At 53.4% G+C, this 274,356-nt stretch overlaps 15 protein-coding genes and 1 long non-coding RNA gene across 33 annotated transcripts in view; 9 read left to right on the top strand and 7 right to left on the bottom strand.

Moving 5' to 3' along the window:
- The window catches only part of RANBP3 (RAN binding protein 3), a 54,052-nt gene extending 10,458 nt beyond the window's left edge, over positions 1-43,594 (top strand). Inside the window, exons 2-18 of one of the 9 annotated variants that reach the window (XM_060007541.1) lie at positions 8,104-8,159; positions 13,528-13,716; positions 21,975-22,011; positions 22,098-22,184; positions 24,197-24,268; positions 29,587-29,652; positions 30,525-30,617; positions 31,460-31,578; positions 33,075-33,188; positions 35,082-35,185; positions 36,356-36,434; positions 37,542-37,644; positions 38,110-38,219; positions 39,611-39,731; positions 41,482-41,624; positions 42,022-42,205; positions 42,291-43,594. In XM_060007541.1, the coding sequence (XP_059863524.1) occupies positions 8,104-8,159; positions 13,528-13,716; positions 21,975-22,011; positions 22,098-22,184; positions 24,197-24,268; positions 29,587-29,652; positions 30,525-30,617; positions 31,460-31,578; positions 33,075-33,188; positions 35,082-35,185; positions 36,356-36,434; positions 37,542-37,644; positions 38,110-38,219; positions 39,611-39,731; positions 41,482-41,624; positions 42,022-42,205; positions 42,291-42,334 (1,721 nt within the window). In that variant the 3' untranslated portion in view covers positions 42,335-43,594. Of the gene's footprint in view, positions 1-8,103; positions 8,160-10,495; positions 10,547-13,527; positions 13,717-14,106; positions 14,383-21,974; positions 22,012-22,097; positions 22,185-24,196; positions 24,269-29,586; positions 29,653-30,524; positions 30,618-31,459; positions 31,579-33,074; positions 33,189-35,081; positions 35,186-36,355; positions 36,435-37,541; positions 37,645-38,094; positions 38,220-39,610; positions 39,732-41,481; positions 41,625-42,021; positions 42,206-42,290 lie in introns of those variants that run through there. The other 8 variants (XM_060007540.1, XM_060007548.1, XM_060007545.1 and 5 more) reach the window with 8 other exon arrangements.
- CAPS (calcyphosine) lies at positions 43,585-45,430 on the bottom strand. 5 transcript variants are annotated; one of them, XM_060007550.1, is made up of 6 exons: positions 45,160-45,228; positions 44,979-45,102; positions 44,697-44,898; positions 44,373-44,579; positions 44,169-44,304; positions 43,585-43,859 (listed from the first exon to the last, which is right to left on the bottom strand). In XM_060007550.1, exons 2-5 carry the CDS (start codon positions 45,059-45,061, stop codon positions 44,203-44,205), a joined length of 594 nt encoding a protein of 197 aa, XP_059863533.1. In that variant the 5' UTR covers positions 45,062-45,102; positions 45,160-45,228; the 3' UTR covers positions 43,585-43,859; positions 44,169-44,202. The 5 variants fall into 5 exon arrangements, 4 of the variants coding, with proteins under 4 accessions (XP_059863533.1, XP_059863534.1, XP_059863532.1 ...); XM_060007551.1 differs by having other exon boundaries at positions 44,979-45,082; positions 45,160-45,200; XM_060007549.1 differs by having other exon boundaries at positions 44,979-45,295.
- A 1,308-nt stretch (positions 45,431-46,738) lies between these two features.
- VMAC (vimentin type intermediate filament associated coiled-coil protein) lies at positions 46,739-49,975 on the bottom strand. The gene is made up of 2 exons (XM_060006551.1): positions 49,768-49,975; positions 46,739-48,595 (listed from the first exon to the last, which is right to left on the bottom strand). Exons 1-2 carry the CDS (start codon positions 49,956-49,958, stop codon positions 48,277-48,279), a joined length of 510 nt encoding a protein of 169 aa, XP_059862534.1. The 5' UTR covers positions 49,959-49,975; the 3' UTR covers positions 46,739-48,276.
- An 806-nt stretch (positions 49,976-50,781) lies between these two features.
- Positions 50,782-57,126, top strand: NDUFA11 (NADH:ubiquinone oxidoreductase subunit A11). Its single transcript, XM_060006550.1, has 4 exons — positions 50,782-51,159; positions 55,177-55,269; positions 55,382-55,504; positions 56,944-57,126. Exons 1-4 carry the CDS (start codon positions 51,063-51,065, stop codon positions 57,054-57,056), a joined length of 426 nt encoding a protein of 141 aa, XP_059862533.1. The 5' UTR covers positions 50,782-51,062; the 3' UTR covers positions 57,057-57,126.
- Positions 57,127-78,845: 21,719 nt separating this feature from the next.
- On the top strand, positions 78,846-83,373 carry LOC132421745 (3-galactosyl-N-acetylglucosaminide 4-alpha-L-fucosyltransferase FUT3-like). Its single transcript, XM_069540508.1, is given in 2 exon segments — positions 78,846-82,600; positions 82,603-83,373. Coding segments are annotated over 2 exon segments (1,005 nt in total). The 5' UTR covers positions 78,846-81,990; the 3' UTR covers positions 82,998-83,373.
- Positions 83,374-85,732: 2,359 nt separating this feature from the next.
- On the bottom strand, positions 85,733-99,304 carry NRTN (neurturin). Of its 2 annotated transcripts, none has more exons than XM_060006549.1 (3): positions 98,906-99,304; positions 88,888-89,099; positions 85,733-86,320 (listed from the first exon to the last, which is right to left on the bottom strand). In XM_060006549.1, exons 2-3 carry the CDS (start codon positions 89,054-89,056, stop codon positions 85,896-85,898), a joined length of 594 nt encoding a protein of 197 aa, XP_059862532.1. In that variant the 5' UTR covers positions 89,057-89,099; positions 98,906-99,304; the 3' UTR covers positions 85,733-85,895. The 2 variants fall into 2 exon arrangements, with proteins under 2 accessions (XP_059862532.1, XP_059862530.1); XM_060006547.1 differs by having other exon boundaries at positions 88,888-89,103; positions 98,906-99,303.
- Positions 99,305-99,439: 135 nt separating this feature from the next.
- On the top strand, positions 99,440-106,547 carry LOC132421743 (uncharacterized). Its single transcript, XR_009518768.1, has 3 exons — positions 99,440-99,573; positions 104,868-105,000; positions 106,252-106,547. It is a non-coding gene; the product is annotated as an uncharacterized lncRNA (long non-coding RNA).
- A 1,619-nt stretch (positions 106,548-108,166) lies between these two features.
- Positions 108,167-113,659, top strand: DUS3L (dihydrouridine synthase 3 like). The gene is made up of 13 exons (XM_060007538.1): positions 108,167-108,439; positions 109,471-109,759; positions 110,018-110,530; positions 110,906-110,947; positions 111,103-111,255; positions 111,485-111,601; positions 111,781-111,846; positions 111,927-112,037; positions 112,278-112,374; positions 112,534-112,609; positions 112,957-113,145; positions 113,221-113,349; positions 113,469-113,659. The coding sequence occupies exons 1-13, from the start codon at positions 108,342-108,344 to the stop codon at positions 113,539-113,541; spliced, it is 1,953 nt and encodes a 650-aa protein (XP_059863521.1). The 5' UTR covers positions 108,167-108,341; the 3' UTR covers positions 113,542-113,659.
- Positions 113,660-113,917: 258 nt separating this feature from the next.
- On the top strand, positions 113,918-115,903 carry PRR22 (proline rich 22). The gene is made up of 3 exons (XM_060007539.2): positions 113,918-114,291; positions 114,379-114,441; positions 114,877-115,903. The coding sequence occupies exons 1-3, from the start codon at positions 113,925-113,927 to the stop codon at positions 115,884-115,886; spliced, it is 1,440 nt and encodes a 479-aa protein (XP_059863522.1). The 5' UTR covers positions 113,918-113,924; the 3' UTR covers positions 115,887-115,903.
- Positions 115,904-118,951: 3,048 nt separating this feature from the next.
- Positions 118,952-158,504, bottom strand: CATSPERD (cation channel sperm associated auxiliary subunit delta). The gene is made up of 22 exons (XM_060006546.1): positions 158,431-158,504; positions 156,589-156,643; positions 155,297-155,373; positions 153,835-153,907; positions 152,800-152,914; positions 148,517-148,584; positions 146,941-147,054; positions 145,650-145,733; positions 141,967-142,117; positions 141,112-141,207; positions 136,763-136,845; positions 136,213-136,389; positions 133,737-133,850; positions 132,817-132,906; positions 132,028-132,086; positions 130,379-130,457; positions 129,640-129,692; positions 126,833-126,907; positions 125,325-125,453; positions 123,918-124,101; positions 120,367-120,524; positions 118,952-119,199 (listed from the first exon to the last, which is right to left on the bottom strand). Exons 1-22 carry the CDS (start codon positions 158,502-158,504, stop codon positions 118,962-118,964), a joined length of 2,346 nt encoding a protein of 781 aa, XP_059862529.1. The 3' UTR covers positions 118,952-118,961.
- Positions 158,505-159,105: 601 nt separating this feature from the next.
- On the top strand, positions 159,106-180,565 carry LONP1 (lon peptidase 1, mitochondrial). Its single transcript, XM_060007532.1, is given in 20 exon segments — positions 159,106-159,189; positions 159,191-159,280; positions 159,282-159,548; positions 162,361-162,449; positions 163,008-163,127; positions 164,994-165,225; positions 166,630-166,691; positions 167,042-167,171; positions 167,556-167,639; positions 169,114-169,334; positions 170,961-171,099; positions 171,827-172,005; positions 174,328-174,415; positions 174,803-174,925; positions 175,008-175,124; positions 177,254-177,394; positions 177,754-177,919; positions 178,736-178,947; positions 179,024-179,188; positions 180,221-180,565. Coding segments are annotated over 20 exon segments (2,886 nt in total). The 3' UTR covers positions 180,398-180,565.
- A 129-nt stretch (positions 180,566-180,694) lies between these two features.
- On the bottom strand, positions 180,695-182,220 carry RPL36 (ribosomal protein L36). Of its 2 annotated transcripts, none has more exons than XM_060007536.1 (4): positions 182,094-182,220; positions 181,819-181,913; positions 180,893-181,027; positions 180,695-180,822 (listed from the first exon to the last, which is right to left on the bottom strand). In XM_060007536.1, the coding sequence occupies exons 2-4, from the start codon at positions 181,909-181,911 to the stop codon at positions 180,733-180,735; spliced, it is 318 nt and encodes a 105-aa protein (XP_059863519.1). In that variant the 5' UTR covers positions 181,912-181,913; positions 182,094-182,220; the 3' UTR covers positions 180,695-180,732. The 2 variants fall into 2 exon arrangements, with proteins under 2 accessions (XP_059863519.1, XP_059863520.1); XM_060007537.1 differs by having other exon boundaries at positions 182,025-182,141.
- Positions 182,221-183,908: 1,688 nt separating this feature from the next.
- HSD11B1L (hydroxysteroid 11-beta dehydrogenase 1 like) lies at positions 183,909-186,722 on the bottom strand. Of its 2 annotated transcripts, XM_060007534.1 has the most exons (7): positions 186,503-186,633; positions 186,289-186,419; positions 185,539-185,650; positions 185,066-185,157; positions 184,670-184,763; positions 184,372-184,537; positions 183,909-184,270 (listed from the first exon to the last, which is right to left on the bottom strand). In XM_060007534.1, exons 1-7 carry the CDS (start codon positions 186,573-186,575, stop codon positions 184,075-184,077), a joined length of 864 nt encoding a protein of 287 aa, XP_059863517.1. In that variant the 5' UTR covers positions 186,576-186,633; the 3' UTR covers positions 183,909-184,074. The 2 variants fall into 2 exon arrangements, with proteins under 2 accessions (XP_059863517.1, XP_059863516.1); XM_060007533.1 differs by lacking the exons at positions 185,066-185,157; positions 185,539-185,650 and having other exon boundaries at positions 186,503-186,722.
- A 1,995-nt stretch (positions 186,723-188,717) lies between these two features.
- Positions 188,718-190,560, top strand: MICOS13 (mitochondrial contact site and cristae organizing system subunit 13). Its single transcript, XM_060007535.1, has 4 exons — positions 188,718-188,931; positions 189,625-189,802; positions 189,999-190,050; positions 190,337-190,560. The coding sequence occupies exons 1-4, from the start codon at positions 188,903-188,905 to the stop codon at positions 190,432-190,434; spliced, it is 357 nt and encodes a 118-aa protein (XP_059863518.1). The 5' UTR covers positions 188,718-188,902; the 3' UTR covers positions 190,435-190,560.
- A 3,615-nt stretch (positions 190,561-194,175) lies between these two features.
- SAFB (scaffold attachment factor B) lies at positions 194,176-228,516 on the bottom strand. 2 transcript variants are annotated; one of them, XM_060007529.1, is made up of 21 exons: positions 228,223-228,516; positions 225,039-225,123; positions 215,274-215,338; positions 214,986-215,192; positions 211,965-212,027; positions 209,376-209,403; positions 207,927-208,437; positions 207,454-207,503; positions 206,581-206,675; positions 204,678-204,827; positions 204,518-204,600; positions 204,063-204,202; positions 203,819-203,907; positions 202,129-202,235; positions 199,955-200,242; positions 198,673-198,810; positions 198,191-198,233; positions 195,507-195,625; positions 195,091-195,197; positions 194,641-194,707; positions 194,176-194,477 (listed from the first exon to the last, which is right to left on the bottom strand). In XM_060007529.1, the coding sequence occupies exons 1-21, from the start codon at positions 228,409-228,411 to the stop codon at positions 194,360-194,362; spliced, it is 2,742 nt and encodes a 913-aa protein (XP_059863512.1). In that variant the 5' UTR covers positions 228,412-228,516; the 3' UTR covers positions 194,176-194,359. The 2 variants fall into 2 exon arrangements, with proteins under 2 accessions (XP_059863512.1, XP_059863513.1); XM_060007530.1 differs by having other exon boundaries at positions 195,091-195,191.
- Positions 228,517-228,850: 334 nt separating this feature from the next.
- Positions 228,851-262,232, top strand: SAFB2 (scaffold attachment factor B2). 2 transcript variants are annotated; one of them, XM_060007527.1, is made up of 21 exons: positions 228,851-229,107; positions 230,254-230,341; positions 234,526-234,590; positions 234,676-234,883; positions 236,829-236,887; positions 237,735-237,762; positions 238,671-239,181; positions 239,604-239,653; positions 240,183-240,283; positions 245,015-245,164; positions 245,251-245,363; positions 249,386-249,516; positions 250,800-250,891; positions 253,682-253,818; positions 255,458-255,748; positions 256,739-256,879; positions 258,063-258,105; positions 259,450-259,580; positions 261,215-261,327; positions 261,453-261,519; positions 261,809-262,232. In XM_060007527.1, the coding sequence occupies exons 1-21, from the start codon at positions 228,922-228,924 to the stop codon at positions 261,957-261,959; spliced, it is 2,856 nt and encodes a 951-aa protein (XP_059863510.1). In that variant the 5' UTR covers positions 228,851-228,921; the 3' UTR covers positions 261,960-262,232. The 2 variants fall into 2 exon arrangements, with proteins under 2 accessions (XP_059863510.1, XP_059863511.1); XM_060007528.2 differs by lacking the exons at positions 249,386-249,516; positions 250,800-250,891; positions 253,682-253,818 and having other exon boundaries at positions 228,853-229,107.
- Positions 262,233-274,356: the final 12,124 nt, after the last annotated feature.

Here is a 274,356-nt window from a genome sequence, read left to right as displayed (position 1 = left end):
AGAATTCTATGTGGCTTTCCAGATGGGGGTTATTTCCTGGCAGGTGTTCGATCCATCATTTAGGAGGGGAATAAACAGAACAGGCCAAGATAGTCCAGATTCCCTTCTCTGTGTGTTTTCCTGGGTCTACATATTTTCTTCTGTTTAGTTTAGCAGACATCCTCAGAGACGGAGGCTGGAGGCAGCCACGGGGGCGTGCCAGAGCTAGTCGAGGGGCAGGCCTGCCCGTGGCTTCTGTGTACTTGCCTCCGTGCATAGTGTGAAGAAGGAAAGCCTGCATGCGGGGCTGAAAACACACAGAATGTGTGTGTTTTCACCTTCGGTTGTGAATGTGTTACGTACAGTCTCCCACGGTTACACGCTTGACAGCTGCAGAGGCGTAGCGGGCCTCACCGTTAAACGTGGGTCTCCATTCTCTCCTCGAGGAGCCTGAGGGTCTGCCCTTGGTGTCACTGCACGCTCATCTGAAGCAGATGGTCGCAAGACTTGCTGGAAGCCTCGGGCCCACCCCACAGTCCATCGCTCACCCTTTAGTTTCGTTTGTACTCTTCCAGAGATGTTTGTCTAGAATGTTTACTGACAGCTGCTTTATTCCTGATGTTACTTCTCAAAAGAAGAGTCCCAGTTTCTTAGCTTCAAGGCCCACCTGAGAGGGAAAGATGGGAGGAAGCAAAATGGGACGGTGACTTCTCCCTTTTGCCCTTGCGGTGCGTGGGTAGTAGTGGGGGTCGGGGACCAGAGTCAGGCCCGCGTGGGTTGGAGACCCAGCCCCACCTTGGACAAGTCGCTCGCCCTCTCTGAGTCTCCGTTCCTGTTCTGTAAACTAAGGACCTACCTCCTAAGGTGGTTGTGAAGTTTCAGGACAGTGATGCGGATGAAGTGCTGAGCACCTAGGTGCCTGGCCCGTAAGTATTTTCTGATCAATGACTGCTGGCCTGTGTGAGAGACCATCCCAGGGTTCTGGGAAACCCCATCTGGGAATGTCCTCGCTGTGACTACGTGGCAGAGGCTGGAGAAGTCTAAAGATGGGATCCCAAGACCTCTGTCACCCTGGAGGGTGGGGACACACACCCTTCTACCCTGGGGCCACCTCTGGGGTCCAGGCCAGCTCCTTGCTCCCCTTCCCTTGCTTGCAGTAGGGACTTGGCCTCCTTTCCTCATATCCGGGCAGCTGCCGTCACCCACCCTCTCCCTAGGAGTTCCTCCTCCTTAGACTGGCTGCAGGGCAGTACCCACTGCGTCCCCTTCCTTGCTGGTCTGAAATAGACACAGGAGGCATTTTGTTTTAAGGGTTTTGCCACCAATCTCTGGGCAGAAAAGACACAGATGAAACCCTGAGTGCTGTACCCTGGCCTGCTTGTAGTGGTGGTATCAGGAAGCCCACTGTTTTAATTCTGACAAGTGTGGGGCTTCTTAAAACGCTCCTCCTTTGGACCCTCCTTACCCACTATCTGAGGAGGCAGTTTACAGGCCCTCTCCCTGACAAAGACACTGTACACAGATTACAGCGATGCCTTCAGGGTGGGGCTTTTAGAACTTCCCACGCACGCACCCACCCAAGCCATCCGAGGACTTTCCCTTGTCCCAGGGCCCCTGGTCAGTCGTTTCTGCTTTAGTAGAAGGGCCTGCCTCCTTGGCAACCCCTTTGTTACCCAGAGACCTCCGCTCCCTGCAGGGAGAATGGTCTACGGCCCTTTGGGTCAAGAGGCAGCCTGCACCTTAGGGACCCCCGACTTCTTTGGAGCCATCTTTGGTTCCTTTGCTCAAGATAGGAACTGCCTGAGTGTGATTGGTGCTTACCTGCCAGGAGCTTCTACGCTGGGCCATGCAGGTGTGAGGGATTGCACTCCGCTCCTCTCGCCCTGGGCTGGGTTGTTTCCCGTCTGTCTTTAAGGGAGTCCAGTGGTGCCACCCTGACCTTCCTCCAGTTCCTCCAGTGCTGCCTCATTCCTCCCCGCTCCTGGTCACCTGGCTAAATGCTGCTCCTTCCGCTTAAGTGGCATTTCCTTCAGGAAGCCCTCCCTGATCTGCTCCTTCTCTGCAGCCTCACCGGGTTGGGTGCCCCAGCTCCGCGGTCTGAGTGCCTTCTGTGCTTCCCCTGTGTTGTAACGTTCAACTAAGTCTGATGTCAGCTCCTGGCAGGCAGGGGACATGTCTCTCCATGTCACCACCACACCGTAGAAGCCAGCATGGTACCTGGTGCACAGTGGGCACTCAAACGTGTGGAGTCGCTGGAAGTTGTACTTGACAAGTGACTGTCATGATTGCCTCTATGGACGTAGCGCGAGGTGCAGCTGGAGGAGTGGTTCCCGGCTCAGCTGGGTGGGCAGAGCACCCTGACAGTCACAGCCACGTCACCAGTGCCCCTGGGAGCAGGGAGGGGTCCCAGACATCTGGCAGAGGGGTGTCACAGGAGCAGAGATCTGCGACTTCCCACACCTGGGCTTACCTGTCTGTGCTTATCACCAGGACTGTGAAGGCCAGGTCTGGAACCCAGTCCTGGTCCTTGGGGATCACAGCTGAGCTGCCCCAAGGTTTACATCCAAAGCAGACAGTTGGGTGGAGGATGGCAGGGGACAGGAGGGAGAGCCCATGCTGTGGGCCGGGATGTCACCAAGGGGTGTCACCAGAGGCTACTCCTTTCAGCCTGTCCAGGTCTGTCCCCGGCCTCCTCGCCACCACCCACTGCCACCTGGGGGATCGGGGAAGCAGGGGTTTTCCCTTGCTGGGAGCTGGGATCATGGTTGGGCTCAGGCAGGGAGCCATCTGGGGCACAGGGGCTGAGGAGGGGCGTGTGGAGGAGGATGGGGGAGGGGTTCAGACCAAGAGCAGCCACCTTGGACTTGGCATCGGCACCTTGGGAAGCTGAGGTGAGGCCGACTCACCAAGTGTGTCCCAGACGGTAGTGCCTGCGCCACCCAGAGCAGGGCTGTTCTTTGAGGTGACTTGAGGGTTCCGAATCCCACCCCACTTCACACAGCAATGTTGGCCGCAGTCACCCACAGTTCTCAGGCCTCGTCACGGTGTTCCTGGAAAGGGGTTGCCTGGTCAGATAACTTTGGGGAACATTTGGTGAAACGGCTTTCTTTACTGTTGGTTTTCTTAACCCTTCTTATGTTGATGAGTCTATTCAACGCTCCAGGTGGGCTGTTTTTTTACAGACTAATTTGATCAAGGAGAATTTATTTATTTGGCTGCGTCAGGTCTTAGCTGTGGCATGCGGACTGTTTGCTGTGGTGCGCGGGCTTCTCCCTACTTGGCGCGCGGGCTTAGTTGCTCCACGGCTTGTGGGATCTTAGTTCCCCGACCAGGGATCGAACCCGCGTCCCCTGCATTGGAAGGCAGATTCTTAACCACTGGATCACCAGGGAAGTCCCAGGGAGCACTTCACAGAACCAAAAAACAAAGAAAAAAACACCTGGTGGACAGAATCTGGATCAAATAACGTGTATTTGGTTAACATTTTAATATTTTAGGTCTTTGCGGTGGCCTAGGTCTCTCTACAAATCTCTGGTGGTGGTTTTCCCTTCACTTGTGAAAGAAAAGCTGGACTGGGGCTTCAGGCAGTTCCAAGGAGCCTCGTTGCTTCTGTCCCCTGTTCGTTCCCCAAACTTGGGTTTCAGTTGGCTGGATGACGCTGCTTTTTCGGTGACAACCAGAAGCAGTGGTGATGTGGGACAGTTAAAGACAGTCTGCCTGGAAGGGGGCACGCGTGTGTTGCTGCCGTGGAGTCGGGACTAGCTTGCAGTTTACGGACTTTGGGCCCTAAAAGCGGATGAGCAGAAATGAAACACGCGTGGCTCTGATGCTTTGTGTCTTTGGTAGAGAACTGACCAGAGTTCTGTCCCCCAAACCTGCCCTCAGCAGGGGTCCCTGTGGCCCGTGAGGTGGGCTGCCAGGGCCCAGGCCTCCCTGGCCCCAGCCCGTGTGGCCCACGGCGTTCCACTTGCTCTCTAACTGCTTGTTGAGCACGTGTTATGTGTGAGACTGCGTTTGGCTCTGAAGATACAGAGGCGAACACAACAGAGGCCTCACTCTTATGGAGCTTAAGGTCCAGGAGAGGATACTGCCAGGGGAGCAAATAAGCAAATAGCATGTGCGCGCGCGCACACACACACGCACGCACGCACACGCACGCACACACGCGCACACACACACACACACACACACACACACACACACACACACACACGGCCAAGTAAACAGACACACCCCTTCCCTTTTCATCAGACGTTTTACCCTGAAGTTTTCTGCCCCCGGCTTCCCGTTCCGCATTTTCCGCATTTTTCCCGTGATGCCTTGCACAGAACAAGGGCTTCATAAATATTTATGTGATCTCATAGCAGCTGGTGCTACCCATGTGAAGAAGCACAGAGGGGTTTAGTTCAAACATTTACTGGACGGTTCTTACACTGCACACACCAGGTGACAGGCTGCGTGCAGAGCTGTTTCAGATGCTGTGTCTGTGATCTCTCAGCATCCCTGACAGGTACCCTTGGTGTAACCCATGCAGGATATAAGCCAGAGCAGGCTTCAGGAGCCCAGTTCAAACTGGGAGCATCCTAGAGGAGGTGGTGTCTCTACCTGACTGTGTGTCTGCCACGGAAGAGAAGATGAGAATGTCTTGGAGGCAGAGGGACTAAGCCAGGCAGAAGTCCAGAAGCGTGGGACATGCTGGGGGCTCTTCAGTGCCACAGTCATGGTCGGTGCGGGGTGCCCATTTTGAATGGCCTTCGACCCTAGTCTGGGAGGATGTTGCCGAGTTGAAAGTGTGAGTTTCACACCAGTGGTTTTGGCTGCTCTGTGGAGGCCTCACTTCAGGGGGTGAGGGTGGAGGCGGAGAAAGAAGGGAGGTCTGAACTACAGCAGTGGAGGTGATGAGGGTAGGTCTGCTTTCCAAGCTCAGAGCCCCATGCCCCCCTCTCGCTGGCCTCTGCCCGCAGCCGTGCGACATGCCCCGTTACCGTGCAGGAGGGTTCCTCCAGCAGATGGGACCGCTCCCAGCTTGCGCCCGGACACTGCCGTGTGGTCCAGGAGGTGCTGGGCAGGACCTTTGCACCAGAGGCAGCCTCCTGCTGAAACTAATTCTGTTCCCGTCCTGCCCCGGGGGCCCACAGGCAGCCCCCCCGGGTGCCTGCACATCAGCCATCCCAGTTCCAGCACCAGAAAGCTCTTCCTCTACCACTCAGATGCTTCCTCTCCGTTCCAGTCCTTCCTTACAGCCTGGCAGTCATTTTCTCAGTGCCCCCCTTGCCTTACTCATCCCTCCATCAAATATTTGTTGAATCCCTGCAGGGTGCCGATTACTGTTCTCAGACCGTGGGACACAAGGGGAGCGAGGCAGAGGCTCCGATCTCATGGAGTTGATCCCTTACTAGGGGAGACAGACCATAATAAACCCACACACACGGTACATCAGGTGGTGATGCCTGCTAGGAAGAGAAAGAGAGCATCTTGGCTTCACTGTGAGGCCAGTCCTAGGTTTCTTCTACAGGGTATGGTGTGTGTTTAATTAAGTCTACAGCGGCTAGGCCTCTTCTCCCGGAGAGGCCGGAGGCTCTTAGAGACAAGGGACAGACAGAAGTCAAGCTCAGGCCAGCTTAACCAAAAATCAGCTTTTGCTGGCCTCACTGAAGAGTCAGGGTGGGGTGGGGTTAGCTTCGGGCCTGCTGACCCCGGGCCTCCAGCCGTGTCTCCAGGGTTCAGTTTCCTCCTCCATCCCCAGCTCTGCTTCCTGCTGGATTGGCTCTGCTCCAGGGCCCCTTGTGGTGACACCCAGCTGCTGGCAGCCCCAGCAGAGAAAGAGCGCCCCTTCCCCAGTAGCTCCAACGGAAGTCCTGGACCCGAGTCTCATTCGCTGGCAGCGGCCTGGCCTTATTCATGTGCCACCTTGTCCCCTGGGGCCAGGGCATGCAGTATTCTCCTCCTTGAGCCTGGAGCCAGGTTGGGCTCCATCTAAACCACGGAGGTGAAGAAGGCGGGGGGGGGGGGGGGCGGGGGCCCTAGGCTGACCAAAATCCCAGCTCCTTCCTGCACACCCCCGAGCCTTGCGGCTGGCGGGCAGTCGGTTGCAGAAGTGAGGCTGGAGTCTGGACCCACAGCCCCGGGTGCTAGGCTTATGGGGTAAAGGGCAGCGCCAGAAGGTGTCTGGGCTCGCCCGTGGTAGACATGGTGTGGAGAAGCTGCAGCTGTCCCCAGAGTCCCTCCAGCTTTCCTTTGCTGTCATTTACTGCCCAGCAGTAAGCACATTCATGCTTTCATTCGATCCCCCGGGTTTGTGGAGCAACTGTGCATCTGTGCTGGGGAGACAGCTGTCTTGGGAAGCGTGGAAGACCCTTCCACGCCTCCACCCTCCTCCCTTGTGGCAGTTTGGTCTCCTAGATGTCATTCACCCCAGTGGTTGCGTGGGCTGTGCCTGGGGAGGACTGTCGTGGTGAATCGGACCCAAGTGCCACAAGGCTTCAGTGAGCACAGCGGAGGGAATGGTCACCGTTGGTGGGCTGTGGCCCCAAAGTGAAGATTGGTGTCTGTCCTACTCCTCTGTAGGGTGGGAATTTTGGGGGTGGGGAGTGGGACAGTGTCCATTTGCCCATCTCGGGACTTGTCCTTTTGCCTCCCAGACCTTGTCCCTCCCACCCCCTGTCTTCTTTACTGTGGGTGATCGCCTTCGCCCCCTTCCCCAAACTCTGTTCTGTGTTTCCTCCACTCCTTTTACAACCGTCCCAAATCCTTCGCGTCGCCACCATCCGCCCCTCGGGCTCCCTGTCACCTTCACACCTGCCGCTCTCCCTTCACTCTTCTCCTTGAGGCTTCAGCACAGCTGCCTCTTCTCGGGAGCGTTTCCCTGATGCTCCAGACCAGACCCTCCGACCGCGTCCCCCACGAGCGCTCTCATGGCCCGCAAACTGTGTCCCCTCCCGCGTAGTGGTCCTGCCGGGTTAAAGCTGCGTGAGTGCGGGTTCCTGGTTCACCTCGGCTCCCCACAACTGAGGGAGGGGGAAGAGTCGTGCGAGTGCTCCCCAAATTCATGATCCCCCGGCTTCCCATCCACGCCACTCTCCAGGCCTCGAGTGCTGAGAGAGGCCCCGGGCACGCCCGCAGGACTCATGAGCGCACCCAGAGCCACGCGCCCTGGCCCCAGGCAGTAAGACAGGCGCCTCTGGGCCCCCCCACGGGTTAAGGCAGTCCTCGTCCAGAACCCGCTGGCCAGCGGCAGGGCCTTCCTGAGCGGCCGCCCGCTCGAGCAAGTGGCCAAGAGCCATGGACTCAGCTGCCTGAGAACGACCGGCGGCATCTCCCTGGTCCAGTGACAACATCCCAAAGGGTTTCTTCCTTCAGCAGCAGCTGTGCAAGATGGCCTTTCAGACTTCTCACAACTCCACACTTTTTTTTTTTTAACGGGCACTCACTTAGAGACCCAGGTGGAATGCAGGGCTGACTTGAGCGGAGTAAGCTCTCCAAAGAGCATGCGTCCCGTGGGCAGAGGTTGCAAATGGGTCATCCCTGGCCTCAGCTGGCCTGCAGATGTGGAAAAATTTAAAACCTAGGGATTTCCCTGGCGGGCCAGTGGTCAAAAATTGACAATTTCATTGCTGGGGTCCGGGTTCAATCTCTGGTCGGGGAGCTAAGATCCTGCAAGCCACATGGCGCGACCAAAAAAAAAAAAAAAAAAAATGAGAAAACTAAACTAGTCTCCAGCCTTTGAAATTGGGGACCTGACATCTCTACGCCTCGTTCCTGCAGCACCACGGTTGGTGGCGCTGAGTAGCAGCCACCCGGGCACCCTGCAGCCTGCCACCCTCCACACCGCACTCCCTCCATCAGTGACATGGCCTGTTCTGAGTGAGTCTTGGAACCTTTTTATTGGTGTGTACATGCACACAGAAAAGTGCACGTATCCTACCACTGTGTAGAGTTTTTTCACACTGAACACTTCCCCTCATCCATGTGAAGAAACTGTTTTCTAAGCTATTTGATGATCTTTTGAGTTACTAGTTTTATACCAGGTTTGTTTTTTGTTTTTACTTATTACAAACGAATGTAGCTTTGTTTACTGTACGAATATAGTGTTGGGGGGAAAAACACCAATTTTTCTTTTTGCAGAAAAGCCTGCCATTGCTCCGCCCGTCTTTGTGTTTCAGAAGGATAAAGGACAAAAGGTAAGGGGCCGGTATGTTCTCCCTTCACGTGGTTAACTCTGCCTTGTTTTCTCCCCAAGCTCTCTCTCCCCAGGTCGCATGGCCGAGGAACCTTCTGCCATGGAGAAAAAGCCCGGTGGCTTTAGGTTACCATGGCACGAGGTTAAGAGGGGGTGTGTATGGACAGGGCTCAGAGACCCTGCTTTAAAAAAGCAGTGGAAGAATCAGCTTCCTTCTCATTCCTAATGATTTGCTTTAGAAGTACTGCTGTGCATTAGGAAATCTGGTAGGAGGGAGAGAAAGGGGGCCGGGGACGGGGGGAGGGAGGAGAGGAGAGGGAGCAGTGCTGGTTAAGGGGCAAGTAGGACCTTTAAAGATTTTCGCGGGATTTTTTTTGGCCCCAACCAACTTGCCATAAATGCATTTTGAACAATTAGTAGTCAGCTTGCATTATATATTCACCACCCATCTTTGTTAGGTTGCTTCCCCCTTCTTGGGCTTTAAATGTCTTGTTTTCCCTGATGTACCTCGCCTAATTCATCGTGATGAGCTAGCAGCCCGTCAGAGGACTGGTGGGTGCATGCGGCGGTGCCTTCCCACAAAGTCGCGTGTGGTTGCTTATCTTGAAGTCATTGGGGTTGTCTCCCTCCCTGAACGGATCAGCCTGGAAGGTCCGGGTTGTGTCCAGAGATGGTTGGTGTTCTGTGGTGATGCCTCCCAAGCTTGTATGAGGACTCCCCCTATTTGTCAAAAAAATGGATGGTCCCTGCCCTCATGCCTGGGACATGACAGCAGGTGTGATGTCATAACCACGGCAAGATTTCAGGGTGACCAATGCGCTGCGTTGATGCAGGTGTTCTGAAACCCGTGTGCGTCTTGTTGATGAGGACAGCATTTGAGGGCTTCTCGGCTCAGGGCTGTGACGCACAGACCAGGTGCTCGGGTGGATATCCAGTCCCTCCACAGGGTGGCCAGCTTTGAGTTTGGGGGCTGCTGGCCTGGTGATTTGGGACTCCTGGCGGCCCAGCTGCTGCTTGTAAACCCTGCCCCTTGGCCTGAAAAGAGAGCAGCCCCAGCGTTCAAGGGCTGTGCCGGGGAGGGCGCAAGTGCGTGGAGGGTGCGGGAAAGAGAAGCGGCTGCCCTGAGACCCCTACCTGCACCCCCGCGCAGGGTGTCTTCTGTGTCAGCCGGGGCTCATCTGCTAGGCTTGTTCTCAAATTAATCTTTCCCGTTGTTAATTCTTATGCCAAAGAATCGTTTTAGGAAACAAAACAAGGAAATGTTCTTCCCTTTTGGTTTCAGTTTTCCGAGTGGTATTTTCAAGATACATCAACCTCTGCCGTCCCCTCTCCCTTGGGCCCTGACCAGTGCATACATGTGTTTTTATCATTTGTCCTTTGGAAGTTCAGTCACTGTGAAGGGGCTTGATGTGCTTCTGGCTTTTAGAGGTGGGTGTGTTTGGTTTCTGCTTCAGATGTAAAAGTCACTTCTCTTAGGTTTTCCGTAAAATCGGGATTTTCTAGAATTTTGAGTTTTGTTATGATTTTCTTTTGAACCACTTTTAGTTTGAAACAGGGGTCAGCCAACTAAGAGGGCTGCTCCCACTGCTGTTTTTGTCAATAAAGCTTTATTGGCGTTCGGCCCCGCCTGGCCCGTGCAGAGAGCTGAGGCCACACCTGTGCTGTCCACAGCAGAGTGAAGGGGTTTGGACTGAGACCAGTTAGCCTGCAAAGTCGAACATATTTAGTATCTGGCCCTTTACAGAAAAAGTTTGCCAACCCAGATTTGAAACAAGTAATTGGAATGAATAATTCTTAAAACCTGAAGACTTTCTGACAGCCAGCAGGGTGAAACGCTAAAACGTAATGTTTATTTGACTGAATTTAAAATGCTTTTAAAATGACTAACTCTTATTTCAGTACTGTTTTCACGGTTGAGGTGGTTCTGTTGCTTCGTAATTCAAAGGCTGACTTACACGTGTCACCTTCAGAAGGTTGATGCCAATTACATAAACGGGGTGAGGTTGAACCCGAAGAGTCTCCAGGGAGGTGCTCGTCACCGTGAAAACGTGCACATCAAAATATTGACTCAGTGCCAGCTCTAAATGGGCTTCTAGAAATAACTGACCTCCAGCTCTTCAGAGTTCGCCTGCTGTCACCCTTGTGTGACAAGATCATCGGAAGGGCACGGAAAACCTCTGCGTCTAACGGCAGAGGCCGGAGGAGCCTGCATGTCCGTCGGGGCCGCCCTCTGAGCTGCCGGGTGGGCGGCTGCCCAGTGGACACAGAGCCCTCCTCCTTTCTCTGCTGCTATGACAGCTCGGGCGTCGGGCGGGAAGGAAGCGGAGAGGCTTGGACAGCCGGCTCCATGGCCGCGTGGCTCCCCGGCCCAGGGGAAGCGACGGGAAGGTAGGTCTGCAAGGAGTGGCCACGACACTTCTCACAACATGACACCTTGAGACCCTCCCAGCTTCCCCACCTTGCCGCGATTTCAGCCCTCCCTCCTCACGCCACAGTAGCAAGAGTTGGGAAGATCTGTTCAGGTTGCCGTTGTTTTTTTCTGAGGGAGCTTTTATTTTCCCTTTTCAACTTTCTGTTTTTGAAAATTTTTTCAAATCCTCAGTAAAGTTAAAAGAATGGTACTGTGGACCCTTGGGTATCCTTCACCTGGCTTCACCGTTAACATTTTTATCATAAATGCCAGAAACGCTCGACTATAAGTTGCACCCACCTGACAGTTTTCCCCTAAATACTTCAGCACAAGTGTCTCCTAGGAATTCTTCTCCATGGCCCCAGTGCCATGGGCACGCCTGAGAAAATGATAATTAATTCAGAAATACCCTCTAATAGATAGTCCACATTGAAATTTTCCTAATTGTCACCTAGGTCTCCCATACAGCTGTTTTTTGAGCCACTTTTTGATCCACAAAGATCAAGAAGTCCCGTTGTCAACTGTGGGAGCATTACCTTCTTTCAGTAAATGATCTCTAAACCACCAGTGCCCCAGTGGGATGCACTCCAAGAGCCCACAGCCCCCTTCAAAGGCTTTGAAATCAAAAAGAAAAAAACTAGGCTGCCAGCCCAGGCGTTTTGGTGTTGGTTTGGTGACAAAGACACACAAGATTTTCCGTCAGTCCCATAGACAGTTGGAGTTGCATTTGCAGCAAACCACAGCTTGGTGGTGGTGGCCTGCCGGTGGCATCCCTTGGTCTCAGGACAAGTCGTCAGATCCTCCCACTGTTCCGTGTTAGAGCATCGGGCAGCAGCGGAACTCCAGTCCTGACGCCCGAAATGCAAACCTGGAGCCAGACTGACAGCACAGGAACTGTCTCTACTGCTTTCCTGTTCTTGAGCTTCCTCAAGATGGCGCTCTTCACAAAATGCTTGCATTTCCACGCATTTGTGTTTTAGGGGCAAAAATGAAACCTTTTCTTAACTGGCTTGAATGGAGACAGACAGTTTTTTTCTCTTTAACGTGAAGAGAATTTGAATCTCCTTCCGTAGTTTGTTTCACTGTTTGTGACGACTGAACGTTTCTTTCATTTACTTTATTTTCCAAATATTTGCTAATCTGAAGGCAGAAGATTTTGGGGTTGCACTGGCAGGATAATGTCCATTTAGCAAAAAGGCAGAAAGCAGTTACAGCAGCAGTTGGGCAGGAAGCAGGGTGTCACCGACAACACTGGGAGCTTACTGTGTATGTAACAAGCGTACCCTGTATGCGTGGTTTTTTGTCAGCCACGTATATTTTAGGATGATGTCAAAGCCTGCCAAAATCTCGATGTCCGATTTTAACAAACATGTTGAAAAACTACAGGCTCTATCTTGGTTCCTTAGAGCTTACTCAGACCCAAGGAGAAAATGCTGGAATGGCATTTGTATTTCTTTTTGGTCCTCCGACTTAGGCTTCATCTCTAGTCTGCCATGCCATGAGGGCATTTCTACATTTATATTCGTAAAGCAGGGATTTTAAAAAAAAATCCAAGTGGTTCTGAACAGAGATAGGCAATTTCCCCTAGAGCTCTGGGTTTCATTTTCTCTTTAAAATGGTGTTAAATCTCTAGCCATAAAGTAGCAGCAGACTGGTGCGTGGACCAACCTCGGTGCCTTGGACAGGTTTGAGGAATGGCCTGGGAAGGAGGGCCTTTTATGTCTTTGGCTCTCCCCTGCATAGGAAGAGTCGATTTGGGTGGCTTTTTTAGATGTATGGATGAGTTGTGTTGCTTTTGCTTTTTCATAAGAATGTTTGAAAGTTCTCTTAAAATCCTCTATGTAGTTCCTTTCATCTAGCAGGCTCACACATTTAAAAATAGTCCCAAGTCCTATCTAAAGAGGTTTCAGTCACTTCACAGGCAGGAAGAACACAGCCGTGTCTGCAGGGAGGCAGGGTGGCCCCGTGGTCATTTAGTTCACAAAGCGAGAGAAACGTGTGGTGGACGATGCCAGGCAGGAGGCTTGGGGACCGGAGCCCATGTATTTATAACAGGACACCAGCTCTGTAACGCACCTCTCAAGAAGAATCTTGGCCACAGAGCCCTCAGCCCATGGAAGCCCCTTTAGAATCCCAAGAACCACCTCAAAGGATGCCGGGGGGGTCTGTGCTTTTGAGGACGAAGACTTTGGGGACCGGCTTCCCCTTACCCTGGCTGTTTTCTAGATAAGCCCTGGCTCGGAATGTGCGGTGGGAGTCTGGGAGAATTGTAGGCCGAGGGGCTCCCTCCTTCAGCCGGAGCCCCACCCACCTGTCACTGGTACAAAACCGGCTCTCTGTGTGTCTGCCAACTCGCGGGGTCACCCCACACCTGCGCTCGCCGAGCAAGAAAGCATTCCTTTCCTCTCGGGTTTAAGCGGCAGAGATGGGAAGGTGCTGGCGGGGCCGCAGCCAGTGCAGAAGCCCTGGCCCCACCGCCCTGGCTCTCCCAGTGGCCAGACAGGGTGCTGGCGCCCACCTCCCCTCACGAGTATGTTTGAGTGGATGGGTAATTAAGCCCTGGGGACAGTTTGACACAATTGCCCCTGTTCCCCTCTGCTAGAGGCACCGCCCCCGTCTTGGTCACAGGGATGTTTCCTCAGTCACTGCCATCGGCAGAGGATCTCTGTGCCACAGGGGCCACCTTGCAGTTTTCAGAAGGAGGGTCCAGCTTCTTGCACACCTCAGAGCTCCCTGCCAGGTCCGACAGCAGCAGGTCCGCGCTCACTGCCCTTCTGTCAGTGTGGAGGGCTGGCTCTGTGGAGCAGAACGCGGTAGCATGTGCCGGCTCTCTTGGCCTGACCTCCCGGGCAGGAGCTGCTGAAGGCCGAGCATCTCCAGACCTTCCCCTGCCCCCCTCCCCTGCCCCGCGTTGCTGGCTTTATTTACATTGAAGGAAAATTGTCTTTTTTGCTCCCAGTCCTCTGCAGAGCAAAAAGACTTGTCGGATTCGGGAGAGGAGCCTCGGGGGGAGGCTGAGGCCCCCCACCATGGCACGGGTCACCCCGAGTCAGCTGGTGAGCATGCCCTAGAGCTTCCTGCCCCCGCTAGCGCTTCAGCCAGCGCTCCTGAAGCCCAGCTTCCTCCTTTTCCACGAGAACTGGCAGGGGTAAGTCCACCTCCACCCGGCATCCCATGGCCCGGGGCTCCCAACCCAGACTGGCCCCTTTCCCTCCGGGCCCCTCAGATCCACACCCCAGGTTGTCAGCAGCTGATGATAACTGAAAAGATAACAAAGGCCCTCTTCAGCTCCCTTTAATTCCTGCTGCCAAAAAGTCAGGAAAGAGGAAGTCCCCTTTTACATTGAGACTTTTCTAGTTGGGGGAACATTTACCCATAGCCAGAAGCTAGTCCTGGTTCCTGAAGGAGGCGAGGGGGCAAAAGAGGAATTGAGTAGTGGGGTAGAACCTTCCACAGCAAATTCGGCCCCTTCTCCCTCCTTCCATTTTTCCTTCTCCTCTCCCTGAATTTGGGCATTCAAGTTCAGTTATCTTAGAAACACAAAAGGCTCCGGCTTCCTTGACCTATAGGAAAAGGTGTCTACCGCAGATTGCTTTGCAAGACTGGTTGTGTTTGGACCGTGGTTGGGCTGTGAACTGCTTGTCTTCAATCAAAGCAGGAAGAAGAAGAGACTCTTCCTTTGAATCCAGAGGGAATCCCTTGAGCCCTTTATCTTTGTATTCAGAAGGCTTTTGAAGATTATAGGTGGAGAAGATTGTGAGCTCTCCAGAACAAGAAATGTCTTGAGTTTTTGGAGTTTGATAAATTGGGAAAGGTAAACATTAGCCTACATTCAGGATCGAAAACCTCGTCGTCTCGGTACCTAGTGACAGAGTCCCCCATTCTCATGACAGGGGAAAATGACTGTCAAGAAAACAGAGGATCCCGCTCTGCCACACTGAACCCTGGGCAGCCTTGCAGGGTGTCACAGTCCCAGGCCTTACCCCAGACCTTTAGCGGTTCCCTGTGTCCCATCACCAGTCTCCTGTGTCCTTAAGGAAGCCGCTAAAATTCTCTTAGAGCCACCAAACCCTGGGATGCGCAGGAATAAGTGATACTCAGGCAAGGTGAGGTTGGAGCCAAACTTTAACATTCTGGAGGGATCCGTGTGGGGCGGGGTATGGGGGAGTCCTGCGTGGCATAGAAATGGGCTTGGGGTAAGGAAGCCCACGAGAGGTTCCGGCCCGAGGTGCTTACACCAGAGAGTTCTGGGAGCATAGTCCTCACACGAGGGCTGACAGCAAGAATTCAGAGGCTTTTCAACTTTTGGGCTTGGAGGCAGAGCAGCTGCTGGAACCTTCTCCCAAATTGGCCGTTATGAGTTTCATGCCTTCGGCCTTTGCAGGTACATGTTTTCAGTTCCCTGAGAACAGATGATCTTTGTGCGGATCTGCCCAGGAGACTGGGCCCTTCTGCTGCTGCCTGGGTTGAAAAGCACGGTTTACGGAGCATCTCCCGCTGAAGAGGTTGAGGGTTTTCAGTCTAGGGTGGCAAACAGTAGAGGCTGTGTCACGGCAACTGCCTTTCCAGAAGCGAGGCTCTTTCAGGCCCCTTACTTCTGATGACCACTTGGTGAGACAGGGCCTGTGCAGGAAGCACCCTGGGGGCCTCGCCTTCAGGCTGTGGCCGGTCCAGGCAGTGATTTCTGAAGCCTGGCCGGTGGAGCTCGGCTCCTCATTTCTTTTGGACTGTGGGTCAGAGACTCTAATTCCGAGACATTCAAGCAGTGCCCCAACTGGCAAATGCAAGGTCAAGCGCAATGGCAGGGAGCCTGGGATGGTTGTTACGTCACGTGGGAGAGAGTCGGGGCTGGGGGAAGCAGTTTCTGAATGTACCAGCGTCGTAGCCAAGGCCATGCCCGTGACATACACGCGCGTAACTGTGGGGATCCCAGTTCTGTCAGAAGTCCCAGCAGCGTGACCATCACATCACTTGTGACAGCTCTGAGTCAACCAGGGCTTTCTCTGCTGATTAGGCATCAAGGCAAAGTAACCTTTGTTTTTTAGGTCAATTAGGGCATAGATCAAGGCAGATGGAACCTGAGCCCAGCTTCTTCCCGGGCTGAGATGTCTATGGCTAACTCGGACTAGTTGCTTTTGCATCAGAGCAGATTTGGAGCTTGCTCTGTGCCACACTGGAGTTCAGGAAACACCCACATGTTACCCGACAGGTCCCATCCCTCACGTTTAGTCTCTTCTTTATTCCACGATCCCTTGAGCGAGTGTAAAGCTGCAAATTCTTTATAATAAATAGTGGCTCGCTGAATTGTTGCCTATAAAGGGCCCTTATCGTCTTTCAGTCTCATCAGAACTCTGGCCATTGAAGACTCAGTACCAGGAAAAAGTCTCAATATATCAGACTTCCTGGCTCTCACAAGGCAGCTTGAAGGAGACCAAACCACATCCAGATTAAGTTGTCCGTTTGATCCGGAGAGAGTGAGCGTTCCCAATGCTCACTTGGAGGCTGGCTGGAGTCTACCAGACTGAAGCTCTGCATCAAGGCACTGCCGAGCCTGAAATATGTTTATGAGACCCACCAGGAAGCTTAGAAAGAGTCTGGACCCAGCCCCTCATCCTCTGGCATCTGCACAGGGTTTGACCCTCGTTCCGCCCTGGCCCTGCCCAGCATTCACATCTTGGAAGGCCACCTCTCTTTTTCTTTTTTCGATGTCTGCCTTTTTGGTAAGAATCTCTGAGCTGGTTCCCTCAGTTACAGAATAAACAGCAGTGAATCTGCCTGTGGTCCACATGAAGGACACCCCTTAAGTGACTTTTAATCCCAGGCGTCCATTTTCCTGCAGCCCCAGCAGTGGGCTTTCTAAAATTTATTTATTTATTTATATTTTTTATTTTTGGCTGCGTTGGGTCATCGTTGCCGTGCACGGGCTTTCTCTAGTTGCAGCGAGCGGGGACTGCTCTTTGTTGCGGTGTGAGGGCTCCTCATTCCAGTGGCTTCTCTTGTTGAGGAGCACGGGCTCTAGGTGCGTGGGCTTCAGTAGTTGTGGCGCACAGGCTTCAGTAGTTGTGGCGCGCGATCTTAGTTGCTCCACAGCATGTGGGGTCTTCCTGGACCAGGGCTTGAACCCGTGTCCCCTGCACTGGCAGGCAGGTTCTTAACCACTGCGCTACCAGGGAAGTCCAGCAGTGGGCTTTCTAACTGGGCCGTCCAAATGGGGAATCACTGAGTCCCAGGCAGGCCAAACGGTGTCTGGCATTTTCTGGAAGGAATTTCCCTGACATGGTATTGCTTTCTGGTCTTTTCCGGGAGGTCAGGAAGGCAGCACCGTTCATTCCTGCTCACTGCCCATTTGTCTGTGTCTGTGTCTCAGCTCTGTCCCCTCCTCTTGGACTGGCCTGGCAGCCTTGTCCTCTCGAGGCCACGCCAGGCAGCCTCATGAGAGCCATGTTTGGGAGGGGGGAGGGTGCAAGCCTTAGCAAAGTGAATGATCGTAATTTTATTTTTTTTTACAGTCATAATTGTATTTATTGATTTTTTAAATTTTTATTGAAATATAGTTGATTTATGTTGTGTTGGTTTCAGGTGTACAGCAAAGTGATTCAGTTAACGATTGTAATTTTCATTGTTTCATCCTTTACACCAAGATCAGAAGCTTCTCACACCTGTGGTCCCATCCTGGGTTAGGCGTTCCCTCCTATTTTGTACTTGGCAACAGGGACTTATACGCACCTCACAGAATGAGCTGCTTCCCCTGAGGTTCCAGTGTCTTCTGAGGGGAGAGGACTGTGCTGCCTGTCCCGCCCACTGGAGGGGCTCAGGCCACCTTGCAGCGCGCAGTCAGGGCGGGCTTGCTCGCTAGGCCGCGGCCTTGCCGCCGTCCACTTCATTCGTTCACTAGCGCCAGAAAAATAAGTTGAAGTGTTCTCTTTGGTCTTCTTTCTCTTTGGCCTCCTCATGTAAGTGTTCGTTGGGCATATTTTCATCGTGGCATCCCTAAAGGGTGCTGGTCCCAGCGTCCCCGGGGTGTCATCCTGAAGCCCCAATCCTTGAGTGGTGGCTTCTGCTGTGGGAAGAAGCAGAGGAGGAAATGGGGCTTCCACACCCTGCTCTGTCCCCGCTCCTCCCCAGAGGCGCAGATCCTGAGAGCCTGCTCTTAAAATCCTCCTCACAGGAGTCCCTGGAGCAGTGGCTCCTGAGCTTTGGCTGCAGCCTTCTGGGCTTCAAGGAGTTGGGATTGCAAGGCCTGACTCCATGTGTGTCCCAGGCATTGTTCTAGACTGACCCCTGAAGAGCTGTTCCCTTGGTTGGGGCGAGGAGTGGCCCCCAGACCACTTTGACATGGAAGACGTCCTGTCCCCCCAGGCTGCTGTGTCTGAGGACAGTGTCTGTGGAGCTGTCATTGGCCTTGTGTGGGTTGAAGGGGAGCAGTGCACACCAGGCCTTTTCCTGCTTTGGGGGAAGACAGCATGAAGCAGCCAGGCCCAGACAGCAAGCGCAGGCCTTCCCTGGCAGGAGCAGGGGGCAGGCTGCTTCTCGCACGGGCAGTGGTGGAGGGTTTTTAGCTGTCAAGTAGGCTCCAAAGGCAAGCAGAAATAACTTCGCTTTGCAGTCTGTCTTCCTGCTTCCTTGCCCTGGTTCCTATTGAGGAGAGTTGTTGGCGTCACTTTCCTCACTGCTTCTGAGTCGGCTGTTTCAGACCCACCAGGAAGTTCCAGCAGCTTCTGGAAGGTCCTCCCAGTTGGGGAATCTTCCTGTGCTGTCCTTTGCAGGCCTTAGCCTCCCAGCTTTTCCAGGACAAAGAGGCCTGCCACATGCCTGTGGGGTGGGTCTTAGAATAGACTCGGAGCGTGGATTTGAGGGTCTTCTGGGGTCAGGGGTCTAGGAGTATCTGATCTTGTCTGGCCAGGTGCCCTTTCTTTTCCAGGTCACCAAAGGGGCTGTGGCGGAGGACAGGCTCCATTTGTGCAGTACTTGCTGAGCGTCTTTTGTGCAGTGTCCTGGGTGTGGGGTGTATGAGCTGTGAGCAGAACAGACAGGGTAGGGCCTCATGGTAGCAGGAGACAAACAACAGATGGACACATTAGATCACATCCCACTGTGATGCACAAAACAGGGCAGAGGCCCGAGAGAAGCTGGAGGGTAGGGTGGAGAAGAGCTGCTCCTGCTTGCTGGGTGATGATGTAGCCCGTGAGCAGGGGTTCACTCTGGAGGTGGTCAGGGACAGCTGTGCAAGTAGCACGTGAAGAAGGAACACTGAGGCAGGAACAGGGTTGACATGTTCAGGAGACAGGAAGGAGACAACAAGGCTAGGGTGTGATGGACGAAGGGGGCCCAGTGCTGCAGGAGGCCGCCCGGCCTCAGCAGTCCTGGGCCCCAAGAGGCGGGGCTGCAGCCCCTGAGGTCTGGGTACTTTTCTGGAGACAGGCTCCTAGCACCCATCAAATTTTCAAGGAGACCCAGATCCCTGAGAGGTTTGGGGTGTCACTGGCAGAGGTGAGGAAGTTAAGTGTTGTTAAAAGTGCCCCAAAATACACAAAGCAAAAACTGACAGAATGAAGGGAGAATAGACAATCCAGTACATTGTTGGAGACCTCAGTGCTCCTCATTCATGTTCAGGTGCTAGAACGTCCAGACAGAAGCAGGACGAGGACAGAGAGGACTTCAGCAGCTGCAGGGTACACGGTCCTCTCAGGGGCATGCAGGAAGCTGCAGGATGGACCACTCACTAGGCCACAAAACAAGTCTCAGTAGATTTAAAAGGATTGAAATCACACAGAGTCTTCTCCGACCACAATGGGATAAAATCAGAAATCCACAACAGAAGGAATGCTCGGAAATTCACACATGTGGAAATTAACGTAGCTAGCCAAGAGGAAAGGCGGGGGTCCTCTTGAGATTGAGGTGACAGAGAACTGGCCTCCCCAGCCGCTGAGAAACAGGACGACGCTCTGGCCTCACAGCTTTTGGGTCCGTTGCTCTGTGTGTAACTTGGGGGACACATGCCTTGGCAGCTTCCCCATGACCCATGGAGTGCCTGGAATCCGGCTGCTTCCACTGAACACAGGCCAGTGAAGCCCCACTGTGTGCTGGGGCCACACCCTTCTGGAACTTAGAGGCTAGAGGGGGACCCTGACACCGACCCACGGCTGGAGTGAGAGCCGTGGAGAAGTGCAGGGAGCGGTGGGGCCACGGCCTGAGGGGTTTTCGTCTGGGGGGCAAGGGAAGGGACGGTGTCTGTGGGTGAGGGAGCAGTGTCTACAGAGGCAGGGGGCTGGCCATTTTCCAGGTGCCAGAAGTCATTCAGGAAGCAGCGGATCCCACAGGCCCCAGAGGCTGCCATGGGCAGGTTTGGGAGAGTTGAGATGCTTGTTGAGTGAAAAGGTGGGGGGTGGGGGGAGTCGAGGATGGGACTTGAGGGCGAGGGCTGGGCTGGGGATGGCCGGGCCTGCTGTGGAGGAGTAGGAGGGAGGGGCCTGGAGCCTGCACCTTCATGGTGTCACCCAGGGCAGGGGAGCATCTGAGAGGAGCACCCGATGTTCTGGTGACATGGCTCCGTTCTGTCAGATGCCAGCCTGGGCCCCGTAGAATGACAGCACTGCAAGAGCGCCTCTCTGGGTGCCCCATGCTAAGACCCTCTTCTCTGCTCCTCCAAGGGTCCCCTGGTCCCTCACCTGGCTCTCCCACCTCCCCCAGCACTGCCCCAAAGTATGACATCCCGAGGGGGTGAGCTGGCTGGGAGAGCGTGGCCTGTCCATTTGCGAGCCATGTGGCACTGCCTGCTTAGCCCACTGACCCCCTGCACCTCCCTCCCTACGGAGGAAGCGCTGGCCCCGCCATTTTCAAAGCGAAGAAGTGGAAGCTTGGGCCAGTGAAATAATTTGCCCCGCGTTTCAGGTTTAGGACATGCAGAGCTAGGAGAAGCTGACTAGGCTTGGCAAGCCTTCGAGAGCAGGATTTAGTGCCTTCATGCTCTGAGCTCGAGCCCTGGCCACTGTTTTGCACTCATGTAGAGCCAGCCTGCTGGACCCTTGGGTATTTTATTTCATTTTGGGCCCCATGATATGTTCACATATTGAGCCCCTGTTGTGTTACGAGGGTTTCGCGTTTCCCAGGCATTTTGGTGGATGGTCTCTGATGGGGGGGTTGGGGGTGAAGGCCAGGTTGGGGTCCTTTTCTTACCATCCAGGCTCTCAGTGTCCTTTAGGATGGGTCTGCAAACTCTGCCCCCCGTCTGTTTTTGTCCAGCTTGCAAGCTAAGATGGTGTTTTAAAGGATTGTAAAAACAAAATAAAGAATATACAACTTGTGGCCTGAATGGGGCCTGTGAAGCTGAAAATACTTTCTGGCCCTTTACAGGGAAAGTGCCACCCCAGCTCTGGGAGGTCCCCCGGCTCCTCGTCTGCAGTTTTCTTATTTGCAGCAGTTACTGCTTTTACACACGGCTTTGCAGCTTGCCAAGCACTTTCCCATGCATCATCTCATTTAATCCCTAACAGCTCCTCGAGGCAGGTGGTCCTCCTTTGGCTAAACTTAACTCCTGAGGGGCTTTTCTGAAAATAAACAAATTGGCTCCCCTGCTTGCTCTTAAACCGGTGACCCGGGGGCGGGGGTGGTGATGTTCACCCTTCAGAGTTTGCTTTTGGCTGCTTAGTTCTGAAGAATCTCATGTCCCTGAGAGGGGATGTACAGCAGGGACTGTGTATTATCCCACATGGGGCGGGGGCTCATTATAAGCTTCTTAATTGCTCGTTCGCATTCTAAAATTAGAGGTTGTCAAGGAGGAGATGCTTCAGCCACCTTTCACTCTCAGCTGATGATTGTTCGGTGGGTTCTACGGTCTGAGCTGTTGTACCTGGGGATTCTCTTCTGAACACTTCAGCCCAAGGCTTCAAAGCTCTCGGCTGCTCTGGAAATAACAGCCCACCTTGAAACAGTTCCATACCATGGGATGTGCCAGGGCCAGGAATGGGAACCACCATGACCCAGTGTCACGCAGCCAGTGTCAGCGGTCCTGCAGCCCTTCAGGGTGCAGAGAGGGTTGCTTTCCAGCTCTTGGCAAAGTGAACTTGGCCAGATCCAGTTTCAGTGTTTGAATTGGGGGGCTGGGGTGGGGGAACGCCAGTTAGCTGTACCCAGTGGAGAAACACGGAAACTGATCCTGTGCTGGGAACGCGTTCCCAGCCGTTAAGAGGATTCCTTGGCACGAGGCCTGGTGAGGCAGAGGCGTGACGGTTCATGGGGGATTTTTGAGCATTAGGTTGAAAGCCTGTCTGTGACCCGGGTGATTGAGCCCAGGCCACGTGCCCTCAACGCTACATTTCGGGATCCATTTGTGGCAGAAGTCAGGAGCTGCCGGGCCCTGGGCCACGCGGCCCTCTCTGACCGCCCTTACATGTGTTCTTGTTTCAGAGGTCAGCCGGAGGCTCCAGCCCCGAAGGTGGAGAAGGTGAGGAAATCTCTCAAATGTTTCACCAGTTTTGGTTGTAAAAGCGGAAGCAGCCTGATTTTTCTCCTCCTCCTCATTTTCTGTAGATTCTGACCGAGAAGATGGAAATTACTGCCCTCCCGTCAAGCGAGAAAGAACATCCTCTTTAACGCAATTCCCGCCTTCACAGTCAGGTAACAGTTGCAGCCCTTCGATAGACGGTGAAAGCACCTGTGTTTCCAAGCCCGCTGTTCCCCTCCAGCGCCTCACACCCCTGTCTGTCCCCTGTGCACATCCCATTAGAACTCAGTCTCCGTCAGGAGTGAGGCTGGAACGTGCCCAAGGGTAGCACAGGTGCCCCCGTCTGGAGGGGTGAGACCTAGTAGACTATTAATAAGCAAGGCTTGCGAAGAAATCGTCCCTCTGAAAGGGACCATCAGGGCCCTGGTCGGGGCTCTGACCATTAAGCGCACGTCCACCTTGCAAGGCCGCTGGCTATGTGTTGACTGAAGGTGGGGGAAATGGGGTGTCCTCCTGGCCCTTCAGCCATGTGCCTAGAGCCCGGTGGGCCAGTTGAGAATCCCAGGCACACACACAGACAGTACATAGGAGGGAGTCCAGTGGCCCCAGCAGGCACTTTGGTGGTGGAATACCGTGAGCTCCCCGACGAGGGGGCTTGGGGGAGCCTGGAAGGGTTGGCCAGGCTGGGACCCTGTCCCTGTGGTTGTGGCTGGGCCCAAGGGCTTGGAAGCTCCAGCCTGGTGCCAGGTCTGCACACACACACACAGGCCAGCAGACCAGCTGGTGGACACAGGCTGGTTCAGGCAAGAGGCGGGTTCCTGGGGTAGAGGGAGATGCTGGGACTACTTAGCAGGGGGCTCTGCAAGCCTGGGGACACCCCTGCGCCTTGGAGGGTAAAAACTGCGGCAGGGTTCCCCACTCCCGCCCCCGGTCCTGGCTCCGTCCACTCTGGCATCGCCCCGTGCTGTCTGCGGTGCTGGCTTACAGACACTCTCCAGTTCCCCAGCTTGAAGTTCATTCTTGGGAATTCATGTAAAACATTTACAAGTGTGAGCCCTAAGGATATCACTTTAAGGGAAAAAGAGACACTCCTGGAAGCTTTGTTTCTGCTTCCAAGAATAATGCAAACGTCACAGGAACGTACAGTGTAGAAAGTGAGTGTCCTCTTACGCTCATCCCTGTAACACTTAATTTCATGCCTGTTCCCTGAACACTTGTTTTGGACATTGCCTCATCCTTTTTCACAACTGCGGGAGACCCCCCTGAATAGAGGCACTGTCGTTTGCTAGCCAGGCATTGAGGAGCCGTTCGGGCGGTCCACAGTGCAGGCTGCGGTTACGTCCTTTTTCTAAGGATCTCTGCACGCTTGTCACGTGAGCCTTACCACAGGAGGAGGGAGCGTCCACTTCCTGGCCTTGATCGTACTCCTTCCCGCTCACCGTCCACTGCTGAACCGCACTTTGCGCATCGAGAAGGTGCAGCGGAGAAAAGAGGAGGTGGTTTGTGCTGTGACTGTAGGCTGAAGGGGTAGAGGACCAGCAGGCGTTAGCCCTCTCCTCTCGCGCGTCACCACCTAGGGGATGCTCAGCGCTCAGCCATCAGGGGAGTGGAGCCACAAGCAGTCCCACGTTTGGAGGCCTTTGCACTGCACTGTTTCCACTTAGCTAGCTGCCTTCTGTCCGCACAGTTAGATCTTCAGCCCCACTGCATTGTTGCCTGGCCCACAACCCGGGAAGCAGTTGATTTTGTAAGATCCTAAACAGGTGAGGGGAGGGGGTCTGCAGCCAGCCGAGCCCCGACTGGTGACAAGGAGCAGGGCCTGAGGCTTGGCCCCAGGGGAGACTCGGAACATCGGGTGCATCCGCTTCCCTCCTGGCTGCTCCCACAGGGGCACAAGGACGAGGTGGGTGGCCACAGCAGGCCAGAGTCAACTGGTAGATATCAAACAGATTCAGGCTGTTCCACTGGACACCCACCTTTCTTGTGCTTTAGAAAGAGTCCCAGGGTTTCACTTTTACTGGGAGTTGCCAAAGGCCAGGTTCACAATGCTGACCCCCCTTTCCCCAACGGTGGGGCCTGGAGATGACCCCTCAGGTGGGAGAAGTGATCCTGTGCACGTCTACCCTGCCTACTCACACTGTTTTTCCTCTTGTTCCCTCCCCTGCCTGCACCTCCTTGTTGACAGTATCAAAAAACAATGTTTTTATGCCATCCACCTTCTGCGAGCCATCTGCAGGCAATTCTGACTCAGAACCAGGTGAGCCCTCGCGTCCCTTTACCTTTCTCGGCTGGTCACTGGGGGTTTCCTGGGATGAAAAGCAAGGTCTTAATTGGGAATGGGTGGTTTGAAGGCAACCTTCTTTTTCAGTTCCTAAATGTTCCCCAACTCTTCACTGCACAGATTTGGAATCTGGTGTGAAGCAGGCTTCATCAGCCCTTAATTTCTGTTTCTACAAGCAGGGCCTGGTTACAAGGAGTTGCAAGTCCTTTTAAAAAAAAAAAGAGAGAGAGACAAGCAAAAACAAAGAAAAACTGTAATGAAGTATACTACTCATTTTTCAAAAGTTTACACAAATAATACGTTTGTATCATTAAAAACTCAGAAATACATAGAGTAAAAGAATCCACCTCTCCATTTCCCATGCACTCTGCCATCCCAATGGTAACCACTCTGAAGTTTATGTAATTTTCCAGACCCCTTCTCTGCGTATTAAATTCTCACATGAATTAACATTACTTAGATCTGTTTAGATAAATATATTTAATCAGAGCCTTAGAATTTTAAGGAAAATAGCTTGATCCTTTCTGAAGAATGTGGGGCTTTCCTTTTTTGGTCTCTCACTAGAGAAGCAACTCCAAGGTTTCCTGAAAGTTTCTCCCACGTGGCTGAAATTCCTCATAAAAGATTTAATGAGCGAGTGTAACCATCTTAATTCTGTAACGCAACCTGCCTTATATAAATTCATTGCCGACTTCAAAAGCGCTGCGAGACCAGTCATACTCTGGCACGAGGGCACTGTCGAGGGAAGAGGCAAGTTGTTAGAACGTTGAGGGTTGATTTGATGAGACATTGTTTCAAACAGTTGAATTCATTTTGACTCTAAAGGCAAACTGTTTTGAGCTGACCCCCCTCACGGGGCCTGAAGAGGAGCTTGGTTTGTAGGGGTCCTTGGGAAGACCTGGGCACTGGCCTAGCAAGTCACGTTCTGAACCCCGGGGGCCGTGTCAGCCGTGGTGGGTGATCAGCCACTGAAGCCAGCCCTCGAGCTCTGTTAGGAATCTAATGCTCGCCCCCGAGGTGTCTGTGCGACAGCCCCACTCCCGCTTCTTCCCCGAAACCTTTATCCTGCAGCACTGAGAGCAGGGCAGCCCTGAGCAAGGCGGGTAACTCGGACCTGCCTCCGAGGCCTGCCACAGCCCGGCCGGCCCCTGGACCCGCTGCCACGTGCAGCGGTGATAGACTGGCTCAGCCGCTCTGCAGAGTGAACTTATTCTTAGCTCCTTGCCTGCCTGCCTTTTATTTTTTTTAGCTTTAATTTTTGCGGGAAAAATTGTAACACTTAAGAATGGTAAAGCACTTCTCTATCCCTCTACCTAGAGACCCCATTCGATTTTCCCGGGGCGTCCCAGTGATGTCCTTCATGGCAAAGGCATCAGATCCTGGCTCACACATCACGTATCTGCAACAGTCCCTCGAGCTTGCCTCGGCTTTTATAACCTTTCAGAGTGCAGGCCGGTTACATTGGAGAAGGCCTTCAACCTGGCTTTCCCGCTGTTTCCCGGTGACTGGACCAACTTACCCTTGGGGGCTAGAACACCACAGAGGTGAAGCTGTGTGCTTCCTGTGCACTGTAGCAGGTGACTCATGGCGTTTACTGTCCTGTTACTTGAATAGGGCGGAGCCCGCCCAGGTTCTCCACTGAAAAGTCATGTTTCACCCTTTGATTAATATTTTCTGGAGAGATACTTTGAGACTCTGGAAGATCTCATTCCTCTTCTTACTTTTTGCTGCAGTGTTAGCCTCCAGAGATGTTTTCTTGCTGGGAGCGGCTACTCCTCTGGTGCTGGCCGGCCGGGGATTTTCTGCCTCCTGTGGGCCGGCACTCTGCTGGACAGCAGAGCTCTTCTCTGCCACTGCTTGCTCATGTGTTTACTAGAGCCACATGGATGTTCGCATTCCTGTTTTAGTCAGTGGGCTATAATCTGTTGTTATTAGTGTTTACCTTAACATTCAGATTTTATCTTCACCATGAGTTTATTTTAATCATCCCACAGTTGGCTGCCGGGAGCTGCGTCAAGCCTGTGCCCCTTGGCCATGTCCGCATCATTCTTTCGAGCATGTCCTTTTCTTTCTGTCATAAGGGGTTCCAGGCTCATCTTCTTCCCTCCCTTTCCTCAAGGGGATCCTGGTTCTGCTTAGGGGAGAGTGGTCTCTAGAGACCAAGATCTGAGTGCTCTGCGTGCTGGTCGCCGTTGGGCTGTCGCCGCTCCCAAGCCCTCTCTGTGCCCAGAGCTGAGAACACACACAGCCAGGAGCACAGACATACGTAGACCTCTTCGCCTACACACACTCACATCTGCACGTGTTTCTGTGCCTCTGCTATTCTGTCTGCTTGTATAGGTCACCCCGGGTTCGGGTGGGTGCTTCCAGCACCAACAGGGTTCATTGTAGCCCCACCTCCCCCCCTTCCCCCCCTTCGTATTTCTGCCTCTTTTCTGACAGCAAGAAACCTGGCTCCCTTTGTCCTCAACACACTTACTCATCGCTCAAGCCCCTGCCAAGCTGCCTTCTCTCAGATTCTTTTTAGCCTGTGGTACACACCAGGTTAAATTCTGATCTGCCTTCCTGGTTAAATCCAGAGTTCCCTCATCACCTGGGTCTCTCTGAGGTGGGGCACAAAAAAGCCTGCTTGCTTCAGGCATGATTCAGAGGACGGAGGCTGCCCCACAGCAAGCTCACGGGGGGCCGTGCATGTGCCCTTGAGAAGACACGGGTACAGCGGCCTGTGCACCCCTGTGACCTTGGCGTGACCTTGCACCCCCGTGATGGGCTCTGGCCATCAGGCAGTGCCTCTTCACTGCACCCTGACTGCGTTGCAGGACAAGTGAGCTTCTGGAGGCCATGAGAAGAGACCACGTTTGTTTCAGTGCAGACAGGGCTTGTGGCAGGACCTCCAGGGTGCGCCACCCTGTAAGCACCCTCCCTGCTGCTCTGGGCCCCGCTGTCCCGAGTCCCCGGTTGCCATTGCGAGTGTGGCACACACGCTCGTCTGTGTCTCCATTCACCGCAGCATTCAGCATGGATGTCCTGTGCATCCTTGGGGTGGGCCAGGCACTGGGCCCAGTGCTCGGGGTCAGTGGCAGTGACTTTCCAGGCCTGTCGCCCCTGCTGGTTAGCCTGGTCAGCCCCAGGGGTCCAACGGTCAGAGCAGGGCGGTGAGAGCAGTCTCTAGCCCCAGTGTGAACACTGCAAAGCCAGCTCTAAGGGCTTTTTAAAATCACCTGAATTACGAATTTCATCGCATTTTTTTTAATGTTTCTAAATTGCCAATCATCTTCTGAATAATCCTGAGCTTTGAAAATGTAATTCAGTATTTCCCTTCCCAAAAGGAACATCTGGCAACATGTCCTCCCCTGCATCCTGTGCTGTCTGGCTCTCCTGAGTGTGGTGTTAACGACCCCTCTACGGGAGAAACACCAGCTCCACCAGCGCAGACTCCCCGGAGCCCGTAGGGATCAGCTCCTTCATGCAAGCTAGCAGTGAGAGTTACTTATTGTAACCTGTTTTTGCCCAAGGAGAGCAGTTTGGCTCACCAACACATAGCCCGCAGGAAGAGGGCCTTCCTGTTTAGGAATTCTTTTGGGTTTTTTTTGGGTTTTTTTTTGGCTGAGTTGGTTCTTCGTTGCTGCGTGCGGGCTTCCTCTAGTTGCAGTGAGCGGGGGCTACTCTTCGTTGCAGTGTACGGGCTTCTCATTGCGGTGGCGTCTCGTTGCGGGGCACGGGCTCTAGATGCACGGGCTTCAGTAGTTGTGGCTCGCGGGCTCTAGAGCGCAGGCTCAGTAGTTGTGATGCACGGGCTTAGTTGCTCCGTGGCATGTGGGATCTTCCCGGACCAGGGCTCAAACCCGTGTCCCCTGTATTGGCAGGCGGATTCTCAACCACTGTACCACCAGGGAAGCCCCCTGTTTGGGAATTCTGATTTGATTTTGTTTCATACCTGAAAGTGTGGGCTGACCAGGTGTGTTTGTGGTGGTGTTTTTGTGTACAGTTGAAGGGTTTCTAGTGTATCTACAGAGTTGTGCACCCATCACCATAATTAACTTTAGAACATTTTTGTCACTCCAAAAAGAGACCCTATACCCTTGAGCAGTCACGCCCCACTTTGTCTTTCCCAGCCCCTGGCAACCACAAATCGACTTTCTGTCTCCGTGGATTTGCCAGCTCTGGACATTTCATTGTAAATGGAGTCATACACTGTGTGGCCTTTTGGGGTATCTTTCCATTTATTTAAGTCTTTACTTTCTTCCAACAATGTTTTGTAGTTCTCGTTGGTTCAGTTTATTCCCAAGTATTATATTCTCTGTGGTGCTATTGTAAATGGAATTGTTTTCTTCACTTTTGGATTGCTCGCTGCTGGTGTGTAAAAACAGGCAAGGGATTTCTCTGTCTTGATCTTGTTCCCTATGACCCGAAAAGGGTTTTTTTCCCCCGTGGGCTGGACCTTAGCACAAAAGTGAGGCTGCCTCTGGGACCCAAAATGCTGCAGTCCCTGGGCTCTTCTGGGGACAGACGTGTCCTATTGGAGTCACAAGGCTTTTTATCCTGATCCTTCTGGTCAGGGAATGCATTAGACTGTCTCCCCCGCCCCCTAAGATGGGCAGAGTCACCAAGGTGCAGGGATTAAGGGATCTGTGTGTACTGGTGGCTGAGCTGAAACCAGGCTTTGAGCCCCTGTGTCTGTCAGCTCTGCATAGTTGTCCATCCCAGATTTCGTCCTGAGGGAGGCCCCGCCTCCTCCTCCTGGGCCTCCCAGCGCCCTCATTAGCCGCAAGCACTCCGGGCACATCTGGACAGAGCCTGCCATCTGCCACCTTTGATCTTTCACCACAGAAAATGCATCTCATTTCTCAGAGGTCTGCTGGTAGTAGAGAAGCTTCTCCTGATTACAGACGTGTCCTCCTGGAAAGGGAGCTGGGTCCCAGGGACCAGAACTCTGTGGCTCCCTGATATTCCTTGGGGCCCGCGAGCACAGCCCAGCCTCCGAGCTCTCAGCCCCGGCAGGTAGCTGGGTGGGTGGACTGCAGCTTGACCAGCCCCACACATGCCCTCCAGTTTTCTGTTGCCAGCAGTTCACCCCAGGGCCAGCACTGCCTGCAGCCCTCAGCCTCCTCCCTTACAGACGGGATTGGATGGGCCTCTGCTCTTCTGTTTTAACTTGGAAACATTTTCCCTAGTTCCCCAGGCCCATGGCCACCGAAGCCCAGACCACAGTCCTCTTCTGCCCCTGGTCCCTCCTAGCTTTGCTGCCCCACCCCAGGCAGGCCCGCTTTTTTTTTTTTCTCTTATGCTTGTAGAGGAAAAGAGCAGTGGATTCCGGTTGAAGCCGCCGACCCTGATCCACGGCCAGGCACCCAGTGCAGGTGGGTGTCCGCCTTGAAGGAGGAGCACAGAGTGGCTGCCTTGCGGCCTCTGCGTGCCAGTGTGGTCCGGGCTCACTTTTCTGACACGTGAGCACTGGAACACCGCTGGAAAGAGCCCGTCGGACCAGGGAGGTTCTCCTGCCTGTGAGCCCGCTGTCCCGAGGAGGTGGCGGCGAGGGAGCGGGCCCGGCTTGGTGGGTGGCGTTCAGGCTCCGTGCCCGGCAGTAGCTCAGTTGTGAGACTGTCTCTGCTGAGCGATCTGCCCACAGCGTTAACCCTGAGTAGCAGAGCAGCCGCTAGTGAGCGGGGCCCAGCACTCGCGCCATCGAGACACGTCACATCCAACGGGAAGCCCTTGCAGGGCCTGGAGCGTTCTCGTGGTCCTTGCCCTGTATGTTTGGCAGAGGGATTTTCTCAACGTGGCATTTTGAGAAGCAGGTGCAAGGGGTACCTTTACGTGACCCGTAGCAGAGTCCTAAACTTTGAGAGGTGAACTGTGGCTTCACTGCTTTCCCCTCACCGTCTGCCCTTGACCCTCGAGCCCCACGCTTGAGAACAGCTGTCTCTTGGTCCCCCCTGTAGCATTCCTGTACTCACTGGATTAATTTGCAGACATGATCAGTTTCATGGGGGTTTCATTTAATCACATATAAAAATAACAATAGCCAGAATTTGTATGTCTAACTGTAGAGAAAATATCTTGGGTTTTTAATTTTTTCAGTATGCTTCCCTGTAAAGTCTAGCCCAAGAGGGACATCAGATGCGTTGTTGGGGTGAATTTTTCTGTAAAGTGCCTGAGAGCTGGCGTGGGGGTGGGTTGCATTTCTGCCCTTGCGGTCGGAGGGCCCGGGCAAGCCGACCTCTGTCCCCAGGTCTGCCGAGCCAGAAGCCCAAGGAGCAGCAGCGGAGCGTGCTTCGCCCAGCAGTGCTACAAGCCCCGCAGCCAAAGGTGCTCTCACAGACCGGTGAGTGACTCGGCCGTGGCCCCTCCCAGGCTCACACGTCAGGGCACAGCCGCGTCACGACACAGGTGGCTTTGGCCCCGTCTGCTGAACGCACTGGGAAATAGAGTGCTGGAGAAACAAGCCCTCAAATCCCCAATGAGCCTGGAAGACAGGCAGTTCCACTGGCCTCCTGAGAGCTGGCCCCCCAGCCCTGAGCGGCCCAGATGCGTCCCTGTGTGTTTGCAGGCAAAACTCAGCCCTGTATGTCTAAGAGACCTGAACCATATTTCTATTATATCCACAAAGGATGGGGTTTTCAGTTCATCCTTAATTTTCTTAATACTGATAAACTTTTCTTCTCTTCCTCTTAATCTTTCCCTACAATTCAAGAGCTTTTCATCGGGAGCAAAAATAGTTAATATTTCTGAAGGGTTTTAATTGCATGGAAAATTGTTTTGGTCTAATACTAAACAAAGCCAGATTTAAAGTTGTACATGTCACATAATCTCAACTGTTTAAAGGAGAAAGTGCATAGAAAAAAGACTCTATTAGTAAAACTAGTTTTATAAAACTCATAATTATTCCCCAAATATATTTTCTTTTTTTTTTCGCCTAAGTAGTAGTATTTCTAAATAAACTGAAAATTCACATGGTTCTTTGTGGAATAAGTAATAAAGGATTCTTTCTTTTGTGAGGTGTTAGTTTTGGGTTTGGGTTTTTCTAACCTAAGAATTTGTATTGATTCCAGATCCTTTCCTTTAAGAAGGAGACATTACACTCTCAGCCCAAATGGTAGAAGGCAGCGGTGCTGAAGGTGGTCCGGGCTGACCTCTGAGATGTCTGCTGTCCTTTTCTCCCCACAGTCCCGAGCAGCGGCACCAACGGGGTCAGTGTCCCGGCAGACTGCCCGGGGGCAGCGACATCGGCTTCGCCTGACAACCCCGCCCGGAGGAGTCCCTCTGACGAGGCACCAGCACTTGAGGTCCGTCGGCAATGGGGCAGGGAGTGCACCGCACGTGAAGCTTCTCAGGGCCTCACCGGGCGCATGGGCTGTTGACCACTCTGGGCTGTATCCAAGCTGGCCCATGCTAAAGCATCCTGATTTGCTCAGAGGTCTCCATGTGTAACCACAACTGACTGGCCAGGTCACCAGACCACCAAGAACTCCACAGTTGGTTTTGAGTGAAAGGGGCCACGAGCAGGGCTCTGGCACTTAGGGCCGGATAGCCCAAGGCCTGTTTCGTTTCCACGCACGTAGTCTGTTGGGGCCTTGTACCGCTGTACTTGGAGAGATGTCTCCCGTCCCTCTTCCACAGCCGAGCAGTTCCTCAGGGGTTCATACACATGTGCTGCTTCTAGTGGCAGAAGTGTGCTTGGGAGTTCGCTCAGAAATCCTTTGTTTTATTTATTTATTTTTATTTTTATATATTTATGTATTTTTGGTTGCATTGGGTCTTTGTTGCTGTGCGCAGGCTTTCTTTTTAGTTGCAGCAAGCGGGGGCTACTCTTCGTTGCGTGGGCCTCTCATTGCGGTGGCTTCTCGTTACAGAGCATGGGCTCTAGGCGTGCAGACTTCAATAGCTGTGGCACGTGGGCTCAGTAGTTGTGGCTCGTGGGCTCTAGAGCGCAGGCTCAGTAGTTGTGGCACATGGGCTTAGTTGCTCCGCGGCATGTGGGAATCTTCCCGGACCAGGGCTCGAACCCATGTCCCCTGCATTGGCAGGCGGATTCTCAACCACTGCGCCACCAGGGAAGCCCAGAAATTGTTTTTTAAAAAAAAAAGTCCTCCAGGGTTCTGGGATTATATAGGCCAGATGCATATGTTTTCCAGTAGCGTTGCATAGCAGCTGAAAATAAGGGGCATTTAATGAAGAGCCTGCATTTGCGGTTGGCAGAGACGGACTTGAAATCCGAGTTGCAGCAACACATCCAGGGCTCCACGTACGGAGACAGATTGCACCCGTGTGTTTATCTCCACTCTGCCTGTTTCAGCAGACAGGTCGCTGCCTGAGGTTCTCCACCCTCTGCCTCCCCCACCCGCTGCCATACCGCCGCCGGATGTTCAGGCTCAAATGGTGAAAATGAACATCTCCAATTCAATCTTCAGATGTCCCTGAGCCCCCCACCCTGAAACCACAGTTAGTGGAATTGGAAAAAGGAATCATTCCCACAGCATACTGCTTCTCAGAAACTGGTGGCTAGGGCTCTGAGCTGGAGGGAGACCTGGACGTGACCCCCCACCCCACCGTCTCCACCCAGTGTTCCCGGTGACGAGGGCACTGCCAAGACCTCGCCCCTCCCCCTCCCTGGAGAGGTCTGGTCCCCCCCAGCCCTAGGGCATCTCCCTGGTCCCCCACCCCAGGGCCCGCTCCACAGGATTCACGCCAGGCAAATGCAATGGTGTGAGATGGCTCATCTCGCTTCTCGGGGCTGATGTGTGGCTTCTTTTCAGTTGTTCTGTTTGCTTGTTTTAACCAGGAGAAAGACTTGCAGAAAAATGAGTCCAGCAGTGCTTCTGAGGAGAGCTGCGAGAAGAAGGAGCTTGCACAGCAGGCGTTTGTGTTCGGGCAGAACCTGAGGGACAGAGTTAAGGTATGTGGTCAGAAGGCCGGATGAGCTGTTGACCCAGTGAAGGGATCTTTTTACGCCTCCCCCAGGTTCATTTGCCCGGGGATGGGGAGTGGGGGCCGTGTCTGGGGTGGTCCTGGGCCTCAGCGCCCAGCAGCTGCTTGTTGCGTCCCTTCCGTGCTGTGCTGCTGACTCCTGGCAGCACCCCGGCCGGCTGCCCCCCACCCTGCCCCACCCCTGCCAGTGTGGGGCTGAGCGGTGGCTCCTGGCGGCAGGCCCCCTCGTTCTTCCAGGAGCCAGGCTGAGAGAGGCACCTTAGCCCTGACAGCTGACGTGTTTATAGCCAAGGAACAAGCAGACATTAGGATCCGATGCTTTCCAGGTCACCAAAGAGATTTTTCTGTGCTTACTTCAGGGTTTCTTTCAGCACTAGCGTCGTTCAGCCCGGATCCTTCTTAGTTGTGGAAGGCCGTCCTGCGCACTGTAGGGTGTTGAGCAGCATCCCCGGCCCCCGCCCTCTAGATGCCAGCAGCACCCCCTCCCCGCCCCCAGTGACGACCACCAAAAGCATCCCCAGCGGTTCTGAATGTTCCCCGTGGGACCATGTCACCCCCAGTTGAGAGCCATCGCCTTGTTTTTTTCAAGGAGGGCAGGTGGAAAGATACTGTTTTCTCTCCCACAGGAGGCAACAGGATCTGTCACCTCCTGGCTGCCCCCCAGGTGTGTTGGTCTAGTCTGGGGACTTTGAGTCGGGGGTGGGGAGCATGTGGCAGTGGCAGGGGATCTGGGTTCTGGACCCCACGCGCTGGCCCTCTCGGAAGACCTGTCCCAGCCCCAGGGACTGAAGGTCCCTCTGTGCCATTTCCAGCAGCTCATCTGGCAAGAAGCTCCTGGAGGCTTGAGGGGCAGTGTCAGTGGCTGTGTCTGGGGACATTTGTCATTGCCACAGCTGGGGGGTAGGTGCCACTGATACTAAGTAGGTGGAGGCCAGAGATGCTGACCAACACCCCACAGTGCCCAGGAAGCCCCCGTCCCCGCTCAGGGAACCACCCGCGCCCGGGGTCAGTAACGCAAAAGGTGAGAAGCCCTGAAACGAGAAAACAAGAGTGTCTCAGGTGTGGAGGAGATGTCAGGCCACGCCGTCAGCTTCCTCCTCTGGTGCCCACGGTCCAGTAGAAGCACACATACCCCAAGAGACACAAGAATAGGTGTTGATGTTGCACAGCTTTAGGCAAAATATTGAGTCCCTTGGCAGCTGCCCCCTCCTGGGAGCAGAAAGCAACAGCAGGGAGGACCTGGAAATCCACCCATGCTGGGGACCGGGGGCCTGGCCTGAGCCATCAGGTCGAGTCTGTTCCTCGCTGCCTTGAGATTGGGGTGGGGACGATGTCTCGTGGGGATCCGGGCGTCTCATGGTTGCATCCCAGCTTCTCAATGGGGGGGGCGACTCAAAGCCGTGGTTTCTTAACCGCTCTGAGCCTCTGCTTCCTCACTCAGAGCAAGGTCGCTAACACCCACCTCTCAGCGTTCCCGGGAGAGTTTCATCGGAGAATGTATTTAACCAGGCTAGCATGGCAGTTGGCGTAGAAGCAGCCTTGAGAAATGATGCTTCTGTTTTGTTTATAATGAACCCCTTAAAATGTAAGATTTGTAAGCGACCTGTGATTCCTCGGTGCAGAAGTATTGATAAAAATGCCAACAAGGTGCCAGCCTGAGTGTGCTTTTTTAAAACAAGGTAGAAAAGGCTCCCTAGTGCCTTATGGACTGTTTTTGTATCTTAACTCTTACCACACCCCAGGGTACACACATGTAGACGGAGCCATGCCGCATGTCAGCGTAGGGCCTGTGGACGCAGGCTGAGCTGCAGAGGTCCAGGACATGCCGTTCTCTGAGCAGTGTTTCCTCTCTGTTTCCCAGTTAATAAATGAGAACGCTGAAGTAGTGGACATGGAGAACGCCGGACACCCCAGTTCAGAAGCGCCAGCCGCCACCAACTACTTCCTTCAGTACATCAGCTCCAGGTCTGCGCCTCGGGCCTGGTGCCCAGCCTTGTCCGGGGAGAGCCTCCGCCTCGGGCCCGTGGTCACCCGTGGTACCTGCCTCAGGGCCCAGAGAAGCCTGGACCCTCCTGCACCAGGAGCCAGCCCAGTCCTTCCTCGGGAGGGCAAGGGCACGTGCAGCCAGAATCCCAGTCACCGTGCAGCCCCTCCCTCTTTTCCGCTCTGGACACAGATGTGGAGGGGCTGGGATGGTGGGCTTCAGCAGACATCTAAGGCAGGACCCCAGTCCCGTGGGCTTGTTCAGCCCAGCCCCGGGAGTGACCTCTGTCACCCGGGCCTCGTGCCCAGAACAGAACCCGGTGGGCCAGTGACAGCTCGGCTGTCTCCTGTCACCAGGTGCTCCCTGCCCTGGATCTGGGCTCGCCGTTGGCGCTACTGGTGGTGGCACTTGCCAACAGCCTGGCTGCCGGGGTGTTTGAGAAGGAAGGCTCGTCCCTGCCTGGGAGATGGGCCAGGAGAGCAGGCGCCGTGCGGGCTCCCACCTCGGAGAGGCCCGATGGGAACAGTGACCTCGCTGCTTGGCTGCCTGGCCCCCGGTTAGCAGAGTGCATCAGATATTTTAAGACGCATTTTTTGCACCTGAGTGTTTCCCAAATTGGGAGGCACGTGCAGCCTGTGATGTCTTAAAACGGATGAAGTGTGACCGCCAGGGCAGCTGCCGTTTGCTGAGCGCTCCCCAAAGGTCATCCTGTGTCACCTGCCGGCCACCCCATAGGAGGCATCACCTCCTTGGTGCAGGCCTGGGGAGGGACCCAGAGAGCTGCAGTGCCTCCCGGGGGCAGCCCACTGGCAAGAGACAGCCGGGTTTGTCTGCTGGGAGTGGACGGAACGCCCCTGCGCTCAGCCTCTGTGTGGTGCTGCCCACCTCCTGGGGGTTGGGGAAGACGGGCATCTGGTGTGTCACACGGCGCCCGTGTGCAGTTGGTGCCAGGCGGTGCGAGCCAAGGGTCTGTGTTTGCCGCCTGGAGAGGGCTGGCATGGAGGCCTGCGGGTACCTGTCCCTGGCACACCAGCCCAGCCCGAGGCGGAGCAGGGCCTCGACCGTGCGACCGTGTGTGTGTGCCGCGCATGTGGGCGTGCACACCGCCTGGCCCTGTGCCACCCTGCGCTCACAGCGTGTCTCCTCTTCAGTTTAGAGAGCTCAGCCAACAGTGCGGACGCCGCCAGCAGCAAATTCATATTTGGCCAGAACATGAGTGAGCGCGTGTTGGTGAGTGACCCCCGTGGGGACTGTCCTGCCCAGGGCCTGGAAGGCTCTCGGAGCCTCCCGCAGGTCACCGGGACACGTCGGGTGTGGCTGCTGCCTTGAGTCCTGTGAAATTAGAATGTTTTCTTTTCCAAGTAAGAGAAAGAAGACCCAGCTCAGACTCAGCTTAAACGGGGGGCGGCGCTGGTGGCCTAGGAAGGCTCTGTAGGAGCCAGTGTCGCGCATCCTGTCCTTCCTCGTCCTGAGAGGGGCTTCCCTTGAGTCACGGGCCGCGCTTCCTCCCAGCTAAGGGCAGGTGCGGTGACAGCCGTCAGGCCAGACTCCTTAGCCATGTGGGCCGGGACCACCCTGTGCCACCTCTGAAGCCAAGGGAGGGCAGCCCCATCGCCACCGTGAGGCTGCAGCACAGAGTGGGGGGCGAGGGGGCAACCCTGCAGGGTCTCCAGTGTCCCCTGCACTCCTGACACACCACGGCTGAGGCACGTGGCTGACCGCGGGCCACATCCTGGTCCCAGAGAGCCCAGCCAGCCCGGGATGGGCTTCTAGGGTCGTTACCCGCTTCCTTCTCTTTCTTCCTTTTCTTTCCCAATCATTACACACAGCCCCGCTGTGTCCACTGTGAGGGCAGCTCAGGCGCTGTTTGGGGCCCACCTGATTCCTGCCGTCTTGGTCTCAGTGTTTGTTTCACTAAGGAGCCGCCTGCTTCTTTTCTTGAGCGTCAGTACTGTCCTTTTTCGATTACGATGAAGTAGGCAAAGAACTCTTTCACGGGCCAGGGGGACCAGGTGGCCCAAGGTCGGCTGGTGGCACACACCTCCAGGTGACGCCACAGAGGCTCCAGAGGCGGCTCGCGTGCGCGTCCGGGCGGGCCTGTGAGGACTGAGGACCGCCTGTCTCTGATGCTGCTCAGCAGGCGCTGAGTGCGCATGGGCTGGGGCTGGGCGGGTCCCCAGAGTGCGGGAGGGAGGCCAGCGTCGGCAGAGGGGGTCCTCTGCTGGGCGGGGGGCGCCAGGAGCTGCCTCCCGGCAGAGGGGTTCCCTGTCCTGCAGCGGTCGGCCCCCGGGACCACCCCCCACGCCCCCTCCTCCTGTGCGCCTTCGTTCCCCGCAGAGCCCGCCCAAGTTAAATGAGGTCAGCCCGGATGCCAACAGAGAAAACACAGTGGCCGAGTCCGGGTCCGAGTCCTCGTCCCAGGAGGCCACCCCCGAGAAAGGTAGGCCTCGGTCCTGCCCTCTCCCGGGGGCGTCCGGGAGGCAGGGAGGGGCGGGGACGCTGTGAACCACCCTCGGGCACAGCCCACAGCCGTGCGTGCTGGCTGTCCAGTGAGCAGGAGGGGGGCGAGGCCCGGGGCCCTGCCTGGTGACCAGGATGGGGTTGAGGTGGTTGTTGCCCTCCTCCTCGCCCTGAGGCGGCAGACGCTCCTCAGCGCCCTCGGAGGTCTCTCGCTGTCTGCCCTCCTCGCCTGCGTGGGAGAGTGGGAGGCCGCAGCTGCACTGGCCGCTCCCGGTGGCCGCCCAGCAGACTCCGAGGCAGAGTTACGTGGTGCGTTGCCAGGGTCCGCTGTGGGCCCGAGGCGCTGGCCCCCTTGAGGCCAGAGCCACCCTTTGGGTGTCCTGTGAGGTACACCCTCCCCCTGACCAAATCAATAGTCAATGTCGTTTAGCTAATAACATTGCAGAGTCGCTGGCCGAGTCGGCGGCCGCCTACACCAAGGCGACAGCGCGGAAGTGCTTGCTGGAAAAGGTGGAGGTGATCACCGGGGAGGAGGCCGAAAGCAACGTGCTGCAGGTGAGGCGCGCCCGGCCTCTGGGACCCGTCGGTGCGGCTAGCGGACTTCTTGTACTGCTCTGTTTTAGAGCAAAACGGTCTGTTCTGAGACAGTCTCGATAATTCAGGGAACTACAAAGACGTGTAACAAACACCTCTTGCCACCCAGAGTCAACAGCTGTGATTATTTTGTCCCGATGGTGCTGTGTTCTTTTCTTAGACCAGACTTCATGGCACCCGTGCCCCGTCCCATCTCCCTCCCCTCCTGGGGCAGCACGTCCAGTGTGGTGGGGCTCCATCTGCCCTTCGTCCTTTCACACATACCTGCGTGTGTGTCTATAAACCACGTATATGTGGCTTTGGGGAGTTTTTAATGTGGGGTTTTTAGTGGTACTTTTTTCCCCCACTCACAGTTTTTCTTATCTATCTATCTTGAGAGATACTGACTTAAAAGATCTGCAAACTTTTTCTGTAAAGGGCCACGTGTGGTCTCTCTTGCATTTTTTTTTGTATAACAACTTTATCCAGGTACAGTGCACATACTATGAAATTCAACCTTTTAAAGCGTACAGTTCAGTGGTTTTTACTGTATTCACTAATTTAGAACATTTTTGCCCCCCCAAAAAGAAGCCTTGTGCCCATGAGCAGTCACTGCCCATCCCCCTTCCTGCAGCCCCAGGCAACCCCACTTTCTGTTTCCGTGGATTTGCCTGTTGTGGACATTTCACGTGAATGGGATCGTACAACATGTGGCCTTTTGTGTCCACATTTTCGAGGTTCATCCCTGGTGGACCGTGTGTCGGCGCTTCACTCCTCTTCAAGGCTGAATAACAGTCCACTGTATTGGTAGCCCACATTTGTTTATCCAGTCACTTGCTGGTGGGCGCTTGGTTTGTTTCCACTTCTGAGGTATTAAGAATGATGCTCTGTGAACATTCACGTAATAGTTCTATGTGAACACGTGCTTCACTTATCGTGGGTAGATACCTAGGAGTGGAATTTCTGGGCCATATGATAACTCCACGTTTAATGTGTTGGAGAACAGTTTTCCACTGTGGCTGCCCCATTTTCCATCCCCATTAGCAAGGTGTGAGGGTTCTGATTTCTCCACATCCTCCAATACCTGTTGTCATCTGTCCTTTTGGTTATTACCATCCTAGTGGGTGTGAAGTGGTATCTCATTGTGGTTTTGATGTGCATTTCCGTAATGATTATTTTTTTTTAATACTCCTCTAAAGATGTAAAGTCCATTCTAGTTCGAGGGCAGGACAGAAAAGTGGCCAAGGGCCAGACGTGTCCCCCAGACCATAGTTCGTTGACCCTGCTGGTTCATCGCGGGTTCCCTGCAGGCTCCCGGGGTCTGTCTGCCGGCCAGGGTCCCTGCTCACCCAGAGGGCCACCTTGTGTTCCAGATCCAGTGTAAGCTGTTTGTCTTTGACAAGACCTCGCAGTCGTGGGTGGAGAGAGGCCGGGGGCTGCTCAGACTCAACGACATGGCATCGACTGACGATGGGACGTTGCAGTCCCGACTAGGTGAGCTTCGGCCAGGTTTCTGTGGAGGAGCCTGGGGCGCGGCGGGGCGGGGCTCCCTGTCTGCACCCACAGCCGGCCCTCAGCCTGCGGGACCCGGCCTGGCCCAGAGGCTCCAGCCGCCAGCCCTTCTGTGATGTTCCTCTTCCTGATCGTGAAAGTGGATGAAAGGATTTAGCCATTTTCAAACGTATTTTCTTATAAAGTGTCAGTTGTTTCGTGGTGAGTAAACAAAGAAATCAAACATCAACGAAAATCTCTTTACAAAAAGAGGGAGATCTCTGTCTGCCAAGACTGTCTTGGCGGTCCATTCCTGTTCTGTGGATCTTTGTTAAGGAAGTGGGGTGACTTTGTCTCTTGCTCTTTTCACTTGCCGTTTTGTGGGCGTGTTCCTGTGTTATTAAATTTTCCCTAAAATATGACTGTTTTTGAAAAGCTTCTGTATGAATTAACATTCCATCGGCCGTGAGTGTATTCAGCCATTTCCCTGCTGACGGACATGTAGGTTGTTTCTAATTGTTTTTGACTTGAAAGTAATGCTACTGGGGCCATCTACACGTGAATCTTATTCCCGGAAGTACGCTTGTTACAGAACGGATGTGTGTGCGGGCATGTTTGTATATATGTGAAACGTGTGTGTTCATTTTTTTGTTTGTTTTGTTTTGTTGTTTTAATCCTCCCCAGTTAAAATTGTCCTGCGGCCTTTACAGAAACGTCCATTCCTGGCCCAGGCGTAGCTCATGCTGTGTCTTTTCGGCACTGTTTTTATGCACTTGGGCTTCCGTTCGGGCACTGTTCTTTTTCATTTTCCCTAATGGAAACGTGCAAGTGTATCTGGACAGAGAGGGCGCAGGATTTTGAGCCCCCGCGGCTCGTGGCTCTGCCCCTGGGTCATCAGCCTGTGACCAGCCTCGTTGTAATTGCACTGCTCCCTCCCTTGTTGAGATCCTTCCCGGCCATCATCTCCTTTCACCCCACGCAGCCTTTGATCCTTGGCATTGACCTTCCTTCCCTCCAAGTCCACCTCGGGGGGTGGGTTGGGCTGTGAGGCCGGGCCCAGAGGGCTGGAGGGGGTGAGGGTCACCCAGATTGGGGTGACCGCTTGTAATCTGCTCCAGGTTTTCCAGTGGGGAGGGCCGGGCTGGCAGGAAGGCCAGGGCTCACCTGTGTCCATGGGGTTGGGGCTCGGGCAGGGTGGGTAGGCTCGGACAAATTGAGCAGGACAACATTGGCCTTGGGCCCGCTGTGGGTGGAACTCGTGGTCTCACACACATTTCCAGAGAGGAGAGGCCTGTCCCCTGTTCTTCTCCACTGTGTGCTGCCCTCAGTCTACCTTTGTCTCCCTCCTGATGGAGGCTCTGAGCAGCGGTCAGCCCTGACGCTTCCTCTAAGCAGTTAGCTCCTTTTCATGGGGCAGGAGCTGCGCCTTGGCCTGTGTGTGGCGACAGTCAGGGGGCGTAGACTTCGTGTGGCGTGTCCCCAGTGTGCAGACCCACCTCCGCCTCCTGCTGCCGCCTGACCAGCCCCTTCCCCAGGGGAGCCGCCGTCCTGGCACCAGCTCCATCCACTGGATGTGCCGCCAGGGGTGGGAGGTTGCCAGGGCTGCCGCTCAGCAGACAGGAGGCTTTCGTGGACCTTGGGGGGATTGTGGGATTTCACCCTGGGGGTGTTGGCTTTCCTGCAGATTGTGTCTGTTCTCGTAGCGGCTTCGTCGAGGGGTGGGGGGCAGAGCTGATGGCCTCGTTGGTTGCAGTGATGCGGACCCAGGGCAGCCTGCGGCTGATCCTCAACACCAAGCTGTGGGCCCAGATGCAGATGGACAAGGCCAGTGAGAAGAGCATCCGCATCACAGCCATGGACACGGAGGACCAGGGCGTGAAGGTCTTCCTGATCTCGGTGAGCAGCCCCAGGGACGGGCTGGGCTGCCCCCGGCCTCTCGGGGAACAAAGCTGTCCAAACAGCCCCCGGACGAGGGCAGGGCAGCCCCATGCCTAGCACTCAGAGCCCTGCACTGAGGGCCTGGCCGGGGAGAGTAGGAGGCCTCCAGGGTCGGGATGGCTCACCGAAGGCTGGCCCGGCCCAGGCTCTGTGGACCCCTCGGGAGGACAGGCCCTGGACCTGGGGGAGCTTCGGTCTGCTGTCCCCGGGTTTGTCGAGGAGAGAGGTCAGGCTCCTCCCCAGTCCAGCCCGGGAGCTGGGACATCCCATTACGGCAGGGGCTGCGGCCACGTCACCTGAGGAGGGGTCTCCCCGTGAGGCCTTGTAACCTGGCCCTCCCCTCTGCCTCCACCAGGCCAGCTCCAAGGACACGGGCCAGCTGTATGCGGCCCTGCACCACCGCATCCTGGCGCTGCGCAGCCACGTGGAGCAGGAGCAGGAGGCCAGGACGCCGGCCCCCGAGCCTGGGGCGGCCCCGTCCAACGAGGACGACAGCGACGACGACGACGTCCTGGCCCCGTCGGGGGCCACCGGAGGCGGTGAGCCAGGGGTCCCGGGGCTGACCCAAGGGGTGGGGCTGTGTCCAGGGCAGACACCTGACGGCCAGGCCACCGCTCCCCACAGGCGCTGGCGACGAAGGGGACGGGCAGACGGCCGGGAGCACATAGCGCCGGGAGCCGGCTGCCCACGAGCCTGCTGCTTTGTCCGTCTGTCTGCCCGCCCGCCCGCCCCTCCCTCCGGCAGCGTCGAGGCGCGGGGCTCGGGAACCACACTCCCCGCTGGGTGGCCACAGTCTGGATCCGCACGTCCCGTTCAGAAGCAGACTCGGGAACTGCCTGAATGTGGTTTGGGACACGAACCTCATCATATTGATGAGCAAAACGAAAAAGAACATTTCTTCCCTCCCCACCTTGAATTGAAATGGCACATTAAGACTTGTCACGGCTTCTCACTGGGACTGGGACCCCTCGTTTCTTCACCCCACCCTCGTCGTGTCGCCGGCTCTCCCCGCCTCCACCTGCCCGGGCACCGGGTCTGTCCACAGTGTCACGCTGGGCCTGCTGGACCTTCTGTTACTACTGTCTTTACCTCCCAGCTCCCACGTTCTGATTTGGGGGGTTTATTGTTAGACCTTTCCTTCCCCCCAGGGCTTTGTATTTGGTTTCCTAGATCGAGGCGCTTCTCTTCTGTGTGTTGAGCAGGCACGGCTCCGTCGTGGGCTGCGTCCTCGTTCCCCCTGTGGCCCCGGCCCCCATGCCGGGGGTGCTCCCCACCTGGGGTTCCTCCAGGCCAAGTCGTGGGGTGCGGAGGGGTTGGGCCCTGGGCCTGGAGAGCCTATCTAGAAAAGGGTCACTGGGCATGGGAGGGCGTGGGAGGGCTCCCCCCCATCCTCCTGTCTGTCCCCATAACATGGGTCACCCGTCATCAGGCACCCAGGTGCAAAACCTGCTTCCTGCTGTTGGCCGTTCCTTCCTTGCCCAGCCCTGGACATCTCTGCCCCCAAGACCGTCGAGGGCTGGGGGCCTCTGTGAGAGGCAGAGGGGGACCCTGGCAGGGCCTTCAAGGAGGGGGCAGCGAGCGGACCGGTTCCAGACAACATGGGCAGAACCCATGCTCGCAGCACACACAGGAGCGGCGCCCTCTGCCCGCCCCACCCCATAGCGTGGCCAAGAGCCAGCTGGGTGCCGCCCGCCTGGCGGGGCCCGCAGAGGAGGCCTCTGTGCACAGGGCCCTCACAGGGTGAGGGGGAGGCCCGTCTGAGCTGTGCCGCCCACACCTCAGGGTGGCCTGTGCAGCCCGCATCCGCGTCCGCGCCTGAGCCACGGGACGACACCAAAGGCCCTCCCAGCAGATCCGGTCACACTTCTCTGCTTTAAGCCTTAGCCAACTAGTGACAAGTAAAACCAGATAACGCCCATGTGTTTTGGAACATTTATGTAAGATTGTCATATGAAATGTATTTGGGAACTACATTAAAACTTTTAACTAAAACTCTGGCCTCCCGCATGCCCCAGGGGCCTCAGGAAGCCAGGCAACCTGGCCAGGAACGGTTCCTCAGCAGCCTGGCTTGCCCCGCACTCCACACCTGGGCAGGTGACCAAGCTCGGCTGCCTTCCAAGACCGGCCGCTCCGTGCAGAGCCTTGCGTCACAGAAGAGCAGTTTGCTTCCCCACCCGGGCGCTGCCTGGCTTCCTGGGGGAGTCACGAGGGAGGGGTGAGGGTGCTGACAGGGTTCACTTGAGCAGACCCAGGAGGAGACCTGGGGTCGGCATGGCGTGGGCATGGAGGGTCTCACTCCCTGGGCTCCTGAACCAGTGACCCATCGTTGGAACCTTTGTCCCACTGACACCTGGTGGCCAAGCCGTGTCCCTGGAGACCTGGTCCAGCCGGTTCTGCGGCCTCAATCTTCCCACAATCCCCTCCATCCCCCACCCCGGGGCTGCTCAGCTCAAAGCCCAGGTGAGAGGGGCCCTGACCCAGGGGTGCCAGGTGGGGCCCTACGCTGCATGGTGCCAGCCGAGTGGGTGTGCACCGCTCACAGCCGCCAGGCGCTGGTCATCATGGCCACAAACTCCTCATCCGTGTCCACAGAGGCGCTCACGCCACTGTAGTAGTCCTGGAACTCGGCCAGCGTGACCTGGGGGCAGATGGGCTGTCAGGGGGGACCGCAGGCGTGGGCAGAGGGGGTGGTACCCGCGCACCCACCTGCCCGTCCTTCTCGGAGGAGTCAAAGTTGTCCAGGAAGCGGCGGAGCACCTCCTCCTCCGTCCACTCCCCGCTCCGCACCCTGGGGTGGGCGCGGCCGCTGTACACCCCCCGGAGGTCATCCACAGTCACCACGCCGTCCCCGCTGCGGTCCAGCTTGGCGAACGCGGCTGTGATGACTGCCTCCCGGACCTGGGACATGGGGGGCTGGGGGGAGGTGGTGACTGGGGGGGTGGAGCTCGGGAGGTCCCCCGAGTCCCCACACCGATGTGGATAAGCCCACAAGGACTTGGCACCCCCGGACGACAGGGTGGAGGGACTCACGCGCGGTCGAGCGCCCGGCCTCACCCGCAGTGCCCGCAGGAACTCCTCCAGGTCCAGCGTCCCACTGCCGTCACGGTCCCAGCGCCTGCACACGCCCTGCGCCTCGGCTGTGTCCAGCACCAGCCCCAGCTCGGCCAGGCCCCGCTGGAGCTCCCCTGCGTCCAGGGACCGGCTCCTGTCCCGGTCCATGCGGCGGAAAAACCTGGGGGGCAGGGGGCGTGGGCAGGGAGCGTGGTTGGAAAGTGATCCGGGGGGTTGGGGAGGTGTGAGGGGACAGCTCACCTGGCCAGACCCTGGATGCCTGAGGCCCCTCGGGACAGGCACTGGGCCCGGAGCTTCTCCATGGTGGCGTCCACAGCATCCATGATGGGTCAGGGCTCCCTGGGCTGCTGGATGGGAGAGAGATCTGGAGGGGCTCCCGCTCGGCAACCAGGCTGCAGGCCGGGTGCCCCCGCTCACTCACCTGGCCTTCGTCTGTCCTGGAGTCCGGGTAGCTGCTCCGCCTGCCTTCTGCCTTCTGCCTGCTCTGCCCAGCGTTGGCAGTGTGTCCTGCCGGGCCGGGCTGTTGCTAAGGGACGGTACCCTGGAGACTGGGAGGGGCCCCAGCTGTAACTCTCTAGGCACCAGAGCCTCATGGCCCTCAGCATGGCCCTGTGGGGGCATATGGCGGGCCGAGAGGCACAGGGCAGTGCTGTTGCTGCCGCCGCTGTCCACGTGCTGTCCTGCTCGCTTACTCCCTGCAGTGCCCAGGTCCTGGGATAAAGCCAGGCCCAGGTGGTGGTGGGGAGGAGGGGCTCACTTCCTAACCACAAGGAGGAAGGGTGGGCCACAGCCCTGTGGGGACCAGTGTCCTGGATGGAGGGAGGCAAGGCCCAATTCCTGTGTGAGCTGGAGCAGGTCCCCTCCCTTCTCTGGGCTTCACCAGCCACCAGCCCCTTTTCACACGGCCGCAGCCAAAGCTGCTGAGGGATCCAATTTTAAAGGACTCGAGGTGACCCAGGCCCCTGTCCAGCAGGTGGTGCTCACAGCTGGGTCCTACAGACATCAACGTTGACTTGAACAAAGCAATTCCTGGTAGTTACTTAGGGCCAGTCAATATGGGTCACCTGGTGGTTGGTTTCCAGGTCTCAAACATCACTTGGTGGGCTGGCTCATTCATGACAAGCCGCTGAGCCAGGGGCTCCAGTACCGGCTGGAGAAGCGACCCTGACCCCTGACATCCGTAATCCAAGAGGAACCAAGGCTGCCATCACTGAATGCCTTCTGTCGAGACTTTGGACATCTTGCCAACCGAGAACGTTACACCAACAGTCAGGATTGAAAATGATAATGGATTTCCCAGGACTAAAAACGTGGGCCCCCGTTTGGGGACGCCACCACCCGCAGAGACCCAGAGATCATCAGAAGCTTTTCAAAGCTTGCAGTTGCACACAGCACAGTGGTATTGTCGAAAGTTGCTGCCACAGTCAGAAGCCAAGCCGTGGATCACAAGCCACCCGGCGCTGCGATTCAAGCTACAGCTGATTGCAACACCATCAGTTTTATGAGAAACTGCAGTGGCACTCTGCTGCAGAAATTCTTGTGGCTTGCTGCAGTCCAAAATTCTTTACATAGGCAAAGAAATACTCCATTGTGTATTTTTATGAGGGTTACAAATGTTGGATTTTTTTTTATATATATAGAAAAATGTAGAATGTAACCACAACTATTGTAGCTCTGTTTGGGCATCTCCACATTTTTAAGAGAATCAGAATTTCAACAATAAAAAATTGGAAGTGGCCAGGGCCCTTCCGACCCAGAGGCCCTTTTCACTTTACCTCTCTTGAGCCTTGCTTTGCACAGCTGTAGAATGGGGTGATGCCTGTGTGCATAGTTGTCTGAGGAGATGAGACACAACCGTGTGTGTGGAGTGCCTGGCACAAGCTCCCGGGGCTGTAACTTGTGTCTCCGCACCCAGCGGGGCCCCACCCTGGACCAGGAGCAGCACAGCAGCCCCCCTCCAGCTCCCCCACCAGGAAGAAAGGAGGAAGGACCAATGCCACGAAATCATTTGGTTTATTCTTGAGCTCCGACAGGCGCCAGCCTGCCTTCGCCTCGTACAAACAGCACCCTCCAACCCCTGTTCGTCCAAAGGAGAAAACCGGGCCATTGTTGCCACACTGAGGGGTCACTGTGAGACGCCAGGCGGCCCCATCCTGAGGGCTGAGGGTGGACGCTGAGCCTTCCGGGCTGAAAGGGGCTGTGCCCCGCCATGGTTCCTGGTATGACCATTCCCTGAGTCAGGAGGCGGTAAAAAGCTACCATGGTACCAGGCCAGGCACTTGGGCTGGGCAGAGAAGGGCACAGGGTTCCCTGTTTTGATTTTAAAAAAAAAAAAGCACCCCGAATATCTTGGGCCAAGAAGGGCAGCATAGAAATAAGGAGTGAAAAAATAGATTCTCTAAGGAATATAAAAAGGAGCCAGCTGCTGCTACAAAAGCTACACTGGCCGGGGCGCCTCATGGGATGTGCTGGGGTCCCTGGCTCTCTTCAGGGCCCATAGACCCATCCTGTTCCTACCGGGGTCCCAGAGTGTGCCTGTCACTGGTGACAGAGAACAAAAACCCTGCCCCCATGGAGCTTCCACTCTGATGGTAAGAAGTTACATAAAGAAAATCAAATGAGGCAGTGGGGGTGGAGTGGAGAAGAATGACTTCCAATAAGGTGGTCAGGGAAGGCCTCTGGGAGGAGGTGACGTTTGAGCAAAGACCTGAGTGACAAGGAGCTAGTCATGTGACAGCTGGGGGAAGTGCATTCTAGGCGGAGGGAACAGCCAGTGTCAAGACCCTGAGGCAGGACGCTATCAAGAAAAGCTTATGGGGTGCCCGAGTTTGCCTGGGCAGCAAAGCCTGGCTGCAGACATCTCAGCACATCACACACGCACACACTCTTCCCTGCGTTGAGGGAAGGATAGAGTTTGGGGGGAAAAAATCTAGGATTAAAACTTTGTCTTCATATAACCAATGCAAAATGGCCTGAGGGTTGAGGCTCACAATTCTGGACTGAGATGAGAATAAGAAAAAGCTTTAGGATGGGGAATGCTTCGGGACGAACAAAAATCAGGGCAAGGGGGAAAGGGAGAGAAACTCAAATCATCCGCCTCCACTAGAAAAAGAGAGGTCTCAAACTCAGATGCTTCAGGGGCCAGACATCTGGCCCTAAGAGACATGTGGGGCCTGAAACTCACACTCACTGAAGAGGGTGCCCTGGACTCAGATCCAGGCAGGCACGGCCCAGTCCGAAGCTAGAAATCCAGATTTTTGTGTCAGCACTGCCAGTTCTCCAACAAGGGTGATTGATTGATTCAAAGTTTTGTTTTTAAAAAAACAAACACTTCTCTCCGGGTTCAACATCTGCGTTTGTTCCTGTAGGCTGCCCATTTGAAACCTATGACTCTTTAGCAGGTTCTGACGTTTGGACAGGATTATGGCTCTGCCACGGGGTCCTCTCTGGGGTACTGGTGACCCCCAAGGACACCCACAGCAGTGGAAAAAGTCCCCGTAGGGGTCCTCTTTCTCCATCCTGGAATCTACTCTGGGACTCACACAGTGGTCCCAAACACAGCAGGCTGGAGGTGGTCCCTGTCCTCTTCCTCCCCAGTACTGTTGGCAAGGTGTGAACTGGGCCCACCAGGGAGTGGGTGACTGGGGACACTGGCCGGCAAGGGCCCCAGGCGCTCAGCCTCAGCCAGGGTGGCCATCAGCCCAGCCAGGGGTGGCCGGCGGCGGCAGATGTCCTGCAGCAGTTCAGCCCGGGGCTGCAGCTGCCTGATGAGCTTGTCCCTCCGGCACACGGCAGCCTGCAGACTCTGGACAGTAGCCTCGGAGGTCAACAGCTGCTCCTGGAGAGCGGCAATCTCACTGGCAGGAAGGCAACACGGGGCAGTTATGGCACGGGGGAGCCAGAGGTTCTCTTCCCCTGCTCCCGACCTCCATCCCTGTCAGGATAAAGTCCCCCTATTATGGACTGAATGTCTGTGTCCCTCCCTCCCCGAATTCATATATTGAATCCCTATGCCACAATGTGATAGTACTTGGAGATGGGGCCTTGAGAGGTAAGTTTAGATGAGGTCATGAGGGTTTCCTTGTAAGAGACACACCAGAGAGCTTGCTCTCTCTCTGTGCCACGTGAGGACACAGTGAGAAGATGACCATCTGCAAGCCAGGAAGAGGACCCTCACAAGGAACTGCATCTGTCAGTACCTTGATCTTGGATTTCCCAGCCTGCAGAACTGTGAGAAATGATTTGCTGTTGTTTAAGCCACCCAGTCTGTGGTATTCTTTAACGGCAACCTCAGCAGACTAACACACTCTCTCATCCATCCCTGTAGCTCTTCCTGCAGTTCCCTTGTCCCCTACCTCTTTTCCTATTTGTTGTTCAGCTTAGATGGCTCCCCCTCCAGGAAGCCTTCCCTCTGGGCCCCCTCAGAGCCGTGTGGCCCTCCATCACACACACCCAATCACCCCATATTGGAACTGCCTAACAATGTGTCTGCTTGAGGGCAGGGCTGCATAGGTCTTACTGATGTGCCCTAATACCCAGCACAGTGCCTGGCCCATAGTAGATGCTCAGTAAAGATGAAGTAATGAATCCAACCAGCTCTGAATTTTTTCCCACCCGGTCCTCAGCACCACCTTCCTCCCTGGGCACTTGTCTCATCCCTTTCAACCCTCAGCTAGAGGGACTCTTCAAAACTGCTGATATCATCCCATCCTCCCCTCCTCAAGAACCTGCCATGGCTCCAGTACCTACATCAGGCGGCTGGTGGTCCCTGCACCACTCAGGACCAGCCGATTTTGCCTAGTGGTAAAATGGACCCTGTTTAAGTTAGATACCCACACTTGTATGACACCTCTCAACTTTACATAGTGAAAACTAAGTCAAGTATTTTGGTGTTTGTTTTTCCAATCCCACCAGTAGTCCGGCTCCACGTGAATGCACACGATTTCCCCTGCCGGTCCTCCTTTCCAGTCTCGGCTCTGCCTCCGCCCACCTCCTCCGAGAAGTCCATGTGGCCGGCCCCGAGCCTCACCGGTCCTTGGCGCGGCCCAGCTCGTCTAGGGCGGCGCGCAGCTGCTGGTCGTGGCGGGCCAGGCGCTCGGCCTGGGTGCGCACCGTGCGCTCGGCCGCGTCCAGCCGCGCCTCCAGCTCCGCCGCGCGCCGGTGTACCGCAGCCAGGTGTGCGTTCGCCTCGCGGATCTGCAAGGGCGGCGGCGCTGACATGGCCCCGCCGCGGTCCAGGCCCGGCCACGCCCACGGGCGGCCCGGAACCGGTCCTGGCCGCGCCCACGGGGCCACGCCCCCAGCGGTCCGTTCAGGGCTTCGGCGTGATTGGCCGCGATCACTGCTAGGCTCCGCCTCCAGGGCTGGGTCTCGCCCTCCTCAAACTCGAACACCCTCGCTGGTTCCGGCAACTCGAAACTCCACCCCTGAGCCGGGCCTAACTCCAAGATTGGCCAAGGTCTTAACAAACCACGCCCCCAGGTTGGCCTTGTCCTCTGGTGGCGCCCCAGTTCGGGCTCTGGCAGCAGGATTGGTCATTCCCTCGAGACAGGACCAACCCCCCCCCCCCCCCCCCACTTAGAAGCTAACGCCGGGTTGGTCAGGCCCACAAGCCTTCAGGTTATGTTTGGGCTCTGGCCACGCCCCAAGCCTAGAGCATTCTTCATCCCGCCCAGGGGTTGGACTAGCCACAAACTAGGCACAGACCACATCGTGCTAAGAATCCGAGCACTGGGATTGGACACTTTCTCGTTAAGCCCCTGAGCCTGACCACGCTCCCAAATAGTCGCACGCTGTTCAGACTCTGGGTTAAGACTGGCCACTGGGCGTAACCAAGCCTCCCCACAGATTCGGGCGCTGGGAGTGGCCACATCCCGCCACGTCCCGCCCCATAATGACGTCTCTCTCCTATCAAGTGGAGTACGGCCCCGCGGTCTCGTCTGTGCCTGTGGATAGGCCTAGTACCTTTGATAGTCCCGCCCCTAGTTAGGCCCCACCTCCGAGAGTCAACCACTCCTGACCCACGACCTTCTGAGCTGAACTAGCGACATCTGCCTTCACTGATCCTGGTCGGCCTCAGTTTCCCCCTCCAGAAGTCGGCCAGGGCTGCACGCGCTCTTCCTCTACGCCAGTCCCGATTCCAAGCGCTTGAGCGCGACCCGTGTCCACCTCCGCGGCGCTCAATAAAGTTGCTCGCTTGTTGCCGTCTCGCCCGCAAGAGAGGCTGAGCGCGCCGCCCAGCAAGTCTCGCGAGAGTCAGCGGCGTCCGCCCTTGGGCGCTGGGAGCCGTGGGGTCTTGCGGTGCGGGGCCCGGGGTGTTCCGTCATGGCTAAGACGCTTCTTCACCAGTACTGGGACATCCCCGAAGGTACCGAGTGCCACCACAAGGCCTACGCCACCACCAGTATCGGTGGTGCCACTGGTGAGCGCTGGTCGGGTCCCCAGGGCGGAGGGCGCAGGGAGGCCGTGGGGTCACTGGGGGCTGTCCGAGGGCGTCCTGGAGGGGCAGCGGATCTCGCGGGGTGGCAGTGGTCATCGTCGGGGTGTCTGGGGCGGCCTTGGGACGCTCGGGGGCTCTCGTACAAGGTAGACTTTGTGAGGGTGTCGGACTAACTCACAGGGCGCAGAGAGGTCATAGGATCACTGGGAGCAGTCCGAGGGGGTCCCATGGGGACTGGGAATCTCGCGGAGTGGTACGTGACCATCGTCGGGGTGTCTGAGCCGGCCATGGGGACCGCTGGTGTGAGATAGACGTTGTGGGGGGATGGGTGTGGCAGGGTTGGAGGGCCCTGGAAGGTCGTGGTACATGTTACAAGCTGGTCACTGGGGTCGTCAAAATCCCTGGGTGCTGGCATTTTGAGGTTATTATTGAAACGCTCACCAGGCTCTGGGAAAGTGATGGAGTGGGAAGTGGTGGAGTGGGACGGGGCCATTATCGGTGTCAGAGAAGCTGGAGGGTTCTGAGACTTTCCAACTGGTGTCTTTGAGATAGTTTGGGAGGATCGTGGGTTATTATTGAGGTGTCTGAAGGCAGAAGTTTGAGAAGGTTCTGGAGTGGGTTGAGGTCTTTGTAGGATCCAGGAGAACTGGGTGGTCAGAGACATCTGAAACTTTTATTGGGGGCCATCAGAGGGGTCTTAGGGGCGCTGCGGAGATGATAAATGAAGTGAGTCAGCAGCTACCATAAGGGTAGCCTTGGGGGAATCTGAGGGGATGCACAGCCCTGGCAATCCTCTGCAGGGGAGACCCTGGAGTCTAGCCTCTTCTAGTCTCCTTCCCAATCTCAGTCTGAGACATAGGTATGATGGGTTTGGGGGCCACCTCTGTATCTCCAGCTCCTGCAACAGGGCCTGGCAGAATTTGAGTCTGCACTGGGAGGCTTTGCATTAGGACCTAGTCAACGCTACCATTTTCTGCATATTTAATAAGAAGCACCGTTATCATTTTCATTTCTCAGAGGCGGAAACTGAAGGTTAGAGAGGTGGATGAACTGCCCCGGTGTCTTTGGGAGCCGGGCTGCAAATCCCGGTCTGCTCCTGGGGGTGACTGGGGCAAGGAATGCGGCTCCAGGGTCCTCCTGAAGGGTCTTCAGGAAGGCTGAAGGGGGAGCCCCAGGGGATGGGTTTTGTGGCATCTGCTTGAACAGAGCCTGGAGGGGGCTTGTTGGAGGGTGTTTGAGGGGGTGCGGGTGGAAACCTTTGACAGAGGCGCTATGTCGGGTGGTCGTGGAGAGACTCAGTTTTGGGGGTGGTCGCTGGCTTCCAGGAGCCCTACAGGGGACCCGGGGGTCTTCGAGGGCGTTGCTGTGTGCGTGTGTCACTCACTTTGCCCGCCCGCATTTTCTCACTGACCAACTCCACTCAACACTCAGGACCTGATTAAACGTGCTCCTGGATCCTCCCTCACCTCCCCGCTCCTTCCATCCCTGCCGCCCCTCAGCCCTCCACCCAGGGAACTCGTTTCACGCTTGGCTTCCCTGGGATGGTGAGCCCTGTAGGGCAGGGAGCCGGGCTCTAGCCCAGCCCAGCACCCCGTGGGAACGCAATAACTGGAGGAACAAATGAGTGAGGGAAGGAAGGAAGGAAGACAGGGCAGTAACTAGGAGTGAACGAATGAGTGACTTCGTGAGTGAATGAATGACTGTGAATGAATGAGAGAAGGAAGGCCCACAGTAACTAGGATGAATGAATGAGTGACTTGTGAATGAATTAATGAGTGAGGGAAGGTACACAATAAACGAGTGAATGAATGTATGTGGGCCTACAGTTACAGATTGTGAATGAATGAATGTGCACCGTGTCAAGACGGTCACTTCAGGAGGCTAGGAGCAGGCGGAGGGCCTGGGGAGGGGCCTTTTGAGGGGGTGACGGGAGCCTGTGGAAGGGCCGAGTCAGTAGAGACTCTCGAGTGCTGGGGAGGGCGGCTGCAGCGTCTGAGGAGTTAGGTGGGCTCCCGGGGACGCGGGCTGGCACATCACCTACTGAAGGATTGCTGGGGGGAGGGGGCCAGTCCTTGACCCTGGGATAGTCCGGCACCTTCCAGGTCATCCGCTCCCAGGTAAAGGACTTCTGAGGGGTCTTGGGATTGTGGGGCACTCTGTGTCCCACGTGGCCTGTGAACTGGGCGTCCCTCAGGCAGGACCGCAGGCAAATGGGGGTGGGGTCAATCAGGTTCCCCCGCCAGGACTCACTGCCTGACTGGGTTTGGGGACCGTCACTGAATCTTGTCAGTGGTTCTTCGGCAGAGGGTCATAACTCCTGCTTCCTGGCCCAGCTCTGGAGGTCGTGCCTCCCCAGGTCCCAGGCAGGATGGGGAGCCCCCTCTGATTCAGCCTCTTTGCAAGGTGGGGTTTGGGGGTGGGGACGTGTGAGAGAATGACTGAAGAAGGAGGTTTGTTGGGCCAGGGCGGGCCGTGCAGGCTTGGGGGAACCCCAGACTCTGGTCCCCTCCCCCCTTCCCAGCCTTCAGCCGCTCTGAGGGGAGCAGGGACCCTAGGGTTCATCATGAGATTAGGAGGGATTTGATCTGGGGAGTCCTCAGGTGGGCGCCTTGCGTGAGGGAGCCTTCTGTGTGTGTGCTCTTTTCCTGTCGTCCCTGGGGCTCAGTTTCCCTGTCTGGGAAGTGGGGTGGCCCTCTTGGCCTCGGGGTTGCTCTCAAGGTTACCCCCGCTGTGCAGTGTGAAAAGTTCCCCACAGCTCTTGTGAGCTGAACCCCAGCCAGGGCTGGGGGGGAACACTGCTCAGCCAGGAAGGTCACGTGAGGGCTGCACGCAAGCTGTGAGGTCTCCAGAAGCTGCAGGCTTGGGGACCTGGCGGGGCCCACATCCCCGGGGCATCGGTGAAGGTGGCGCTTGGCCTTTGGCTTAGACCCTTCTGGCTTCCAGGCAGCTCTGCTGGGTGGCATCAGGCAAGTCGCTCTGCCTGTCTGAGGACACCCCCCGCCCTGCCCACGAAGCGACGGATCAGAGGGGACTGAGCCCATTGGGCCCCGAGGAGGGTGAATGGGGTGGTGGGTGCCCTTGCCGCCTGGCAGGTGGCAGTTGTGTTTTGTCTGGGGTGGGCTGGCCCCAGGAGTTCTGTGCTGGCAGCCTGCTCCCCCTGGTGGTCTGTCGGGAGAGGAGGGGTGCATTGTCTGCCCCGAGCAGGGTCAGCTGGAGGGTGGGGAGCCCCGTGTTGGAGCCAGCCAGCTTGCCTTTGGTCTAATGTCCACTGAAGAGTGTCTGGCTGGGGAGGCTGCCCGAGGCTGCCCCAGTCTTACCCCAGACCCACACACGGCCCAGGTCAGCGTTCCCTCAGGATGCCCCAGGCTAGGACCTCAGGCCTGGCCGCCCACCTGGCACTTGGCTCCAGGCCTGGCCCCCACCAGGGCCCCTCACACGTAAAAGCCAACGTCAGGGGCAGGGCAGCCGGGGCGGCGGCGGAGATGTAAGAGTTGATGAGAGTGGCGAGGCTGAGCCAGCCAGGGCCGAGGGACGGGCCGGCGGTGGCGAGGAAGAGGCCTTGGTGGCCCCGGAGCGAGCCTCCGAGCCTCTGCTAAGGAACCCTGGGCCCTGCGGGTGGATGCAGCCTGTCGTGGGAGTGGGGAGTGCCAGCGCAGCTGCCAAGGCCCAAGCCCATCCTTGCGGAGGCCGTGTGCTGGGCTGGTGCCCTGCGGGGGGCCAGCAAGGGCAGGGGGACGCAGGTGGCACTCTGTAGGCCTTGGTAGGGGGAGGCCTGGGGGCTGGAGAGGGCGGGTGAGAGCCCAGGCCTCGGAGCCGGGTTTGGGCCCCAGCTCATCGACTGTGGGACTGAAACAGCCCCTCCTGGGCCAAGCAGTGGCGCCAGGAGCCACCTTGGTGGCTGCTGTGAGGATGAAGGGAGCGGTCACTGTGGGATGGGGAGGGGCCAGCCCCCAGCCAGGGCCCGGGTCTGACTCACCTCCCCGCCCCTTCTTCCCACAGGCCTCATCGCCTCCGCCTACAGCGTGGCGCTCCAGACCCCGGCCTCCTTCCTGGAGGGAGTGGCGAGGACAGGACGGTACACGTTTACCGCAGGTGAGCGAGCGAGACCGCCCGGCGCGTGGGCTTCTCCTTCGCGGGCCCTCCCGGCGCTGGTCTGGGCCCCTGACTCAGACTCAGGGCCCGTCCCTCCCCTCCGCTCCTACAGCTGCCATCGGTGCCATATTCGGCCTCACCTCCTGCATCAGCGCCCAGGTCCGCGAGAAGCCTGACGACCCTCTCAACTACTTCCTCGGAGGCTGCGCCGGAGGCTTGGCCCTGGGAGCACGCAGTGAGTGAGCCCGCGCCCCTGACCTCTGCCACCCCTCCTCCCTCTCTTGTCTCCTGGGCCTGGGCCTGGTGGGGGCGGCGGGCAGGAAGAACGCGCGTCCACCTGCAGAGCCGGCCCTTGCCCTGAGAGCTCCCAGCACCTTTGAACCTTGGCCACCAGCTAGCGTAGCAGTGGTTTCAGCTGTTGCTGCTCAGGCAGCTACCCGCGCCCACCTCGCCACACCCTCTCGCCCTCCTGTGGCTGCCTGTGACACTTGGCATGGCCCCCCGAGGCCCCGCGCGTGGACTGTTCCCGTCCCCTCCCTGCCCTCGCCGCCTCGCTCGCTCTGCTCCAGCCCCGTGGCCTCCTTGCTGTGCCCCCTGCACACCAGGCACGGTCCTGCCCCAGGGCCTCGGCATGGGCTGTGCCCTCTGCCTGAACACCCTTCCCCCAGATGTCAGCACGGCGGTCCCTCTCGCTGTTCCAGCCCCCTACATACGATCCAGGGTGTGTGATCCTGGCCCCCGCCCGCCCTCGCTTCGTATCTCTCTCCTGTCTGCCGCGTCTCTCTCCTCTGTCTGCTGCGTCTTGTCAGAGAACACGAGGTCGCCGCCTGTCTCCCCCGCCGGCCCCTGAGCACGCACGGAGCATGTGGGGCTGGCCTTGGAGCTGCAGCCCCTCTCCCAGCACCCAGGGCCCTGCAGGGGAGCCGCTTTCACCATCCCCACTTTACAGATGCAGGAACTGAGTCTCCGAGGGGGGATGAGGTGGCCCGAGGGCACCCGGGAAGCAGGAGCGGATGCCTCCCTAGTGGGAGGCGGGCCGGGCCCCAGGCCAGGCTTGCACAGTGGAGCCGCCTGGACTAGGAAGCAGACGGCTCTTCTCGCCTGGGTGGGGCAGGGGTGCGCGGCGGGCAGAGCCACACTCAGATAAACCGCTGGGCCTAGGGCCCAGCAGGCCGGGAGTGCTCCGTGGACGGTTCCAGCAGGGCAGAGAGGGAGGATGCTGAGGAAGAAGGCCCGCGCCCTCCTGGCCTTCGCTTCGAGACCTTGGCTGGGGTCTGGGTTTGACCAGCGCCCCTGAGCCTGCGATGGGGGTGTGAGCCCCGCACCCAGCAGGCAGACCCCCTTCCTGCGGCCGTTCTCAGGCCACAGGCGTCTTGTGTTCTCCGCTTCCCGGACCGCAGGGCAGGCTCAGCCAGGACACTAGCTGAGACCGACCAACATGCCATCCGTCCCCTCCCGCCCCCGGACCCAGCAGCCTGGACTGCTGCCTCCCTCCTCCCTCCTCCCTGCCTGTTTCCACGCCACGTGTCTTCAAAGGCACGGGGCCTGGGGGCTCATCCCGGCCACCCGAGCTTGGAGTGGGGGCTGTCCTCTCGCGGTCACTGCCGGCGCCCCGGGTGGGCATGAGTGAGCTGCCCGCGTGCGTGCCTGACGCCAGCCTCCCCGCTCTCACAGCCCACAGCTACGGGATTGGAGCTGCTGCCTGTGCGTACATGGGCATGACGGCCGCCCTGGTCAAGATGGGCCAGCTGGAGGGCTGGAAGGTGTTTGCAGAGCCCAAGGTGTGAGCCCTGCCGCCTCCTGGAACTTCAGGCAGGTTGAAATTCGTCTAAAAATAATAAATTCTGTGTATGTCTGTGTGAGTTTCCCCTGCTCCGTTGTTCTCTGGGGTGCAGCCCTGTCCGAGGAGTGCTGGGTGACAGGCCAGCGCTGGTGAGGGCCTCAGGGCGGATGCTGGAGGAGTGAGGAAGCGGCAGGAGATAAGGCATCTGGGTCTGTGCCTGACGGCCCGACGGCGCCAGCTGGGCCCCGGAGGAGGGAGCAGGCGTCGGGCAGGGGTCTGCGGGCCTCGGCCTGTTCTCTTGGCGGGCTGGAGCCCATGGGGCGGGACTGGGCCCTGCTGCCCACAGCCCTTCCTGCGGCCCCCCCTGCAGGCCCCTCTCTGGGCCTCCCCCCAAAGCCAACAGCATGTGGAAAACACGCCCAGGCCCCATGCACGGCCCGTTTCCAAATTCCTGGGTGTTGGAGCGGAGAGCCCTGGACAGCCTGGCCCCGGAGCCTCGTCCCCGTCCGACAGGTGGGTGACAGGCCACCGGGAGCCCTCAGGGCAGGTACCCACGGCAAGGAGAAGAGGGACCCGAGGTCCTCGGCCGCTGCTGCCTGTCGGGCCTGGCGATTTAGGCGGCTCCAGATGCTGGCACGGCCTGGCCCTGGGCTCTCTGCACAGCTGGCTCAGTCCTTCCTGGAAGCCAGAAAGGAAGGCCCGGCATGTTCCAGCAGACCTCGACGGGCCATAAATTAGGGCTCTCGGGGCCCCACCCTAGGGAGCAGGGTCGGATGAGGGTGGGATCAGGTCCTGGCAGGGGTCTGGGCGCTGCAGGTGGCCCCGGGGGCGGCAGGAGCGGGCCAGGCTGGTCGCAGCCCTCACGCACCCCCTCCCTGGTGTGTGGCCCGTCCCTCCTTCCCCTTCCTCCTCTCTTGGGGGCCTGGACATGGTTGAAAGCCAGGCTTGGAGCCTTGCTTTCCTCCTCTGTCCACCCCAGCTAATAACTCATCCGGGTGTTGAGCAGAGCACAGGGCCCCAGCCCCACGGCCATTGGCTGGGCTGGCCTCACCACCATTTCCTTATGCCCCCAGCCGCCGAACAGCCATGCAGGTCCCTCCCAGCCCAGGCCCCTCAGCCTCCCCACCTGCCACACTGAGCCTCTCCACGCTGACACGGCCCCTCGTCCAGCACGCCCTCCAGGGAGTGGGCGCCAGCGTCCACGTGCGGCCTGGGACCGGCCACCGGCTCGGGGTCACGTCCGGGCCTAGCTACCCGAGCCTGGACTTGGGGGGCTTTGAGAGAGGGTGGAGATGCCCCACCGGCCCATGGACTGGGAGGGGAGGGCCCAAGAGGGCTCTGGGCTCCGAGACCTGCGATCGAAACCCAACACTTGGTTCTTTCCTGGCTCTGTCTTCAGTTTCCCCGCCTGGGAAGTGGGGATGGCCGGGTCCCTCCCTCAGAGATGTTCCCTGAAGAGGGAAAATAGCTACACCCCATGGAAGCGCCCTTTCCCTGCCCTCTAGGCGGCGGCCAGGGTCCCCTGCTCCTGCACCAGCCTGGTCTGTCCCTGCGGTGGCTGGCAGGGGGCGGAGCCCACCATGCTCGGGTCCCCCCCCAGGTCCCCGGCACCCTGCCCCGACCGCGGAGAAGTCAGGTTCCATCCCTGCTGCCTGCCTCTCCCTCCTTCCACGGCTTCCCGCCTGTCCCGCCCCGCAGCAGCCTGGGCAGCAGGGGCGACAGGTTTGAGTTGGTGGCGGGTTGGTAGCGTGGCCCCGTCGTCACCGTAAATAGGGCCTGTGATCGTCATCGGGGCCGCCAAGGGCTGGAGCCGGGAGGACCTGTACAAGGCCCCGCAGCTGGTCACTTCCCAGCCCCTGCACAGCAGTAGCTTCCAGAACCAGATCTGCCCAGGGCCCCCCTCCCGCCTACACCCTTCCTCAGCCCCCGCTCTCTTGAAGCCCAAACCCTGTGCCGGGTCCAAGGGCCCACGGAGCGGAGGAAGAGCTCATTCACGGCCAGCCAGCCCCAGCCCACTTCTGGGCCTCGGTTTCCCCTCTAGCTCAGGCCAGGGCTGTGCTGCCGCCCACCCAGCCCTTTGGGGGCTGGCAGCCAGCGTTGGAACGGTGCCCCCAGCAACGACGCGGGCCCCCCCAGAATGGGGCAGGAGGGAGCAGCTGCTCACCGGGCTCCAGGCAGCCCCAGACCCCTCAGCCGTTAACAGTACTAAGCTGTGAGGGGCCCGCATCATCCCCACACACAGGCCCTGGGGGAACGGCCCCTGTCCAGTGGATCCAGTTCCCCTGCTCCTCGACCTGGAACCCCACATCCTGCCACAGCAGCCCCAACGTAGGGCAGTGGAGGACCTTTCCAGAGACACTCATCCCCCGCCTCGACGAGGCCACCCCCAGCCCCAGACAGTCTGGACTAGCGAGGGGAAGGGGCGACAGGAGGGCTTTCTGGATGAGGCAGAGAAGGGAGGACCTGGGCATGAAGAGGTCTTTGCAGATGTGCACAGAGGGGAAGGGTGTCCCAGGCAGAGGACAGAGCAAGATCAAAGGCCTGGGAGAGGGCACAGCAGGTGAGCCATACAGGCCTGGGGTCAGTGGTGGGGCACTCCCTCCCCGAGGACCCTAGCCCTGGGGACACTTGCCAGTGGGGACAAAGCTGCAAGGACTGACCCAGCCCTCCAGGCCGGGCCGGGTCTCTGAGCTCTTAGCAAGCCGAGAAAATGTGAGCCATCCAAGTAAGAGAAAAGGAGAAAACCCTTCGAGCCCTTCCCACCTGCCAGCAGGGCCCATTTGTCGATGGTGATGTTGCTGTCATTTTGTGGGCTTGTTGCATCCTGACAACAGCCCCGGGAGTGAGCTCTTGACATTAGTCCTGTTTTACAGATGAGGAAACTGAGGCCCCAAGAGGTGATGTCACAGGGCCTGGCTCACAGCAGGCACTCGGTGTTAGTTCTTTATTTTATTTTATTTATTCTTTTGGCCGCACGGCATGGCATGCGGGATCTTAGTTCCCTGACTAGGGATCAAACCTGCGCTCCCTGCACTGGAAGTGCAGAGTCTTAACCACTGGACCGCCAGGGAAGTCCCCAGTGTTAGTTCTTTTATTATCATAGCTATTGTTGGCAAAGAGCATTGTAGACTGTCTCTGAAAGACTTCCCATGTGGTCGCCGTGGGACAAGGGAGGTGTTTTTGCGGCCAAGTGATCTTAAAAGCAAAGTTACACCCTCACAAATTCCTGTAAAAAGTTATGTTGGACGTGGACTGCAGGACACACGACGCTTTCGAGGAGGCCCCACAGGCCTGCCGTTTGCCCCTGCTGGACCTGGAGGCTGGTCCTCTGCCCTCTCACCCCTTTTCACACCCTTCTGCCTTCAGAATCCATCCTGGGTCTGCCCACATCTCACTCCCTCCGCAGCTCGCACCCAGGTCCGGCCCTGCCTGGACCTGGGTACTCACCCCCATCCTGGTCTCCGGCTCCACCCTCACCCCCAGTCTGTCCTCCCCACAACAACCAGTGGCAACACCAGAGTCAGGTCACGTCCCCCCTCTGCCCACAGCCCTCCAGGGCTCCCACCTCCCTGGGGATAAAAGCCCAGGTCCTCCCCGCGGCCCACAAGGCCCTGCACGACCTGCCCCGTCCCCTCCCTGCCCTCCCCTCCTCCCTCTCTTCCCCTCGCTCACTCTGCTCCAGACACACGGGCCTCCTGGCTGTTCCTCCAACACGCCAGGCATGGTCTTGCCCCGGGGCCTTTGCACAGGCTGTGACCTCTGCCTGGACATCTCTCCCTGCAGATGTCCCCTACAACTCGCCAACTCACCTCCTTCAGTTCTCAGTTCAAATGTCACCTCCTCATTGAAACCTCCCTGACACACCACTGAAATGGTGCCCCAGCCAGCCCGCAGCGCCCCACACGCCGTTTACCCTCTTCTCTTTTTGTCCATCACACTTACCAGCTTCCAAATCCCCCATCATCCTCCTGTGTACTGTTTAGTGGAGCATGGGACATATCCTGGTTGTTATACCCTTGGGTCAGCACCCAGCCTGGGAACACAGCAGAGCTCTGTAAATACATGGCCCAGCCCTGCTCTGGGCGGGGTCCCACTCACTTTACCTCCATAGATGATGGCTGCTGGGGGGTGGGGGGAGGCGGGGACAGGTAGGAACCGTCTGTGTTGTGAGGGTCTCGAAGCCAAGACTTACAAGTGTTTACCGAGCACCTACTTGTGTCAGGCAGAGACTTGGGCCTGGGATCCCATCAGCCAGCAAGACCAATGAGGCCCCCGCCTTCCTGGAACTCAGCCTTTGGTCTGAAGGAAGAAATAGTAAAACGGTAAAAAAAAAAAAAAAAAAAAAAAAAAGTAAAACAGTAAAATGAGCAAACATGTAAATGAAAAAGAGTGATTTAGACAAAACCGTGCTTCAGAGAGGAAACCAAGGTGACGCGAAACCCAGCCAGAGGGAGGAAGGGCCAAAGCCTGGCATGTTCCCAGGTGGACACAGCAAGGCAGGGCAGACACTTTGGAATCCATCCTGCGTCCACCATAGCAGGCGCTTCGGGTCCTGGCCCATCTGAGCACCCGGAAGGGGCTGCTCCAGGAGGGAGCAGGGGCCCTGGGTGCCTCGGGGCACCCACTGCCGCGCCCACACCGAGGGGAGGGTAGAACGAGCAGGAAGGAGATTGGAGGGTGGAGTCTCGGGAAAGGGAGAGCCGAGGCTTCCTGGGTGGGTTCTGGTGGGGATGTGAGGCCCCAGCCCACCCTTACCACCCCACCCTCGAAGCCCGAAGCCGGGTTAGTCCTCACGTCAGGGCTCTGGAAGTGGGCGGCAGAGCTTTGCCCCCTCTCATCCTGTCTGGCTCGACATCCAGGGCTCAGAACCCAGGGGAACCCCCAGTGCCCGGGATACAGGCCATCTCCAGCATCCTGGGCCAAAGAGTGACTGCCTGTGGGGAAACTGAGGCACACAGCAGCCACCGGGCTGCCCGGGGGCCTCCAGTAGCTCCCCTCCAGTCACCTACCCTCCATCCCTCCACTCTGGCCCTCCTTGGATTTGGCATCCAGAGAGGTCTGGCTGGGCCCCCAGCCCCGCACTGGCACTCACACGTCCCTCCTTGGAGCCAGCCACGCCTCCCAGGGCCTTCCCGGAATGCTGGGTGGTCGGCCCAGGTGTGAGGGGCTCAGTCAGGCCTGACCCCAGACCAGCCAACATCTCACCTCTGGGGGCCCCGCGGGCTCCGAACACTCCGGATGCAGAGCAACAAAGGTGTGAGCCGGGGGTGGCCAGGCTCCGGGAGCCGAGGGAGGCTTTCAGCTCAAACGGAGTGGCTGCAGGCAAACCCACGGCCTGGCCTAAAATTCCCCCCACGAACCCACCTTCTTTTAAAGTCCATCCAAATGCTTTTATTTTGCCTTTTTTTTTTTTTTCACAGCAGCCTTTTTTTTTTTTTTTTTTTTTTTTAACTTTTTGGCTGTGCCTCTCAGCATGTGGGATCTTAGTTCCCTGACCGGGGATCAAACCCATGCCCCCTGCAATGGAAGTGTGGAGTCTTAACCACTGGACCACCAGCGAAGTCCCCATAGAAGTCTTTTTAAAATGTATTTTGCAAGTTTATTTTTTTTTTCAGTCGGTAAAACAGACTCAGGCCACACAGTATAAAATATACCAAAGGGTGTTCAGGAAAGACACCAGCCACCCAGCCTCCCCAGAGCCTGCCGGCCAGTTTCTTGTTTCTCCTTCCCACAGCGTTTCTCACCCAAACAAGTGCATCTGTGTATTTTTCTTTTCCCCTCACACAAACCATCACACTGTCAGTCCCTGCTGTTTTGCAGCCCATCCGATTTCCTCCCAACAATAGGTCCCAGATTTCTTTCCATTAAGAAGTGTCTCTGGCCTTTTCACGGCTGTGTAATATTCCCTCCTGTGGCTGAATTGTTTGTTACCTGCATTAAAGCACATTCCCTGGTATAAACAGCGATGTGATGCAAAACCTGTAATGAATGTCGCTGTGCATGTGGGTCAATATACTCAGACCCTTCCTGAAAATTTTTTTTTTTTTTTTTTTGGCCGTACCCTGTGGCATGCAGAACTTCCCCAACCAGGGATCGAACCCATGACCTCGTCAGTGGAAGCGCGGGGTCTTAACCAGGACCGCCAGGGAAGTCCCTGAAAGTTTTTTGCAGTAATAAACTTGATATTTTTAGAGCAGTTTTAGGCTTATAGGAAAATTGAGCAGAAAGCGCAGAGTTCTCATATAGCACCTTGCTCCCCCAGCGGGCACGCACCGTCTCCCCAATTATTACCGTCTCATAGTAGCGTGCTCCATTTGTCACATTTGATGAACTAATACTGGTACGTTGTTATAAGCTGAAGTCCATAGTTGGCATCAGGGTTCACTCTTTTTCTTTGGTTATCTAAAGATACGATTTTTTTCTGTTGAAGTATAGTTGATTTACAACGTTGTGTTAGTCTCAGTGTACAGCAAAGTGATTCAGTTATACATATATATTCGTTTTCATATTCTTTTCCCTTATAGGTTATTACAAGATACTGAGTATAGTTCCCTGTGCTATACAGTAGGATCTTGTTGTTTATCTATTTTATATTTAGTAGTGTGTATCTGTTAATCCCAAACTCCTGATTTATCTCTCTTCCCCTTTTCCCTTTGGTAACCATAAGTTTGTTTTCCATGTCTGTGAATCCATTTCTCTTTTGTCAATAAGTTCATTTGCATCACTGTTTTAGATTCCACATATAAATGATATCATATAGTATTTGTCTTTCTCTGTCTGACATGCTTCACTGAGTATGATCGTCTCTAGGTGCATCCATGTTGCTGCAGATGGCATCATTTCATTCTCTTTTTTATGGCTGAGCAGTATTCCCCTGTATATATGTATATACCGTATCTTCTTTATCCGTTTATCTGTCGATGGACACTTAGGTTGCTCCCGTGTCTTGGCTACTGTAAACAGTGCTGCTATAAACATTGGGATATGGGTTCACACTTGGTGTTGTACATTCTATGGGTTTGGACAGATGTGTGATGACAGGTATCCACCATTGTATCATCATGCACGGTAGTTTCACTGCCCGAAAAATCCTCTGTGCTCCGGCTCCTCAGCCCTCCTTCGGCCACCCCTGGCCGCCACTGATCCCTTTCCTGTCTCTGTAGTTTCGCCTTTTCCAGAATGTCCTGTAGTTGGAATCAAAGTCTGTAGCCTTTTCAGATCAGCTTCTTTCACTTAATAACACGCATTTAAGCTTCCTCCACGACTTGTCATGGCCTGATAGCTCATTTCTTTTTAGCACTGAATAACATTCCCGTTGTCTGGATGTGCCACACTCTGTTTATCCGTGTACCTGCTGAAGGACATCTGAGTCGCTTCCAAGTTTTGGCAATTATGAATAAACCCGCCATACATATTCACGTGCGGGTTTCTGTGTGGACGTCAGTTTTCCACTCCTTTGGGTGAATTCCAAGGAGGGTGAGTGCTGGGTCCTATGGTCAGAGTACGTTTCATTTTGCAAGAAGCCGCCAAACTGCCTTCCAGAGTGGCAGGACCATTTCGCACCCCAGCAGCAATGAACCTGAGTTTTGTTGCTCCACATCCTTGCCAGCATTTGATGTTGTCAGTGTTCCAGATTTGGGGCATTTCAGTGGGTGTGTAGTTGTACCTCATTGTGGTTTGTTTTTTTAAATTTATTTATTTCATTTATTTATTTTTGGCTGCGTTGGGCCTTCGTTGCTGCACGCGGGGTTTCTCTAGTTGGGGAGAGTGGGGGCTCCTCTTCATTGTGGTGCACGGGCTTTTCATTGCAGTGGCTTCTCTTGTTGCGGAGCACGGGCTCTAGGCAGACGGGCTTCAGTAGTTGTGGTGTGTGGGCTCAGTAGTTGTGGCTTGCGGGTTCTGGAGTGCAGGCTCAGTAGTTGTGGCACACAGGCTTAGTTGCTCTGCAGCACATGGGATCTTCCCGGACCAGGGCTTGAACCCGTGTCCCCTGCATGGGCAGGCGGATTCTTCACCACTGCGCCATGAGGGAAGCCCCCTCGTTGTGGTTTTAATTTGCCTAAATGTTTAGATAAACCTTTGTTGAGCCTCCTGTTGGGAGCCAAGCATGGTTCCAACATCTCTTGTATGATTCAGGCTAGGAAGGAGGTGCTAGTGCCTCATTTTGCAGATGGGGAAACCAAGGCTCAGAGAAGGATAGCTGTTTGCCCAGGGTCACACAGCAAATGGGGGTAGAGCCAAGGCCCTGTGACTAACTCCAGAGCACTTCTACCTGCAGTGTCCCAGGCCCTGTGCTGGGCACTAGGGACGTAGCAATGACCAAGACAGACCCAGTCTACCCTCCCAAGGCTCACAGTCCAGTGGTGGATATGGACTCGTGAGCAGGCAGTTATAGCTTGTGCTGACCAGGGCTGTAATGTGGTTGCACAGGCACAGGGCAGGGGGCACCCAGAGGAGGCACCTGACCTGGCCTGGGTGTCCAGGGAGAAAGGGGTGCTGAAGCATGTATAGGAGCTTTCCAGGAGAAGGGCAAAAGAGTGACCCGGGCCAGAGGAACAGCATGGAAGATGGCTCAGAAGTAAGAGAGAAAGGGACGTGGCCAAGAGCACCGACTCTGGTGGGAGAAGGTCCTAGGTTCCAGACCCAGCTCTGCCACTGGTGGCCAATCAGCCCCTTCTCCCGGCCTCGGTTGCCACTCCCCAGCGTAGCTTGGCTGTGAGGATTCAGTAATCCCCATGGGTACCGCACTGGGCCAGGCAGGCACGTGGAGAACCAGAGGGTGGGAGGAAGCCAGGAGGGCCAGAGCAGCACCCCCTCCGCCCCACCCCTGAGCATCTGGAACTCGGGGGTCCCAGGAGGACCTGGCCCGGGTGGTGGTGGAATCAGGTAAAAGCATCCAGAGATGCAGTCCCTGGTCTCCCATCTCAATGCAAAAGGAAATGGCAGGGTGCAGTGGGGGTCTGCTTCCTGCCCCTGCCCCTAATTGGACACTTCCTGCCCCAGGCTGGACCCCTGGTGGGCAGGGACACCCCCCCCACCCCCCCCCACCCCCCCCCCACCCCCGCCCTCACTCACCGTCTAGTCCCCATTAGTGAGGCCGCCAGCTGCAGGAACCTCAGGCCCAGGTGTTCCCTGCCCACACTCTGCCCCAGTGACCATCACTAAAAATGAATAATGGGCGGAGCAGGCAGGGCCTGGAGGGGTGGGGGTGGGGAAGACAGGCCCCGAAGCTCCTCCCACACCTCCTCCCCCAAGCAGTCCTCCCTCTACTGCAGCCCTGAGGAGCTGGGCAGGAGTCCCCTTTACCACCCAGCGCCTCCTGTGGCTTATCTAACCTCCTCTTAGCCTGCCTTCACGTGTTGGCGAGCTAAAGTTGTCAGATTAAGCAAATAAAAATACAGACGGCCAGTGAAGTTTGAACTCCCAATAAGCAATGAACCACGCAATACGTGGGACATATTTACACTAAAACATGATTAATTTTCTACCTGAAGTTCAGATTCAGCTGGATTCTCTGTGGCAGCCCTTTCCTGATCCTGCCTGGGTGAACAGCAGGCCTCGGCTGGCCTTCCTGTGTTATGGGCAAACACCCGGATGCTGATCCACACTGACCGATCAGAGGGACCCCGGCCCGACGGGACCCTGGGGGCCTCCCTGTCAGGTGTGTCCCCTCTGAGGTGCTGGACCTGGGGCTCCGGGGGGCCTGGGATCAGGGCCCAGGTGTGGATGGGGGAAGTTGAGGCCGCATCTAGCTGCCAACTGCAGTGGACATATTTGAATTTGGATGCTGAAATTGTGGCTCTGAAGAGGTCCCTGGGGGAGAGGAAAAGGGGGGGGGCGTGTGCCCACCACCCCCAAGTACCCACTGCGTGGGGTCTCTGTTGTGTCCCCCAGCCTTCAGCAAGGCTCCGATGGTGAGAGCCCCGTCCCCGGAGCCCAGGTTCGAATCCCAGCCCTGCCCCATGCGAGTTGTGAGAATGCCAAGTGTTCTCTCGGTGCCTCAGTTTCCTCACCTGTAAAATGGGGATTAATAACAATACTGCTAATAATAGTACCAACTGTCGGGGTCATTGAGAGGATTCAATGCATTCATGGAACAGAGGAGCTTGGCCTGGCACAAAGCTAGTGCTCACTGGAGTGATGGCCTGTCCCGGCCTCCCGGCCCAGGAGGGAGGGGTTAAGCGGGAATCGGAGGCTAATTTTAGCCTTGATGACACCACCTGGCCGCCTGCCTTGTCCAAACATCCTCAGCCAAGCATGAGGTTCAAGGCCTCCCCCACCCCCCAACCTCTGACATCCAAGGAGCCTGTTTATTCATTCCTGTCGGCCAGAGCATTCCTCTCCCGCCCGCTGCCTGCCTGTGCCTGCCCTACGGCTCCCTCCGAGCCCCATGTCGCCCGCCGCGTGTTGCCCAGGGTCAGGACCACCTCACCTGTAGGCCCCTTGGAGACAGCCCGTGGCCAGGGGCAGTCGTGGGTGGGCGCAGGGAGAAGGGTGGACAAGAGTCACTCCTGCTCTACAGCCCGGCGTCCCCCGGAGTCTCTGTTTACAGTTCTCCGAGTAAGAGTCCAAGCTTCTGGCTGTGGGGACTCCCAGCGCCGTCATTCGTTCAGCACCTATTTACCGAGTGCCAAGTCCTGCTGGAGACCCAGGCCTTGCCTCCACTGGACTCCCAGTCTTGGGTACGACAATGACAAGCCAGGAAACAGGAGAGTTTTTCCACCATGCTTAATACTGTTCATTCATTTGTTCCTTCGAGGCATGTTTATTAAGGCTGTCCTGTATGTCAGGCACTGTTCAGGGTGCTTGGGGCTCAGCAGGGAACAAAGCAGGCCAGGATCCCTCATGGAGCTGACATCCTGGTTGGGGAGAGAGGCAAGAGACAGGAAATCACAGAAATAAGTCAAATACATGGTCCAGTTACATGGTAGTCATTGTGGAGAAAAATAAGGCGGGAAAGGGGACGGGGAGTGCTGGCAGAGGGCAGTTAGCAATAAAGTGATTTGAGAGGGAGTTATTTGAGGGAACCAGGTGGCTGTCAGGGTGGAGGGAGTTCCAGGCAGCGGGAAGAGCACGTGCAGAGGTCCTGGGGCATGAACAGTGAGGACACGAGTTGGGGGAGATGCAGCAGAACCTGTGGGCTCTGCCTCGGGAATCGGTGGGGGCCGTGAGAAGGTCCGGAGCAGAGGATGAGCCCGATGTGGCCTGACATTCTCCTGTCTGGCTCTCCCCTCGTTCTGAGGTCAATCCCCGGAACTGTCACCCTGCAGGCCGAGGGGCTGGGCCAGGGGCTGCAGCTGGTCTTTTGAGACCCAAGTGGCTGCAGGTGGGATTCCAACTGTAAATGAGGACTTCCGGGACATTTGGAGAGCCTGCACTGGGGGAAATTGCTGCTCTCTGGAGACCGCCAGTAGTGATGGGGGCAGGGGGGTGGGGGAACTCTGGGTACACCTTCCCCACATGGCATCTCCATATGCTTCCTGCAGGGCCGGGCCCGGTGCCCAGGTTGCCAGCATTCCTGGCTCAGTGTTTTGCCAGTGGAGGGACAGGTGTCTTAGAAAATTGGAAAACATCCTCTGACAACAAACCAACAAAACGTATGCTCTTCTGGCTCCTTGTCCCGACAGATCTTCTCCGAACCGTTTTCTGTCTTGCAAAATACCTTCATTGGCTTTTCTGACCCCGAAACTGCCACACACACTCCACCAGACTTTCCAGGGAGAGAGAAAAGGCCCTTTGTTCCCCGGCCCGCGTAGCCCCTGGAATTCTCTGTCTCGGCAGCAGCAGTGCACCTAGGCGCTATTGTTTTTTTCTCACACGGTTTTGCAACAGGCTTTTTTTCCGCTCGACAATAGGTGGCCCTACAGCTTTCATTTCCAGAAATTGGAAAATGAAGCGTGTCCGACCCGCACCTCCTCAACCCACCACAGGCTGAAATTGAAGCCCCACGAACCCGGCCGGGCTGGGGTGCTGGGGAAGGCAGACCCCAACGTACCAGGGGGCCCAGGTGAAGAGAGGCTGGGGGCGGGCAGCACAGGGATGCCAGGTTTCTGTCACCTTGGGTTCCCACGCTCCCCTCTGCACACAGCAGCCCCATGCACCATGACGCCGGGCAGGGAGAAGCCGTATCCTTTAAAATACCATCAGAGGGGAAACTGAGGCCCGGGACTGTGGGTTTCCAGCCCCTGCCCACAATCCTGCCTTGCAGAGAAGGTTTGGGAGGATAATCACCTGAAGAGGATACCGGCATGGGCTCCATTTTGCAGTTGACACGACTGAGGCCCAGAGAGGCTACGCCACTCACCCAAGGTCACACAGCTGCCGGCCAGAGAGACTCCAAAGCTCCTGGAGTCAAGAGGTCTGAGGCCAGATGGCAGCCCAGCTCCGCCACTTAGGGGCTGCAGGTGGATTCTGATGTTAAATGAGGCCTTCCTGGACACCCCAGAACCTTCTGGGGCTGGGGGAGATTGCTGCTCTGCCAAGGGAGGCTGAGTTGGGCACAGAGGTGAAGTCCAGGCACTCTCTGAGCCTCAGCGGTCACCCGGGGACTCCTGTGATGCCTTTGACTGGAGCCAGGCCCCAGCCCCAGGATGGGGGCTGGGGGCACTGGTGGTTGAGGTGGACGGCTGCAGTGCCAAGCCCACCAGTGAGCCTGGGCCTGAGCCAGCCTCGCCAGGCCCACGGCTCCCCTGCCACACACACCTCACACCTGGGGTCCTCCCAGCGGGCTGGCTACAAGCCAGGATCTTGGGAGGCAGACGGGGCCCTCAGGGGGCCAGGCCAGGGTTTCCTTGCAGGCTGGGGCAGGGCCAGTGGGTACAGTGTGGTCGCCACCTCCAACTGAGATGATGCCTGCCAGCTGACTACCTCTCTGTCTCCCTCTTTCTGGAAGTTTTTATGGGGCTCAGAGGGGAATGGGAACGCTCCTTGGGCCCCGGCCACCGGGGACGACATCAGGAGACACCAGGGCGCCCCTCCTCGTACCCAAGCGCCATCCTGGTCCCACATCGCACATGTGGTTTGTTTCTCATCCATCCCAGGCTGGGGCGGTGTTGGGGGCCTCCTCTCGAGCCGCCAGTTGCCCCTTGGCTCACAGCCTGAGGCCCCAGGGAGTACATTTTCCAGCGGGCTGGCAGCTCCCTCACCCACCAGCCCAGGCTGAGCAACGCGCTAGGGGTCCGATGCGGGCAGAGACCAGGGCTGGGGGCGCAGATGGCCCCACCTCAACCCCCATGCTGGTCCTCAGGTCAAGCCTGAGGTGGGGGGGTCCCTAGGGTCCCCCACTCTTGGCCCTGGCACCAGCCCCTTTCCAGGGAGGCTCCACCTGGCATTGGCCAGGCGAGCCTCCCCCAGACAGAGTCAGGAAGTCTCTCGGCTCTCTCTGGCTTTAGGCAGGGGGTTCCTCTGGCCCCCAAAGGCTGGACCCCAGGGCCTGGTGTTTGGTCCAGCTACACATCCCGAGGCCAGGAGGCCTTGGTTCAAATCCCAACCCCCTCCATTCCCACCCTGTGCTCCACTTCCCAGCTCTGTGAGGCAGGCAACAATGTCAACAAAGTCTGAAATTACCATTGTAGGCAGGGGGCTTCCCTGGTGGCGCAGTGGTGGAGAGTCCACCACCATTATATATATATAATTATATATATTGTTTTATATATAAATATATAATAATATAATTAATATATTATTATATTATTATAATTAATATATTAATTAATTATATTAATAATAATAAAATTAACATAATTAATATATTAATTAATAATAATTAACATATTAAAATTAATTAATTAATTATATTTTGGCTGCGTTGACTCTTCACTGCTGTGCGCGGGCTCTCTCTAGTTGTGGCGAGCGGGGGCTACTCTTCTTTGCGGTGCACGGGCTTCTCATTGCGGTGGCTTCTCTTGTTGTGGAGCAGGGGCTCCAGGTACGCGGGCTTCAGTAGTTGCGGCACGTGGGCTCAGCAGTTGTGGCTCGCGGGCTCCAGAGCACAGGCTCAGTAGTTGTGGTGCATGGGCTTAGTTGCTCCGCGGCATGTGGGATCTTCCCGGACCAGGGCTCAAACCCGTATCCCCTGCATTGACAGGCGGATTCTGAACCACTGTGCCACCAGGGAAGCCCCAGCCCAAGTTCTTACTCTCTCTTCCCCACTCTCGTGCTCTCCCGGCTTTTCTGTCCTCTTGGGGCTGTCAGCCCAGCAGAGGAAATGACACAGGGTGGCCAAAGCTATGATGGGGACACTAGGCAGCTGTGGGGGGGCCAGAGGAGTGATCTGATTCAGCTCAGGGGACGGGAGGAATCTGGGGAGGCTCCCTGGAGGAGCTCTGCAGGATGACTAGGGATTAACAAGGTGGCCAAGGCGGGGTGGGGGCGAGCAAAGAGTGTTCCTGGGAGAGCAGCTTGTGTAGCTGGAGACCCCGCTGTGCCCTTGAGATTCTGAGTGACCATCTCTGGACCTCAGTTTCCATATAGGCAGGGCGACTGTGTGAAGGCTGAAGGTTTGCCTATCAAGGTTTGGCCTTGGGCTGAGGACACAGTGACCTTCATGAGTTATATTTTAATAAGTCACCAGATAATTCTGCCTGTCAGGAGCGAGCCATGAGCAACTTTGGGTAAGGCTCCTCTGTAAATGTGTTACCCACCCAATGTAAGTCCACGTGCCCAACGCACAGTGAGGTCAAACAGTACCGAAACATCGTTGGAGTTTGGAGCAGAGAAATGTTTATCGCAGGGCCATGCAAGGAGATGGGTGGCTCGTGCCTTAAAAAGTCCAAACTCCTCGAAGGGTTTCAACAAAGCACTTCTAAAGGCCAGGTGAGGGAGGGGTGTGGTGTCAGATCCTTTGTTCTTGCATGTGGCCATGTAGGTCAGGTCAAGGTCGGGTCACGGTGTTCCTGTAAAGCTCCAAGAAAACAAATGTAGGTCAGGTCATGGTCAGGCTATTCTGTATATTTCAAGCTATAGGCAACATGCTTTTACAAAAGGTGCAGTCAGCATGTCTAAGCACAGACAACAGGAGCACAGAGTTAAAGTAAAAGGTCAGAACCAAAGGGCTTCCCTGGTGGCGCAATGGTTGAGAGTCCGCCTGCCGATGCAGGGGACACGGGTTCGTGCCCTGGTCTGGGAAGATCCCACGTACCGTGGAGCGGCTGGGCCCATGAGCTGTGGCCACTGAGCCTGCACGTCTGGAGCCTGTGCTCCGGAACGGGAGAGGCCACAACAGTGAGAGGCCCGCGTACCGGAAAAAAAAAAAAGGGTCAGAAGTAAAATGGAGTCAGATTTTTCTTTTTAATGCTTTATTGCTATAACTTAGATATTATAAAAGGCACATATCTTATTGTACAAATCAAAGGTGGTTGTTGTTGTTGTTTTGGCTGCGCCCTATGGCATGTAGGATCTTAGTTCCCCAACCAGGGATCGAACCCGCACCCCCTGCGTTGGAAGTGCAGAGTCTTAACCACTGGACCGCCAGGGAAATCCCGAGTCAGATTTTTTTTTAATCAATACTTTTTTTAATTGAAGTATAGTTGATTTACAGAGTTGTGTTAATTTCTGCTGTACAGCAAAGTGAATCAACGATACAAATATATATGTACATTCTTTTTTTTAATATTCTTTTCCATTATGGCTTATCATAGGGTATTGAGTATAGTTCCCTGTGCTAGACGGTAGGACTTTGTTGTTTACCCAGTCTATATATAAAAGCTTACATCCGCTAACCCTAACCCCCCAGTCCATCCCTCTCCCAACCCACTCCCCTTGACAACCACAGGTTTGTTCTCTATGCCCATGAGCCTGTTTCTGTTTCATAGACAGGTTCATTTGTGTCATATTTTAGACACCACATGCAAGTGAAATCATATGGTATTTGTATTTCTCTTTCAGACTTACTTCACTTAGTATGATAATCTTTAGTTGCATCCATGTTGCTGCAAATGGCTGTTTCATACTTTTTTATGGCTGAGTAGTATTCCATTGTATATAGGTACCACCTTTTTTAATTAGTTATTTTTTTAACATCTTTATGGGAGTATAATTGCTTTATGGGAGTATAATTGCTTTTGTTGTGTTAGTTTCTGCTGTACAACAAAGTGAATCAGCTCTATGTATACATATATCCCCATATCCCTTCCCTCTTGCATCTCCCTTCCACCCTCCCTATCCCACACCTCTAGGTGGTCACAAAGCACCGAGCTGATCTCCCTGTGCTATGTAGCTACCACTTCTTCTTTATCCATTCATCTGCTGATGGACATTTAGGTGGTTTCCATGTCTTGGCTATTGTGAATAGTGCTGCTATGAACATAGAGGTGCATGTATCTTTTCAAAATGGAGTCGTCCAGATATATGCCCAGGAGTGGGATTGCTGGATCATATGGTAATTCTATTTTTAGTTTTTTGAGGAACCTCCACACTGTTTTTCCACAGTGGCTGCACCAACTTACATTCCCACGAACAGTGTAGGAGGTTTCCCTTTTCTCCACACCCTCTCCAGGATTTGTTATTTGTAGACACTTTTTTTTTTTTTTCCTGAGGTACGTGGGCCTCTCACTGTTGTGGCCTCTCCTGTTGCGGAGCACAGGCTCCGGACGCGCAGGCTCAGCGGCCATGGCTCACGGGCCCAGCCGCTCCGCGGCATGTGGGATCTTCGCGGACCGGGGCACGAACCTGTGTCCCCTGCATTGGCAGGCGGACTCTCAACCACTGCGCCACCAGGGAAGCACCATTTGTAGACATTTTAATGGTGGCCATTCTGACCGGTGTGAGGTGGTACCTCATTGTAGTTTTGATTTGCATTTCTCTAGTAATCAGTGATGTTGAGCATCTTTTCATGTGCCTATTGGCCATCTGTATTTCTTCTTTGGAGTAATGTTTATTTAGGTCTTCTGCCCATTTTCTGATTCGGTTATTTTGTTGTTGTTGTTGAGTTGTATGAGCTGTTTGTGTATTTTGGAGATTAAGCCCTTGTTGGTCGCATCATTTGCAGATATTTTCTCCCAGTCTGTAGGTTGTCTTTTCTTTTTGTTTATGGTTTCCTTTGCTGTGCAAAAGCTTGTAAGTGTGATTAGGTCCCATTTGTTTATTTTTGTTTTTATTTCTTTTGCCTTGGTAGACTGACCTAAGGAAACAGTGGAACAATTTGTCAGGGAATGTTTTGCCTATGTTCTCTTCTAGGAATTTTATGGCGTCATGTCTTATGTTTAAGTCTTTAAGCCATTTTGAGTTTATTTTTGTGTGTGGTGTAAGGGTGTGTTCCAACTTCATTAATTTACATGTGGCTGTCCAGCTTTCCCAACACCGCTTGCTGAAGAGAATTTTCCCCATTGTATATTCTTGCCTCCTTTGTCAAAGATTAATTGACTGTAGGTGTGTGGTTTTATTTCTGGGCTCTCTATTCTGTTCCATTGATCCATATGTCTGTCTGTGTGCCAGTACCACGCTGTTCTGATTACTGTAGCTTTGTAGTATTGTCTGAAGTCTGGGAGGGTTATGCCTTAATATAGAGTCAGATTTGTTCTTCCCGGGACTTCCTGGTGGTCCAGTGGTTAGGACTAGGTGCTTCCATTGCAGGGGCATGGGTTTGATCCCTGGTCAGGGAACCAAGATCCCACATGCTGGTGGTGCGGCCAAAAAAAAAGACTTGTTCTTCCCTATTACAAATGGCCTGGGCTTCCCTGGTGGCACAGTGGTTGGGAATCCTCCTGCCAATGCAGGGGACATGGGTTCGAGCCCTGGTCTGGGAAGATCCCACATGCCACAGAGCAACTAAGCCCGCATGCCACAACTACTGAGCCTGTGCTCTAGAGCCCGTGAGCCACAACTACTGAGCCCACGTGCCACAACTGCTGAAGCCCACGTGCCTAGAGCCTGTGCTCCACAACAAGAGAAGCCACCGCAGTGAGAAGCCCACACACTGCAATGAAGAGTAGCCCCCGCTCGCCGCAACTAGAGAAAACCCATGTGCAGCAATGAAGACCCAATGCAGCCAAAAATAAATAAACTTATGTTTAAAAAAGAATCAGTGCCTTTAAAAACAAACAAACAGGGCTTCCCTGGTGGCACGGTGGTTGAGAGTCCGCCTGCCGATGCAGGGGACATGGGTTCGTGCCCCGGTCCGGGAAGATCCCACATGCTGCGGAGCGGCTGGGCCCGTGAGCCATGGCCGCTGAGCCTGCGCGTCCGGAGCCTGTGCTCCACAATGGGAGAGGCTGCAACAGTGAGAAGCCTGTGTACCGCAAAACAAACAAATGCCCTGCCCTGGGGGACCCCAGCCTCCTGGAACCTCTGCCAGCCTGGAACTAACTGGACACTCAGATGGTAGATGTCCAGGCAGCGTGAAGCAGCCTCACAGAAGTGATTTCTCATCTGGGAACAGGGGAATCATGGTACCTGGGAGCTGGAGCTTTTCGGGCTTTGGCCTGCCCGAAACAGCCTCCTCCTCCCCAGCCTCCCTGCCTCTGCCCTACTGTCTTCCCTGTCCCCCCGTGGCAGGCTGAAAGAGCATCTCAAAACAGGAGTCTATGTGGTGGTGACTGCTCTGCTGGAAGCGTCCCATGGCTCCCTGTCGCCGTTGTGTTAAATATCCATCATTGACCACAGCCGGACGCAGCGCACCGTGGCGTGGTGACCTCATCTCCTACTCCTGAATACTCAGCCTTCCTGGATTTCCTCCAATGCTGCCATTCCTTGCTGCCTCAGGGCCTTTGCACAGGCTGTCCCTTCTGCCTGGAAAGCTTTTTTTTTTTTTTTTTTAAAGCAGACATCTTTGTCTTTTTTGTTTTTTAATTTATTTATTTTATTTATTTTATTTTTGGCTGCGTTGGGTCTCCATTGCTGCACGCGAGCTTTTTCTAGTTGCGGCGAGAGGAGGCCACTCCTCGTTGCGGTGCGGGGCTTCTCATAGCGGTGGCTTCTCCCGTTGCGGAGCTCTGGCTCTAGGCACGCAGGCTTCAGTAGTTGTGGGTCGCGGGCTCTAGAGCGCGGGCTCAGCAGTTGTGGTGCAACGGGCTTAGTTGCTCTGTGGCATGTGGGATCTTCCCGGACCAGGGCTTGAACCCGTGTCCCCTGTGTTGGCAGGCAGACTCTCAACCACTGCGCCACCAGGGAAGCCCCTGCCTGGAAAGCTCTTGCATCCTCCTTTTTACTTAGAGAATTCTTACGGGGCTTTAGCTCTCAGCTCACACATCCGGGAAGTCCAGACCAGGCCACAGCCTCCTTTTTTGCAATTTATAATTGATGTTTGTTTACAAGTTTCCTCATGGGTTATCTGTCTCACCCACTTGCTTCGTGCGATATCCCTGGGGCCCAACATGTAGCAGGTACACAAGAAATGTTTGCTGACTGAGACGGAAGAGGGGGTGGTATCTGCCGGAAGGGAAAGTGAGAAGCTTGAAATTCTGCTCACCTGCCCCTCCCCATCCTCCATGGAACCCCTGGTGCCCCCACGGAAACCACGTTGAGAACCAGTGGTTTGGGTCAGCCCTTTTCCCTTTATGGATGGGTCAACTTTACGCCCAAAGCCATGCGTGCTTCAAGGCCACAGGGGAGGCCAGGGCGGTGACTCTAGTCCCCAACTTCCTCCACCCCCTCCCTCATCAGGTCTTATGGTGGAGATTAGCAGAGTCCCACCTTTGCTTTTAGATGATGACCCAGCTCATGGGACAGGACACCCTGTGTCATCTGATGGCAGTTGTGGTGGTGTTGGGCTGTGCTGTGCTGCGTCTATAAATAAGTCCATTTCCTTCTCCTCCCTGGTGTTGCCTCATCCACTCCCTGGGTGACAAGCTGTGACTCGGCCCTAAACTTCCTAGTCAGCTGCTTGCCATCCTGCACAGTGTCCATCCAGGTAAGGCCTCCTGGGGAAAATATCCCCTCTCCCAGGAGGCATCGTTGCCCCCTGGGAAGGGCCTGCAGCCTGCTCTCCCCTGGGTCTTTCTGGGTACCAGGTGCGCCAGAGGTCTAGCAGGTGTGGGAAGTTCTGATTGATTTGCCAAACCAGGAGGAGCAGCATTTCTCTCCCGGTCTGTTTCTGTCTGTCTCTCTCTCCCTGGCAAAACTCTGGATTAGAACCCCCACTGCTTCCTGGCCCCCATCAGCAACACAGAGCCCTTCCTCCTTCCCACCCTGTCCCGTGGGAGGAGGACCTGAGATGCAGGGGAACAGGGGGGATTTTGTTTTGTTTTGTTTTTCTGATCTTTGCGGTGTCCCAGCATCATGGCATTTTTCAGTTCCTTTCTAGGAAAAAAATGTCTCCGGTTCCACTTGGGTGGGATCTCAGCCCCCGGCCTCCCACAGCCCCGTTCCTGGATCCTCGCTTCTCAAGGTCCCTGCCAAGGGCCTCCATGCCTCCTAGGAGGAGCCACCATAAACCCAGGACAAACAAACTATATCCATCTTAAGTACATTTCCGCATATTAACCTTCTGTGCATGGCCAAAATCCCTGGCGGCGCAAAGTAGCTTGTGGTCAGAGTTCAGCCTCCATCCCACTCCTGCTTGGCGCTGTCTCCCCAAAGGCCTGTCTTTTGGGTCTCTTTCCAGAAACTTTGGCATGAACGTGTAATTCCAAATCGCGCTCCCTTTTCATCACACAAGGCCACCTGCCAGCTTCTCCCTTCTGCATTCGGAGGGTTACGCCAGCTCTGCCCAGTAGAAGGAGCCCGCCAGCCATCAGGGTCTTTTTATTTTTATTTCTTTATTTAAAAATTTATTTATTTTATTTATTTATTTTTGGCTCTGTTGGGTCTTCGTTGCTGCACACAGGCTTTCTCTAGTTGCAGCGAGCGGGGGCTATTCCTCGTTGAGGTGCGCGGGCTTCTCGTTGCGGTGGCTTCTTTTGTTTCAGAGCATGGGCTCTAGGCGCGGGGGCTTCAGTAGTTGTGGCGCACGGGTTCAGGAGTTGTGGCTTGCGGGCTCTAGAGCGCAGGCTCAGTAGTTGTGGTGCACGGGCTTAGTTGCTCTGCGGCATGTGGGATCTTCCCAGACCAGGGCTCGAACCCATGTCCCCTGCATTGGCAGGTGGATGCTTAACCACTGTGCCACCAGGGAAGCCCTATTTTTTATTTTTTAATTTTATTTTTTGGCCACGCCGTGCAGCATGCAGGAGCTTAGTTCCCCAACCAGGGATTGAACCTGTGCCAGGGGCGTGGAGTCTTAACCACTGGACTGCCAGGGAAGTCCCACATTATTTTTTAAACTGTGGCAGAATATATGAGACACAAAATTTGACATTTTAACCATTTTTAAGGGTGCAGTTCAGTAGCATTAAGTATATTCCCAATGGTGTGCAACCACTGCCAATATTTCCAAAAATTTTTCGTCACCCCAAATAGAAACTTTATACCCCAGTAAGCAAAAACTCATTCTCCTTCCAACCCTCCCAGCCCGTGGTAACCGCTAATCTACTGTCTGTCTCTATGAATTTACCTATTCTAGATATTTCATAGAAGCAGGATCATATAATATGTGTCCTTTTGCATCTGGCTTATTTCACTGAGCCTCATGTCCTCAAGGTCCATCCATGGTATAGCCTGTGTCAGAATCTCTCTCCTTCTTAAGGCTGAATAATGTTCCATTGTACGGATGGACCACATTTGTTTATACGCTCATCCTTTGATGGACATCTGGGTTGTTTCCAACTTTTGGCTATTGTGAATCACGTTTCTACGAGCATGGACATACAAATATCTCTTAGAGTCCCTGCTTTTCAGTTCCTTTGGGTAGATATCTAGGAGTGGAATTGCTGGGTGATATGGAATTATGTGTTCAGCCTTCTGAGGAACCGCCAAACTGATTTCTGCCACATATGTAATTTTCAACTTTTTACCAGACACATTAAAAAGAATAGAAAGGTACCAGTAAAATTAATTTTAATGCTATATCTTATTTCACCCCATACATCCAAAGCATTATCTCAATATGTAATCGACATAGAAAATTACTAATGAGATACTTTACATAGGATATTTTACATTCTTTCTTTCATATGAAATCTTGGCAATCTGGCATGTATTTTACTCTTTAAGGACGTTTCTATTTGGATGCTAAATTTTCAACGGCTGGAGTGAAAGGGGTAGTGTTTAATTAAAAAAAAACAAACTTGTTTTACGTTGTTCAGTTTTTAAATTTACATTTGAAATTTACTGACATTCACAATTTCTGTTCCTCTGTTGCATTAGCCACATGGGGCTAGTGGCCCCCATATTGGATGGTGCAGATTTAGACCCAGCTACTTAATTCTGGAACCTGTTTTTTATCAGGCAGACATAGATTTACCATGAAGTGGATGAAGCTTAAGCTTCAGGGACCCCTAAATAAAGATTACTTTCTGTATCTAAGTCTGGACTCAATTTTCTTTGCCGTTTCTTAGAGAGGCTCCCAAAATATGGAAGTTCAGCTTCCAGAAAACCTGGATCCACCCTGCAGAGCTGTGCCAATACAGTGGCTTTATTCATTTTTTTAAATTTTTATGTTAATTTTATTGGAGTATAGTTGATTTGCAAAGTTGTGTTAGTTTCAGGTGTACAGCAAAGTGATTCCATTATACATATACATATATTCATTCTTTTTCAGATTCTTCTCTCATATAGGTTATCACAGAATATTGAGTAGAGTTCCCGGTGCTATACAGTAGGTCCTTGTTGGTTATCTGTCTCATATATAGTAGTGTGTGTGTGTTCATCCCAAGCTCCTGATTTATCCCTCCCTACCACGTTTCCCCTTTGGTAACCAGAAGTTTGTTTTCAGTATCTGTACGTCTATTTCTAGTTTGTAAATATGTTCATCTGTATCATTTTTAATTAGATTCCACATATGAGTGATATCACGTATTTGTCTTTCTCTTTCTGACTTACTTCACTTAGTATGATAGTTTCTAGGTCCATCCATGTTGCTGCAAATGGCATTATTTCATTCTTTTTCATGGCTGAGTAATATTCCACTGTATATATGTACCACATCTTCTTCATCCATTCCTCTGTGAATGGATATTTAGGTTGCTTCCATGTCTTGGCTATTGTAAATAGTACTGCAGTGAACACTGGGGTGCATGTATCTTTTCAGATTATGGTTTTCTCCTGATATATGCCCAGGAGTGGGATTGCTGGATCATATGGTAGTTCTATTTTAAGTTTTTTCAGACAAAGATACCCTAATACCAAAACCAGGCTTTTATTCATTTTTCACAACTGCATAGTATTCCGTTGTCAGAAGGGACCGTAATTCGACCAGTCCCACATCAATGGACAGGTAGCTTATCCAAAACGCCCTTGTTTTGTTGGCATGTCTGTGGGCATTTGCACCAATCCCTCTGGCCAGAGGGTGAGTGCATTTCAAATAATGAGTCATTATCCCTCATTTCCCTTTTTTAGAAATTCTAGAGCAGCACATGCTGTCCAGTAGAAACAGAACACAAGCCACACGTGTAATTAATATTTTTCTAGTAGCCACGACTTTAAAACTGTAAAAGACGCAGGTGAAATTAATTTTAATAATATGCTTTCTTTAACCCAACAGATCCAAAGTAGTATTGTTTAAATGTGTAATGAACAGAGGAAGTATTGAGATAATTTTACTGTCTCGTTCTCGTCCTAAGTCTTAGAAACCAGGGTGTATTTCACACCCCCAGCACACCTAATTCGGACACTCAGTTTTCGTCGTAGATCCTTGATCTGTAATTAGACTCCATAAAAATGTCTCGTTGGAGCAGATTTGCCCTTCCAGGAGGTCCCAAATGTACTGTCAAGTTTTTCCAATCATTGAATTGGCTATCAGAGGCTGTTTTTGGCTTTGCCTTTACTTTTTATCTTGAAGTTGTCTTCGATTTACAGAAGAGAGAACCTTTTTTAAATTTAATTTAGCATTAAAAACTCTGTCCAACACAACAGCTGCATTTCAAGGACTCAAGAGCCATAGGGGTGCACGCGATGGTGCAGATATAGAACATTTCCACGATAGCAGAAAGTTCTAGTGGACAGTGCCAGGCTGTAGATCAGAGCTCCACCTGCAAAGAGGGAGAGGAGTTTGGAATTACACTAAGAGGAGAGAGTTTGGATTCTGGATCGTAAAGGCTGTAGCTGTGTGTATTTGGGCACGAGACGTATCTATCGCTCAGAACCTCCGTTTTCTTATCTGTAAAATGGGTGTCTCCAGGGCCGCAGGAAGTGGAGAGGGGCAGGGCCGAAGTCCTAGATTCCGCTCTGGTGGTTGGGGTTTGGAGTCTGGGAGGACTTTGTGACCGCCTGCAGGAACGGAAAGGACCGGGGAGTGGAAAGACATTGGCCAGGCCAAGAGGCCGCCCAGGATCCCCCAGTGCGGGACCAGGGGGGCCATCTTTGGACGCTTATTCCCTGAGCACTTCCTGTGCTCTCCCCATAAACTTGTCAGGCTCTCCGTCACCTCCGGACCTTTGCGTTGGCTGTTTCGTCCACCAGGAATGCCCTTTCCCCCAACTCCTACACTACCTGGTGGGCCCTCAGATAACCTTCTGACATAATCACATTGTACCCCTCCCAGGCAGAGCCCTGGCTCCAAGCCTCAGCTCCAGGGCACTGGGGAGCATCTTGTAACCAGCTCTGTCTTCTCCCTAGGCTGGGAAAGACTCTGGGAAAGCTGGGAAAGGGCAGGGTCAAGGTCAAGGTGGGACCTGAGAGCCATCGGAATCTATCCCAGGTCCAGAGATCATGTAGCCTAGTGGGTAGGAATAAGTGGACTCTGAAGCTAGATGCTTTCTGTTGGAATTACAGTTCTGCCATTTTCTTGCATTGAGTCCTTGGCCTCAGTTTTCTCGTCTGTAAAATAGGGATGAGAACAGTGCCTCCTACCTCAGGACTCGTAAAGATGAACTTGGGTAACCTGCATCTGCCCGCTCGGCATGTGTTACTACTTTTGTTAGCAGTGATGCTGTGTTCACTGTCCCCTCCTCCCAGCTCCTCTCTGACCCATGGATCCACCTGGCTGGGCCAAGGTAAAATGTTCCTGCCACCACTGTCTCCCCGGGCTGTTGCTGCAGCTGCTTCTGGCTCCGTGCTTCTCCTCCTACCTGCGTGTGTCCCGAGACAAGCCCACATGGGTCCCCGAATTGGGGGCCCCCTCCCAGGCCACTGCAGGGCCCTCCACCCGCCCGCCTCTGCGTCTCCTGCTGTGGACGTGGCTATTCAACACCCCAGTGGCTCTGTCCCACTGCTCGGAGATGTGGCCCGGCACAGCCGACTGCCACCTGACTGTCAGCCGCAGCGAGTACCCTCGGGCGGATGCGGTCTTTGTGCGTTACCGAAAGGTCAGCTCCAGGCCTAAGGCACAGCTCACGCCTTCCCTGCGGCCCCCCAGCTAGCGCTGGGTCTGGTTCAGCATGGAATCGCCCAGCAACTGCCCCAAACTGAAGGCCCTGGACGGATACTTCACCCTCACGGTGTCCTACCGCCAGGACTCAGATATCTTCACGCTGTACAGCTAGCGTGAGCCATGGCCTGGCCAGCCTGTGGACACACTGGTGAACGTCCCGGCCAAGACCAAGCTGGTGGCCTGGGTGGTGGCCAACTGGAGGGTGGACTCGGTCGGGTGCAGTCCTATCAGAAGCTGCAGCCTCACCTCCAAATGGATGTGTATGGACGCTCCCACATGCCACTGCCCCGGGAGGTCATGACCAACAGGCTGTCCCAGTACAAGTTTTACCTGGCTTTCAAGAACTCCTTGCACCCTGACTATATCACAGAGAAGCTGTGGAGGAACGCCCTGCAGGCCTGGGCAGTGCCAGTGGTGCTGGGCCCCAGCAGGAGGAACTATGAACAGTTCCTGCCACCTGAAGACTTTCAGAGCCCCAAGGACTTGACCCATTATCTGCTGGCGCTGGTCAAGGACCACACCCTCTACCCGAGCTGCTTCCGCTGGCGGGAGACGCTGCGGCCCAGATCCTTCAGCTGGGGCTTGATGTTCTGTCAGGCCTGCTAGCGGCTGCAACAGAATCCCAACTACCGGACGGTGCCCAGTATCACGTCTTGGTTCACGTGAGCCAGCCAGCCTGGGGCCTGGGCTGCTGGGCATCTGGGGACCTTGGTGGGTGGAGCGCTCCCTTACCTGGGGCTTCCCCTGCTGGGCCCCTCTGCTGCCAGGAATGTTGCTTCCGTGGGACCTCGCTTGCTAGGAGCTTCACCTGCTGGGGGCGGGGGTGTCATCTACCAGGGGCTGTGGCTGCTGGGCACGCACCAAGACACCCCCTGGGGAACTGGCCTTGGTGCCCCGCCCACTGGTGATGGCTCTGGTGGATGGGCCTGTGAGTACTGCTGCTTTGTCAATGAACCGCCTCGGGGGTATGCAGGTTGGCAATACTGACACCATTTTCGAGATGGGAATGCTCTGAGGAAACTGGTATGTCCTCCCTTACTCCAGATCAGCGATTCTCACTCCAGGACGATTCTGCTCCCAGGGGACGCTTGGAGTGTCTGGGGACATCTGTGGTTGTCACAACCTGGGGGTGGGCTGATAGCATCGAGTGGGAGGGGGCCAGAAATGCTGCTCAACAGCCTACAGTGCCCGGGAGACTGGGGCGCAGAGGGGGTGGGACTGGGGGCGGGGCTGTCTGGGGGTCCACGTGGGGCAGGGCTGGGACAAGGGGACGTTCTACACCTAGCGCAAGGATAGAGGAGGGGCAGGAACTGCTCCCAAAGGAGGGCAAGGGGAGAGGGTGTGACGCGGCGCGTGTGACTGTGAGAGCGGGTGTGACAGGGGACGACCACGTGGGGCTTGGAGTGAGGGTGGGCGTGGCCGCGTGTGACTGAACAGGGGGCCCCTGTGTTCTTGCAGGTGACCTTGAGGACGCCCCTCTCTGAGTGTGCCTGACCACTGAGCATGTAAGCATGTGGACCGTGGGTCTGCGTGTGATCCTAAGCCCTGTGTGGGTGGCAGTCTCTGTGCCCTGTGTGTGTGAATGTGTGTGTGTGTGTGTGTGTGTGTGTGTATGTGTGTGTGTGGCACACACTGCTGAGAACCCCAGCCTTGGGGTCTGCGGGGGCACCTCTGTTTACGTTCCAATTCTCTGGTGGGCTGGGCCAGTGCCCTGTGGTTGGATCTGGGTGGGAGATGGGAAGGCCGAGGTCCCAGGAGGCTGCGTGCACGCACGCACACACACACACTCACACTCACACTCACACCAAGGCAGCCAAGCTTCAGGGACCAGAGACCCGGGCTCCAAGGCCAATTTTCCTGCTGTGTGTCCTGGACTGAGCAACTTCCCTCTCTGAGGCTCAGGGTCTTCTAGGATGGGGAAACCGAGGCTCAGCTTCCCCAGCGTCTGGGAACTCTGGCTTTTCTGCATGGCTGGGCTGAGTCAGCCCAAACAGTGTAGGAATCCACCACCCCAAACCTCAGAGTCAGAAGATTGCAGGGATGGGTGGGGGCCCCAGCCAGCCAGCCTGTTCTGAAATTGCCTTCCAAGCAGGCCACCCACGGTTTGGTACCTGCCTTCCAAGCCCTGCTCTCGGAGCTCCCTGGAAGTCCTGCCTGTTAGCTGACTCCAGTGTCTCCAACTGCAGCCTGGGGGCGTGGCGGGTGCTGGGGAGCAGGGAGCTGGGGGTGTTCCTGCCTGGCTGGGTGAGACTCCCTGGGGGCAGCTTCTGAATCGAGTCCTCCAGCTTCAGGATGGGGGTTGGGTCTGGGAAGGCCAGAGCGCAGATGTGTGGGAAAAGGGGGGAGGGGGCCAGTGTAGGAGACACAGCAGTAAAGGAGGGAAGGGTCTGTTCTCTGAGAGCCCCGGTCTGGGGTGGGGAGAGGGAAGAGGAGAGACGACTATGCCCTAGGGAAAGCTGTATGGGAAGGGGGAGTTGCGCCTTCGAGACCACCCCCGCTAGTCTGAGGGGAAGAAGGGGAGGGGTCCACGCCGTCTGGTCTCCCGGGTGCCAGCTCCGTGCTGGGAGCACCCACTCTCTTCCCCGCCCCTCCTCAGCCCGTGCAACCTGCCGACCCCTCCCCGCCAGCTGGGAACCCAGTTCCCCGGCGCAGTCCTGGGCTTGCCAGGCATCAAGGTGACACCACAGGCAAATCTAAACACCGCACCGCACTTTTTCCATCCTCCACAGGGGCTTGTCGTAAATTCTCCCTCGGGCTCCGGCCAGAGCTTTTATGGCCCCAGGACCTAGGTCCCTGGGGACCCGGCTCTGCCGCAGCAGGCGCCGGTTTCGGGCTGGATGGGGTTGGCGCCCGCCCCAGACCTATCCCCGCAGGGAGATGGGCAGCGAGCTATATTTTTAGCTAGTGAAAGGAGATAGTAGCTCCGAGTTCACCCTGGTGAGAGCTGCCCAGGCCCGAGGAGGCCTGTTGGGTGAGGGAGACCTGGTCCACCTGGACCTCAGTCTTCTCATCTGCACTGTAGTTACACCTTCCCTCCCCAGAAGGACACCTTGCAGGGAGGCGGGGAGGGAAGGGGCACGGGGACCTGTAGAGAGGTGGGAGAGAAGGTCCCTGCCGACATCCCCCATTCACCCCACTTTCCTTTTTGTACCCCGGAAACAAGACCCTCTTTGCATCTACTTTCCTCTTACCCCTAAGCAAATGGAATCCTTCCACCATCCTGCAGGTGGTACCCGCACCCGTCCCCCTTTTCCCAATGGAGATGGCGCCTCCTCCCCGTACGCCCTCATGCGCTTCCGAGATGTGGGCACCCCCCGAGCGCGTAATCACAGCCGGGGCTCGATTTTCCACACTTTATCTTGGTACAGTTATCGCGAGAGTCCTGAGCTCTCGACGGCATTTTCTGTGCATGGGCAGTCTGTCGCGGGGCTTGCCAGGCGGGACGGTGGGTGCTGTCGGGGCGGGGGGCGTGGCCGCCGTCTCGCCAGGCCCGGTGAGGTAGGGTCACACGCAGGCGCACTCGCGCGCCGACAGCTCGTGGACCGTGTGGTAGCGACTGTGCGTGTCCAGGAAGGACACCTCGTCCTCGTAGGCCGTCGGGCGGCAGCAGGGCTGCGCTCGCACCCGCTCTCGCCGCACTCGCCGCCGCTGGCGCAGGCGCCGCAGTCCCAGGTCGTAGACGCGCGTCGCCGCCTCGCACGCGCCTGCGCAGTAGCGGAACAGCACCGTCTCGTCCGACGCGTAGCCCAGGCCCAGCTCGCTCACGCGCACCTCGAGCTCGCGCAGCCCGCACGGCCGGGTCCCCGACCGCGCACGCGCGCGCCGCCGCCGGGGACCCGCCCGACGGCGCGGACCCGGGGACCTCCCGGCCCAGGGCGTCAGTTCGCGAAGCTCCACCGCGTCCGGGGCGCCCTGCAGCAGTGCACGGTCTGCGAGGGGATGGAGAGAATGGGGTGGGGGTCAGTGGGTGGGTGGGTGGCAAGGAGCCCCCTACCCTCGCTGTTCCCTGAGAAAAAGGACCCTTGTGGAGACTCAGAGGTGCTAGTGCTCCCTCTCCCGACCACTTATCTTGCTCCAGGATTCCCGCTCATGCACCCTCTCTGGGCGGTGTCGGGGGGTGCATATCCACACCCGCACGCTGGGTCCCCAGGGCTACTGACACCCTTCTCTGGACCCTGCACCTACGATGGACTGCTCAGAACCTGGCACATACTGTACCACATTCCAGCCTGCCCCACCTTGAGCTGAGCTGACTCGAGTGTCTGTCTTCCTCTGGACGCCCCCTGCCCCCAGCACTCTCTGTGGACCCCATCCCTATGCAGAGCAGCGTGGGATTTTGCCCCTTTTCACTGAGCTGCTCTCACCTCATTGAAGAAAAGGGAGGGCTCAGCAGGGGGTGTGGTGATCCAAATCCCTGTTTCTACTCAGCCCCAGCTGCCCCCACCCCTATGCTGGGCCACCCCCATGTTACAGGTGAGGAAACTGAGCATCCAAAGGGGAAAAGACGTGCCTGAGGCAGGTGCAAGTGGCAGAGAGAGAGAAGCCCAAACAGCAGTTTTGCTTCCATCGTGTGCCCAGGTTTGGCCCAAGTCCGGCCCTCTTCTCCCACAGCTGCTCGTGCCTGGAGCCATAGATCCCCAGGACCCCACAGTCTACATTTATTTCCCAAGTGGCTGCCCCTGCCGCAGTACTCCTCAGCCCCAGGAGATGAGTGCAGACGTTGCAGTGGCAGGCAGTGTTGACAGTGGGTCTGCAGGCAGGGGGCTCCCAGCCCCTGAGCAGGTGGCAGTCACACTTGCAGTTGGGAGAGGAAATCCTGAGTTTAGCCCGCACCTGCCCCCAAGGCTGGCGCACCTGGCTGTCAAAAGAAATAGCTTCCTGGGAGGTCCAAGGGGGAAGGGCTGTCTGTCACCCTGGGCGTGTGTCTGTTCCACAGGGGGTCTCAGAAAGCAGACAAGCCCAGGTTCGGAGCCTTGCTCTGCCACTGTCAGCCTTGTAGTTTCAGGCAGGTGATGGCCCTGTTCTGTGCCCCAGTTTCCTTATTTGCTCAGTGAGACTTGAAGAGTCCCCACTTTGGCTGGGACTGGGAGGGTGGAAAGGGGTGGGGGGGTGGGGGCACCGAGCAGCATCTTTTGAGTTCTTGATGCCCAGGGGCAGGAGCAGGGTGGCCGGCACTGCCTGCTCTGGGGTTAGGTTGAACCTGGCTCACTTCTGATGCCTAAAATTCCACCATTTAGTGTGCCCACCCCAAAGGTGTGTATCTAGAGAGTTAATTCAAGGCATTGCTGGTTGACATACAGACGCCAGATGCCCAGCTAAATGTGAATTTCAAGTAAACAATGTATAATCTTCTAGTATATTATCTGTCCCTGCCTTCCTCCAGCAGGCCTGGCCACGTGCACAGGGTCTGGAACACAAAGAGATGAGGTCCACACCCCCCTGGCCCAAGCCTGAAATTCCACCATCAGCGCATTAGTCCCAGGGCCTAGAACATTGGGACTTCAGGGGATCGGGAGCCACTCCCTTCCCCCAGTAGGGCTGGTTCCCGGGACAGGATGCCAGGCAGGCAGGACCCAACCATGGGCTGAGATCCTCCCCGGTGCCTGAAATTCCACCACGGGTGCTTTGCCCCCGGGCCTGGGGCACTAGCTTTGGGGGGCACCCCCCGGGTCTCTGGGACTCAGTGTCCTGGGAAGGACTTTGCCGCCTGTAGGGGGGAGCGGCAGGGGCGGAAGTGGAGCCTGCGCCTGAGGCCACCCTTGTCCATTGTGAGGACAAGAAAGAAGGATTGTGTAGGCCGGCAGGGCGGGTGCGGACGTGCACGCAACCCCTACCCACTGGGGGCCACGCCCGCGCCCCGCCCGCGCGGGTGCACATGTGGATGAGCGCGCAAGAAGTCGAGGCCCACGCACCGCCCTGGCCCCACAGAATCTGCAGAGCGCAGGCGCCAGGGGCGAGTGGGTAGCTGGGCCGTGGCAGCCACGCCCGCCGGGGGTGGGCGTTTCCATTTTTATACCTCCCAGCTTCTTCCCACGTCGTTCTCTCCCATCCTTCTCTCCTTCTGTGCCTCTCTGTTTCTGTGTCTCTCCCCATTTCTAGGACTCTTCCTATTTCTAGGGGTCTCTCTGTCTCCCTCTCCCCTTGGTCCCTGTCCACCCTGGGAGGTCACTAGGGCCTCGGGTTCGGCCTCCCTCTCCCTCCACCCCCGCGCTGCGCTGCAGTGGCCGCCCAGGCCGAACGCCCAGGTCTAATCTCCATCTGGTCCCCTGGCCCCTCAGGGCTAGAGCCTAATTCCTTGTGACAGCTGAGCCGAGAGACCCCAGTTCCCAGCGGCCATCCCCTCCGACGCCCCTGCCAGGCCGTTGTGGGGATTTGCGCCCTCCCTCCACCCCATCTAAAATAAGCCTCTGTGGCCCTGCTCCACTGCGTGAAATTCCACCATTGTGGCCGCTGCGACGTTGGGGGTATCTGACCCAAGACAGGGGGGAGGGCTTACACTGGGCCAGACGGGCGATTCGAGCGTCCAGGGTGCGAGGCGGCCGGCGCAGCGGGGCAAGCGCGGGTCCGAGGCGGTGGCTGAGGAGCAGGCCTTCCCAACACATCCAGATGGAGAGCACGGAGCTGCAGAGCACCGAGGCCAAGGCCACCGCCTTCCAGCGCTGCATCCTCAGCCTGCGTGCACGGGATGGTCAGCCACACGGCCTCCGTCTGTCTGTCAGGCAACAAATGAACGTGCACGGGGTGCTGGACCAGGCACCGGAGATACAGTGGGGCCCCTGATTTTGAACCACTCCTGCTTAATGATCAATCATAACATAGAAGTGATTCATTCAAGGAACCACTGAACAAGGTTGTGAAGAACGCTGCCAAGGACGGGGTGGGCACTGTGCCAGGGGTAACCTGGGAACCACCCCCATCTGGGGGTCCCAGAGTGCTTTCCTGAGGATTGAGGAAAGTTGAGACCTGAACAAAGGTAGGAGTTGGCCAGGCAGAAGAGAACGGCACCTTAGGCTTAGGCAGGGAAAACAGCCAGTGCAAAGGTCCTGGGCGGTGACCCCAGATGGCCAATCCAGCCGGGAGGCTGGGGTGGCTGGAGCCCAGTGAATTTGGGGACGGAGGTGAGGACATCCCCAGCAGGGGGCACCGTGGGACCATGGCGGCGAGGAGAGGTGGTGCTTCGAATACAGTCCGGGAGGCCAGAGCCCTGGGGTTGAGACATGTTGATGTCCTGGGAGTGACTTCCTGACCTTCTCTGAGCCTAGGTTTCCCCTCCAGACAAACTAATGCCCAGAAGTGGGCAGCAAAGGACTACAGCTGCCCTCGACCCACCTCCAGGCCTTTGCACAAGCGGGTTCTTCCATCCAGAACATTCTCTTCTCCACTGCTTCCCACTCCCATTAAATTTTCAGTCTTAGCTTGGACGGCAGCTCCCTCAGGAAGCCTTCCCTGACTGCTCCAACCCCCCAGCCCCAGGCCGGCGCAGGGGCACTCTCTGGGCCCCCACAATGCCCTAAGCGTCCCCCATTAGGGCACCGATTACTCAGTGTTGTGGCTGCCTAGTCGCGTCGTTCTCGCAGTAGACGTTTAATAACCCAGGCGCACCTCCACACCTCCACCCTATCCGAGAAGCTCCCCGCCACTAAGCGGCCTCCAGCCCGCGTTTACATTTCCCTGCCCGGCTGCCTGGTGTCGGCCCTCGCGGGGCCTGGCGGCCAGCCCGGTGTAAACATTTACACGGAGAGCTGAAAGCCCGGCTGGACGGCGGTCAGCGCCTGGGCTTGGCCGCGGGATGCGGGGCGCCCCCACGCGCGTGTTTCGGGCCGCGCAGCTGGCCAGAGCTGAGCTGAGCAGTTATTTGCGTTCTATTTGCATCTCGTTTGCATGTGATTTGCATGTGGTGGCGCGCGGGGGTGGGGTGGAGCGTGGTTAAGAGCAGTAAGGCTGGAACCGTCTCTCCCCCGCCCCATGGATGCAGCGGCACTGGAGCTATGGCAGACAGTAAGTAACAAAGGACACCTATTAAGCGCCTGCTGTGTACCAGACCAAGCTGCTGAGACCACGAAGGAGGCATTATAACCTCCATTTTACAGCTGGGGAAACTGAGGCACAAAACAGAGGGGCTCGGCCAAGGGCACAGCTAGGAAAGGATCTGGGATTCACACCCTGGTTCTTTGACACAACACACACCACGTGGGGGGGAGCAAATGCTGTGGAGTTATTCCCAGGACCTTACACTATTGGTGGTATTTGATACGCCATTATTAATACTGTTGGGGGTGGTGATGGACAGTGAGCTCCCCGACATGGGAGCATGTAAACAAACCCTGGCCCAGCCTGGAGATCTGAGGACACAGCACAAGTGCAGAGGCCCTGGGACGGGGCCATGCCTGGCTTGTTGAAGGAACCATCAAGGCAGCCCCGTGTGGCTGGAGCAGAGTGAGCGCGGGAGGAGGTGAGGGCAGGGAGGGGATGGGGACAGGTCATGCACGGCCTGTGGGCTGCGGGGAGGAGATTTCATTCTCAAGGTTGTGCAGCAAGCTGAGGTCAGCCCTTGCATTTGTCAGGTGCCCAAACCCACTGCCTTTACTCTTAACGAGCCCCTACTTTATGCCAGAGCCCAATCTACAAACTTAATGCGTATTATTAAGTCATTTCAACCTCACGAGTCCTTGTCCCCGTTTTACAGATGGGGAAACTGAGACCCGGAGTGGTGAAGTGACTTGCCCAGGGTCACAGAGCTGAGATTAGAACTCTAGTGGCCTCACCCAACCTGGGAAGGGGAGACAGGCAGGGAAACCCACCCAGGCTCAAGACCTCAGGTGGGCAACGCCCTCTCTGGACTCTGCACCCTGCTTGTCCTCACACCCAAGTCTTGGAGTGGCGTGCCTCGGTTTCCCTGTTAGACTGGAACAAGACCTCTGCACAGCGCCGGCCTAAAACAGGGGGCTGAGAGGGTAGATGGGTCTCCAGCCCTGAGATGGCCCGGCCACGGGAGCCCTTGGAGACGCAGACCCCCCAGAGCTTTGATGGGGGGCAGGAAAGCAGGGGGCCGCTGTTGGAGGGGGCCCGGCAGACATAGCTGATAAGCGTCTGTTAACAATGGGCCTTTCTGTATGGGGGTCACCCAACTGGTTTGTCTCTGGCACAGACCTGACAGGGAGCAGGTGTGGTGGAGGGCACAGGGAGGGGACCAGGTGTGCACGATGTGTGTGCTTGTGTCAAGGGGAGGCGGGCACTCACACGGCACACTTGGGGGCTCACCCTCACACCCAGCGTTCCCATGCTTACATACGCTCTGACCCACTCACACACACACCCTCTCACATGTGCCCAAACACTGTTGCACACACATCCTCAGACACTACCCCGCTCACATATTCCGACAGGCTCTTGCACACTCAGATGCCATCCCGCTTACACACTCAGTGTTCGCACACACCCTCAAACACTCACACACCTGAACACCACCACACTCACATGCTAGTGTGTTTCACTTTCACACGTGGGCATTTTATGCACAAACATGATCACCCTCGATCAAGTGCTACCACTCACACTAGCATTTGCACACGTGCACACACACCCTCTGACTTGCACGCAGGAGCTCCCCCAATCACACCCCTTACACTCTCTCGTGCCCGTGGAAGCTCCTGCACACCCTCGATACTCACACTGACACACTCAAGCACCTTCACACTCAGAGATACATTGTCTCTTGCACACTGACACAGAGAATGGGCACACCACACACATGCCTCCTCCAAGCCCTCCTGTGAGCACTTGAACTTGAACTTGTACGTGCACGGGCGTGCCCATCATCACCTGCATCCCGCATTCCAGCCACGTGCACACACACCCGGGGGGCACACACATGAACACACTGCCAGTGCTGGCGGGCCCTCGGCTGCAAAGATTCTGGGGGGAGAGTGAGAGGCACAGACACAGGCTGCAAGTGTGAAGAAGGGAAGTGGGCGGGGGCAGAGTGACCCAGGGGAAAGGGCTACTGGTACCCGGCCCAGCCCCACACCTGCTGGCATTTCAGGTGCCACCCATCTGCCCAGACAGGGCCTGGCCCAGGGTCCCCTCCCAACCCAACAATGTCCAGACCCTGGAGAATCCTCACTGCCCAGGGAAGGGGGCACCTCCCTTCCTGGGGGCCAGGCCCGTCTGAAGTGCAGCAAGAGGGATCTGGGATAGACTTCCACTTCTAGCTGGAGGCCACAGAGTGCCCACGGCTGGGGCAGGGAAGGAGGAGAAACTGAGGCTCAGGGGAGATGAGTAGCCCACAGACACAGCCAGGTGGAAACCTCCAGTTATTCAGAGAGCAGAGAAGTAGGGTGAGGGTGTGTGGGTGTTTCTGGCAGCTTCCTTGATGGTACCAGGAAACACTGCTTATTATCTTGATGTCCCGGCTAAGTTCCAGGGCTCCACCTTTCCATCGAGCTTCCCAGGGAACACCTGCCAGGCATGCCTGTCCATGGGGTCAACAGCCTTTGTCCTGCAGAGCTCCTGACCTCAGGAAGGAAACTACTTCATGCTTGTTCCCAGGAAGAGGAAGGAGGGGAGGGGAACCCTCCTTCCATCCACTCATCTCTCTAGTCTGGGGAGGCCTGGAATCAGGGCCTGGCTCCATCAGGCAAACTCCTACTCATCCTTCAAAGCCCCAGCTCTTAGAGCCCCTCCTCCAGGAAGCCATTCCTGCTCCCCATCTTGCCCCCTCCCAGCCTCAGTTCCCTCCCTCTTGCCCAGTTCTGCCAAAATAGTGTCTGGGTCCACATCTGTCTTTGCTGGACGGTGGAGGTGCTTCTGGAGGGGCACCCTGGACTGGGTCCTCTGAAGGCAAGGGCGGGCTTTGGTAATTCCATCCACCGTTGCCAGGTGGAGCTGTGGTGCCTCCTTCCACGAGCACCGTTCTTCCTCTGCACTTCACTCCCAGACATGTCTCTGGTCCTCCTATACCTCTGTTTCCCCAACTTCAGAAAGGGCCTGAGGCGGGCTGCCCAGAACTGTGGGAATGACCGGGTGGCTTGTGGGGCTGTCATCACTGCCCACGGGCAGAGCGAGCCAGGCTGGGAAGCCACATGGGCAGCTGTGGGGGCGGCCTGCACATGTGGGCCAGCCCTGAGGAAGGATACTTCCGAATGCTGTGGCACCTGGGGTGCAGACAGCTGAATCCGCACCCCCATCTGCCTCTTCCTGGCTGGATAACGTGGGAGCAAGCTCCTCCCCCTCTTGGAGCCTCAGTTCCCCATCTGTACAAGGGGCTGCACAGGACACCTTGCTCATCTGGAGGGCCGTTTCATTCAGCGAAGTCCTGCAGGCCTGGCCGATGTCCTGCAGCAGCTAGGCCCCGAGCATCAGACACGTGCTTGCACGCCCTTAATTCCGTTTCCTCCATCAGTGTTACAGGTCTGGGGCTGGCAGCTGGGCCCATTCCCAGGGCAGCCCTGTTCATCTCCTTTCCCCCAGGTGGCCCCAGGGGGTTCCCTAGGGTTCCATTAATGGGGAAACTGAGGCCCCATGAGGGGCGGGACTTGCGCCTCTCTCAAGACAAGATTCAATGGTTCTGCAAAACAAGAAACAAATTCCACAGCCCACAGAAATGTGCCCCCTCCCTTGTAGGGCCCAGGGCCCAGCCCCACCCCATGGTGGGAACCGGGAGGCCGGGGCAGGCGCAAGCTGGCGACGCACATCTGGGGGTAAACCAGGAACATCTGGCTAGCACAGCTGGTTCCGATGTCACATCTGCGGGGGTCGGAGGCCAGCCTGTGGGGCGGCCTCATGGGAGGGTGCAGGCACAGACACCCCCAGCAGAACCTTCCAGGCCTGCCCAAAGGTGGGAGCCCAGCATCTCCTTTTCTTCCCCCAGTCCAGGAGCTGCCTGCTGCCCAATCGCTAGAACCATTGCTGGCTCCCTGCTACTCTGAGAATCAAGTCGCGGGTCCTGAGCTTGCCTTAAGGGGATCTGGGTCTATCTTTGCCAAAGTGAGTCTGAGGGGTGGACATACAGAGAGGGTGATTTCTGGGGAAGACTGTGTTGGCTGCTTTGTGTTAATAATAGTAGTAAAAAAAATTAGCTAATACTAACACTAGCAAACAACACCATTGGTGCTGTTCTGAGCACTTTACATGTAGTGCCTCATAGAAAGGTGTGGACCATTTTATCACCATTTTGTAGACAGAAAAACTGAGGTCCAAAAGACTGAAGTGACTTCCTCAGGGTCCAACAGAGCGTAAATGGCCAAGCTGGGTTTTGAACTCAGGTGGTTGGGCAAACTCCTACTCATCCCTCAAAGCCCCAGCCTCAATGCCCCCTCTTCCACATTCTTGACCACTGTACCATATGGCCTCCCTAATAACAACAACAAGACCAAGAATAATAACACTAACACCTGGCAGTGTTGGCTATTCCATTTATTTAGTGCCAAGCACTCTGCTAAGTGCTTTCCACATGTTTGATTATCCCCGCAGTCCCTGGAAAAGATGTTATTATTATTATTATTAGCCCCATTTACCACACAGGGAAACTGAGGCTTGGAGAGGTAGAGTGACTCACTCAAGGTCACACAGAAATTAAGTGGCTGAGCTGCGGTTGAACCTGGGTCTGACTCTAAACTTGTTCTCTCAGTGTCTCCACAACCCCAGTAACGAGGGTGATGCTGGGGGGAAAGGGAGAAGCAGGGTCTTGCTGCTTGGGAGGCCAGTAGGGCTGAGATCCAAGGAAGTAAAAGGTTTTCTCAAAGACACACAGCAGAGCAGAACTAGCAAGTAAACAGATGGCCCACATGGCAGAAAGCCCAGTGTGCCAGGCTGGGTTCTGCTCCCAACATATTCACCCAACACTTATTGAGTGCCTACTGTGTGCTGCACTAGTCAGGGAACTCAGGATGACCAAGGCCAACCTGGGCCCCCATCTTCGCCAAGCTCACCATCCAATCAGGGAGATGGATAATAAAAAAAAAAGAAAGAAGGTAATTTAGGGAATTCCCTGGTGGCCCACTGGTTAGGACTCAGCGCTTCCACTGCTGGGGCCCCAGGTTCGATCCCTGGTTGGGGAACCTAAGATCCCGCAAGCCACGCAGCCAAAGAAAGAAAGAAAGAAAAGAAACAAGGTAATTTAGAGGTTGACAGTGCAACAGCCCCCAAATAAAACAAGGTGAAGCGATAGTGACTGGTGCTGCTTTTAAGCTGAGTGGTCAAGGAGGGCTTCCCAGAGGAGGCAGCATTTGTGCTGAGCCCACATGAAGATCTAGGAAGAGTGTTCTAGGTGGAGGGAACCACACGAGCAAAGGCTCAGAGGCAGGATGATGGCTTTTCAAGGGGACCGGTGTGACCAGAGCAAACGGCCAGGGGACAGCACAGGGAGATGAGGAAAGATAAGGGGGTGTCCTGTGCCCCGCAGGGTCAGCCCTCCATTCCCCACCAGTGCCTGGAGCCCTCTTCCTGTACCGGCCGCTACTCGGGCGTGTTCTTGGGAAGGCTGGGCCGGGGAGCCATGCGCGCTTGCGTGCGTGTGCGTGCGTGCGTGTTGTGTGCGTGTGCGTGCGTGTGTGTGCGTGTGTGTGTGTGTGTGTGTGTGTTGGGGCCACTAGCTTTTCAGACCCGCCGTTTCTGGCCCGGCCCTCTGCAGCTGGCCCGTAAAATTCCCACCTCAACCATACCAGGCGGGTCTGGCTTAGCCCGGCTGGTCTGGGACCGGCCTCGCAGGCATCTGGGGCGGGCAGGGGGCCCTCCCTGGGGGTCAATAACAGGATCAGCCTAATGAGGCCTGGCACGGCTAAGCAGCTGGCATGGGGCCCGGTGGGTGGTGTGAGGGACGTGGGTCCTCCGGGAGTGGCCAGGAGGACACCACACAAAGCTGACCATCTGACAGAAAGGGAAACCGAGGCACAGACCCCAATGCAACTCAAACCCTCACACTGGTTTCCTAGGAACCAGGGGACCTAAGTCACCTCTTCCATGTCCCCAAGTTCAAATTCTGCCTTGGGTCCCTGACACACTGAGCTCTTTCAGCACGGCCCCTCTCTGGGCCTCGGTTTCCTCAACTGGGATGTGAGATCCACCTGCTGGATTTCTTCCAGGACCAGCCAAAGCCTGAGTTCACTTGGATTTGAAGGGAAGATCTTTCCGCTCCTGAACACCCACGCCGAAGTGTCCCAGGCCCCATTCAGGCTTACTTTGCGGCTGTTACCTCTCCTGAAAGTCCAGGAGGCTGGCTGGCTGGTTTGAAAGCCTCCTGTCCACCCCCTAACCTGCAGCCCTGCCCTGCCAAGTGCAGCAGGCACCAGGCCTGTCTTGTTCTCTGCTTCGTCCTACTACACAGCTTGGCACACAGTAGCTTAGGGCTTGGGAATTAATTACATTGAGCATAAGGAAAGATCCCTCCAGCTCGCTCAGCCTCAGTTTTCTCAGCTGCGAAATAGAACCAGCCTCCCATGGCGCCTGCTCAGTTGATGCTCACAGGGCAGAGGGAAGACCCTATCTCCCCTCGAGGGCCCCAGACCCCTCTGCCCCACCTTGGGGGACCAGGAAAATTGCATCTGCAGAGGAATCCCACAGCCTCTCAGCAAAGACAGCTGGGCCCAGGGATGCCAGATGCATTAAAGACCCGTTCCTCTCTCTGTGTTTCCAGCCCCCATCTCTAGGAATCCGTCCTTGAAGGCCCCAGTACAGTTCTCCCTCTGTCAACCTTTCAGAAAAGTCTCTCCCTCCCATGGTCACCCCAGGCACCCTGGATTTTCCAAAATCATCCATGCTATTTCCTGCCTCCAGATCTTTGCATATGCAGTTCCCACCACGTGGAATGCCCTTGCCTTTCCCATTTAGAGAACTCCTACTCATCCTTCATAGCCCCAGCTGCAATGCCCCTCCTCCAGGAAGTCTCCCCTGACCCTCCTACCCTGAGGTAGTGCCTTTGCTCCCCACTCTGGGCTCCACCCTGGATTCAAGTCTGGAAGGACAAGGCCCAGGAGCCTGACACCAAACAGAGTCACGCACATCATCGCTGTCCAACAAACATTGGTGGAAACAATGTCTTGATTGTGTCCTTGTGCCTGGCTGCAGACTGTTTGGTTCCCTCTCCTGTTCCAGGCTCTTGAAAGCTATATCCTCTTCTCACCCCCCTGAAAACTAAGGCCTATAACCTGAGGGACAAGCAGTGATGGTGGAATTTCAGACACTGTGCCCAGCTGCAGGGGGGCATGTTTTGTTTTCTTCCCTGCACCCCTGGAACTAGCTCTTTGCAGGTCGCTGGGAGTGGCTGCAGAACCCCGAACCTCAGCAGTCCTAGAATGAAGGGTGTGGGGAGGGGTGTCCAAAGGGCCCAAGGCAAGGGGCTGGGGGGTGGGGAGAAGCTGGCAAAGCTGGGAGTCTCCCCCCACTGACATCCGCCTAGACCAGTCACGCCCCATTGGGGCTTCCTCAGCCCGGGGCTCTTAAAGACAAAGAGTGTCATGGAACAGACAGAAAAGGATGCAGGGCTGGGGGCGGGGCATAAAGGAGTGAGGAAAGTCAGGGGTCTGGCCTTCCATGCCCCCCACCTAGGCCCCTGGTCCTGCTCCCCAAATCTGGGCTGGTGGCCCAGCCTTGCAGGTAACCACAGGCCCGCTGAGCCAGGCCAGTGGCCCCATGCTATATGGATGCTAGTACTTCTTGGGGAGGGGACCATGGTGACTTCCACCCCTAGGAGAGGCCACTTCTCTCTCCAGTCCCAGCCCACATCTGCCCACTGTCTGCAGCCCCCTCGGCCTAAAGACTGCGAACTGACAAACCGCACCTTCTGGGAGAATTCTGAGACCATCCTGAGCAAGATGCCTTTTGTAAAAAGCGAGGAAGGAAGACAGCCTCCTCTCCTTCAAATCCGGTCTTTGCCGTTAAGCCCCCCCCCCCCGCCCCCCGCAAAGGGTTTCGCGCCCTCTTGTGGCTAAACAAGCGGCTCCAGGAGCTGAGAGAGCTAGGCCCTTACCGGAGGACACCGTGTCCCCGGCGGCAGCGGCGGCGGCGCGCAGGGAACGCGGCTGGAACGCGCCGCTGACAGATGTTTACTTCTGCGTGCAGCTGGGCCGCGACGGCAGCCCTCCGCCCAGGGTCTGCGGGATCCGGATGCCCCCCGCGGCCCCTTGTAGACCACAAGGCATAAGGGGTGTCTGGGTCTCGCCCTCCTAGAGGCTGGGGAGGGGATTCCGGCTGCCCCCGCTTCCACCCCTCTCCAGACGCTCCCAAGGGCGTCCGAGAAGGCAGAAGCGCTCCCGCCTCGTCGGACAGGGAACCCCCCCTCTCCTGACCAGACCCTGGCTTGGAGAGAAGCTTAAGATCGCCCTCCCGCTCCCCGCGCCCCTGCCACGCGCGGACCTGTCGCCCCTTGACCATACCCTCATACACACGCTGGTTCTTGGCTAGAGGCGGGAAACTACCGATCTACCCGGAGTCCCTGGAAGCCCTCCCAATCTCTGTCCCTGGGGCCGGTCCTCCCCCCGCGCCGGTACCGCGCGGGCCCGCCGTCTGCCCTTGCTTACCTGCTCCGGGCGCCCGATTAGCCGTCAGTGGCAGCCGCGCCTGCCGCCCGCGTCGGCCCCAGCCCCTGCCCCTGCCGCCGCGACCGCCATCCGGGCCGCCTGGGCCCGCGGCGCCCGGGGGGCCCCGGGCCGGAGGGGGCGGCCGCGGGGCGGCCGCGGCGCGAGCCGGCCCATGGGGTTCCCCCGGGCTCGCTCAGCCGCGGGCTGCGGCCATCCCCGCCCGGTGGAGGCTGGGGCTGAGGGGGTACCCTGGACGGCCGGCGGCTCGGAGGGCGCGGGGTGCAGGGGCGCACGGACGGCGCGGGCGGCTTCGGCGCGCGGCGCGGGGCTCCGGGGCGGCGGCGCGAGGGGCCCGGGCGCTCGGAGCGGCTCCACGGCGCTCTGTCCCGCCGCCTCCGCCGCTCCCGCCGCGGACAGCTCGGCCGGCGCGGGGACGGGGGCGGGGCCAGGGGCGGGGCCAGGGGCGGTGGCTCGGATTTCCCGGGACAGGGAGACGCCCCCGCCCCGTCCCCCCCGACCGAGGGTGCCTGAAGAGCGCAGGTGGCAAGGGTGCGAGGCCACAGCACACCCCTAGACAGCGTTGTCCCCCGGCCCCAGAGACCCCGGCGGCGATCCTTTAGAAAAGCCAGGACCCCAGAATGCCCCCCTCCGAGGGCCCCTTCCCAGAGGTAAGAGCCACAGCGCCCCTGACACCAGTCCCTCGACCTTCAGCGTCCCCCCACTCCATTGAGAACCTGGTCTTACTGCCAGACCCCTCCCCCACGTCCTGCCCGGTCCCCTTCCGGAAACAAGTGCCAAAGAAGTCCCCTCACCAAGGAATCCCCTCGGGGGAATCCCCAGGACAGAGTCCCTCCAGATTGAAAGTTTCCCATCCCCGCTCCAAGAACCCCGACGGCGCATCTTCCGTAAATCCGGGACCTCTCAAGACCCCTCCTCAGATCCCCCTTCGCGGAATTAAGAGCCACAACACTCCCCTGGCCGGCGGTAATCATGGCCCACAATTTCCCCGCACCCCACTGAGTACTCTGGGGCCCCTAGTCCCTCCCCAGGTCCTCTTTCAAGAAAGCAAAAGAAGGCCCCTTCCTAAGAAAGTCATTCCAGAGAACTGAGACGCAAAGTTTTCCCCTAAAACAGCAAGTGATACCCTAAGACTGACGACGACGCCCGCTGTCCACAGCGCCCCTCATCAAGTGGCACTTCTCCCTAGTCTGGCGTCCGAGCCAGATCCTGCGGGAGGATACCTTTCCCACCCCCGGCACCCGACGGCGCTCTCCCGAGCACCAAGGCCCAGGGCTGCCCCCGACCCGTCAGCGAGCCCAAACCCACCCCGCCCCCTCCCCGACGGCTCCGCGTTCCCAATGCGCCTCCTAGCGGCCCCCCAAGCTGACTCAGGGGCGGGACTGTGGTGGGGTGGGCGGGGCTGGACCCTCCACGGCCCCGCCCCGCCCCGGCCTAGTTACTGAGAAACACCCGCCGCGCAGCCCGGCCCTCGGCCCGCAGCACTTAGGCTCCTGCCCGCAGTGTCCCCGCCGCCGCCCGCGTTCCTGGGGCCGGGAGCTCTGGCTCTCACTCCCGCCGCCTGATTTCTTGGGGCCTCCTCACTCTGACTCAGGCCGTCTGCATTCCTCTGATCCCAGCAGCCTGGGGGTTTGTAAGGGCATTAGGTCTTCCTAAGACCCCCACCCCCACCCCAAAACACACACACACCCGCCAGCGGCCTGTGCAACTTGCATTACTACGCAGTGTACGTGGTGACAGGGGACACTCAGGCAGCATCACCCGCTGTGAGCGGGCTTATGCGGGCGTGGGTCGCGCTGGATGCGCGAGCAGGTTGTAGCCCGATTATGAGTTTGTGGGTGGGTGAGTGGGGGCATGAGGGTGAACGTGTGTCAAAGCGGCAGCGCGCCCGTCACGGTCCAGGATGGAAAGAACAGGGGTCTGTGCTCGCCTCTCCGTGCCTCGTTTTCCCCATCTGTAACAGGGGGTATTAGCAGTAGATCCTACTAGGGCTGCAGTAAGGATCAGATGAGTTTAGTACGAGTAACCATGCCCACTGGAGGTGAGCAATGCCCAAGCGTCTGTCACTACTGGTGCCGCTAAGGACTCGCTGTCAGCGACACGTACACCCTGGCCTGAAGGGAAGGCTGAGGCACTTCACGTTCACGCACAGACCCCCAAGGTGGCCGTTCACGCACAGACCCCCAAACCTTGTTCTAGGCAGGGTCACACCCAGCACCATCCTCGTTCTCACACATACCCGGACACCCTTCTGAGAACAGCGCCATCCCTACACACACACACACACACACACACACACACACACACCCCTCCTTGTAGAGACACAGACACACGCTTAGCAGCCCACTGGCCCTCAGAGCAGCTCCAGGGGCGACTCCAGGGGACAGGGTAGGATTGCTCCTGCACACGTGTACACTCGGCGGATCGTTACACACACACACGCTTTTCACACAAAACCCTCTGACACTCACACTCAACCCCGAGTGCCGGGTGCCCACCCCACAGCCATGCATGCACAGGAATCGAGGAGACCCTGCTGCTGTGCACACTTGGGCGCACATACACATGCTGGGCTGGTCCGGGAAGCACAGCCCCCCTGTATACACGTAGCCAGACCAGGAGCCCACCCCCACCCCGGCCAGCCACCATGAAGCTGTCACCAGCTGCCCCTTGGCCGCCTCTGCTTGCTCACCCTTCCCCGGCTGGGCTGGGGGCCATGGGAGAGGGGGCGTGCAGACACATGGGGTGCAGGACACACACATGTGCCCACCATGTGGATGCTCGTAAAACGGTTGCCCTGGTAACAGCGACTTGAAAGACTCGGTTCTTCCTCCGGGGTGGGCAGGGGCAGGGGCGTAGGGGCGGGGCCCGGGGGGGCGAGTAGGACCCATGGCCGCCTTCCACCATGGGGAGACCCGGTCACACTCCGGCCTGGGAGGAGACCCCTCCACACTCAGGGACACACACATTGACGCAGTCACACACGGAGAAGGCTCCCCATCACACTCAGGCCCCCGGAGACCCTGCCTGGCTCGGGGCCGGCCCCACGTGATCACACCAGACACAGGTGTGACGCCCTCGCACACCAGTGTGTCACTTCATACAACCGAGCACCCTGGCTACTCTCTGTCGCCAACCACAGGCTTTGTCACCCCCTGGACAGGTGGTGACAGACGGACACCCTGTCACACTGGCTGACTCACATGGTAGCGGGAACTGGGGCACACACGGGCATGCCCACCTTTGGCCCCCACTCCCGTCAAGGAGCCGTCTGGGCCCAGCTGCCTGGGAGGCGGAGGGGATTCAGGGGCTGGTTCCATTTGCAGGAAACACGGGTATTTACAATGCTTTATTTTTAAACCTTCCTTGTTCCAGACTGGGGCTGCTGTGGGGCAGGGTGGGTGGAACTCAGCCTTGAACCTCCCACGCTGAAAGTGCAGCCCATGGCCAGGGACTGTGGTCTCCCCAATGCACGGATGGTGGGGAAGAAGCTCAGCGAAGAGCAGGGGGCACCCAAGGGCCAGTGGCCCCTGGGGCTGATTTGAGCTTGCTGGCCCCAAGGTCAAGGCTGAGGCAGGGGTGGGACAGTGCAGGGGCAGCCAGAACCCAGGCCCCGCCACTTGCCCGCCCCCACCCTGGTGTTTGCCGGGAAATTAGTTCCACTCCTTCACTGCCTCCTCACCCGCCCCCCCAGGTAGCTCCAGGCAATGCCTCTCCTTCCTCAGCGTACTTGGAGCCCACGTGGCATGAAAACCGAGGATCAGAGAGGTTAAGACACTGGCCCAAGGTCGCACAGTAAGGCGGAGGTTCATATCTGGGGCTGGATGACTCCAGAAGGTTCAGCCATGGCCCCCAGCTGCTCCTCCACCCCTGTCCCCTGGGGGGCTGGCCCCCTGCCCTCCCCTGATGGTCACTGCTCCCCAGGGGGAGTGGGGAGTGTTCTGTTCATGTGTGGAGGCCTAGGTGGAGGTTTTGGGAGGCCAGCATCCGCTGGCCAAGACGCAGACTTGGCTGGTGGAGAAGTTTCCATCTTAGCACCAGGAGCCGGTCCAGGCCCTGCAGGCCCAGGGCTGCACCTCGGGGACCCCTCCAGGGAGCAGCCCCATAGGGGTGGAAGTGGCCCGGCACCCTCTGTGTCCTCTGTCCCTTCAGCTGCCCCCCAACCAGAGCATCACCCCACAATAAGCGTTACTCCATCCCCCAGTGCTGGTGGCTGAGCTTTTGCTGATCCTCAGTTTCCCCATCTGTGAAATGGTGCCCAGGGCAGACCCGCGGCTGTGGGAGGTGAGTGTTGTCTTCCCATGGAGACATGAGGGGATCGCCCGGGGTCACTGGGCCAGCTCCACACAGGGCTGCTGATTACCAGCTAAGAGGTTCCCTGAAACCAGGTTTCGGGGCTCTTGACTTGACCAAGTTCTCCTCACCGAGAGCTGGGTGATGCTGAGGGCCCAGAGAGGCCTCAGCCCCTCCAGGGAGCGCAGCTGGACCCCCACACCTAGCTGGGGGTCAGAGCAAGGAGCCAGCCCGACTGGCTGGAATGGGGCCCACGAGGCCTTGTGGGTGGCAGGAAGGAGCTGGCTGGTTCCAGAAGAGGATGGGAAAAGCAAGGTTGGCAGCCATCCCCACAGGGCCATTTGCAGCCGCAGGTCACAGATCGAGGGCCCTGTCCCTGGGGGGGCCCACGTCGGCAAGGCGGGAAAGCCATCAGGCCTGGGGGCAGAGGGGTGGGGAGGTGGGTGGGGTAGGCCTTGGGGTTGGGGGACACCTGAGAGGTGCGGCCCGGGCTGAAGACCTTATGGGAGCTTACAGACCGCCCCCCCGCCCCCGAGAAGCCACAAATGCGTGGACACTATGTGTGTATCCACGCACGCACGTCCAGTAGACACACAGACACACGCTCACAGACTTAAATACGCACATCGACACGCTGACACACCATTACACACACAGATGTCCCCCAAAGTCAGTCATACTCTGCAAATGCGTATACGCCATCACACACACTCACACGGACACACGTAGTACACACGCACACACTCAGATGCGTACGGCAGCCCCAGCCCCCGAGGCTCACAGGTGCCACATACATCCCAGCACCCCGGCTCTTGTCACCCGCCAGCCTGGCCCTGCCTTCTCTCGTCCTTGGCCCGGGCTGCCCTAATCCTGGTCTCGTGTCCTGAAGCCAGAAGATAAGGGGCAGCTGCAGCCCCAGATAAAGGAGGCGCAGCCACAAATCCGGGGCAGCCCCGGCGGCAACGGGCAAAGAGCCCAGGCCACACCTGCCCTGTGCTTCCCCCCCTATCTGGCCTGGTTGAGAGGGACAGAGAGAGGGCAGGGGAGACAGAGACGTGGAGGGAGAGAGAGACAGAGGGGGGAGATGCCTGCGGGGGGGCGGGCAGCAGAGAAATGCAGACAGATGCAGAGAGAGAGAAAGATGGAGAGACACAATACACGGGGAAAAGAGAAATGCAGAGAAAGATATGAGATAGACACACAGAGAGAAGGAAATACAGAAAGAGACCCCCAAAAAACTGAGACAGAAACAGGAAGAATAAAAGAAAGGGACAGAGGCAGGGGGAGCCCCAGTGACTGGGCTGAGTGCCAGTGGCACCTTCCCAAGGCTCTGCCCACCCCCTCCTGGGTGCCTCAGTCTCTCCACCTGCTCGGGGCCCCAGCGCGACCTGCCTCCCTCCTGCTTCCTCAGATCAGCCAAGGTCAGGCATTGGTACGACTCACGCCTGGTTCAGGGTTGGCGGGGGACATCTTTCTCAATGTCCCCACGCTCTCCAGACTGAAACCCGGGAAGTCCTCAGCTTCCTGCCAAATCCTCAGTGAAGGTGGGACCCCCCACCCAGCAGGTCCTGCCCCCTGTGCCTCAGTTTCCCTAGCTATGACAAGATGCATTCACTCAGCAAATGTTCACTGAGAATCTCCTGTGTGCCAGGCCCGGTGCTGCATGGTGGCAACACAGAGTGACCGGAGCAGACCTGACTCCCACCAGCCCTGGGCTCATAGTTTAATGGGGAAGATCCTCAACGCATCCCTTTTCCAGAGAAGGAGAAGTTGAGAACAGAAGGGTGAGTGGAATGAGCAAGGTGACTGGGTACAGGGAATAGTGTTCCTGGGAGAGGGAACAGCATGTGCAAAGGCTGGGCGGTAAGACCGGCTCATGGGAGGTCTGGAATGAACTTGGTGCTTGAGTTTAGGGAGTGAGGAGGTGAAGAGGGATGAAGCTGGGGAAGGCAGCAGGGGCTGGATTATGCAGGAAACTTGGGGCTGTGGTACAGGGCTGGGGCAGTAGGGAGCCATGGAAGGATTGGGAGCAGGGGAGGGCCATGGTCAGATCTGTGTTTTAGAAAGAGTTTTGGGAGGCTGGGCTGTTGGGGGCAGGATGGGAGATTGAGGCCTTGGAAGGGGTGTTGGTGGGAGAGGGGATAGACTATAGAGAGACCCTGGAGAGAAAGCCGGGAGGACATGGGGACTGACAGGCTGTTGGGAGAGAGACAGGCAGGGAGGCTGATGCCCAGGTCTCTGGCTAGACGGTGGGGCAGCCCCTGGGCCAGGGGCCTCTTCAGCCCGTGGATTCAGGTAGCATTGGGATGAATACCTGTTCCCTCCACATAAGATCAGAGAGAAGAGTAACGGAGTTAATACATGAAAAGACCTTAGGATGGAGCCTGGCATACAGTAGGTGCTCAAAACTTGTCTAGCTACTAGTAAATGATTAATATTACACCATTATAATAACATAATAAATAATAACAATTAACAGGAATTCCCTGGCGGTCCAGTGGTTAGGACTTGCGCTTTCACTGCTAGGGCCTCAGGTTCAATCCCTGGTTGGGAAACTAAGATTCCGCAAGCCGCGCAGTGCGGCCAAAAAAAAAAAAAAAAAAAGCAATGAATAGTGTGTCACTTATATTAATACCATAGTTGTTAATGGCCAGTCCACAGTCTCCCTTTCTCCCCCTCCCCAGAGGAAGCGTTCCGGGATTGCCTTACACAGAGGAGGCAGGTCATCACAGGGCACAGCCAGGGAGCCCTAGGAGGGTTCTCCTTGGAGGCTGAGGCTCAGAGAGGGGAGGCTCATTCCTGAGGTTGCCCTCTGTGGGCCTCGGTTTCCCCACCTGAACAATTGTCTCCCCAGAGTGGTCTGGGTGCCCCTGGGATGATGTCAGGGAGACGATGGTAGAACCTCAGGAGGCAATGGGACGGGCACCTCAGGAAGAAGTGAGCTCTCGTCCCTGGAGGTGGGTAAGGGGGGCTGAGTCTCCCAAGGACCGCTGTGGTTGCTTCCAGAGTCCCCGACTCCACTGTTTTATTCCCAGATTGTCCTATAGAGGGCGGCAGAGGCCAGAGATGGAAGACAAACTGCTCCCTGCCCCCATTCCATTCTCTCCCAGGTCTTGGAAAAGCTGGTGCTGAGCCTGTTGTGGGCTCAGGCAAATCCTTTCCCTCCTCAGGCCTCAGTTTCTCCATCTGTCACTCAAGGAACACAGTCCCTGCCTCACTTCCTGCTCAGGGAAAGCTTTGTCAAGTTTAGCAGTGAAATGCAGGGGGGAGCTAAGGGATTGGTTATTCCTTTTCTGCACTGTGTTCATGTAATTCAAGGCAAATTATAGAAATAAAGTAACAGTAACAATAGTAGTCATTAATATTTGTTGATTGTTATTTATTGAATCCTTACTTTCTAAAAGAGATATTTCTATCAGCCCCATTTTTCTGATGAGGAGACTGAGGCACAGAGCAGTTAAAGGACAAGGTTCTGGACTTCCCTGGTGAAGCAGTGGTTAGGAATCTGCCTGCCAATGCAGGGGACATGGGTTTGATGCCTGGTCCGGGAAGATCCCACATGCCGCGGAGCAACTAAGCCCGTGTGCCACAACTACTGAGTCTGTGCTCTAGCGCCCTCGAGCCACAACTACTGAGCCCACGTGCCACAACTACTGAAGCCCATGCGCCTAGAGCCCGTGCTCCGCAACAAAAGAAGCCACCGCAATGAGAAACCTGTGCACCGCAATGAAGGGTAGCTCCCGCTCGCCTCAACTAGAGAAAGCCCGCGTGCAGCAAAGAAGACCCAACGCAGCCAAAAATAAATAAATTTTATAAATAAAGTTTTAAAAAGGACAATGTTCCGGGACTTCCCTGGTGGTCCAGACTCCGAGCTCCCAATGCAGGGGGCCCAGGTTCGATCCCTGGTCGGGGAACTAGATCCCTCATACATGCTGCAACTAAGAAGCCCATGCCACAACTAAAAGATCCGGCATGCTGCAACTAAAAGATCCTGCATGCCACAACGAAGATCCCTCATGCTGCAACTAAGACCCGGCGCGGCCAAAAATAAATATTTTAGGGAAAAAGAAAAAAAAAAAGGACAATGTTCCCAGATGGTAAGTGGAAGTTCTGGGATTCGAAACTGGCAGGCTGAGTCCAGAGCCCTGAGGTCCCTGTACTACATCAAGGCTCTTTCAGCAACAGGGAGCTTTAGGAGGGTGCAACAGGGCATGGTGGGGACTGTGGAAAATGACTAGATTCCGCTGTCCTTGGCTGTTTGCCCTCCCACTTCCCTCGGGGTAAAATCCCAAGTTCTCCCAAAGGCCCACAAGGCCCTGCAAGACCTACCCCCTTCACCTCCCTGCCCTCACCTCCTCCCTCTTTCCGCCTCCCTCACTCAGCAGCAATCACACAGGGCTCACTGTTTCTGCAACACACCAGGCACGGTCCTGCCTCAGGGCCTTTGCATTGGCTGTTCCCTCAACGTGGACCACTTTTTCCTCTGATATCCCTATCTCTCTCCTTCACTTCTTTCGAAAATACTCAAATGTTACCTTCTCAGTGAAGCTTTCCCTGACCATTCTATTAAGAACTGCAACCACCAAAAATGGCTTTCCCACTTCCCCTTCCCTGCTTCATTACTGTCCGACATACAGTATACCTTACTTATGTATTATGTCCATTGTCTTCACCACTCCTATCTCAGCTTTTAAAGGCAAGGAGTTTTTGGTCTGTTTTATTCACTACTGTATCCTTAGCATCTAGGACAACATCTAGCACACAGGCACTCGATGAGTTATTTGTTGAATGAACGCCCTAAATAAAAGTAGCAGTATTTAAACAATTAAAAACCCCATCAGGAAATCAAAACACTTCTGTGGGCCGATTGTGGCCGGCGGGAAGCCAGTTTCAGAGCCCCAAGCGGATTACTGTACGTTCCGGTTCCCGCAAAGGGCTCAGAGGTATAAACGGGACCCGAGGCCCCACCCACTGTTAGGCTCCGCCCAACGGCGTCGACGCGCATACAATGGCGTCACTTGGAGCGACCCAGGCATGCGCATTTCACCAGTAGACCGGGGAAAGACACACGCGCGACCCGGAAGGCCTCGCCGCAACACTCCAAAGCGGGTGTGAGGGGGGGCCGATGGCGGAGGGAGCGGTGGAAGCCCCAGCAGAGAGTGGTGGCGGTGGCGAGCCAGGAGCCATCGAGCCGGAACGGGGAGTAGCGTCCATTAAACTTCAGTGAGTCGCTGGGTCGGGGGAGCAGTTCACGGAGCCTTCCCGGCACCCGTAGCGCGGCCCGAGTGGCGCATGCCGGGAGCTGGGGCAGCGGCCCAGCGCGGGAAGCTCGCAGGTTCTTCTTCTGTTTGGGCCCTTCCTTCGCTCGCAGGGTCAGCGAGCTCCCGAGGTCGCGCACGTTGGGGACTGTCACATGTGCGAAAGACACCGCGGTCCATGCCTCGGTGGGCGGGGTTTGAGGCGGAGGCCGCAGTGCATGCTGGGGAGTGTAGTCCCAGCATATGGCGGGAACAGCGCAAGTGCACCTCAGGCCAGCCGAAGTTACAGGCAGGGAATTGTGTCTGAAGTGAGTGCCCGGGGGCATGCTGGGGCTTGTAGGGCTGAAGGGCATGCTAGGAAATGTGGCGTTTCTGGACCCGTTGCAAGGCACGCGGGAACATGTAGTTTCCTTTAGCCTAACATAGCTGGGGGCATTCACACCTCACACCTGTACTTCGTCAGGCTGAGCACTGGGGACCCAGGAACAAAATACGTCCTCCCTGGGTTTTCCCTGGTGGTCCAGTGGTAAAGAATCCGCCTTCCGATGTAGGGGACGTGGGCTCCATCCCTGGTGGAGGAACTAAGATCCCACTTGCTGGGGGGCAACAAAGCCCGCGTGCCACAACCACTGAGCTTGTGTGCTGCAAACTGCAGAGCCCATGCGCCCTGGAGTCTGCGCGACACAACTAGAGAGAGAGAAAACCCGCACGCCACAACTAGAGAGAAGCCTGCGCGCCACAATGAAGACCACGCGTGCAGCAACTAAGACCCGACGCAGCCAAAAAATAATAATAAAATAAAATAGGTCCTCCCTGTGGCCTTGAGGTGCTCCTAGGCTGGCGGCTGGCTAGTTCTAAGTAGTGAACACCCCATCAGTAGAAGCATGTAATCAGGGACAAGTGTTCTCAGTGCCTTTCCCCAGCATTCATTGAATCTGAGCTCAGGGGAGGGACTTCTTCCACAAGCCCTCCTTTCCCCTGCCCTTCTGCTGGCAGATACCTAACCACCAAGGAGCACTTCCATGAATTCCTGGAAGCCAAAGGGCAGGAGAAGCCCAGACAGGAAACCGAGGCTGGAGACCCTGCTGGCAATGACCTGGATGAGCCTGAGGCCAAGCGGATCCGGCTGGAGGATGGGCAGACAGAGGACAGGCAGACAGAGGAGGCTGTTGAGCCTGGGGAGCAGCCACAGGCCCAGAAGAGGGCCCGGGGTCAGAACAAATGCCGGCCCCATGTGAAGCCCACCCACTATGACAAGAACAAGCTCTGCCCCTCCCTGGTCCAGGTGAGTGTCATTGTCTCCAGAAAGTCCCAGAGGCCTTGAGTGTGAGCCTCTCTGCCCCCTATTCAATCTTCATGACGTTATGATGTAAGTATCGTTATTGTTTCCATCTTCCAGGTGAAGAAGCTGAGGTTTGGTGAGGTTACTGACTTGTCTGAGAACACACAGTCAGGAGGGGAGAGAGCTGAGGTTCAAACCCAGGCTGCCTGGCTGCCTCAGCATCTCCCTGTCCTCCCTCATTGCCTCCCTGTTTCCCTGCAGGAATCCGCCGCTAAGTGTTTCTATGGCGACCGCTGCCGCTTCCTGCACGACGTGGGCCGCTACCTGGAGACCAAGCCAGCTGACCTGGGCCCCCACTGTGTGCTCTTTGAGACCTTCGGCAGGTGCCCCTATGGTGTGACCTGCCGCTTTGCCGGGGCCCATCTGGGGCCCGAGGGCCAGAATCTGGTGAAGGAGGGGTTGGTCCAGGCCCCGCCCATCCGCAATGGCCTGGACAAGTTCCTTCAGCAGCAACTGCGAAAGCGCAAGATCCACTTCAAGCGTGCAGAGCAGGCCCTGCGCCAGCTGAGCAAGGGCCAGCTGCCAGGCCCCACTCCCAAAGCCACTGTCCCCGAGGTCATGGAGGCTGAGGGTGCCCCAGGGCAGGACAACTGTGACGCCCAGCAGGCCCCCCAGGGGCCGGGCACCGTTCCCCCTCCCAGGGGCCCTTTAAGGACCTGCGGGCCCCTGACAGATGAGGATGTAGTCAGGTTGCAGCCCTGTGAGAAGAAGCGGGTACGTGTCATAGGGTTCCTGCAGAGGACACTAGCAATGTTGGGGGCAGATAGAGATGGACACTCACTCCCAGCTCTGGAGGGTCCAGGCTGTGGCAGAGGGGGGCAGTGGGAAAGGCTTCCTGGAAGAGAGGGCATTGGGACTGGGGTTTTGACAGTTGAGTAGAAGTCTCTAGTGGAGGAGAACATGGAGAAAAGAACATTCCTGGTGCAGGGATTGGTTGGCCTGTGCAGAGGCACTGCGGTGAAAGGGATCCAGGCTGACTGGGGCAGATCAAAGCGTGTGGGGCAAAGACCTGGGGAGGCTGGAGGCTTGAGAGGCCTTGAAAGCCACGTTGGAGGATGGAGGTTCACTGTGCATTTTCTTTCCCACCAGCTGGACATCAGTGGCAAACTGTACCTTGCTCCCCTCACCACGGTAGGACCCACAGTGAGGTGGGCCGGGAGCTGGCAGCATGGTCATCCCAGCAGTACCCACTGCCTCCCCGCCCTGGGGGCTTGGGGCCTGGGAGGGTGTCTGGGGTCCCTGCCTGCCGTGCCCTCACATGTGACTCTGTCCCCTGCTGTCGTCAGTGCGGGAACCTGCCCTTCCGGCGGGTCTGTAAGCGCTTTGGGGCAGATGTGACGTGCGGGGAGATGGCTGTGTGCATCAACCTGCTGCAGGGCCAGACGTCTGAGTGGGCCCTGCTCAAACGCCACCCCTGCGAGGATGTCTTCGGTGTCCAGGTCGGTGCAGCCCCGAGCGAGGGAGGGAGGGAAGGCGGGAGGGAGGAGGGGCTCTCAGCCGCCATGTTTCAGAGCCACATTCAGGTCCGGGCTCTCCTGGCTCACCTCCCAGACCCCCTGCCTGAGCCACAGGCCAGGTGCCAGCCTGATGCACCTCCAGTAGCTGCTGGCCTTGGCACAGGGCCAGGCAGGGAGGGCCCCTCACCCACTGCCTGGCCACCCGCCACAGCTTGAGGGCGCCTTTCCCGACACCATGACCAAGTGTGCCGAGCTGCTGAACCGCACCATCGAGGTGGATTTCGTGGACATCAACGTCGGCTGCCCCATCGACCTCGTGTACAAGAAGGTACCAGCCGCTCAACCCTGGCGCCCCACGGAGGGCAGAATGTGGGTGGGCGGAGTCCCTGGGGAACCTGTGGGGGCCTGTGGGCCTCGCTTTCCCCATCTGTACAGAGAGGACAGCAGGGGGTGTCGGGCCCAGCCAGAGTCACGCGTTCCTAAGCCCGAACCGCCCGTCTCTCCCAGGGCGGGGGCTGCGCCCTCATGAACCGCTCAGCCAAGTTCCAGCAGATCGTCCGTGGCATGAACCAGGTACAGCCCGAGACACCCTCCACCGCCGCCGCGCCCCGCGGCCTGACCCCGGGCCCCACCAGCCACACCCGTCCCCACAGGTGCTGGACGTGCCACTGACCGTGAAGCTCCGCACGGGTATCCACGAGCGCACGAATCTGGCCCACCGGCTGCTGCCCGAGCTGCGGGACTGGGGGGCTGCACTGGTCACGGTGGGTCTCGGGGCACAGCGGGTGTTGGGACTCCCGAGGCGCATCCCTTTCTAACCATTGCCTCCCTTCCTGCCCCTTCCTCCTGGTCTTTGGCTCTCCCTCCATCTCTGTCTCCGTCTGTCTGTCTGTCTGTCTCTCTCAGTCTGTCTCTCCGGGGCTCTCTGGGTCTTCTTCTCTCTCTGTCTCTGTCTGATTCTCCGCCCTCTGCCCCTCCCCCCCACCTGGCTGCCTCTCCTCCAGCTCCACGGCCGCTCGCGGGAGCAGCGCTACACCAAGTTGGCCGACTGGCGGTACATCGAGCAGTGCGTGACAGCAGCCAGCCCCATGCCCCTTTTCGGTGGGTCCCCTGCCACCGGAGGCCACGCACCGGGGCCCACCCCTTACCTGGGCCCCCTCCTGCCCCGATCGGGAACGCTGCTGGGCTGACGAGAACTCCCGAAGCCCCGGCATCCCCACCTGCACGCAGCTCCCTGAGGCCCCAGTCTCTGTCCCTCAGGAAACGGGGACATCTTGTCGTACGAGGACGCCAACCGCGCCATGCAGACTGGCGTCGCTGGGATCATGATCGCCCGGTAAGTGTGCCCGGGGTGGGGATACAAAGAACCAGCCGGGGCTGCCCCTGAGCACCCAGGCTTCGGCTCGGGGAAGGTGAGGGCGCGTCTGAGTTTGTCCCCAACGCCGGTGCCCCCAGCCCGCCTGCCCACCCACTGCTCTTTTATTCCCCGGGCGGGGAGATGTCAGAGGTGGCTGCTTATGGGGCTGAGGCAGGGGACTGGACATTTCTGTAGCTGTGGGCTCAGGGTTGTGGCTTGGAACTCTTGGGCTTTGAAGGTTGTGTGAGCATGGCCAGGAGGTTGGGGACCATGGGTTTGGGGGCTGGGGTTCCGCCACCAGCCTGCTGACCACCGCCCACCCGCAGCGGCGCCCTGCTCAAGCCGTGGCTGTTCACGGAGATCAAGGAGCAGCGGCATTGGGACATCTCGTCGTCTGAGCGCCTGGACATCCTGCGGGACTTCGCACACTACGGCCTGGAGCACTGGGGCTCAGACACGCAGGGCGTGGAGAAGACACGCCGCTTCCTCCTTGAGTGGCTCTCCTTCCTGTGCAGGTGGGATCGGGGGGGCGGGGCGGGGTGCCTTGGGGAGGCCCGGCCCAACCCCATCCCTGGTGCCCCCGTCTGCAGGTACGTGCCTGTGGGCCTGCTGGAGCGGCTCCCGCAGAGGATCAATGAGCGGCCGCCCTACTACCTGGGCCGCGACTACCTGGAGACGCTCATGGCCAGCCAGAAGGCGGCCGACTGGATCCGCATCAGGTGCCCGGGAACCGCCGAGGCCCTGGGAGATAGTGCACCAGGGAGCCAGCGGGGGTGGGGCCAGCTGGGCTGGGGGCCGCCCCGCCCCAGGCCTGACCCTGCTCCCGCCCTCCTCACAGTGAGATGCTGCTGGGACCCGTGCCACCCAATTTCGTCTTCCTGCCCAAGCACAAGGCCAACGCCTACAAGTAGCTGCAGGGGCGGGCGGGGGTGTCTGAGCGCCCAGCGGGCTCCCCAAGGAATGAGAAGGCAATAAATTTTATTCTTTTAAAACCCAGCCCCTTTTGTGATCCTGAGGCTGTCTCATGCCGCCCCACCCCCCCACCCCCCCAGCTTTCCCCCACCATCCCCATCCCCACAACTCCCTCCTTCCTCACTCATTCACCAGCCCCATGCTGGCCACTGCTGGTACCCAAAGGCCTTGACCGCAAACAAACCACCATAGCTCATGAGATGGGGCCTTGGCCTGTGTGGGTGTGGATCAGGGCGGGCTGCCTGGAGGAAGGGGCCTCGGAGCTGTCAGGCAGGCATTGCTGGCAGAGGCGGAAGGCGGCAGACCAGGCCCAGTGTCCACCATGCTCTCTGTGACGCCCATCTCTGGTTGCCTTGGTTTCCCCATCTGCCCCTGCCCACCACCCCCTCCCCCCATTACCCAGAACCCTGACCAGTGGGTGGGCCACAGCCTGGAATCCGCTGCCTGGAGTAACCGGAGAAACAGAACTCCGCAGGACTCTGTGCCTCCACTCTGGGTGGGCTACCTGTGCTCCCACTTGCTACCCTCCTGGCCTGCGCAGCCAGGCCCCCGCCTCCCCATGCAGCACCCCAAACACTTCTACGCACCCGCCGCTCCCCAAGAAGGCTTCAGTCCCCAGAGCCTGGACGCCACCGAAGGGCCCGGCAGCCAGCCTGCTTCTGCCTGCACAGAGCCTCTTCCCGTTGTGGGTACGAGGGTGGGGAACACCCATCGGGGCAGGGACCAGGGCTCTGCCCGCCGGCCTCAGGACCCCAGCTGCCTGTTTTTGTCCACAGGTTCCTCCAACGTCTGTCACCCCCCAAACCTGGAGAAAGAGGTGTTTCCAGCTCCTCCAGCAGGTACCGGCCTCCCACTAACCCTTGATGACTGGGGAGTGGGCAGGGGCATCTTGCTCCCACCCCTGACCCTAGGTGGCTCCTGCCTCCGAAGGCAAGGCCCGAATCCCTGTCCTCCAGAGAGACCTCTGGACCAAGGTCTGTGTCCGTCATCCCCTAGCTGGGGCCCTGAAGCCAAAGCCTGTCTCTTGTTCCCCAAACAGGTCTCCCAAAGCCAGGTCGGTGTCCCCGCCCCCCAGATGGGCCCCCAAAGCAAGGTCTGGGTCCCCTGACCTCTAGAGAGGGCCCCAAAGGCAAAACCTACGTCCCTGTTCCCCAAATGGACCCCAAAGTTGGTCCGTGTTCTCCATGCCCCAGACGTGCCCCACGGTTTGGACCTCCTCCACCCCAGGCGGGTCCCAGAACTGCCCCTCTCAGGGCCACCCTCCCTGGCCACAGGTTTCCAGATGGCTCCCTGCGGCTGCTTCTTTGACCCCCGCGTCTACCGAATCGAGTGGACCACCACCGACTTCGGCCAGTCGTCCCTGTACAAGCTGGCAGCCAGGGGCCCCGCCTCGCCAGGCACCTACTTCCTGGACGCACAGCACTGCCTCAGGGCCCCGGTGCCGTCCCCACTGTTACCCCACTACCAGCCGCCCCCTGCGGGGCCCCAGTACCGCATGCCCTGCTTCCCGCCCGAGGGGCCCGGGCCCGAGGCCCTGGGCTTCGTAGGGGACGGAGTGCCCCCCGCCTTGGTCAAGCAAGGCCTGGCACCCCTGCTGCCCCCCAAGGAGAGCGAGCTGCCCCCGCTGCTCATCACGCTGCCCGCCGAGGCCACGCTGCCCCCTGGCGCCTATGGCCCTCTCAGGGGCCGCTTGACCCAGCTGGATGGGCCCGGCGAGCCCCTGACCTTCACCTTCAAGGAGCCGCCCCCTGGCGCCGGGCCCGGCCTGCTGTACCCGCCGGGCCCCACCGAGCCCAAGGCGGCCCCGCTGGGGCCAGGCGAGGCCAGGACCCCTGAGGTGGCCAGGGCCTTCACACCGCCCAAGAAGGTGATGCTCGAGGATGCGATGAAGCTCTTTGACTGCCTGCCGGGCGGCCCCGAGCCCGCCGGGGCCCCATGCAAGTCCCCTGGGCCTGCCCTGCCCAACAGCGGGGGCAGTGGGAACGACTCGTTCAGCGACATCCGCTCATTGCACCTGCCCGACGAGCTGCTGTCCTCGGACTACAGCGTGCCCGAGGTCCTGGATATTGTGTCCGACATGGACTTCTTTTACAACTTAAAGGCGCTGGACGAGGAGCTGCCGCCCTGCCCGGGGGTGCCCCCCACCGCCAAGCCCGGCAAGAGGAAGGCCGGCAACCTGACTGCCAGGAAGGGGAGGCAGGGCAGCAAGGGCAAGCAGGCTGTGGTCCCCACCAGCGCCACCCCATTGGGGCCCAGGCAGGACCTGGGAGCCGCCCCCCATTAAAGCGGATTTGAGCTGTTTGCGCAGTGTCCGGTCGGTGGCATTCGGGGGCCGTGGGCTGTCCCCTCGCCCGCCCTGTCGTCCAGCGGGCCCCAGGCCACGTGGTGAGGCCCCTCAGGACCCTGGCACCTTCTGGGTGCCGGGCTTCCAGAGTAGAGACGGGGAGCCCTAGACTTGGGGTTTGGGACAATCCCTCGTCTCCTAGCACCAGAAAATCCAAGTCAGCCGGCAGGGATGGGGGGCTGCTAGGAGGTGGGGAGACACTGCCCGGACTCCTGCACTGCAAGGATTTCACCTCCATGTTTGATGGGGAAAGTCAGGTCTGCCCAGAGATGGGCAGGAACTTGCCTGGAGGCACAGCAGCAAGCGGGGTGAGGCCTGGGGAGAGGCCTGCGGGCTGAGCTCGGCCTCAGCCCAGGTGGAGGGGCGGGTGTCGCCGATGGTGAATGGGAAGGCGTCCGCTCGTGTGCACGCGGAGAGCTGGGGGGCCTGGGGTGCAGAGGCAAGTGCTGGGTGGAGGTCTGAGTGTGGGGGCAGGGCAGGTATGTGGGACACGGTGTCCACCTGGCACACGGGTGACCCAAACGGGCATGCACGTGATGGGGCGCGCAGAGTGCACCTGCAGCAGCGGCATTGGGACATCTCGTCGTTGATGGTCCCCCAGGTGCCTGGAGCCCTGCAGTCCCCCACGGAGCCCCTGCCTCTTCACGTCCCCCCAGCTGGGGGCCAGAGGCCAGGGTGGGCGTGCTTGTCCCAGGATGGGCATCCAGCCAGGCCCCGGGTGCTGAGTCTCCGCCTCGGGCCCAGCCACACCTGGGTTCTGCTTCCCGGGGTGGGGGTGGGGGGGCGGGCACAGGGCGGGCTTGCGGTGGTTTGGGAGCTTCAGTGCTCACACCTGTTCCCTCCTGCCCCAGCTCCTTCCCTCTCCAGTCCACGGAGCTCCCTCCCCCCTGTACCCTGGGCCAGGCTCTCGTCTGCCTTTCGCTTCTGGAGAGCCCAGGGCAGCTGCCAGCCGCACCCTCCCCTGAAATACTCCAGGCGACTGAAGGGGGTGAGTCAGTTTCCCAGTGACACCTAAGGAGGTAAGGAGAGATGGACCGCCCCTTGCCTGCCAGAGGAAGGGCCCTCCTGCCCCAGGCCCTGGGCTGGGTCTCGGGGACCTTCCCTGCTGGGGCACCCTGGGCGCTTGACTAGGACCCAGGAGGTGGCCGCGTGTGGGCAGGGGGTCTTGGCTGCCGGCACCACGCCTTGAGCCTGCGGGTCCCAGGGCTCGGAGACCGAGGTGGCCAGCCAGGCTGGGCTGTACCGGGATCATCGCCTGTTGTGAACAGGATGCGGGCCTGGAGGAGCTAGGAGCTCCCTTCCCTCGCTTCCCTCTGAGCCTGCTGTGCCTGCAACCGTGTTAGGGGTATTTTCGAGACAAATATGAAGTACCCCCAAGAAGGGAAGGCCCTGGCAAACGAGGCGGATGCGACAGGATGGGCTTGGTTTTCTTTAAGATTAATGCGGGCCGAGGGTCGTGAAACGAGTATCACCTGACAGCCTAACCCGTCCCCTCCAGAGAGGCGTGGAAGGTGGACCAGGCAGCCCCCGGAGGTGCGGGTGAGGTGACTGCCCACTGCAGTGGGTGTGGGAGTGGAGGTGTTTCTGTTTCTGTTTTTTTTTTTTTTTTGCAGTACGCGGGCCTCTCACTGTTGTGGCCTCTCCCGTTGCGGAGCACAGGCTCCGGACGCGCAGGCTCAGCAGCCATGGCTCACGGGCCCAGCCGCTCCGCGGCATGTGGGATCTTCCCGGCCTGGGGCACGAACCCGTGTCCCCTGCATCGGCAGGCGGACTCTCAACCACTGCGCCACCAGGGAAGCCCGGGAGTGGAGGTTTTTAATGACTGGTGGAGACCGTATTGGGCAATTTTTTTTTTTTTTTGGCCGAGCCACTTGCGGGATCGTAGTTCCCGACCAGGGATTGAACCCAGGCCCCAGGAGTGAAAGCACAGAGTCCTACCACGGGACCCCCAGGGAATTCCCAGTATTGGGCAGTTTAAATGACCGTCAGATGTGTTCTTTTAACCTAAGAGTGATCAGAAAAGTTATTGAGAAAGTTTTCACTGGAATGAGACAGCTGTCCCGTGCCACCTGAGGTTTGAATGAAGTGTGGGAGAGGGAAGTTCTGAACAGGTGGATAGACTGATCAAACATACATATACATGTATGTGTACTCACACGTGCATATACGTATCTGTACACATGCATACACGCATGTACACGTGTGTGGGCATGCATGGTGTCCACACGTATGTGTGCACATTATACAGTGCTCGCATGCGACATATACACATCGCACACGCATGCACGCACATGTGTACATGAACGTGTATTATAGACACGTGCACACACATATGTAGATTGCAGATATACATGTGCATGCACGCACAATCTGCACATAGGCAACATGCATGTACATGCATACACGCAGGCACACACATACACACCACACACGTGTATGTGTGCGCCTTATGCACCTACATGTTATATACATGCCTCGGCACATACATGTACACACGTGTGCATCGTATGTATGCATAACACAGGTACGTGTAAAAATGTGCTGTGCTTCCAAATTTTATTCGTGGACATCACAAAACACACGTAAGCGTGTCGGTCTGTGTATATGTCAGGGCTCATCAACAGAGGTGGACCCACCCCCGTCCCCGTCTTCTGCAGCCCCCGCCCTTTTCCTTGGGTCTCATGTTTCTCTAAGAGAACACGTCAAGTGTCCGATGCATCTCTGGGGCTTGCCGATTAGTGCTCCCACCACATGCCGGTGCGGGCTCGTTTCACCAAAAGCTCGTGTTCGCTAGGACTTGGGCTGCCCACCTCCTCACTGTTAACAGCCCACGTAGGTGCCGTAGTTCAAAGGGACTCTGGCGCCAGAATGTTGAGGGGGGCAGGTGGGTGTAGAAAAACCACAAACCATGAGTGATACCCGCTGCTACCGGCTCTCTTACCAAACGCTTTATTTCAAGACAACTCTGCCCCCTCCCCGCCACCCTGCCACCCCACCTCCACGCCCCGGGCGTGCTCAGCACCTGGCCCAGACACACGCACAAGACTTCCCGCATCTCCTGCGCAGCCTGGCCCAGAAGCCCTTGACCCTGAGGCCCCGCTCAGTGTGCAGCAGCTCGGGGATCAGGTAAGCCAGCCATACGGACAGCAGGGTGGCCCCCGTGAGCAGGACGATGGTGATCTCAGGCGGGAAGATGGGCAGTGGGAAGGCCCCGTAGACGTAGACGCTGAATGTGGTCTCCAGGTGACAGTAGCTGCGAGGGGCGGGCAGGGAGAGGCCGTGGGGCACCGCCTTTGGGGGCCTCACCCTTCACCCCAGCAAACTGGTTTTTTGTTTTTTTCGGCCACGCTGCTCAGCTTGCGGGGTCTTAGTTCCCCGATCGAGGATCGAACACAGGTCCTCAGCAGTGAAAGCACAGAGCCTAACCACTGGACCGCCAGGGAATTCCCCCAGCAAACGTTTTAAAACTCACGGGGACAAGAGCTGGGCCTGGAGCATTGACTCCGGGCACTGAGTTCCATTTATATCCACTTAACTTCTATCCTCTGTAACTCTGCAGCCGTCTCTGTATTGTGTTGGCCAAAAAGTTCGTTTGGGTTTTTCCATAACATCTTACATATTTTAGCAGAGGCCATATTTTTCCCCAGGACCCCTGTGGTCCCCTGCTCTGGAGACAAGGGATTCCCACCCCCTCCATGCCCAGGCTCAGTCTGGGGGGCGGGTAGCAGAGACCAACAAAGCACTCATCACAGTGGACGCGGAGTGGGGGGCGTGAGGGGGGCCACAAGCGTCCCTCAGGTGGCTGCGAGCAGGTGGGAATGGCAGGATGGAGGGAAGGACACCCAGGTAAGGGGGGGGAAGTCGTTGGGGGCTCTGCTGGAGGCAAGGTGCAGGGAGAGCAGGGGATGAGCCTTGCAGGCAGACCCCTCTCTCCCCTGGGCATCCCCACCCCGGTGCCTTCCGCCTGTGGCGTCCCAGAGCTGGTCCAGGGTCTGGGACCTTTAGGGAAGGGAGGGTCTCCCCGCGCTTTTGGAGGTGGACTTTGTGTCCGTCTGGAAGGGATAGGTGATGGGGGAGCGGGGAAGAATGCCGCCCATATTCCCCCTCCCAGTGGGAGACGTTAATGATCTGAACAGCACAGTGGGTGGCGAGTATGGACAGCCAGCTCCTGGGGCAGGGTCGGGCCGGCCTGTAATGAGTGTCGGTTTCCATGGTGTCAGTACTCCAGCTGCCAGTGGGAAGCCAACCGGCTTGCAAAATCCCTGAATATCTAATGATCAATGTTTGGGAGCCAGTCTACACCGGCCCCTGCACCCCACCTGTTGGACATGGCATGAGTGTGACTCTGGTCCCTGAGGGCAGGGACAGGGCTGCTGGTCATTGCTGTTCCCCCAGAGGCCCCCGGCACAGGGCGACTCACCTGTAGTATGGGTCCACGATGGAAATGAAGAAGATGTAGATGCCGTTTCTTTGGTCGAAAACGACCTTGTTCTCTGTCGGGCCTCCCAGGATCTGATACGGGACTTTGGGCCATCTCAGGGGTGCGTTGTTGTTAGGGTCGTGGCAGCTCACATAATTCTGGGGAGGAGGACAGAGACATGCCTGCTGGCCCCGGGGGCCGGGGAACACCGTGCCAGCCCACAGGTGCTACCGCCGCACACACGGCCCCACCGGTGCCACCACCCACCAGCACCCATGGGTGTGAGTCCAGGACCAAGTGCCCGCTGGGCAGGCCAGCCGATTTGTGACTGTGGAGCCCGTGCCCCCTGCAGTGGAATCGCGGAGTCCCAACCACTGGACCGCCAGGGAATTCCGCCCCCCTCCCACAAGCAACTGTAAAATGAGGAAGCTCTTCCTTTCCCCTTCTAGTGTGGACACAGCTCTCCATCAAGAGGTAGCATCTGGGCAGAACCCCAAACCTGCTTTCAACAATGTTCTGGGCCCAGAAGCCTGGCGGCCACATGGAGAGCCATGTCCCTAACAGAAGCCTTGTACACGGGTGAGAAGACCTTGATGCCCCTGCACGGGTGGCCTCCGCCAAAGCCATGTGGGGCACAGGAGCTGCCCACCTGAGCCACGGATTTGTGAGAAACAGTAAATCCCACTGAGTTCAGGGCTGATTTGTTTTGTAGTGCTGGGTAATGGAAAGAGCTGTCCTGTGTACTACTATGGAGAAAGTTCAAACGTTGTCAGAATCAAAAAGCAAACATGTCCACGGTGTGGATGGCCACCTGGATGGGCGTCGTTTGTCCCCAGGCCCTGCTGCCGGGGCCATGGGAATGGATGGAGGGCAAACACCTGACTTCAGCTGTGCCAAACACCTGACTTCACCTGGCCCTCCTCGGATGCGACAACGGCAACAATACTTCCTCTCGGTTGTTGATGGTTCCCCAGGTGCCTGGAGCCCTGCAGTCCCCCATGGAGCCCCTGCCTCTTCACGTCCCCCCCAGCACAGTCGTCCCACCACCCCGGCCCCTCCTCTTGGCCTCTTTGGCAGACACATCCTTAAGTTACCACGCAACACGCAGAAGACTTCCAAACCAACGCCAGCCCTGACTTGTCTCCCTATGTTTTGCTGGCCACTGGGCTCCCTCCTCCTCGGTGGCACCTTGAATTCAGCAGGTGTAGAATGAAGCTGTGTGTGTTTCCCTCCACCGCTAGCTTCATCCCTGAGCAAGTATCTGCCCAGGTGCTCAGGCTGGAAACTGGGGGGCCGTGCTTGACGCTTGCCTCCTCTTCCTCCGTCACCAGGTCCTACTTTTCGTGCCCCTGCCTCACACTGAATGTTCGAGTCCCCAACCCCCATTCGTATGTTGAAGCCCCATCCCCCAGTGGGATGGTATTTGGAGGTGGGACATTGGGAAGTGATAAGGTTTTGATGAGGTCCTGAGGGTTGGGCCCCTATAATGGGATTACTTCCCTTATAAGAAGAGACACCAGAAAACTAAAGCAGGGTCTCGAAGAGATATTTGCACACCCGCGTTCGTAGCAGCACCATTCATAACAGCCAAAAGGTGGAAGCAAGCCAGGTGTCCACTGACAGATCATGGATAAAAAGTGTGGTCCGTACCCACTAATGGAATGTTATCCAGCCTTAAAAAGGAAGGATATCCTGACCTATGCTACAATGTGGATGAACCTTGAGGACATGATGCTCAGTGAAAGAAGCCAGACGCAGGACAAATACTGTGTGATCCCACTCACAGGAGGTCCCTAGAGAGAGCCACAGAGACAGGAAGTAGATGGTGGGGACCGGGGGCTGGGGGAGGGGATGGGGAGTGAGTGTTTCATGGGGACAGAGTTTCAGTTCGGGAAGATGAGAAAGTTCTGGAGATGGAGGGTGGGGATAGTTGCACAACAATGTAAACGTGCTTAGTGCCACTGAGCTGTGCACTTAAAAATGGTTAAGATGGTCAATGTTATGTCATGCATATTTGACCACAATTAAAATTTTTTTAAAAATCCTTTGGGAGTAAAAGAAAAAAAGCTGGGCTGCATAAAAACTATGTGAAATAAAAAAGGAGACAGCTGCTTTGCCTAACGACCATTTATTTGCCACAGCTAGCTCCATCTCATGGTTTTTAGTGGTTCAGTGGTTCAGTTTTCGCGGTTCAGGGGCTTTTTAACAGCCCGTCCAATGACTGTGCTGCACATGCAGGCATTGTGGCTCTGTCTTGATAGAAAAACCCTCAGGGTTCTACAAAATCGGCCACCAGGGCTGATGGGAAAAAAAAAGTAATGGGACGATCTCTTCAATTTATGCATGCCACTTTGAACGAGAGGGCTAATAAAAAGAATGCAAATACAAACACCGGCACAGTCAGAAAATAATAAATAAGCAAAGCTCCGTGTGTGGCTTGTTCTTTTTTCTTAAGAAACGGTCAGGGAGGTGGTGTTTGGGTAACCTTGCGAATGCACGAAACGCATACCCGAGTTGTAGGAGTTACACGCTTTAAAATCGTTCATTATCGGTTATGTGAATTTCACCTCTGTTAAAAAATAAATAAAACCAACGTCACCAACCAAAATACATGACCAAACTCACTCGATGGAATGGGGTGTAAGGAACGGGTGAGGCTGCGGGCTTTTAAGAAAGCAAATACAAAATTAAGGAGCCAGGAGTTCTCGCTGGAACCGGCTTTGGGCGCGAAGAGCGCGCGCGCCCCTGCTGGTGACGTGGCCGCATTGCGCTGTGTTCTTGCCCTTGGCGTTGAGAGGCTGAGGGTGGATGGAAACTAATTAATATGCGCCAGAAGCCCCCCCCACCCCCAGAGGAACAATGCGATGTCTTCCTTTCACTGACACCATAACCTTATTTGTCAATCGTGTACCGACCAACGTTCGTGATAGAAACGCTCGTTGAGCAGAACGGACCGTAAGTATACTCAGCCCCTTAAATAATGGGCATTTGGATGGTTCCAGAAATTTGCGCATCATCAGCAGTGCGCTCCATGAGCGCCTTCGTCCCTACACCTCCGATCGTCTCCGATTCCCTTGGGAGAGATTCCCAAAGAGTTTGTGCGTCTTACATTTCCATCCCCTGACGCCCCATCCAGGGACTGAATGTCTGCCCTGCACCGCCCCCCCCCCATTCATATGCCGAAACCTACCCCAGAAGGTGATGTATTAGGAGGCGGGACCTTTGGAAGGTGATTAGGTCCTGGGGGTGGAGCCCTCCTGAAGGAGATTGGCGCCCTTATAAAGGGACCCAGGAGCGCTCCCTCGCCCCTTCTGCCGTGTGAGGACACAGAAGGCACCACCCGGAAACCAGACACCAAATCTGCTGGCGCCTTGATCTTGGACTCAGCCTCCAGAACCGTGAGAAACCAGTGCTGCTGTTACAAGCCACAGGCTCTATGGTGATCTTTACAGCAGCCCGGACAGACCGAGTCGGCCCCCAACACACAGTGGGCCTGACCAGTCGTCGCCTTCTGCGACCTGTTTTGGGAATAATCAGAACGCAGGCCCTACCTCTCGGTCCCAGGCGAAGGGCCCTTTGTCGCCGGCCGTCTTGGCGATGGTGGTCCAGTTCTGCGGCTGGGAACTGCAGAGGGCCATGTCGGCCGTCAGGGAGTACGTGTACGTGAACAGCCCGTTCACCTCCAGCAGGACGTACTCGGCCTTGACCACCTCCTGGAACTTTCCTTCCCTCCACCTGGGACACACCATGCACAGGTGAGGCTCCTGGGGGGCCGTCAGGGGTGGGGGAGGCTGGGGGCCCTGATGTGTTGTGAGACCATCTGGGGGTGGTGGGAGGTGGCAGGGCAGGGCCACCCCCACCGCCCACCAGGCTGACACTTCTGGGACAGTCAACGCGGATATGCAGTGGCAGGTGGTGACAGGACGCTGACGGGGTCGGGGTCGGGGACTGGGGGTTGCTTATTTTTTGACACCTGTAAACATTCCAGAGATATACATTTAGGGCGGTGAATTAAGGTTTTTCTAAATCCTTATTTGGGGGAGAATTCCCTGGTGGTCCAGTAGTTAGGGGTCCGGGATTCCACTGCCGCGTACCCGGCTTCCACCCCTGGACGGGGAACTAAGGTACCCGCAAGACGCAGGGGGCCAAAAAAAAGAAAAACAAAACTTATTTTTGGATGCACGTTTGTCTCCTGCCAGGTTGGGGCTTACACCCCTGCTCTGATGGGACCCTTCCCTTCTTCCTCACCCCAGGCCGGCAGGCACCCCACCACGTGGCAGCTCTGAGTTAGGGGCGTGCCCGGCCCACAGTCTCACCTGGGTGTGGGACTGAGGCCACGAGGAGCTAACACGTGACGTTCTAATGAACCTAAGTGTTGCCACGTGTGAGTGGTTTCTACCACCGTTCAGTCCCTCAACAACTATTTAGTGCAGTGGTCTGCTGGGGGCGGTGTGGGGGTGGGGACGGAATGAAGGAAGACAGAATCCATGGAAGGGGGCAGAGTGAGTGGCATGGCCTGAAATGTGTCTCCCAAATTCCTATGTGAAGCCCTAACCCCCGTGCGACTGGATTTGGAGGTGGGGCCTTTAACGAGGCAATCGAAGTTGAGTGAGGTCATAAGGGTGGGCCCTGATGCCACGGGAAGTGGCAGCCTCTGCGGCCAAGGAGAGAGGCCTGGGGGAAGCAGCCTGCCCACACCTTGAACTTGGACTTCCGGCCTCTAGGACTGTGAGAAAGTCAGCGTCTGCTGTTTAAGCTCTCCAGTCTGTGGTGTTTTGTTAAGGCCGCCGAGCTAAGACGGGCAAGGGGAGGGGATGTGTGAGCTGAGAGCTACGGAGGGAAAAGGCAGGGAGAGGATGCGGCCAGAGCAAAGGGGTGGAGGGGGCTCTGGGGGCCTGTGATGATGGTGAGGGCGGCGGGGGGCTGGCGGGGTGGTGGACTGGGGGGTGGGTCCTCACAGTTCCACCACCGGCTTCCATGGGGTGTCGTAGTAGACGAGGATGGGGCAGCCCAGCTTCTCGTAGTGGTAAGGCACCTCCAGGTCCTCCGTGGCCTTCTGACCCCGGAAGCTGGGGTCGTAGGCTTCCCTGTGGGAGAGCAGGACACAGGTACGGGCGAGCTCCTGCCAGGCGCCCGGACGTCCACCCACCCACAGCCCTGCTTCTTCCCTGCACATGGGGTCACGATCGTGGAGGCGTGTCTGAGCGGGGGATTCAGAGTCCTGGTCGAAATGACCTTGGGACCCCTGCGGTGGTTGACATTCTGGTCCACTTAGCTGGGCCACAGCACCTCGACTGTGGTCAGATGTGATTCTGGGTGTTTCTGTGAGGCTCTTCTTTGGGGCAGAGGTTAATATTGAAATCAGTAAAGCAGTGCTCTTCCTAATGTGGGTGCAGCTGGAGGCCTGAGTAGAACAGACATGGGCCTCCCCCAGCAAGAAAGAAGTCGGAAAAAAAAAAAAAAAAAAAAGAAAGAAGTCGGCCTGCAGATGGCCTTGAACTAGAACTGCAACTCTTCCCTGAGCTGCCAGCCCCCAGCCTCCCCCGTCAGACTGTGGACTCACCAGACCTCTACAGTCCGGGAACCAAGTCCTTAAAATAAATCTCTGTCTTTGTCACTCTGTCTCTGTCTCTTTGTGCCTCTGTGTCTCTCTGTCTCACACATACATCCTGGGGCTTCTCTCTCTCTGGAGACCCTGACTCACACACTCTCACGCCCCCAGGCTCTCTGGCTGCAGCCTCGCTGGTTGGCAAGTCCAGCAGGGCCACTTTCCGTCTCGGCCCTGGGTCTGGATGGGGGAGGGACTCTTGGCTTGTGTTGGAGGGGGGAGGGTCACGTCGTATGAGACCCACGAGTGTCTCCCCATGCCAGGGGGCTGGTGGTGTGCACCAGTGTGGGAGGGGCTCTCTGTGCCGCCCTGCAGAGGGGGTCACTTTGGCCGGCCACCCCCTCCTGCCTTGGCTGGACAGTGTCTGGCCAACTCCGCTAGCTGGGATGAACAGGGGACCGGGCTCCAGGAGCTGGTGGCAGGCTGGGGAGGGGTCTGAAAGCTGGCCCAGCAGGTGGCAGAGCCTGTGCAGACCTGGGCCAGGGGCCCTGCCACATCACACTGATTCCCCGAAGGCCCAGCCGCCTTCCCTACCTGTCTGCTTGCTCCCTCGGATTCCCTGTGGGCTGGATATCAATTGGCAGGTATCCATTTTAAAACGATTCTTTTTTTCCTTTCTTCAAAAAAAAATTGTTTTCTTTTCCATTACGGTTTAAAAATGATTCTTGGGACTTCCCTGGAGGTCCAGTGGTTAAGACTCTGAGCTTCCACTGCAGGGGGTTTCAATCCCTGGTGGGGGAACTAAGATTCCGCATGCTGGCGCGGTGCGGCCAAATACATAAATAAAAATTTAAATAATGATTCCTGATTCGCCTTTGGCTCATGTGTGTGTGTTGGCGGTGGGGGGGGGGGGCTCACCTCTCAATGACGTAGCTATAGTTGTCCTGAAGGGCCACGGGGTCGAGGATGCCATTGTAACAGGCTGAGATTTCACTGCGAGCAACAAAAGATGGTGAGAAGCTGCCTGAACCCATGCGGGACCAAAGAATTGTGAATTGTTCCCTTTGACATATGTTATCTCCCCATTGGTTGGATTTTGAGCCCTTTCTACCTTCTGGTTCTCCAAGATGCTCCAGGCTCATCTTTTTTTTTTTTTTTTTCCGGTACGCGGGCCCTCACTATTGTGGCCTCTCCCGTTGCGGAGCACAGGCTCCGACGCGCAGGCTCAGCGGCCATGGCTCACGGGCCCAGCCGCTCCACAGCATGTGGGATCTTCCCGGACCGGGGCACGAACCCGCGTCCCCTGCATCGGCAGGCGGACTCTCAACCACTGCACCACCAGGGAAGCCCCTCCAGGCTCATCTTGAATCTTCCCTGCCTGGCCTAGAATCAGCCATTTCGCCAAGGAGCCCTAATTCCTTGTATTGGAGAATGATGTTACACGTGGAGATGTGGGAGCTGGGTGTCCTGACTTTTGAGACAATCCTTTCCCTGTTTTTCTTTGTACTGTTACCATCTGTGCATGTATCCTTAAGCAACATGCAGTCCTGCCTTGGTATCTGCAGGGGGTTGGTCCAGGATCTGCCGTAGATAACACAATCCGAGGATGCTCAGGTCCCATGGTGGGGGCCTCTGTATCCTCGGGTTCCACGGCCACAGATTCAACCAACCACGAACTTAAACGCCATCCGCCCTTGGCTGGTTGAATCCGCGGATGCGGAACCTGCAGATACAAGGGCTGACTGTAGTTTATTTTTGCCTGATTTTGGATTTTTTTTTTCTGTGCCACCCAGCTTGTGGGATCTTAGTTCCCCAACCAGGGATGGAACCTGTGCCCCTTGCAGTGGAAGTGCAGAGTCCTAACCACTGGACTGCCAGGGAATGCCCCTGATTTTGGACTTTTAAGACTAGAATCATGCTGTGTATTCTTTTGATTCCACGCCCACGTTTGTACGATCCATCCAGGCAATTCTGCCCCGTTCGTTTTCACTGCTGTGACATTCTGTTGTATCAAAACCCTGCACTGGGTTTACCCATCCTTCTGTCGATGGACATTTCAGTTGGCCTGCTTCCAGCTTGGAGCTATTCAGAATAATGCTGCTGAGAACATTCTGGAACCTAGATCAGTGCAGACGTGCATGAGTGGAATTGCTAGTGGAAAGAAGTGCTTTCCAAAGCAGCCGAAAAATGTACACGCCCACCAGCAATGTCTGGGGGTTCCTGAGGCTGCCAGGGGGTTCCCATCCTTAGAGTACTACTTTCCAGGCTTTGTCAATTCTGCCATGCTCGTGCTGAATATCGGTCTCTAACGTAGCTTTCATTTTCATTTTCCTAGGAAATTGACCACTTTTTCAACACCTTTTCGTGTTTATCAGCCTTTCCCCCCCCTTTTTTGGGAGTGCCTGCTCAAGCCTTTTGCCCATTTTTTTCTATTCGTTTGTCTTTTTTTTTTTTCCTGATTCGTAGGAATTCTTTATAAATTCTGGATACAAGTCCTTTTTTAGTTACACGTGTGGCAAATACCTTTCCCACTCTCTTTATGGCAGCAGCTTTGAAAATATTGTTTTAAAGACTTTCCTGCACATATGTGCTAAATACTGATAACATCATTTATTGACTCAATAAAGCGTTTCCCTTTTGGGGGGAGAATCTGGTGAAACCATCACTTGACTTTATTATTGCCCCATGCAGTGGAGCGTTGAGGCTGGCTCTTACTAGCTCTGAGAGCCAGCTGTTATATCCTCAGGAGTTTCATGAGCCAGTAGAGACTCACTTTGGTAGTGATCTATAGGCTCCATGGGAGCATTTACACCACGGGAATTGGCAAATGCTACAAATCCGGGCTCCCCCGGAACTGGCTGTCGCCCATTTGCTGGCCCACCACCGCCTGAAGGGGAGACCGTGTGGCAGTTTGGCCAGTCTTCAGGGGTTCTTCCTTTCTTTTTCTTGGTTTCTCATGGCTGCGTTCTCTGCAGTAACTATGGATCCTGGAGGCAAAGTTCCTCAAATTTTCAGCAGGCGATTAAACCCAAAATCTCTGAGCAGTTTTATAAATTTATTTATTTATTTTTGGCTGCATGGGATCTTCGTTGCTGTGCATGGGCTTTCTCTAGTTGCGGCGAGCGGGAGCTACTCTTCGTTGAGGTGCGCGGGCTTCTTACTGCGGTGGCTTCTCTTGTTGCAGAGCACGGGCTCTAGGCACACGGGATTCAGTAGTTGTGGCACGCGGGCTCCGTAGTTGTGGCTCGCGGGCTCTAGAGCGCAGGCTCAGTAGTTGTGGCGCACGGGCTGAGTTGCTTCGCGGCATGTGGGATCTTCCCGGACCAGGGCTCGAACCCGTGTCCCCTGCATTGGCAGGCGGATTCCTAACCACTGTACCACCAGGGAAGCCCAGCCCTCTCTGAGCAATTTTAATCAAAATGAGGAACTCAGGGACTAAAAGGGAGAAAGGGAATGAGCAAAGGATGAGGGAGCAGGGAGAACATGTAAATTTCACCAAGTCGGTGTGGAGGAGGCAGCCACCCACTGTAGACCCTAACTTAATCTGTTAGGATTAATTCTTGAGCTGTTCGTTATGGAAATGTTAAACATATGTAAAAGCAGACAGAGTAGTGTCACCCGACTTTAGCAGTTGCGAAGCAATGGTGACCATCTCATCTAGTCCCCACTCCCCACCTCGCCACCCCCCAACTTCTCCCCTCCCCACCCCATATCGACATACTCACTTCTGAATGACGATCTTCTTCTCCAGGTCACAACCGACTGAAATGAGGGCTGTCTGCAGCGGCGGGGGGATGTGGGGTGGAGAGACAAAGAGGGGATGAGGATGCTGACCCCGGTCAGCGAGGGCACCATGAAAGCCCACGAGGGGGCGCACTTGACGCAGCCGGGACCAGAAACCCTGCGCCTGGGTCGCAATGTGGTGTCCAGGTGCCTGGGACTCACAGAATCAAACCCTAAGAGCCTGCCTGATCTATGGGGCACCGCTAAGGTCCCGCCATCTGATAACCCCCAGCTAGTACACCTGCTCCGAGGTTGGGGAGTCCTGAGGCACAGCCCTGGGGGAAGACGATGGGGAAGGGGCAGTGACCTTGGCAACCAGGGCAGAATCACCTCCATTTCCAGATCCTGAGTGTGAGCTTAGCCAGCCCCTAGGGGACAAGCCAGCCAAGGCCTGCTGTCATCAGTCTTAACACTAAGGACAAAGAGTATGGGACAGGGGCTTCCCTGGTGGCGCAGTGGTTGAGAGTCCGCCTGCCGATGTAGGGGACACGGGTTCGTGCCCCGGTCCGGGAAGATCCCACATGCCGCGGAGCGGCTGGGCCCGTGAGCCATGGCCGCTGAGCCTGCGCGTCCGGAGCCTGTGCTCCGCAACGGGAGAGGCCACCACAGTGAGAGGCCCGCGTACCGCAAAAAAAAAAAAAAAAAAAAAAGAGTATGGGACAGCAAAAGTTTTGGTCATACCAGTGGCTTAAGATCCAAGCATGAAATTTCTTTGTTGGCTATGTCCAGAGTGATGGTTGATATCGTGGGTCTCTTTATGCTGCAAGGCAATGGGAGTGTGTGTTATTGCAGTAAAAAGCATCGACAACCCCCCCATTCATTTATCTATCCTTCCACCCATCCATCCACCCATCCATCCACCCATCCATCCACCCCATCCCCCCCATCCATTTCTCCATTCACTCATTCATCTGTTCATCCAGTCGGTCCAGTATATTGACCAAGAACATCTGCTCACACATGGTGGCACCACCCTCCCTCTAGTTTCTACCTCTTCTTGAGTCAGTTTTGTTAATTTATATATAATTACTTATTGAAAAGAGCATCTGAGCCCCAGTTTTATTATCACCTAGCTGCATATAATGTTTTCTCATTGTTCTTTGAACAGGTTCGGTGTCCATACTTTTATTTTCATTTTTCATTCCTATTGTTCATTTTAATTCTGTCTTTTCTCCATCAGGATTGTGGTGTCTTCTGAACAACCAGCTTTATCTTACGTCTTGACTCTATGCTGTCTTTTTGTTCTCTATTTAATACATTCCGTATTGTATCATGGTTCATTCCCTTCCCATAATTTCTTTTTGTTGTCCCCCTAGGTCCTTATGTTAAATATTTAGTTTATTTATCACTAGGTCCATTTTTTCTCCTCATAATAAAAGTGCTTGGGCTATACATTTTTTCTCTGAATATATTTGAGCTGAATTCTTTGATTCAGAGGTTATTTACACGGTGTTTCTTTTACATATATATATAATTTTTTGAGAAACTACCATTTGTTAAGAGTTTTAAAAACATTTATTTTATTGAAGTATAGTTAATTTACAAAGTTGTGTTAATTTCTGCTGTACAGCAAAGTGATTCAGTTATACATATATATATATATTGTTTTAAAAAAATTTTATTTTATTTATTTATTTTTGGCTGCGTTGGGTCTTCGTTGCTGTGCGCGGGCTTTCTCTCGTTGCCACGAGCCGGCTTCTCACTGTGGTGGCTTCTCTTATTGTAGAGCACAGGCTCTAGGCACGCAGACTTCAGTAGTGGTGGCTCGCGGGCTCTAGAGCGAGGGCTCAGTAGTTGCGGTGCATGGGCTTAGTTGCTCCGCGGCATGTGGGATCTTCCCAGACCAGGGCTTGAACCCATGTCCCCTGCATTGGCAGGCATATTCTTAACCACTGCGCCACCAGGGAAGCCCTGTATATATATTCTTTTTCAGATTCCTTTCCATTATGGTTTATCACAGGATATTGAATCTACTTCTTGTGCTATACAGTAGGGCCTTGTTGTTCACCCATCCTATATTATAATAGTTTGCATCTGCTAACCTCAAACTCCCAACCCATCCCTCCCCCACCTCCCCCTTTCCCTTTGCAACCACAAGTCTGTTCTCTATATCTGAGTCTGTTTCTATTTCGTAAATAAGTCCATTTGTGTCACAGTTTAGAGTCTACAAATAAGTGATATCATATGGTATTTGTCTCCCTGTAAGAGTTTAATCGTTCTTGCCTGACTGTCCTTGGAGTGGGGGAGTCTGGGTCTCGGCCCTGATTCCTTGGCTCCTGCTAAGGGGACACCCTGGGGCCACCCACCGCTACCATCCGGTAATGACGTACCTGGAGGTGAAGTTGGGGTCAGCCCTGCCCCAGTGTTGCTGCTGCCTCAGTGAAATGTTCTGCGGAAGCAAGAGAGAAAATGCAACTGCAGCAGTGGAGCAGCCCCGGGTGGTCCCGCAATCAGGGCTCAGGAGAGACGGAGGGCAGGATGGGGGTGTTGGGAGGAGGAACCCGGGAGCCACCCAGCCTGCCTCTGGGTCTAAGCCCGTGAAAGGCTTCTGGAAGCTCATGGGAATGATCCCCCTGCTCCAAGCTCCCTGTCTTTGTCCCGGGGACCCACAGTGGCGTGTGACTTACTTTCCCCTCCTACTTAGCTGTGATGTGACATGGTCTGATCCAAAGAGTTTGTTGTGGTCTGGGGTCAAGTCTCAACTCCTTGCTGTGACTGCGAGGCCTGGCTCTGCCCTATGGATCCCCCAGACCCATATTTGGCCAAGACCCTCCCGGTGGCCCTGGCTTGCCTCCTGATTCCAGGGTTTACCCAGATAACTCAGGTCTCACGCCCTCCCCGGGTGGGTCAGGCTCCCCGCCACATCCTCCTTGCCCCTTCTGTGTGACACCTGACGCCCTCACTCTGGGGGACTGCGGCCTGCCTGGGGTGGGGGAGGGGCAGGGTCTGTGTCCCCTCAAAATTCTGCAGCACCTTATCTGGGTGTGTGTAAGGAAGGGAAGCAGGAAGGAGGTCCGACGAGGGACATCCTGAGGGGGCTGGACCTGGCTGGCCCAGTGGGTCAAGGCCGAGCCCCTCTCCTGTTGATCCGAGTTTGAGGGGGGGAGGGGCGACCTCACCAGCCTGTGTTTGGTGTTCCCATCGTAGGTGTAGCCGTCCTCGTAGATGACAGCCTGCAGCCCCAGGGAATGGGGGTTGCTCACCATTACCTGGGGGCGGGATGGGAGACGCACGTTCTGTACGGCACCAGCAGGCCAGCAGGCGCGGCGGGAGCAGCTGGGGGCGCACCCACAGGTGACCCCGGTCCCCCTTCAAACTGAAGACTCAGCTTGCTCTGCAAACGCAGCTGCCGGCTCCATCCCCAGATGCACCCCCCCCCACCCCTTGTCATCTACACCCCCTAACTGTGGCTCTGAGTCCCGTTGTGCAGACAGCCTGGGGTTGCAACCCTGCAAGACCCAGAACTGTCCCTGGTGCGCGGAGGGGCCCGTCCTGCGGGGGGCGGGGGGTAAGGGGGGGTGATGAGAGAGCACAAGGCAAGAGCCAGCCTGGCGCCCCCTCGCGGGCCCTGGTCCCAGCTGGCTAGACATCCCTTTGCATCCTTACACTGGTCCACCCCCCTGTTTTCAGCTCGATTGTTTGCACCAAGAGTCCAGGCTTGGACACGTGGGTTTCAGCTCCAGGAACGCCCACTGTTTTTCAGGCATCCCCTCCAGGAGGGAAGCCGGCGCTGGCTGAGCTGAGAGGGAGGAAAGGGCATTTTTGGAAAGGTTCTGGGGCAGCTCCGAAGACGGGTGGAGAGCCGGCACAGAGGGATTGGGAGAGGAGGCTGGGCCGGCAGGTGCACAGCCACGGCCAGGCATGTGGACCCTAGTGAGGAAGAAGGGGAGTTTCTAGGGGCTTCCTGGGTGAGCGTGTCTTCCGGGGGGATGCCAGGGAATTTCCAGAGCCTGGGAATTGTGGGCACAGGACGTGAGGCCAAGGCTGCTAGGGATGCCAGGTGTCAGAAACACTTGTCAAACAGATAAAGCATGCTTACTAGTGGGACGGGTGATGTGCTGGGCCGGGGTATCATGAGGGCCGTCAACTCCAACTCACTGTTCATATCAATGGTATACATTTTATTTTCAAATTCTCCCTGCAGAAGTTCCACCTAGTTAGAAATGCAAAAAAAAAAAAAAAAGAAAAAATCCATCAGTCAGTCATTCAATCCATCAGATCAAGCCTCTGTTCCCCAAACTACAGGGCAAGTGGTCAGTGGCAGGAGGGGGCTCCCCAGGGATGGAACCTTCCAGTCTCTTGGGCGCAGCAACCTGGGCTGTCACTCAAGCCACTGTCTTCGCCGCTAGACCCTGCACCCGCAGAAGACCCTCAAGGTTCCCCCCACCCCCGGACACAGCCCCTCTTCTCTCCCGAAGTACCCTGGCCCCTCCACTCCCTGCCTGACTTCTTGCAGTAATTGCCTGCTTGCGTTTCTTCCTAGAATTATTGCCAAGCGTGCATCCCTAGATGATATAATTTTTCTGTTGGCGAACATCTTGTCTTTTTAAGTCTCTTTCAATCCACAGCTTCCCCTCCCTCCCTTATCATTTTCATTTCTAGGCATCTTTGAAGAACCCAGACCGTGGGACCTGTAGATTTCCCGCTGTCTGGGTTTCCCTGGGGCAGATGGACACACGTTCCTACGTGCTCTGCCTTTTTGGCAGGTTGGTGGCTGGATCCATCAGATTACGGTGGGATCGAGTTGGCAAGACCCAGCAGGTGAATGACATTCCGTAGGTGGCACGTAACGGCCCGCTGTCTCTCTTTTCCGACACTGGGGTTGCCACAGGGCAATACCTTATCATTTTGTTTTCATGTATTCACCGGAATAATTTTATAAAGAGACCCTTTCCCTGTGCTGACCCATTACAAGGGTGTGAAGGAGAGGAGGAGAAATGCTTGCATCTTGCCTTTTATTTATCCCCTTTTTGTTGTTGTTGTTGCTGTGCGTGGGCTCTATCTAGTTGCAGAGAGCGGGGGCTACTCTTCGTTGCGGTGCGTGGGCTTCTCATTGTGGTGGCTTCTCTTGTTGCAGAGCACGGGCTCTAGGCGTGTGGGCTTCAGTAGTTGTGGCTCGCGGGCCCTAGAGCACAGGCTCAGTAGTTGCAGCGCATGGGCTTAGTTGCTCTGCGGCATGTGGGATCTTCCCAGACCAGGGCTCAAACCCGTGTCCCCTGCATTGGCAGGCGGATTCTTAACCACTGCGCCGCCACCTCGTAAGCCCTATTGATCCCATTTTTAAGACAGTGGGTTGGTTGCCTGCCGTGCTAGGAGGGGAACCAATAAGTTGCTTCTGATTCCAGGTCTGGGGTTGGCAAGGAATGACAAGGTTAACTGAAATGTCCTGTCCTGGCAACAGGACTCATGATTGCCCGTGTGCATCCTGGTCTCCTGGTGAAGGTGGTGTCTGCCAGGCTATTTACCCTGTCCAGACTCTATTCTTTTCTTTTTTTTAATTTATTTATTTTTGGCTGTGTTGGGTCTTCGTTTCTGTGCGAGGGCTTTCTCTAGTTGTGGCAAGCGGGGGCCACTCTTCATCGCGGTGCACGGGCCTCTCACTATCGCGGTCTCTCTTGTTGCGGAGCACAAGCTCCAGATGCGCAGGCCCAGCAGCCATGGCTCACGGGCCCAGTTGCTCCGCGGCATGTGGGATCCTCCCAGACCAGGGCTCGAACCCACGTTCCCTGCATCGGGAGGCAGATTCTCAACCACTGCGCCACCAGGGAAGCCCCAGACTTTATTCTTTAAAAGCAAATCGCTAAGGCCAGTCCACACGCAGGCAGGGGGCATTCAACACCACCTCCTGGAGGGGAGAGTATGTACTTATGTTATTTGGAACTCCTCTGTGATGGAGAGGTGTCTCCCATCCGTTTATTTATTCAGTCATTTATTTACATCGGTATGGACTCGTGTATATTTATTTTGTACTTTAGCTTATTATCCAATACTGTGTTATTTTTGTGACTCACAACTATTTCAGCTTTCACCCATAGGATCTCGATAGGCTACATAGTCGCTTTGTCTTTTTTGGTGGGGAAACACTACTTGCTAACGCCATCTTTCTCAGAACGGTTTCAGTGGCCAAATATTTGCATAAAAGCCTTGCTGTGGCTTCCTCTCTCTCTCTCATTCTCTCTTTCTTTCATTTTCCTGCACTTGGCATAAAACCAGCAATTCCCAGACATGCCAGACATGTGATTTCAAAGACCCACAGGAAAATGCTCAGGGCTGGGGATTGACATGTTACTGTGGCAAGAAAAGAAAATAAGAAAAAACCCTGTTCCCACCTATGAGCACCATCATCTCATAAAAGGACGTTTTAGACAAAGTGTGTTTTATCAATAAACTGTACATGGCACAGTTGCCTTTCTTTGAGTTTTCATTTCACTGATCACCATGGACTCAAAGGCCCTTTGGAAATGGACACTCTAACATCTTTCTGGAAATGAATCCATAGGGTCACGACCACATACTTTGCAGACATCGACTTGGAGTTGGGGATCCATGAGAGTTGCCTGGATGTTCACGGGGCACTTCTGGAAATCAAAAGCTGGTGAGGTTGAGTCAGGGAGCGGGCTCAGTATCTCGAGCATGCCCACGTCAGTGAACATCAGGACCGCCTCTTCGGACCAGATGTTTTGGTCTGCAAACTAAGAGAAAAATGACTTCTGAGATCAGCTCATTCTCATTCTTTTTTGCGGATGTAACCTTTTTCTTATGATTCGTATTTAAAGAAGGTAGACCAAAAAAAAAAAAAAACCCAAACCCTAAGAAACCAAAAAACCAAGCAAAGTCATAAGTATACTTTGTTGAGGCACCTACTCTTCAGGTGTAAAACTAATTGAGATTACTGTTATGTTATCACTATTGCTATTAAAAATACTATTACTAGTTTAATAACTAGAGCAATTTCTTCAGAAAAAGGATCAGACAAAAGAAAAAAAGAAAGAAGAAAAAGGATCAGACATTTGAGAGGAAGACCGTTATTCCTTACCAACCGGGTAGCGCCGGGATTTGACCTACTTTGATTAGAGAACTTGACAGGATTCCCAGGCTTCCATAGTATAAATTATTCTCCTGAGTTAAAACGGCCAGTTCATTTTCATCTAGGGAAAACCAAAGAAGACAGAACAAAAATTGAAACAAGGGTTGTTTCCATGGACAAAAATGTAAAATATATTAAATATTAAAATTAGAAAATTACCCCAAATTCCATCATACAGACCAGGGGTCAGCAAATTTCTTCTTTAAAGGACGAGATGGGGACTTCCCTGGTGGCGCAGTGGTTAAGAATCCGCCTGCCAACGCATGGGATGTGGGTTTGATCCCTGGTCAGGGAACTAAGATCCCACAGGCCGCGGGGCAATGAAGCCTGCGTGCCACAACTACAGAGCTCGCGCGCCTCAACTAGAGAGTCTGAGTGCCACAAACCACAGAGCCCACGTGCTCTGGAGCCTGCGCACCACAACGCAAGATCCCATGTGCCTCAACGAAAGATCCCGCGTGCCGCAACAAGGAGCCGACACAGCCAAAACGGTCAATCATTCAATCAATCGATCGAAAATAAATAAAATAAAAAAGACAAGGAAGTTTTCAGAAGAAGCAAGGTTTGGGGCTCTATTGACACCTGGGGCAGGACGGTTCTTTGTGGGGGGGCCGTCGTGGCCACAGTGGGGTGTGGAGCAGCAGCCCCAGCCTCCACCCAGAAGATACCAGGAGCCCCCCGAGTCGTGATGACTACACATGCCTCCAGACACTGCCCAGTGTCCCCAGGCTGAGAGCCAGCGGTTAGATGGAGAAAAGGGATCCCTCAGGGCAGCGGTAAGCTATGGGATGAGATTCCAGATACACAAACCTGAATGCAATCCTTGCAAGTTTGGACTCTATTCTTTAGAAAATAAGGAACCAATCCAGCAATCCCACTCCTGGGCATATATCCAGAAAAGGTGAAAACGCCAGTTCAAAAAGATACATGCACCCCAATGTTCCCTATTTACAGCAGTCAAGACATGGAAGCAACCTAAACATCCATCAACAGGTGAATGAACAAAGAAGATGTCATATATGTATATACAATGGAATATTACTCAGCCGTGAAAAAAGAATGAAATAATGCCATTCGCAGCAACATGGATGGACCTAGAGGTTATCATATTAAGTGAAGTCAGAGAAAGACAAATATCATATGATACCATTTACATGTGGAATCTAAAAAAATGATACTGATGAACTTATTTACAAAATAGAAATAGACTCACAGACATAGAGAACAAACTTATGGTTACCAAAGGGGAAAAGGGGGAGGGATAAATTAGGAATTTGGGATTAACAGATACACACTACTATATATAAAATAGATAATCAACAAGGACCTATTGTATAGTACAGGGAACTATACTCAATATATTATAATAACCTGTAATGGAAAAGAATCTGAAAAAGAATATATATATGTTCAGTTATATATACAGATATGAAACTGAATCCCTTTGCTGTACACCTGAAACATTGTAAATCAACTATACTTCAATAAAAAAATAAAAATTAAAAAAAAGAAAATAAGGAACGATTAAAGATTCTAGACATGGGAAGTGATGTGTACTCATGGTTTTTTTTAAAAAAAAGAGGGGCTTCCCCAGTGGTGCAGTGGTTGAGAGTCCGCCTGCCGATGCAGGGGACACGGGTTCGTGCCCTGGTCCGGGAAGATCCCACATGCTGCGGAGCGGCTGGGCCCATGAGCCATGGCCGCTGAGCCTGCGTGTCCGGAGCCTGTGCTCCGCAACGGGAGAGGCCACAACAGTGAGAGGCCCACGTACCGCAAAAAAAAAAAAAAAGAGGAGGGAGAAGACAACCCATAGAACGGGAGAGAATATATCTCTGATATATATTCTCATCCCATCTCTGATAAGGGACTTGTATCCAGAATATATAATAATTCAGTAATAAAAAGACCAACAGCCCAATCAAAAAATAAGTAAAAGATCTAAATGGACATTTCTCCAGAAAAGATATACAAATGGCCAATAAGCAGGTGAAGAGACCCTCAACGTCATTAGTCAGTAGGGAAATGCAAATCGAGCCCACAACGAGATACCACTTCACAGCCACCAGGACGGCTCTAGTGAAAAAGACAGAAAGCCAAGTATGGGTGAGGATGTGTGGAAATTGGAAAGGACTAATACTGTGTGGTCCCCCTCACAGGAGGTCCCTAGAGGAGTCACATCCATAGAGACAGGAAGTAGGATGGTGGGGGCTGGGGGAGGGGGATGGGGAGTTCGTGTTTAATGGGGCAGTTTCAGTTACACACGATGAATACATTCTAGAGATCGGCTGGACCACATTGTGCGTATACTTAAAACTGTACCGTGCACTTAAAAATGTGTTCAGAGGGTAGATCTCATGTTAAGTGTTGTTACCACAATAAAAAAGAAAATGATGGGTAATGGAAAAGGCAAACAGTAGAATGACTCAACGATAATACGATACCATTTACATAAAAAGCAACCACAACATCTAGCCCCCTACCAAGTTATTACAATAATATTAACCGTATTCCTTATGCTGTATATCCATCCTTGCGACTCATCACTTCATAACATAGGCAAATGTCAAATCACTACGTAGTACACCTGAAACCAACATAATAGTGTATATCAACTCTATTTCAATAAATGAAAAGAAAAAATGGGGGCAAAAGGGAAAAAAAAAAGCAACCACAACAAGCTACACAGATGACGCTGTACATTTTCAGCAGGTCCATATTTAATATAGGTGTGAGGCTTTCAACTGGCTAAAAAGATACTTTCCAGATTCCTAACAGTGATGACCTTTAGGAAGCCAAAGAGGGGCCTGGATTCAAAAAGCTGGTCAAAAGGACTTTAATTATAGTTGTAATGTTTTAAAAAAAGCAAACTTTTAAAGGACCATGCATCACTGGCATAATTATAAATTAATTTTTTTTTTCTTTTTTCTTTTTTTTTTTTTTGCGGTATGCGGGCCTCTCATTGCTGTGGCCTCTCCCGTTGCGGAGCGCGGCCATGGCTCACGGGCCCAGCCGCTCCGCGGCATGTGGGATCTTCCTGGACTGGGGCACGAACGCGCATCCCCTGCATCGGCAGGCGGACTCTCAACTACTGCGCCACCAGGGAAGCCCCTATAAATTACTTTTATATCATTACTTTCTATCATGATAAATTAACGTTTAACAGATAAACGGACATAGACAGTAGGAGGTAACTCAGTGATGGGCAAACAGGGAAATATGGGATCTTAAAAGTTACACGGGTGGGACTTCCCTGGTGTCACAGTGGATAAGACCCTGCGCTTCCAATGCAGGGGGCCCGGGTTCGATCCCTGGTCAGGGAACTAGATCCCACATGCATGCTGCAACTGAGAGTTCGCATGCCACAACTAAGGAGCCTGTGAGCCACAACTAAGGAGCCTGTGAGCCACAACTAAGGAGCCTGCCTGCCACAACTGAGACCTGGTGCAACCAAATAAAAAAATAAATACTTTAAAAAAATTACAGGGGACTTCGCTGGCGGTCCAGTGGTTAAGACTCCGTGCTTCCACTGCAGGGGGTACGGGTTCGATCCCTGGACAGGGAAGATCCCACGTGCCACGCTGTGTGGCCAAAAAAAAAAAAAAGAAAACAGAAAGGTCACATGACTCCACAGTTTGCTGCACTATTTGCCTCAAATAGTGAGGAGCATGTGAGGAGAAAAATTACACTGGTGGGTTTCATTTTACCTGACTGAACCAGCGGCAGGACAACAATTCACTGGCAAAGAACTCCTGGGGGTGCCATCTGTCATGGGCTGAATTGTGTCCCCTCCAAACAAGATATGTTGAAGCCCTAACCCCCAGGACCTCCCCAGGATGTGGCCTGATTTGGAGCCAGGGTCTTTACACAGGTGATACGGTTAAGGTGAGGTCATTCGGGTCGGCCCTACTCCAATAGGACTGGCGTCCCTGTAAAAAGGGGAAATTTGGACACAGGCATACACAGAGGGAAGATGATGGGAGGGCACAAGGGGAAGACGGCCGTCTGGAAGCCGACGGGAGAGGCCTCCGAAGGAACTGGCCCTGCCAACACCTTGACCTCAGACTTCTGGCCTCCAGAACTGGGAGACAATAAATGTCTGTTCTAATTCACCCAGTTTGGGGTGCTTTGTCAGAGCAGCCCCAGCAAACGATATCCAACTGACATTCCATTTCACTGTGAAAGGGCACAAAAGTTTCTGCTCTGAGTTCCAGAATGTGTAATAACCGTATTTTGTTTCTGTTTTGGCCAGGCTGGATCTAGGGGGTCAGAGGTGAATAAGTCAGGTCTAAAGCACGTCTAGAAAGCTCCCCTCAGGCCGGGCACGCACTGGCAGCAACGCTGTGGATGGTGATGTTGGCTTCAGAGATGGAAGAATACAAGATGTGTTGTCCTTCTCGCACATGGACAGGGTTGACCAGCTGACCTAGGAGATGACAGAGCAAATCGCGAGACATGAGCACGTATTAGGCACGGGATCCCCCGCTGCCCACCTGGCCCCTCGGTTTACAACTCAGATGATAAAGAATCAAGGAAAGTGCAGCCGTGAGATGCAATGCTGTAAAACTTCACATAGAATTCATTAGGTTTAAGAAAATGCGACCCTCCCCCCCCCGCCCAATCTTCTTGATGTGAGAGCTCTGAGGAATGGACTGGATACCAGGTGAACTGCAGGATGCCTTTTACTATACAGGTAACATGTAATCAGAATTTTCTTTCTGAAATGCCCCCCACCCACCCCCCGTGGCCAGGCCAGCCCTAAGCCCTTTTCTTGCATTGGAAGGAAACAGCTGTGTTCAGGTGGCTGACTGGTACTAGGGGGCGTGCTGCAATTGCGGGTGCTCTGGCAGCCACTGTTGTGCCCAGAGGTCTCTGACAGCACCTCCTCCTGGGGGGAGAGCTGCCTTTTGCTCTTCTCCTTACTTGGGCTGGTAGGCTGGGGCTCATGTGTCTAGGCCTCAAAACAAGATCTGCAGTTCCTGGACTTGGCCCCTCTGCCCTAGGCGTCCAGTGACTTTCAGAACCTGCCTTCAGGGCCTAAATATCCCAGGAGGAGGGAAATGGGGGTTGGGGGGTCGAAGTGAGGATGGCAAAGTGACAATGGGCTTGTCGTCATCCACTCAGGTCAGGGAGAGAAAAAAATGACCGCTTGTGCTTGCCCACCCTGAGCCTGGGCCTCGCTCACCTGCGTTTCGGGAAACCAGCAGGCTCTTCTCAAACCAGAAGATCAGGATGCCTTTCTGGCCCGGGGCAATAAGGATGTCAAGGGTCCCGTTGTAGTCAAAGGGCAGCCCGAAACTGCGGTTCAGGGGGTGGTCTGAGTAGCCGAACATGGCCTGAGAGAAGAATATTGAATCTTGAGCAAGAAAAGAAATGACCGCAATAGAACTGTGTGAGTCCATGTGCTTTGTCACTGGAACTCTCTTCAGACCTTATTACCTAGTCCGGTGGTTCTCAGCTTGGGGTGATTCTGCCCCCAGGGGACACTGGACAGAGTCTGGGCTCATCTGTGGATGTCATGACTTGCGGGGCTCCTGGTGTCGAATAAGTGGGTGCAGGTGGCAGCTCTACACCCCACAGCCCCCGGGATGGGCCCTCATGACAAAGGACACCCCCGCGGTGCTGAGAGCCCCCTCTCTCCTTCTGCGCTGCCACGCCCACGTTGGTGCCCTTGTACCTGGATTATCATTCAAGCTGATTTCCCAGGGCTGGTCCCCAGATTCTTTTCGTTCTTTCTTTCTTTTTTTTTTTTTAGCCATGTCCTGTGGCTTATGGGATCTTAATTCCACGATCAGGGATCAAACCCGGCCCTGGCAGTGAAAGCGCAGAGTCCTAACCACTGGACCGCCAGGGAATTCTGCACCCGCCCCAACCCCCGGCCCCACCGATTCTTTTCCTAACAGCCTTTTGTGTCTTGTGACCCTCTAAGGTCTGGCTCTTAAGTAAAGTCTAAATTACTCTCCGTGGTTCTCAAAGTTCTCTCTCATCTGCTCTTTTTTTTAAATTAAAGTATAGTTGATGTACAATGTTGCAATAGTTTCTGGTATATAGCAAAGTGATTCAGTTATATATAAATTCCTTTTCAGATTCTTTTCTATCATCTGTTCTTTACGGAAGACCTCTGACAGCACTACACAAGGATGGAATTAAAAAACCCAACACTGGGGCCTCCCTGGTGGTGCAGTGGTTAGGAACCCGCCTGCCACTGCAGGGGATGCGGGTTCGAGCCCTGGTCCGGGAAGATCCCACATGCTGCGGAGCAACTAAGCCCGTGTACCACAACTACTGAGCCCCCATGCCACAACTACTGAAGCCCATGCGTCTAGAGCCTGTGCTCCGCAACAAGAGAAGCCACTGCAATGAGAAGCCCGTGCACCGCAACGAAGAGTAGCTCTGCTCTCCTCAACTAGAGAAAACCTGCGTGCAGCAACGAAGACCCAACATAGCCAAAAATAAATAAAATTTATATATTAAAAAAAACCCAACACTGACACTGGTTCATAAGTGAGTCCCACCAAGATACTGGCATCCGTTTTCCAGAAGATGCACCGTGGCGGAGGGAGAGATTTTCCCCAGGATGGCTTGCCGAGTGCCTCCAAGTTTGCAGCAGATGTACGTGGTTTGCAGGATCCTAGTTCCCCGACCACGGATGGAACACGTGGCCCCTGCAGTGAAAGTGCCGAGTCCTAACCACTGGACCACCAGAGAGTTCCCTGGGTGGCTTTCTAAGTGCCTTCTGGGGCGAGGAGAGAAGCTTAGCGGGTCAGGGCCACGGTGGACTGTGCACGGGCTGCTGACCTTGACTCGCCCCGCCCCCACTGCGGCCGCAGGGGCCAGACCCACCCATCCTCACTAAGCTAAGGGACCGTGAGTGAATGTGAGTCCGCAGCCCCCAGCCCGCGCCTGCTCAGCGATGGATTGGCTGCCTGCCGGTCCCTGGAGCCTGAGAGGCACCATCTCAGCAGAGCTGCCAGGGGTCCGAGTAGCCAATTAAGACAACGAGCCAAACACTAGAGTGCATTCCGCTTGTAATTGCTCACTGCGGTGGCCTAAGAGCCCAGGCCAGAGAAAACGCCAAGGGCCCCTGTTCGTCCCTCCGCAACGGAACCGCGGCGGGTCCCCTGGGTCAGCGCAGGGGTGGGGTTCATTTCCCTGTGTGGGGAGCCCCAGTCAAAAGGCGCCTGCAGGGACTTCCCTGACGGTCCAGTGGTTTAGGAATCCGTGCTTCTACTGCAGGGTGCACGGTTCGATCCCTGATCTGGCTGGGGAACTAAGATCTCGCATGCCGCATGGTGTGGCCAAAAAACAAACAAACAAACAAGCAAAAAAAAAAAAAAAAAAAAAACCACCCCGGACCTCGGCCTCGGGAGGTGGAAGGGCCAGGAACTGAAAAGTACTGAATCAGAGAGCCGGGAAGTGGCTCCAGGCTTCCCCCTCCTCCCCCCCTCAGGAGTCAGAGGTCTGAAGACCAAGCCTGGGCTGGGAATGCAGAGATGCGCAGAGCCTGCCTGACCGGAGGCAGGAGTCCTTGACCACAACGCCTTCAGAGCCTGCCCGTGCATCGTGCCCCAGGCGTGGAGTGGGGAGGGCAGCTCCCCCAACCTCTGCCCCCATGCCCTCCAGGTAAAGCCTTGTGACTGCCTGTGGTCAGATCTGGGAAACCATGCACAGGTTGTAACCAGAGCCGGACTCCTCAGCCACCTCTACATTCTTGGGATTTCCAGAGTCTGGGAGTGTCTCATTCACCAGGCGCCCTGGCAGTGCGTGCTCATGAGGGGACTCTGGATGGGGGTCTGGGCCCACCGTGTGATTAGAGGGTGGGGCTTGCAGCCACCAGGTAGCAGCCCAGCCTCTGGGAGCTTCCTGATTGTCTGTCTCCCCCAAACTTCAGAGTGGCACACCTTGCTTACAAATTTTGCAACACGGGGGTACTGACTGTACTTTAATCTTCGCCTGACTTAATATTTTTTCTTCAGATGCACTTTGCATGGACTGATTCCTCTTCTTAACTTAGTCTTATCCTAAATGATACCTGTGAAGTCACAGTTTTCACGTCCCGATTTTCTGAATCCACGTGAAAATAATTGTTAACAAAAGGGTTGACATGAGGCATTTAAAATGGTCTTGGGTGCCACCAGTGACACATGCACCACACCTTGTATTTTATCCCTTAGTGCCCAGCACCTCCTAGACCCTACTTAAATATTGCTGAGTGCATGCCTGAATGAGCTAATGAATGGGGGGAGAGAGAGATGGTGGGTGTGTGGGTGGGTGGAAGGGTATATGGATGAATAGGTAGCTGGGTGGATGGATGGTTGAGTAGATGGATGAATGGATGGATGTGTGGATGGGTGGGTGGATGGATGTGTGGATGGATGGATGGATGGAGGGATAAGCAGGTTAATGGATGGGTGGATGGATGGATAAGTAGGTTGATGGACGGATGAGTAGGTGGGTAGATAGGTGGATGGATAAATGGATAAATGGAAGGATGACTAGATGGATGGATGGGTGGATGGATGAGTAGATGGGTGGGTAGGTGGGTTGGTGGATGGATGGATGGATGGATTCATGAATAAGTAGGTTAATGGATGGATGGATGGATGATGGATGAGTAGGTAGGTAGATGGAAGGATGGGTGGGTGGTTGGATAAATAGATAAATGGAAGAATGGGTAGATTGATAGATGGATATGTGGATGGATGAGTAGGTGGGTCAATGAGTGGGTGGATGGATACATGGATGGACAGGTGAATGAAAAGCTAGATGGATTTCAGATATGAAAATCTAAGTGTGTGAGTTTTGACAAAAACCTGGCTTGGGGTAAGGGTCACTGAAGTGGTTCTTCCCAGTCCAAAAGGTACTCACCTTCCGTTGGTCAACGAGAAGCAGCCCAACCTGTGAGAGGGAGTAGAAGTAGAAGATCCCACCCAAGGAACCGACTAGTTCTGCCTACGAAACAAACAAAATAGAAGTAAGTCATAAACATGTGTTTAATTCTAAATTTAACTCTAGATTATCCAGTAAGCTAAAAGGAAGGAAAGTCTTTCTCTTTTTAACAATATTGTGATCTGTTTTCCCTCTGTAAAAATGTAGCATGTAGGGCAGAACTTTGAATGAAGTCGGCTTTGCCTGGGCTGATAGGGGAAGTGGTGTGACCCACACTGTGAGGTGCCTGCCTAGGTCCCTCACTCCTGCCTAGGTTCCTCATTCCTGATCTTTGGCTGGTCAGCAAAGTGCCCACGAGCAGGCAAGTTGGAGCATGAGGCCAAGGACCCCAACCTAGGGACAGTGGGACAGATTGCCATGGCAACCCAGCTGGCTCCCTCCAGACACTTTTCAGGTAAGAGAGAAAGACCACCATCTTATTTAAGCCTCTGTTATTTGGTTGTGTGTGTGTGTGTCGGGGTGGGGAGTATTTCTATTATATACAGTGTCCTCCCCCAATTCATAGGTTGAAACCCTAACCCCATGTCTTCGTCTGTTAGGGCTGCTATAACAAAATACCATAGACTGGGAGGCTTATAACAACAGTGCCCTCCTTTATAAGGGCACTAATCTCATTCATAAGGGCTCCACCCTCATGACCTAAGCACCTCCCAAAGGCCCCCATCTCCTAATACATCACATCAGGCATTAGGATTTCAACATATGAATTTCGGTGGGGGACACAAACATTCAGACCATAGCACCCCCAAAATGATGGTATTTGGAGGTATGGTCTTTCGGTAGAAATTAAGTTTACTAAGCCCTAATCCAGGAAAACCTCATCTTAACTAATTACATCTACAAAAATCCTATTTCCAAGGAAGGTGACATTCTGAGGTTTTAGGGTGGACATGAATTTTAGGCGGACACATGTTCAACACAGTCCAGTTCTCTCATCTGTAAGATGGGGATGCTGGTGGTACCTGATGTTGTAATCCATGTGCAGCCTTTACTATGGCACAAGCTTTTTTCCATGAACCGTGCTGTCTCCTTTCCTAACTTCCTAATCTCCCTAGCCAGCTGCTCTGACCTGAAATTCTTCCCTACGCTCCCATCCGCTGGACTCTTCGAGAGAGAAAAGTCCTTGCTCGCCACAGACAGCTAATTACTCCTATCCCACAGGACACATTTTTCTGTTTGTTTGTTCATTTTCTTACCAAATTGAACATACCTGTCTTTCCTGGGAATATTTCTGAAATCTGTATCCCCGGGTATTCGAGAAATAGATATTGGCCTGAGATATCTGATCTCCACGCAAATAAGCAAAAACCGAGTTACTTATATCCTGGAAGAACACACAAATAAAACAGTCTCTTTAAAAGGAGATAGAAGGTGGGGGGGCGGCGGCTGGGGAGATGTTCTTTAAACAGATAAATCAGTTCTGGAGGTCTAATGCATAGCATAGTGGTCACAGACAGCAATACCATATTAGAAACTTCAAAGTTCCTGAGAAACTAGATCTTGTTTCCACAACAGAAAAGCAATGGTAATTTTGTGACACGACAGGATGGTAATCATACCGCAACATGTAAATGTGGCAAATCAACACATTGTATACCTTAGCTTTACACAGTGTGGTATATCAGTGACATCTCAATTTAAAAAGCAGGGAGGACAGATGCCAGTGATAACATGCCTGGGCATTTAACCCAGAGAGATGAAAACTTATGTCCACACAAACACCTGTACATGAACGTTTATAGTGGCCTTATTTGCACCAGCCAGAAAGTGGAAACAACCCAATGCTGGTACACCCACCACTGTGGAAAAGAGCAGACTCGACATATACGTGACAAATCAGATGAGTCTCCTGAGAATTTTGCTGAGAAAAGCTAGTCCCCAAAGGTTGCATATTGAATGATCCCGTTTATACGACATTCTTGACATGATAAAATTAGAGAGATGGAGAACACGTTAGTGGTTGCCAGGGGTTAGGGCAGGGCACAGAGGTATGGAGAGTTTTGGGGCCATGAATCAGTTCAGGGTTTTCCTTTGTTTGTTTTTTTGTGTGTGTGGTACACGGGCCTCTCACTGTTGTGGCCTCTCCCGCTACGGAGCACAGGCTCCGGACGCGAAGACTCAGCGGCCATGGCTCATGGGCCCAGCCACTCCACGGCATGTGGGATCCTCCCGGACCGGGGCACGAACCCATGTCCGCTGCATCGGCAGGCGGACTCTCAACCACTGCGCCACCAGGGAAGCCCCAGTTCAGTGTTTTGATGGCAATAGCGGTTCTCTGACTTTAGGCAGTTGTATCCATGTCAATTTCCTGTTTGTATCACTATAGTTATGTAAGATGTAACCACTGGGGGAAACTGGGTGAGGGATGCATGGGACTCTCTATTATTTTTTCAACTTCCCGTACATCTATAATGATTTCAAAATAACAGGTTTTAAAAAAGAAGATAGATGGATATATTCACAGTGTGTCAGCCAGATGATCCCAGGAGCTCCAGAGCCCTCCCACGGGCTCTCAGTCCTCTTCTGAACCCTGGGAGATAACATGGCCTGAGTCCTGAGTCCATCACTGTCCCAGCCCTCAAGGCTTACACTTTTTTTTTTTTCTGCTTCGCTGCATGGCATGCGGTATCTTAGTTCCCTGACCAGGGATCAAACCCGTGACCCCTGCAGTGGAAGCATGGAGCCCTAACCGCTGGACCGCCAGGGAAGTCCCTACACTGTCTTTATTTCCATTCATAATTAGCTCACAGCAGAGTAAAAAATGAGATACAACACATGGTACTCACCATGCAAAAGGAATTTCCACTGTAACAACAGTTGTCACCAGAAATATGTGAAACAGGGTGTTCTACACCTGAAAGGAAAAGGGCATTGAAATGCTCTCTGAGTTCCCTGAACGTTCAGAGAGAAGGTTAGAGCAGGGCTTCTCATCCTCCACACTGACATCTGGGGCCAGATCGTTCTCAGCTGAAGGGGCTCCTGGGCACGGTAGGATGTTTTGCAGCATCCCTGCTTCTACTGACTTATTTAACTTATTCAATTAGTTATATAATGATTTATTTAACCAGTGGAACTCTACTCCAGTCTTTTTTTTTTAAGGTTTTTCTTAAGCTTTAGATCACAAAGCATCCTTTTTTTTTTTAGTTAAAAATTTTTTTTAAAATTTATGGCATGTAGGATCTTAGTTCCTGACCAGGGATGGAACATGTGACCCCTGCAGTGAAAGCACGGAGTCTTTTTTTTTTCCAAATAGAATTTATTTATTTAGGCTGTGTCAGATCTTAGTTGCGGCATGAGGGATCTTAGCTGTGGCGTGCAAACTCTTAGTTGCAGCATGTGAACTCTTTTAGTTGTGGCATGCATGTGGGCTCTAGTTCCCCGACCAGGGATTGAACCTGGGCCCCCTGCATTGGGAGCTTGGAGTCTTACCCACTGGACCTCCAGGGAAGTACCTCTCCTCTAGTCTTGACAAGCAAAAATGTCTTCAGACATTGCCAAGTGTCATCTGGCGGGTGAGGGGCAGAATTGTCCCTTGTTAAGAACCACTGGTTTGGGGTCTTCCTTGGTGGTGCAGTGGTTAGGAATCTGCCTGACAATGCAGGGGACATGGGTTCGATCCCTGGTCCAGGAAGATCCCACCTGCCGCAGAGCAACTAAGCCTGTGCGCCACAACTACTGAACCTGCGCTCTAGAGCCCGTGCTCCGCAACAAGAGAAGCCACCGCAATGAGAAGCCCACGCACCGCAACGAAGAGTAGCCCCCGCTCACCGCGACTAGAGAGAGCCTGTGTGCAGCAACGAAGACCCAATGCAGCCAAAAATAATAAATAAATAAATAAAATTTTTAAAAAAAGAGAGAGAGAAAAGATAAAACTTGAAAAAAGAAAGAGCCCACAAGCCATGCAGGGCAGGGGGAAAATATATTTAAAAAAAAACCCCACTGCTTTGGCAGAAACTCTTTTAGGACTCTGCCAAAATTGCAGGAAGGGTGCCCTTCTCTTAGCAAGGCATTCTTTGATTCTGTTTTAAAAGGAGAAGCTTCAGCTCCAGAGAAAATACACACGTGGCCAACAAGCACATGAAAAGATGCTCAACATCACTAATCATTAGGGAAATGCAAAGCAAAACCACAGTGAGATACTGTCCCACACCCATTAGGATGGCTACTATGACAGAAACAGAAAACAAGCTTCAGTGACAATGTAAAAAAATTGGAAACCTTGTACACTGGTGGTGGGAATGTAAAATGGTTCGGCAGTGTGGAAAACAGTGTGGAGGTTCCTCACAAAATGGAAAATATGATCCAGCCAATTCCACTTCTGGGTACACACCCACCAAAAACTAATAGCAGGGACTCAAGGAGACATCTGTATACACAAGTTCAAACTGGCATTATTCACAATAGCTAAAACATGGAAGCAGCCGAGTGTCCATTGACAGATAAATAGATAAGAAAATGTGGTCCATTCATACAATAGAATACTATTCAGCATTAAAAAGGAAGGAAATTATTTTTTATATATAAATGTATTTATTTTATTTAGTTTTGGCTGCATTGGTTGCTGTGCGCAGGCTTTCTCTAGTTGTGGTGAGCAGGGGCTACTCCTTGTTGCGATGCGTGGGCTTCTCATTGCAGTGGTTTCTCTTGTTGCAGAGCACGGGCTCTAGAGCACAGGCTCAGTAGTTGTGGCATGTGGGCTTCAGTAGTTGTGGTGCGCGGGCTTCAGTAGTTGTGGCTCGTGGGCTTCAGTAGTTGTGGCACGTGGGCTTCAGTAGTTGTGGCGCACGGGCTTCAGTAGTTGTGGCTCGTGGGCTCTAGAGCGCAGGCTCAGTAGTTGCGGCACATGGGCTTAGTTGCTCCACGGCATGTGGGATCTTCCCGGACCAGGGATCGAACCCGTGTCCCCTGCATTGACAGGCAGATTCTTAACCACTGCGTCATCAGGGAAGTCCCCAAAAGGAAGGAAATTCTGACACACGTTACAACATGGATGAACCTTGAGGACATTATGCTCAGCGAAGTATGATCCCAATACTGTATGATCCCACTCATTTGAGGTCCCTAGAGGAGACACATTCATAGAGACAAAGTAGAATTGTGGGTGCAGGGCTGGGGAGGAGGATGGGGAGTTAGCTGTTGGGATGCTAGTAAACAAATTGATGGAGAGATGATCCCATTCATTTGAGGTCCCTAGGGGAGACACATTCATAGAGACAAAGTAGAATTGTGGGTGCAGGGCTGGGGAGGAGGATGGGGAGTTAGCTGTTGGGATGCTAGTAAACAAATTGATGGAGAGAAGAGGAAGGACAGAGAGTAGACTGACTTACGTTACAAGGAGCCCTGATGGTTCCTTCGTAAGTTAAATATAGAATTTCCATCTGACCCAGCAATTCCACTCCTAGGTACCTACCCAAGAGAATTGAAAACACATATCCACACAAAAACTTGTACACAGGTGTTCACAGCGGCACTATTCACCACGGACCAAAGGGGGAAACGACCTCAATGTCCACCAGATGATGAATGGATACACAGAAGTGGTCAATCCACACAGTGGAGTGTTACTCAGCCATAAGAAGGAATGACCTCCTAATACACGCTGCGACATGGATGAATCTCAGAAACGTGATGCTCGGTGAGAGAAACCAGAGGAAAAAGGCCACGTGTTGTGTGATTCCATTTATATGAAACATCCAGGACAGGCAAATCCACACAAATGGAGAGCGGGTGAGTGGTTGCCAGGGGCTGGGGGAGGGGGAGGGGGAGGGACTGTGAATGAGGACGGGGTTTCCTTTCGGGGGGATGACAATGTTCTGGTACTCAACAGTGGTGACTTTTGCACAACACTGCGAATGTACTAAATGCCATTGAACTGTACACTTGAAAATGGTGAAAATGGTGACTTGTATGCCCCTCCCCCCCAGAAAGGGAAAAGAGCCTTGAATTGTGAGAGAGAAAAGAATTGCACTGGAAGATTAGGAGGGGCACTGGGAGAGGATTGGGGCGTGAAGGAAAAGCCCACCAACATGGTTGAAGTTTGGAGGAAGAGAGAGGAAGGTGGCGAGGAGGGAGAGATTTTAGGCAGTGTCGCTGTGGGTGGGAAGATCTGTAAAGAGTAGGTCAACTGATGTCTTGGAGGCAGAAGCATGTTTGGGGTGGATATGAGCAATTGATGAGATGGTTATAAGACTGGCCCCCAGGGACTTCCTTGGTGGTCCAGCAGTTAAGACTCTGCGCTCCCAGTGCAGGGGGCCAGGGTTTGATCCCTGGTCAGAGAACTAGATCCCGCATTGCAACTAAGAGTTCATGTGCCGCAACTAAAAGATCCCGAATGTCAAACTAAAACCTGGCTCAGCCAAATAAATAGATGAATATTAACAACAACAACAAAAAGACTGGCCCCCAGGCAGCCCAGCTTTACTTGCGTTATCCATTCTCTGTGGCCTATTCATGCTGTGTTTACCATAATCCTCGATGGAAACACTCAGTCCCCCCCCGTGGGATGGGGTTTCAGGCCAATTTTTATTGAACTTTAAAGGACAACGTAGGGAATTCCCTGGTGGTCCAGTGGTTAGGACTCAGCGCTTTCACTGCCCAGGTTCAATCTCTGCTTGGGGAATTAAGATCCTGCAAGCCACTTGGTGCAGCAGAAAAAAAAAAACAACCAGACAATGTAATGTCCAGGGGCTGGGACTGCCCTGGTGGTCCAGTGGCTAAGACTTCACGCTCCCAATGCAGGGGGCTCAGGTTCGATCCCTGGTCAGGGAACTAGAGCCCACAGGCCACAACTAAGAGCCCACATGCTGCAACTAAGAGTTCACATGCCGCAACTAAAAGATCCTGCATGCCAGCAACTAAAGATCCCACCCGCCTCAATGAAGATCCCACACGCGTCAACAACGATCCCGCGTGCTGCAGCTAAGACTTGACGCAGCCAAATAAATAAATAAATAGTTTAAAAAAATGTCCAGGGGCTGACATCCAAGTAGCTGCATCGTCTGTTCTTCTGAGCCTTTTCTCTGATGTTGGTCAAATGCAAACAAGAGTAAAAAATACAGAATACGCATACCTGTAGATGCATTCCAGGAATTGGCTTCATAATCATAAACATAGACTTTTCGATTCACTACTAACAGCAATACTGAACCAGCAAAATGTGCTGATGTTACTTCTGGTATGCCAACCTAAGAGTAATGACATATACGATATCAGTATGTACATCTCTTCGGACATCGATTCAGAAAGCGATACTTCTAGACACGCATCCATGGAACATTCATTCCAGCAAGAGTTCTTTGGGTCCTAGATATTGGGAACCATGTATCTTGGGGATTAGCTGAAAGCAAAACGGGGAGGTCGAAATTGGTGTTTGGTGCCCTTGGATAGCTAAATTTGCTCCATCTCCTTCTCCCGTGTCAAAACCTTCTCTGAGGATAGGCACTTCCCTGGTGGTCCACGGACGAAGACTCCATGCTCCCAATCCAGGGGGCCCGGGTTCGATCCCTGGTCGGGGAACTAGATCCTGCATGCCACAACTAAGAAATCTGCATGCCGCCATGAAGATCCCAAGTGCTGCAACTAAGACCCAGCACAGCCTACATAAATAAATATTAAAAAAAAATCTTCTCTGAGGATAAAGGCTACAGCATAGATGACGAATCATAAGCATAACTGATAAGTGTGTCACTTATGAGAGAAACTGGTATTTTAGCAGATGGCGGAAGCTTCTGGAGCATAGGTGCTGCCAAATTTCTCAAGATAGTTCCTGAGTGGGTACAGGTTTTTCTGTTTTGGTTGAGGGCAATTTGGGGAGGCCCTGAAATCAGTGTGTGTAATCTATCACACAACCAATTATAAGGAGCTCTTGCAAGAATTCTGGTTCTTTTTTCAGGGGGAAAAAAAAGCACCTGTTTTGGTAGTAAGGGCAGAATAGAATCAAGCCTTCTTTCGGCTTAGAAATTGCTCTCAATGTCTTTAAGAGGTACGTCGTAAAATAAGCCCCCAAACTAACAAAAACAGACTAGCGTGGTGTTTTCTGAACTATATCTAACCCTAAGTATTACTTATTTCAAGCATCCCTCGGATCGTTCAGCAAAATAACTACCTGCATTGACGTAGGGATGGAAAATGGAAGGACACTACTCTCAAAGCTGTTCTTCGTGAGAAAAACTTGTCTTCTGAAATAAACAATAAAAGGGTTCAATTAGGACAATCTCACACAAGAAAAGAAAAAAGACAACGGCAGACATTCTAAAAATGTTCTATTCAAATGAAATTCTTTTCTTAACAAGGAACCATTTTGTCTCTATCTATCTATCATCTATTTATTTATTTTATTATTTCTTTTGATGTTGGGGGTAGGAGTTTATTAATTAATTTATTTATTTTTGGCTGTGTTGGGTCTTCGTTTCTGTACGAGAGCTTTCTCCAGTTGTGGCAAGCGGGGGCCACTCTTCATCGCGGTGCGCGGGCCTCTCACTGTCGTGGCCTCTCTTGTTGTGGAGCACAGGCTCCAGACGCACAGGCTCAGTAGTTGTGGCTCATGGGCCCAGTTGCTCTGTGGCATGTGGGATCCTCCCAGACCAGGGCTCGAACCCGTGTCCCCTGCATTAGCAGGCAGATTCTCAACCACTGCGCCATCAGGGAAGCCTCGATCATCTATTTATTTTTGTGTGAATAATCCTCTATAGCCTGGATATTTGACTTCTTGAAATAACATTATTTGAAAAGTGTGACCATGTCAAAAATAAAATTATATAAAATGTACATTAAGTGACAGCTTATTTTGCTCAGGGCGAACTTCAGTTTTGTCCTTTATTTTACTCTAATCCCACTAAAGTAAAGGCTTTCAGACCAGGAATGTGTATGTATAAAAGAAACAGTATGCTCCCTTACGCAGGGAACTTTTAAGAAGCAAAAGGCCATCCATGAACATGGTATATCGCTTCCTTATCCAGATCTCCTTCTCTTGCCCCCTCCAGAAGAATTTTATGGTTTGAGGCAGACAGGAGTTACTGAGTTAATTCCTATGCATTTTAAAGTTTTGGGGACTTCCTTGGTGGTCCAGTGGTTAAGAATCCGTCTTGCAGTGCAGGGGACACTGGTTCGATCCTTGGTCGGGGAACTAAGATCCCACCTGCTGTGGGGAAACTAAGCCCATGTGCCACAACTAGAGAGCCCAAGTGCCACAACTAGAGAGCCCAAGTGCCACAACTAGAGAGAAGCCCGCACACCACAACGAAGAGCCCGTGTGCCACAACTAAGACCTGACGCAGCCAAAAAATAAATAAATAGATATTTAAAAATAAAGCTTTTTTTGCTACTGTGAATGGCACCATTCATAACTGCCTTATGTCAAGCATCTGTGACAAGCTACACGTAATTATTTTAGCTACTTGTGTGTCTCTTCACCTGTCATTCCTTAACTCTACCCCAACTGTGGACTCCCTGTAGGCCAGCATCTAGCAACACAGGACAGAGCCGTCTCTTTTAATGTTTGTGGAATCGAAGAATGAGGGCAAACGTAACGTTTTAATAATAATAATAAAAAAGTAGCAATATCTTACCCTAGATACAGGGCTATGTTTTTCTTACAAGGATGCTTCATCAAGCGAGTTGTCCCAGATGAAAAATACAGGTGGTCCTAGAGAGAGAGTCACAAAATCTTAATCCTATCAATGCTCATAAACGCCTGATGAAAACAGTTTCCTAACGTGTAACACTGAAAATGTAAAGGTGAAATCTGAATTAGGCAGGTGGACGGCATCTAAGTCATTTTCCTCTTTTTTAAAAATAATTAATTTTATTTTTGGCTGCCTTGGGTCTTTGTTCCTGCGTGCAGGCTTTCTCTAGTTGTGGTGAGCAGGGGCTACTCTTCACTGCAGTGAATGAGCTTCTCATTGCCGTGGCTTTTCTTGTTGTGGAGCACCGGCTCCAGGTGCACCGGCTTCGGTAGTTGTCAGAGGTCACCAATGGGGAAAGCTGGGTGAGAGGGACCTGGGACATCTCGGCACTGTTTTGCAGCGTGCTGTGAATCTATAATTATGTCAAAATAAAAAGTCTAAAAAGACTCACAGGATAATGATTCATATCACATCCCCTCTGTGTATATGTTACTTATTTACAGATTACTTATTGAGAGGCCAGAGGCCAAAAAAAAAGTAGAAACCAGTCACTTGATTATTTAGCAATGCTGACACCACTTCTGAAATAACACAATGTCAATAGGAAAAACATTTGAGCTGACAAAATATTTTTTTCTTCATGCCTTTTAGGCACATGCAGGTAAAGGAAGTTTCCTGCTGCACTGTGTCATGTAAACAAAGTAAGTTTGCTTCCTATGTCACTCTGCATTTAAAAAGTCCTATCGGATAGAACGCTGGATAAAAACTCAGGTGATCTGAGTTCTAAACCCAGCTGCAGCTCTTGTCTTTGTTCAGGCTACTTGACTTCTCTCAATTAGCTTTTTTTTTTTTTTTTCCCCAATACGTGGGCCTCTCACTGTTGTGGCCTCTCCCGTTGCGGAGCACAGGCTCCGGACGCGCAGGCTCAGCGGCCATGGCTCACGGGCCCAGCCACTCCGCGGCATGTGGGATCCTCCCGGACCGGGGCACAAACCCGTGTTCCCTGCATCGGCAGGCAGACTCTCAACCACTGCGCCACCAGGGAAGCCCTCAATTAGCTTTTTAGTGACATGCAAAAGGTTAATGCCTATTTCAAAAGGCAATGGTAAGGATTAGATGAAGTAATGTTCTATGCCGGACACAACACTGGCACCCAAGAAATACTAGGAAGTATTAGTTCTGATCCAGCGATTAGATAAAAGTGAAGAATGAATGTTAACTGTGGAGCCACGTACCCCTTGAATTTGTTCTCTGACGTGAAACACCTTTCCTGTCCTCACCGTACGAATACTAGAGGTCAGAGATAAGAAAACATCTGTCAATGTTTATGAAACAGTCGGCATGACTCCTACCAGGTTGCCTCTGGGTTAACGGTGCAGTAGCTGTTCTTGAAGCTTTTAGGGTTATGGGAGCCCCTGGAAAATCTGATGAAACAGTGGACCCTCCTCTCCTAGAAACAGACATATGTATATGCAAAAATGGAGATGTGGTTCCTGAGAGCTTGTTAAGCTCATTTGCAGACCCCAGATTAGGCAAATGAAGAGTGCCTACTGCCAGATTTTGTTTTTTGTCTGTGGGGTGGGGAGGTGTTGGTGGCTGGGAGAATGTTGCTCCAGTTTACAGCAGGTTCTCAATCTTGGATGTGAGTCAGAAGCACCTGGTGGGGGGGGGGGGGTGCCTGATACAGACTGTAGATTGCTGGGCCACACTGCTGAGTCTTTGGTTCAGCAGATCCAGGGAACTGCAGTTCTAACAAATTCCCGGGTAATGCTGCTGCTGTTGGCCCAGGACCACTCTCTGAGAACCAGTGTGGGAAACGGGAGAATTGGATGTGACCAATCTTTGCAGACTTTGAGACACATCCTGCTAGTAAATCTTGCTGGAAAGTCCCACTCCCCACTCCCTTATTAAGGGCAAGTGTATCGTTAATTTTGCTGGGTCTGTTTTCACGTCTATAAAATAAGGTTAAGGAATCACTTCGCCATGAAACTCGTTGTAAAGATCAAATGAGGCCATGCAACAGAAACGCATTCTCTATTTCTTCAGCAAACAGGGCCCTGCAGAGTGTGACAGCTCATTCCAGGCAGGAGTTCCCTGAGGGTGGGAACTGGGCTTTAGCATCTGTCCCGTGCCCACGGCACCGCGTGTACAGTATTTACTAATCTAACATTTACTGAAATCCAAAAATGTTCTGGGCAAGCAGTGAGTAACAGGAAACACTCTATACCTTCATGGAGCTAAGAGCCTAGTGACAGCAACAGACAAGAAAAAATTTGCGATGAGTAACAGAATTTAGTGATTGATAGGAAAAAGCAGCTATAGGGAGGAGAGGGTCTTTAGATGAGGAAGTGTACTGTTTGTCAGCATCTGAATAATCAGGAAGAAGTCATGGAGAAAATCTGGAAGCAAAGCGTTCCAGGCAGAGGGAGAAGCAGGCACCAAGTCTCCCCCGTTCGCGAGTTTGGCAAGTTCAAGGGAGCAGTGATTCAGGGGCGGGCAGGGGCCACATCAGTGGTTGTCACATCCCTAGGGGACCCTTGGTAATGTCTAGAGACATCTGATTGATGGTCAAGTCTGGAGAAGAAGGTACTACTGGCATCGAGTGGGTGGAGGCCAAGGACGCTGCTCAGTATCCTACAAGGTACAGGACGGTCCCACCCCAGATAATGATCAGGCCCTAAATGTCAGCGGCGCCGCTGAGGAACCCTGCGCCAGATACGGCGCGAGGAAATTGGGTTTTATTCCGGGTGCCACAGGGAAGGGGAATGACGAGATCAGATTCGTTTATAAACAACCCCTCTGGCTGCCAGGATGGACAGGAGGGCACAGCCTAGGGTGATGGCGGTGAAGGTCGCTTGAAGGCATCGGAATTGGGCCAAAGTCTTGAAGTGGCAATGGGAGGACTTGGTGATGAGCTGGAGGCGGTGGGGTGAGAGAAAGGGTGGGTATCAAGTTCGCTTCCTAGAGTAAACTCAATAAGGTTGGGGAGCGGAGCATCTTTCCTGGATTCCGCGCAGGGATGAGCCTGCCCCCTCCCGACCCCTGGCAGCACCCCAGGCCCAGGAGGGCGGCCCCACCGGCACAGCGGCTGAGCTCTGGCCAGCGGGCAGAGCCGCAAGGTAGTCGCCGCCACCAGCATTAACAGCAGCATCTCATACTACCCGCCGCCGCTAACACACAGCTCCTCAACTGCCGCGGGGATTCGCTTCACAGCCTGGGCATGCGCAGTCTGCCGCGGAGCCTGGGCAAGCGCACCTTGTTCCCCAAGAAGCCTGAATCCGCCCACCTCAACAAGCCCCCAGCGCCTGGGCATGCGCACACTGCCGCCCTTGGGCTGTCTACAGTTAGCTTAGCGTCTCTCGGGAAGCCCGAATCCACCAACCGTGGCGCGCGCCAGAGCTTGAGCTTGCGCGTGTCACTCACATTCCTAAGCCCAAGTGTTTGGACCGGGCTGCCCACACGTTCCCAAAGCTGCGCTTGCAGCCACAGCTGCTCTCTTTCTAGGGGCCATCACGCGTGCCCACAGCCCTCCCCGCGATCCGAAGGAGCCTATCGCAAAAGGTGAATGCCACGAGGGAGCTGGAACGCTTCCGGCTCTACTTCGCGTAGGCCCCGCCTCCACTCTTCCAAGTCCCGCCTCTGCAGCCGTCCGTTTCCGGCCACCCCTCCCTCGGGCACGCAGGCACGCTCCGGCCGTCACGTACGCCCCAGCCCAGCCCGCGGAAATGATGCAAGTCCCGCGCGCCGCCAGGATGGCCGGGCTATGGCGGCGGGTGCAGGCTACGTGCGGCTGTGGGGAGCTGCGAGGTGTTGGGCGCTTCGGCGGCCGCTGCTGGCTGCCGCCGGGGGGCGGGTCCCGACTGCGGCCAGAGCTTGGTTGCCCAGAGGCCGGCGGGCCTGCGACGCCTCTCCTCCCTGGGCGCTGCGGGGCCAAGGCCCCGCCGCCGCGGGCCACTGGCGGGGACTTCGGGATGCTAACAACCGCAGCGGCGGCGGCGCATTCTCGGGCGGCGAGGATGCCTCCGAGGGCGGCGCGGAGGACGGGGCCTCGGGCGTGGGGGGCAGCGCGGGCGGCGGGGAAGGCCCTGTCATAACGGCGCTGACGCCCATGATGATACCGGACGTATTCCCGCACCTGCCGCTCATCGCCGTTACGCGCAACCCAGTGTTCCCGCGCTTTATCAAGATTGTCGAGGTAATGAGAGCCCCCGCCTTGGCCTCCGTTTCCCCCACGTCTGCAAGCTGCGGGTTGGACCGAGGGATCGCTCAGCACCCTCATGCCTCACAACTTGAAAACGTTCGAGTCTTAGTTTTCTCACTACTAGTGAACTCGAGCCAGTTTCCGCCCCCTTTCAGATCCCTTCAGGAGAGTTGAATCCAACGAGCTTAGGATTGTCCACTGAACAGCCCTAGTCATAGAAATTCGGTGCCGGGAAAGATCAGGACAGTCTTGCCACTCGGTTACTTTTCTGCTGGTCTTGGTAAATGTTTTGTGACCGTCTCCCCCAGGGCGGTCTACCTTCTGGTTAAGAGCCCCTTTGGGATCCGGATTCATTCCTTCCTTAAATGTTTCTTGAGGTCACGTGCTAGGTACGGTTCCAAGTGTTAGGGATACAGCCCTGAACAAAACGGACACACTTTCCTGCCTTTGGAGCTTAGGTTCCAGCGGGATTCGAGAGGTAATGAACAAGGCTAGTAAGTAAATTATGGACTGGAAGGCTGTAAGTACTGCAGGGGATGATAGAGCGAGGGATTGTCCAGGAGTCTTAGGAGGAACATGGCATAAGGATGTTCCCAGGGGTTTATTCATTCATTTATTCAGTAGGGTGTTCTTGTTCCCGTGTAGCCGGCTGAGGATTCAGCAGAACAAGTCAGACACAGCCCCTCTGCCTGAGGAACTTATGTTCTGGTGCAAGAGACAGTAAAGATCTTTTCAGACTAAGAGCCACGGGGTGTGGGGTGGTGCAAATGGACCAGGGAGATGTAATAGAGAGAAAGCAGCAGGAGTGCAAGGAACTTGAGTTTTTTAATGATGTGGAAATGAGTCCGTGGAGGAGAAGCGTTATCTCTTAACTGTCTAAGCAAGGTCATACAATGAGTCAGCTCTGCATTCACCCTCCAGTCTCTACCCTCACTCTCTAGTCTCTGCTGAATAAATCTCAGCGATCCCCTGGAAAGGGAAAGGACGGTACAGAGGGACAGCATTTAGCCAGTGTGGGGGGCAGAAGGAGCCCCCTCCACCTCCTCTCCAGCACTGTGACTGTGTGCGTCCGAGCTGCCCTTCCAAGGGCCTTCCCTGATGTTCTGTGTGGTTACTGGCAGGCCCCAGGGCCGGACCCTGTGGGATCATATCCTGGCCCCTCCACCCCTAGCTCCATAACCTTGGGCAAGCTGTTCCTCTGGGCCTCCATTGTCTCACCTGTGAAATGGGCATAGTAATAGTACCTCATTTCTTAGAGCTGTGATGGGAGGTAAATGAGGTCACGTCTAAAGGCCTCAGAACCGTGCCTGGTGCATGATACGCCTTCATAAGAAGCGGCTGCTGTTACCCATGTGGTGCGCTTTCGACACCTCAGAAACGAGCCCTGGGGGTCTTTTCTCCATTCTTGACGCCCCCAACCCCAGCTGTCCTCTCTACCCTCCCCTCCCAGGCCCTTAGGGCCAGGATGTTCAGCAGGTACGGCCCCCTCAGCCCCTCAGAGTGGAAGATGCCCCCTGTCCCCAGTGCCCAAGTAGAGACAGGATTCTTCCAAGAGATTCTGTGTGCCAATCTAGGGCTAGCCAGGAGGGTTACATGAGATGCTGCGGGTAGTGTGAGACTGGCATGTGGAACTCGCATGTGGTATTCCTGTTGCTGTTACTTTATAAATAACGGAAAAGGGATCCCACCAGAGGGAAGGACAGGTGCTAAGATGCAGCGGTCAGCTGTTAGTCAAGGAGAAAGTTGGAGCTCCCAGGGGACCCAATAAGTGTTTCTGAACCTGTTAGCCAAGCTCTGATTACTCTTGATTTGGTAGTTGACACTGCATGTGGCTAACTTGCCCCAGTGGCGTCTCTCCTTATTAGTGGCCTCTGAGTGTAGACCAGTGGCTCTTAATTTTGGGTGGGTCATGTAACCCTCCTGATGGATGTCATGGACCTTTGTTCTGGGGAGAATGCATTTAGAGTGTCAGGAATTCCCATACCGTGTGGTCATGGAGTTAAAACGCCGCTTCTCAAAGCCGGGTTCCTGGACCAGCAGCCATCAGCTGGGAGTCTGCTTGAAGTGCAGACTCTCAGGCCTGCTTCAGCCCTCCCAAATCAGAAACTCCAGGGGTGGGGCCCAGCCATCTGTTTTAAGAAGCCCTCCAGGGAATTCTGACTTGTGCCAAAGTTTGAGGGCCATTAAGTTTTTAGTTAGAGTTTGGTCTAGGAATTAACACAGGCTTGAAGGAAATCATTTGAGCCCAAAGGACACCTGTGCTCCTCCCATCAGCTGTTTCCTACGAAACTTTAGTCCTCTACCTGCCAATGGAATGACAGGAGAATGTGCTGTGATGGGCGGTGGGTTTCGATGATCAATGAATAGGATATAGATGTGATTGGGATATACTTTCCATGAAAATTGGAGGAAATTACCAGCCTGTGGGGTGTGTCACATTTGGATTACACACATTTACTTTTGTCCTCCCAAAAAGAAAAGCAGAGAGTTGAGATTTTCAAGCCAAGGCATTTCGCCACAGAAACAGCTCTTGAAATTGGATGTGAAATCAATTTCTTGGTACCGGCCGTTTGTCTCCTTTTAGTTTTTTTTAGGAAGAGGGAAAAACTAAGGAATGCAGCTCTTCAATACTGCCCGTCCTTTTTTTTTTTTTTCTTTCGGTTCAGAGGTTCCTGGACCGTGTTGGTTAGTCCTGGATCAGATTAGCACACCCCTAGAGAGTATTACAGAAAACGCTAGAGCTGCTGTCAAAGCGTCAGCTAGAAAGCCTACCCTGCGTTTCACCTTGGGGTCATTGTCATGCTAGGTTAAAAATAAGAAGTTGGTTGAGCTGCTGAGAAGGAAAGTCCGCCTTGCCCAGCCGTATGCCGGCGTCTTTCTAAAGAAAGATGACAAGTAAGTGTAATTTTTCCTTCACTCCTTTGTTGAAGCTGCCCTGGATTGTGGCTCACCACAGAGCCTGCTCCGTAGAGTAGCCTGGACCTCTGGCTCCTGACCTGAAAGAAACCAAGTCAGACCTCCGGGGATGAGGCCGAGAGCTGAGCATCCCTTTTCAGCCTGGGCTGAAGACCCTGCCCCAGGCCCTGGGCTTCATGCGTGGTCCAGGTGCGGGGAAGCTAACCTTGGGGACCCCTGGTGTTAGGCCAGGGTGAGGCTGCTTCAGAGCAGCCTTAGATGCGGGGGCTCTGGGCACATCTACCTGGACTGCAGGTAGGAATGAGTTCCACTTCCAAGTCGGAAGGTGTGTCCTACGCAGGCTCCATAAGAAGAGGTGTGGAGTGGAATCCAGATTCCATCTGGCCACGCCTGCCTGTATGCGGTGACCCTCAGGGGTGGCCCAGAGCACCTGTAGGAGCAAGGAGGTCAAGGCCAGGAGGAGTGTTTCTCTTCTCTCTCTTTTCAAGAGAGCCAGAGCACCTGTGCCCATGTTCCTTTGTGTCCCTTCTCCCTCAGCAATGAGTCTGACGTGGTCGAGAGCCTGGACGAGATCTACCACACGGGGACGTTTGTCCAGATCCACGAGATGCAGGACCTTGGGGACAAGCTGCGCATGATCGTCATGGGACACAGAAGGTGCGGGAGCCCAAGTGCACGGGGTGGGGCGGGAAGAGTGGCCTGGGGCGCCCCAGGTTCCAGCACCGACCTGCCCTTCTCGGTCACCGCAGTGACCAGGCCAAAGCTGGAGGTGGAAACCGCCCCCCCCCCGCCAGCTTCTCAGAGCCGCTCTGCTTAAGCGGCAGTCTGGGTGGTCAGTGAGAAGCCATTTCTCACACCCGTTAGTCCAAAAAGCACCACGAGACAGGAGATAGCACGTTGCCTCATGGTTCACGTCTGGGTGTCAGCACGCCTTCCCCCTGGTGCCTGCATCTGCGTCTCTATTCAGGTTGGCATGTTGGGCTTTTTGTTTTTTGTTTTTCCTGGCTGCACCATTCAGCTTGCGGGATCTTAGTTCCTGGACCAGGGATCGAACCCGTGCCCCCTGCAGTGGAAGCTCGGAGTCTTAACCACTGGACGCCCATAGATCCAGGTTGCGGTTTTTTACTCAGCCAGTCTACCTCTACCTCCTCTGCCGAAGGGCTTCATATGGCATTTGCAAGCCCAGTCTAACCCGCTGTATTGTTACGGCTAATTAAGAAAAACCTACATGATCAGCTGGGTTGAAGCTGGAAGAAATGAACGTGTTCATTTCTTTTCACGTGTTCCAAGGAACATTGGCCTCCCAAGATGAGATGCTTGTCAAAGGTGTCCTGTGATCACATGTGGGAGACATTTCAGACTCACCAACCGTTAAGGTCGTAGTGTTTGGAAAAGCTTCTTACTGCAGATGCCCGTTGGTGTTTGTTGACTCGAGAGCCCTTCATCCTTTCCTCTCACGGAGACTTTTTCTGTGTCAGCCGGCAGCTCCCCCAGAGCACACCGGGGAAACGGTCCCGGCCGGCAGCGCTTCCGTGGACAGTCCTGGTGGCGTCCCCGCTGCGCCGAGCCCCCATGCCTGTGTTCACCTGCTCGCGTTAGAGTCTGTTTTAGGGAAGAGGCTGTTCCTTTGTCTCCTGGGAGGATTCATGGCTCAGAAAGAACAGAATAAGATACAACCAAAATTAATAAAGATGGGGCGGCTACTCACTGCTCTGCTAACCTGCAGGGTGCCTTGGAGAACGAGTCCTGCTGCGTCCTGAGGCCAGGCCACCTCGGTGTTCACCGAGTCCCGACCTCCTTTTCTCTGTGCATCTTGCTGGTGTCCGCCGCCACTGAGTCCGCGTCCCCGGTAGCGCTCAGGCCTGCTCTCTAAGGGTGGTACTGTTGTTAGTTACCCCGTGTGGCAGAAAAGAGCCAACACGTCACTGAACACCGGGCGCCTGGTGTCTGCCAGGCCCTCGGGTGTGAGCGGAGTAGCCGGCGAGGGGCCCAACTTGGGGAGCCCGCCCCCTGCATGGGGAAAACAGGTCACCAGCTAAATTCTGACAGTGGCGGGTGCTTTGGGGTGAAAATGACGATGGATGGGGGGTGGGGTGGGTGTGTGCGCAGGTGGGGCTGGACTTCATGTGGAGTGGTTGGGGAGGACCTCAGTGGAGGCGCCCTTGAACCTGGAGCTGAATCTTGTGCAGGAGCCACTGTGTGGTGAGCTGGAGGCCGGGGGAAGGGCAGGCAGAGTCCCTGATGGGCCCCAGAGTGCGGGCTGCCACTGGCGTCCTCGTTCCTGGAGGACAGCGGATGTTGGTGTGGGAAACAATGGATGGGTTGGCTGGAGTCCAGGGGCAGAGGGCCTGCTGGTCTTGGGTTCTGAGACAGCAGCTCCCCTCTTCCCACCAGCCCTGGTGGCTGCAGGGGCCTGGGCCCAGCGAGCCCTTGTGTCATCAGCACCGCAGAGTGTTGTGGCCGGCAGGACGCCCCCCCTTCTCCCCAGCCTCGGTGGCTTCACCTCCTCTTCCTCGTCTTCAGGGTTCACATCAACAGGCAGCTGGAGGTGGAGCCGGAGGAGCCCGAGGGCGAGAACAGGCAGAAGCTACGCAGGAAGCCGAAGCGGGGCAAGAAGGACGCGGAGGAAGACGGCGGCGCCAAGCGGCAGCTGCAGGTGGTGATGGAGCCGGAGCCCAGCCCCGCTGGTGAGGTGCTCATGGTGGAGGTGGAGAACGTCGCCCACGAGGACTTCCAGGTCACGGAGGAGGTGAAGGTGAGTGCGCATGGGGGCAGAGCACCCTCTTCCTCCAGGAGGCCTGGGAGGAGCTGGCGCTGGCGTCGGGAAGGTCGGAAGTGCGCTGGAGCCTTGGCTGCTGTGAAGGAACCCGGGCCCTGGCTCCTCCTCCCGGGCCCCGGGCTGGGGGAGTGGGCAGGGCACATGTAGCTGGTTCTGTGACCCGTGCTTCCAAAACGGAAAAGAGCCTCTGGCCACCTTGACCCCAAGCATGGCAAGCCAGCTCTCAAGAGGGTGTCGGGAAATGTCCTTCCACCGTCCTTCTCATGTAGGTTATGGGCAGGGTGACCTGCCTCCAACGGGGAGAGGTGAAGAAGAAAGGCAAGGCAGGTGGAAGGCTCCTCGGGTGCGCCCGCACCCGGTGTCCTTGGCCTCCCCAAGGGGAACACCACCTTGGCATAGCTGACAGCTTTGGTCTGAGCCTGGGGTGGGTTCTGACCTCGGTGGGAAGGAGTGCCACAATCCATTGGTGATGTCTGCTGTGGGCACTGCAAGGGGCCCGGGGCCGGCAGTTGCCTCCGTGGGGCCCTCCAGAGCAGCTCTGCCGGGGAGAACTTTACACGTGCTGAATGCATTCTGTGACTCTGCACCATTCAGCCCTGTGACTGTTGAGCACTTGACCTGTGGCTGCTGCGACTGAGGAACAGAACGTCTAATTGTATCTCATTTCAACTCACTTCAATGTGAGCAGCGCCTGGTGGCTGCTGTCCTGGGCAGCCCAGCCTTAGTATTTCCTTGAAGGCTCTCGTCTGGGGGGAGGGGAGGGGAGTGGGGAGCTAGGAGCGTGCCTGTCCCTCTTGGCGCGCATGCCATGCAGGCCCACCAGCTGGCCTGTTCTGGTTCCTTCTACAAAGGTCATCCCAGGCAGATCAGGGACAAACCCATTAACCAGAGACCGGTGGATCACACTGAAAAAGCCCAGCAGTGGTGGCTCTTGCTTCGTGCCGGCAGTGCCCTGAGCAGAGTGCCAAGTGCCGGGACCTGTGGCCTCTGGAAATGAGGTGCAGGATTTATGCCATAAACTGTGTCCAGTGATCCTGCCGGGAGTGTCACTGGCCTCACTGTGGTGGCAGCTAAGGCAAAAAGGACAGCAATACCTGTGGCATCCATAGCGGAGCCGGCTGGGGCGAGGTTCTGGGGGGGACAGACCTCGAGCCCCTTCTCCCCACCCAAGATGGCTCGTTCTAAGGTCGAGGTTCGGAGCGGTCCACGGAGACAGGGTTGGTTTGGTTTTTGCTCTTGGGTCCTGAGTCCCTGTGACTTGTGAACTGGGGCTCCGCTCCTGGGCCTCTGGGGCCGTCCTTGGCTGGGCCGGGTGGGAGGGGCTCCAGGGCCACAGGCCGCTCTGGTCCCAGTGACCCACGTGGCCTCCCTGCTTGCCAGGCCCTGACGGCGGAGATCGTGAAGACCATCCGGGACATCATTGCCTTGAACCCGCTCTACAGGTTGGTCTCCTGTCTCCTGACGAGGCCAGGCTGGGCCTGTCTGGCTGCTTGTCCTCATTGAGATCCCGGCTGGGCTTGGGGACTGCCTAGCCTCTGAGGGGGGAGCCGCTTCCCTCCCAGCAGGGAGGCCCCGGGGCAGGCGGGAGGTTGGAGGGGGCACAGCCTACCTGGCCCCGGCTCTCTCATCATCAGCCAGGTAGGGGGAAGGCATCTCAGGAGGGCTGCTGGATGGCTGCCAGGGTGACTTACGTCTGGGCGTTGGGGCGTTAGTCCCGCTCCAGGATGGGCCACAGCCCAGTGAGGACCATGGCGGTCCCGGTGCCCCGTGGCAGCATCTCCGTCCCTTCCAGAGAGTCTGTGCTGCAGATGATGCAGGCCGGCCACAGGGTGGTGGACAACCCCATCTACCTGAGCGACATGGGCGCCGCGCTAACTGGGGCCGAGTCCCACGAGCTGCAGGACGTCCTGGAGGAGACCAACGTGAGTGCGGCCTTCCCACCTGGCTGCTGTCCTGGGCTCCGGCATTGGGGTGGGTTCACGTTAGCCCACGTCCTTCTGACCACGTCTGGCCCCTCGTTCTTGGTAGCGGCCGCGTGGTGTCCCACTGGGCGGCGCCCGTCAGTGGGTGGCGTGTTTGGGTTGTCGCCAGTCTCGTCGTTACGAGTAGCACCTCTGCCAGTGTCCTGGTCCACATGGCCTGCAGACCTGTGGAGCGTGGCTGGAGCACTGGGCTTGCTGGGGCAGAGCGTGCGCCCCTCTCGGATTTGGGGAGGCGTGGCCTGTCCACATGCCCTGGTTCGCACTCCCTCCCCACTGCCCCTCCACACAGATGGCCATCCTCTTACATCTTCCCTTTCTTGGCAGATTCCCAAGCGGCTGTATAAGGCCCTGTCCCTCCTCAAGAAGGAGTTTGAGCTGAGCAAGCTGCAGCAGCGCCTGGGCCGGGAGGTGAGCGGCAGGGCGGGGCCCCAGTGCGCAAGAGAGTCTCTGCTGTGAGGCTGCGCTCCCCCTCGGGGCTGGGAACCTGTGCGAAAATGTCAAACTGGTGCGAGCAGCTGAGTGCAGAGTGAGAGGTCCCGGGACCCTCCTGACCACTGAGGGAGCCCGGGGGGAAATGCTAGAAATTGGGAGCCAGCTTGGGAGAGGTCGAAAGCTGTTTCCGCAGCCTCAGCTGTTGGAGGCCCACCTTCCCAACTGGGCAAACGCATGGACTGCCTGGATTGTTGGTTACTTAACGTTTTCCAGATTTAACTCACTTTTATCACTTAGTTGTTGTTTTTTTTTTTTTAATTTTTATTGGAGTCTAGTTGATTTACAATGTTGTGTTAGATTCTGCTGTACAGCAAAGTGAGTCAGTTATATGTATGCATACATCCACTCTTGTTTAGATTCTTTTGCCATAGAGGCTGTTATAGCACTTAGGTTTTTTTTTTAATGAATTTATTTATTTATTTTCGGCTGCGTTGGGTCTTTGTTGCTGCACGTAGGCTTTTTTCTAGTTGCAGCGAGCGGGGGCTACTCTTCGTGGCGGTGCACGGGCTTCTCATTGTGGTGGCTTCTTTTGTTGCAGAACGTGGGCTTCAGTAGTTGTGTCTCGCGGGCTCTAGAGTGCAGGCTCAGTAGTTGTGGCGCATGGGCTTAGTTGCTCCATGGCATGTGGGATCGTCCCAGACCAGGGCTTGAACCCATGTCTCCTGCATTGGCAGGCAGATTCTTAATCACTGTGCCACCAGGGAAGCCCTCACTTAATTTTTATGTTAGGGAAAATATTCGTATCGTATTTATTTTATTTAAAATATTTATTTATTTGGTTGCTCCAGGCCTTAGTTGCAGCAGGCAGGCTCCTTAGTTGTGGCTCTTAGCCTCCTTAGTTGTGGCATGTGGGCTCCTTAGTTGTGGCATGCGAACTCTTAGTTGCGGCAGGCATGAGGGATCTAGTTCCCTGACCAGGGATCAAACCTGGGCCCTCTGCATCGGGAGCGCAGAGTTTTTAACCACCGTGCCACCAGGAAAATCTCTTGTCTCATATCTTTAATTGAAAAAGCCACTAGGCAGCTCTCACACGCAAGGGCACAGGACAGCAGGCCACCGGGCGGGCGCCGATGCTGACCTAGGGCCTGAGCCCGTGTCCTGCTGTTCCGGCTGTTAGAGGGAGCGTGGCACCCCTTTGATTAACGTGGGGGACACACTGGCATCAGGCCCAGCTTTTCCTGGTCGTAACCAGGATTGAAGGGTGGATCACTTCCTCCCCTGGAATTCGGTGTTACTTATCGTGAGGCCCGTGACCAGGAGGACTTAGGGTGGAACGTGGGGGAAATCGGAGGCTGGGTGCCCTGGGTTTCTCTCCCATGTCCTGAGGAAGCAGCAGGCCCGCCCTGGGCTGTGTCCCCTCTGCTCTGACGGCGGCTTCTGGGCCCTGCAGGTGGAGGAGAAGATCAAGCAGACGCACCGCAAATACCTGCTGCAGGAGCAGCTGAAGATCATCAAGAAGGAGCTGGGCCTGGAGAAGGACGACAAGGACGCCATCGAGGAGAAGTTCCGCGAGCGGCTGAAGGAGCTCGTGGTCCCCAGGCATGTCATGGACGTGGTGGACGAGGAGCTGAGCAAGCTGGGCCTGCTGGACAACCACTCCTCCGAGTTCAAGTGAGCGCAGGGGGCCCGTCTCGTTCCCCGGCCTCGGGAAAGCTGGGCATCTGACTGGGGTCCCTGGAAAGCCAGGAGGGTGGGCCCCTCATGCATGTTTCGGTCACGGTGGGTGTCCATCCCCTCGTATCGCCCCTGTGCGGGCCGTGTCTCTGTCGCCCCTGTTTCACAGATGAGGGAGTCGAGGCTTGGAGAAGTTACATCAGTTCCCTTGCCTCTGGGCTGGCAGATGGAGACAGGGATTTGAAGCCAGTGCCACCAGTCAGGACCAGGAGTCCCCAGGGCCATTGCTCCAAGGCCGCCCCCTCCCCTGGCCTCCCTCTGGCGGCTTTGAGGGTCAGCCAGGAAACAAGCGTCTTCCTGGGGCCCTGGCCTTGCCCGGCGGGTGTTGTCCTGTGCACACTGGCTAGGGGTCGGGGCCCCGTGGGATGCTTCTGGCTCTGCCCGTAGCCCAGGCCTGGGCGTTGCTCCGGGGTGGCTCGTGGGACAGCTCCTCAGAGGGAGGATCTGAACGGGCCTGCAGCACCGGACCCTCCTGGGCTGTTGGGCCGGGCCTCTCTCTGGCTCAGGGTGTCTGGGGAAGGTTGGTCTCTTTGCACGAGGACCCTGGGAGATACTGGTTGCCCCGGACGCTGCAGGCCTCCCCACCAGAGATGCCCCCAGCTCCTCTCCTGGGGCAGTGAGTGCGCTTCCCACACCGACGTCAGGGTGACCACACGCTTATTTAGTCCCTTAGAACGTCACAGACTCATGTAGCGGTCTGGAGGCAGAGGGCCTCACGTCTGGTGTGGTGGGCAGGACAGGCTCCTTCTGGAGGCTCTGGGGAAACTCTGTCTCCAGACTTTTCAGTTTCTCGGAAATGTTCCATGGCTCCTGGCCCTTCCTCCATCTTCTGAGCACGTCACTCCAGCCTCTGCTTCTGCCGTCTGCCTCGCCTCTTCCTCTGACCTCCCTGCCTCCTCCTTATCAGGCCCTTTGTGAGGGGCGCCTCTGTCCCTGGGTGCACAGCCCTCGGCCTGGGGTCACGCTCCAGGCCTCAGTTTCCCCACTTGCCCTCATCAGGTTGTCCCTCCCCCATCCTACCCGCTGGCCCCTCCTGTGCTGTGGGACCCTGAGCCGGCCCCATGCTCGCAGAGTCTCTGGTCTGGGAAGCAAATGTAGCCCTTGTGCCAGGAACTGCACCCATACAGGCAGACCTCGGGGACACCGCGGGTTCGGTTCATAGCAAAAAAGCGAGTCACATGAATTTTCTTGGTTTCCCTTCGTGTAAAAGTTATGTTCACGCTCTACTGTAGTCTGTTAAGTGTGCAGTTGCGTTATGTATAAAAAAAGACAACGTATATGCCTTTATTAAAAAGTACTTCATTGCTAGACGACCATCACCTGACAAGGCACGGTTACCACAAACCTTCAAGGTGTAAAACGCGCGGTAGGCGAGGCGTGTCTGCACCGCGCCGGGAGTGGGGCAGGCCAGGCTGGGCTGGCTTCTCAGGGCAGTTCGGGCCGCAGCTGACACTTGGTGGTGTTCTCACATCGGGCACGTGGGTCCCAGCACTGTGGATGTATGGAGTGGGGTTCGGGTGGCTCACCGGGCCCGCTCACCGGCTCTTGTCTGTCCTGTGGCAGCGTCACCCGCAACTATCTGGACTGGCTGACGTCCATCCCGTGGGGCAAGTACAGCGACGAGAACCTGGACCTGTCCCGGGCCCAGGCGGTGCTGGAGGAGGACCACTATGGGATGGAGGATGTCAAGAAGCGCATCCTGGTGAGGCTCGGCCACCCGCCCTCCCCGGGGCCACGCCCACCCCCCCACTCGGGTGCGGGGCACCTGGCCGAGCTCTGAGAGGCGGCGGCCATCGTGTCTGGATCTGTGAGGGTGGCGGGGGCCTTGGGGCCCGGGAGCCAGGACTCCCCCTGTGTGGTGGGGGAAACCCAGGGGAGCTCCCTGGAGAATCTGGGGGTCTGGGGGGGGCTTGGCTGGGCCAAGGTTTGTGTGGGGTCAGCAGGGGCCGAGGAGGGTGAGGGATGGAGGGGCCCAGCCGGAGGGACCGGGGTTGGAGTGGCTCAGAGGTGTTAGGGGCCGCCCAGGCCTGCCTGCCCGCTCCAGGGAGCTCACGGTTTCCCCAGGGGGATAAAAATTGTGCTCGTGATAGGAGGAAATGAGGGCCAGAGGTGTCTGGCTGAGAGCGGGTGGGCTGGCGGGGAGAGAGGACACTGTGATCCAGGTGGGGAGCTGCCGGGTGCGCCCGGCATCGGGGTCACCCAGAGTCCGTCACGCGCGTCCCCTTGCCGCCTGCTCGTCCTGTTGGTGCCATAGGCTGTCCCTCCAGTGTCAAATGACAGTCCAATCAGCTCGGCCCCTCTGGGTCAGGCCCTGTCCCTTCTCGCAGCCCCAGATGCCTGGATGATGGGGAGGCTCAGGCCCGGCGGGGGCCCTTGCCCTGTGGAAAGGGCAGTGCTGTCTCACGGGGTCCTCCTGCTTCTGCCTGCAGGAATTCATTGCCGTCAGCCAGCTCCGGGCGTCGACCCAGGGCAAGATCCTCTGCTTCTACGGTCCCCCAGGTGTGGGCAAGACCAGCATCGCCCGCTCCATCGCCCGGGCCCTGAACCGCGAGTACTTCCGTTTCAGCGTCGGGGGCATGACGGACGTGGCCGAGATCAAGGGGCACAGGTTGGCCCGGCCCCTCCCCCTCGGGGCTCACCCCGCCTCCCATCAGCCTTCCTTCTCTTGGGTCTTTTCCTACCCTGTAGCGTGATGGTGGCAGGCAGCAAACTCCACTCACGCTGGAATAGGTAACTGAAAAGTCAGCGTGTCCAGTCTGACGTCAGGCCTGGCTCAGTCCAGGTGCTTAAAAACCTCGGATCAAATTGGATCAAAACCTCAGCCTCTCAACCACTGGAAAGGCCTCTCGGCCAGGCTGTCAGCAGACGGCCCCCTGGTTCCAGCTTCCATCCCACCAGCTCAGCACCCCGCACCCCGGCAACACTGGCCGCAGGCCCGGGGACTGGGGACTAGAGTGGGAGGTGAGACGGTCTCCCCAGTGAGGCCTCGGCACCTGTCTTGGTTCTTGCCTCCCTTGTCAGGCCCAGAGCGGGGCTGGCATCCCCTGTGCGCAGGCTCTGACAGCCACCTGGCCCGCGCGTGGTGTCCTTCTGTGCGACATTAAGGGTGTTGTGTTCTGGGGCTTCCCGCCACGCTGGCCTCCGCAGAGGGTGGGTTTTTGAAAAGCCTCGGTGAGGCACAAGCGCAGTGGGTACACAAGTGTCTGTTCCAAGTCGGCCATGCATTTCCATCCTGTAGTGTCCAAAGAAGGTTTAAATCTGTGTTTAAAAGTTACTTTTCTGGCTTTTCTAAAAGCACGGACAGTTCTGGGCACCAGGGTTCACAGGCCCTCCTGGCAGCAACGCTCCAGAGCTGGGCTGCCCACTGGGCAGGGTGCAAGCACCCCAGTCTGCTGCAGCCCCCCTCCACTCCTGGCTCTCTCAAGTCCCCTGGACGGTGGCCAGTCTCGAGACCTCCCCAGCCCGGAGCCCGGTGTGAGCTCCAGGGGTTTGGAGAAGGGAGCCGGAGCATGGTGGGGCCCGGGTGGGGGTCAGGAGGGGATGAGGCCGGCACAGCCTTGGGGGCGGGGTCACTGGGAGGCCTGCAGGCTGGAATGGTGCAGGTGTGCCCGGGAGCTGCGGTCTGAGCTGGGAGGTGCAGCAGGATGGAGGTAGAGGGGTTGGAGGCAGAGAGGGAGGCAGATGCAGAGCCGGGCCCTGGTTCAGGAAGGACAGGGAGCTGCAGACCAGCACCATGTGCTGGAGTTTCTAAACAAGCACAGGAGATCTGTGACGCTGGGGGTGAGTCATTGGGGAAAGGGCACCCAGCAGCAGCAGGTGGGCGTTCTGTGCTGCTGTTGGTCTAGGGACAGGGAATTGACTGCTGTTATACTGGTGACAGCCAAACCCTCCTCTGCCCACGGCCCTCCAGGGCTCCCACCTCCCTCAGGTTAAAGCCCAAGTCCTCCCTGTGGGCCACAAGCCCTGCACGACCTGCCCCGTCCGCTCCCTGCCCTCCCCTCCTCCCTTTCTCCCCCTCGCTCACTCTGCTCCAGACACATGGGCCTCCTCACTGTTCCTCCAACACACCAGGCACGGTGCTGCCCCAGGGCCTTTGCACTGGTTGTGCCCTCCGCCTGGAATGCCCCTCCCCCAGACATCCATGTGGCTCCCCCTCACCTCCTCTGCTTGTAGCCTTTCCTGAAGATGTTCCTTATCTCTTCCTTAAAATACTGCCTCACCCTCAAAGTGACGTTCCAGATCCCCCATGCCTGCTTTTCTTCTTTGTCGCAGATACGAACGAAGTTTTTCGTACCTTGTGATTTTCTCCTCTGCCTGGTTTGTGGTCTGTCTGCCCTGCTGGGCCTTAGCTCACAGCACTGGACTCATGTCTGTTTTCCTAAGAATGCCAGGCAGGCACCTGCAGCCAAACTGGGCAGACAAGTAGGCTCTCAGGAAACACTCCTGAAAGGACGTGCCAGCTGGGGCCAGGCCCTGGGCCTGGTGACCCTGAGGCCAAAGGACCCAGGTGTGGGGGATGTTCCTGCCGCAGGCCCTGGCTGCTCCCTGCCCCTCTCCTTCTGTTGGATCGGGCAATGCCGGCTGGGTTTTGCCGTCTGGATAGGAGGTGCTGGCTAGCGGGAAGAGTCTGAGTGAGACTTGGCTGTGAATCTGTCTCCCGCCCTGAGCCTGAGCTGGGGGAGCACGTTGACAGCCCCAGGACTTGGGACCATTACGCCGTCAGGATGACCCAGTGCTCTGCCCACCTGCACAGTGCGGAAGCATTTATCCTCTGCTGGGGCCACGCTGTGTGCGTCTCCCTGTGTCTCCTCTGGGCGGCCTTGGAAGGCATGTGGTGATCCCGCAGCTCCAGGGGAGCTGGGCCTTGGGCGCCAGTGTGGCTACCCCAGGCGCTGGGGCACCGACCGCCCCGCTTTGCCCTCTTCCGCAGGCGGACGTATGTGGGCGCCATGCCTGGCAAGATCATCCAGTGCCTGAAGAAGACCAAGACGGAGAACCCCCTGGTTCTGATAGACGAGGTGGGTGGGGCCTGAGGGCTGGGCCCTGGCTGGGCTCATACCCTTCCCTGAGGTTGGACGTGGCCCCTGGGCCTTCCTGGCCCACAGCTGCAGGCGGCCCTGACCAGACGGAGTCTGTGTTCAAGGTGAAACTGGCCCCCTGCGGTTTCCATGGTGCCTGAGTCACTGTGGGCGGCCTTGTTGCAGCCGCCTGTCTCGTGACACCGGCCCCCTCCCGCCCTGGAAGACCTGGTCTCTGCCTGTGGCCACATGGTCAGCCCAGCCCTCCTGCTCTGGGCTTCCCTAGCCCCAACCCCCAGTGGTCTGGTCTCCCGCTGGGGTGTCCGGCGAGCGGGCGCTGGGGGAGGACAAGGGGCTAACACCTGCCGCCCCCTGCTGCCCCTTCAGGTGGACAAGATTGGCCGGGGCTACCAGGGGGACCCCTCATCAGCACTGCTCGAGCTGCTGGACCCTGAGCAGAATGCAAACTTCCTGGACCACTACCTGGACGTGCCTGTGGACTTGTCCAAGGTGCGTGTCCCACCCGGGGGCTGGGCCAGTGGGGAGAGTCCGGACGCCCCGTCCTACCGCACCTCGCTGCCGCCTCCCCCAGGTGCTGTTCATCTGCACGGCCAACATCACCGAGACCATCCCAGAGCCGCTGCGGGACCGGATGGAGATGATCAACGTGTCGGGCTACGTGGCCCAGGAGAAGCTCGCCATCGCAGAGGTAAGGCGGCCCCAGTGGCCCGGCCCTGGGGAGGGGTGCCCCGCCGCCACTTGGGCTCAGGAAATATCCGAGTGCCCACTAGGTGCCAGGCCCTTAACCGGAGCTAGGGGTGCAACCCGCAGATCCTGCTCTGGGGCTCCCGAGCCAGGAGGAGACAGACGGATGTGGACGGGATCTGCCCGTGTGGTGTGATTACAAGACACAGACGACACCAAGGCGGGGGTTCGGGGGGCTCCCCACCCCAACCAGCTGTCAGCCGAGGGTCTTACGATTCAGTGCAGTTCTGACACTACCCACCTGGAAACAGCATCAGACCCCAGGTTCAGGGCTCAGACCAAAGCACTGCCCCCACTTCGGATGCCAGCCCCCAAGTCCCTGGCCGCTCTTATAGACTGACTGGGTATAAACCGGGGGTTCCCACAGCCCCCTCCTCGGTTTGATAATTTGCTGGAACAGTCTACAGAACTCAGAAAGACAAGAGTTTTTACTTACTGTTACCAGTTTATTATAAAGGATACAACTAGGGAACAGCCAAAACAGAGACTCCTGGGGCAAGGTGTGGGGAAGGGCCCATTACTAGGCATGGTTGACTGGATGACTGATTGCATCATTGGTCACTGGTGATTAGCTCCCCTCCCTGGGGGCTGAGGGTGGGGTGAAAGTTCTATCCCTCCAGTCCCTTGGTTCCTCTGGCCACCAGCCCCCATCCAGCTATGCTAATGATCACTTCTTGAAAGGGGCTTCTTGTGAATAAGAAAGGATGCTCCTCTCGTGCCTGTCACTCAGGAAATTCCAAGCGTCTTATAATCGCTTGTGCAGGGAATTGGGGCCAAAGACCCAATATGTATTTCTTGTTATAATCACAGGCCGTAGAACAAGAGCAAGGAAAGACACTCCGTGAGCACAGTGCTGAAGGTAACACGACCCCACCCTGGCCTTCAGGGCCCAGCACTGTCTTGGGGTTGTGAGTTCAGCTCTGACAGTAAGTTACCCCTTGAGTTGCCCCGCTGCCTTGTGGTCACGCACCATGGCCGGTGTCGTGCCAGGTCAGTAACGGCTGTGGGCGCGAGAGTGAGGCTGCTGTCCGTCTACCCACCAGCCGTGCTTCCCCGGGTTATGGGACTGCCTCCCTGGGCTTTCCTGGGCCCAGGGTCCCCCGGGATGCGGGCCTCTGTCTGCATCTCTATTTGTAGGAAAGCGCTTCCCGGGCTGGTGGGATCCTTCCCTTTTCCTGGCGCCCGGGTGTGTGCGGTGCTTTACTAGCCTGCAGTCAGTCAGGGGAGAGCCGGATTTCCCTTCCAGAGGGCTCGAGTTCCTGATACAGTGTTTTCTTTCCAGAGAGGGCTTTAGTGCATCTTGTCCCCTTTTGCATCCCCTGGGGGGTGGGAGGCAAGGAAGAGGAGCTCTTGGCTGGGGCGGTCGCAGGGGTACTGGGACTCCCCGTCACTCCCTTTGTCCCCCAGCAGCCTGGACACTCGACCAGGCAGAGGTGGGGCAGGCTTGGCGGTGTGGGTGGAGGGGTTCCTTCAAATCCTTGAAGGGACAGCAGGAGGCACACGAGGGCTTTGGGACACTTCTGCCCTGCAGTCAGTGCTCAGGACTGCTCAGACTCCACTGACTGCTGTGCGGCAGGGGTGGTGCTGGGCCCCGAGTGACCCTGGAGCCTCTGACCTGCTCCGCATCCCCACCTGCTCTGTGCAGTGGTCACGTAACCGGTCTCTGCATGAGGAGGAAGTCTGGGGGTTCAAGGAGGCCTTCCTGGAGGAAGAGGCAGCTAAGATGAGCCTTGGGAGCACGTGGAGGTGGCAGGCCGGGCGCCTGCAGGTCCTAGGCCCACCGTTAAGGATCCTGGCACTTGCTGGGCTCTCTCCCTGGACACTCTGCCACCCCCTCCTGGCCTTGCTGGCTCTCCTCCCTTCAGGTCTCGGCTCAGGTGTGGTTCGAGAGCAGCCTCCCCTCACACACTCTGCTGAATGGCCCCCAGGTACCCCCGGGGACAGGGGCTCCACGGGGCAGGCCCAGGGTCTACCTCAGTGACCTCATTTACCTGGCCAGGGGTCTTTGGAGGGGTGGGCAGGGGCCACGGGAGAGGCCCTTGGGGTCCTGATGGCGACTCTCCTCCCTGGCAGCAGTACCTGGTGCCTCAGGCCCGTGCCCAGTGTGGCCTGGACGAGAGCAAGGCCACACTGTCATCGGACGTGCTGACCCTCCTCATCAAGCAGTACTGCCGGGAGAGCGGCGTCCGCAACCTGCAGAAGCAGGTGGAGAAGGTGAGCCTGCCTGGCCGGCGGCGGAGGGACACATGCTGTCTGAGTGCACTCACAGCAGGTCCCTAGGGGAGTCACAGCCACAGACAGGAAGTAGATGGTGGGGCTGGGGAGGCAGTGTTTAATCAGGACAGAGTTTCAGTTTGGGAAGGTAAGAAAGTTCTAGAGGGGATGGCTGGACACCAGTGCAAATGCACTTCCTGCCACTGAGCCGTACGCTTGAAAATGGTTAAGATGGTTTTAGGTCACGTGTACTTTATCACAACTGTAAAAAATTAAAGGCAGGTGGAGGAGAGTTGGGGGCAGGGGGTGGGGGCTGCTTCTGTGGCCTGGCTGCCCCCCAGCCTGCTGCGTCCACACAGGTGTTGCGAAAGGCAGCCTACAAGATTGTCAGCGGCGAGGCCGAGTTCGTGGAGGTGACGCCGGAGAACCTGCAGGACTTCGTGGGGAAGCCGGTGTTCACAGTGGAGCGCATGTACGACATGACGCCTCCCGGCGTGGCCATGGGCCTGGCCTGGACCGCCATGGGTGAGTGGCCTGCGCTGGAGCAGGCAGCGCCGGGGGCTCTGCACGTCCCTGTGGTCGTCTGTCCCCCGGTACAGGTGGGAGCCCTCACTGCAGGCTGCTCTGAACGCCCTCTCCACTGGTAGGCAGGGTGCAGTGAGGCCAGGGGACCAGGGCTCATCAGGGACGATGGGACCGCGAGGTGGCCGCAGTGCCCCCGTGAGCTTTCTTTGGGCTCATGGTTTTCAGGTTTGCCTGAAGGACGGCCCTTCACAGCACGAGACCCTGTCGCCTGGGGGGGCCACCACCCAGTGGGGGAGGAGGGCCAGGCAGCTCTGGGGAGAAGGGTCCGAGGGGCTTCCTGTCCAGGCGACGTGGCTCAGCCCACCCTCACTGGGGACGCTGGGTCTGGGAGCTACAAGGGCGGGGGCGGCTCAGGGCCTGTGTAGCAGGCAGGGTTGGGTGCGGTCCTGGTGGGCAGGGCACAGAGCGGGCAGGCTCTGAGCCACTTGTTATCTGCTGACTGATTTGGGAGGAGGGAGCTTGGCACCAGCAGGCTCTGCACCGCGGGCAAGTAGAACGCGGAGGCCCAGCACAGAGATCGTTCTCAGGTTTTCATGTAACCTGGTCCCCGCAGATGGATCTGCTGCCCCGAGGTGGCTGCAGGAACAGTGCAGGCACTGAGGTGTGAGGGATGAGAAGGCTCTAGGCTGGGATGAGCCAGGGAAGGGACGGTGAGGGGCGTCCCATCACTGGGGATGAGGGTGAGGGTGTGGCGGGAGCGGCCATCCAGGAGTCTGAGGCATCCTGGGCTCATGGGCTCTGCCCTCGGTTCCTCAGGAGGCTCCACGCTATTCGTTGAGACGTCCCTGAGACGGCCACGTGACAGCAAGGGGGACAAGGACGGGAGCCTGGAGGTTACAGGCCAGCTGGGGGAGGTGATGAAGGAGAGCGCCCGCATCGCCTACACCTTCGCCAGGGCCTTCCTGATGCAGTACGACCCCACCAACGAGTACCTGGTGACCTCGCACATCCACCTGCATGTGCCTGAGGTGAGGCTGGACCCGCGCCCATGCCCCACACCCGCCACCTGGCAGCCGCCTGCCCACCAGCCTGTCTCCCCCCCAGGGCGCCACCCCCAAGGATGGCCCGAGCGCTGGCTGCACCATTGTCACGGCCCTGCTGTCCCTGGCTCTGGACCGGCCGGTACGGCAGAACCTGGCCATGACGGGTGAGGTTTCTCTCACGGGTAAGGTCCTGCCTGTGGGAGGCATCAAGGAGAAGACCATTGCGGTGAGTGTCCCGTGTGATAGTGCACAGCCATCATTCACGTGTCAGGGCTAACACCCCCAGGTGAGAAGAGTGACAGGCCCATTTTACAGAAGGGGAAAGTGAGGCCCAGTGGGCATGGGATCTGGATCTGCCTGGCCTGGATCCCCTGCTGAACTGCCTGCCTAGCTGCCCCTCCCTCCACGGTGGTTCTCAGCCTTTTCAGCCCTCATCTCAGCTCCTCAGGGATGAGTAGGGTCTCCTGCTTCCTCGCCCCCCGCCCCCCCCCCCCCGTGGCCTAGCACTGAGACCTGTGGGTGCAGGAGAGGCTGGAGGAGCAAGGCTTAGGCACTGCAGGTGGACAGAGGGCCCAGAGCCCAGCGTCTCACTGGGTGTGCTGTAGGTTTGACTGTGGTGGATTGGGGGGGGGGGGGCTGTGTTTCCCAGTGTTGGGAGCCCCCCGAGCTCCTGGCAGCACCCCAGTCTCTCTCACCTGAGCCCCCAGGCCTCTCCCTGTCTACCTCAAACGGACCGCAGCCCCAGCTGCCCACAGGGAGGGGCTCCCGTGATAGGGACACCCAGGCAAGGTGTGTGGGAGGCTCTCTGCACCTTGCTTTCCTGTCTTGCAAAGTGAGAGGTTCAGTGAGTCACTGCATGCTATCCCTAGAGCAACACATGGTGACACATGGGGACCCTTGTCCACCAAGGGGCAGAGTCAGGCTGAGGGACAGCAGCTCAGAGGCCCCAGGTGCGACAGGGCGCGTGGCAGTCTTAGGTGCCAGACCTCTAAATGTAAAGCAGTGGGTGCTGATTAACCCCAGAAACCATGGGCCTCATAATTCCCGTATTTCCAGACACCTTTGGGGGTGGGGAGAGCCTCTGGGGTGACACCACGCCAGAAGAGGCCTGGGTTCCTGCTGCCAAGCTACTGGAACAGAGGCTGGTGACGTTACCCTGGGCCTCAGTTTCCTCAGCAGGGTGGCCACTGGAAACCTGGCTCCATGCCCAGCCCTCTCCTACCTCCCACACTGACCTGACTGCCCCCCCCCATCCCAGGCCAAGCGTGCTGGAGTGACGTGCATCATCCTGCCAACCGAGAACAAGAAGGATTTCTACGACCTGGCAGCCTTCATCACCGAGGGCCTGGAGGTGCACTTCGTGGAGCACTACCGTGAGATCTTCAACATCGCCTTCCCCGAGGAGCAGGCCGAGGCCCTGGCTGTGGAGCGGTGACGCCGGCTCTGGGCACTGCAGGCACCGCTGGGCCCGCCGGGGCTGGAACTGCGCTCAGGGGAGAGGCTCCAGGCAGCTGAGCCACAGGAAGCTCAGGAGAGGCCTGGAGCCCGCCCTCAATCATGGCTTAATCACTGACTATTATTTAATTATGATTAAAAGCCGTTTCCAGTACTGCTTGGTTGGCTGTGGCTTCTTTCTGTGCTCACCACCCTGCCTGTCACCAAGGTGCCCAGGGACACGTGTGCCCCAGCAGATGGCACCCCCCCTTCCCACTGGCAGCACAGAAACCCCAAGTTTCTGGAAAAGTTTTATTGTGCACAGAGGGGAAGGGCTCAGTCCTTCTTGGCTGCCGCCTTCCTCATGGCGGCCAGGACATTGCTCAGCTCCTCTCTCTTCCTCTTGGCACGGATGTGTGTCCCCACCTGCCGGGCAAGGAGGGCCGTGAGCCTAAGCCCCAAGTCCCACCCCGGCCCTAACAGGGGTCCTACCTACCCTTTTCTTGATGAACTTGAGGGCCCGCTTGTCCTTGGAGACCTTGAGCAGCTCCATGGCCCGCCGCTCATAAGGGGCAAAGCCGCACACCTCCCGGATCATGTCCCGCACGAACTTGGTGTGCTTGGTGAGGCGCTGCGGGAGAAGGGAGGCGTCAGGGCGGGGCTCGGAGGGGGTCTCCGGGTGGAGTGTTGTATGTCTGCTAAAAAGGGAAGCCCAAATCCTCCCCAGTCCCCAATCTTATCAACATTAAAGTGGCACGTCACACCCGGCCTTTGCACAGGGTGTTCCCCGGGCCCAGAACCCTCTCGCCCTGGACACAAGCTGGGCACCGTGGAGTCGGGGCCGCTTAATGAAGAAATATATAAACCCCCATAAGCCTACGACTCCTCAACCTGACACACGAGGAATCCGCTTTCCCTCCACATTCCAACCCCGATCCAGAAACCCTTCTACTCGGCAAACTCCTGCTCATGCGTCAAAATTCGCTCCCAATTCGCTCCTGCCCCAGCTTCCGAATCCACGGGCCAGGTGGGTCCCATTACTTAGCCCCGGCGGGCGTTCGCCGCGCAGGCGCGTAACCGGCATCTTCACTCTGCTCTGCGCAAGCCTGACACCCCCTTTCTTCCGTTTAAGACACCAGGGCTGGACTTCCCTGGTGGCGCAGTGGTTGAGAGTCCGCCTGCCTATGCAGGGGACACGGGTTCGTGCCCCGGTCCGGGAAGATCCCACATGCCGCAGAGTGGCTGGGCCCGTGAGCCATGGCCGCTGAGCCTGCGCGTCCGGAGCCTGTGCTCCGCAACGTGAGAGGCCACGGCAGTGAGAGGCCCGCGTACCGCAAACAAACAAGACACCAGGGCTCCCCACTGCCCAAGGCTCCCCACTGCCCTCGGGACTCGACTCCCGACGGCGCTCCCGGCACTCACCCCACGGCGGCGGCTGTGCCTCGGCTTGCTCACGTTCTTGGTCACCTTGTGGCCCTTGTTGAGGCCCACGGCCATGGGGTAGCGCAGAGCCATGGCTGCGGACAGGGGTGGGGAGAGAGGGGTCGAGGTGAGTCCCAGCTCGGTCCCCGCCGCCCGGAACCCCGCGCCTCGGCTCCCCCGGGCTTGCTCGCTGCACCCAACCATACCCCCGAGCTGCACTGGAGCCCCAAGGGTCCGGATGGCAGCTGATGGTACTCGCGCTGGGCTTCACTAACCTGCTGCTCCTTAATGGCTGCCGCGGCGGAAGGGCCTCAAACGCACCGAACTCTGGGATTTCCACCGACCCGCGGGCGGCGCGGGCCAGAGAGGCAGGAATGTCGCGGGCTCCCCCTGGCGGCTGGAGGCGTCCTTGTGGGCCCCCTGAGCATGCGCGCTTATCCTCACGGGCCCAAACCAGTAGTCGGACCGGGTGGGCGTGGCTGTGGCTGCGGTGTCTCCCTCTGCGCGTGGGTTGAGAGGTGAAATCCAACCTGTGCCGCCAGCTGGCTGTCCCAGCGCCAGAGACTTCAGCTCCCACTACTCGAATTTCTCCATTTATAGAATGATGACAACAATAGTACCTATTCCAAACTGTTTGAGCAAGATATGATAACTGGCACAAACTAAAATTTCCACAATCGGAGAAATTGGTTTTACTATATATGAAGCCAAGCTCTGGGCTAGAGCTAAGGAAAGCGTTGTGATATAGTGCCCCCTGGTGGCACTTGATATAACTTGATGTAATTTTAGGTGCAGGGATAGGCGGCGTGGTGGGAACAAAAAAATATTCTTTTTTTCTGGTTTTTATCTTTCAATCCTATTTATTTCCAAGAGACAGTATGAATTTGAGGCTGGTCTGTTTGGGGTTAGCCCTTGGATCACCTGCTAATCTTGGAGGCTTGGACAGCCAACAGGAACTAGTTTTTTTTTTTAAAAAAACCATCTTTATTGGAGTATAGTTGCTTTACATTTTTGTGTTAGTTTCTGCTGTATAACAAAGTGAATCAGCTATACTTATATCCCCATAGCCCCCCCCCTTCCGTCTCCCTCCCACCCTCCCTATCCCACCCGTAGCTAGCTGTTTATAACATTGTTTCATTCTTCAAAACATTGTTTTGTTTTAATAACATTGCTTTCATTTAGTTTTTATCTTTACAGTTGCTTTTTCTTTATGCGAGCACTGCTGGTTTACCATTTTAAGGAAAGTGTCAATTTTTAATTCATTAATCTAAATACCAGTGATGTGCAGGTGCAGCCCACACGTTGCCTTAAAGAGGGACAGTCTGGTGTCAGAATCCCAGCTTCTGTCTCTGACTTCCCGTCTAAGTTTCCCCATCCATAAAATGGTAACAATGGTAGCACTAACCTCTGGTTGTGAAGATGTCATGAATGTCAAGTGCGTAGCGCCTGATGCAGGCTATCATTATTGGTGCACAAACCACGTTCTTCGTGCTGCAAATATAGCCTTTGGCCCACAATCGGTTACACTTCCTTCCATCCCTGACTTCCTGGATGACGTCCATCTGTCTCTCAGCCTCCGTTTCTCCACCTGTGAAATGAAGGTGAGAGTTCTGGCACCAATACACACATCCCTCTTCACCTCCTGCCACCAGCAAACTGGAAGGACCAAGGAGTCTGAACAGATGTGCAAGGGAAGAAAGCTTTTTATTATCAAATGGGAGGCTGGATCCAGCCCAGAACACATTCGTTTCCTCTTCCCCCTCCTCAGACCCCACCATCAACTCGACAGCTTCGAGGGCTCCCCTGCTCGGGAAAATGGTTGGGGGATGCTCCGAGGCTGAGAGTGGAAAGAACAAATCAGGGACGCAGTGGTTTCAGGTCGCAAATAGAGAGGGTTCCAAGGGTGGCTCAGTAGTGTTGTGACCTGCTGGATGTGGCCAGGGCCCTGAGGCAAGTCACATAGCCTCTCTGAGCCTCAGTTTGCTCATCTGCAAAATGGAAGCAGCAATCATATCATCAATGACAGCTGAGAAGACTGAGGTAATTAATTGCCTTCCAAGTCCCTGACAAGATGCCGGGCACGCCCCGAGTTCTGACTGCTTTCAGGTGCTGGCAGTTTTTCTCAGGTTTACTTTTCTGTCTTGATGACTTTCTTTTGGCCCTTGGCCACCTGCTCAGAGGTGTCTGTCCGGGCTCCAGGACGATTGGCTGGAGGGTCTTCTTCTGGGAAGACGAAGGGGCATTAAGCCCAGGGGCTCAGGCAGCAGCGGGGGTCGTGACGTTGAGCTCCTGGCGGATGAACCAGGCCCTTGGCTGTGGCATCCAGCCGCGAAGCAGGCAGAGCAGATGGAAGCGCCACGGGTAGAAGACGCCGGAGGCACGCGTGGCGCTGCCACGAATCACAGCCAGGGCTGCCTTGGGCCCTGGGGCCGCCTTGGCCCTTGTGACGCCCCTGGGGACAGGAGGGTGCGGTGGGGACTGTGGCTACGGCTGAGCGGCCCCCCACACCCCCTCCCCGCTCAGCCTGGCCCCGGCTCGCGTCCTGGGCCTCACCTGACTCCCTCGGCGGCCGAGGCGCGATCCTGGAGGCCCAGGACGCACATGGTGATGGCGACGTTCACGTCCTGCACATCCAGCTCCCGCCGGAGAGAGCCAAAGAAGCTATCCAGCGCGAACTTGGCCGCCGAGTAGGGGCTGGAGAAGGACGTGGGCACGCGGCCTGGGGGCGCGGGAGGGCAGTGGCTGAGCGGCCACACGCCGCTGCTCCTCCTCCGGGAAGCCTTCCTGTCCGCTCCAGGCTCGCCCCCATCGGCCCCATGGCTTCCCCACTCCCCGCCCCGCGTACACGCACCTAGCAACGAGGACACCACCACCAGGGAGCCCTTGCTGTCAGTCAGACTCGGCAGCGCCAACGAAGTCAGTTGCACGTAACTCAGGAAATTCACCTGTAGGTGGCGACTGCGAGTCACCGGGCGGAGGAGGAACCGAAGGCCAGAAGGGGCAGGGGCGGAGCCTAGAGCCTGGGGGCGGGGCCTTGGTATGTAGGGGCGGGGCTCGAGGACCGGGGCAGAGTTCCGAATGGACGAGGGGGAACACCAGCCTGGGGCGGAGCCAAGGTCAAGAGGGCGGAGCCTAGAACCAGGAAAGTTGGGGTCTGGAGCTGGGAAGGGCAGGGTCCGAGACGGGAATGGTGAGAGGGTGGAGTCTGGCGGGAGGGCGGAACCGGGGCCGCGGAGGGGCGGAGAACCTGCATGAGCCATCGTGTCGCCTGGGCGCTGCGGCCCCGCGTGCCTGCTGGGGCGGCGCCGAGGTGGTTCATCACCAGGTAGTCCAGCCCTCCTGGCCCGGAGAGGCCCATCAGCCCGGAGCTGTCCTTAAGGCTCCGCCCCCCGCGCCCTACGAGACACCACCCATAGCCCTGCCCCCTGAACTAGCGATGCTCCGGCCAGAGCATTGACACAATGAGCTCTGACCCAGGTAGCGCCCCAACTAAGATCAAAGAGACCCCGCCCTACTCCCTAACCAGGCTTCATCCCTGATCTAATGAGGCCCGGTCCAGAGTTCCACCCACTGGATGTCATAAGGCGCCACCCCTAGCCTTGCCCCCGGACCCATAAATCTCCGCCCTCAGACGGCCGTTACTACCACACCCCCGCCCCAATTTGGGTCGTGCCCCTAAGGCCTAGGCCAAGGTCCCAGACTCCAGGCCCCGCCCCTCACCCAGCTTGTCCAGCGCAAACTGCACCACGCGCTCGGGCACCTCAGGGGAGGCCATGTCCGCAGCGATGTAGAAGACCTTGGGAGCGCCCAGCTTCCGGCAGTTCCCTACCACCTGGGGGGGCCAGAGCTGCCCGTGGGCCCCTCCACCCCAGCTGGCCCCCCTCCACCTGCCGGCCCTAAAGGGGCCCCAGCCTGAAGCCCCCTCCCCTGCTATGAGCCTCAGGTTCCATTCAACATCATGTCTGAAGCGTTACCACTGGGGTAGCAAACTGGCAGCCCATGGGCCAGAATAGGGGACATTTTGCTTGTTCAACCATCAACATTTAAAACGCAGATTTCAAATAAATCTTGAGATTTCTGGCCTCTTGAAATTTTGTAAGGTTCATCCCCAGGAGCTGCACATTTCCTTGAAATAACACTGGGCTGTTGCTAAGAAGGGTCTACCCAACCCGCTTTTGAACTTGAGAACCCTAGCTATCCACACAGCCTTTGGTTACTCTCAGTACTCCTATTTAGTGAGGAACAGTCCTTGCTTTACAACTGTCTTACTGATGCAACCCCACATCACAACCCAGGAGAAGGTCCTTTTATTGTCTCTGATTTACAAATGAGGAAACTAAGCCTCAGAGAGATTAAGTGACTTACCCAAGGCCACACAGGAAGCCTGAATGTTTGCAGGGATTCAAACCCAGGCCCTGTTCCCCGCCCCCCGCCCCCCCCACCAATTAAACTTGAGATGGAGTGTCTCACCTTCTGCAGGAGAGCCTCGGTGTGGGCAGTGAGCACCAGGTGGGAGCCCAGGCGCGCGTAGTGATATGCCAGCTCCTCCCCGATGCCCACACTGGCTCCAGTCAGCAGCACACGGGCTCCCTGGAGGCTGGCTGGCAGCGAGTAGGGGTGGTCAGCTTGGGGGATGGAGAGGACAGCCAGAACGTTCCTCCCACCCCCACCCCCAGGCGCTCACCTGGGTCAAAGTTGTCATCCCAATAATAGGCAAAGAACAGGGCTCCCAGCCCCACGAGCAGCAGCACCTTCATGGCCCTCCCTGGGTCTGCAGCGGGAGAGAGTGGGGGCCGGCACAGGCCTGGCCCACAGTCGCACCTCAGTCACACCCATTTCCCCAACGGCGTCTTTGTTCGAAGAGCCAGCGGTGATGCCCCTGGCCCTGCCCCCTCTTCTCCATCTGCAGAGCCACCACCTGGTCCAGGTCATCATCTAGCTCACCTGAACCACTGCAGCCATCTTCTTCCCCTACTGAAAACCCTGCCCGTTTCACTTAGAACAAAAGCCTTGGTGACCAAAAAGGGTCTGCTTGGACCAGCCCCTCTTGCTCACTCTGCTTTGCCACACCAGCCTCTTCACTGTTCATTGGAACCAGCCACTCACCATCCTGCCTCAGGGCCTTTGCATTGGCTGTTCCCTCTACGAGGTTGTATTTTGTATTCCCAAATACAACCCAACGGCTTGCTCTTTCAAGTCTTGGCTGGAAAAATCACCTCCTCAGAGGGCACTTCCCTGGCCTCCTCCTCTAAAGCACCTCTGTTCCTGGTCACCCCCTCTCTCTTACCTGTAGAACTTTTCTCCTTCTCAGCACTTGTCATCCCCTGAAATCATCTTGATGATTTGTTACCTGTTCAGGATCCCTCTCTCCCCTTAGACTCAGCTCCATGAGGGCAGAAAGGAAATGGAAACCTGCTTCTGTTTTGCTCCCTTTTGGATCTTCCGTGCCCTGAACTGCCAGACATGCAGTAGGTACTCAACAGATAGACTGACCCAGAGTGATATGAGGAATGTGGGAGGTGAGAGGTGGGGGAGCCCAGAAAGATAACTCTGTCTGGAGACACCCAGAAGGAATCGGACACTCAGGACTGGCTTGGAGATGGAGGTGCCCGTGTCATCAGGATTAAGATGTGACTTCAGGTGGGGGAGCCGATTTACTTGTTCCAGGGAGAAGGTGAAAGATAAAAACAGGCCAGGTGATTAAAGTTAAGGGGGTCATGGATCTCCCCTGAAAAGGGCACAAGCCCATTACATCTTAGGGTTTCTATCCTCTGAACTGCATGGGGCAAAGAGGAAAGGCCATAGGGATCTTTGTCCAAAAACATCTGAGATGTCCCTTCCTGTTCCAAACCCTCCCAGGGCTCACCACTGCCCCAGATGGAGACCACACCCTCCTCACCTCAGCCCACGAGACCCAGCAGGTCTGGCCTCGGCTCTCTGTCCATCCTCATCTTCCCCACTTCCTATCCATGAATCTATCAGTTCTCAGAAAAGTGAACTCCTCGCCCTAACCCAGTCACGCCAGCGTCCCCTCAGCAGGGAACACTCTCTCACCTCTCCCCACTTCCAGGGAAAGCCCTGAAGCCCCACAGCTCAACATTCTCCTCAAACTGGCCCTGACCATAGTTCCCTCGCAGGGGTTGGCTGGCAGGCTGGGTGGGTGAGTGGGCGGAGAGATGAATGGATGGATGAAACAGCCAGGCTCTGAAGGGGGAGGAAAGGAGGAAACCCGATCCTCGCAGAACCCACCGGCCCCCTGACCTCGCCGGGCCTCAGTTTCCCCTCTGGACAAAGGGGGCGTGCGACTCACTGCACTCTCCCAATCGCGAACTCACCCACTCAGGGCTCAGTTTCTCCCGCTGTCCAGCGGGGCTGGGGTCCGGGCCTGGGAGTCACGCGTGCGCCCCGCTGCCCTCACTTCACCACTGCGTCCGCCAGTCTCCGACCGCGCCCCCTCCCGTAGGGTCTGAGTCACGCGACTCCGAGCCCACCTCCTCGGGGGGAGGGGCTATACTGTGGGGACTCCGCGCCCAGGCGTTGCCGGGCAACAGCCTCCCGCCTAGCTCTCCTCTGGCCTCAACCACTGACCTGATCACGTGACTAAAGGCCCGCCTTTCTCGTACAAATCAGCCCTCATGTTGCCGTGACAACCAGCTTCCAGGCACTCTCTTCCTGTGCCTGGGCCCTTAGTCCCCCGCGCCGGCGCGGGAGACGACATCTTGTGGGTCCCCCTCAGGCCCCACTCTTGTCACCCGATTCCTCTTTCCCTCACGTCACGAGGGCCGTGCCGCCCCCGACTGCCTTTCCCAGGAGGCTTGGCGGCTAAACGAGCCGTCCGGCGCCTCACGTGACTTGCCGACTACTTTTCCCAGACAGCTTTGCGGCGGCTGGGCCCTGAGGACTAAGCTTCGCACGGTTGTTTTGCAGTGGGACCGCAACCTCTTTCTGTTGTTTCGGTGCCGAGACTCCGACTCCCGGAGGCCTTTGCGGCTGACAAGAGACTACGCCTCCCAGAGGCCTCTGCGACGCCGCGACCGGAAGTGACGGGCGAGCCGAGTGTCCTTGCGCGCGGAGCGGAGCGGTCATGGTATCCGGAGTGTGGTCGCTGATGAGGTTCGTGGGGCCACCAGGAGGGCCCCAAGCCCCCAAGAATGTTCCCTTCTGCGAGCACCCTCCATCTGGTTTGCTCCCGATCGGCTTTTCGCCGCCCGTAGTGTCAGGTCTCCCGTGTCTGTCCAGACAGGGTGGAGCTTCTCGCCCCCCTCCCGCTTCCTAGCGAGTTCGTGCCTTTCCCACTCTGTACCCGAGATCCCTCCGAGCCTCAGCTGCCCACTCTGTAATATGGGAGTGCCGCACGCCTTTGTTGGGAGGTTAATGCGCACCCAGAGCTGCGTATGACAGGAAATGACCAGGGACACTTAGAAAACCCCCGCGGGTTCCTCGCGGAGCATCCCTCGGGGCTGGAAGGTAGAAGGTGGTCAGGAGTCTTAAGTCTTCACTGTTCCCTGCCCTCTGCGGGATCTTGAGTGACACTGTTTCTCTCCAGGCTTCAGTTTACCAGTTAAATGGAGCTGAGTATCCCTGCACGCCTTAGATTAAGTGCTGTGGGTCAGGCACGCCTCTGGGCTCCCAAAATGCCCTGTGCTTCCCGCATTAGCTGCCTGGCTTCGGGTGTGTCACTCTTTGGACTGTGGGCACGCCCCTCCCCCTAGGGGTCTAACCCTCACCCCCATACCCGCGGGCCTAGACCCGGGAGGTGGCCAGCAGAATCTGCTGAGCTGCTGTGGTTCCTTTCTCTGCCTGCAGGTTCCTCATCAAGGGCAGTGTGGCTGGGGGCGCTGTCTACCTGGTGTACGACCAGGAGCTGCTGGGGCCCAGCGACAAGAGCCAGGCGGTCCTTCAGAAAGCTGAGGAGGTGGTCCCCACCGCCGTGTACCAGTTCAGCCAGTACGTGTGCGAGCAGACAGGCCTGAAGATACCCCAGGTACTCCGAGCTTGGATTGAGGCTACGGCTCTGCTGGAGCAGGGGCGTCAGCTCGGGTGGTCTTTGATCCCCGGTCCCTCCAGCCCTGCTTGGCTTTCTCCACACTGGGGCATGTGCTGCTCTCCCTGCCTGTGAGGGAGGCGCGGGCTGCCAGGCCTTCCCCTTTCACCAGCCCCTTCTTCCCCTCTCTTCCCAGCTCCCAGCCCCTCCAAAGTTTAACTTTCACATCCGCGAGTCCTGGAATTCAGGTAGGCCTTGGTCCGTCTGCTTGCAGGAGAGTGGCCCCAGATACTTCCCACCTCCCTTCCTGGCCATGCCTTTCCACCACTCTCCTTCCTGCTCTGTGTGCACCTGCTGCCCCCGCCTCCCCGCCCCGCAGCCCCCAACGGATCTGAAAGAGAAAAGGGAGTGGAGATTCCAGGGAGGTGGGAGCAATATGTGGCCTCCACCTGTTCCCCTGCATGGAATTGACAGAGCCGGAAGTGGTGCCTCTCAAACTCTCTGCTGAAAGCGCTGGGCCCTCCTTCCCCACAGGCATCATCACGGTGATGTCCGCTCTGTCCGTGGCCCCCTCCAAGGCCTGGGAGTACTCCAAGGAGGGCTGGGAATACCTGAAGGAGCGAACCAAGTAGCCTGTCAAGAGGAAGCTGCCTGCCTCAGGCGGGAACAGGGGCCAGGGCGCCATGGACGCCAGACTGGGACCCCACTCCTAGGGCAGCTCCCGGCCTTGCCAGCCCAATAAAGGACTTGGAAGTGTTCCCCGATCCGTGTGCTGGCCCCCGGGGCGTGGGCTTCTGGCTCCTGGGGGCTCTTCAGGGCCTGACCTTGACCGAAGGCCAAGGTTCACCCCTTTGTATCTGGGCCCTGCCCACTGGTGGGCCCTCGACCTTGTATGGTGAGTGGGAGCAGACCACTGCTCTGGGGCTCAGGGCCCATGTGGGTCTGGGGTCTTCTCAGTTCTTGGAGGGCTGAGCACAGGGTGGGGCAATCTGGGGGTAAGGGCTGGTCTACACAGCTGCGAGCCCCCAGAGCCACTGATTGTCCTGCTCGGCTCACTGATCTGCCCGCCTAATCTAGTCCCTGTCCTCCTGCCCTCACCTGGTTTCCACTCTCATTCCACCCTCTCCCCACAACCTGGGGATTCCTGGGGAGCACAGACCTGGCGGTCATGGCCGTGCAGGGAGTCTCCCTGGCCCACAAGGGCCCTGTTTTCCAGATGTTCCCTGCTCCCCTGGGAAGCCTTCTCTGACACCCGCGGTGTCAGCTGCTTGGTGACCTAAATGTCTCTCCGTCCAGCTGGAGCTCTGGGGAGGGTGGGCCCTTGAGATGCTCCCTGTGAGATCCCCAGCACCCAGTCACAGAGCATCCCACCATGGTGATGGCAGGAGGAAACCTCTGCCCCAGACAGGGTAGGAGGTGGGCTTGGGTGGGAGCCAATGACTGGCCCAGGAAGCTACCCTGGGAACAGGGAGGAGGCCTGGGTAATGGTGCCCTGAGCTGGCACAGGATCCTCTGTTCCCAAGAGTTCGGAGTTCACGTCAGTTGGTTTAGGGAATAGAACTCACCCAGGGACATGACTCAGGAGGGGACGGCACTGTTACAGATGAGGGAAGCAGAGACCAGAGGCCGGGGCATTTCCCAGGCTCGCCTGGGAGCAGAAGCCAGCACATGTCCATCCGTCCATCTGGCCAGGGAGGAGTGGGGAGGGCAGGGTGGTGCTTGGGGAGGGAGAGCCCTGAGTGACCTGTGCCACCCTGGTCTCCAGGAATGGTCTCCAGGTGGGGTCTCCCATGTCCTGTGTGTCACCTGAAAGCCACCTGGGCCCCTGTGGAGGTGGGAGCGGGTCTATGATGAGGGTGGGATGGGTGGGGCCTGGGGCCATCCTTGATCCTCTGCTGCCGAGGAGGGAGCTGGTGCTGGCCATTTCGGAGGCTGAGGGCACATCCCGAGTTCAAGGACAAGCCCTGTGAGCTGTCCCAGCCTGACTCTCCATCCACAGAGCCCTTCCAGCAGCCTTGTGGGCCCATTTTTTACAGATGGAGAATACAGGAGGGGTTTGTGCTCAGGGCGCAGGGAGCTGGGGTGGTGCCATGTGCTCCACGAGGCTCCCTGAAGCCTCAAAGGAAGCCAGTCTCTGAGCTGCCCTGGGGACATGGGTGTGTGTGTGCGCGCGCGCGTGTTTTCTAGCACTGAAACCAGCCTATGGTCACTGGCCCAGGGTTGGCCATGGGCTCTGCTTGACCCCATGGCTTTCCCGCTGTCCACACAGACCAAGCTGACAGCCTGGAGACCAGTGCTGCTCTTGCCTCTGTGTCTCCTCATCCAGTCAGACCCCTATTCCTCTCCATCGACTTGTATTTGTTGCCAGTGATCACCTCCCTGCTGACCCCACCTCCGGGCCTGCCCCCTTCCATCTGTTCCCGAGACCATGTCTGATGATGTCACCCCCTGTTCAAACACCTGCAGCTCCCCCTGCCCTCCCTGTGAGCCCAGACTCCTCAGGGGCCCTGCCTCCCCTCAGTCCTTGGATATGCCAGCCCAGTGGCCCTCAGTTCCCAGAACACAGCTGGCTTTCCCGCCAGCTTTTGCCCACAACTTTGCAGCCCCTCATTAGGCCATCCTTCCGCTGTTCATCCTGCCCCCAGCTGAGATGCCCCCTCATTTGGGAAGCCTCCTCTGTCCCCTTCCTCAAGTGCCCTCTCTGGGCTTCCTCAGTGCCCTGTGGGTGCCCCATCACAGCGCCCAACACCTTGGGGCAGATTTCCACAGCTTGGCATCGCTGATATCGGGAAAGATAAATCCGTGTTGGGGCCACCGCAGGGACGGGGTGTTGAGCAGCATCCCTGCCTCCAACCCCCAAAATGCCAGCGGTGCCTCCTTACCCACCACGTATGACAACCGCAAATGTCTCCTGGTGCTGCCAGTTTTCTTCGCGGGACAGAATCACCTTGTGGTTGGACGTCCAACATGGGTCTCAGTGGGCTGAAATCCAGGTGTGGGCATGGCCGGTTCCTTCTGGACGCTGGGAAGAATCCGTTTCCTGCCTTTCCCAGCTCCTAGAGGCCACTGTGATCCTTGGCTGGCATCCCTTCCTCTGTCCTCACAGCCAGCAGTGTGGTCTTCCGCTGTCGTGTCCCCTTCTTGCCCTTCTCCCTATTTCCCTTACAAGGACCCACCTGGGTAACCCCAGATACCATATGAAGGTTCTTAATTTAATCCTGTCTGCAGGTCCCTCTTGCCACGTGCGGTATAAATTTACAGGGATTAGGAGGGGGATGTGCCTGGCCTGGTGGAGGAGGTGTATTCGGCCAATAGGTGGAAAGGCCTGGTCCTGTGTCTGTCTTCCCTTGTCTGGGCCCTGGGGGGACAGGGGCCCGGTTAGCCTTGGTTGTTGGTACATCTCAGCCTTCAGACAGGGCCAGACCCTTCTTGAGTGTGAGATAGAGCCAAGAGGCAGGCCTCTGAGCACTGTTCCCCTAATAGGGGGGCCTGCCCCCAGCTCCATCCATACAGACCCAGGGCCCCTAGAGACAAGGAACACAGCTGACCTGGGGAGGTGGCACTGTCCCACCAAGCCACCCCTGGAGTCCACGCAGCACTTGAACCCTGAACACACCTGCACCTTATGTGGGGCGAGACCCCCCGCCCCGACTCCGACTCCTCTGTCCCGGCAACTCTCCTTCCACTCCGGCCCCTGCCACTCCCCGAGGTGGACTTCATCACCTGGTGGACTTCATCACCTGGTGTCCAACAGCTCTTCTGCTCCTCTCACGGCACACGTGGTCATCTCTCCTCCCCACGAGGATGCAATCCCACTCACGAGGTCCCTAGAGGAGTCAGATTCAAAGACAGAAAGTAGGTGGTGGGGGCCAGGGGGCTGGGGACTGAGTGTTTGATGGGGACAGAGTTTTAGTTTGGGAAGAAAGAAAAGTTCTGGAGATGGACGGTGGGGATGGTTGTATGACGCTGAGAATGTACATAATGCCACTGAACTCTACCCTTAAATGGTTAAAATGGTCAATTTCATGTTACGTGTATTTTACCACACAAAACAGCCCGTTCAGCAAGGGTGTCATACATGGAGGCAAAATGTGGGCGATTGGAACAAACATCTGAGGTATGTCACAAGGCCCATGAGGAAGGCCAGACAGGCTGAGACACACGACCCAGACGGGTCCTATGAACTCCGGGCCCGGGCTCACGCAGGCTGGAAGGGGTGTGCTGCTGGCAAAGTGCTTCTGGAAAACCCAACAGTCCCCAAAAGCTGCCCCTTTCCATCCTCCTTCCCTGAAAGAAGAGCTGTGGCTTAGCACTTATGAGTATAATTTCATTTTACTTAAAGACGTGAAAATAAAAAGACACGACGCTTTAAATAAAGGGTATGTGAACAGAAACACATTTATTACAAAAAAACCAAAAAAAAACAAAAAACAAATTCACATTGTATTGAGCTACAATATGGCAGCAGATAAAAAAAAATTATTGTACACAGTTTAAGGGAACTCTTAACAGAACATATTCTTGTTGCCACGTGACATAACACAGGAGCCCAAGCACTTAGTAGCGGCGAGTGAAGCGGGCGTCGTTGGGTCGGCTCCCCCGGTTCTGGCCCCCGAAGCCGCCACGAGGGATCACGTGGCCCCGAGAGGCCCCCCCGGGGGCAAAGCTGCCGCGCCTGAAACAAAGGCAAATTATTTTTCACTCAGTGGGCTCTGCCCTGTGCCTGTGCTCTCTGGGGCCTCCTTCCTTTTAGCAGCAGTGACACCCGCCCAAGCACACAGCACCTTCACTGACGCGAGCCCACAAGCAAAGACAAGACCGGTGACAATGCGCCTTACCCTGACATGCCTCCCCGGTTCATCATGTGACCTGGCCCCGAGTGACCAGACATACTTCTCTCACCGCCTGGAAAACAAGGAACACTTTTCACACAGCGCCTCCAGGCACAGGACATCAAGTTCAGAGGACACGGGGCTCAGACAACTCCAGTCCCTTTCTTGAGCCACAGGTCCGTCCGTGGAGGATGTGTGAGCACACGGATTGCACACACCCACTCTCCTTGCTAAGTTACGGTGAAGAGGAGCTACGGCACCTGTGGCACACCTCCTGTGCCACACCTCACCCACTCACCCACCCAGGCCGTAAGGAGCAAGGCCACACGCTAGGGAGAGCAGAGAAAGTTGCTCCCGCCCTCACGAGCAGTGCCCGACGTACAGCAGGGGCAACCCCAGCTTCCCGGATGCTTCTCCACCGAGACAGATGCGCCTTGGCCAAGGGCCAGTCCTCACCTTGCCATCTCCTATGGTCCCTGTCCATCATGCCTCCGTCAGCAGCGCCCTGCCACGCACGGTCATCCTCCATTCTTCGGCTGTGGTCCCCCCACTCACGTCTGCCCCTTGGAGAAAGACATCTCTGATTTGGATTGCCCCCACCTCTGCCCTCCAGGAGAGCAATGGCACTGGGTTTGAGAGGGTGCGTTTAGCACTTTGTGACCCCAGCCTTTTGAGCAACGGGGGCTGCGGGGGAACGGAAGTGGCACTCAATCCGATGCTGCTCAGAGAACTCAGAGGCAGCCTGGGCCGTGGCGAGTGCGCTGGGCCCGCACTCAGCTTATGCCCAAGACCAGGGGTCCTCAGCCAGACACACCAATCCTGCCAGCTGGGTGAGAGGCCCCGATGGGCACCATGGGACGTAAGACACAAACCTGGGGGGAGGAGGCAGCCCCCGGCCCTCGCTCATCCTCTTGTCAGAGCTGTATCCGCCCCACCCATCACGGGAATCCCGTCCGTGGCGCTCTGGTCCTCCGTGGCGTTCGGGGTAATGCTGGACGTTAAAGGGTCAAAACGAAAGAAGGCCTCAGTACAACCCTGGATCCCAGGGCCTTTGGAGCAACAAGTTAATAATGACAAGGACGATGACTCAGACAGGAGCCCCTGCAGGCCCAAGACAGTGCCGGCAGGCCTTCTTTACACTGTCTGGGGCCACACAGAACCTTTCAGCTGGCACAACACAGCCGCACCCCCGAAGTCTGCTCAAGGCCTGGGGAGGAGCAGTGCTCATGGAGCCCAAGACCAAATTAGGTTCTCCCTAATCAGAAGGCAGAGATTCAGGCACCAATGGACTGAAGCGTGCTGGGGCTGAGCGACTGCCCCACACCAGGAATGGATCACGCTGTGCCAGGTGCCTGTGCTCAGAATATTATCAGGGAGCCAGCCACCAGAGCAGAAGAGCCACCAGGGATCCTTTGACATGATTCACTCCGGGGCCTGGCATCCTGTCCTGCTTTGTCCAGACACGACTCCTTGGCAGCCCAGCGGCTTACTCAGTGGCAATGGCCACGTGAACTGCTTGGCCGGCACAGACCCCAGGAGGATGAAAGAGAACACCTCATACTCTAGCCCCTTTCCCTTCAACCCAAGCCCGTCCCTGCCGGCTGCAAGAAGGCCCAGGCTGACTTTCATGGAGCTGGCGAGGTGGCTCTGGCTCCACAGCCCTGTTCTCTTGTTGTTCCACAAACCTGATCTGTGGCTTTGGGGCTTTTGCCCCAGGACTATGGTCTAACTGAGAAGGAAGGAGAAAGGCGTCCTGGTAACGAAGCCCCTTGGGGTCCCGCTCCAGCGGCCCTGTCCCCGTCTGCATCCACGGGAATCTCCTGGGCCAGGGCAGGTACACGGTGGCTCCACATGGGAGCCCTGACTTCGTGGCCCTCGGCGCACTGGGCAGCACCGCTGCCTGCTCCCCACGGCCGCTCGTCCCCAAATGTGTGCCCACACCGCCCTAAACACAACAAAAGGGGGTCTATCTTACAAGATGGACAAAATAGAACATTGTTCCTTCAAGGGGCAAAATCACAAGACAACGTGTCCAGGAAAGTCAGTGCTGGCAAATGTAACAAGGGCTCTCAAACGGGATTCCGGAAGTAGTTCTACGAACAACCTTCAAAGTGCACTGACTTTAAAAAAATTATAGCTCATGCTTTACACAGCTTCATTTAATTTTGGACAAACATTTAAGAATGACCTTTTATCAATAGCCTTCTGAAGACTAATCAGACAAACACTGAAAGGATAGAAGTTCATCTCAGCAAGACCTAGTTATTTAAAGCCCATTCCCATCTCTCCCTGCTGTTTTAAAATTTAACCAACATTCTCCTGTCTAACAACCCACCCACCCACGGACCAGTCCAACAAGGCCCTGAGGCCTGTGCTGGTTTTCCCTTTCTGTGTCAGATGTCACCATTTGCCGTTCGGGGCAGCAGTTGTGTCTTACTTGTGATTATGGATGTGAGAATACAAACACTCCTCCCAGTCAGGAGAGCACTATCTAATCAGATGAGAATAGCTATCCATGATCAAGAGCAACACGGCAGGACTGGGCAAACACTTGCCGCAGACACGTATGTCATCTCATTTAACCCCCCACTCCACCTCACCCTCCCTCCCCTCCTTTCACAGCTGGAGAAACAGGCTCAGCAGAAGTGGTGGCACCGCGATGTGACCCTGGTCCTGATTCTGGAGCCTGGACATTTAACCACTGTGCTCAATGTCTCCACCAAAGGAAACCCATGACACTAGGGGTACATTTAGCTGCATGGGAGATTTATGCCTGGGAGCAGAGAAACAGGAATCCCGTGAGGGTCATGGAATTGCTCCTGAGGTGGCAGCGAACTCCTCAGATGCAGTCAAGGAGCTTAGCCATTCCCAGCCATGTTCTCAGGCATGGAGGGAGGATAGGACTGAACGTCGGTGCTGTAGTCAGGGAGAAGACCGACCCACGGGGCAGCGATTCTGCCAGAACGATGCCCTGACCACAACTTTCCCTCATCCCTCTGATTCTCCAAGGAAACCCACTAAGAAGTCAAGGCTCTTTGGGGAAGTTCTCAATCTAAATGTAAGATAGGAAAAAAGGAGAAAACTGAGCTTGTTTTCTAATGTGTTCATCCTGCAAAAAGAAAACGTGTGGGCCTGACTCAGTTGCTTCCCGAGGCTCAGCGGGGGCGGGTTAACCCTGCAACCATTGACACTCCAGGGGCACTCGGGCTCCGTGACACGAGGCATCGCGTCTAGTCAGTGCTGTGGGTCACAAGGCACTTCCCAACAGAGCCTGCCAGACTCATGCAAGGCTCTCCAGCACTTTAGTACCGGTGTAGTCACTAAGGTGTATAGAACCTTAGGGTCAAAGCCAAACAAGGCTTCAGAATACTTGTTTGAATTTTGGGCCAGCACAAAGCACAAGCTATTCACACCGTCATCCCACAGAACATTGCAGGTGCCGCACTCCCTTACTCGTTCTTCCTCTAACTCAGGTGGAGGAGGAAGAAGGCAGACAAAGGGAAGAGAACCAACTGTACAGGGAAAACTGTGGCTACAATCACAGCTTCTGACTTACCTGTCCTTCTCTTTCTCCCATGATTGACCTTGAACCTTCTCTCCTGAAAAAAGCAATTTAAATGAAAGCATAAGGAGAAAGATAGGTTGGTTAAGACCCCAAACGGAAAACATTTCCACTTGAACCCAGGTAATTCACACACACTCTGCTGGTTCAAGTGGGCTGGCTACCTAGAAGCCTAGAGCCTAGAAGAGCCACTCGAGCTCTTTGTCATTAAGAATGAACCAGGACAGGGACTTCCCCGGTGGTCCAGTGGTTAAGACTTTGCCTTCCAATGAAGGGGCCTAGGGTTTGATCCTTGGTTGGGGAGCTAAGAAATATCCCATGGCTCGGGGCCGAAAAATGAAAATGTAAAACAGAAGCAATATTGTAACAAATTCAATAAAGATTTTAAAAATGATCCACATTAAAAAAAATAAAAAAGAAAAGAATGAACCAAGACAAAGAAAACATGCATCAAGCAAGCAGGGTCAGTGGCTGACCTGTCGACTGAGTGGTCAGGGTAGCGTCCCCGGTCCCTGTGGTCAAAGTCGTGGAAGCGGTCCTGGCGGTTGAAGTCAGAATGGTAACGCTCATCCAGGGCGGCCCGCTTAGCTTCTGGCCAGTAAGCATCATCTCGCCTAGGAGAGGAAGCAAGAAAGAGGACGTGCATTTCCCCCTCCAAATAGATTACCTTTGCGGAAGCTGGTAAACTTGACCCTCCCACTGCCCCTATCACTTCACAGAACAAGAAGGAACTTTATCATTAGCGCCCACACGAGCTGAGAGCGCCTGGAGGGATGACGTGGGATGTGACTGAAGGGCTCCGTTCTCTCTTACCCCACATGCCCCTTGTCCCCCACAGAAAAGCTCAGGTCTCCCTGTAGGAGGGGATCAGTGAAGTGGGTGTCAGCAGATCCCTTCTGGGAACCTCTCACGGCCATGAGGGTCGGCCAGTCTACCAGGACAATTAGTACACTGCTGTCCTTTTATCCCAATGCAGACTTGACCCAGCAGACACCAGGTGGGGAGGACTTTCAGTAGCACTTGAAATGTACTGGTTCAAAAACATTTCTGGCTCACCCCTCAGTATCTTGTAAAATGCATAAAAAGTCCTAAGACACCTTAAAGGCCCTTTACAGAAGTCTCAGTGATACATTACACAGGGACCTCTCTAACCCATGCCAGTAGAAAGAAGATTAAAACAAAGGAACAAACACACACCACCAGGCAGTCTCCCCCAAGACACCATGCATGTGGAAAAGCTCTGATAGGATCATTGCTAGGATTATCACCCCAGACTCCTGACAGCAAGACCTGAGACAGGCCTTTCACTGGTGGTTAGCGTTTTAGTATTCGTATGGCACATCAGCATGTCTGGGGAATTAAAACCAATCTCATTAACAGAATGAACCAACACAAATTACTGCAATGATTACAAAACCTGGAAGGTGCCCAGAAGGAGGTGCTGGCCGCGTGCCCAGCCCCATGTGTTACGTGCTGCTCTGGGTGTCTGAACTCCTTCCTGGGGGAGGGGGTGGTGGTCTGTGCTGGGACCTGAACCTAATGATTTAATAAGCACCACTTTATCCAACCATTTCTCCACCGATCTCAAACTATCTCAGGTTCCCAGATGAAGTACAGAATACCAAATTTGACTGTAACAAGTACTTGTGCTTCCTTTTAAGTAAAAATCGTTGTGTTAACAGGACTCTGGGGACCACGGCACAATTCTAAACACCAGGGGCCACCTCAGGGGTGGCGGCTAGGAGTGGCGTGGCTTACCGCCCGTCGTCGTAGGGCCTCCGCACGGCGGGCCGCCGCTCCTGCTCATAGCGCAGCTCCTGTTGGCGCCGCAGCTCCTCGCGCTCGTGGTGGATGCGCTCCTGCTCGCGCCTGCGCTCGTGCTCCACGCGCATGCGCTCGCGCTCCAGCCGCTCGCGCTCCAGTCGCTCCCGCTCCAGGCGATGTCTGTGGAAAGCCAGCCTCTCGCGGGCGATGAGCAGCCGCTTGCGCTCCTCCCGCTCCAGCTGTGCCTGCATGCACTGCTCTCGCTCACTGCGCTCGCGCACCCTGGAGGCAAAGAGTAGAGGCTGCAATGGCCTAGGGGCCGCAGCAGCGCCCAGTACCGAGGTCCTCTCCCAGCAGGGGGAGCTACGGATGGAGCCACGGCTCCGCCCCGGGGTGGGATGGGGGGCCCGGGCTGCAGATACATTTAGCAACAAGCAAGGGCCAGCGGCCGCTGGGTGGTGGACGCAGCCCGGCTGTGCAGGACCCCGCCAAGGCTGAGGGCACTGACAGCCCTGCTTTTGCAGGTGATACTGATAGTGCCCAGCGTGCTTCCCTCCAGTCTCCGTGTACAGCTGCCAGGTTGTCTCCTGTCTATCCTCTGCTCTGTGTTTAGACACATAATCATACCAGCAGCAATGTCTAATCTTGCCTTACTTTGTGTCTGCGTCTTAGAAAAAAATGGCTGCAGCTTCCTTGCTTTCAGGCACCATGTCCTGGACCCTGTGCGTCCCCACCTCTACAGATGTACGGCATGCTTTTGGGAAGGAGCCCATGGAGTGAGAGGCCACAGTTTACATGACCACTCGCAGACGTGGGCCTTCTGGTTGTTCCCAGCCTCAGGGAAATGGCCACCCCGCCCCACTTTCTTAGCACAGGTTCCTCTCAGGCAAGTTGGGGGAAGTGGCATTGCTCGGTCTGGAACACCAGGATTCAGAAGCCCATGCTACCTCGGGACCGCTCTCCAGGCTGCTGTGCCCCCCGGACAGGTCACTCCCACCACTACAAGCATCTGTCTCCCCCCACTGTAATTCAGATCAAAATAATAGATGGAAAACCAGTCTCACTGCTGTTTTCACCTGCATGTCCCTGATGCCTGGTGAGGCTGAACGACGTTTCATGTTTCATGACCATATGTACACAGCCCCTTCTGTCCATCTTCTATCGGGTTATTTTTTATCTATTTCAAAACACCTTTACCACCATCTGTCACACATCTTTGCACTTTCTCTTTGGTCTTTCATTGTATAGAAATTTTAATGTACTCTACCTCTCCTTTATAAATTTTCAGTCCTTTCAAAATCTCAAACTCATAAATATATTTACTTTTGCATTACACGGATAACTAATTTTTATGTTTTTCAGCCAGCAGTTTATGTTGACAATTTGTAGTGATGTGAACCAGAGATCCAAAGGACTGTCCGAAGGCACAACCAAGTGACCTGAAGCCATTCTGGGGCGAGCCCCGTCCTTTTCTCACTAGTGGGAAATGTCACTTTTATCATGTTAAACTCCCACACGCACATGGGTCAGTTCTACTCATTTGCTAATTACTTCACCAAAACCGCACTTTTTCTTTGCCCACTGCCGTTCCCTTTCCAGCACAAAGTTCTGTATGGCATACTACAGAAAACAGTGCTCCTGCCCCCTTTCTCAGTCTCATTCTGCTAGCCTTTTTACTAATGGTTCTTATTTTTTAAACTACATTTTTAATTTTTTTTCTTGATAGGAAACATTAACTGTCACTCAACGTGATCGACGTCATTTCTGTTTAGTTTTTAAAAATTATGAGGACCTTGTCTTGGGCTTATTTAAGGATGAGGACCTCTCAGCTCTCTCATTGGGTCTGTCCCACTGTTTTTCCCTATTCACAGCTTCTGGAGCAAATTTGCTATGTTCTGTTAACTAGCACTACTGTCCCAGGAAAGCATTCCATCTCCCTGCCATTGCTACCTCCCAGAATCTTCAAAATACCTGCCTGAGAAAACAGTTTGAAAAAAGTCACAGAAGAAAGCCAGTGCACAGGAAGTCTGTGAACTAAAAGCCAAAGGAGCAGAGGTTTAAAGCAATATTCCACCCACAGGGGACTTGGAAAATATCCTCCCAGGACAGAGTTATCACCAGTCAACGGCAACACCCAAACCAGCCCACATTCCTGGATTCTGACTCACCTGCGGGACTCTGAGTCTCGTGACTTCCTCGACTCTTTGACTTTATCAAAGGACACAACAGACCGCTTCTCCCTGCTGGCCGATTTGCGATCCTGGCTCTTGGAAACCTGGTTCACCAAGAAACATTGAAAAGTTAAGGTAGAAACAACAACAGGAAGAATCAGGTGTGTCCAGGTCCAAGCATCCAAGATCAGAAGTGAAGATGAACGTTTAACGAAACAGATAACAAAGCCTTCTCTCATAAGGAACTTCATGTTTGCTTATCGTAATTCAGAGTCACAGACTGTCATTACCATTTAATGCTAAAATATGACTCGAGTTCTTTCACTAGTCAAATGGAAACGAGTATCTTACCAGAAACTTTTTGTAAGATAAAAAAGTATTTTTTTTCACTTTGTCTTTTGCATCCCAAACACATTCTTTAATATTAAACATGTGGCGATGCCCAATTGAGACTGCTTCTGGTATGTTTGAGGATTCCTTATTTGTGCCGACTGCATTATTTTTTGAGATCTACCCGCCTCAGCCCTCAAATTCACACTTCCAATTTGCCATTCTACATCATATATTATAAAGTAAGGGGAAACCGCTCTAACACAGTAAAATATTTGCACAAACACAGGCAGACTGAAATGCCATAATAGAAATGTCAGCTTGCAAATAAATGGTCCACAACATTCAGAAGCTTAAACGGTTTATCTTCTGGGCAGCACAGGTTAACATGGCAGGCCTGAGGCTGGTGTTAGAGAACTTGGCATTCAGAGTGTCCCTAGTCAACAGTTAACTGGCAAAGGTGGTTCACTGTGCCCAGACCATGCAAACGATGATTTCTGCTGAAAACCTGCTCTCCTTCGGTACTTGCCTGGAGAGGGGCCTACGTGACCAGCCCCAGTAAAAACCCTGGGAGCTGAGGCTACAACGGGCCTCCCTGGGAAGAAGTATCACCCTCAAGTGGCTGCACTGTCGCTGTTGCGGGAGCCATCACGGGAGGGAGAACACAAAGGAGCCTGCAGGGTCCCCTCCAGACTCCCCACACCTGTCTTTCCCCGCCTGCCCAGCTGTGTATCCTCTCTGCATCACTGAAGCCAATCCTGACTGTGACTACAACTATGTGCTGAGTCCAGGGGGGCCCCCAGTGGATCTCAGAATGTGGATAGCCTTGGGGACCTGGACCCACATCCATCAAAGCTGTAAGCCTGTCAAAAGTTGAACGTATGAATATCAACAGCTACCCATGACCCCAGTGGCAGGCAGAGTGAAGTGGTAAGAACCTAAGACTGGCACTCTGTGCATTCCGTGTTCTGTGGAGCATCTGCAAGGAGTCAGAGTATGGACTGGCTGTAAAGGCAGGCCGGAAGGCTGGCTGGGTCACACAGGGGTTTAGGAATGCACGATGAGAGCTGCTGAAACTTCCAGGCTGGCAAGGAAAATGGACTACTGTACCCTGATTCAGGCAAACAAAGCCAACCACTCCCATAACTAAATTTGAAAATTAGTTATAAAAGATGAAAAAGCAACAATTCTTATCATACAAACTATGAAGCAAAGCTTTTAAACTTTCCCATTTTTAAAGTTCAAAAAAACCTACATTTTGAAAAGGCTGACAACTTTTCTCAAGCTCAAGAAGCCCCTAAAGCACACATAGGAGCGTCAGAGGAAATGACTACCCTAGGTGGGAAAGGACACTCACTCTGTCTTTGGATCCTGATGTTTTGACACTGATAACAGGTACACCTTTAGATTTATCCATCACCACAGTCCGCTCAGTTCCTCGACTTCCTACAGGAAGAAAGGAGCAAGATAAGAAGCGGCACCTCCAAATGAGGAACAACACTCAACTCCATAGAAAACAAATGTAGTTTGTGTTGCCAACTAACCACACCAGCTAGGAAGAGAACACAAGGTGAAATCTCCCATACCCATTGGTCAGCTACCTGATTTTGTGGTTCGAGATCGTTCTGAAGGGCCAGGTTTCTGATCATCCTGATCTTTGCTCTTTTCTCCACTTCCATCTTCACTCTTTTTAGCATCATCTTTTCTGTCGGGCTTCTCTTCTCTCTTAAGGTTTGCAGATCTAAAAATAACACCCCAGACACAAGTGGGTGAGAAGAGATATTGAGGGAAAAAAGCCAGCGATGATGACAGGACTCTTGCAATGAGCACCAAGTGATGAGGAGGCTGCCTCTAAGGCATCAACAGGATGGGGAACAAGGAGCCTGCCAAGGGACTGGAGTCATCTCCCAGGACTAGTGGTGAAACCGTCCTCAACGAATGCAAAAAAGTAAAGGGGGCGAGGGCCTCACAGCCTTCCCCATCCGTGGAAAACGTGAAGGACGTGAAATGAAGAAAAGGGTCACCTTGGCCACAATCCCCTCGGGAAGAGTAATACCTGTCAGCATTGCTAGACTTCTCTTTTTTCCCCTCCCCTTCTCTTTTGTCAGAAGTTTTCTTCCCAGCAGGTTCATTTTTTGCCTGAAAAAGAGAATCAGGTGGAAGTATTACCTTATTTCCTAACATGGTCACATCCCGGGAAGAAAACAGCTCCTTACTTTTTCCACTGAGATCATCTTCCCGTGGAGCTCTGTTTTGTGCAGGTGGTTAATGCATTTTGTGGCCTCTTCCGCGGTGGACATGGTAACAAAGCCGTAGCAGCGAGCTCCAGGACTCCGGGCGTTGGTCACAACCTTGGCGCCCACCACCTTGAAGGAAAGCACACAAATATGGCTCGGACACGAAGCCCGCCCACAGATCCCGACACTGCGGTTCATGCTGTGCCCCCCTGCCCCCCACCAGAGACACTGAGGACAGGTGGACAAGTAGCAGGTAGAGGCTGGGGAGGGTAATGCTCCTGTCTGGCTGCTCCTCCTCCATCCTGCCTGCTCCTCTAGGGCACCAGGATGACAGTGTGGACGACAGAGAAAGTGAAGCAGAAGGCAGAGTCCGGCCAGCATGCCGTTAACACTATGTAAAATTTGTAAAGCAACGTTTCTGAATATGCAGTCGTCTACGTGGCCAGTGACGTAGGAAAACACATCTACAGAAGGAGCGACAGGACAGGTTCATAAAGAGCGCTCTGTAATGAAGAGCCCATCCTACTACTAACAAAAATTCAAGGAGATGTTTCAGGCACTACAGATACATCCTTATATGCTACTTAACTCTCCCAACAACCTCAGTAAGCTGAAGTTAGGAACACCCTTTTATGGCAGAAGGCACCACAGCTCAGGAGAGGTCCCACTGGAACCAGTGGCCATGGCCAGTATTCAGACTCACTGTGCCACATGGAGTCTTACCCCCAAAGGAAGGTTTCAGAGTGGTCTGGTCCCTTATTCGAGCCAGCAATGAACCCAAGACACTGCAGGCTCCAGGCTGACACTTCCCTGCTGAGAGCAGCCATCTGCTTTGAGGGCCACAGCAGAGTCAAGAAAAGGTTCCCACCTTGTATTATTGAGGCCCAGGGAGTCGTGAGTCATTTTGAGAAACATGTCAAGTTTAGTCTTCCTTGTTAGCTCCTGAACGTCAACAACCAAGGTAAATGACGTTGGTTTTCTCAGTTATCATTGCTGAACCCTTACTACGAACACAAGCCTGTGCTAAGTCTCACTTGGCCAAGGCTGACTGAGAGACAAGGAGGCACAGGTGCAGCGGTTTATCTGGAAGTGAGTCCAGGAAGCATAGGGAGGAAGGGGGAGAGGGAGGGGGAGAATGAGGAGGGACTAAAGGTAACACACGAGGGACTGTAGTTGGCACCCAGGCGGGGAGGTGGCCCACCTGGGCATCACGGCCACCCCTGCCGGGCTGAGGACGGAGGGAGGCAGGCAGGGGGGGCAGAGAAGAGGGGGCCAGAGCTACTCAGCTGGGGGTGAAAGCAGGTGGGCAGAGGCAGGGCACCATCAGCTCTGCTCCAGTTACACACGCCATCGTAAGGAGGCAGCAACTTTGAGGGCCCCCAGGTGACGAGATGAGGTTCACACGGGAGAGGCGACATGCCCCGGCCACACAACTCTGAGTGGCAGAGCTGGGGCCCATAGCTGTCCACACCGGCCTGGCTCCCCAGATCTTGTCTGTAACCGTATCTAGAGCTTCATTCTGTAATCACCACCATCTCACGAAAATGCTACCAGCACCTTCCCACCCTGCCCTCTGCTCCACCCTCCACAGCCCTCCCTGGATTTAAGGCCTAAAGCCAGAGAAATGGATTCAGGAAGCTATCAAGTTGTGTGGTGGCTTGGGGGCCGGGGAAAGGTGAGAAATACAAAGTGGACGTGGGCTCTGGGAACTCCCACTGGGCTTGCATCTCTCCCCGTGGGGGGGCAGACCCGCCACGAGCAATGTGAGCAGATGTGAAGTCAAAGAGCGGCACGGTCACTCAAAGTCCTCACTGCGTGGGGACAATGATCTGCGCGTAGAAGCCATACTGCATGGGCTTAAAAATATCATCCCCGGTCTTACCTTCCCATACTTGCTGAAAAGATTCTTCAAATCTGTAGCTCTGGTGGTAGAAGAAAGTCCACTAACCCAGAAATTCCTACCACAACTGCTACGACCTATCACAAAAAAAGTTCAGGTAAAAAACACGACACCAACAAAATCCTGAGTCTCATTCCAAACCAGACACTTTCCCTTCTTGTCCCAGATGCCAGCAGTACCCAAAGCCAGCTGGGGTGTGGGGCCCCGCCCACTGTCCTTACACAAGCTCTGCGCACTAGGCAGACGGGACCACTGGCAACGCCATTACTACGGCGAGTCAGGGGCTGCTCAGCCCGTGGGAGAGTCCCTTAGCTACCACATGGCATCATCCAATCCAGTGAGGTGACTTTGGAATGTAAGACAGGTGCTATCAGTGTGGAACCACGGTGTGGAACCACAAAAACCACTGGTTTTTGTTCTTAGAACACTGATTAAGGAGGAATCTGGACCAGCAAAACTACTTCTCAATCAGTGAATCAATAAAAGGCTCTGGTGTTGATAAATCTGTAATACCAGGGAAAGTGCCCCCCACCGCCCCAAGGTATCTGAAACTCGAAGCATTTTCTCCATCTGCAAGTGTCACCATGGCTAAGGAGGTTGCAAATCAGAGGGTCAGTCAGGATGGAGGAGCTCAAAGCCCTCTGGCAAAATCAAGCATGAGCATCAAATCGATGTGTCAACTCTGCCCTGCAACCCAGAACCTGCAGTGAGGAGCAGGGGACAGAGTGGAGAAAAGGCTTCAAGACGGGCTCACAGGCACATGTGAGGCAGAAATGGGTGTGGACAGCCCAGAACCAAACACCCGCCACCGTGGGGGCCAAACATGCTCTTGGGGACGATGTCACGCTGACCTACCCTTTTCCTCTTTGGAAAGCCTTTTGGTATCCAAGTCATCTTCGACAGAACTAGAGACAAAAGACAATGTCACTCCAGAAGGAAGAAGCAGACAGGAAACAAACTCAAAATTATAAAATACGTGCTGAGGTTGCATACCTACCCGAAATTTAGTTCTGAAAAAATGATACCCCGACAAACGTGTATTGGAAATCTGACCTAACCATAAGATTTCAGACCCACAGGAGTTAATTAATTCTGCTGGGCTAAAGATAATTAGGAAGAATTAAAGAAAACAACCATGATAGGTTGAGAAAAGAAAAAAGATTATGTAATCAGCTTAAAATAAACAAAGAGAAATAAAACATTCTTTAGAAGTAAACTACAATTGCATCAGTCTGGCTGGCCAATTGCAGAAACAACAGCTTATGTGTGTCATTAAACGACCAATGAAAAGGAGATAGCGTCTGGTCTAAAACTGAGAAAAAACAAACCTCATTTTCTGATCAGCGCCCTCACTGGCTGAGGACTCTTTAGGAGCCGGAGGGACTTCATTACAAGCTTCAAAAGCAAACTTCTTCACGTCTTCTTTGCTATCCCTGGGGTCTGGGCTTGAGGCTTCCGGGGGCGCTTCCGAGGCCTCCTCGCTACAGGCTTCCGTGTGCTCTGAGGCTTTACTACTCTGCTCAACTGGCTTCTCTAGCCCTACAGGCTCACAGTCCGTCCTCTCGCCATCGCCTGTCTGCTCCACGGGCTCCCTTTTCACTACCGCTAACAGGGTGTCTGCCTTGCTCGACTGAGCTTGTGCTGTTGACTCGCTGGCCAAATCTAAATCACCCTCCTCCGGATGGGCGCTGTCAAAAAGGTCCTCTTCCTCCGCAAGCTTTCTGTCTGGCCCCACGCTACTTGTTTCCTGTGCAAATGGCTGCTCCAGCTCGGAACCTTCTTCTTTTACTGGCTCAGATTTACAAGTTTCCCCCAAAATGTCGAGTATTTTCTCATTTTCTACGGATTTAACAGGAATAGAATGGCACAAGGTTTAATTACCAGGGAAATAAAGCAATCACAAATGTGGAACTGGCACGGCTGCCACACTAACACGAAGAGAACTGCTAGCTACACAGAGATTGGAAAACCCGCGGGTACACAAAGTTACACTGGTTACACTACCTGCGCTCCAACCGCCTGCGAGAGCAAGCCTCTACGCTACATGGAAGAGAAAAGCATCCCAGAGATTTAACCCCCATAACCTTCTGGCTGATTCTTGACAGTCTTCATTCTGTCGTCGTTTATATATGACTCTTCCAAATTTAGCTTCCAAAGTCCAAGTTGCTTAACTGAATGTATCACCATTCACTGAACAGCTCAATTTCCAAATTTCTTTGAATTTCTTTTAACAGAACAGTCCAACATGAAAACCAGAATCTCTTCCATCGGTGCTCTGAGATATTTGCAGTCCAGAAAGTGAACAGTTATTTGTTTGGAATTCTCATGAAGAAACTCCTCTTCTGGAATCCAGTTACGTCTCAATGTTTTAAACCGTATCTCCCTACCACTGCCTGCACTGCCTGAATTAAAAACCACAAAGTTAAGATACTGCCCAATATCACAAGATCTGTTCTGTGGGGTACAGAGGTATTTGCTCTCGAGAGGCATGCAAACTCTCTCTACATACGTTTAAGTGCCGTGTACATTTAAAAAGGCATGAGACAGTTTCATCTCACCAATACATTTTGCGAAATGAGAAGTTAGCCACTTTCACAGATCTGGTGATATGGCTGGGTTTCCAATCTCTATGATCCTGGTATGTTCTGGATCGTAAACCTTTAGAACAATGTATACTACAGTAAGGTAACTTTTTAAAATTAAAGAATTCAAATTAGAGAAGGTGGAAAACTAGAATGATTCCAAACCCCGTTGCTAAGTTTTTCATTTAACAGTACCTGGCTCCAAGGATGGCTCTTCAATTTCCTGCAACAAAAAATATAAATAAGATTGTGCCAGATGGATGAAACCTAGAATTTATTTACACCAAAAACTGTAATAACTAAGAAGGGAATTTTAAAAACACAGACAAGGGACCTCACAAATACAACAGGTGGAGAACCTGCTTGTTCTGGGCAAGAGCCCACACAGCTGGCATCCCACCTCATTCACCTCGGCCCCAAGCCCCACAGCCCAGGATGCTCTCAAAGGGCCTGGTTTATTACTGTGTTGTTTGCTTTGCTGCACTTCCCAGCGCCTGGCAACATTTTATCACTTTTAATGGTGATGAACCCATCACATGCTTGTCTGTCCCTCTAAATTGTCTTAAACACTGCCCTGGAGGGCAGTGTTTTCATTTTTTCTATCTTTAGTGCCTAGTAGAGTGCCTGACACATATCAGATAATCAATTTTCACTTAATTAATATAGCATTAGTTTCCAAAAATTGAAAAGATCGAGGGAAAGAAGGCACAGGTGGCTTGACCTCTGCTCTTTGAATGGTCATACCACCCCTGCCCACCTGGTCAACTGAGCCCTCTCCAGTGTTACAGATACCTGCTTCTTTATCTCTTCTAAACAACAACCCACCAGGCAGCCCTAATTCCTAAATATCCCTCCAACCCTTCCCAGGAAGCCCTGTCAAGTCACACCATTGTTATTCCTTGCCGACAGTAGCGTTGGTTTTACCACCCCCATTCCCACCTCCCTCTCCAGCAGGGCCATCTGCACCTCACCCCACCCCGACCAAGTCCTACACATCCCTCGGCATTTAGCTTAGGGGCCACCTCGTCATAGAGAGGCTGCCCAACTAAAGGAAGGGACTTCCTCTCAATATGTGGCCCCTGACCCCTACGTTCCCTCTGCACAAACTACAATATTCTGGAATTCCAGCCAACGCTGATAAGCACTGTCTAGGTTCCAGGCACAAATTCAAGCACCTTACTATATATATATTAACCAATCATCACACAGCCCTAGCAGGTTGGTACTATTACTATCATCCTTCTTTTCACAGATTAGGAGACAGGCACAGAGTGGCTGACAAACTTCCTCAAGGACACACAGCAAAGCCAAGATTTAAGCAAAGGCTATGTGACTGAGAGTCTGTTTATCAGTCCAGGCCTCAACTCATCGCTCTGTTTACACAGGAAGGATGGAGACCAACCTTTCTTCTCATGCATCTGACACAGCACAGGTGCTTAGCATATAAGTTACATGGACGTGAATGGTTTGCAACTTCCACTGGGCACTGACCTGCCATTCTGGGGAGCCCTAGGAAACTGTTCACTTTCATAATAGTTTCATTTATTTGTAATCAATTCTTTTTCATTTCATGCTGGGAATTAAAGATTCTACACTGAAGGAAACAATCATTTTAGGCAGAACAATTCTCTCCTGACTTTCCCTAGAGAAAAACGCATATGTTTCTATTTGTCTCTGAGAGGAGCTATATATAAGCGTCTGGTTAGGATAATACATACAGGAGTCTTTGACCTACAGAGACACTCAAGAAAATGACAAGACCCGTTCCTCCTTTCCCTTCTGAGTCAGGAACAGGTTGTGTCACTTTGCAGCTGGAGAGAGACATCAGCCCTAAAGGTGAATGGGGTTTCACCAAGTTTCCTTGAGATTTGCACCCTCAAGGCCGGGGTTCTGGCTTGTTAATAACAAACCTTGCCCCTGCCTGGCAGAAGCAAGTGAAGATCTTGTCTGAAAGGTGATTTCCAATTAAGCAGCATAGGTGACATTATTAAAACAAACAAAAAACAAGGACTGGCATAAGCTGACTGGCAGTCAGCTTACTTATGACTGGCCTAAGTATTTTCATTTCCTCACAAAACTTTCTACCGAAAATTAGCTACCCAGCTTTATTCCAACAGTTTACATCTACAGCTGGCAGAAAAAGGAAAAGGAAACTCAAGATCCACATTTATGCAAACCATACCTGAAAGTTAGGCCACATCTCATTTGTTCTCATGTAAGATTTAACTTCTACACAGATGGTCATCAAACAGCCAAGATGATGTAGTTATCAAAAGAAATCTGTGTACTTTCTGAGAAAAACTTCCCAAAGGCAGAACCAGAACCCCTGAGAATCCATCTTTCTTCCCAGCTGTGAGGTCAGCGCTCTGGTCACCCCCTTGCATCCTCATCCGTGCCCCATTCGTCTCTCCTGAGGAGGGGGTGTCCCCCCTGCTGTCTCATGTCTCATCTAATAGTCTTTCTGCAGAGGATGTCATCCAGAACAGACCCGACAGGCTGCCCTTCTCCCACCCATCAAATTAACAAGAACCCCGCAAACACACCCTCCTCTCTGCTGCAGGGACGCCACAGTGCTTGGAAGGGAAGCCAAGACGATGAGCCCTTTTCAATAGGCATGTCATATTAGGGGAAAGTGGAAAGCAAAACCCCCTCTACAGAAGCCAACAAAGGAAATAAACTTTGCAATGACTTTTAGTTGGGACTGCCATACCATATTGGAAGTCGTTTCCAGAGACTGTGGTCTAATGTTTGATTCTAAAATTACTGAGACATACAACAATTTACCTGTAATATAGTGAAGTCAGATGATGAAGTATCTAAATTGTTTATAGTTTCTTTGTCCTCTACCTGTAAAATAAATGGAGAATAAAATTTATTACATCAATAATAAGGTAACATAATGGTACATCCATACAGTGAAAACCTACAGCCATGAAAAGTCATTTAAGATGAAATTCTAAACACAGTGCAGGAATCAAAAAAGCATTATATTGGGATTCCACCTCAAATAAAAGAAATGTACATAAACATATACCTGCAGACAGACTAGGAGACCCACTAAAATGGTATCAGTTTGGGTTTCAAGATGCAAGCCAAACAAAGAAAAACAAAAGTCTAAGTTAAGCAAAAAAAAGCACAACTGGGCAGTACATGGGCTCTCCTGGTAGACTGGACCACCAGGTTTGGGGCTGTTCTTCCAGGAACACCATCTAGAATCATGCTGCAGAGTGGGTTCTTGGATTTCCATGGCCACCACAGCTTCCCGAACCTGGATGCTACTGCCATTGGGACTGCTGCTGCTAGGGAGGCTACTGCCCACATGGGAAGGGCTTCTCCGGGAACCCTGCCACTCAGCATCATCAACTTCCAAACTGAGTGTGGGGACAGGAGCATAGGACTGGCAAAGCCCAGGTGACCCAACACTGCCCCATCTGCAGGGCAAGAGTAACTGGTATGTTGAGCTTCTACTCTATGAGGTGGGCTCTGTCCATAAAGCAAGGGATTCCCCAAATATAGAAAGGGGGTTCATAAAATCATTGTTGTGTGACCTAACATAATTTAGATTGTTTGTTATAAAGCCCTGAATGTTGGTTTATTTTTTTGGGGGGGGAGATAGTTTCAAAATATTTTATAACTAGCATGTATTGTTATTACCTTTACTTGACTAGGAAACTACCTTGCACCACTCCTTCCTTCCCCTGACACAGCCATCTCAAGACATTCTACACATGCTCACAAGAGCATGGGCACACATGCATGTGAAAGACTGTCTCTCCTTTCTCTGTCTCCATGATTAGTAGCACATTATTCTGTTCCCTGCCTTACTTTTGCTGCCATCTTGGAGATTATTCTAGTTCATATAAATAAGCTTAGTTCATTGAGATGGTATATAAAAGTAGTAACTGTATCACCGGAAGGAGTAATAAATGTTATAGTAACAGTAGCAATAACCTTACTGCCGCTTGCTATACAATAGGTGCTGCTCTAAGCTGGGGGTCAAGGGCCAGATAGTGAATATTTTAGGCTTTGTAGGCCAGACGGTCTCTGTCATGAGTATTCTACTCTGCTGTTGTATCCAGAAATCAGCCACAGACAATTGTCACAAATAGGTGTGGCTGTGTTCCAATAAATTTTTGGCCAGCTTGATGACTTTTGCTCTAAATTAGCAATAAGCATTCATCTATTTAGTCCTCCTCAAACCTACTATTTTTGCAAATGAGGCCCAGAAAGATTAAGTAAATTAGCCAAGGTCACACAGCAAGTTAAGTGGCAGACCTCTAGTCAATGCTGTTAACTTTTAAACAACTGCTTCCACTAAACCATGGTTACTTAACAATTACTGATAGACATTTAGGCGTTTCCAAGCTTTTGTTACTTAATATATTATTTTCTAATCACAGGGAATAAAACAGCCTTAAGGAAAAGCAGCCAATAAGGAAGGGTTTCACTGCTCTCGTGTTTCTGGTACTCCTTTTTAGGAAGCCAGTGAATGAGACTCATCAACAGATGAATCAATTGCATACCCTATCTGTGTTAAAATGACCCAATCGTTTCTCAACCCCCCCCCACCCCTTTCAAAGATGACAATCTGCTTCCTCTAAGGGTATTGAGGATCAGTTCCAAAAGAAAATGCAAACACATTCCAAGGAACAGCATGGGTGGACCAGCAGAGAACAGGGCTTCCTTCCCCCGGGAGTACTAGAGTACTCGGGAGACACTCCACAAAAGATCTGAGGAGGACTACGAAAACAAGGTGCCCCCTAGGACCAAGCCCTAGGATTTCCTACAAAGACGCCTCATGGCTTCTATTTTTCATTGCCTCTTCTGGCTACCCGAGAAACGTTCATCCTCACGGAAATGACACAATCCAGTAAATTTAACAGCACTGAGATAATGTGGTGTATGAGTTAAGTACATGGACTCTGGAATTAGACTGGTCTTAATTCTTATTCTCATATGACCTATATATTGTCTGGAGATATTTCTTTACCTTTTTACTCCCCAATTTCCCCAATTGGAAAATGGGCATAACAGCATCTATATATCACACTGTTGTTCAAAGGATTAAATGAAATAATGCCTAATGTCTGGCAGACAAAGTTCAATAAATAATGCCCACCATAACTGCATCTAACAAGAAAAAAAACCTAAGGCTTTAAAAACAACATCAAAGTCAGTGTTAAAGATTGACTAGGCGAGGGCTTCCCTGGTGGCGCAGAGGTTGAGAGTTCGCCTGCCAATGCAGGGGACATGGGTTCGTGGCCCGGTCTGGGAAGATCCCACATGCCGCGGAGCGGCTGGGCCTGGGAGCCATGGCTGCTGCGCCTGCGCATCCGGAGCCTGTGCTCTGCAACGGGAGAGGCCACAACAGTGAGAGGCCCGCATACGGCAAAAAAAAAAAAAAAAAAAAAAAAAAGATTGACTTAGGCGAGTACCAATTGGTTGACAGCAAAAGACCAACTTTGAACCTCTGTTTTGGTATTTTCAAGGCATCCCAGGTGTTACACCACAGACCAATCTCCTATAATAAACAGGAAGATCTACAATAGTATCCTCAAAAGGCTTAACACTGCATGATACAAATGGAGAGCATATACTCGCGTTCCTCACGAGACACCATTTTTCAATGAAGCAAAGTGTGTTTTTCAGACTCATCTGATTTTTACATGTGAATGGATTAGCCACCATTCTACTCAACTGGCATTAAAAGAACTTAAGTCCAAATATAAAACTTATCAACTATTAAGCTATTTGAGGAATTGTTACGTTTAGGGTACACTGTAGAGACACTGCCGAGTTACCTACAGCATGTTCTTGAAGCGGCTCAGGAAGCTCCTTCATTTCTCCCTCGACTAGCTCTCTACTATCAGACAGGGACTCCGGGAGATTATCAGCATCGTCGTCGTCCACACAATCTGCAACACTTCCATTATCGATTTCTGCTTCATCCAACACACTGATATCCATCATGTCGATGTCCTGCAAGTTCTCCAAAGTGGTCTCAACATCCTCCTGTGACAGACAAAATACCACCATCAGATGACTGTCATGGGTCCACGCACGGAGCTGATTCACTGACAAGGCTGCACATACCTGTCCATCCCCAGAATTTTCCTCTAGCCCGTTATCTTCCACACCCTCTTCTTCTGGTTTGCGCCCTGGAGGAATAATTTACAGCATGAGATCATCGATATGCACTTTCCAGACGTGACAACTTGCACTTTTATAGGCCCTAAGCACTACAGAAATAAGACAACCTAAAACACCCGTGGCACTTCTCCATTTAGGAACACCATAATCCAGGAATGATAAGGCCATTCTGCATAAGGCAGCCCCTCTACTACCCCCAAGTAGAAGTGGTTCTGTTCTTATCAACTGGCTGTGGAAGTATGAGGAGCCTGAAATGGATTCTTAATAAGGTGGAGGTAGACTAGACCTTTTCCAGGCCTGCCCTTCTTGTTAAGTGGCTTTGGTTATGGGGAGAAGAGTATCTTATACAAATGTGCTGCTTTGGGGACTTCCCTAGCAGTCCAGTGGTTAGGATTCCGCACTTTCACTGCCCACGGCCTGGGTTCAATCCCTGGTTGGGGAACTAAGACCCCACAAGCTGTGTGCTGTGGCAAAAAGAAAAAAAAAGAAAAAGAAAAAAAAGGGGCGGGGAGAGAAAAAGTGCTGCTTAAAAAAAAATCTATCTATTTACATGGCTGTGTTGGGTCTCAGTTGCAGCACGTGGGATCTTCGTTGCTGCGTGTAGGACCTTCATTGCGGCATGCGGGATCTTTAGCTGCAGCAGGAGAACTCTTAGTGGCAGCATGTGGGATCTAGTTTCCTGAACAGGGATCGAACCCGGGCCGCCTGCATTGGGAGTGAGGAGTCTTAGCCACTGCACCACCAGGGAAGTCCCTGTGCTGCTTTTTAGTTAAAGAACGTGGAACACGTTTTCCCACAGAGACAATGACATAAAAGGAAAACATAAAAAAGCAAACAGAAAGTAAAAACCTTTCACAATTTTACCATCTAGAGTTAGCCCTCGAGCTATCATACAGTGGCATATATTGATAAGATATCCTCCCATACTGTGCTATGTATATACGTGTACTTCGCTTTTAAAAATGGCACTGTACTGTCGTTTTATAATCTTTTCACTTAATGTATTGTGAACATCTTTCTATACTTTCGTAGCATTATATGGAGACACCGTCGTTGAAGTAAGTAATACCTACGGATGGAGATTTAAGAAAATGCTTATAAAATGAACATTCTGGTAATTCTTTTTTTGCATCCAGGTAATTGTCGTATTAGGACATATTTCTATAAATGGCATAGTTGGGACAAAGAGTATGTACATTTTAAAGTCTTTTATTAAAAAGAAACACCCCACATATTATCGTGATACCCTAGAGGAAGAGTATTACAATCCATAGTTCCATCAACAGTGAATCAAAGTACCAATTTTTCTGAATCTTTATTAAAATCAGCTATTTCTTTACCCACGTCAACGTGCTAGGCAAAAAAGGAATACTTGTTTTAACCTGAATTTATCAGATCACTGCTTAGGTTGCATTTTTTGGTCAATCATTCGCACCTTTGTAAAAATTTCTCATTTATACCCTTTCCCCAATTAAAAAACCTCTGTTCCATTTCTCCTCATTTTTAATTTGCATGTCATAAACACAACACATTTTCTCCCAGCTCTTCACCAATCTTTTAGTTTTGTTTTTGGGTTCTGGGTAAATTTTACTTTCATGCAGCCAAAGCTATTAATCGGTTTTTATGTGTAAATGGTTTTTACCTTCATGTTTAGAAGCCCATCTCCACACCAAGACCACACAAATATTCACCTATATTTAGTTCTTTTCCGATTTCATTTTAACATTTGATTCTTCCAGTTTCCTGCTGAGTAAGACTATTTTACAAATGCCTCTTCCATCTGGAAACTGATTTCCCAACACCATTTACTAATCTTTCCCCCCCACTGATCTGAAATGTTGGTCTATGGAAAGAGGTGCTAATCAGCCACCTGTCCCTAGCTGCACAACCTCAGGAGGACTCACTTCCTGCGACGACTATTTCCCCAAAGCAAAGATCAATTTCTTAAGACTACTAAGTATTTTTCAAGTAATATAAAAGAACTAGACATTAATTTGCCTATATTTAATGATTAATCTCGTAAGTGTATATAGAATCTGTGTGTGCGGGGAGCTCAACTCTAATCATTTATACCATCATTCAGACGTTAAAAAAACCTCTCTCAAGGGTGAGAATTTTCTTATAACATGTGTTACTTAATTCTTCCACATTCTAATTTCACTCATGTTCTCAGGAATATCTTATTTAGGAACACAGGGAATTGTGACACTAATACTAGAATGCAATACATTACGTGCATGTAGCCTTGGTGGCTGACTGGGAACCCCAATACCATTTTATAATATTCCTATGGCAAAACATGCCTTGAGCTTCAAAAATGTCTGGAACTCAACCCAGTGGTCTTTGTAAATATGCCAGGAAGATACACTAGCAACGTTTCCACAGACTTACTGTATTTGATAAAGCTGGTTACCATTCTAGAACATGCACATTGGTTTTTGTCCAATTCCACTGAATTACTACTAGGAAAAAATCTAAGTAGACTACCACAAACTTGCCACCCTTTATACTGTCTTTCTCCCTTTCACAAGAAAGGCAGCGGGTTTTCATCTGGCAGACTCAGATCTCACAACCTACTGTTCTCCTGAGCAATAAGCACAGTTCCACTGCAGCTCAAATCCCTCCACAGGAGAACTCTCCCAGCTAAATGACCTGGCCAGAAATGTCAAGAGAATATGCAGTTCTAAGAACGTTTAGTCTTCAATATAGAAAGCACACCCCTACTGGGATGCTTATCAACAATCGCCTACTTTGGGGGGAAGTAGGTTTGGGGAAAGATACCCTACTTTCCAAAGATGAAAAACAGCGTGTCTAAATGAATCCAAAATTAATGTGAATGAAAAATATTACTCTTGCAAAAACTAAAGCGACTGTTTTTGGTACTTAGGGAAAAGGTACCCCTCAAAGCCTTCTTCTGCAGAGTAAAACGCCTCCAATGTTCGCAGTCTCCAAACTACAGGCCTCGCTCAGTGCTTGTCTCTATAACCTGCTCCCAGCCCCCACGCCTGGGATTCTGGTTTCTTCTCCCTGTTAAGCTTCTGCTTTGGCAATTACGTCCAACTCACCTGTTAGACCACCTCCCTGGACTTCTGCTGGGATATGCCCCCAGTATCCCGTATGGCCTGCTGCATGTGGAAAGGCCAATATTTTTAAAAATTTGCTTGACTACATAAATACATCCACACAATTACACAAATACACTCATTAAAAGATTCACACCATTGGGATGTCCTTGGTGGCACAGCGGTTAAGAACCCGCCTGCCAATGCAGGGGATATGGGTTCGAGCCCTGGTCTGGGAAGATCCCACATGCCACGGAGCAGCCAAGCCCGTGCGCCACAACTACTTAGCCTGCGTGCTACAACTACTGAAGCCTGTGTGCACAGAGCCTGCGCTCTGAAACAAGAGAAGCCACTGCAATGTGAAGGCTGTGCACCACAACGAAGAGTAACCCCTGCTCAACGCAACTAGAGAAAGCCTGTGCGCAGCAACGAAGACCCAACGCAGCAAAAAGTAAATAAAATAAATAAATTCACACCATTTATTAATAAAAGATCCACCCTCATAAATACATGAAAAAAACTAGTCTCCCTTCTCCCCATTGCACTTCTAAGAGGTAACCATTGTTACCAGCTTGGTGGTCCTTCAAAACATTTTCTTGGGGATTTACACACATATATCATTCAAATGGAAATAAACTTGTTATGTAATGGAATCATATTGTATATACATTCTGTAACTTGCTTTTGTTACTCAATAAAGGCCTTGGAATAGTTTCTTGTGCTATATATTGACTCACTTCCATCTTTTATTCCATATTATGGAGTTCCTTGGTTTAGTTAACCTCCCAAAGCAGCTTTATTAATTTACCATCTCCAATAACTACCCATTTCCTCACACCCTTGCCAATGTGGGATATTGAGAATTGTGTAAATTTTTACCAGTGTAACAGGCAAAAATGGTATCTCATTATTTTTATTTACTTTCCTTCAGTTACCAGCAAGGGAATTTTTTTCCCTTGTATATAGGCCTTGTTTGTTTCTTTCATCTGTGAACTGCCTATTCATAATCTCTGTTGTTCTTTGTCAACTGGATTGTCTATTTTATTAATTTGTACGAATATTTAATGCTTTCTGGATGCTTACATGCTGTAATATTTTCTCCCAGTTGTTGTATCTTACTTATGGTATCTTTTATCAAGAGAGGCTTAAAATTTTCAAGTAGCCAAATTTATTCTTTATAGTTTCTGTTTTTTAAGTCTCATTTCAGGCCTTCCTTACCACTATATTACAAAAATACTATTCTAGTTGGAATTTCTATTTTGCACAGAAGAAGGTTAATAGAGATTTTCCCTACCACCAGATAGCCAACTGTTCCAACATTGTTTACTGAAAAATCCTTAGTGCTTCCTTTATAATGAGCAAATCCTTAAACTCCCCACTCTGTTTCAATATCTTATCGTTAAAATGAGAGCAAGTATGCAACACTGTTTTTCAATTTTAGCTATTCTTGTATATTTTCTTTTTGATTAATTTTAGAACAGACAAATCTCAAAGTTTCTTTTAGGTTACTTTGGGGGGAATTGAGAACTTTATATCAAGTCACCACATCTAGGAAAACCTTCTCAAAATTAGTCATGTCACGCTACTAGAATATTTCCTTTTAGCTTTACTTACTATTTAAGAACAGTATATCTATTTTTAATGGCTTCTGGCAATAACTTGCTTAAGTCTTTGACTTGTGGATGATCTATCAATGCCACCTCAAAAACGCAAGAGAATCAAGTGATGAACAATTATAACTAGCTAGTGAGTTTTTCAGGTGCACTGTTCATATTAGCCAGAGCTTTATTTTTTTGTGGCCACGTTGTTCAGCTTGCGGGATCTTAGTCCCCTGACCAGGGATCGAACCCCAGCCCTTGGCAGTGAGAGCGCAGAGTCCTAACCACTGGACCGCCAGGGAATTCCCATATTTTTTTCTCATTTCTTAAGCTGTCATTGGCTTATTTCAGATTGCTTTACCATTATTTAATTTCATGAGGCACACTGAGACCAAAAGACCTTACAGACCCAGCACTGGCCAAGGAGTTGACATCCCAGTAGCAAAGAGTACAACAGCACACTCCACAAAAAGGAAGGAGGGCACCTGGAAGAAATGCCTGATTCCCAGTGTGGGGCAGGGAAAGCAACAGACACTGGAACACTGTCTTGTGCCAGAAAGTAAGTGTTCAAAGAATGAAGTGATCATGTCAAAAAGACACAGGAGCCAGCCTGAAGGACTCTCATTGGGACAATCTGAACATCAAAATAATAATCATAAAGGCTTACTTATCACCTACTGAATAAAATAGGAATCTCTAAGTTCACACTGATAAGTGGGGGAGAAGGGCAAGCTACCTCTTATGGCAGAAAACCAACTACCAAAGATGGAATGATAAATTTAGAAAATCACCACTGGACGAGACTCAGTGAATGCTGACACTAGTGGAGGGTGAAACGGATATTTATAAGTCACAAAGTATGTTCCCCATAGATACAATTACAAAGAGTAAAACAGTTAACTTTCCAGTGGAGAAACCCAACCAATACCACCTCAAGTCACTTACACAAATGGTCAGGATGTGCCTCTAAGGAGGTTAACTGAGAAAAATAACACTTCCGGTGGTATTTCTGACAAAAGTGTATAATTTGAACCTAATCACGAGGGGAAAAAAAACAAAACAAAACAAACCAAAAAAACCTAAATTGAAAAACAGGCTTCAAAATAAGTGGTCTATGCTCTTCAAAAAATGGTAATGTCACAAATACAAAGCAAGTCTTAGGAACTGTTGCAGATTAAAGGAAACTGAAAAGACGTGACAACTGAAGGCTATGAAAAGACCCGATTTTTTCTTGTTTTGAGTTATGAAGAACATTATTGGAACAAATGGCTAAATCTAAATAAGGTCTAAGCTTAGATTACAGTATATTAACATTAATTTCTTGATTTTGGTAATTACGTATGATCACGTAATGTCCCTGCTTTTAGAAAATACTGCGGTCTCTAGGGGCAAAGGGGCACATACATGCAACTTATTCTCAAACAGTTCAGGGGGAAAAATATATATATATATTACATTTATTTTATCTCTCTCTCTTTCTCTCTCTCTCTTTCTTTCTCTCTCTCCCTCTCCACCCCCCTTTCTCTCTTTCTCTCTCTCTCCCCGCTCCTGACCTGTCCTGAGAAAGAAAAGGATAAAACAAATGTAATAAAATGCTAACATTTGGGGAATCTGGATGAGGATATATGAGAATTCCTTGTATTATTCTTGCATCTTTTCTAAGTATGAAATTATGTCTCCTAAAAAAAAGATACGTTGTACATTCATTTTCAAATTTTTGTGTGGATCTATGCTTTCATTTATTTTGGCTAAAGAAACAGGAGTGGAATAATTGGGTTGTATTTTAGTTGAAGTTTCAATTTTGTAAGTATGTGCCAATTTTTTTCCCCAAATAGCATCATTTTACATACTCTACAGCAGTGTATGGGAGTTTGTTTTTCTATATCTTTGCTATTTTAATAGTTGTTTTCTAGCATTTCTAGTCATTTTAATTTTATTTTCTTTGATAGGTAATGACAAGCATTTTTTGATGTGGTCACTGGCCATTTATTTATATTCTCTTGTGAAGTATCTGTTCAAAATTTTGCCAATTATTAAAATGCATTTGATGGTTATTCTAAGGTTATTCTAAAAAAAAGAAAGAAATTATATCAAAAGAAACAAAGACAACCCAGCAACACAGAATCAGGCAACAGCTTAAAAAGCAAAGATGCTGACTTTGCTTTTCTAGTTAAATTATTTTGCTGATAATTATTTTAAAAGATTCTGCTAAACAAAGTATTGGTGTGAAACTACTTTGGAGGGATGCTGAGATTACTTGAGGTGTGCTTTCTAGGATTCTGATTAAAATAATCAGATTTCAAACCATTTTGAGTTTGTTCAAACAGGGGAGATGAAAAAACTATTTTCAGTTAAAATCATGATAAAATCTAATAAGATAGTCGTAAATAATTCAGAACTTATAGACTTGCCCTATTAAATATCAATATGTACTGTAAAACTCCAGAATAGAATCACACCAAGCATAAGAAACCAGACACAAAAGAGTTTGTATTGGGAATTCCCTGGCAGTCCAGTGGTTAGGACTCCATGGTCTCACTGCTGAGGGCCCGGGTTCAATCCCTGGTCAGGGAACTAAGACCCCACAAGCCGTGCGGTGCTGCCAACAAAATAAAAAAATTTGTATTAAATGGGTCTATTTCACTTGAAGCTCTAGAACAGGCAAAACTAATCTATGGTCAAAGTAATCACATATTCTCCCCCCCTTCGAGGGACAGGCAGGGACTATAACTGGGCAAGGGCACGAGGAGTCTGATAGGAATGTTCCATATTTTGATCCCTCATTATCTCACATCATATGCAAAAATAAACTCCAAATGAACTCAAAATAAAACCATAAATACCACTCCAAAATGCAGAATGATTTAAAAAATAATAATTTTAAAGCAAAGGACAGTCTTTTAAAATACAACATAAAATCTAGAACCCGTATAAAATGACTGCGTTGCCTGTGTTAAAGACTGAAACTTTAAAGACCAAAACACCACAAACTAGTTAAGTCAAATGAGAGACAGGGAAAAAGCAACTGTGACATTTTACAGAGAGAGAGCCCTCAAGAGTCAATAAGACCAACAACCCAGCAGAAAAACGGGCAAAGGGCATGAAAAGGCAATTCAGAAAATACAGATGGCCAATCATCAGAAACTGTCTAATCTGTGAAGAAATGTAAATGGAAACTTTACCTGTGGAGAAATTCAAATAAATACAATGAAATACTTTTCTTCTATATATAAGACAACATTAAAAAAAAGATAATATTCAACATTGAGAATTTAAAGAAATTGGCACCCTCTCCCACCCCCTATGCTGCCAGATATTAACCAGTACAGCCTGTTGGAGAGCTATTTGTTAGTAGCTATTTTTAAAATAAAATGCACATATCTTTTGACCCCGGAATTCTACTTCCAATAAGTTAACAAAAACATATTCCTTCAGCAGAGATAGCTCTGGTTCACGGCTGTGCTGAAAACTGGAACAAACCCCAACCGTCTAGTAATAAGACTGACGAGCTCAACTGTGGTACAATCATATGAAGGACTACTCAGCTGTTAAAAGAATGAGTTTTTTTTATTTTCAGCACTATCGAAAAATGTCCTCAACATGCTAAATGAAAAAAAACAAATTAGAGAATATGGTGTGTAGTAGAACCAATTTTTTTAAAGGAAAGACAAAGGCACACAGGTGTGTGCGCATCTTTCTGCATTTTTAGATGACTGCAGACACATAGATAAGTCTGGGAAAATATGCCCACACTTTTAATAACGGGTTGCCTCGTGAATGGAAAGGAATTTCAACACTTTACTTAATGCACATTTGTATTTCCAAAGACCTTAACACAAGCATTTCTTCTTCTGTTAAAAAGAAAAAGAAAGCAAAAAGGATATCCACAGGCTCTACTTTTTCCCAGTCTATAACTGTCTTTCTCTGTTGATTTTTCAGCACTCTTTGCCTTGGCAAAAACACTGACTTGGGCAAAACCAAAAATGCTCGATGAACTGTGGACCACAGAGGTGACTTCATTCCAAAGTGAGGTCACTGACTGCTGTTCTCCCAGAGCTTATATACCCCAGAGCATGGTTGATATTGGTGCCAGACATTTCACACCCAATTCTTCACCACTGACCAGGTAAAAATATTTTGTTTTGTTTTGGGGCCTGAGCAATAAAACCTCCAATTACCAAGAGAACTTTCAGGACAGCCCAAATGCCCAGTTTTAGCTAATTCTTTCTTAAAACAGTAGTTGAATGTCACTGAATTCCATTAGTAACTCAATGAATAAATACTAAGCAGGAAGAAAGACAAGGAAGACGCAGCCCCTGTCCTCAACAACCTGATTGTGACACAAGGCAGAATGAAACGTAAGCATTAAAACTCAGGCCATGGCATCACAGAGGACCTAAGGAGAGAAGACCTGCTGTTGGTGGGATCAGAAGTTGTCTCTTGATGAACTAGGACTTGAATGCAGACAAATGGGGAAGAGGAGTGGGTAGAACATATAAGCTAAGGCCCAGAGAGCCAAGAGAGTAAACCACATGTTTGGGACCTGATTAAAGGTATATGTAACAGAGGAAGGTGGTGTGGGAGGAAGCAGGGAAGGGAAGATTTGGGGCAGATGGTGAAGGTCATTAATGCCACGTGGAATCTGGCTTTTATGCAGTATGCAGTTTTCGAAAGCAATGTCTGTAAAAGTGACAACTCTGTTTTGGCCAGGCAGTATTTAAAAGGGAAGTTATTTTGCACAAGTCAGGTCAATAGGAGACTCAAGTAATTCTAAACACTCTCTACTTAAAGAAGGTTAAGAGTCTGGATAAGCAACGGCTGCTGAGAAACTTACAGAGGAAAATAAGTAGAGGTGTAAGTACCTCTTCCATCCTCTGAATTCCCAAGAACCATGGAAACAAAAATACAGTGGAGGGATCTTGAAAGAAAATGCAAACCTTCATTCAAGGTCCTTCTGATTCACAGGGCAGTCCACAAGCACATTAGCAAAAGAAGTCAGTTTTGAAAAACGTTCCTAACATTAGCCATGCTTATAAAATCCTCCATACCTTTGCTGGATCTCTTTGATGTCTTCTTATTTCCTTCAGAGGTAATTTCAATTTCATCAGGATTACCCCCCTCATCTTCAATTGCCTAGAGAGAAGGTAAAAAAAGTTCACCCAAAAAGTTCACCCAGCACACAGATTTGACTTTCACAGAAGCTTCAGGGTGCTGATCTGGAAAGGGCCTCTCCCCACCTGTTCATTCATTCTTTCTTTTTCTACCAACGTAGAAAAAGCTCTACCAATGTAGAGCAAGCAAGGGCTCTGGATTTAGACGGATTCTACCAGATCTTAGCTGTGTGGTCTCAGGCAGGCTTATTTAATCCCTGTGAGTTTATTTTTTACTCTGGAACATGGGGCTAATAAATGTTCTTACCCAGGAAAGCTGTCATGAGAATTCGTATTATCCTTGTAAAGCAAACACTCACCAAACATTAGGGTTATTTTTAACATTATCACCAAAATCTGACTGATCCTATTCCTGGGCCCAAAAAAACTCAAAAAAGGAAAAGGCACACTCTCTAGTTACCTATGACTTCACTCAACAATGGGCTGTTCGACCCTCCCTGAACCCCTCTCCACGCCACACCTGTACTAGGCACCCTCTGTACAGAATACTAACACTCACTGCCTGAGTTCCTGCTGTGTGTGGCACGGTATGGGATGTGACACATACTACCTCATCCCTTCACAATCATCTCTGACTGACTCCAGAGGCCTTGCCGTCAACCACTAGGGGGCCTGCTTCATCGGATACAGAATTATAAGGATCTCTTGGCAAGTCCCGCCTCCCCATCCCAAGAGCCTGTCCTTCACTTGAGCAGCCCCCACTTATGCTCTGCACTGTGCCAGGCACCAAGGAGGCACTCAGGAGAAAAAACAACAACAACAAAACAAACAGGACTGAGCATGTCAATGCTGATATCCATAGACACTGGGCTTCACAGTTAGGTTTTACTGAAAACCCTGTTTTTACTGGACTCTCAAACTCTGTTTAAACCCATTTCAAATGTTGTTTTATTTGTAAACAGTTTCAGAAGTCTCGAAGATTATGAGGAGTTTCCTAGCTTGGAAAAGTCTAAATTCAGAATGCAGCGTGGAGGCTCCACATCTAACCTGTACCAGGAACAAAGAAACCTCTCCCTTCTCTCTGAAGCCAGAACCAGAAGGAAGAATTGGAGTTATGCCCTGGCATCAAGGAATGTACAAACATAAAGTCTTTCACTCTCTTCCTGGAGACAGAAGATTCTGGAACATCACCAGGAGAATCCAAAAACTACCCCAGACAGAAGGTGTACCAGTTTGCCCCTCAGTGTGTCTCCTCTAGGTGTAGTGTTCACAGGGTCATCCCTAGGGGGGACCGTAGGCTACGAGTCATCCTTACAGACCTTGCCAAATTACACTTTGTGTTTTGCTTCCACCTTTCCCTCCTTTGCCCTTCCTAAAAAAAAAAAAAACTAGATAACGGAAGTACAAGAGAAGAACATCAGTACTTCCAGACTTGCTTGGGCAGGGTAGCAGATGGGTATATATGCTAATGGTATTTATGTATTTTGAGCACATCGCTAAGAAACTGAAAAGAAGGAAGAAGGGATGGGTTTGTCCCCTCAGAGACGTTAGTGATGGAAGATCACACCAGTCTCAACCCCCGCCTGACGGGAAGGTTCAATACCATCCTATCAGCATTGCAGGCTTGTGGACTATCTGGGGGAATAAAGGCTAAAGCCCCGCAATTTGACTTTGTTGATAGGAGGCCTTGTGGCTACTAACAACATGGATCACATGTCCCCCGGTGCCAACCCTCACCCTCCTTGCATCTTCTCCAGGTAAACATCTCAGTGGATGAACCGCCTGCCCCGTCTGGGTCAAGGAAGTTAGTAACCATAGTGAAAGAAAACAGACTCAAGTTAGAAAGGCCCAACTGACTCGGAGCAAATAACTCACTACTCTCAAGCCTGAGTTTCCTCATCCAGGTAATAGGAAATAATCCTTACTTCCTCTAAACAGCAATTAATAAGTAAAACTCTGATCCTCTGTTGTTAGGGAGGCCGGAGAGTAGAATGAGTGACAAACCGCACTGTCTCGGGGCTGGGGGATAGATAACAAGGCTTAGCGAGTACACAGGAGAAGTCCCCATACAAGAGTCGCTAGGCGGCAAAAAGAAAGAAGCCACCAGGACAAGGCAAGCACAGGGGAAGCAGAAGGGCACAAACACTTACTTAACTCCCTGCTCTTCGCAGAACCCTCGAGGTAGGGGGTTAAAACCCCCTGTTTGCAAATACCAAGCGGTGGCACAGAGAAAAAAGTGAAACGTGACAGCGATCGCACCTCGAGTGTTTACATGCGCTGGGCAACACGCCAAGCCCGTTTCATGCCATTTTACTTAATCCTAACGCGAAAACACTATTATTTTCTTCTACTGGACACAAGGAGAAATAGGCCCAGAAGGGATTAAATGTCTTCCACGCTCAAGATCATGCAGATCTGACGGAGCCTTTAGAACCTCCCCAAGTCTGTTTCATTTCTGGTGGTTATTACAAATAGCACTTTTCCCTCCAGGCTAAATCCCCAAGCCCGTACTGGCAAATCCCTAAGCCGTTTCCCCATTCCCCCCCGCCCTTTGAGTATTCCCTCGATATGATTACTTTAAAAATTAATCCCCTATTCAAGGGTTCTGGGCCCTAACGGATCAAGAAGCATCTCTCTTCCCAGAGGACGCCCCCGCGGCCGACACGGGCTCAGAAAATCGGCCGGCCTCGGTTCAAATCCCGACCTCCTCACCCCGGCCGAGTGACCTTGGCCGAGTCCCCTAACGCCGCGGAGAAAGCGAGGATTTCAGGGTTCCGCGACCACTTTCAGAGGCCGGAATGCAACCAGCCGAAGAAAGCCCTTGAAAAGCAGGAGCTGATACGGATAACACAAGCACTCGGCCGATGTACCCGTCACCCCCAACCTCCCCCGTTCGCGTCGAGATTTTCTTTTTCTTGTTCTCGCCCCGATGCGGCGCTGGGCCCGGCGGGGCTCGAAGCTCCCGCCGGGGCCTGGGAGGAGCCGGGAGAAGCCCGGGGCGCCAGGCCCAGCGCAGGCCGCAAACGGGGCCGGGGGCGGACCCCGACGCCAGAAGGCCCCCGTCGCGGCCGCGAGGGTCCCCCGACCCATCTCCTGCCCACCCCCAGAGCCCCGGCTCTACCTTTTTAAGCCGCTCCATCAAAACGCTCTTGTTGCCGCTCGAGTCCAGGTTCCGTTTCCTCAGCTCCGCCCGCAGATCGATCACCCTCAAGTCGCTGAGGCGCCGCGTCCCGGTCTCCGATGAGGCGGAGCTCAGAGCCGCTGCGCCCGCCGCACCCGAATCGCCTAGGCCTGACAGAGTCTCCGCCATTCCAGGGACCCTGGCTCCGCCGCCCACTTCACAGAAAACCGGGCCGGATTTATCTCAGCTCCCAGCACAAAATGGCGCCGCTTGCGAAGAAACCGCTCCAGCCGCCCCGGCGCGCCTCGCTTCTGCGCAGGCGTACACGGCGTGGGTTCGACGCTCTCGGTCGCGTCTGCCCATGCGTGGTGAGAGCCTTGGGCGGGAGGGAGCGGTGTGTGTGGTGAGGGGGGATACGCGCAGGCGCGTGTCGTCTCGCCGGCCTCCCGCCGCGAACTGCCTGGACACATGCGTACTGCGGTTACGGCGCCTGCGCGTTGTGGCTGGACACGTGCGGTTGGTTGGCGCGCGAGCCTGCTTGCTGCTAAGAGCCCTGATCCGGGCGGCGCGCATGCGCGGCCGGAAAACGGGGCGGGAGGAAGGGAGTGCGTTTTCCTCTCAGGCGGCGCCATTTTGTGCTTAGAGAAGCTACAGCCGCCGGCGGTGTGTGGGATAGGTGGCCGAGACGGGAAACCCGGGATGGCGGAGACTCTGGCAGGGTCCGGCGACTCGGGTTCTGGCACAGCCGCTGTCGTCTCGGGCGCCTCAGAGGTCGGGACGCGGCGGCTCAGTGACTTGCGGGTGATCGATTTGCGGGCGGAGCTGAAGAAGCGGAACCTGGACACGGGCGGCAACAAGAGCGTCCTGATGGAGCGGCTCAAGAAGGTGAGGCGGCCCGGGGCCCCGGGGTGGCGCCTGAGGCCGGGGCACGCCCCCGCGCGGGCCTGTCACCGTGACTCCCCCGGGCGGGGCGCCCCCGGTCCGCTTCTCTCGTGGCCGATCCCGGCCCGAGCTGTCAGGCCCCTGGGGCTCCGGCTGTGTGACCTTGGCCCGTCACCGCCCCTCGCTGTGCTTTGCCTCCCCCTTTCCCTCCCGTCGGTCGCCTCCGGTGCGCTGAAAGCCCGTTTTAGCCGCAGGGTGGCCCCTGGACTCTTCCCGGGGCTGTGTGACCTTGGACAAGTGCCGTCCCCTCCCCGCGCCTCAGTTTTGTCCCCTGCGGAGCGGATGATTGAAGAGCCTTTGATGTTTCCCAGGAAGGGCGGGGGGACTGTGCTTGTTCTTGCCTCAGGACCTTTGCTCTTAGCGTGCCTTCCACCTGGCTGCTCGTCTCCCAGGTCTGCATCTGGCTGGGGCTTTGTTGTCATTTTGGGTCTGTCTGAGGCGTCGCCACCTTGCCCACCCTTCCTAAGTGTTGTTCCACCTCCGTGACTCCCTGTGTCGCACCATTCTGTTTCTTGTCCCACCTCGTAGCACTTAACAGAGTTGGGTACCGGGAGTTGGGGGGAGGTGTCATCTCCTTGATGGGAACAGGCTCTTGAGGGTAGGGCCCTTGTGAGTTGAGCGCGGAGTCCCCAAGCACGCGAAAGGCACTGTCGCCTGGAACCACCATCTGCCCTCTACCCAGTTCGTTCAGTGTTCTTCCTCCGCCGAGGTCAAAGGTGGCCTGTCGAACAGCACGCAGCCCTCTCTGCCCATGCCAGACCAAGTGCAGCCTCTCTTGTGTGTTGCATCGTTGACTTAAAGTGGAGGTAGTTTGGAGGTTAGGGACCATTTCGGGACTCGTCACAGACTCTGTGGAGCCCCATCTCACACATCTCTTTGTCTTTTGGGTGGGGGGGGCCTCTGCGGAGAGAACCGAGTGTCGCTGGGTTCTTCCTGTGGCTTTGGGGCTGGCAGCCCACATAACCAGAACCAGAGTTGCTCTTTGCCAGAAAAGGTTTGCGCTTGTTCGCTGGGAAGTTGTTACCTAGGAAGAACAGTGTCTGTCCTGCAGCTCTTAGCCATGTTGTAAAATTTGTCTCTTCCCAATAGGCGGTTAAGGAAGAAGGTCAAGATCCTGATGAAATTGGCGTCGCGTTGGAAGCCACAAGCAAGAGGACGACAAAGAAATGCGTTAAAGGTATCCGCTTGAACTTGTTGCTGCTTGAGGCCTCTGCCTTGAGAGGACTTACGTAGAGGACTGGTGGTTTAGCATTCTTCCTGCCCTCCAGGTCGGGAGAGCGGCCCTTATTATTCTCCGTCTAACAGTTAGGCTTGCTTTTCCACCACCTAATGTGTAAGGATGTCAGGGTGCTGGGGAGGAGTAAAGAGATTTGTAGGTGCCAGGTAAAATTAAAATACGTACTGAAAACCTCATGGTTCTTGTCGTTGGGATTAAAAAAGAACTAGAGTAAGGCACTCTCTGGAAGCTGCCCCAACTGGTCTGAGCAACCAAATGCACCTGCTTGGCTTCCTTCCTAGTTCAGAAAACTACGCCTTAAACCAAGGAAAATGACACCAACCAGAGATCCAACAGAACCCAACTTCTCTGGGGTCCAGAATAGATTGTCGGAGTATTTGCACCCAGCCCATTTTAACACTTATTTTTTTTTAATCAAGATATAATTCACATACTGTAAAATTCTCATATTATTTAAAGTGTATAATGCTGTGCTTTTCAGTATATTTACAAGGGTATGCAACCATCACCACTCTCTAATTCTAAAATATTTTCATCACCCCAAGAGAAATCCCCCATGCCCATTAGCAGTCAGTTCCCATGTCCGCCGCCCGCCCCCGCCTCCCCGGCAATATCTAATTGAGGTTTTTTCTCTAAGGATTTGCCTATTCTGGACATTTCATATAAATAGAATCATATAACATGTGGCTTCTTGTGTCTGATATCTTTCACCGAGCATAATGTTTTTAAGGTTTATCCATGGTGTAACATACATCAGTGCTCCATTTTTTATGGCTGATAGCACTTATTTTGGGGAGGATTTAATTCCATAAAACTTCAGAACCTCATTAGCTGTCGCTCTCATTATCGGATTTTATTGTGGTAAGGACAGTGTAATTTGAAACTCCCACATGACAGGCTTATTTTCTTGAAGGTTGCTGCACAAAAATTCTCACAGCTGTATGTGTCCCATTCATCTAAAGAAGTGCTCAATTCAGGCAATGGGAGACAGCTGCTTAGAAAGTAAAATGAAATGACCTTGTAGCATTTTCAACAACTTCAGTTTATGTTTTTAACAGCTGTTTTAGCAGAACAACTTTTCCAGAACTCATCTAACTGTTTAAATCTTGTGCACGTGTTTTGAAAAGTTAAATTTTTGAGTTAGGTTACATAAGGAATTGAAGTCTAAAACATTGGTGTGTGTTTACTGCTTGTGAAACTGTCTGTATTTCAGCTATAAACACTGACCGTCCAAACAAATACAGATCGTGAGGGATGGGTCTGTAGCAGGAAACATACAAATACCTCTTTGTACTTTGCCATCAAGTTACCAGTGATCTGAAAGTTTGGTTTTGAATAGTTGACACAACTTGATAATCGTTTAGAACTTTTTTTGTGTAGATGCTCATTTAAAACCGTGAGGTTCAAGCCCTACTAATCAAAACGTTCTTGGCTTCTATGGGGATCTTTGAATCATTAGAAAAACTAAACCTGAGCTGAGTGCTTCAAATAGACGTCTGAATGTCTGGGTTAAAGCATAAGTCAAATCAAAGCTACTTGGAGTTAGCATTTTGTCAGAAAAGCCTCGATAATAGTTACTTCCATTGGTGTAAAGAGAGTGTTTGTACCAGTACAGGTAGCTGTTGCTGGGATTTCGGATTTAAAAGGCACTGGTCCCTTCCCCTTCAAGGAAGAAGCAGGTGGGAGGTCCTGGGGCAGAGGATAACTCCTGCAAATTGTAGAGTTGGTGTGTTCTTTGGAGGCGTGTGGGCACATGGTTAATTATATGAAGTGATAGGTCCTCATGGTGGCCTGGTTGAAATTAGGTCCTTGAGATTAATAGGAATCAACCAGTTGGTTTCCAGAGTCTGCCACAAAGTTGGACTAAATCTGAGAATTCATGAGTAACCACTGCCTTTCAAAAGTGAAAAGTAGCTGAACTTTTTAAGTTTCATTGTAAGTAGGAACAGGGGTCCTTTACCCAGCTCATCTAAATGCGCAAAATTGCTGAAAACTGTGGGTGCGTTTTGAAAGATTAAAATTTTGAATTAGGTTACATTTGGGGTTAAAATTTGATTTTCTGGTGTCTGTGCCTGTCTGCTGTCCCGTTCCCCTCCACCCTTCAGCTTTTAGTCAGCCAAGAGCAGGCCCTTGGGATTTGGGTGTAGCCTGTCTGCCCAGCATTTGTCTCATTGTCACTCCCACTTAGGGTGCTTTTTGGTGAGGCTTTTTGGGCTGCCTCTCTTCTATTTACATTCTTTGTGGGTACTGCAGGCTACTATTTGAGGCCTAGAAATTGGGTGCAATTATCAAACATTTTTAAACAGCGTATTTTAAAAGGATATTCAGGGTTTACATATAATGGGAGGTGGTACAGCTGAGTTTTTGAGTCGCAGCTTTGGAGCAGAGCGAAATTCTTGCATCAAATTCAGATAATAAACCTGCTAGCATTGTGGGGAGTATTAAATAATGCGAAGAGCACGGTGCCCAACGTGTAATAAAACTATATTTTTTGAGTAATCACTGATAATGGCAAACGAGATAACAAGTGTAGACATTGCAGTTGGCATCTTTAATCAAAGATTGAGGTTTCTTCAGACTCACAGAGAGAACAGACTTGTGGTTGGGGGGCGGGGGAGGTTAGGGGAGGGATGGAATGGGAGTTTGGGGTTAACAGATGCAGTGTATTATATACAGGATGGATGAACAACAGGTCCTAACGTATAGCCCAGGGAGCTGTATGCAATGTCCTGTGATAAACCATAATGGAAAAGAATATGAAAAAGAAGGTATATGTATAACTGAATCACTTTGCTGTTACAGCAAAATCAATAAATCAACTAAACTTCAATAAAATAAAGATTGAGGTTTCTTGCGTTTAATTTTCTCTTTTTAAAAAATTATAGAAGTGAAAATGAAAGTAGCTCTTACTGCTCAGTGTTTTAACTGCAGTTGATGGATTGCTTTAGCCATATCCATTTGTATGTTCTACCACTGTGTCTTCACACTTGCGTGTATAAAATATCCACGTGCATTTTAATGAGTAGATCTATGTGGTAACTTTGTGGACATTTTTCCATATCATTAAATGGTCTTTAAAGGCATAATTTTTTCTTTTTCAAGTTGCAAAGTGTGTGGTATGCCACAGGGTTTTGCAGACTCGGCACTGTTGGCAATTTGAATTGAGTGCTTTGTGGTAGGGTGCTGTCCTGTGTGTTACCGTGTGCTGCACAGCATCCCTGGCCACTGTCTACTACATGCTAGTAGCACTGCCAGTCATAACACCAAAATGTCTTCAAACATCGCCGCACTACAGCCCACGCCCGCCCTGACTCCCCATACTGGCATCCCACATTTGAGCATAACATGGCATAATTTGCTTCCCTTTGGGATATTTAGTCTGTATGCACTCCATAGAATAAGTAACCTTTGTTTTGAATTCCTTGTCAGACATTTTAGTGCACATCCTAAGGGGAATTCCAGGATAAGGGTATGTATATTTTTAAGGCTGTTGTTACATAGGGAGCCCAAAGATTTTACCTTTCTGAGTCTAGAAGTTTCCACTCTCCTTCCCTTCCAGCCCCATTAAGAATACCTAACATAACTCTCAATAGTCCCTTTGCGTTCACAGAACTCAGGGTGAAAATTGACTTTATGGTAGCCTTTGCCTTTTTTCCTTAAGCAGAAAAAGAGTTCCTGGGCTGAAGAATGACGGAAGGCAGGGGGCCTGCTTACAGTGGGTGGAGTGAAGGGGAACCAGCAGGTCCGTCGTTGGGCTCGTTCTCTTAGGTTGCAGTTCTTTGGGTGCTATATGGACATTACATTTTTTAATTTACTCATTGGGAAATGCCTATGTTTATCCTTTGCTCATTTTTCTTTAGGGATGTTAGTCTTAGTTTGGAGTGGTTTTGAAATCTTTTGAAGCTTTTGAATATTTTGTGCAAAGTCAAAATACTTTGATAGTGTTACAGAAATCCTAGATTTTTATGTTCCAGTTGAGACAGAACTATACATGATAGAAGAACAGGCACATTTAGCTTCCCTATAACATGTTCTCACCAAGATTGAGCTGTGTCATCCTGCATAAACTAATTATGAGGCCAGAACCTGAATGTTGTCTGATTGAAAAATTATTCTGTAATTAGGACAAAAGACGGAGGAGGAAGGCACAGAAGACAATGGCCTGGAAGAAGATTCCAGAGATGGGCAGGTATGTGGCATCACAGCCGAGATGGCGGCAGGAGCTCCGCATTCTGGTCCACCTGGTCGCTGACACCTTTCGTTCCTCATTACAGGAGGACATGGAAGCAAGTTTGGAGAGTTTGCAGAATATTGACATGATGGACGTTAATGTGTTAGAAGAAACCGAAGTCGAGAATAGCGGTGCTCCAGACTTCGGGGAGGATGGCGCTGACAGCATTCTCGAGTCCCTATGCGAGAGCAAAGACTACGTGGCTGTGCAGCTGAGGGAGCTCCCAGCTCAGTTCACAGGACACTCTGTAGGTAACGCAGATGCAGTACAGCGCGCTGCAGCCCTGGGGCTCCTCGCTGCTTATGTGCTCTTTGTCAGAGCCAGAGCATGCAGCTAAATCACCAGTCACCATAAACAAACACTTAATTCGGTGTCTAAACCTTGAGGTAAATTATATCCATTTAAACTCCACATAGGTCAGATGTTAATTAACGGATAACTTTTCTGTATGTTGGAGGATATTTTTATAATTGGGTAGGAGACACTTCCCTTAGCATAAGTTATAGAATGAGAGGTTGACACTGTTGATAAAAAGTATTTTCCTTAAAAAGAAAAAAGATTTAAAAAAAACTATAGAAAGGTAAGAAAAAACCAGTTCATAATCTCGCCATCCAGATAATCCTGCTGATATTTTAAAGATGTATTCCATATATAAATTTAGACAGTTATATTAAAAGATGTGAAATACAGTGAAGAAAAGTATTTGTCCCCCCAGAATAACCCCTCCAATTAAAGGAATCCACTATTAACTTCTTGTGTATAAGGGAGGGCTTTAATTCTGTTGCTGGTGTCGCTTTCCCAGCTTCTCACTTGTCATCTGTTGCCATAGAGCTCTCTCGTAGCCCTCCTAGAACTTATTGCCAGTTTAATCTCACCACCTTGGCGTGCCCAGCCATCTTAGTTTGGTTTTATTTAAGGCATTCTAGCTTTAAATTGGAAGGAAAAGTGCCCTTGTAGGACTGAACTTTAAACCTTAAAGGTCAAAAGTCACAAATTTCACCGTTATCACCACAGCTCAGCCTAGGCTAGGCAGTGAGCTTTGATTTGTCCTCTCAGTGAGATTCTGTTGTGTGTGAATTATTTCCATAGAATGGACTTGGCTTCTAACTTCTTGGTTAATGGAAACATCCAAACCCAGAAAAAGAGGAAAGTACGTGGGGAGGAGTATTTTTATATTTCACTTAAAAAGTTAAAAGGTTTTCTAACTTAATAACCTTTAGGATACCAGGTTTATTTTGTATAGTAGATAATAAAAAGAGAAAACAGTCAAGTTAAATGTTTGTTTTATACAAAGTACTCTAGAAGAAAGTGCCCAGTTATTGTTATTTTATCTTTTTTTTTTTTTTTTTGGCCAAGCTGCGTGGTTTGCGGGATCTTAGTTCCCTGACCAGGGATCAAACCCGTGCCCTTGGCACTGAAAGTGTGGAGTCCTAACCACTGGACTGCCAGGGAATTCCCTATTGTTATTTGAAAAGCATCACTACCAAGTGAAATCGGAGGAGTGCAAAACTTCATTTTCCTTTTGAGTTCAGCTTTGGAAATTCTGTGGCTGGGTGGTGTATGCTGACCACCAGTGTGTGGAAACTGCCTGGGAAATGAATTTGCTCGTTCATTCATTTGGCCAGTGTGGACAGAGCGCCAGCCCTCTGTGAGCCTCTGTCAGAGTTGCTGGTACCACCTAGTCCTGGAGTGGGCCTGGGGGCCGGGAGGCAGGTGATAAACTGAATACTGTAGCCCCCCCCCCCCCCCCCACTTACCCATGGATTTGCTTTCTGAGGTTTCAGTTACCCACAGTCAACCGGGTCTAAAAATATTAAATGAAATAAACAATTCCTAAGTTTTTAATCGCATACCGTTCTGAGTAGCGTGCGAAACCTTGCGCCATCCTGCCGGGACGGGAATTATCCCTTTGTCCAGTTATCCATGCTATATATGTTACCTGCCTGCCAGTGTAGGAAAAAACACAGTGTATGTGGGGTCTGGCGCTGGCTGAAGTTTTAGACATCTACTGGGGCTTTGGGAGCATATCCCTTGTGGGTAAGGGGGGCTGCTGTGATTCAGCAGTGGGCTTGCAGATGGCGGTAGGCATTGTGCAGGAAATAGATGTGTAGGTGGCCTGGAAACTGGTGAGGTGTAGGCCTTGGCATTCATAATTCTGTCTCCACAAAGTAGTCTTGCATTTTGTCTTTCAGGTAGACGGGGAGGGCTTTGAGAACACTTTGGATGCTTCATCATTGGACTTCAAAGTGCCTCCGGTAGGTTACTACCTGGTTCTGTGGCTGGAAAGCTGACATGAGTGGTTAATTTTCCATAGTGGAAAAGAGTGTGGGTGTGGGTGTGTGAACAATTCATTGAGCATCGGTCCTGAGCTGGGTGCTGGAGATAAGAGGTTGAGCCAAATTGTCAGTGTCAGGGTTTGCAGCCTAGTGGGCGTGGTGTTTATGACCAGTGAGTGTAACTAGAAAGTAGAAGTTTGGGTGATTGAGTTACAAAACCATGAGAGGGCTTCCCAGAGGAAGTCCTTTGTGTTCAAATTGAGGTCTGACAGGCCAGGCGAGGTAGCCAGGTGAAGGGGAAGAAGACTCTGGGGCAGGAGGGGGTGGTGCGTTGTAGGGATGGAGAACGCAGGGCAGGGGTGGGGCTGCAGAGACAGGTGGGTCTGACTGCCAGTGTCCAGGAGCCTTTGTCTTCTGTCCAGGGGGAGTTAGGGAGAGGTGTTCAGCAGGGTGGAGAAGTCTTTCGTTGATACAGTTCTGCGTTGGGAGAAATACATTTTTTTCAAATCCGGTGTGATGTGTAAAGCAGCGGCCATGTGTGTGACCTCTGCCTGGACCATGGGAGTCGTTGCCAGCTGCAGAGCCCAACTCCAAGGGGGGAATGGGATGGGCTAATATTATTGCTACCTGTCTGCTTTTGCTGGGGAGAAACCAACACAGTGAACTTGTCATTGAATTATTGTAGAATGGAATACTTTGTTTTGAGTGGAGAAACTTGTTTGGAACAAGCATTTATTCATACTTGATTGAAAGTTGTATCTGCTAGGGGAATCTGTCCGATTTTTAAAGTGCTTTGTGGATTTTCTTTGTCTTTCCTTTTCAATAGGATATTGAAGAACCTCTATTGGAGCCAGGTACTGATAAGAGAGACACAACAGTTATGGTTTGAAAGTTTTCCCACTGTATTTTTTAAGCTGTCTATATATTTTAAGTTGTTTATGGTGTTGTAAATTATTTTAATGGTGGACAATCCAGATCGTACAAGGATCAGAGATTGGAAACCCATTCATATCACCAGATCTGTGGAAGTACCGTTCTGGTTTCTGGAGGTCAAATACATTTGGTGAGATGTAGTGATTACTTTCATCTCTCTAACCACGTACAGTGGCATTTAAGTAATTCCCCCCAACCCCACGATTCTTCCATGTGTTTCTACACATGAAACAGATCTTGTGATATTTGCTGCAGTCATTTTGATTAATGCAGTTAAGGCAGGATAAAGCGGTGGTCAGGGCACTTATAGCCTGAGAAGTGACTGGATTCCAGAAGAGGAAACAGTTTTCTTCATGAAAATTTCCAACGTGTTGTTCCCCTTCCGGACTGCGTTTATCTCCTGCCGGCGGAAGTTTCTGGTTTTCCTGTTGGACTGTTCCGTTCAAAGAATTTCAAAGAAATTTGGAAATTGAGCTGTCCTTGAATGGTGGTTGCGTTCGATTGAACACCTTGGACATTGGAAAAATAAGTCGAAGACCCAGACTTGAACAGAAGCATGAAGACTGTCGAGAAGCAGCCACACGGTTGTAGGTGTTTAAACCTGTGGGGCCTTTTCTCTTCCATGTAGCGTAGAGGCTTGCTCTCGCAGGCGGTTGGAGCGCAGGTAGTGTAACCAGTGTAACTTTGTGTACCCGCGGGTTTTCCAATCTCTGTGTAGCTAGCAGTTCTCTTCGTGTTAGTGTGGCAGCCGTGCCAGTTCCACATTTGTGATTGCTTTATTTCCCTGGTAATTAAACCTTGTGCCATTCTATTCCTGTTAAATCCGTAGAAAATGAGAAAATACTCGACATTTTGGGGGAAACTTGTAAATCTGAGCCAGTAAAAGAAGAAGGTTCCGAGCTGGAGCAGCCATTTGCACAGGAAACAAGTAGCGTGGGGCCAGACAGAAAGCTTGCGGAGGAAGAGGACCTTTTTGACAGCGCCCATCCGGAGGAGGGTGATTTAGATTTGGCCAGCGAGTCAACAGCACAAGCTCAGTCGAGCAAGGCAGACACCCTGTTAGCGGTAGTGAAAAGGGAGCCCGTGGAGCAGACAGGCGATGGCGAGAGGACGGACTGTGAGCCTGTAGGGCTAGAGAAGCCAGTTGAGCAGAGTAGTAAAGCCTCAGAGCACACGGAAGCCTGTAGCGAGGAGGCCTCGGAAGCGCCCCCGGAAGCCTCAAGCCCAGACCCCAGGGATAGCAAAGAAGACGTGAAGAAGTTTGCTTTTGAAGCTTGTAATGAAGTCCCTCCGGCTCCTAAAGAGTCCTCAGCCAGTGAGGGCGCTGATCAGAAAATGAGGTTTGTTTTTTCTCAGTTTTAGACCAGACGCTATCTCCTTTTCATTGGTCGTTTAATGACACACATAAGCTGTTGTTTCTGCAATTGGCCAGCCAGACTGATGCAATTGTAGTTTACTTCTAAAGTTTTATTTCTCTTTGTGTATTTTTAATGGGTGATTTCAATTCCTTTTGTTTTTCTCAACCTACTCTGGTTGTGCTCTTAAATTGTTAAGTGTTATCTTCAGCTAAATCGAATTGACTTTTAAGAATCTGCCATTGTATTTGGGGGGTCAGATTTCCAATATAAGCTTGTAAAGGTGCTGTTAAAATTTTATTTCAGACTAATTTTCTGGTAGGTATTCAGTTTTAGCACATATCATACTTTGATTTAGTTGTCTTTCATTTTATTCCTGTACGAGTAACATTAACTTTTGTCTCTAGCTCTTTTAAGGAAGAAAAAGATATAAAGCCAATCATTAAAGATGAAAAAGGTATGATTTAATTTACATGGCAGGGAGCCATCTACGGATCCCTTATTTTGGGAGGGAGGGGCCTGCAGGTATCCACAGTTTGGATACAGTAGTTGGTTTTATTATGGATTACTGGAATTAATCATCTAATGGTATCTTGAGAGACTAGTTTTAAATGTTGATGAGCTTCTGTATTTTATGCCTTTGTTGTGATTATTGCTTATGGAATAGTTAAAGTCCTATTACAGGACAGGTCCACCTATGGAATAATAGAATTTTAGAAAATGCTATCTTGGTTGAGAGCTGATCATTGAAGCCATTTCAGTTTGTAACTGACAAGACGTGATGATTCCTTGAGTAAGAAAACTCAGTGTCTGTGATCCAGATTTTTCGTCTTCTGTCCAGTTTGTTGGCGGTAATTAAATTCTTGACTTAGAGGAGTCGAGACTGGATTTAATCAGGGTTTAAGAGAGGGCTACATCTTAGGAGGAGTGGTCGAGCTTACTGTTATGTCTCGAGGTAAAGCATAATCATCTCCCTCCTGCTTCAGGTCGAATCAGCAGTAGTTCTGGAAGGAATCTGTGGGTCAGTGGACTGTCTTCCACAACTCGAGCGACAGATCTGAAGAACCTTTTCAGCAAATACGGAAAGGTACACTCCCTTTGACTTTCTGTCATTGTGCCTTGATTCGGCATTAAAATATAATAAATCTAAGAGTTTAGAAACTTCATACTCGCTGTTAATTGTATTGGTTCTTGTTTCTGGTTGGGGGAAAACAAACAAGAACCAAAACTCCAAGGTGGGGGACCCAGCCAGTGGTGGGTAGTATGCCTTGTTTCCTGGTTGAGAGTGGATGGCAGGCAGAGTAGACAGCTTGTAGAACGCTGCTCAGAGAAGGTATGTAAAAGCTACAGTCTACATGTCCCTGCTGTGCTTCCAACTTCTCTTGAACAAACTATCTTTTAGCCAGTACAAAACTTGAAGCTGGCATGATGAGGTTTATTCCCTTAACGGTAAGTGAAGAGTTGGTCTCCATGTATCGTCTACCATTTAAAGTATATAGTTTGAGAATTGGAACAGGACAGTGGCTTAAAAATGAATCAACTGGGGACTTCCCTGGCGGTCCAGTGGTTAGGACTCCACCGCTTTCACTGCCGGGGGCGTGGGTTTGATCCCTGGTTGGGGAACTAAGATCCCACAAGCCACGTGACCAAAAATTAAAAAAAAATAAAGTTAATTAAAAAATTTTTTTTAAATATATCAACTGATATATTGGTCACGGGAGCAGGAGGAAAGTAATACAGTTCAGAAGCCTTCTGAGGAACATTTAAGAATGATCCTGTTGTCTTGGAACTAGGTAGTGAAATAGTCTTATCAGAAGCCGTAATTACTGCCCTGGCCTGCTGGGGGCCTGTGGGGAGTGACCCTCGGGAGAGAAGTAGGCGAGGTACTGCTCAGCGGCAGCAAGTTGCAGGGATTCCAGGCAGAGGTTTGGCATCTGTGCCATCCTGGCTGCCCAGGTCATTCCTTGGCTCAGGTCCTTGTTCCCCAATTAAGTGTTAGTGAAGGGATTAGGGAATGAGCAGACAGGACCCAGAAGAAGCATTCCAAAGGGTGTAGAACACTATTAAGCCCTAACCTATTCACTCACTTATTTAGAATCAGGCACTGATTGTAAAGCCAAAGCAAACAGATACAAGGGTATTGACATCATAGATCTTACATTGGTGGAAGATCGCTTAAGAAATAAATACATAACGTGTTATGATAAGTATATTGAAGGTTACAGTGTGCCATCAGTGTGTGGTAGGAAGGCCTGATTTAGATTTGGGAAGTAGGTTCAGCAGTCGTCGCTGAGGAAGTGACATTTAGGCCAAGGGCTGCGTGATTAGTTTGCCTGGCCCTCGGAGCTCAGCTCTGGACCAGAGCAACAGGACCTAGGAAGGCCCCGCAGCGGGGCAAGGCTCTGGAAGTGGATGAGCAGACAAAGGCTTCTGTGAGGAGCTTGATAGTAGGGGATGGGAAGCAGGGAAAGGGCACAGACAGGAACATGGGAGCTTTTTGTGGTATCTGCTCTCACTTAGGTTTATCTGTCATCGGAAGTGATGCCCTTATAAGGATAATGTTTGATGGAAAGGTCAAATGACCCCATGATTAGCTCAGCCCTCTCATTGAGGAGAGGGAAGAAGGCAAAGCTTCGTCTCTGATATGCGAACTGACATCTGTATCCATCTCAGCAGAGGCTCTGGCCCTGTATGGGATGCTTTGGACAGATCGGGGCTTTCTTCAGGCAGAAGTGAAAATGTCAAAGTCTGCAGGGATCCTAGGGAGCATGTATCCCCCTCACCATCTCACAGTTGGGTACACTGAGGTCCAGAGAGAGGAGAGTACTTGTTCACGTTGACCCACTGAGTTCAGAGGAGGTCACAGCCAGAAGCCATGGCTCCTGTGCCTCAGGCTTTTTGTATATCCCAATCCTCACGTCTTTGTCCTCTGGGAACGTTTGCACTTAACGGAAGCACTGGTATGGTAGGGTTTAAATCTGTGCTCTTGCTCTGTGTTTTGTATATGTCCTGTTTCTTGTACCTGATTTCTTGTACCTGATTGCTTTTTTCTTTTTGATATGGACCATTTCTAAAGTCTTCATTGAATTTGTTACTGTATCGTTTCTGTTTTATGTTTTGGTTTTTTGGCTGCGAGGCATGTGGGATTTTAGCTCCCTGACCAGGGATCGAACCCACACCCCCGATTTGGAAGGTGAAGTCTGTTTTTAAAACATTTTAAAATTTTTAGGTGTTTTTAAATTTATTTTTGGCTGTGTTGGGTCTTCGTTGCTGCGCGTGGGCTTTTCTCTAGTTGTGGCAAGTGGAGGCTACTCTTCATTGTGGTGTGTGGGCTTATTGTGGTGGCTTCTCTTGTTGCAGAGCACAGGCTCTAGGTGCGCAGGCTTCAGTAGTTGCAGCACGCGGGCTTAGTTGCTCCGCGGCTTGTGGGATCTTCTCAGACCAGCAATCAAATCTGTGTCCCCGGCGTTGGCAGGTGGATTCTTAACCACGGAGCCAGCAGGGGAGTTCCTGGAAGGCGAAGTCTTAACCACTGGACTGCCAGGGAAGTCCCTGTTTATCTGCTTGATTTTGCATTGCATAGTTTTTTTTTATGATTTGTGCCTTACTAGCTATATCTAGTCTATGTAACTAGTTTCTATTTTAGTTCCTTGAGGTGTAAACTTGGGTTGTTTATTGGAGATTTTTCTTGTTTCTTGATGTAGGCATTTATTTCTGTGAACTTTCCCCTTAGATTGCTTTTGCTGCATCTCATAAATTTTGGTGTGTTGTATTTCCAGGTTCGTTTGTCTCGAGGTGTTATTTGATTTATCACAGTCTATCTCCCAGTGACTTCATTATACCAGTTCCCAAGTAGTATGAGAGCCTTACAGCAGTGCACTGCCATTTTCTCCTCCAGGCTTTGTGACGTTATCTTACGTTTTACTTCTATTTAATAAAGCACACGGTGCATTATTGGCTTTTTTTTTGGTGAGTTGTTTTTAAAGAAAAGTGGGTTTTTAGTTACTCATGTGTATTTACCATTTTGGGGTGCTCTTTTCTTCCTTTTTGTTTGTCCACGTTGTCCCTGGGTATTGTTTTCCTTCCTCCTTAAACATGTCTTGTAGTGCAGCATTGTGGACGGTGAATTCTCATGGCATATGCATGCCTGAGAAAGCTGTTGCTTTGCCTTTGTCTTGCTGGGTATAGAATTCAAGGTTGGCTGCTCTCCTCCAGGTGGCACAGCCACTCTGCTCCTTCTCGCTTGCGTCCTCTCCAGCCAACTGGCTGTCATTCTCACCTTTGCTCCTTAGTGTCCGTGCATCTTGTCTTCCTCTGGCTGCCTTCACGATTTCTCTTTACCACCAGTTAAGTTTGCTGCTGCTGCGCTTTGGTCTCGTTGGCGAAGTTTTTTTCCTGTGCTCCGTGCCCATGAGGACATATTGCTGTTGCTCTGGTTCGTTTTTGTTTTTTCTTAGTTTCATTTCAAATGGTTTTTCTCACTACCTCTTCAAGTTCCCTAATTTTTCCTTTTGTCTTGTCTGTCCTCAGGCCCATCTGGTGTAGTCTTTTTCAGAAATTCGGTTTGGGTATTTTTAAACATCTTCCATGTGCTTACCTGACGTGCTCAGTTGTTGCTCTGCCTTCTGGAACGTACAGGATACGGCCCTCCTTGTTCACTAGTTCTCTCATTGTGACATTTCTATTGACTTTGTCCTTTTCTGTGCTAGAGCCCTGTTTTCCTGCTCCTTGGCTAGCTAGCCTCGTTGTCTTTGATGCCACGTGATAACTTTCACCTTGTTGGGTGCTGGTCCTTCCTGTGTCCCCATAAATGTTTTTGCGCGTTTGCTGGGTCACAGTTCAGTCACTTGCTCCTTCTGAGGCTTGTTGTTAGGCTTCACCAGTCAGGCTAGGGCAGCCTTTAACTCTGGCCAGCTTTGTCCACTCCTGAGTACTCGGCCTCATGTCCCCGGGAATTACAGGCTCTTCCACTCTGGCTGGTGGGGTCACTCTGGTAACAGTGAACCGTTTATGGTCCTGAGTGAGCCCAGGGGATTGTTCCCTCTGCCCGTTACTGGTGGGTGTCTGTCTAGCCTGGGTGGTCACCTCACACAAGTGCACGGTTGTGGGCAGCCCTCTCCTCTGTGGTATTCTGATTGCTTGCTGCCTTCATCTCCTCTGACTCTGAGCTCTGTCTGTTCAGGGATGCTGCCCCTCACTCCCTCCTCCCTGTTGCTGGCTGGAACTTCTAGGTGGTGTGCCAGGGCAGTCATAGGAGACACCCCTTGGGCGTTACCCCCTTGCAGGGGTCACCATCCTATGCGGCCTGCTGTCCAGTGTCTGAAAACCCTTGTTGCCCACATTTCCTCCGGGTTTTTAGTTTCAGGCGGCAGGAGGGTAACTGCTTGGTACTCTGTCCTGGCTGGAAGCGGAAGCCCTCTCTGCATCACATCAGAGCTGTTCTCAGCCCGGACGTGCACGAATTGGGGTGCATTTCTGAGTCAGCATCCCCGTAGCTTTCCATGGGAACAGTCGAATTGGAGAAAAAGGTCTGAGTGGGAAGGACTTTTGATTAATTAACAGGTCGTGGTTAATGAAGTCTGTCTTTAGCTTTTCTTGTTTGTATTTTGTCACTGTGAGGGCTAATCTTAGAAGCAGTTGTATTTTGATAGGTCAGGATTTATTGGAATCACTTTAATAACTTGTTACGAAGAACAACAATTTCCAGAGCAGTAAAAACAAGTGGAAATGATTCTGATGATCAGTTAACTGCTAGCAGTTCTTGATACGTAATGTGGTTATTTGCATGAGAAAATAAGAGTACCCTTTTCTCACAAAGGTTGTTGGAGCCAAAGTGGTGACCAATGCCCGCAGTCCCGGGGCCCGATGCTATGGGTTTGTCACCATGTCAACGTCCGATGAGGCCACAAAGTGTATCAGCCATCTCCACAGAACTGAGCTTCATGGAAGAATGATCTCTGTTGAGAAGGTGAGGCTGTTCTTGCTGCTGTAACTCAGAGCTCACAGGCCAGAAGACCTGGTCCCTAACCTGTTTCTGTCTGTGTTGTATTTTAGGCCAAAAACGAACCTGCTGGGAAAAAGCTGTCTGACAGAAAAGAATGTGAAGTGAAGAAGGAAAAATTGTCTAATGTTGACAGACATCATTCTATGGAGATCAAAGTTGAAAAGTAAAGTGCTTTTTTAAAACCTTTCTCTTCAGAAGAGGGCAGGTGGCAGCCACAGGGTCACCAGCTCCTTATTTACATCTTGGGTGGTTTTTGGCATCTTGCTGCCGCTTAGTATTTATGTCCAAGCAAGTTAGTAATCTGTTGAAAAAATAACACAGACTGAAAGATGTTTGAACAACACGGGTTTGAACTGCTCAGGTCCGCTCACACGGGCAGTTTTTTCAGGAGTAAATACTACAGGACTACAGGTGCAGAGTTGGTTGAACCTGCAGGTGTGGAACCGCGGATAGGGAGAGCCGATTATGAAGTTACATGTGGATTTTCGACTGTGGAGGGTCGGCTCCCCAATCCCCATGCTTTTCAAGGGTCAGCTGTATTTTTACTTCATTCTTGACATTCTGAGCTCTTGCATGGCCTCTCAAACCCTGGAATCATTTCCTGGTCCACATTGATCCTTGTGCATCTTGTATTTTATCACAGCAACTGCAGAAGCCCAGCTTTGCAAAGACAGTTTCATCCAAAGGAATGTAGCCTGATCTAATATCGAAACGAGTGACCACAAGCTAGTAGTTGACGTGTTGTCTGGCAGATAGTATTTCTTTGTTTCCCTCAGAAATTTAAAATATCCCAGGGCAGTTGTGAGTTCACCCATCCTGGTGTACCTTGGCACCATAGTTTGGGAACCACAGGTCTGAGAGACTACTTTTATAAAGGAGGTGATTTGCATCTTTAATCAAGATGAAAACAGGGACAGATCTTTCAAAAGCAAGCATTTCCCATTGATACTTTTATCAAAATTGTAGGTTTATCTTTTTTGAGAAGGTAGACTTTGTTGACGGGCCTGACAGGGTGCTATTCTCAGAATGCATAGTTTATGTTGAGTTTGTATTGTCAGCACAGGTTATTTTCATTTCTAGGTCCACTCACACCCTAAAAATTGAATCTTGCTGAGAATGTCAGTCTCACTGTAATTCAGTTTTTGTTTTTTTTTTAAACGTAAGAAAATTTATAGTTAAATAAACATGACTGTGGGCATTACATTCATAAGTTAAACTTGGTTTTTGTTTTTGTTTTTGTTTTCTGCGGTATGCGGGCCTCTCACTGTTGTGGCCTCTCCCGTTGCGGAGCACAGGCTCCGGATGCGCAGGCTCAGCGGCCATGGCTCACGGGCCTAGCCGCTCCGCGGCATGTGGGATCTTCCCGGACCGGGGCACAAACCCGTGTCCCCTGCATCGGCAGGCGGACTCTCAACCACTGCGCCATCAGGGAAGCCCTAAACTTGGTTTTTAAAGATGTACTTAGCCATCTTCGTTGTAGCCAAATTGGAATTTGTAAACCCAGGAGAAATGCATGTCAGATTAGCTTTTTTGTATTTAGGGGTGAGATCGTAATTTTATTGGCAGCTTCTCCAAAGAGACACATCCTGTTGGTAGTGCTAAAAACCTGTACTGGGGGAACATGGGGAGCTCTTGGGAGTTCTTGGTATTCTTAGCACCTCGAGATGCATTTCATGTTGATTTTCTGATCACAAAAGTGAGATATGTTTATGGGGAAAGGAAGGGGGTGTAATCACTAGTTAGCGTGTGTGGTTTCCGCAGCCCCTGGAACGATGCTGTGAGGTCTGTGCTCTGTGTGGAAGGAGAGACAGCTCAGAAAGGAGCAGCGCCGGGCCTGAGGCGAGCAGGGGGTGGCTACCCCAGCGCAGGGCTGCTTAACTGGGTGATGAGCTTAAAATGAAACCAGACTGCTTTCAAGTGGTTTGTGTAGGAGGCTGAGCGTTTTAAAGTTCGTTTTTAATCTTACTCTCTTCTTCATTGAACACCCTCATTTGACCTTTTGTGGGGTTTTTTTTTGGCTGCATTGGGTCTTCGTTGCTGCGTGGGCTTTCTCCAGTTGCGGAGAGCGGGGGCTACCCTTTGTTGTGGTGTGTGGGTTTCTCATTGCGGTGGCTTCTCTTATTGCGGAGCACAGGCTCTAGGCGCGTGGGCTTCAGTAGTTGTGGCATGTGGGCTCAGTAGTTATGGCTCACAGGCTCTAGAGCACAGGCTCAGTAGTTGTGGCTCATGGGCTTAGTTACTCCGCGGCATGTGGGATCTTCTTGGACCAGGACTCGAACCTGTGTCCCCTGCATTGGCAGGGGGATTCTTAACCACTGCGCCACTGGGGATGTCCCTGACCTTTCGTTTTTAAGAATTTCTAGGTTTGGTAGTCAGCTTAAGTGACATAGAGAAGCTTTTCCTAAAGAGGTTGCTTGTCTTGGATGAGTTTTTATGTAATTGCCATTTGGAAAGCACACACAGATGTCAAGCATAATCCCACTACCCAGGGCTGACACTTTTGGTATCTATTTTTCTGGTCTTTTTTTCCCTATGTATATATTTTTTAGAAATTGCTTTTTAGGGAGTTCCCTGGCAGTCTAGTGGTTAGGACTCTGTGCTTTCACTGCCGAGGGCCCAGGTTCAAACCCTGGTTGGGGAATTAAGATCCTATAAGCTGCATGGTGCAGCAAAAAAAAAAAAGAAAGAAATTGGTTTTTAACTTAATTAGTGTTATCAAGAAGTCCATTTGTGTCTAGGAGTCCAGAACAAGTAGGAAGGGTCTCCTCTCAAGACATTTTGTAAGGCTACTGGGAGGGAGAGGGTGCTGCCCTGGAACAGTGGAAAAGGCACGTCAGAGATGGTTTCTGGGGTTTATTTGCAGTCAGGTGGTGAGCGGAAGCAGTCTCTAATCTGCCAGAAGAGAAGCGGGTAAATAACAGTGGGCTGTGGTTCAGCAGTCAAAAGGACCCAGATCTGTGCGTGTGTCCACACAGCCCAACCGGCAGGGCATGCGGTGAAAGGCATTGTAGAGCAGCACACGAGGACTGTCTCACTGTGTCAGTCTTAAGAAACCTAGAGCATCACTGTAGGGCATCATGGTTACGGGAATATGCGAGTGAAGCCAGGAGAGGTGGAGCCACACAATTGACAGTAAAGGCACTGGTGGTGGCTGTCACAGGGATGGAGACTGTCACAGGAGTGGCTGTGTCCAGAGTGTTTTGTGTCGTAAAGGGAAAGCAGTATGTTACAAACATTTACAGTTTTCAGTTCTGATAGACACCATCAGTTATTATTTTGTTTCATTTTGAAATTGAATATTTCTCAAAATAGATACAGTTTTAAAGCGTCATGCTGTGGAAGTTTAGGAGGGAGGAAGTGTGAGCTGAGGGGCATCTGGGAGAGGTTTCCTCGGCCATCCCGAGCTCTGCCTGGGTGGTGGGAAGAGAGGGCAGGTGGTGCTTGTTAGCGGACCCCATAGGGCCTGGATTTCCCATCCTGGACCCTGGCACGCAATGGGCATTTTGTAAGTGTGGAGTTTAACTCCGGGGACAAGCAGCAGTAGGGAATGTGGGAGACACGTTTGAATGGCAGCGACGATTTGTTTGACTGCTTAGCATGAGACTGCCTTCAGTTGAAATGGCACCAGCAGTTTCCATATTTGCTGGCACCTCACGTGCCATTTTGCCTCCCCCAAAGCGTGCGGAAATTACCAGGTGCGGTGGGGGGGGTGGTCTGGGTGGGGGGCCCAGGGCTTCCTGCAGCAGGCACCGCCCCTCCTTGTACTGTATCTCCATTCTGTTTTATACTCTGCTTTTCGGAAAAAGTGTTTTTCCCTATAAAACTTAAAAGTAATATTCTACACATACAAGATGAAACATTTGAAGTTAGTTTTTAACAAGCTTTCCTGTATACTTGGAGTGTTTCTCATGTCTGCTTCTGGGCCTGTTTACACACTGGTACATCTGGCATTTTGGGGAGACACCCCACGAGCCTGTAGTTTCATCTGGCATGTTTTTAGATGTGGCAGGTAACTTAAGTGGGAAGGGGCTGTATCTAAAGAGGGTATTATCATTACCACAGTTTTCAAATAATTTTTTCCCTCCAACTGGCAGCGGGCGGGTTTGCTTTGTGTAGAAGTCTGAGTGTGAGCTACTCCTGTGAGAATCTCAGGACCTCAAGTGTGATCACCATGTTTCTAAACAGAACTGTAATTAAGAAGGAAGAGAAGATGGAGAAGAAGGAGGAAAGAAAACCTGAAAACATTAAAAAGGAAGAAAAAGATGAAGATGAGCTGAAACCAGGAGCAGCCAATCGGTCCCGAGTCACCAGATCAGGTGATGAGAGTCTGTGGAGTGTTCACGAGAAGGGAAAAGGCGGCAAGGGCGGCAGGCGGGTTGCATGGAGTGAGGGCCCAGCAGGCTTGGTGCCTTTTGCTGAGCTGTTCTGTGTGCAGGAAGCTCTTAGAGGACAGCCTCCGGTGATGAAATGGCCAAAAGCGGTTTCTCCACAACATCAGAAATCTGTAGTTTCTCTGGTCGGGATCTGTGTTTATTGGTGGCTCAGTGACCTGAGTGTTGGCTTTTCCTGAGTCTCCGGTAGAATAGAATGTGGGATTTGCAGGAGCGAGGTGTCCTGGTTCCTGTGACTAATTCCATGCAGTTCTGCACGTATGTCATCGAGTTTTTCCTGCATTTGTGTTAAAATCAGATAAAGTAAAAAAAAAAAGAAAAAGAAAAAAATGTAGAGAAAACTAAAACTTCAGAGCATCTATACCCATTATAAAAGTTTATTGTGCAATGCACCTTCAGGTTTGCATGAGACTCCACAGAAAGTTTTGTGGGGAAAAGTGAAACCAGTGCGCTCCCCCCCACACACATGCCCTCCACCCCCTTTAAAACAGAAACAACCCAACCCTCTGGAACCTTGGAATTTGGTACGGCACATTACAAGTTACATCTCAAGTGTTTAGAGTAATCTACCAGCAGTCTCAAGAGCACCGTGTTTTTAAAATGTTCCTTCAGTATTGTAAATCTCCGTAAATCAGTAATTGTTCCGGTGGTTAGAGCCTGCTTACCATTTCATTGAGGGGAAAATCAGTTTGGAAGCCTTTATTGCAGTAGATGAATGAGGAGAGCCCACCTGTCTCGCGGGGCCCTCCGAGCTGGCAGGCCATGTCTGACTCAGCACAGGGGCCTGGGTTTTGCAGAGCTCTCCAGAACCTGTGGGAGGAATGCACGTCGAAGTGCATGATCCCTGGAGCCACTGGGGTTTAGCGTGGGGGTGAAGGAGGCCTGAGTGTGGGACGTGTTTGTGCCCACGTTGCAGAATGCAGTTTAATTCCCGTTTACGCCGTAAGGTGTGAACAGATCACACCACTTCATTCCAGACGAGCAAAGACCTGTTGGGGTGCCCCGTCCACCTCAGACCTGCTGTTGCCATGTGGGCGTCACTGACCTCACATCACAGAGGGGAGAGAGATGGGGCGCCGAGGCTCCAGAGCTTATCAGCAGTCATTGGAGGGCGTGTCCAGAGCCCCCGGTTGGTGGGGCTGCTGCCTGCGGTCAGGAGCTGGGGGGGGTCAGCATGATTTCGTAAGTGGCTGTGTTTTCTCCTGAAGGAAGCAGAGGCATGGAACGAACAGTTGTGATGGATAAATCGAAAGGGGAGCCTGTCATTAGTGTGAAAACCACAAGCAGGTCAAAGGAGAGAGTAAGTATCGCTTCTGCCCTCTCAAGTCTAGCTAGTTCTGATGGTGGTTTAACAACCACTCGGATTTGCAGTATAAGAACAACGTTGTTTCACCTTTGAAGTGTTAAGAAAAAGAACTCAAAAGGCGTATTAACTATTTAGAGTATATGTACAGGCACGAACTAGGTTCTGAAACTTATTTCAAAACAATACTTAACTGTGTTTGCTCCCCATAAATGTGTTGACCCTTTGCCGGTCCTGTTAGGTTATAGGTTATACTGTTTTCTAGAAGGAGAATTGATTCACAAGTTGGATGGAATGGGCAAGACCCAGGGCTTGTCAAGTTGGAAGGCAGGTTCTACTCTTTGGTTAATCTAATAGTACTTAATTTATTTTCTTTAGTTTTTCTAGTCTCCTATTAAATTAACCAAAAAGAAAAGTAGAGTCCACCCTAAAACTGTCTTCCATGTTATCAGAGAATGAGCTCCATCGCTTCTGTGGGCCATGCTGCTGGACAAGCTAGTTGCTTGTCCATTTTGCTGCTTCTACTCTGGAAAACAAAACCCTCTGCATCCAGCTGAAGGTTCTAACTAAAAGGTTAATGAGGAGAGTAATGCTGTGTTAGTGAGTGCAGAGCTAACAGTATTCATCCAAGAACACTTTGTGGTCTTGACACTTAATTTTGAAATGAACATTTGGGTTCTATAAAGCAGCAGTTCCTAATGCTGTTTTTCCTCTGGGCTATAGGAAAATCATAAAATACAGAGAAATCTAGAGAAGAAAACCCAAAAAGGCCTATAATGTTACCACCCAAATAACTCTGATGTTAAAAAAGTAACTAATAACGCAGGCCTGATTAGAACATACATGTAGTATAGAAAGATACAAGGTAAGCGAAGCAGAAGCCTGTGCTCTGCATGGGCTCCCCTCAAAGGGCATTACACATGCGGCACATGTGTCTACACTCTGAAGCACCATGGGGAAAGGGTCTTCCCATAACTTGGCTGCTGTACACCTCTTTGTATGTGATGTCTTGGAGAGCTTTGTGTATTGAGACATACAGTTCTGCTTTTTCTACTTTTAAAAAAATGTTTTTAAAATTTGAAATAATTACAGATTCACAGGAAATTGAGGCCCAGGAACCCGTCACCTGGTTTCATCCAGTGGCTCCATCTCGTGTAACCGTGTAGCACAGTCACAGAGCCAGGAGGGTGGCATAGAGGGTGTGAACAGTGCTAGGACATTTTATCACCCGTGTAGATTTGTGTCCCATCACCACAGTCCAGATGCAGAACTAGTCCATCAGCACAAAGATCTCCTCCTTGGTATCCCTTTATTGTCACACCCACCCCACCAGCCCATCCCCAGCGCCGGGAAACCTCTAACCTGTCTTACATTACCAGCATGTTGTCGTTGTGAGCAAGCGTATAAATGGAATCGTGCAACCGTGACCTTGAGATTGGCCTTTTCCCTCAGCGTGATGTCCCTGAAATCCATCCAGGTGGTGGTGTGTGTCCTTTTCCTTGTAAAGCTCGTATCATTTCAGCTTACGGATGCACCTTGATCATTTTTAACCAGTCCCCTGGTGACGGACGTTTGGTTGTTTCCACATCCCCTATTGAAAATGGCTGTAGTGCAACATTTGCGTGCACGCCTGTTGGCAGTGTTGGTCCAAAGCCGCCAGGATGTTGTTCATTGTGATAGATACTATCAGAGTGCCCTTCAGAAAGGTTATAGAGGATACTTAGGTTCACTGAGTGTGTAGCGTGTGCTGGGCTGCTAGGAAGTGGCCGAGGCCAGGCTTGAACTTGGAGTCGGATTCGGCACCTCCACTGCCATGCTGGCCTCCCCAGAAGATCACATCCGTACCTCGGAACATAAGGCATCTGCCCTTCCTCACTCCAGTCTGCAGTGTGTGTGATCAGACTCTCAACTCTGCCCATCTTAAGGGTAATGGCGATGTTTTGGGTTGCAGATCTGTCCCTGTAATGAGGGTGTCCTCTGTGTCCCCCTCCTTTGCCTGTCTTTCTTTTGGATTGCTTTGTCTTTCATTGACGTTTTTGCCCCTTAGTGAGCGAATTAAGAAAATAAGCTGAGGAGCTTTTGAATAGTGTCTCCCAGGCCCCCCTTCCCTGGAGATTCTGAGGTGGCGGGTCTGCAGGAGGCCCTGGGTTCTGAGCTACGTAAAAACTTCTGGGAGAGTCTGCTTGTGGGCAGTTTGGGAGTCCCAGCCTTTGAGAGCCTCAGAAATGGGTATTGGCTGTTATTGTTTCCTGTCTTCTCCCAGAAATGTAAGAGCATAGAAGTTGCCCACTGGTACTTTCTGCCTTACTGGCAGTGCTGTTTTACATTCAAGTGCCTTTCGTTGGTTCTTTTTTGAGGCCACATGCCTGAGGCCTGAGCCAATAGCTGAGAAGTGAAAAACGCAGCCCCTCCTCCAGCTGTCTGTCTAGACAGCTGCTTCGACAGCTTCCCCAGTGAACGAAGGGGTCGCTGCGGGCATCGAGTGCACATGGCCTGTGCCTCTGGGGAGCCTCGTTTTGCTTTAGATAATGCAGAGCGCTTGGCTCTGCTGCTGCAGAAAAACTGCTGAGGTTTCACCCCACCTTTTCTCTGCCATTAATGCCCTTTGAAAGCAAGACTCGAGCAGCGTAACTCAGATGGCGGTGTGAGGCGGCCTGTGCTGGGGCCTCCCTGTAAACTACGTGGGATTGAAGGATCTTAGTCTAGTCCAGATGTGCATACTCCACTTGCGTCGTGCATCTGTTGTCAGCATTTTCCTAACATTAATAAACCAATTTTGGTAAACAGAGCTCAAAGAGTCAGGATCGCAAATCGGAAAGCAAAGAGAAGAGAGACATCTTGTCCTTTGACAAAATCAAAGAGCAAAGGGAACGAGAGCGCCAGAGGCAGCGGGAACGGGAAATCCGAGAGACAGAGAGGCGGCGGTGAGTGGGGGCCGAGCGAGGCCGGCGGGTCCGTGGTCTCCTCTTGGGAGGGTTGCTCTTCCTCCTAAGCGAGTCGCCTGTGTGGCTGTGGCTCACTGGCCTCCTAGTGTGTTTCCTCTGAGAGCGAAAGGCGGGGGCGTTCACACTGGCCCATGGTAGTCCCGTGACATTTCATCAGAGCCCGTTTCTGCTCAGCAGCATCTCCTCTGGCTGAAGTTGCACCCTGGACCAGGTAGCAAGCGGACCCACGCTGCCTGTGGCTTTGGTAGAAGGGTCTCCAGGGTTGAGGCCTCAGTTTTTGCCGCCAAACCCTTCCACGTGAATTAGATCAACATGGCAGCCCAGGAACAGGCTGGCCTGTTAGAGCTGTGATTCACATCTTTGCTCCTGAGACGTCTGCGTTTCGTGGCGTTTTCAGGCAGCAGCGGTCCCACAGCGATTCTGTGCTCCTTTGCTGAGGAGATGGTTTGTCGAAGCAGGCTTGTCATTTCCATTTTCGCTTTCTGCCATTTCACACCAGGTTGTCTAGAGCTCCCTCGTCATTTTCCCTTAAACGTCACCCAGTGAAGTTGTGATACTGCAGTGTTTGGGAAACTTTCTTGAGCTAAGGCAGATCATGTAGAAACTTCTCCAGTTTGCTTTTCCAAAACAGTGTGATTTCAGCCTCTGCATATGGGGTTTAGCAAGTAAAAATTTCTTGATCATTTGGAGATGTTTTGCTTCCAGCTGGCTTGCCCTTGGTTTGGACCTTGCCCAGGCACCGTGGGAGGGTGTGAAGAGAGCAGAACGGGTTTCCCCAGTCCCCGCTCAGCTCCTGGTGTGTGGTGGCTGATAAATGAGACCACCGTCCCCTTCGCTGGTGACTGGCCTTCTCCTTTCCCCACCCCCTCTTAGGTCCCTTCAAAATGACGTGCTTATTAAAAATACAGCCTTGGGCTTCCCTGGTGGCGCAGTGGTTGAGAGTTCGCCTGCTGATGCAGGGGACGCGGGTTCGTGCCCCAGTCCGGGAAGATCCCACATGCCGTGGAGCGGCTGGGCCCGTGAGCCATGGCCGCGGAGCCTGCGCGTCCGGAGCCTGTGCTCCGCAACGGGAGAGGCCACAACAGTGAGAGGCCCGCGTACCGTAAAAAAAAAAAAAAAAAAAAATACAGCCTTGTAGAGGGGAGGGGTGACAAAAAGACAGTGTTGATTGTCCCTCTTCAGGGAAAGCTACTGTCATCCGTATCTCCAGGGTTTTCTCCGTGCCCAGCAGCTTCAGAGTGGCAATTATCCTTTGCTTTTCTTACTTTCCTGACCTTTATTTAGCTATGGCTTTGTTTTGGTGCTCTTTGAGCCAGGTCCTCCTGGTCTGGACCTGAGGCTCTGTGTCTGCTCGTCATCACCCCCTCCCTCCCAGCTGACCACAGCTTTGCTGTTTGGAGAAAGGGAAAGTGTGGAGATTGGGGTTTCTGGCCGATCGAGCAGCTTAGGGAGCTGGTTAGTGCCTGCCGCCTAGTAGCTGGCAGGGGGCAGCCAGGCCCGGGGCGAGCCAGTTCCCATCCGGGAGCTGGAAGGTTCCAGACTCCTTCGGAGGACGACGTCTCGATGGCCGGGCGCCACCACGTCGGGAAGTCAGGGCGGCCTTCCTGTGTTCCCCCAGAGAGCGTGAGCAGCGTGAGAGGGAGCAGCGCCTCGACGCCCTCCACGAGGGGAAGGAGAAGGCTCGGCTGCAGCGGGAGCGCCTGCAGCTCGAGCGCCAGCGGCAGCGGTTGGAGCGGGAGCGGCTGGAACGGGAGCGGCTGGAACGGGAGCGCGAGCGCGTGGAGCGGGAGCGCCGGAAGGAGCAGGAGCGCATCCAGCGGGAGCGCGAGGAGCTGCGGCACCAGCAGGAGCAGTTGCGCTACGAGCAGGAGCGGCGGTCGGTGCTCAGGAGGCCCTACGACGTTGGGCGGTAAGGCCCCCGGCCCGGAGCGGGGCGACGGGGCGCTGCTCCTGACGTTGAAAGAGCCACCCCGCTCCTGTCCACCTTAGTGTAGGGAGTCGGAGGTGTTTCAGACAGAAACTGGGCCTCTGGACGCTTGGGCAAGGCTCCTTGCTGCCACCTCTGTGGCCAATGCAGCGTTTTTTCCCCACCCGAGTTATTCTTCAGAGAATCTTGATTGTTGCCACTTGCTGAAGGGTTTGATGCTTTCGCCTAGGCCGTCCTGCTATTCGCACTGTGGCTCCTGGTGGAGCATGACCACTGTCTAGTGGGTAGGAGACAACCAAGCATGCGTTATGCCGCATTCACTGCCGTCTCCGTCAGGCTCGTGTGTCCTCCTAGAGGGAGAGGCTGGGTGCTGTGGAGAAGGAGATTGCCTTCCCACTCAGAAAGTAGGTTTATTGCTCTCCAGCTTCTCTGAGCGGCTTAATTGATGGTCACCCATCACCCCACCACCTGTGAGCCTAATTTTCTGGTAAAAATCAGGAAGAAGATAATTGGATACCATCCCGAGTTGTATATAGTTTGCCATCACCCGATCTAATTCCCTTTGCTTCTGCAAAAGCTCAGAGGGATGTTCAGGTTAGCATAGCAGACGAGGAGGTGAGAACGTGGTGACTCGGAACCTCATTCCAGGAGAATCAAAGATTTCATTGCACTTGCATCTGAGCTCATGTGGGGATCAAGGTATTAACAGCCTTGTGACACAATTAGCTCACAGCGGTTCTTTTTTCAGGATTGTCAGATGAGAATGCCAGTATGCCTTTTGGCAGTTTGGGGGATTTTAATTTATCAAATCAAAGCGATAATGATTGAATGTTTAGATTTTAGCCCTGCGGGACATTTTAAATGATACTGGGTCTGGAGAGAGAGCTCCCCTCCCCACTTCTGCTCTCTTTCTTTTTATCCTCATTCTCTTTCATAAATGAAATTTGCATTCTTTTTAAAATAAAAAAACAGGCGAGATGACACCTATTGGCCAGAGGGAAAGCGCATGGCCATGGAGGACAGATATCGCCCAGACTTCCCTCGGCCCGATCACCGTTTCCACGACTTTGACCACCGTGACCGGGGCCAGTACCAGGAGCACGTGGCTGACAGGTCAGTGCCCCACCCCACTCCTGCAGCAGGGATCGGTCTCCGTCTGTTCTCTTAATGTCTGGTGCACTCGTGAGGTTCCTAGTGGGTGCCTCTGACCGTCACACATGGGATTTAGAAACAGACCTTGAGCAGGACGTTGGGATCGGTGGTCATGTACGGCATCCTGGCTTTGTCTAGGGGGAAGGCACTTCGGAGCACGTTTCATGCACTGTCCTCTTAGAACAGATGGGCCCTGGGCAGGACCTGAACCTTGGCTTCCCCCATGCTCAGCTCTCTTGGGGGTGGCCCCGGGCTCTGGGTTTCACAGCTCCCTGTGGGATCTCCACGGCCACACTTCCTCCCTGTCCCTCCCACTGGCACAAGCTGCTCTGGAGCACCGGGCTTTGAGGAGCGTGTGGCCCGGCCTCCTTGTTCACACAGATGAGAAAGCAGTTTAGAGAAAGGCCATGACCCGCCTGAGCAATCTGCGGGGGTCACTGACTGGCATGGGGTTGTGCCAGCCCACGTGAAGAGAGCTGACTGCGGAATGTGGCAGAGGTCCTGTTAGGCCTACTTTGTGTTTCGAGGGTCTGGGTGGGTTATTTTTCTTTAGCCAGTGCCTTTTTAATGAAGACTATATCTCGTTTTTTAGAAAAGCAGCCCTCGATTTTTCCAGTTTAAGAATTCTCTCTTTAGGTTTCTCATCATGCTCCCCTGAGCTGCATATCCTTGAGCCATTTCCGTGCTCATTAGCTCTGGGAAGGAAGAGTTGGGGTGGGGGGGAAGACAGGCTGAGAAGCAGCTCGTTTAATTAATTATGGCTGGAATTGGTTTCAGATGTGGCGTAAGTCATGTGTGTTGGGTCAGACTAGAGGTTAGGGACCTGCCGAAGCTTATTACCTGATTTGTCATCAGGCCACAGATAAAATTATAGGCATTAGCTTCATGGTGTGGGTCTCTACTTCTGAGACCCCTCTAAGGGATTTTAGTTCAGTAAAACCTTCGTTCCCACCTTCTTAGGATCCCACTTCACTCCTACCCCCAGAGAAAGCTGTGAGGCAGTTTTTTTTCAGGCCAGTAAATTACAGTTCTCATGTGGTAAAAGGGGATAAGTACTCTAATTGTGGAACTCTTCTGTGTGGTCTGCAGCAGTGTTGTGTAGAGCCATCAGGTGCCTTTGGAATGAGACATTTCTTTTTTGCAGGAGGGAAGGTTCAAGGTCAGTGATGGGAGAGCGAGATGGGCAGGTGAGTAAAAGCCAGATAGCAGGCCGGGGCGTGCCTGCTTCTGTGGGGTGGGTGGGGTGTGGAGATGTCAGTTCTGGCCGGTGAGTAGATGTGCACAGAAATGATTGGTTAGTGAGTCTGTGTTTTGTATTTTATTTATTTATTTATTTTATTTTATTTTTAGTCTGCATTGGGTCTTCATTGCTGTGAAGTAGCGGGGGCTACTCTTTATTGCGGTGCGTGGGCTTCTCATTGCGGTGGCTTCTCTTGTTGTGGAGCATGGGCTCTAGGCATGCGGGCTTCAGTAGTTATGGTGCGTGGGCTCAGTAGCTGTGGCTCACAGGCTCTAGAACGCAGGCTCAGTAGTTGTGGCACACAGGCTTAGTTGCTCCACAGCATGTGGAATCTTCCCGGACCAGGGCTCGAACCCATGTCCCATGCATTAGCAGGCAGATTCTTAACCACTGCGCCACTAGGGAAGTCTCGAATCTGGAGTCTGTTTTTTAACACAGGTAGGGCTTGTTTTTCGTTTTATTCAGTAGAAACTAATTGAAGAGATACTTGGTTGCCTACATGTTTGGAGTGCCTTGAGTCTAGGCACTGTGGGATGCCCCAGCGGGGGCTTAGTGGCCTGTTAGGGGGTCATTTAGGTCATGTTTTGGGGCATTCCTCTGTGTCGGGTACTGGGATGGGTCCCCGTGTCTGATAGTCTGCAGGTTCCCTGTGAGAGGTGCCTAGGGTGTCAGCTCAGAGAACAGAGGAGGCCTCCACGAGAAAGGTGGGGGACGGCATCAGAATCATGGCTTTTTAAAACAGGGGTGTGGGTTTTGAGAGAGTGCTATATTCTCTCTTGCTCCCCAGGTGTGCTGGCTTCCTGAGCACTGACTTGGTTGGCCAGGGGTACTAAGCCGTTCCTGCCTTCAGTACTTGCCTCCAGGCCTCCACAGTAGTATGAGCAGAGAGGGCTCTGAGGGCGCTGGCCTGCCCTAGGGGTGTGGGGAGGGCCCTCCTGTCTCCAGCAAGGAGCAGGTGCCCTGACTCTTCAGGGAAGGCGGGTCTGAGTGACTCTTCTCAGTGGACCCCGAAGCATGGGGCTCTCCACGCTCATGGGTGGGAGGGCCCGCTGCTGGCCCTTCGTGTGTCACCAGTGATGGAGCTTTAGCGGCGCTTGGGGTTCTCAAGGAGGGGGTCAGGAAGTGCCCGAAGGGGCCTGGGCAGGTCCTCGTGGGTGGCTGGGGTGCTGAGCCACACCCCAGCGCGCTGAGGCAGGGTCTGCAGGTTTCCGAGACCCAGAAGGTAGGCCTGTCGCGAGCTTGTCTGGGAGCCATGTGACTGGAGTCGCCCTGTCCCTCTTGTGCCTTCCAGCACTACTCAGACGACCGCCACGGCCACGGAGGACCACCAGAGCGCCATGGCCGCGACTCCCGAGACGGCTGGGGTGGCTACGGCTCCGACAAGAGAATGAGCGAGGGCCGGGGGCTGCCTCCTCCCCCCAGGTTAGCGGGCAGGCCACAGAGGGGCTGGGCATCACTGTCCTCACCGGGTGACAGGTTGGCTTCTCTGAAAGTGAACTGGGCGTGTGTATGTGCCAGGTCGCCTGGAACAGCTCCTCCTGGCCCTGTGTGGGCTCTGCCTGCTGAAGGCGGCAGCCCTGAAGCCGTCTAAGGCTTGTCCCCATCAGTAGTAGAGAAGCTTTACCCCACCCCACCCCTGAAGTTGTCTTTAGGTGTTTGTAAGGCCGGTGTCACGGCTACCACAAGTTTCTGCTGCACCTCTAGGTGGGTTTTCGGGTGTTGATCAAAGACTGGAGTGCCAGTGTGATAGATGAGAGTGTTCTTTCCTGAGCGACCTACTTAGCACTGGGTCCTTTCATGTCATTTAGTGCTATTTGCGTTAAGTTTAAATGGGCGAGCTCCTGCACTGACAACAGGCTGCACTGTGCAGCGTCACCGTGTGACTGGGGGGCTGTCACCTGAGACCATAGGCGTTGCACGCACTGAGGTGCACTCACCCTTGCAGACAGGTGTGGGGGGTCTGCTGGCTTCCTGGTCCTGGGCCTCGGAGTGGTGGTCACCGGCGGGCAGTGCCCTCGTCCTTCCACACCCAGCCTGGGGCCGGGAGGCTTTCCTGTAGGCCTCCAGGGGCTGTTGGCACCTGCACGTGGGTACCGTGTTTGGATTTTCATCTCCCGGGGTTTCTGTCTGAAACCGTTTTTAAATAGCTTTTTTGAGATATAATTCACATGCTGTGCAGTTCACTCATTTAAAGTGTGCAATTTGATGGCTTTCAGTTAATTCATAGAGTTGTGCATCCATCACCACAATCCATTTCAGAGCATTTCTATCACCCCCGAAAGAAACCCCCGTTAGCAGCCACTCCCCATCTCCCTGGCAGCCACTAACCCACTTCTTTCCCTGTGGATTTGCCTGTTGTGGATGTTTCACATGAGTTGGAATCACACAGTGTGTTGTGTTGCCTTTTATGTCTGGCTTTGCTCACTGAGCATCGTGTTCTCAAGGTGCATCCTTGTTGTAGCGAGTGTCAGTGCTTCATCCCTTTTCAAGGCTGATTAATATTCCAGTATGTGGATGGACCACATTTTGTTTATCCATTCATTAGTTGATGGACACTTTGGTGGTTTCCACTTCGGGGCTGTTACGGAATCATGCTGCTAAGAACACTGGTCTATGAGTTTTCGTGTTAAGGCATGTTTACCGGTCTCTTGGTTAGACACCTCGGAGTGGAATCTCTGGGTCATACGGTCGCTCTGTGTTTAAGCTTTTAAGGAACCACTACACTGTTCTCCAACGAGGCTGCACCATTTTACATTCCCACCAGTCCAGTGTGAGAATCCCTGTTTCTGCACACCTTCACCAACACTCGTCCTTGTCTTTTAGATAATAGCCGTCCTAATGAGGGTGAGGTGGTTGTGATGGTAGCTGTGCTGAACACCTACTTGTGTGCTTACTGGCCAAGTGTGTATCTTTGGGGAAGTGTCTGTTGCCATTCTTTGCCCACTTCTCTCAGAAACCCTTGACAGTGGGGCACGAGCCCCCAGAGCCCCCATGTCACAGCCTCACGTTAGAGGCACAGTGGGACCATTGTGTATCTGCCTTTCGTTTTGGCAAAGGGGTGGCCGTGACTGGGCGGAGCACAGCCAGAGGCTGGAGGAGCATCAGGAGCGCGCCTGGCCGGGCACAGTGGATGCGGGCACGGCGGGCCGGGAGCACTTGCGGTGGCAAGGTATGGGTTCACCCCTGCCTGCGGGTCGGGAGGGCCTCCAGGGGAGGGACAGCCACAGTCCCAGCATGCTCCAGAGGGCCAGCTTTTCCAGGGCTTCCAAGTGCAGACTCTTTCTTCTCTTCCAGGTGGTGAGAGGGGCCTGTCTGGGCCCTCGGGGCCAGGGCATGTGGCAAGTCGGGGTGGAATATCGGGGTAAGAAGTACTGTCCGCGGATAAAATTGATTTGTTCCCACTTCTCACTTCCTCTCCCTTTCTGCATGCTTGATCCACTTTCGGGGTCGAATGCTTTGAGAACAAACCCCCAAAGCAGCTCTTGGCAACTTATGCAGCTAACGCTCTTCCCCGGAATGCGACCCGTGGTTATGATTTTCCTCACCTGGAAAAAGCCAAGGGGCTCTAAAGGCCACAGAGCCCTATGCTGCAACGTGACACAGTGAGAACACAGGTGCTTCCGGGGCCAAACGTGTGCCTTTGTTCCTAGGCGAGGCGGCTTTGCACACGGCGGGCATGCCCAGGCTCACGTGGTGCCCTCCGGAGGCCTCGAGGGTGGAGGAGTGGCCGGCCAGGACCGGGGCAGCAGAGGTCCGCACCCCGCCCCCCACCCATACCCCCACTTCACCCGCCGCTACTAGAGCCCACTCACCCCGCGTGTCCTGGTAGGCAGGCAGACGTACTGTCAAGTCTATTAGCCAGAGTTACCTTGAACTTGTGGAATCTTTTAAGAAACAGAAGCAAATCCTGCCACCGTGTTGTAGCTTAATACAATGTGAATCCACTTATTTTTTCTTTTTTTAAAAATAAATGTGTTCTTGTTCTGCCATTTGTAAGACAGGGTTTCTGTTAACGAGGCATTCCATTTTCCGTTAATAAAAGTTTATGGTTCGCAGCTGTGTGTGTGTCTCAGTGATGACAGAGCAGAGAGCAGTGTCAGCCCTCGGCGGCACCGCTTTTGTTTGGGTAGCAGAGGCCGGCTCGTGTTCCTGAATTCTCACAGCTCTCAATGAAGTGGGGCTGTGCACCTCCCCATCTTACAGGTGAGGAAATAGCTGCGGGGTCAGATCATTTGTCCGAGAGCTTGTAGGTGGCAGAGCTGGGATGGGAATTAGGAATTCTTCCCTGAGGGGAGGTGTGTGTGCGCATCGGGGGGCCCTGGGACCAGCACTTCACCTCTTCTGCTGGGGTGCCTGGGGGTGTCCATCCAGTGGTGGTGTGCGTTTTGGGGGCCTGGCTGAGGGCTGGGGATGGGGCAGACCCTGCCTGGTGTGAGCCCAGCTGTATCCCATCCGCCCGTTTTTCTGGAAATGCAAATTCATAGGTGAAATCTCATTTGTGATTATAAGCAGCAGCAATCTTCTTCATTAAAGACCCCTGTGTGGCCAGAGGGGCCATCTCTGTTCCTCTGGAAGGATCATGGCTGCCCACGCAGAGCTGATGTCGGGACATGGAATGGGTGACTGCAGGCTTGTTGGGGCAGAAGCCATGAATGAGGTGGCCTGGTGGCCACAAGACTGATCTAGGACCTGCGCAGGGCCTGGGGTCAAGAGGGACGCTGGTTTCCCGCGAATCTCAGCCCTGGACCGGCGTGGTCTGGATTGGCGTGTGAAGAGTTAACCCATGTGCCGCCTGCTGGCAACCTGATTCCCTCCCTCCCCTCCGTAACTAGGACAGCCACCCCACAGGCCCCGGAACAATTGCCAATTCTCCTGGAGTTCCCTGTGTTCCTGCTGGGGTGTTTAGTTTGAAAAGAGCAATCTGAAAACCCTGCCCAGCTTGCCGAGGAAGCCGGCCCTCGAGTCCTGTCTGCTTGAATTGCCCAAATAAACACCTCATGCGCTTCCTTCACCGCAGGGGCTTTTAGAGTCATTTTCCAATGACAGGTTGACAGGACGATGTCTCCATGGTGCAGTCGGGGCCAGTGTGGCATGTTTTCTCCTGCATGGAGAGCTTCATCTTCCCACCCCGCAAGCTAGTCTAGAAATTGGGGTCCGGGTGTCCCAAGTTGGCCAAGAGAAGCCAGATTCGACTTGGGGTTGAGGGTGAGACCGGTTGTCAGATCTTGTCACAAGATAGGAGCAAGTCCTGAAGTGCAGAGCCAGGGCTTGACCAGGGCACTGCCGCCCAGCTGGCTCGAGGGGACCCCGGGAAGCGTGGAGGGTGTGGGCCAGTCCCCCCGGACAGCCTGTGGGGAGAGACAAGTCCTTTCCTCATTAGCTGGGCCTAACACCAGTCTCTGTTTTACATGGATACATAGGACAACATTGATTGGCCACGGCTGCCGTACTCCGCACGACAGACTGGGTGATATAAACAAGGGAAATTTATCCTCTCCCAGTTCCAGAGGCAGGAGTGCTTGATCAGGTGTCAGCAGGGCTAGTTCCTTCTGAGGCTGGGGGGCGGGGGTGGGGGCGGAGGGTAGGGAGGGGGATCTGTTCTAGGTCCTCTCCCAAACTCTGGTGGCAGCTGGCAGCCTTTGGCATCCCTTGACTTGTACATCCATCACCCCGTCTCTACCTCCTTCACCCAGCCTTCTCCCTGTGTGTGTGTCTGCGTCTGAATTTCAGACTGGATTTAGGGCCCACCCTACTGACCTCATTTGAACTTGATTACCTCTGTACCGGCCTTGTCTTCAAATACAGTCACATCCCAAGGTCCTGGGGGCCAGGACCTCAACATGTGAATTTGGAGGGGGACACAGTTTACAGTTTTCATACATACAGATTTTTCAGGAGTGCAACTTCTGGATAAATTGAGGGAAAACGGCTTGTCATTTAGTCCAGAACCTTACCAAGAGTTGTTCACCGTTTCTGTGAACAGACCTGCGGGGTCTAAACACCTCCCCTGCTGCTTCTGTCTGAGATTAAACGTCTGAATAGACCCATGCGTCTGAGCACTTCATCTTGTACATGATATAACCGGGGCTTGTGCCCCAGCGTTGACAGGCTAAATTAGACAGCACTTATCAGACATTATTTTCTTTTTATTTCTTCTGCTTGTATCTGATAGAGCGTCATATGGTTGGGTTGCTGGTTGTTTTGTTTTTTTTTAACTGTCATTAGGTTATATTCAGATTTTTATTTCAGGTGAGAAAAGGGAGGTGGAAGGAAAGATTTGTTATAAAAAGTATCTGCTAATGGACACTTGGGTGGTTTCCACCTTTTGGCTCCTACGAATCATGCTGCTATAAAGACAAGTTTGCCTGTAGGTCTTTGCACAGCTCTTTTCTATCCTCCTGGGTGTATACCTGGGAGTGAAATTCCTGGCTTATATGGTAATTCTATGTTTAACTTTTGAGGAACCACCAGGCTGTTTCCCACAGCGGCTGCCCCATCTTACATTCCCACCAGCCCTGCACGAGGGTTCCAAGTGTCTCTACATCTTCACCAACACTTGTCTTCTGGGTGTGTTTGTTTTCTTATATAATAGCCATCCTAATGGGTGTGTAGTAGTATGGATAAACAAATTGTGGTCCAACCACACAGTGGAATATTAGCCTTCAAAAGGAAGGAGGTTCTGACACCTGCTACAACAGGGATGAACCTTGACATGGTGCTCAGTGAGAGAAGCCAGAAACAAGGACAAATACTGATTCCATTCATAGGAGGTCCCTAGAGGAGTCCCATCCATAGAGACAGCAGGTAGATAGTGGGGCTGGGGGAGGGGATGGGGAGTCAGTGTTCAATGGGGACAGAGTTTCAGTTTGGGGAGATGAGAAAGTTCTGGAGATGATGGTGGGGATGGTTGCACAACAATGTGAATGTGCTTAATGCCACTGAGTTGTGCACTTAAAAATGGTTAAGATGATAAATTTTCTAAAAAATGTTGAAGTATAGTTGACTTACAATACTGCGTTAATTTCTGCTGTACAGCAAAGTGATTCAGTTATGTATATTCCTTTTCATATTCTTTTCCATTATGGTTTGCCACAGGATATTGAGTATAGTCCCTGTACTATACAGTAGGACCTTGATGTTTATCCATCCTATATATAATAGTTTCCATCTGCTAACCCCAACTCCCAGCCCACCCCTCCTCCCCTTGGCAACCACAAGTCTGTTCTCTCTGTCTGTGAGTCTGTTTCTGTTTCGCAGATAGGTTCAGGTGTGGCATATTTTAGATTCCACATATAAGCGATATCATATATTTGTCTTTCTTTTTCTGACTTACTTCACTTAGTGTGATAGTCGCTAGGTCCATCCGTGTTGTTGCTGCAGATGGCATTATTTCATTCTTTTTTATGGTTGAGTAATACTCCTTTGTGTATATATGTACCACATCTTCTTTATCCATTCATCTGTCAATGGGCATTTGGGTAGTTTCCATGTCTTGGCTATTGTGAATTGTGCTGCTGTGAACGAATGTAGGGGTGCATGTATAAGATGGCAAATTTTTGTGTTACGTGTATTTTGCCACAATTTTAAAAAATGTTTTAAAGGTTGAGGTGGGGGCTGTTCGGTGTCATAGGAGTGAGAGCCACTGGAGTAGCCTCGGGTGATGGCTTGGAATCCAACCTACCTATCTGCCCATGGGGAGTTAATAGTTCCTCCCTGCTTTGGCTTCCTTAACTGGAAATATGATAGTATTTACCATAGAGGGTCTTTGCAAAGATTAAATTAGCTGATATACATAAAAAAGCTCAGAATTGCTCCTGGCATACAGTAAGTGCTCAATACGTGTTGGCAGGCCCTGGGAGGCCTGCAGGAAGAGGGCCTAGGGTGCTCGTGCTTTCTGGGAGACCTGTAAGATGTTTTGAGGCCTGGGGAGGAAGAGCTAAGAAACGATAGGCTCCAAAAATACAAAGAGAAAACTGCAACATCAGAATGAATACCTTATCAAATGTCTCCACATTTACAAAAAATGTGTCAGCTTCGTCAACTGCTAAATTTTGTATTCATAAAGATTTCATTACATTTCAAAACAGTTCCTAGGTTAAATTTTCTCACTGTGCAGGAATTCCCAAGCCTGCATGGTGATTGCCAGTCTCAAATTGCATGCGTTAACTCTTAGTTAAATAATTTCAAATGCAAGGGTCTAAAAAGACTTTCGAGTTTTTTAAAGTACAGCCACAAAGTTGTCAGTTCGTGGGGATGTGGTGCTTTTTAACTGGTTTGCAGGTTGAGGGACGGGGTCTCTACTGAGTTCTCCCAGTGCTGCCCCGCCCCCATCCTCCAGAGGTTAGACCATCCCTACTTCGGTCACACGGTTCATAGGATCAAAAAACCAGAAAATCAAGACATGGTTGGTTAATACACCTGGAATGTGGGAGACACATAGTAAATGCTTATCGAATCTACGGGAAGGAGAAAGAGAGAAAGAACACAAAAATTCTGTATCTTCAAGTTTTCAGAACACTTTATTCCTCGTCTGGCCTGTTGGGTCTTACAGGGCCTGGCAGAAAATTCCCCTAGTTTAGAATGTCTGACGGGACACCAAATCTTGTAGTGCCTTCAGTAAACACCAGGTGGCAGATGATCCCTGCTGAGATTGAGAGGGAGCGCTGCAAAAGCTGGGACGTGTGCAGTAGTAAGGCTGCTGTTCCTGAGGAAGGACAAAGGAACACCTCTAGCAAGAGTCACTTGAGGGTGGAGGGAGGTGCTTGTTTATTTTTAATTTTTAAAAAAATTTTTGGCCATGCCACGCAGCTTGCAGGATCTTAGTTCCCTGACCAGGGATTGAACCCGGGCCCTGGCAGTGAAAGTGCTGAGTCCTAACCACTGGACCACCAGGGAATTCCCCAGGAGGTCCTTGTTTAAAATTCAGGTTCCCAGGCCCCAAATTCTGATCTACTGATCTGATTCAGGCCCTCCCTCCAGTCACTCCTGGGATGCTGACTGTTGAGAAGAGGTTTCCAGGGGGTCTTCACCGCGGCCCTGTCAGGGAGGCCCCCATGCGGCCAGGTGATTTATGTGAGATCAAGCCAGGCTGGAGAATAAATAATCCCAGCTCAGCCCTTCGCCACCTGGATGACGTTGAGCCAGTTACTTTGAACACCTGAGTTTTCTCATTGTAAAATGGGCAGGGGGATTTCTGAGGACACAAGGAGATGATGCATTTAAAGTGCTTTGCGGGACTTCCCTCGTGGTCCAGTGGTTAAGACTCCGTGCTTCACTGCAGGGGGCACGGGTTCGATCCCTGGTCAGGGAACTAAGACCCCACACGCTGCGAGACATGGCCAGCAAATAAATAAAATTTAAATTGCTTTGTACAGTACCCAGCATCTAGTGGGTGCTTAGCCAATGATTGTGGTTGCAGTTCATTCTCCTAGAAGAGCCAGGTATAAACTGGGGCCTTCCGCCTCCTTGCAGACTTGGGGAAGGGGTCGGATCGGCTCCCATTCCCACCACAGATGTGATCTATAATGTTGCATTAACAGTTTTTCAAACAAGAGGCGCTGTTTGGGCCTCTGCAAAGCTGCACTCTGCGGGGTTAAGTGCCAGCAGCCACTGATGGTGCCTCACAGCTGCTTCCAATCCTGCAGTCAGACCCACCTCGTGCCAACCAGCCGTGAAACTGCCGGGCGCCCCACATACTCAGCCACAGAAACCTCACATTGGCCCCCCGTGGGGAGGCTCGTAAAACGCACTGAAGCTTCCTCTGCTTGGATGCTGCCAGCCGTGGTGGACCAAATATTTACAGACTCGGCTGAAATGAGACCCAGCAGGGCAGGTTTCACAGGTGGCCCAGAAAAAGTCCCCTCACCCCCTGTCCTTGGGAAAACAGGGCACAGAGTGACAAGCAGCCCATTAGGCCAAGGCCCACACCCCCAGCAAGGCAAGATGGGAGAGCTGGGCTCGAGAGAGCTTATCTGTTTAGAGCCAAAGGCATTTCCTGTGTGTCAGGTTCTGTGCCAGGGACACAGCAGTGACCATGACTGAGACAGAGCTGCTCTTTGGAGCCCAAGGGAGGGTTTCAAGCAGGAGGTGGAGTGCGCCTGGCTTCCTGAAGGAGGTGACTGGAAGGGCATTCCAGGAGAGGGAACAGAATGTGCAGGAGCCCCCAGGAAGGAACAGGTGCAGCACCTTGGAGGAACTCAGCAAGCAGGAATGGGGGTGACTTGGGGTCAGAGTGGTCTCCAAAGTCCTGGGCAGGTCAGGGATCAGGCCACTAGCCCACAGGCCATGGCATGTTTCAGCAGGGTTCAAGGGTGTCCATCACTGTCTCTCCCTGGGCCCTTCCTTGCTTGGGGGTCCAAATATTCACTGTCCCTGCCCCCCACCCCCCCATGCAACCAGCACTTTCTGCCTCGGGGGAGCCCGCAGCCGCCAGCCCTGTGGAAGGTGAGCTCATGGCCAGGTTGTCTGGACAAAGATAACAGCAGGGGAAGCCCGTGCAGCCTGCAGGCATGGGGTCCCCTCCACAAGGACCAGAATATAGGAAGTAGGAGCAGGCAGGCTACAAAGCTGATGAAGTTGGTCATCACTCTCCACCTGGACTGAGTCATGAATGGCAGGAAGTGCCAAGATGCCATGGGGGGACAGGGCACAGGGGATGTCGCTAATGGGGGGGTAGCTCAGTTATAGACGAAGAGGTGGGGGGAAGGGTGGGAGAGAGAGGGAGACAAAGAGATGGAGAGATACAAAAGAAACAGCTGTAGAGACACAGACACAGAAGGAAAAAGAGGCAGCAACGCACAGAGAAGAGACAGAGACTGAAACACAGAGAAATAGAGACACACAGACTCAGAGAGAGAGAAAGCTGACGCGGATGGATACCCCGGGACCCACAGACCCGCAGAGATGTTGAGCCACGGGGGCTGCTATGCCCCCTGTGCCCACCGGGTGGCGCCAGAGAGCCACACGCTGCACCGCAGCCGTCCCTGCCTGGCGCTTCCTGCAGCCCGAGTCCCTTTCTCTCTGCCTGCGGTTCCTCTATTGCTCCACTGCCGCCTTAGCGGGAGGCCCTGGACCCCAGAGTGGAGACGGAGGTGGAGGTTGGAATAGGGGCTTCCGCAGGGATCGAGGGTGTCCACAGCCCCCATAACCTGGACACCCCCCGCCAAGGCTCTGTGCGTGTCTCCTGTGTGTATCTGTGTTTGTCTTGGAGTGTGTTTGCATTGGTCTTGTGTGTGTGTGTGTGTGTGTGTGTGTGTGTCGGGGTGTGTATCTAGATGGTCTCTGTGTGTGTCTTGTTTTGTCTCAAGGTGTGTGTGGTGTTTGTGTGTGTGTGTGTGAGGGGCTGTGGGCGTCTCTGTGTGTCTGGTATCTCCATGCCTCCAGAAACCTGACACTCTCTTCTCCTCTCACCTTCCCTGGCAGCTCTGCACGGAGTCACCCAAAAAATTTGAGAACCAAAACATTTATGGAGACTTACTGGTGTCCAGAGTCTCTACTGGGATGCCAGAGGAAGTGCTCCCTGGAGCGACAAGGATGGGTGTTCATGGAGCTGACTGAGCAAAATTTAGTTTCTGCTAAACCCAAGCACCTACTTTGTGCTACTTTCATGCTGTGGACTCAGTTTCCTCATCTGTGAAATGAGCCTGAAATTAATACCAGCCTCATAGCATTGCTGTGAAGTGATTAAGTGAGTTGAGGAGATACCAGACACACAGAGACGCCCACAGCCCCTCACACACACACAAACACCACACACACCTTGAGAAAAAACAAGACACACACAGAGACCAGCTAGATACACACCCCAAGACACACACACACACACGACCAATGCAAACACTGCCTGGCACACAGCCTACGGACTTAGTAAGTATCAGAAATCATCTCTTTTGATCCTTTTAACTACAAACACATCCATTAACCCATGGGTCAGTGGGAGCCCCTGAGAACTCTCCACTCACCACTAGGGATCTGAGGGTTGTCTTAAAGACCCAAAATAAGTGGATACTCAGATTATCTGCCTCCACACAAACTTCCCTTTTGGTCTAGTCCACTGGTTCTCAAACTTCACTGTACAGAAAAATGAGAAGATTAGATCATGCTGGGTATATAAATCAAAGCCAGTTGCTGTCCCATACACCAGGGACTCAGCAGTGAACAAAACAGACAAGGATGCCTGCCTTAGCGGACTTTGTGTTCTAGTGGGAAAAACATAATAAATGAAGTTCATTTGTCACTCAACAATGGTGAGTCATGATAATTAGTTACTATCCATCAATTTGCTTTCGATAATTTTGCCATCTTACCTTCCAGAAAGATAGTACTAACTTACACAGTAACAGAGGTGAATGTCAATTGCCTTGTAGCCTCACAGAATCTAATATGATCAGATATCTTTTTTGACTATTATAGTGAGAATTCTAGAGTGGTTAAACACATTTTCATGTAAAAGTCTTCGTCTTTTTTTTGTTTCACTTTTTTTTTTTACAATGTCCCATCTATGTCTTTTGTGTGTTCAAAATGGCATCCATGTTCTTTGCATGTCTCTATTCTTATTTATTTCTCACAACTCTTTATATATGAAGGATGCCACTTTAAAAATGTTAGTGGCAAATAGCCTTTGTTTCTAATAGAGCTAAACTGGAATAACACAATTTATCAACAGGGACCACCAAGAATCCTCATTTGTCAGACATCCTAGCAGTGAATTCCTTATGAAAACCCAGTGGAGGGGGACAGATGGGTCCAAGAAATAGTAGCTAGGAAGAGAGCATTTTGACCTGAGACAAAGCCCTTCTCAGATCCTTAGCTGAGAAAATGTATCCATCTTCTGAACTGGATTCAGCACTGTCAGGGACAATTCTTTTTTTTTTTTTTTTTTTTTTGGCTGCACAGAGCAACATGTGGAACTTCCCTGACCAGGGATCGAACCTATGTCCCCTGCACTGGAAGCACAGAGTCTTAACCACTGGACCACCAGGGAAGTCATGTTAGGGACATTTCTAACATATAAATTAGATTATGCCACTCTCTTGCTTCAAACACTCCCATGGCTCCTCATTGCCTTTAGACGGAAATCCAATCTCCTCTCCACACCCTTCCCAAAGCCACCCCCAAGCACCACATTTTCCTTTTTGCACCACCTCCAGATAGAGAGGCACCCTGAGCCTTTCCATTAACTCACTCCTGCCATGTTCCAGGAGCTCTACCTTCAGGTGTGGCTTTGGGAAAGTGATTTCCCTCTCCAAGACTCAGTGTTGTCATCTGAGAAATGGGATAACAAGTACAGACCTCATAGGATTGGTGGCAGGGACCCCATGGGATAACTATTTGTAAAGCTTGATGGGATGTCCATTCGCTTTTTCCAAAGCCTTTTCAGCTTCTCCCTGGGAGGTGGGGGACCTTGGCAAACAGATGCTCCTGGAACTCACTTTCTTGATCTTAAAAGAAGGATATAAAGTTAGTACCATCACTGTCTAGGGAAAGCAAACTCACTCAAGGAGTGAGTTGGACCTAGGGTTATAGGGAATTCACATCCCTATAATCCCTGGAGGGTCCACAGATGCCACTTGGATTGGGGGCCCAATGGAACGTCTTTTAAAAAAAATTTTTTTATTGATGTATAGTTGATTTACAATGTTGTGTTAATTTCTGCTGTACAGCAAAGTGACTCACTTATATGCATATATACATTCTTCTTTATATTCTTTTCCATTATGGTTTATCCCAGGATATTGAACATAATTCCCTGTGCTATTCAGTAGGACCTTGTTGTTTATCCATTCTATATAGAATAGTTTGCATCTGCTAACCCCAAACTCCTAATCCATCCCTCCCCCATCCCCCCACCCCTTGCCAACCACAAGTCTGTTCCCTATGTCTGTGAGTCAGTTTCTGTTTCGTAGACAGGTTCATCTGTGGCATGTTTTAGATTCCACATACAAGTGATGTCATATGGTATTTGTCTTTCTCTGTCTGACTTACTTCACTTAGTAGGATCATTTCTAGTTGCATCCATGTTGCTGCAAATGGCATTATTTCATTCTTTTTTTTTTTTAATGGCTGAGTAGTATTGCACTGTATCCAGTGGAGCTCCTTATATGGAAAAACTCATTCACAAGTTCTTCTTGTAAACATTATGTGGGCCTCCAGCCCCAGAAAAAAATAAACAAAAACCAAAAACACATTCAGCCCCTGGGCTTCCAGTTTGAGAGACCTCTGATCCAAGGGGACAAGTCTAGGTAAGAAGCCTGTGTCACAAGAGGCTCCTTGGGATTCGAGAATCTGGCAATGCCAAATTCAGTGGGTATGTCACAGATAGGGGCAAGTTAGCACAGCGCCGACCCTCCCTTCCTATCTGCCTGCAGTATTGGTGGGATGCAGGCCCCCATCCACACATATGCCTTCTGCCTCTGACGATACATGCATTCTCTTCCCTGCAAGACAGCCAGAAGTGATGTGTTGAATACCATTCAGGACCCCTGCTCTAGGATTCTTTTTTTTTTTTTTTTGGCCATGCTGCATGGCTTGGGGGAATCTTAGTTCCCTGATCAGGGATCGAACCTGGGCCCCGACAGTAAAGGTGCTGAGTCCTAACCACTGGACCACCAGGGAATTCCCTCTAGGATTCTCAAATGTTCGGGAGGAGGGGAGACTGTTTTGAGGATCTAGAATGCCGGGCACTCCAAGATTCTGGGAGTCCATGATTTTGGAGATCCCATGATTCTGAGCCTCCCAGGTCCCAGAACTCAGGGATTCACTGAGCTTGTCACTGCCCGCTTGGGTCCTCCATAATCGCCCGTGACAGATAATACAGTGTCTCGAGGCAGAAACCAGGATCCCTCTAATCCGGCGGCCTAGGCAGAGGGCCTACTGCCCGGAGCCACCTGGCTTTTCCTAACGGCTTCATGAGAAAGTCAGAATTAATTGGAACTGGCACCCCGCACTCACAGAGCTCAGCGCGGCTAGCTTGGCCTCCATATGTTAAAGCCGAGCGTCTCTGGGTCTTGCTCTGACCTGTTCTAAACACCAGCAGGTGTGTTACCTGAAACCTGGAGCTTAGCCTGACAAGGGAGGTGGCTGGGACCGTGGTGACCCAGTGCCACAGGTAGAGCCAGCCGGCCCACTGTGTACACCAGCCTGGGCCCTCATTCTGTCCCTCGTCTGGGCCTCAGTTTCCCTCCTCTGTTCAGTGAGATCAGCCTCAGGTTTCCTTGTGGATTACATGTAAATTGCTCAGCGTGTGTGTTGTACTGTAATCCATCCTTGGGCACCTGGGTAGAGTCCCAGAAGGGATATAGCGACTTCTCATTTCAATAGCTATTATCAGAGAGATTATGCCATTTCACACTCCAAACCCCAATGCATAATATTGCTCTTTTCCCCAAACCCCAGCAACATGGTGAATTATCAAACTTTTTCATCCTTAGCAACCTGGTAGATTTTTTAAAAGTATTTCATGGTAGTTTTATTTTATATTGACCTTACCATGCGTGAGAATGAACTCCCTTTCATATGCTTGGAAGACATTTGTATTTCCTTTTCAGAAACTGTTCATGTCCTTTGCCTCTTTTTCTATTGAATTGTTGGCCCTTATTGATACCTGGAAGATTTTTACATATTAAGGAAATCAGTCTTTTGTCTATCATGTCTTGGAAAAGTTTTCCTTTGTTGATTGACCTTCTAGTATTTGTGTGTGTGTGTGTATAGGAATTTTACATTTGTATGTAGTCAGTTATTAATCTTTTTTAAAATATTTATTTATTTATTTTTGGCTGCGTTGGGTCTTCGTTGCTGTGCATGGGCTTTCTCTGGTTGCGGCGAGTGGGGGCTACTCTTCATTGCGGTGCACAGGCTTCTCATTGTGGTGGCTTCTCTTGTTCTGGAGCACGGGCTCTAGGCGCACGGGCTTCAGTAGTTGTGGCACACGGGCTCAGTAGTTGTGGTGCATGGGCTTTGTTGCTCCATGGCATGTGGGATCTTCCTGGACCAGGGCTCAAACCCGTGTCCCCTGCATTGGCACGCAGATTCTTAACCACTGCGCCACCAGGGATGTCCTGTGGTCAGTTATTAATCTTTCTTAAAAATTTTATTTATTTTATTTATTTATTTTTGGCTGTGTTGGGTCTTTGTTGCTGCGCCTGGGCTTTCTCTAGTTGTGGTGAGCGGGGACTACTCTTTGTTGTGGTGCGCGGGCTTC

This window comes from Delphinus delphis, chromosome 3 (assembly GCF_949987515.2).
Source record: "Delphinus delphis chromosome 3, mDelDel1.2, whole genome shotgun sequence".
Lineage (NCBI taxonomy): Eukaryota > Metazoa > Chordata > Mammalia > Artiodactyla > Delphinidae > Delphinus > Delphinus delphis.
This window is presented reverse-complemented; position numbering and strand designations above follow the sequence as displayed.

What these genes read in the sequence shown, in the direction of transcription:
- SAFB2 (XM_060007527.1), top strand. Translation starts at nt 228,922, where the DNA reads ATGGCGGAGACTCTGGCAGGGTCCGGCGACTCGGGTTCTGGCACAGCC. An exon ending in GACAAAGAAATGCGTTAAAG is followed by an intron (nt 230,342 to 234,525) that starts GTATCCGCTTGA and finishes TTCTGTAATTAG; the next exon opens with GACAAAAGACGGAGGAGGAA. An exon ending in AATCATTAAAGATGAAAAAG is followed by an intron (nt 239,654 to 240,182) that starts GTATGATTTAAT and finishes CTCCTGCTTCAG; the next exon opens with GTCGAATCAGCAGTAGTTCT.
- HSD11B1L (XM_060007534.1), bottom strand. Translation starts at nt 186,575, where the DNA reads ATGAAGGTGCTGCTGCTCGTGGGGCTGGGAGCCCTGTTCTTTGCCTAT. An exon ending in GTTTGCGCTGGACAAGCTGG is followed by an intron (nt 185,158 to 185,538) that starts GTGAGGGGCGGG and finishes TCTCCGGGCCAG; the next exon opens with GAGGGCTGGACTACCTGGTG. An exon ending in CGACACGATGGCTCATGCAG is followed by an intron (nt 184,764 to 185,065) that starts GTTCTCCGCCCC and finishes CGCCACCTACAG; the next exon opens with GTGAATTTCCTGAGTTACGT.
- CAPS (XM_060007549.1), bottom strand. Translation starts at nt 45,061, where the DNA reads ATGGATGCTGTGGACGCCACCATGGAGAAGCTCCGGGCCCAGTGCCTG. An exon ending in GGCATCCAGGGTCTGGCCAG is followed by an intron (nt 44,899 to 44,978) that starts GTGAGCTGTCCC and finishes CCTGCCCCCCAG; the next exon opens with GTTTTTCCGCCGCATGGACC. An exon ending in GGCCGGGCGCTCGACCGCGC is followed by an intron (nt 44,580 to 44,696) that starts GTGAGTCCCTCC and finishes ACCTCCCCCCAG; the next exon opens with CCCCCCATGTCCCAGGTCCG.
- VMAC (XM_060006551.1), bottom strand. Translation starts at nt 49,958, where the DNA reads ATGTCAGCGCCGCCGCCCTTGCAGATCCGCGAGGCGAACGCACACCTG. An exon ending in CTGGGCCGCGCCAAGGACCG is followed by an intron (nt 48,596 to 49,767) that starts GTGAGGCTCGGG and finishes CCTTCCTGCCAG; the next exon opens with TGAGATTGCCGCTCTCCAGG.
- RPL36 (XM_060007536.1), bottom strand. Translation starts at nt 181,911, where the DNA reads ATGGCTCTGCGCTACCCCATGGCCGTGGGCCTCAACAAGGGCCACAAG. An exon ending in GGCACAGCCGCCGCCGTGGG is followed by an intron (nt 181,028 to 181,818) that starts GTGAGTGCCGGG and finishes CTTCTCCCGCAG; the next exon opens with CGCCTCACCAAGCACACCAA. An exon ending in TCAAGTTCATCAAGAAAAGG is followed by an intron (nt 180,823 to 180,892) that starts GTAGGTAGGACC and finishes CTTGCCCGGCAG; the next exon opens with GTGGGGACACACATCCGTGC.
- NRTN (XM_060006549.1), bottom strand. Translation starts at nt 89,056, where the DNA reads ATGCAGCGCTGGAAGGCGGTGGCCTTGGCCTCGGTGCTCTGCAGCTCC. An exon ending in AATCGCCCGTCTGGCCCAGT is followed by an intron (nt 86,321 to 88,887) that starts GTAAGCCCTCCC and finishes ATCCCCTCGCAG; the next exon opens with ACCGTGCACTGCTGCAGGGC.
- MICOS13 (XM_060007535.1), top strand. Translation starts at nt 188,903, where the DNA reads ATGGTATCCGGAGTGTGGTCGCTGATGAG. An exon ending in CAGGCCTGAAGATACCCCAG is followed by an intron (nt 189,803 to 189,998) that starts GTACTCCGAGCT and finishes CTCTCTTCCCAG; the next exon opens with CTCCCAGCCCCTCCAAAGTT. An exon ending in CCGCGAGTCCTGGAATTCAG is followed by an intron (nt 190,051 to 190,336) that starts GTAGGCCTTGGT and finishes CCTTCCCCACAG; the next exon opens with GCATCATCACGGTGATGTCC.
- SAFB (XM_060007529.1), bottom strand. Translation starts at nt 228,411, where the DNA reads ATGGCGGAGACTCTGTCAGGCCTAGGCGATTCGGGTGCGGCGGGCGCA. An exon ending in ATCAAAGAGATCCAGCAAAG is followed by an intron (nt 215,339 to 225,038) that starts GTATGGAGGATT and finishes TTATTCCTCCAG; the next exon opens with GGCGCAAACCAGAAGAAGAG. An exon ending in CTGACTTCACTATATTACAG is followed by an intron (nt 209,404 to 211,964) that starts GTAAATTGTTGT and finishes TTTTTGTTGCAG; the next exon opens with GAAATTGAAGAGCCATCCTT.
- CATSPERD (XM_060006546.1), bottom strand. Translation starts at nt 158,504, where the DNA reads ATGCTGCTGTTAATGCTGGTGGCGGCGACTACCTTGCGGCTCTGCCCG. An exon ending in TCCAAGTCGATGTCTGCAAA is followed by an intron (nt 133,851 to 136,212) that starts GTATGTGGTCGT and finishes ATTTCTAACTAG; the next exon opens with GTGGAACTTCTGCAGGGAGA. An exon ending in GCTTGGATCTTAAGCCACTG is followed by an intron (nt 129,693 to 130,378) that starts GTATGACCAAAA and finishes CCGCCGCTGCAG; the next exon opens with ACAGCCCTCATTTCAGTCGG.
- DUS3L (XM_060007538.1), top strand. Translation starts at nt 108,342, where the DNA reads ATGGCGGAGGGAGCGGTGGAAGCCCCAGCAGAGAGTGGTGGCGGTGGC. An exon ending in GGGGGGCTGCACTGGTCACG is followed by an intron (nt 112,038 to 112,277) that starts GTGGGTCTCGGG and finishes CCTCTCCTCCAG; the next exon opens with CTCCACGGCCGCTCGCGGGA. An exon ending in TGGCTCTCCTTCCTGTGCAG is followed by an intron (nt 113,146 to 113,220) that starts GTGGGATCGGGG and finishes CCCCGTCTGCAG; the next exon opens with GTACGTGCCTGTGGGCCTGC.
- PRR22 (XM_060007539.2), top strand. Translation starts at nt 113,925, where the DNA reads ATGCTCTCTGTGACGCCCATCTCTGGTTGCCTTGGTTTCCCCATCTGC. An exon ending in AGAGCCTCTTCCCGTTGTGG is followed by an intron (nt 114,292 to 114,378) that starts GTACGAGGGTGG and finishes TTTTGTCCACAG; the next exon opens with GTTCCTCCAACGTCTGTCAC. An exon ending in GTTTCCAGCTCCTCCAGCAG is followed by an intron (nt 114,442 to 114,876) that starts GTACCGGCCTCC and finishes CCCTGGCCACAG; the next exon opens with GTTTCCAGATGGCTCCCTGC.
- NDUFA11 (XM_060006550.1), top strand. Translation starts at nt 51,063, where the DNA reads ATGGCTAAGACGCTTCTTCACCAGTACTGGGACATCCCCGAAGGTACC. An exon ending in CAGTATCGGTGGTGCCACTG is followed by an intron (nt 51,160 to 55,176) that starts GTGAGCGCTGGT and finishes TTCTTCCCACAG; the next exon opens with GCCTCATCGCCTCCGCCTAC. An exon ending in ACGGTACACGTTTACCGCAG is followed by an intron (nt 55,270 to 55,381) that starts GTGAGCGAGCGA and finishes CCGCTCCTACAG; the next exon opens with CTGCCATCGGTGCCATATTC.